The 280,392-nt window shown below is 50.4% G+C and overlaps 1 protein-coding gene across 1 annotated transcript; it reads right to left on the minus strand.

Moving 5' to 3' along the window:
• Window positions 1-49,077: 49,077 nt before the first annotated feature.
• TCERG1L (transcription elongation regulator 1 like) lies at window positions 49,078-243,316 on the minus strand. Its single transcript, XM_043926019.1, has 12 exons — window positions 242,978-243,316; window positions 240,763-240,909; window positions 239,859-240,039; window positions 206,793-206,978; window positions 114,938-115,029; window positions 111,080-111,168; window positions 101,392-101,546; window positions 88,606-88,675; window positions 72,086-72,221; window positions 59,782-59,871; window positions 54,559-54,677; window positions 49,078-49,974 (listed from the first exon to the last, which is right to left on the minus strand). Exons 1-12 carry the CDS (start codon window positions 243,314-243,316, stop codon window positions 49,818-49,820), a joined length of 1,761 nt encoding a protein of 586 aa, XP_043781954.1. The 3' UTR covers window positions 49,078-49,817.
• Between the last annotated feature and the right edge of the window lie 37,076 nt (window positions 243,317-280,392).

The raw sequence follows: 280,392 nt of genomic DNA on the forward strand, positions 1-280,392 counted from the left end.
TGCCCCCTGCCTGGTTCCAGGAGCCGTTCAAGGTCCTGGGCGGCAGGAAGCACACGTCTGGGACTGCCCCTCTCCAGCCCCCGAGCTCAGGGGTCAGGAGCGTGGCCTAGGGCTTTATAACAGGGGCCCCATGTGTCTTGCTTCCAGGACACTACCCCCTACATCCACGGCCTCTATGCAATGACCCCGAGCCCTTGTTCTCACTCTGAAGTGTCCTGGTCTGAACGTCAAGGCATAGACCACCCCTCAAATGACAAACAATTCTGCAGGTGAGTCTGTACTGGTCAGAGATCAGCATTTGGAGACTCGAGGGGAGACCCTACTGGTTTGCCTCCCTTTGGGGTCCTGCTCCCTGAAGACCCAGGATTTCAGAGACCACACGTGCTCCTCAACCATGGCCCTGAGTTTGTGTTTTCAGCCCCTGCATGCTTTTAGATGGGCATCATATCAGGTTTGTGGGAGGGTGCCCGCCAGGACCAAGTGGGGCAGCAGGGCGCCCATGCCCAAGCCCCGCCCCGTGGGTCCCTCGGGGACCAGCCCCCCACACTGCCCTGGGAGGAGCGGCTCCTTCTGGGCTTCCCCAGAAGAGGTGCACCGACGTGTGGCCCGTGTCGGGTGCCCTGTGATTTCCATGTAAATCCACGAACAGTTTGCACGTCCTGCAATTTTATGTAAACATTATGCTGTCCTCTCTGAAACTGGCTTTGTTTTGGAGATTCAGATGTCTCGACATCTGTGGCTTCGGGTTGCTTATTTAAATGCCATGTTGTCGTGCATTATATAAGTCTGGGTGGATTTATCCGCATATTTTCTTATTCATGGAGATTCAACGACTCTCAGTATTTCACATCACAGCATGCATTCCGGCGCTTGTCCCCGTGTGTGTATGTGGGAGAGTTTCTTTCTCGAGGATCTGTTTAGAAATGCAGCTCGCGGGGTGGGGTGGGGGAGGCGGGCCTCTGTTTTGTGCAGATTCTCTCCAACGTGGCTGCACTGAGCTCTCCCCTGGCGGCTGCTCCCTCAGCTGTCTCACCTGGCGGCCGAGTCTGATGGCTTCTCATTTCAGCGCAGGTTTCCCCAGTCACCTGGGGCTCAGAAACGCTCGGGATGTTTCTGGCTATTCGTGATTCCTCCTCTGTAAGTTACCTGTTTGTCTGTTGGGTTCTGCTTTTCATCTTATTGATTTGTTGACCTTTCACTTATTTATCTCGGACATTGATCATCTGATCACAGACGCCTTCTCTGTCTGCATCTTGGGTTTCCGTGTTTACAACATCCTCTTTTGTTGGAAATATAAAACTTTAACGTTACAGTATTTATCCGTTTTTTCTTCCAGGTTTTTTGTTTTGTGCATCTCATTTAAGAATTTTTTGCCTACCCCAGAGTCAAAGAGGTGCTCCTAAAAGTTCTTCTAAAGCCTTAAAAAAAAAAAAAAGTGTTTTTACATCTCTGTTTCTATTCTATTTCTGATACTTAGAAGTGTATTAGAATTGTTTTTGAGCCTTGCTGCCTGTTTTCCTGAGAGGGGTCTGAGATGGTATATGGTCCAGGTCTGGTAAATGAGAAGCAGAAAGCTACTGATCAGTACCCTTTAACATACAGACTTAAACTTTGAAATCCCTTAACGCTGACAAGGAGCAGCTGCCCCATAGTGAGTCGCCAAAACCCTTCCCCAGCCTCCCCCGGTGGTGGAGTCTTGCATAATCAAGGCGCCTTTTCAGAAGAGGGGAATCAGCATCATCACCATTCAGGTGACTCTGATATAGTCCTTGTTTGGGCTCATCAGTTTTTTGTGGACTGTCTCTTGCTTGGTGTATGCTGCTGCTGCTGCTGCTAAGTCGCTTCAGTCGTGTCCGACTCTGTGCGGCCCCATAGACGGCAGCCCAGGCTCCCCCGTCCCTGGGATTCTCCAGGCAAGAACACTGGAGTGGGTTGCCATTTCCTTCTCCAATGCACGAAAGTGAAAAGTGAAAGTGAAGTCGCTCAGTCGTGTCTGACTCTTAGCGACCCCATGGACCGCAGCCCAGGCTCCTCCGTCCATGGGATCTCCCAGGCAAGAGCACTGGAGTGGGTGCCATTGCTTCTCCGCGCTTTGTGTATAGTCCTGTGGAAACTTACCAGAGACACGGATTCAAGTTGCTGTCAGCACCACGAGGGTGCCGGGCTGACCCAGCACGCTGCAGGGCTCCCTCCCCCCCCCTGCCCCCGCAGTCAGGGGTCACGACTTTCTTCATGCTAACCCCTGGCCACCGTGTTCTGTGCCCATCACTGTAACTTTGCCACATCTAGAATTTCGTAAAAATGGAGTCGAACAGCGTGGAACATTTGAGCCTGGATCCTGGTGGCTCAGCTGGTAAAGAATCTACCTGCAGTGCGGGAGACCTGGGTTTGATCCCTGGGTTGGGAAGATCCCCTGGAGAAGGGAAGGGCTACCCACTCTAGCATGCTGGCCTGGAGAATTCCGTGGTCTGTATGGTCCATGGGGTCCCAAAGACTCGGACACAATGGAGTCACTTTCACTTTCACTTTGTTGCTCTGCAAGACGCCCTTGAGCTCCATCCAGTCCCTGTCTGCCTTTCACTGGGGAGCAGTATTTCACCCTGTGAACCTACCACAGCTGACTCATTCACTCACTGCTTGAAGAACATGGGCTGTTTCCAATTTAGGGAAATGACAAGATAATTAACTACTAATAAACGTTTGTAAATAGGTGTTTGTAGGAACATAAATTTTCATTTCTCCATAAACACCCAAGAGTGTGATTGCTGGGTCATAAAGTAATATCTGTTTAGCGTCATAGGTACATTCTGCCAGCTTTCAGAAGGGATGTGCCATTTTGTGTTCCTGCCAGCAATGTGCAAGGATTCTTGCTGTTCTGTATCCTTGTCTGCACTTGCTATTGTCAGTAGTTTTACTTTATCCATCTTAAGAAGTGTGCATGATTTTTCAGCCCAGAGCTAATTTGCATACTATTCATGATTAATGATAGTAAATATATTTTTGTGTGTTTATTTGTGATCCAGTTCTCTAAAGAAAGGACAGCCATGAATCTTTGCTCAAGTGTTTGTTCAAATATTTTGCCAACTTTCTAACTAGATGGTTTGATTTCTTATCACTCAGTATAGAGAATTCTTAATATATTCCAGACACAAGTCTTTTTAGATATGCAGCTTGAAAATATTTTCTCTCAGTCTGTGACTTATTTTTTCATTCTTTTAACATGATTTTCATGGAGCAAACACTTTTAATTTTGATGAAGATCAGTTTATCATGCTTTTTTAGTGGGTTATGCCTTTGGTGTCAAACCTAGTAAGTCCTTGCCTCAGAACCAGTCAAGAAGACAGTCTCTTATACTTTCTTCTAAGGTTTTTGGAATTTTCTATTTTTCTATTCAGATCTATCATCCATTTTGAGTTTATATTTGTAAAAGGGATGAGGTATTGACTGCTTGTCAGGAAGATTTAGCTCACTGAGATGTTATGGAAATACCACTGGATGGCCCTTTCCCACCTCTGGTTCTTTGCTAGCTCTGGATATTGTTATGAAGACATGATGGCAGGAGCTGAGGCAGCTATTTGGTGTCACGAAGTTAAACGATTTAAGGTGAGAAATAACGTGACAAGACTGGTAGAGTGTTACAGCAGAAAAAGTCACCAAACCAAACGTGGGGCCTGATGCCTTCAGACTGCTTTGCAATAAATGTCTTTGTGACTTGAGACACAGTTTGGGCTTTCTTTAATTAGTTTAGTTTGTCCTAACAGATGCTCCATCCTGGTCAGTGAGGTGCTTGGTGTAGATGGACTATTCGTCCCCTTTTTGTCAGAAATCTATATCCATAAGCCCAACTGAGGATGGAGGAAGCTTCTCTTAAAGCCGTCCCCACAAGGCCCGGCTGAGAAGGCAACCGGCCCGGCTTGGGCTGCAGAAGCACTGGGTGGTCGTGCTCTGCCTGGTCGAGGGTGAACGCGTGAAGGATGGGGTTTCCACCCAACGTAGATGGAGGCCTGATGCAGAGGGCGCTGTGCTGACCCAGAGGGGACAGTGTCCCCGCCGGATGACAGGGACCAGCCAGACGGTCAGGGCCATCGCGGGGCACTCCTTCTAAACAAAGGACGGCGATGGATCTTTGCTCAAGTGTCTGTTCAAATATTTTGCTGACTTTCTCATGAGATGGTTTGATTTCTTACCACATAGTTTAGAGAATTCTTAATATATTCCAGACACAAGACTATTTAGATAGGTAGTTTGAACCCATGGCTGATTCATGTCAATGTTTGGCAAAAAACACTACAATATTATAGAGTACTTAGCCTCCAATTAAAATAAATAAATTAATTTACCAAAAAAAAAGTATTTTCTCTAGGCACAGCTGAATTGCACTGTGTCCAGCTGGGCTCTGTACTCGGCTTCCAGCTTTGATTTCCTCACCCACCCTTCTGGGAACCAGGACTGCAGCCAACCCTAGGTCACTTTTGTGGCCCACCAGCTACTGAACCCATCCAACAATGGAGGCTTCCCGGAGATGCTCCTACAGGAATCCCCACCTGCATCTTTTATGAGCACATTTATCATGGCTTTTGAAAGCATCCAGTGTGAGTGCTGTCTGGGAACCAGGCTGCAGCTCCAGAGTTCACAGCGTGGTTAATTGTGGCTAACAGGAAAATGGGGGACATATGCCAATATTTATGCAAATAGCAAGGCAGCCCAGGGCGTGTGCCCTGGGGACATCTGCTCAGCATGGCCGTCTTCCAGAGACTCGGGCCCTGCTCTCACAGGGCAATTTAGATTACTTTGCAGATTGGACGGAAATAAATTTTGAATATTAATGCTAATGGTGTCAAAGGTTCATAATCAGACTCCACAGGCCTAATTTTAGACCCAGCAGTGTGTCTGTGGGAGAGCAGGCTGGGAGTCTCCACGGCCATTGCAATGGTGGGAGAGGGGCTGAAACCCAGCGGCTCGCCGTTCCGGCATCAGGAGAACTTAGTATGAGCACTGAGATGTGAGTATCTCAGAAGCGTAAGTGCAGGCTAAAGAATCCCCCAAACAAACCCGCACAGCTGCTGGCCCAGGTCTGGTCCCCTAGAAGCAGCGCTGGAGGTGAGGATGTGTGTTCCGCTGATGTGTTACGGTTGTGGCCCTGGGATGGGGTGTGGGAAGAGGGTGGGGCCGGGGAAGCCCGGCAAGGGCGGGTCTTGGCTGCAGACTGGCTTCATCCTGAACCGCGGACTCCCTCAGAAGAGCTCGGAAACTCCTCGCCAGCTTCCCATTCAGGGCCCCGGCAGCCTCTCTCAAATCAGGAAAGAGATGGAGAGAAACTGTCTTGCTACTCCCGCTACTCTTGCCCTTTGTGATGGATTTGGGTGGGAGGGAAGGTGAGCTGGGTCCCACCGCGACGGACTTGGCCCTGGGGACTCCCAGGAGGGTCCGGGCTCCCTGCCCAGCCCCTGTGCCTGCTCTGCTGTGAGTCTCAGAGCTGATTGAGGGGAGGAACGGCCTCTCCTCTCTGAGAAGGGGCGCCTGGTGTTTGGAAGGACCGTCACTCAGCGTTTCTCGTTTCTGGGAGCCAGGGCGGCAGCACTCACTGCATGCTTCCTGTCCCCAGGCCTCTGTGCCGCCCCAGGAACTGCAGAGAGTAAGGCCAGGCAGCCGGGGGCCCAGGGTCTGCAGGGGGACTGTGGTAGGCTGGCCTCTGTGTCCAAGGTCATCTGTCGGGCAGGCTTGCCTTAGTCCCGGCAGGTGGTCAGGAGCCCTGCTGGACACCCGCTTGCCTTCCCCAGGACCTGGGCCCCCGGGGTCACACTCCAGAAGGAAGATGCTGATGTTCCAGGCACTCGGGGGTCCTCCTGTTATTGGACAGCCAGGCAGCTGCTCCCAGGGGGAGGTGCTAATCCTGCATGTCCCCGGGGGGTTGTGAGCGCGGGTGAGGGACAGGCCAGGGTGCCTGCCCGTGTGCCTGCCTGGTCATCCCCAGGGAACTGCCCCAGGCTCCCAGGGCAGTGGGGCACAACGGGGGGCTCAGGCCTCCCCGTCTCTATCTCCCCACACCCTCCTCCCTCTCTCTGCTCCTCTCTTGCCATCACCATGGCAACACAAGCAGCTGTGTTCATCTCTCCCCATCGCTCTGCCAGAGCACTTGGGTGGGTGCAGCTGAACTTCTGATCACTGATCTCGAATACTGCACTAATTACAGCCACAGGAAAAGAGGCCGCAGGTCAGGAGAAGTGAAACCAACGTGTGCGCCCACCGTGAGCCAGGCCCACTGCTGGCACCCTGACCCACGATGTCCTTGGATCCACACCAGTAACCAGGTTCCAGAAAAGCTTCTTGTGCAGACCCCCGACCCCCTGGTTGCTGCGTCTGCCCCTCTCCCAGGTGAGTGAGGGCCCCCACGGAGCCAAGGGGGAGCCGATCTGAGTCCAGATCAGGCCGAGGCACCAGAGTGCGGGAGGCAGGTGGATTCTCCTGCGGCCTGCTGGGGCTGAGGCTCCTCCCAGCCCAGGGCATGCTCTTGGCCTGTGAGGACCTCCATGCCAGGGGAGGGACCCCCTCATCATTCCTTTGACTTCTGCTTAAAGGGATTGTGGAGGAGGACGGGGAGGACAGGAAGGAGGGGGAGGAGGGGGAGGAGGGGGACTGGAGAAGGGGACAGGGGAGGAGAAGAGAGCAAGGGGAAGTTCTTGTTTGATTTTTCCACCTTTAAGCATCTTGGTCTTGTGTTGTGGGGGTACAGCTTGTAAATGAGGACTTTCTCCATGAGAAAAATACTACAAAACAACTACTAAATTAAGGAGCAGGTACCATTCAGCCCTTAATGTGTGACTAGAAGAATAAAGCAAGCTTTCTATGTTTTGAAACAAGCACATCTTTGGAGCCTACTCTGGGCTCTGAGTATGCAGGTTCACTCTGGAGGGAAACAGTGATGGAAAAGGTGGGGTTGCTGGCACCTCCCCCACCTTCATGGCATCTAAATCCTGGCACCGGGATGGTATTTATTCATGAAATACACATTAAACAAAACAGTAATCTGAGAACACCATGCAGAGAAACACGGATTTGCTATGGCATTTTTTGCCTATTCACTTTTTTCATACAAAGCACCTCATCAGTCACAGATTAGTTCCACAGTGACTAGAACCCAAATAAATCTGTGGTTGTTTTTCCTCCTTGCTTTAAGGCCCATCTCAGCCTGGTTACACATATGGAAGAAATACGTTTGAGTCTAGAAGCCTCAAAGCGTACATCAATATTTGGGGAAGCCTTTTTCCAGGGGGCTGAGCAGAGAAACTACACCCTGTAACACAGCACAGTCTCTGCCCGATTCCCCCATCACTCTCCCCGTGGTGCCCCCAAAGCCCCTTCCAAGGGAAACTTGCCTCCAGACCGCCCCCCCCCACCTTGTCTCGCCCTGCTACCCGCCTTTCCGGCCTCCCTCATGGATGCTTAAGACAAGAGTTTGGCCCCTGTCACAGCCGAGTGGATCTTCCTTCTGGATCTGAGAATTTCACTGGGGGACAGACAGAGTCTAGGAGCTCAGAGACCGCTCCGCCGGCCGTCGTACCTGGAGAGAGAGCGGCATTGGCAAGGTGGGCTTCCAGGGTGGCCCCGAGGATGGACGGTGTGTCTGGTCCCCTGAAGCTCCATCACCCCAGTCAGGGGCAGAGGGCCACACCAAGGGTGCCATCCATGAGTCCTGGACACTAGGACTGAGTGTCCCGACGTCCGCCTGCCTTTCCACATGGAGCGCCCACATTTTCGGATGAGCTGGGGGCCGAGGGCAGCCCTGGGGAGTGGTACCCGGGGAGATTGGCGGCTGGCCAGACGTGCGGCAGTTGGGGCTTGGGGGAAGGGGAGGACATGGGATTGTGGAGGGAAGCAGGTGTGGGAACAGGGGTGGGCGGTAAGTGGCCTTGTGGTCGGGGGGTCACCGTGGTCAGGGAGGGGCAGCGATGCTGGGGAGCCGTCTGAAAGGGGCAGGGCAGGTCCCGCTGTGGGCGACCAGCCCCGCGTCCTCGGCATGCAGCCTGTGGATGGTGTGTTGGCCTTGCCCTTGAGAGGAGCAGAGAGAGAAGGGGCGTCTATATCAGTTCATCAGCGAGGATGTTTCATCAATGCCCCCCAGCAGACGGGCGCAAGGTCTACACCTTCCCGTGTATCCGGCACCTCACCCGGAGGCTTCGCCCCGTGTACGCCCAAGGGAAAGCCCTGCTGGGCTTGGGGCCGTGAGGGCTTGGGGAGGACGGGGCTGGCTGAGTGCCTGTCCCGAGGCAGGGGTCTGCTCACAGATGCATCTTTGTCTCAGCAGAGTCTCCTTCATCCCACAGTCGTTCCTGAGATCCTGCTACAGGAAGAAGACTCCCGTAGGTGCTGGGACGAGGTCGTGGAGAAAGCCGATCACATCCTTGACACAGCTCCATGGTTCCACTTAAGAGGCAGGAAAAGACCATTGGGAGGGCTCCCCAATAACACTGCTACGGGCTCCACAGACCTGGAACCACCCATCTGATGGGTAATAAATAGCTCAGTGTAGGGGCGGGGTGGGCGCGGGCACAGGATGGAGCTCCTGACAGTGAGGCCAGTGAGGACAGGCGACTTGCCCAGACTGCACGGCCACGTGGTGAGGAAGCCGGCGAGCGCTGGGAAGGGCCTGCCTCCTGCCCCTCTGCATCTGTCTTCCTCTCTGCGGGGTTCCACCCCGGGAAGGTGCCCCCACGGCATCTGATACCCAGAGGAGACCCAAGGGCAGTCCGTTCCTAAAAGGAGCTTGGCGGCGAGGGGACAGATGGGAGAGCGTCTGCCCTGAACGGCAGGATGTAGGCGCCCAGTGAAGGGTCACCCGCTCACCAGGAACGGAGCCCACAGCTCGTCCGGCACAGCAAACACCGCGCCGACGAGCGACGTGAGGAAGGGTGGGCGTGGGCCGCAGGGGCTCCTTAAACATGCGTGCTCGGTCTCCTCATTCATGTCCAACTCTTTGCAGCCTCGTAGACTGTAGCCCGCTGGGCTCCTCTGCCCATGGGGTTTCCCAGGCAAGAATGCTGGCGTGGGGTGCCACTTCCTTCTCCGGGGGATCTTCCCAACCCAGGGATTGAACCTGCAACTCTTCTGTCTTTTACATTGGCAGATGGGTTCTTTATCACTAGTGCAACCTTAAAAATAAAGTCTATTAATTTAAAAAACCTTGAACAAATGAAAAACTGACCGAATGAATGTATTTAAGAACATTTAGAGTCTGTTTCTGATCCAAGAAGGAAGGAAGGAAAGAAAGAAAGTTCATACTCAGTGAGAGTGCAGGAAGGGACTTGTATTCTAGAGGGAGGGTACCGTCGCAGGTAAATAATACAGATGAAAATATAATATATAGATACACACATATATTATATACATCCAAAAATTATTTTGAAGTGGGTTATAAAAGGGGCCATAAGTAGAGAAAGGCTATGAATTTCAAAGAACAAACCAAACAGGAAATAAATGGAGTAAGGACAAATGTATTATAAAACCTAAGTTAATATGATTTTGGTAAATAAACAATATTTTGTCCTGGGTGCTAAAGTAGTTTATAGGCTTTGACCGAGTAATCTCACTTCTAGGACAATATTTAATCCAGATTATTTAAAGGTGAAAATGAAAGTTTTCCCAAATGTCCAGCCAAAAAGAAAACAGTTAAGTAAATTATTCTACATTGTTGGAAAGGAAAATTATACTCATTGAAATTATGCTTTACACGTTTTGATAACAAGTTTATTATTATAGTAAGTGAAAAAAATATTTTAAAGCAAGGTATTCAGTGTGACCTCAAATCTATGGAAAACTAAACAGAGGGAGGCCCGGGGACAGGGGAGGACAGAAACGGGCTCTTGGAGCCCCACGGAATCTCCCGGGCTCCTTCTCAGCTTGCTCCTCTTGCCCTGAAGCCCGGGGAGGGACCCTGGCCAAGTGCTCACATGTTCATGCATTTTTAATAAAGTGTGTAGATCCCTGCCACTCTTCCCCTCATGTGCGGTGGTGTTGGGTCAGGTGTCTGTATTCCTAGGATCCAGCTACGGAAGAGCTGAGTTTAATGAGACGTACTTGCTGGGTCACAGTCAGCTCCTGTCCGGGCATGGGGCTGGCTTCAAGGCAGCCCGTCCTGCTCACCATGCTGACTTCTCAGGTGTGGGGACGTCAGACACAGGGTCAGTCTTCTAGGCCATGTGAACATGTGCGTGGGCCCCACACTGGGAGGATGCGGTGAGCGAAGGAGGCAAAAGGTTGGAAATCTGTGGAGCCAGAAGCTGGTCTGGGGGATGTTTCCCCAACCATCACATGGGTAAACTCTAAGAGGAGAATCAGGTCCTCTTTAAAGGGAAGTTTGCCTCCTCAGGTTAAACTCAGTGGCTGAGCACATACAGTTAAAAACATGCCATAGGAACTTGCTTGCACTGGTGCAGTGGTTAAGAATCTGCTTTGCAATACAGGGGACTTGGGTTCAATTCCTGGTCCAGGAAGATTCCACATGCTACTGGACAACTAAGCCGGTGCCCTGAAATGGTGAGCCCAAGCTCTCCAGAGCCTGCACACAGCCACTGACAGTCTGCCCAGTGCCCCAAAAATCCCAAGCACTGCAGCTAAGAGAAAACACGGCCAAATAAACAAATAACGCAATTAAGTTTTAAAACTGCCATATACAAATGTGTCATGGATATATATTCTCTCTGGATGGATAGATAGATGGGTAGACTGTATTCTCTCAGGATATATATCCTGTGTCAAATAGTTTCAATATAAACAATTACGTATATAGTGGATATATGTGTGTGTGTGTGTGTGTGTGTGTATTGGAGGAGGAAACGGCAACCCACTCCAGTATTCTTGCCTGGAAAATTCCATGGACAGAGGAGCCTGGTGGGCTACAGTCCATGGGTGGCAAAGAGTCAGACACACCTGAGGGACTGAGCACATATGTAGGAAAGTGTATACAAATACTTCTGACTGAAACTCCATGGAATATAGTTTATCCAGATTCCTACCCTATATGGCATACGATTAGCAGGCCTGCCTAAATCCCCATCACCATCCCCATTTACTGCTCTCACAGGCTCACATAAACCCCCCGGGGAAATACTTACATTCTCTGCTCAAGTGACATGATACGTTTACATCAAAGAAGACAGCGTGAAACTCAACTCGCGTGAATCAATCAACGACAAATTCGTGAACAAGTATTGACAACTCAGTGACTGCGTGAGATTAGTGGCTGCCCAGGACACTCAAATGCCCCGAATCATTATGGTTTATACATGAGGAAATCTAACGAGATTTTCCCAAATCTGACCACAGTCTTAAATGTACATGGCATTTGCAGGAAGTTGGAAAGCTGAAAGAAATTGTCTAAACTATCAATTGAAAAGAAAAGAGAAAAAAAAAAGTTTGATCTACCATGCTAAAGGAAAGTGACTCATTTGTCTATTCTATGTAGAAAATAGTTTGCAAAACCATGTTAAATGAAGAATCATTGAAGAGTTCACAGACAAAAATGTAGCAAAAATCAAAAGGATTATATGAATGTCAGGCAGCTAATACATGATTTGGGTGGGAGAAGATTTGTGAGGCTTCTGGCCTTGATCATTATTTACAGATTTTGTAATTTGTGATTTATCTTGTCATTATACATATGCATTTTGTATCTAACTTACATTTGTCATTTCACTGTCTTCCTCAAAGATTTTTCTCTTCCCTCCCATCAGCAGTGCCTAGCGGGTGATGGAACAGTCAGGAAAAGACACCTCTCTTCTTAGGGAGTTAAATGAGAGGACATGTGACTTGGATTAAGTGAGCTGTTGTTGGTCCAGACCAGGTGGACAGACATGAAGATTAGAAGGAAATGTTGGAAGAGAAAGCAGAAGGACCTGGAACTACTCGCCCGGATGAAGTGCAAGAGGGGACCTGGGAGCCGGGACATGTGATCAGAATAATGTGAACCAGGGCACAGGTGAGTTCCGGGTCTCAGTGATGCCAGGCTCCCTGGTGAATCTGGGTGTCGGGGTCTCATGTGTAGAGGTGATGGTATTGGAGATGAGGACAAGGGGTTTGGATGGCTTGTTCACAGGGACCTAGGTTGCCTTGGATGCAGGTCCGAATTATGGCCAAGAAGGACATCATTGTCCAAAAGGCAAGGTCTTCTGGGAGACCAGGAGGAAGTCAGATGACAGATAAGGAAGAGGGAAGCTTTTCTCAAGAGAATAGAGACTTGGAAGAAAAACAGCATTCTGATGCTCTTGTTTTATGAAGAAAGATGGCGTGTTACCTGGAGGGGAAATGAACACTCTCTCCTCCTCTGAACCTGAAGCAGCAGTCAGGATCCCAGGAGAAGCTTGGTGTTCACGTCCCATCCCCCCTACCCTGTGCCAATGTCAGCCGTAGCAGCAGTGGCCAGTGTGGGCACTGTGTGAAGGCTGGCTGCTCAGACCACCGCCCCCTGAGCTCCGCAAGCGCTGGGGGGCCTAGGGTCAGAGCTGCAGAGGACGGAGGTCTCCTCGGAACAGCTCATCCTGAAAGTGAAAGCCCAGCAGATTGGCTGTTTCCACACACACACAGGGACCCGCTCTTCTAGATCTGACCCTTTCTTGAGGAGAGATCAAAATCCAAATATCCTCCCCGTACTGTGGCCATGGCAATGGTGCTGGAGATACTGCCCTTCAACATATAACAAAGCCTGCAGAGCCGTCCTCATGGCCCCCTGCCTTCATCTGCTCAAAAGAAAAGACACATCACCTCTTCACAGGAAGGTAGGAAGCCTCCACACTAAAGGGTAAACCCCCTTCTCTGAGATTTCACTTTGTTTCTGCTCTACTGGAAAGAACTGCCTCTTTGCTCAGTGAACGGATGAAGGGTTTCCGCCCGCCCACCCCCACTGTGCAGGGGATGTGAAACCCCTGTAGCGTCACAAATGGGCTAATGAGCCCGCTCTGCCCCCAGGCTGCACCCCACAGAGTTAATCTGCGGTGCTGTCAGAGGCAGGGTGCGCTGCAGCGGGCCCGCGGGTGCAGGGGGACAATGACTGGGGACGAGGACAGTATTTTTCAGTTACTCATCCCCTGTGTGGGGATGACTCAGTTTGAAGCCCCTGTGTGTGCTTCCCTGCGCTGTCCGGGTACCTGGTCCCCATCTCCACACCCTTCCACTCTTTCTTCCTCTAAAGCCTCTCTTGGTCTGATTCTCCAAAGAAACACAGAAACACTACAGTACAATACAGTACAGTTCTATGCAATGAGGCAAGCTACAAATATGCTTTTTAATATTTTTCTGACTGCCACATTAAAAAAAAATGAAACAGGCAAAGTGAATTTCAATAGTATTTTATTTAACCCAGTGTATCAAAAATACTACTGTTAAAACATGTTGTTGTTCAGTTGCTAACTCGTGTCCAGCTCTTTGTGACCCCATGGACTGCAGCACGCCAGGCTTCCCTGTCCTCCACTATTACCCGGAGCTTGCTCAAACTCATGTCCATTGAGTCAGTGATGCCATCCAACCATCTCATCCTCTGTCATCCCCTTCTCCTCCCACCTTCAATCTTTCCCAGCATCAGGATCTTTTCCAATGAGTCAGTTCTTCACATCATGTGACCCAAGTATTGGAGCTTCAGCTTCAGCATCCATCCTTCCAATGAATATTCAGGATTGATTTCCTTTAGGATGGACTAGTTTGGTCTCTTTACAGTCCAAGAGATTCTCAAAAGTCTTCTCCAGCCCCGCAGTTCAAAAGCATCAATTCTTTGGTGCTCAGCTTTCTTTATGGTCCAACTTTCACATCTGTGCATGACTTCTGGAGAAATCATAGCTTTGACTATGGACCTTTGTTGGCAAAGTGATGTCTCTGCTTTTTAATACGCTGCTTTTAATTTCCTGCCTGCTGTTACACTCCACAGTGATTTTGGTGCCCAAGAAAATAAAATCTGTCACTGCTTCCACTTTTTCCCCTTCTATTTGCCATGAAGTGATGGGACCAGATGCCATGATCAAAGAATATGTAATCAATATAATAATTATTTATGAAACACTTCTCATTTTTTTTTATATGAAGTCTTTGAACTCCAGCATGTGTTTCAAACCTGCAGCACATCTTAGTCTTGCTCAGCCCCAGCTCAAGGGCTTGGCAGCCTCACAAGCCTCAGGCACACTCATCACAGCCCTCTGCTCAAGAGCTTCCCTGACTTGTCCTCTGTGGCTTGTAGAGTCAACCACCTGGGTTAAATCCTGCTACAGCTTCTCTTGGCGACCTTGGGAAAGCTGCTTTGCATCTCTGAGGACGGGCTTCCTTATCTGTAAAAATACCATGACACCAAAATACCAATACATGCTGCACCAGTATGCAGTCCGTAGGCCTGGAGTGTCATGGCCCTCATCTCGTAGGAAGCGCTGAGTCTGGGCTCCCCGTGCCCCTTTTGCAGGACTGCAGGGCTGCTCCAACCACAGCTGTTCTGCACTTTTCTTGTTTGCTCATTCCTGTTCCCAGCTAACCTTAAAAGAATCTAATTACAGGAATGAGATCACTAGGCCATTTAACCTAACTCTTGACTGATGAGCCACTGAACACATACCATGCCTTGTTTAACCTGTTGAATCTTTTCCTAGATTAAAAGAAGAATGAAGGATTAATAAAGCTTTTGGCAGCAATGATCTTTAAGTGCTTATTAAAAAATAGTAAGTACTAATTTTCTATTTTTCAAGAATGAGTTGCCATCCTCCATGGGGCCATAGTGATATCACTGACCACAAAAAAAGCTGAAGACAGGAATCTCTGAAAAGCATCAGCAGCTACCTCAAAATTTATTTTCAGAAGACTGTCCCAAATAAAGATTTAATACTTTCAGCTGCATAGGATATATTTTTATATGACCCTGTGTGGTATGACTTCTGATCTAGATCAAATGATTGTTCTTCTAAGTTCATTTCACTTATTTTATATTACACAAGGACTTCCTTTGTGGCTCAATTGGTAAAGAATCTGCCTGCAATGCAAGAGGCCTGGGTTTGATTCCTGGGTAGGGAAGATCCCCTGGAGAAGGAAATGGCAACCCACTCCAGTGTTCTTGCCTGGAGAGCCCCTTGGACAGAGGAGCCTGGAGGGCTACAGTCCATGAGGTGGCAAAGAGTCGGACACGACTGAGTGACTAACACACAGACGTTATACACGATTCTGGGCAAATGCCAAAAATAAAGAGAAGCATATACCAAAAATAAAGAGAAGGCTCTATGGATTGACTCTGTAAACAAACAAAAAATGACTAAACAATTAAGTAGTTAAAGAAAGACTAGCTGTCCACCCAGCAGTCCCCTCAGCAATCCTGTAGGCAGACCATGTGGGCAAGACAACCTCTGAAGACAGACCGTGAGAGGTCAGCAAGTCTGTACAGAAATGATGCAGAATCCACCTTCCTGATGATTTGCTGAGGTTCTTTCTCCTCCTTTCCTTTAAAAGCTGTCCTTATGGCTGAGCGGAATCTTGGGAGCTGGTTTGGGACACAAGTCTGCCTTCTCCCCAGGCTTGCTGACACCCTGAACGAAGCTGCCTTTCCCTTCCATCAACACTTGCCTCTCGAGCATTGGCTTTCTGAGCAGGGTCAACAAAAAATAGTCACAACCTAAAAGCTGAAAGTTGTTTTATTCAGTGGGGATTTTTAGGGCTTTTGAGCTTGGGAAACTGCATCTCAAATAACCCTGAAAGAACTATCCTGAGGAAGTGAGGGGAGGAGCCAGGTAGTGTAGAAGTTTTCAACAAAGGGCAGGTAATCTGAACATCAAAAGATTACTGTGAATTAAAGAAAAACTGATACCTCAAATTAAGGAACTTAGTGCTTTTCTATGCCTGGGAACACTCGAGAATCTGGGTTCACTGATATCATTCCTTTCATAGGCATCTCCACTCTCTGGGGCCAGCATCCTGTGTTTTTCACATCCTGAATTCCTCAGTGCTCACAGTGGGGAGTGGCTGCAGCCTAAAGTTGCCTGATCGCAGGTGCAGGTATTCCTCTCCTTTCTCAGTTCCTTTAGGGCTCACAGGTTCATGTGGAGAGCCAGAACCGCTGATGACTATGCCACACTTGTTCACTGATGTGGCAGGAATCATCCTATATCTAAGCAACTAGCAGCCGAACCTGAACCTGAGTTCGGCAGCAGTTCGTGGGTGTGTCTGGGGGTCGGGACTCCAGGACAGACCTCATCTGTCCCCCACCCCCGGCCCCTAAACACCATCACACTCCCCATGACTGACCCTCGACACCCCTCCCCGACCTGCTCTCACGCCCCATCAAACTGGTCCTCTCCCCTCCTGCCGCACCCCTCTCTCCTGACCTTCTTCTCAAGCTAGTGAATTCCTGCAATTTCTCTTCTCATTGAGGAATTCACTGAACCCTCCTAAAACCGAGTTCCCTTGCTGAGCGTCTGACTAACCTCTCTATCTAAAACTACCCCCTTTCTTGTCCTGCTCCTGCTCCCCTAAGGATTGAGGAGAACAAAGAAAAGAGGGGTTGAAACCACGCAGATTCCTGTGGGCTTCCCAGGTACAAAGCCCTTCCTTGTGCCTGCTTCCTGTTTGCAGAAAGGGCTCTAGTCTCCCAGGCCTTCCCTGGGCAGCAAAGAGCAGACTAGGGCACTTACTAAAGTAGAGAGGCGTGAGAGGGCGGGCACAAAGGAAAAGCAATTAAGCCAGAACAGTAAGGCCAGTATCTCAGCAATAAAACAGACCCCAGTGCTTCCTGAAGGGGTTCACGTGACACGCTAACACGTGTCTTTTGAGCAGTAGCTGCCCACCCTCCTTGCTTGACACCTGCCGTAAACGCTGAACTTCCCGTCCTACAACCTCATGTCAGGTTTGGGAAGGATTGCCATGTTCCATGAATATATGTTTCAAAGAGTCTGGCGGATTCCATGGTACAAACTAAGAATCACTGAATGAATGACGTGCATAGGACTTGGAAAAACGGTGCTTATGTTTATCACATAGGAAGAATGTTCTCGACTCAGCCTCTCAGTCGTCACGAAGCACAGGAATCAAGCAGCTGCGATGCTGGGGACGGACCAGTAGCTGGTGCAAAACAGCTGAGCAGCTCTGGTGTGGGGTCAGCGCAGACCCCTCAGGGCACAGACCCCAGCAAGACCGCCTCCACCGCAGACGCCAGCTGCTGGCCCGCCAGGTCTCCTGCGCTGCCAGCCAACCGGCTACACACGTGAGGTTTCACGATCCTCTCGGTTTCAATAATTCACTAGCATGACTCAGAAAACTCCAGAAAGCCTTACACTTTTATTCAGTTTTATTATAGAGGAAACAAATCAGAACCAGCCACTGCTGGAGAGGGACACAGTTTTCCTCTACCCTTCCAGGTTCTGGCTGGTCTAGTGATTAAACTGGCATGAGACATGTTAACAGGAGAAAAATCAAGCAAAAGTTTAATAGCATTTAAACACGAGAGAGACCCAGGAAGACCAGGTAAGGCCTCAAAATGGACAAAGCCCTCACATTAAATACCATCTTCAGACAAAACAAAAGGGGACTTTGAGGGCAGCAATTGGGACTTCAAAGAGGGGATGAAGGCAATTGATGTGGAGACAAAAAAAAAAAAAAGTTTCTGTGTCCTGTTGTCTCTCCAAGGCCCAGTAAACATTTGTTTATCAGACTTTTGCTTTTCCAGGAGTTCTCTAGTTAGCATAAGCTCAGATGTGGTCTCTGTACCCACCATGAATAACAAAGACATCTACTCCTATCACTCAGGAAACCCAAAGGGTTTAGAAGCTCCCTCCCAGCACCTGAGGATAAAGGCTAGATGCATTATTTATTATGCATGTCAGTTATTCAAAATGCATTGGAAATGGAGTTCTTGTTCACTGCCATTTCTAGTAAATCAAGAATTATTACGATCTCAGTTCTCTCTAAAATTATGAAATAAACGTTTTACAAGGGCACACACATTTCGCATGCATTCAGAGAACGTTCCCAAAGTATCTGGGAGGACCGAGCTCACATAAGGTAATAGAGGGAGAGAATGTTGCACCACTTTATTAGATGGAAATAAGGAGGGTTGGGATTCACATATGCAGTTGTTTAAAACACAAAGCACAATCATTAGGATATAAAAATTCTGGCAATGGAAAGATAATTTTGGGCCTAAGGATAATATTTTCAAGTTGTCTAAACTGATATCCAGTGACTAAGCATTGCATCACAGGTAAACAAAGTTGTTGTTTTACCATAAATTCATAAGATAAGATGATGAGCCCTGTGGTCCCTGTTACTATTTTTATTTCACTGTGACTGTATTACAAGAAAGGCAAAGCAAAAAGACTGTACCAGACAGTTTTTCCCACCAGAATTACTACAGTTTAGAATCTTGATTTTCTGTTAAAGTAGAAAGTTGCATTAAAAAAAAAAAACAAAACCTTCCATTACTTAGAGGCTTCCTGGCAAGGGAGGAAATTTCAGACTGGCGACCTTGATGATTTAATTAACCTGTGAAATGTCTAAGTGCCTCCAGAACCTCCTTTATTTTTATCCTAAGGCCTCCATCAAACCACTTTCAGCATGAAACTCTAGTTTCTGTGACACAACCCTTCACGATTTATAACTTTTGCTTTTGAGAGAAAATAAGTAAATCACTTTCCTGAAATTCTTCTGGACTTGAGTTCCATTTTAAAGGAATCTTTCTTGCTGTATGAGTATCCTTCAAAAGGAGAAACCAGGAGTTTTGCACCAAAGGTGTACTGGGGTGCGTATACCTTACTTGAAATTTTTATAAACTGCAATGTCAAATAATCTCACTAATGGGTGGCTTCATTTCTAAGCATGGGGTGTGTCTGGGCAGAATGGTTGCAGGAAGGGGAACCCCTTGCAGGGCCCGAGCGTGTGCACCTGTCCAATTCAGAAAGGAATTGTCCAAGGAGACACACAAGCTGACAAAGCATGAGACTTTATAGGGAAGGGGTGCCCGGGCAGAGAGTAGGAGGCTAAGGGGGTCCAGGAGGTTTGCTCTCCACATGGCTTGCTGTCCTGAGTTTTAGGTGATGGGGTTAGTTTTTGGGTTGTCTCTGGTTAGTCCTATTGCTCGGCCCATAGTTGGTCTGGATTCCAGAGTGAAGGACTCTGGGAGGCTGGCCGGACATACGATGGGCTGGTGTCTCCTCCCCTCCTCGGCCCCTCCCGGATTCTCCCAGTTAGTTTTTTGGAGGCAGCACCTTGTTCCTTATCTGGCCCTCCTGTCGTGTGACAGCCTGGCACGTGGTCATCACTGGGCGTGGCCCAGGCAGGTAGTTTTCGGTCAACGGTTCCCTAACAGAATCAGCTAAAATACCAGTGATCACCACCGTGTTACAGCCTCTCTTGATCTTTACCTCCAGCCATGAGAATTCAAACAAAACAAAACTGCTTTGCTATTATTGATGGTTTTCTTCAACATTTCTTTTAAAATAATTGAGATAAGGAAAGAAAGAAAGGTATAGCAAAGAGGACGTGAATGTGGGATTTACTTTTGTCTCTGAGTGGAGCAGAGATCGTAGGGTACAGAGCTTCTCACCTGCGTCGAGTGGAGGTCAAAGGGCACAGAGCTTCTCACCTGTGTAGAGTGGAGGTCAAAGGGCACAGAGCTTCCCACCTGCGTCGAGTGGAGTTCCGAGGGCACAGAGCTGCTCGCTGTGTGTGTCAGTAGCCCGGTCGAGTCTGACTGTCTGCTCCTTCATGGACTGTAGTCCACCAGCCTCCATGGAATTCTCCAGGCAAGAATCCAGGAGTGGGTTGCCGTTCCCTCCTCCAGGGGGTCTTCCTGACCCAGGGATTGAGCCTGGGTCTCCTGCACTGCAGGCGGATTCTTCACTGTCTGAGCCACCGGGGAAACCAGCTGACGCTCTAAGCGGGTTTATTTCTGAGCATCTGCAGGAACACGTCCAAGAATGTGGGTCGTTTCAGAGGGGAACTGCTCTTTCTTGAAAATCTTGTAATTTAAGCAAAGCTCAACTTGGGCCCAAAGCAAAAAAGCTTGCCTTGAAACTTGCCTTGAAACACCCTGCAAGGCTGCTCATCTCCCGCCAGGTGGAGGAAGCCGCAGGAAAGTGGGGAGCCGTGGGAAACCTGGTCCTGAAAGAAGCCAGGTTTGCGGCTTCGAGGGGAGGAGGGGAAGAGAAGCAGCCTCTCTGGAACGGCGCCGCCCTTTCCACCTCTGCTGGGGCTTCACGTGACGCCCCAGGCAGGGGTGCCCGCCTCACACGCCCCGGTGACTCCACGGGCACCTGCTGTCCACTGTGCCCATGTGTTCCCAAACCCAAGTCCACGTGCCAAGAGACTTGGGAGGCCAAACTGAAACGGCAGAGTCTGCAGCAGAGAAAGCTTTATTGCAGGGCCAGGCAAGGACAGTGGGCAGCTCATGCTTCAAAAACCCTCATTCCCGGATGGCGTGGGGGGAAAGTGTTTACAGGCAAAATTTGGGGTGAGGGCTGCAGGGCTGTGTGACTTTCCTGATCCTTCAGCAGTAAAGCAACAGGGCCATTGTCCGGGGATCTTGTCCTCAGCCTGGACTTATCTTCCAGGTGAGGGGGGGCTCAGTTTCCGCAGAAGAACTCAAAGATACATTCCGTACATCCCTTGAGGAGGAACCAGGACCCTGCTTTAATCACTGCACGACTGTTTCCTGACTATTCCTCCTTGTCTCTGTACCCCCTCCCCTCCCTGATTAAGAACTGTTTGAAACTGCCCTTTGGAACTCAGGGAAGGCCTTGGAGGCTGCATGAAGCCTGTTCCCTACAAACAAGAAACAAGGGACACGGAAAGAATTCGTACCCAGAGGGTCCTGCCCGGCTTCACTCTCTGCCGTCACAGGATCTGTGTGCTGCCTGTCCTTGCCTTCCAGCCCCTGATTCCTTTTAAAACTTCAAAGGACGTACCACATCTTTGAAATTGTGGAAAGTTTTCATTCCTAGAGTAAGTCTGACTGTAATAAAAGTCTTAGTATTCAATACACAGAGGGGATGCCTCCCGTGTCTGGCAACCCATCTGGCTGGGCTGCGTTTGGTGTTGGAAGAAGCTCCACACGCCCTCCTGCCTCCTCGCCTTCCCAATCAGGCTGCACTCAAACACCATCAATAATCTGCAAAGCGTCTCGTCTACGACCACGGGATTTATCAAATTCATAAGAGACAGGCTTGAATTACTGCCTTTCAAGAGATTTTTGTCAAGAAGTGGAAGTAGGATGTAAGATTCTTCTGCACAGAATCCTTGTGCGTTCAGAGAGTCTGCTCCTAAGTGCTCACTTGAACTTCGCACACACGCTTGGCCCTGCAGGAGACCGAGAAGGGCTGGTCTGGGCACAGTTTGCAGGGGAGGTGTAATTCACAGCTCGGCTCGCTCAGCGGGTTCTGCTGACAAACGGGCAGGTAAGCAACGTGATTAAAAGCTGTCAGCACGTTGAGTGTGCCTATGAAGATTTCTGAGGAAGAGAGGCTTATCCTGCTTCAGGAACGTCAGGGCTGCCTCTCCCAGATCTCTGCAGACAAAAGTCCGGAAGAAAAGAGTGAAAGCGTCTTCCTATTTCTCTTTGAAAAGGAATCTGGGGCTTCTCCTAGCAAGATGGAGCCAGTGCGCGCGTCTGTGTGCATCTCGCTGGGTCTACTGCCCCCGATGTGTGCATGCTATTGACGCAGGCAGACTGAGCCCAGGCAGGGAGCATGGATGCCTCATGAGCCTGCACCTCGGGGCCCGAGAACAGCCGGCGCTGCAGGCATCCAGGTTGCCTTTGCCTAGTGCACCCAGACTTGGGGCCAAAGAAGCTGGTGGGGGAGCCTATATGTGCCCCCCCAATGTGGCTGCAATGAGCTCCCTGGCGCCCCACCAGGGTGGTGTCAGAGCCAAGCAGGAAGGCAGCCCTTCCTCTCACGGGGCTGTACCAGGAACGGCCCCCTCCTCTCCCGGGCATATTGTCTGTGGAGACGCGGTGCTTTGAGTTTAGAGCAAGTTCACGCCCCAAGGCCCAGGAGTCTTGATTAAAAGTGTCACTCAGCCCCGCTGCCCTGCACCCCCATCGCCTTGCCTAGTGAGGTTGCTCGGGTCCCCAAGACATTGATTGACATCAGTCCTGTTTTGAAAATGACCAGCTATGAAATATCAAAGCTGGAGAGTTTCCCTCTGGGTGACGATGTTACAACAGGGCCTCTCCTGGGAGGGAGGCGTCTCTCCAAGTTTTGCACAGGGGCCTCCTTACCCAAAGACCAGCCCCTGCCCCACCCCACTGCCCTCCGAAGGCAGACCTCTGTGGGACAAATCTCCAGGAGGCCTCGTTTGTTCCTGGGCTCCCAAAACCAGTGTCGGCTGTCCCAGCAGCAGCGTTTGAGGTTACAAAACACTCTCCCAGGTGTCCATCCACTCTGCACTGGCAGAGACCCGTGTTCTTGCCTCTGGCCCCACGGCGGGCCACCCCTACCCTGATCCGTCCTATCCTTCAGTGTGGCCACAGGCAGCCTCCCTCTGCCCAGGGGCTGGGGTGGGTGTCCTTGGGGAAGCAGGGGCTCTCTTCCTCCTCCAAAGGCACCCTACCCCTGGGGAGAGCCCAGGGCAAACCCAGCAGAGGGCCAGGGTGTGGGTACCCGGTGAGGGGGGCCCGCAGATGGGGGGCCCCCTTCCCTCCTGACCTGTCCTCGGAAGATTCCAGGAGCCGCTCTGCCCCCAGCAGACAATGCTTCATTCCTAAGGAGAAGAATAAAGAAACCAAAATTGTGTTTCGATCATAAACATAAAATAAAATGAACAACAATAAACCAAGAAAGGGAAAAAAGCAGACTGGAAAATTAAGATCTATAAATGCGCGATGATGTACGATGAAAAGCCTCTTCAGTCAATAGAGAGCAGAACAGAGTGCTGGGACGTTGCAGGAGGCTGAGGAGTCTGAACCCGGAGGAGAGGGTTTCTGTGGTAACTCCGTGGTTTGGAGACTCAAGCGGCCTAGCTCAGCTGCTACTGGCGGATTCAGCTCTTCATGGAAAGGACTCTGCTTCTGTCATTACTACCATTTTTAGAAAGTAATGCACACATGTAAGAAAGTATAAAGAAAAGGCATATTTTAAAGAAATATATTTTAAAGACCTGTAATGCCGTAACCCAAGGGTAAGCACTGTTAAGTTCATCTGCATTTTCTGCTGGGCTTATGCACATAGATTTACATAATTGAAATTATACTGCATGTGCAATTTTATATCCTGATTTTTTTCCACTTCATATTGTGCAGTAAAATTTTTTACATGTCGTTGACAATTTTCAAGAAGCATTTTCATGATGGTATAATTATCTGTTGTGTGATCTCACTTCAATTCAGTTGCTCAGTCTTGTACGACTCTTTGTGACCCCATGGACTGCAGCACGCCAGGCTTCCCTGTCCATCACTAACTCCTGAAGCTTACTCAGACTCATGTCTATTGAGTTGGTGATGCCATCCAGCCATCTCATTCTCTGTCATCCCCTTCTCCTCCCGCCTTCAATCTTTCCCAGCATCAGGGTCTTTTCAAATGAGTCAGTTCTTTACATCAGGTGGCCAAAGTATTGGAGTTACCGCTTCAGCATCAGTCCTTCCAATGAACACCCAGGACTGATCTCCTTTAGGATGGACTGGTTGGATCTCCTTGCAGTCCAAGGGACTCTCAAGAGTCTTCTCCAACACCACATTTCAAAAGCATCAATTCTTCGGTGATCAGCTTTCTTTATAGTCCAACTCTCACATCCATACATGACTACTGGAAAACCATAGCTTTGATTAGATGGACCTTTGTTGGGAAAGTAATGTCTCTGCTTTTGAATATATTGTCTAGGTTGGTCATAGCTTTTCTTCCAAGGAGTAAGCGTCTTTTAATTTCATGACTGCAGTCACTATCTGCAGTGATTTTGAAGTCCCCCAAAATAAAGTCTCTCACTGTTTACACTGGTTCCCCATCTATTTGCCATGAATTGATGGGACCAGATGCCATGATCTTAGTTTTCTGAACGTTGAGCTTTAAGCCAGCTTTTTCACTCTCCTGTTTCACTTTCATCAAGAAGCTCTTTAGTTCTTCTTCACTTTCTGCCATAAGGGTGGTGTCGTCTGCATATAAGGTTATTGATATTTCTCCAAGCAATCTTGATTCCAGCTTGTGCTTCCTCCATCTCAGCGTTTCTCATGATGTACTCTGCATATAAGTTAAATAAGCAGGGTGACATTATACAGCCTTGACTTACTCCTTTCCCAATTTGGAACCAGTTTGTTGTTCCATGTCCAGTCCTAACTGTTGCTTCCTGACCTGCATACAGATTTCTCAGGAGGCAGGTCTGGTGGTCTGATATTCCCATCCCTAGTGCAATATAATTATTCCCTATGGCTGGACATAAGATTTGTGCATTTTTTCACTATTATAGATAATTTTAAGTTGAGTACCTTTATGAAGAAGCCTTTGGTAGTCAATTTGGTGATTATTTCTTGGAAACAAATGCTAAGGAAAGGAATCACCAAGTCAAATTATGACATGAATCAGCCATGGAGTTACATGTATTCCCCATCCCGATCCCCCCTCCCACCTCCCTCCCCATCCCATCCCTCTGGGTCTTCCCAGTGCACCAGGCCCGAGCACTTGTCTCATGCATCCAACCTGGGCTGGTGATCTGTTTCACCCTAGATAACATACATGTTTCGATGCTGTTCTCTCAAAACATTATACAGAGTGAAGTAAGCCAGAAAGATAAAGACCAATACAGTATACTAACACATATATATGGAATTTAGAAAGATGGTAACTATAACCCTATATGCAAGACAGAAAAAGAGACACCGATGTACAGAACAGACTTTTGGATACTGTCGCTATTTTTAAACCTTTCTAATTTAGTGAGTGACAAATATCTCACCACTGTGATAAGTTGTCTCTCCCTAATCACCAGCGAATCTGAATAATTTTTAAGTCGCCTTATCAATAATCTCCTTGTAAATAATCTGCTCATTTCCTTCAACCACTTTTCAATTAAGGAAAACAAAAGAAAGACTATTAATTTCTCTGGAGTTTTTGTCACTTAGGAAATTAACTCTTTGTTTGGCTTATTTGTAGACATCCTCTTCCCTAACTCCTGCCCGTCCGTTATAAATCCACTCTTCTGTTTTTCAAATAATGTTTTGAATATCTATTTAGTCATATCCAGAAGAAAATCATCTTGTGATTTCTCTTAATGTTTACATGCTTCAAAGAAAAAAAGAAACATCAAACAAGAAATTTCCACTCTTTCAGATAATCAGGTAATAATTTCCTCCTTTTGCCCCCTCCTCCACACTGCGTTCCTGCATTTATTTTTAGTGAAATCCTGTACAGTAAGCACCCAGAGCCCCCCTCCCCCACCCTTTATTTTTCAAAATAAGAACTGCCTTGGTAGATCACAGGGACCTGCCGTCTCTCCCTGACTGATCAGCAGTAGTTCCCTGATTAAATAGGAAGTCCTCAAAGCCAGTCAGGTCCATCTGTGGAGAGTCCTTCCTGTTTCTCTAATCTCTGCCTTCTTCCAAACGCATCGTGCTTTTCCACTTTCTACAGGATTACAGCATCTGAATGCTCCAAAATGGCCCCAGCTGTTCTCACCTGCTCATTATTCAAAGGCATTTCTCTGAATAACAGAGTGAAAGCCACTATGAGGTGGGCGGGCAGCTAAGAAACCAACATGCTGCCCCTCCCCTTCACAGGATTTGCATTTTTACAGTCCACCTGCAATCCCATGGGGTGGAATACTGGAGCAAAGAGGCCTGGGGGCCACCTAGTCCAGTTCCTAAAGTATTCCCCACTCCAGTGAGGACTCTGGCGTTGCTGCCTGCCCCCTGCCCCGGCCCCGGAGACTCGCAGGGACTTATCCCCACAAAGACCTGAGCCCTTCAGGGCCACAGGGAGCAAGTCACCACCGCCTGCGTGAGGACAGTCCAGAGTCTCTGGGACCAAGTGTGAAAACACAGTTTCCAGGGCAGGGCCTCTTGGGATGCAGACACTCTCAGACCACTTTCACTCCTTGGATCGATCTGCTAAGGATGATGTGTCCCGAAGTGATGCCTTCTAAGGACCAGACCATAGTTTTAGCATCTTTCTTTATTCAGACAGTGCATTGCGTAAGTCCAGATAAGGAAGCTGGGCTGGGGAAATGTCATTTCTGATACAGAAGGTAACAGGAATGACCATAAGCAGGTGAAGACATTTGAGGAAATAGTAACCTCTAAGGATCCTGGAAGTACGCGTTTTCATCAGGGAACCCTGAGGGCACTCTTAAAAAGCCAGAGTGAAAAGCACACTTCATCTGTGTGCATCTCCCAGCAATAATGTGAAAAGGCTGTGACTACTGAAAAGAGAACAAAGCTGCTTGTTAAAAAAAAAAAATAGGAAAAGAGACTATATCCTGCATACATTTTAAAATCAGTTCACAAAATGAAGATTCAGGGTTGACCAGTGATTATTCCACGAACAATTTTTCTTGAAAGCTTTACAAGCCGACATTCCGAGAGGAACACAGAAATAAGAGGGCTTCTTTGCCATTGTGTGTCAACAACTGAAAATAACACAGGATTCGACTTTCAACTCCACGGGACAAGGGCTGTGGCTTCCCTTCAGCCTCCTGTCACCAGTTCCAGACACCGACTTTGCTGTTGTTGTTCAATTGCTAAGTCATGTCTGACTCTCTGTGACCCCAGGGACTGCAGGACTCCAGGCTTCCCTGCCCTCCACTGTCTCCTGAAGTTTGCTCACACTCATGTCCGTCGAGTCGGCAATGCCATCCAGCCATCTCATCCTCTGTCGTCCCCTTCTCCTCCTGCCTTCAATCTTTCCCAGCATCAGGGTCTTTTCCAGTGAGTTGCCTCAGCATCAGGCAGCCAAAGTATTGGAGTTTCAGCTTCAGCTAGTCAGGTGCAGATGATGTGCTGGATAAACGTCGCTGAATGGGTAAGAAGCCACTGTCCTGGCAGCATTCAGCTTGCTGTTGACAGGACTCTCCCATCTGCTGACTTGGCGTCTCCAGTGGGGAGTAGGGGGCTGTTTCACTCTTATGAGGCAGGAGCCCGTCCCAGCTCCGTGACGACCTCTAGCCCCAGGAACACTTAGGGTGGCAGGCCTGGCTTTCCAGCATCCTCTCCACAGGCAAGGCACAGGGGATTGTGGGAAGATCTCTTTGCTGGGACATGCGGTCAGTGGGAGACTGGGCTGACAGGTGGCTCTGTGGAGTGGTGGCCCCTTACAGGGTCTGGAATTCTAGCTTGGAATCTGTGGCGCCTCAGAGCCACCCTTGTCAAAGCGAGCCCCTGACAGGTGGCCGCTGTGGGTCCTGCCCCTTCCCCAGTCAGACCCCAAGTGCCGGGGGCTCTGCTACAACTGCAGGGCCAAGGTCTGCTCTGAGGAGGAGCTTCCCCCAGGTTTTGGGTGGATAGAAACAGTGGCCAGACATAGGCTGGTGCTTCCTGAAGGTTCTCCTAGAAGCTCGGGTCCCAGATCAGCAGCACGGGCTGAGTGCCCTGGGGGTCAGCTCTCAGGTACCTCCCACTCACACACCAGCACTGCTTCCAGAACACTGGCTGCCAAAGGAGCTGCCAGCCGTGAGATAAAAACCAGCATATTCACCAAACCAAGAAATTAGTACAGCTTTTGTTCCATTGGACTTATATATATATGCACATTCTTTAAGTTAAGGTATACGTGGTGTACGATACTATAGAAGTTTCAGGTGTGCAATGGAATTTTTAAAGGTTATATCCCATTTACAGGTATTATAAAATGTTAACTCTATTACCTGGGAGGTATAATTCATCCTCGTTGCTTATTCATTTCTTCTGTATTTTTTTATTGAAGTAGAGTTGATGTACAATGTTATGCTAGTCTTAGAGCAAAATGAATTAGCCGCATATGTGTGTGTGTGTGTCCTTTTTCAGACTCCTTCCCCACACAGGTTGTCACAAAGTACTGAGTGTAGTTTCTCGTGCCTTTCAGCAGGTCCCTGTGGTCAGCCTGGTTTTTCGCAGCTTTTAAAGGAGCGTAACCCTGGGCCATCGGCGCCACCAGTTGGCGCCCAGGCTCACCGGGCACGCAGGGGCTGGGCTCGGGCCTGGCTCGCTCAGCGCTGAGGGCTCAACACACATGGCTCCCTCCTCTCGCGAGAAGTTCCCGCAGCAGCTGGGCCTCTCCCAGGAGTGAGTCTGGCTGCCTCGGACAGGGCCCGCTCTGCACGCGCGGTCTCCGCTCCTGCAACCTCTTCTTCCCTTCTGCCAGTCAGCCCGAGTCCCGAACGCTCAGCCCCTGATCCACTAGAGGCCCACGTCTCAGGGGCTGCAGAGCAGGTGAAGCAGATACGAGGATTCTCCCTGGATTTCACCCTGTGTTTCCAAGGGCACCCCGTTTGGAGACAGCCGTGCATGAACCTTCATGCTTGATGTGTGACTTCTGCAAATCCCAAGGCCAGTTCCTGGTTAAAGCAGCAACAGCAAAGATGCTCAGGTAGGTGGGAATCAGTGCTAACAGGCTTGATGTGATAAAATGTCCCTTAGTCTCAAGGCCAAGCTGGTTCCTGAAAAGAAACACCATGAGACACCAGGCCCACCCTCTCTGTGTCTCCCGGCAGCAGGAGCCAAAGCGATCAGGCAGGAGAAAACAGTGCAGGGACAGGAGCCTTCCTGTTTGTGGCTAAGTGCATCCACAGCGCATCCAGGAGAACCAAGGACAAAGCTAAAGTTACTAAAGCAAACCTGCATGTACAAAAGCAAGGCTAATTCATTGACTATCAGGGTACAAAATTAACATAATAACAAGCAGCTTTTGTGTGTGCAAACAATGACCACTTAGAAGGGATGGTGGATTAGAGAACACCATTTAAACAGAATAAAAAGACGAGATTACAAAGAATAAACTTAACAAAACTGTGAACTCATATGAAGAAATCTTTCAAATACCCTACAGAAATAAAACTAGACTTGCCTGAATAGAAAGTCATGCTCTCTTTTCAATTCAGTTCATTCATTCGCTCAAGTCGTGTCCAACTCTTTGTGACCCCGTGAACTGCAGCATGCCAGGCCTCCCTGTCCATCACCAACTCCCAGAGTTTACTCAAACTCATGTCCATTTAGTAGGTGATGCCATCCAACTATCTCATCCTCTGTCATCCCCTTCTCTTCCCACCCTCCATCCTTCCCAGCATCAGGGTCTTTTCCAATGAATCAGTTCTTGGCATCAGGTAGCCAAAGTATTGGAGTTTCAGCTTCAGCATCGGTCCTTCCAGTGAATATTCAGGACTGATTTCCTTTAGGATGGACTGGTTGGATCTCCTTGCAGTCCAAGGGACTCTCAAGAGTCTTCTCCAACACCACAGTTCAAAAGCATCAATTCTTCCGCACACAACTTTCTTTATAGTCCAACTCTCATTTCCGTACATGACTACTGGAAAAACCATAGCTTTGATTAGATGGACATTTGTTGGCAAAGTAATGTCTCTGCTTTTTAATATGCTGTCTAGGTTGATCATAGCTTTTCTTCCAAGGAGCAAGTGTCTTTTAATTTCATGGCTGCAGTCACCATCTGCTGTGATTTTGGAGCCTCCAAAAATAGTCTCTCACTGTTTCCATTGTTTCTCCATCTATTTGCCATGAAGTATGGGATCTTAGTTTTCTGAATGCTGAATTTCATGCCAGCTTTTTCACTCTTCTCTTTTATCAAGAGGCTCTTTAGTTCTCCTTCGTTTTCTGCTATAAGGGTGGTGTCATCTACATATCTGAGGTTATTGATATTTCTCCCGACAATCTTAATTCCAGTTTGTGCTTCATCCAGCCCCACATTTCACATGATGTACTTTGCATATAAGTTAAATAAGCAGGGTGACAATATACAGTTTTGACGTACTCTTTTCCCGATTTGGAACCATCTATTGTTCCATTAGAACTGTTCTGGTTCTAACTATTGCTTCTAGACCTGCATGCAGATTTCTCAGGAGGCAGGTCAGGTGGTCTGGTATTCCCCTTTCTTGAAGAGCTTTCCACAATTTTTTGTGATACACGTAATCAAAGACTTTGATATAGTCAATAAAGCAGAAGTAGATGTTTTTCTGGAACTCTAATGTTTTTCCGATGAGCCAGTGGATGTTGGCAATTTGACCTCTGACTCCTCTACCTTTTCTAAATCCAGCTTGACCATCTGGAAGTTCACAGTTCACCCACTGTTGACACCTGGCTTGGAGAATTCTGAGCATTACTTTGCTAGTGTGTGAGTTGAGTACAATTGTGTGGTAGTTTGAACATTCATTGACATTGCCTGTCTTTGGGATTGGAATGGAAATTGACCTTTTCCAGTCCTGCGACCACTGCTGATCTTTCCAAATTTGCTGGCATATTGAGTACAGCACTTTGACAGCATCATCTTTTAGGATTTGAAATAGCTCAGCTGAAATTCCATCACCTCAAGTAGCTTTGTTCATAGTGATGTTTCCTAAGGTCCACTTGACTTCATTCCAGGATGTCTGGCTCTAGGTGAGTGATCATGATTATCTGGATCATTAAGATCTTTTCTGTATAGTTCTTCTGTGTATTCTTGCCACCTCTTCTTAATATCTTCTGCTTCTGTTAGGTCCATACCGTTTCTGTCCTTTATTGTGTCCATCTTTGCATGAAATGTTCCCTTGGTATCTCTAATTTTCCTGACAAGATCTCTAGTCTTTCCCATTCTATTGTTTTCCTCTATTTCTTTGCATTCATTTCTGAGGAAGGCTTTCTTATCTCTCCTTGCTATTCTTTGGAACTCTGCGTTCAAATGGGTATATCTTTCATTTTCTCCTTTGCCTTTAGCTTCTCTTCTTTTCTTAGATATTTGTAAGGCCTCCTCAGACAATCATTTTGCCTTTTTGCATTTCTTTTTCTTGGGGATGGTCTTAATCACTGCCTCCTGTACAATGTCACAAACCTCCGTCCATAGTTTTTCAAGCACTCTGTCTATCAGATCTAATCCCTTGAATCTCTTTGTCACTTCCATTGTATAATTGTAAGGGATTTGATTTAGGTCATACCTGAATGGTCTGTTGGTTTTCCCTACTTTCTTCAATTTAAGTCTGAATTTGGCAATAAGGAGTTCATGATCTGAGTCATGGTCAGCTCCCGGTCTTGTTTTTGCTGACTGTATAGAACTTCTCCATCTTTGGCTGCAAAGGATATAATCAATCTGATTTCAATATTGACCATCTAGTGATGTCCATCGGAGAAGGCAATGGCACCCCACTCCAGTACTCTTGCCTGGAAAATCCCATGGACAGAGGAGCCTGGTAGGCTGCAGTCCTTGGGGTCGCGAAGAGTCAGACATGACTGAGCGACTTAACTTTCACTTTTCATTTTTATGCATTGGAGAAGGAAATGGCAACCCACTCTAGTGTTCTTGCCTGGAGAATCCCAGGGATGGGGTCGCACAGATTTGGACACTACTGAAGTGACTTAACAGTAGCATCAGCAGTGATGTCCATGTGTAGAGTTGTATCTTGTGTTGTTGGAAGAGGGTGTTTGCTATGACCAGTTTGTTCTCTTGGCAAAACTCTGTTAACCTTGTCCCTGCTTCATTCTGTACCCCAAGACCAAATTTGCCTGTTCCTCCAGGTATTTCTTGACTTCCTACTTTTTCATCTAGTCCCTTATAATGAAAAAGACATCTTTTTGGGGTGTTAGTTCTAGAAGGTCTTGTAGGTAGGTCTTCATAGAACCATGAGCTTCAGCTTCTTTAGCATTACTGGTCGGGGCATAGACTTGGAATGGTTTCCCTTGGAAATGAACAGATCATTCTGTCTTTTGTGAGATTGCATCCAAGTACTGCATTTTAAACTCTTTTGTTGACTATGATGGCTTCTCCTTTTCTTCTAAGGGATTCTTGCCCACAGCAGTAGATATAATGGTCATCTGAGTTAAATTCACCCATTCTAATCAATTTTAGTTTGCTGATTCCTAAAATGTTGATGTTAACTCTTGCCATCTCCTGTTTGACCACTTCCAATCTGCCTCGATTCTTGGACCTAGCATTCCAGATTCCTATAATATTGCTCTTTACAGCATCTGACTTTATTTCCATCACCTGTCACATCTACACCTGGGTGTTGTTTTTGCTTTGGCTCCATCTCTTCATTCATTTTGGAGTTAGTTCTCCACTGATCTCCAGTAGCATATCGGGCATCTACCGACCTGGGGAGTTCATCTTTCAATGTCATATCTTTTTGCCTTTCATACTGTTCATGGGATTCTCAAGGCAAGAATACTGAAGTGGTTGCCATTCCCTTCTCCAGTGGATCACATTTTGTCAGAACTCTCCGCCATGACTGATTGGTCTTGGATGACCCTACATGGCATGGCTCATAGTTTCATTGAGTCAGACAAGGCTGTGGTCCATGTGATCAGATTGGTTAGTTTTCTGTGATTATGGCTTTCAGTCTGTCTTCCCTCTGATGGAGAAGGATAAGAGGCTTATGGAAGCTTCCTGATGGAAAAGAATGACTGAGGGGGAAACTGGGTCTTGTTCTGATGGGTGGGGCCATGCTCAGTAAATCTTTAACCCAATTTTCTGTTGATGGGCGGGGCTGTGTTCCCTCCCTGTATTTGACCTGAGGCCAAACTATGGTGGAGGTGACGGAGATATTGGCGACCTCCTTCAAAAGGCTCTATGCAGTCACTGCTACACTCAGTGTCCCCAACACTGCAGCAGGCCACCGTCAACCCACGCCTCTGCCAGAGACTCCTGGACGCGCATGGGCAAGTCTGGGTCAGTCTCTTGTGAGATCACTGCTCCTTTCTCCTGGGTTCTGGTGTGCACAAGGTTCTGTTTGCGCCCTCCCAGAGTCTGTTTCCCCAGTCCTCTGGAAGTTCTGGCAGTTCTGGAGAGGCCAGGCCTCTTGGGTTAACGCATACATTTCCTGAGATGCCAGTAAAAATGATAGCAAGTTTATTTTGCTGAAATCAAACACATAGATTCCAAATTTCATATGGAAGCTAATGCAAAAGACCTTACAAAAAAATTAAAAGAAAAACAATGAAGGGAAACTTATTAGATATTAAAAATACGATGTCTCTGACTAAAATAGAATAATATTGGGAAATGAATCAACATACAACAGAAGAAAATAGAAACCCATAAATAAACCCAATTATATGTGGAAACTGAGCATGTTTTAAAGAAACTATCTCTCAGATCTTTAGGAAGAAGATAAATGTTGGTTAGTGGTATTATGGACTTGACTGTCACTGGGAGAATTAGGCAAATCCTGCGCAGTGTTCGTCATAACACAGCTCAGATAGATCCGAAGATAAAAACAGATATATGCAAATATTAGGACAGAGCAGGGCTGAACTCCTTTTTAACCCAGAGGTGAGAAAAAGGTTTTCAATTTGGAACTCAAAATTTAGAAGCAACACAATGAAAGACTGATAAACATGAAGGCATGCTTTTTAAATTGTACGGTACAAATCCTCCCAAGTGAATTCAAGATGAGTAGAAAACTGTGAGAATGTATTTACAGTTTCACTCATGAAGAATAATATGTTAAAGCAATGTGTTGACGCCCTTCCTCACCTCTCCAGTTAGCACAAATACATGAACTTGGAAAGACTCCCGTTGGCGGGTAGGGAGAGGAAGACCCCTTCCCCCGTGCTAGTCCAAGTACCAAAAGCTACTTCCCTGTGGAGGAGAGCTAAACTACATGTCTAAGAAAATGTGTAACCACATGCTCTGGCCTCAAGGTGCCCTTCAAGGAGTGCCCTCAAAGATGAACCCCACCTTTGCCCACATTTACTGGGCAGCGTCGGTCCCTCTGTGGACCACAGTGCTCCTGCTGGTGGGCAGTCAGGAAGCAGGAGAAATGACCGGGGGCCCCTCTGTCATAGAGGACAGGACCTGTTTTACTTACACCTCCTTCAAATTGAAGTAGAGCTGATTAGGTGGTGCTAGTGGTAAAGAACCTGCCTGATAATGCAGACGTAAGAGTCTTGGGTTCAATCCCTGGGTCAGGAAGATCCCCTGGAGGAGGAAACGGCAACCCACTCTGGTATCCTTGCCTCGGAAATCCCATGGATAGAGACTTGTGGGCTACAGTCCATGGGGTCATAAAGAGTTGGACACGACTGGGCACGCACACACAGCCTATAGCTGATTTACACTGTTGTGTCAGTTCTAGGTGTATAGAACAGTGATTCAGATATATATGCATACACAGACACACACACATATATTCTGTCCCAGATTCTTTTCTTTTATAGGTTATTACAAAAAACTAAATACTGAGTACATTTCCCTGTGTCTATGGTAGGTCCTCGTTGGTTATTTTATATATTGCTGTTGTTGTTTAGTTGCTAATTCGTGACTGACTCTTTGAAACCCCATGGACTGTAGCCCACCAGACTTCTTTGTCCATGGGATTTTCCAGGCAAGAATATTGGAATGGGTTGCCATTTCCTTCTCCAGGGGATCTTCCCAACCCAGGGATCAAACCTGCATCTCCTGCATTGGCAGGCGGATTCTTGACACTGAGGCACCAGGGATCTATTATATATGGTAGTATGTATATGTTAATCCCAAGCTCCTACTTTACTCCTCCCCACCACCATCCCTTTCCTCTCTGGTAACCATGTTTGTTTTCTGGGACTGTAAGTAAAAAAGAAGTGCAAAAAAGAGTATACAATCACTTATTTTGTTACAAAAAAAAGCCCAGGAAGATGAACTGTATGATGTGAATGGAAATATGGTGAAGGGGCAGGACTGAGCCTGAGGTTCCTCTAATTAATCTGTTTTGCAATTTTAATTTTGAACCATGTAAATATTTTCTATATTAAAAAATGAAATTAATTAAGAAAGAGGAAGTAATAATGAATTCAAGCAGAGCTATACAGTCTCAAGCACACATCAAATTTATAACAAATAGCTCCCAGAAAAATAATTCAAAGATCTTTTAGATAGTGCACCCTGTCTATCCTTTGTGGGATATATTTTGAGAACAATAAAAAATGTTTTGAATTTTAGTTAGGCTTATTGTTGACAGTGGCAATGAGGTAGTAATCATTAAATGACATGTGTGTTGGAGGAGAAAGTGGATGAATAAGTATTTGGTTAAGGATGCTGGGAAGGAGGGTTCTCACCATTGGAGAAGGGAAAGTAAAATGCAAAACAGCAGAGAGTGTAGGAGAAAACTGTGATGCTGGTTTTGAAAGAGTCATGTCAGCATAAACCCTTGATCTTAAAGTTACACATTCTTTAATTTAAAATGTAAAAATAAAATTCCATGCACCTATAATGTAATTGTGTGCATATATGTGTGATGTATGTGCAGATATGTGCATGTATATGTAATTTTCTGTATCCACTCAGTAAAAGGAATCAGCGTCTTTGGAGTCTGGTGGAAGCAGAGTGGTTCATGAACCCAGGACATCTCAGTGTCATAGAAATAAGGCAGAACACAAAGGCAAATACTCCACAGCAGAAGGACTCAGACGCCCACCTCCAGGAATGGCCACAGGAGAGGACATGTGAGCATCCCACACTGGAGACAGTGGGGACAAGTCTTTGAAAAACCTGTCTGTACAGATGAATGGGAGAGAGGAAGGAGCAGAAAGGAACATTTTTCTTTACTGGTGGAGCACACACGTCCTGTTATTTTGCCACTGGTGGTGTGATGGTCCCTAAGGGAAGGGTCGTGACCATGGAGGGTGGAGCCAGGTGCCCACACAGACTCAGCAGCACCGAGCACGCTTTCACAGACACCGCACACCCGGGGGCCAGTGAGGGAGCGAGGGCCACCGTGGGCCTGCTGCCGGGAAGCAGTGGGAAGACACCTCCGCAGAGTCCTGGGCGGAAACGCCATCCCACAGTGAGCCGTACGGAGCAGCCCTGTGACCCCAAGTGTGGCGCTGGGCTCCCAGTGAACCTCGGCCCTGGAAAACAAAGACAACGTGCGGAAGTGGACGGAGGGCAGCCCTGGATTTCTAAATGTCCAGAGGGACCCGACCGAACTAGTGAGTGAAACAGATTGTATCCTGGGGGAGAAAACATGTAACACATTTTTATAAATAGAGGAAACTCAAATATGGACGTGAGCTGACAACTGTGAGCTATTGTTGAGTTAATGTCAAAGAGCTTTAGGTGTGACAGTGGTGTTTTGGTTAGGTGGGCAAGAGTTTTTACTCTTTGGAGGCTAGTGCTGAAGAACTTACGGGTAAAATGTTAGGATGTCTCAGACTCACTTTTACATAATTTATTAATAGAAAAAAAGTGTGTGTATAGATGTGTACGTGAATGTATGTGCATACACATATAGAGAGAGCACAGATATGACAAGCTGCTAAAACGTATGAATTTGAAAAATGTTGGAGTGTTTATGTTACAGTTTTTTAACTTTTTTTGAAGGTTTCAAAATTTTAAAATAGAAGTTGGGTAACAGAATAATTCTACGTGCACGAAGCTAGATGATTTCTTTAGTGACCAATATGAAAGGTGAGTCAGAACTGATTCTGGTTGGAAAAGAAGGAATCTCTCAGAAAAGCAAGTGTCTCAGCCCATGACCAGACAGGGACTGGAACTGCTCCCAGGCCCTCGGGGAGCTGAAGTCAGAGGGGCTCTGGGCATGAGGTGGCTGGCTGGCCATGTCCTCCTCCAGTCCTGGGCAGAGCTTCCTGTTCCCTGCCCACCCCATCCTGCCTGTGTGATTTGTCTTCAATGTCCAGCGATTCCTCAAAAGCAACGCCCTTCCCTAAGCTGTATGCTCTAAAATCAGGCTTGTAAAATTGTTCAGCTCGAAATCTGCAAGCCCACGATTGCATTTATACAACAGCTACACGAAGTCCCATGTTTATGTGCTCATTACAAAATGTTTTTATAGCAAAATAAAACTCATATATCAAAAGGAAGCAATGCCTTTAATAATGTCTGTGCCCAAATTGCCTCACACTTGGGTTTCCCAGCATGTGTGGGTGTGTGGACACAGGTGCACTGGGACTCGTGTCGTGTGAACCCACGTCTGGGGCTCTGTCCTCCCCCACCCCCGTTGTCCAGAGAACACAGACATTGCCGTGGTGCCGACGGCAGTCCTATCCCGCAGTCCAGGGGTGCAAGGAAGGCCCAGCGCATGGCATGCCTCTCCTCCCCTTTCCACGCACACACGTGTGCACACACGTGAGTCCTTGCCCAGAGTGCTCTTCCCCTTATGTTGCATGTTTAGCCCACGTAGTTCAGACCATGCATCATCCTTGCACCATCCATGCTTCCAGGGCGTGTGACCTCAGCGCACCCCAGCCCAGCCCCACAGTCCTGGGGGCAGTGGTCTCCATGGCCGGCGGGGGCCCACACAGCTCTCGCTGCCCCTTCTCAGAGCACCCCTCTGCCCACCCTGGTCTGGTCTCCATGGCTGCCCTCCTCTTGAGGCCGCACCTGGGAAACTGTGGTCCAGGTAACTGAGAGAAGCGGAGTAAAATCAGTGAGGTGGGGTTCATGGCCAGAGGCACGAGTCCCTGAGAGTGACAAGCCAGCCAGGCCAGGAGTGGCCCTGGCCCTCAGGAGAGACCCTGGTCATGACATTCCAGGGGAGGGCCCGCCTTAGGCCCTGCTGGACGTGCACTTGGCTATGGTCTCAGCCCCCAGGGACCCTGGGGGCGGGCAGGGCATGGAGGTGTCCCTATCAAAGGGGCTGCTGTCCCTCCCCAGGGCCAGCTCCAGGCCATCAACACAGGCAGGCAGAGCCCAGAAATACAGACCCAGGCGGCTCTGCAGCGTTGGGGGCCCGGGCTCACTCCTGCACGGGAACCCCACCTTCAGGTCACTCCCCTGCCCACCTGGGCGTCACGGCCTGCTCGAGCTGACCCCAGTGCCCCTCCTCAGGTTTCCGCAACCGACGTCGGTCCCACTGACCCTGGGGTACCCCAGCACTTCCTCACCATGTCCCTCGTCACAGAGAGGGCGCCCTCGAGTCACCTCCATGAAGGCCCCTGGAGCCAGAGCCGCGCACCCCCGGCAGCCGTCCCTCCAGCCCCGGCTGGACCCGGGCATCGAGCGCCAGCCGTCGGCCTGTGCCCCGAGCAGGGCCGGGTCACCCTGGGGAAGCTGGCAGGCGCCGGCTGCAGAGGGCCTGCCCCCCACCCTCAGAACACAGGATCTTAGGCCCTGGTTTGGGGCCACATGCTTGTCCTGCGTTTCTGTCTTGAGTCTGAACAAGGAAGTTCTCAGTGCTTCTCATAAAAAAAAAAAATCTTCCAGTTAATCAATGTTTTGTCCCACAGCTCTGCTGAGACTATCAATAAACTTCTGAAGATGTAAATTGTGTCCTGATCTCATTATTGGGCCTTCATCACAAATGTATACGGTGAGCAACTGATTCTGAGCTCAAGAAACAGCAGGACGGTTGGCTGACCTTGAGTGGTAGTGGGGGGCTAGGCCCTTGATGACCGAGGGGACCCGGCTGGACCCAGGAGGCGGGACGCACGTGGATACAAGCAGTTTCTGTCCCTTCTGAAGCGTGTCGTCCCAGAGACAAGAACTAGGGTGAACCAAGTTTGGGCCACAGCCAGCTGTCGCCACCACGCTGACACAGCGCCACGCAGCCCAAGCAGAGAGGCACAGCAAGATGAAGAGTAACATGGAGCCCGCCAGAGGGCCCAGCGGGCGGAGCTGCTGGCTTCCCGCTGGCCTGCAGAGGAGATGAGCGTGGACGGGGGACGGACTCTGGCTGGCCATCGCCCAGCTGCAGGAAGCCAGGGAGGGGGCTTGGTGGGCATCCCTTCCTTTATGTCACAATCACAGGGCAGGGTGTCCCTGCTCTGGGCCAGGCTGAGTGGGAGCCGGGGCCCGGCTTGTGCCCGGGAGCCTCCCGGGTCACCTCCTGACCCTTAGTGCTAACTCATGGGCGGCCTGAAGTCTGGTCTGGAGAGGGAGGGGGCACCCAATGGACCCACTGTAGTGTCTAGGGCTCCTGGCACGAGGCTTGGGTGCTTGGGGGTTGTTCTTTTGAGTCCAGTCTTCTACATGTTTGAAAATGTCCATCTTCACATATTTTAAAGACCTAATTCATTCCAGGGCACCATCTCACCGAAGCTCATTTAGGCTTCGTTGCTCAGCAACAAGGAAGGAATAAAACAACAAGGAAGGATAAAAGTGAGGACGAGTTGCTTCTTCTGTTGGGGAGTCATTCCCCGCCCCCTCCCGGGACCTGAGGCTCCCTATCTGGGTCCCCAGCCATCCCTCCAGGGTCCATCATCCCATCCCTGCTGCCAGGGGGCTGCGTGCTGCTCACCGTGTGGCCACCGCCTGGCTCCTTCCCTGGCTCCATCAGCTCCTAGGCTGGACAACACCGATGTGGCCAGATCTGGGCCAGAGCCCATGGTAAATGCAGTTCAGTCCAGGTCCAAGCCCCATGGTCACCAGCATGACCCGATCTGGTCAAGACCCCTGTCCTGCCACCTTTGCTCCCAAACAGCGGCTCTCTGTTCAGCGCCAGGACTGCTGAGAAGGTGATTGATCCTTGAAATATGCGTCAAGGTGCCAAGAGGTTACGCCAGGCTCAGAGCATTAAACAAGGCCTCTGCAGCCACTGTGTTCACACCCTGGGGGTTCTGCCAGAGGCTGGGAGCAGCATGGCCTCCGGAGAAGGAGGCGAGAAAATGACAGAATCCGAACCCTCACCCGCGGGTGGAGAATCAGAGACCCACAGAGGAGGTAAGACTGACCGGCTGGTGCTGCCCGCCGCTGCCCACCAGGCCGAGCTGGCTGGAGAAGGCAGTGCTGCAGGGCGTACAGGGCGGAGGACCAGCAGGGACACCCACCTCCCTGCTGCCACCGACCCCACACCATCAGAGAGACCCTTTAAAAAGCCCGCCTGCACCTGGCTGGTTTTCTCAGCCTGTGACTGAAAGGAACATTTAAATCCCAAATATTTTCATGTGAATTTGTCTCTAGACTTAATACTAAAAACTCAAATGATCATGGAAGTGAACACATAGCTGAGAGGCTGTTTTTTTTTTTTTTTTTCTGGAGATATTTTCATTATTTGATAAGGATTTAAATGGATCTTAACTACCTCCCCAGACAGTTCTTTTTAAATGTTTTAATTTTAAGACCTTCCTGGCTTCATACATTATATGGTGCATAATCAGGTTATATATTCTCTAGCCTAACTTTGCCTGAATAATAAGAAAATGGGATTATAATAATACCTCTGCAGGGGCGATTAAATGCAGCGAGCGTGATACATTGCTCTTGTCCTCCACCTGCAGAGGCCCTGGGTCCCGGCCAGGCCCAGCACAGCCCAGATTGCAGAGTCCATGCCCCATGAGAAGGACTTCTTGGGGGCACAAGACCTCATGTGTGTGGCATTGGCCTGCTATCTGCACACGTGACCCCCTCACCCGGCAGCCCCCCGGGAGATGGGAACTGAGATGAGGTAGCAGAAGAATTGAATCGGGCCTCCCAAGAGTTTAGGGGCCAGCCCCAGCTTGCCGGCTGCGCACCAGCCATCTCTGGCCTGCAGCTCTGTTTCAAACAAGTCCGAGCATCAGCGAAGTCTGGGGGGCCCGTGAGGTTGGGGGCGGCCTGGGTCTGCGGCCCTGGGCAAGTGCCTTCTCTCTGAGCCTCAGAAGGTGTAAGAGGGGATTCTGAGAGCCTTGTGGGCTGCCCAGTGGGGGAGGGGGAAGGAGGAGGGGGCATAGAGAGGGAGGTTCAGGGGAAGGGACTGGGACACATGAGCACTGGGCTCCGGGCCCAGTGTGGTCACAGGAAGCTCTCTCCCCCCGGCAGTCACTCCGTCCTGACGATGGGGGCCGTGTGGAAACGTGGCTGAATGCCCAGGTCCTCAAGGCAGAGGCGGTGCTCCAGTCCCCGCCCCAGTGCCCTCTCTCTGACTCAGTCTGTCTATAAAAGGGGGTGATAACCTTGATGGCTCCTGGTGCATGTGAGGCTCACACGAGTCCCCCATGTGAAGCAGAGAGACGCCTGGAGCGGGGGTCCTGGCTGAGGACACCCATGGTCATTGCCGCATTCATCACTTGACCCCCTGAACCCTGACGTGCTCTGTCAGCCCGGCCCCTGTCTCACTCCTGCCTTGCATCCACTGTGAGTCCTGGACGCGGGGCCAGCCCTTCCCCATCATCCCCAGAACGTAACAGGCCCTGGCACTTGGCAGGGATGCAGCGTCTTCTTTGCCAAATTACGCGTGGGACCCAGTTTTCCACCGTCCACAGCTAGAGACGAGGGAGGTGGCAGATCTGGGCAGCCAGAGGCCCCTGGGCAAGGCTCTCCCAAGCCGGTGACCCTGGGGTCGCTGTCCTGACCTCTCAAGGACTGCCTCGGCCCCCAGGGTTCAAGGTCTCAGGAATCAGCCCCAGGAACACTTCACGGTGAGCAGCGCAGGTCCCTCTGCCTCCTGGACCCCGGGCGATGCGTATGCAATCACAGAGGCCTCACAGGCCTCTTTATGGGCCATTCCCATTTCTAAAGTAGGGTGTAAGTTGCCAAGTGATGATGCATGTGGCAAGAAATATTTATTATGTGCAGAACTGTCATAAATATTCCTTTTATATCCTAAATAAAACCTAAATATCCTGAGTGTTTTGTGGGCCTCTTTTATGTCTTTTCATTATGGCCCTGGCCCTGTGATTTAGCCAAAATTTAGTGGCCGTGAACATGAGCTACTGTGGGGCTGACTCTGACCAGGGCAGCTGTCAGCAGTCAATACTCAGAGCCATTCCACCACCTTTGTCCCGCCGGGGCCGGCGTCTGCCTGGCCCCCAACAGGTGCGCAGGGGTCTCTGACCTGAGCATCCAGAACTCCCAGAGGACTGACCATGCCCCCACGAGGAGCTCCCCAAGGGCTGCCCAGGGGCGGGCGGGGCGGGCCGAGGGCCGGCCTGCAAGGTGGACGCACACCTGCTGGCGACCTCAGTGCGGGCAGCACCGCCGGCGTGAGGCCTTCCCTGCCATGGGTAGCGTTCCTGAGCACTCGGGGAGGGAGTGCGGAACAAGGTGACGGCGGCCCCCACGAAAATTCTTTACAAGCAGCAACTCGGCCAGAAGGCCGCTGGGGTGGCCAGGAGAGTGGTACCTACCAGAGCTAACCTGCGTATGAGGCCCTCTGACCTTCTTGGGGCAACAAGGATTTCCCAGATCACACCACCCTGGAGTAAAACCAGGATCCTAAGGACAGGGGCAAAATGGGAAAATAAGGCGCCTCTGGGTTAGACTCATCTGTTAACGCAGGTGTCCCTGCGTCACCCCCTCATCCCCACTCTCTCCGGTGATTTGGGCCATTTCTAAAAGCATGGCTCTGCTTTGAGAGCGGCTCCTGGGAGGGTCACTCACCCCTGGTGTTCAGGTTGTGTCCTGAAGCCCTGGGCGTGATGGTGAAGGAGCCGTCATTCCCAGAGAGCTCCGTTTATGCACGCGCCCAGGTTTTGGGCTATCCTCTCTGTGCCCAGAGCAAAATGCCTGTGTTGGGCGTTGACGAGCAGGAGTCGTCTGATTGTGAACTTGTCTGTGTTGCGGAAGGTGTCTTGGAGCAGGGGAGTGGCTTCATCTGTGGTTTGCAGGCTGAGGTCTCCAGGTTGAGAGCATCTGGGCAAGGTGCCTGGGCTGGAAGGAATCGATCATCTCTGGACAATCCGGCTAGCACGCAAATTCACACCTAGCAGACACAAACCACATCGGAAAACCCGGAGCCTGTGTGCTGAGTGAACAGGGAAAGATGCACAGCTAATTGGCTTCAAGTTTCCCGAATGACACATGGGGAGGCAGAAGGGACTGAGTAGCTGCCAGCTGGAGTCTCCCAGGCCAGGAACTCAGTCCATTTCAAGTTGCCCCTTCCCTGTCCTGGGCTAAGAAGTCATTGACGTCCCAGCCGTCTGGGCCTGAGCCTGCAGGATGGGAGGCAGGTCCAGACCTGATGAGAATGTTCCCCGTGGCTGGACCTGCGTCAGACGTGAGCTGGACTCGGTAACAGCTCAGAGATGAGACAGGAGCCTGGCCAGTGACCAATGAGATCTGACTCCAACTGGATGGAGAGCTTCATGCTCCTAAACCAGGGGGTGTGAGGATGGGAGGACCTGGGAGAAAATGGGGGGAATGCTGACAATGCCGATTCAGCTGCTGTCCAGGGTGGAGGCTGGGCTGGATGACCTCAAGGACCATGCACCTGGAGGAGGCTACCCCCTCTCAGGATGAACATGTGGCTCTGCCCCCACGGCTGCCCCCAGTCCTGCCTTGTCATCCCCTCAGGAACCTCGGCCCTCCGGGTCCCCCACCTCCAGGCACTCTGGGGTGCTGGCTCCACCGAGCCCTTGCTCCCGGATCTGCCCGCCCCGTGCCTGCCCGCCCCCACCGCCCCCTGTTCTCATGGGCGCACCCTCCTGGACCTCCGTCCCAGCCCTGCCCGCTCTGTGACCCCACACACTGACCAGGTCATTCCTTGTCCCTTTCGGGGCCTCTGCCTTCTCTGCTCCAGAGTCAGGTTCCCAGAGGGCGGGGCCATGTCCCTCTGTTTCCTGCCTGGAACCTCTGAGACGTGCACAGAGATCTGTGGTCAAATGAATGAATGAGACCATCTGACCACGCGGCCTGACTCTTCAGGGACTCACACGAAACAGACTTTGGAGGAGCCTCCTGGGTCCACTCAATGATTCAGGCGTTCAGTTTGTTTGTGCCCCATGTGTCTGAGGTGAGGCCCAGTCCTGATGTATCAGACATACCCTCGAGGACCACTGATGCTGGGGTGGGATGCTGCGGGCAGTTACCCAGGCCAACCTCGCTCCCCATCCCTGCCCTCTGAGCCTCTGCTAAGCTGTTCCCTCCTCCCCACCCCTCCCCTTCCCTCCTCCCACTCCTCCCCCAACCCTCTCCCTCCTCCCCACCCCTCCCCCTCCCCCACTCCCCCTCCCCCCACTCCCCCTCCCCCTCGCCTGCAGCTCCTAGCTCTGCATTAACTGCTCCATCCTGGGATGACCCTCCTACTGACCCAAGAGCTGCTGCTGGAGTTTTCTTCCCACAGGGCCCAGTCTGAAGACACAAAAAAGATGGCAAAAGTCCATGAGTGAAGCAAGGCATGACTGCTTTCGGCCATGGTAGCCAGATTCTACATGCCCTGGGGGCTGGGGGCCAGGGAGGGGTTGGTTTGGAGCACAGGTTCCAGAGTCAGATGGACATCTGGGCAAGTCCCGCCTGCATCAGTCTGGGCACCTTTGGGCAGTTTGCTCACCCCTCCAGAGCCAAGGTTCGCCAGGGAACGGAGGATGGTAGCAGAACCCAGCCCAGCGGGTGCTGAGAGGTCCCGTGAGGCCCCCGCTGGCCCCCGGTAGGCAGTGGCATTCGTGGCATCAGCCACCAGGATCGGCGTGTCCACTATCTGCCCATCAAGTGCCCTGGTCACTTGGACTGAGGACCCTGTCCCGGGTACCGAGTCACTCTGAACCGCGGCAGCTCGGAACAAGCGCATGTCCCATTCTGCTCATAGACTGCGATGTGGGCTGGCTGGGGTCTGCTCTCCTTGGGGGTTGGCTGCTGCCTCCACAAGACTGGTGGGGCCCAGGACTGGGATGCCTGCACCCGGCTTTTCCACAAGGCCAGGGCTTCCAAACAGCCCAGTGGCTCCCAGTTCCAAGCCTGAAGGAGCCATGAGAGGCCCCACCCCCTGGCCAGTCACAGCACGGAGTCCGTCACACTGCTGCTGGAGGTGGGCGCAGACCCCTGCCCAAACCCCCCTCCTGGTGCAGAGTGTCAGGTAAGGTGAGCATGGGGGTGTGAGTGTGGGGGGTCATTTTTAGGAAACATGATTTGCCACAAAAGCGCACCAGAGTAAAGAGAGGGGACTAAACCTGCCTTACCACACCAGTGAGCAAAGGGCGCTGGTAGCCACTGCAGCACCGCCGCCCGGACGGGGAGCCCGGCGGGAACTCAGGACAGAGCAGGATGCCCGCCGCCAAACCATCAGCCCCTGCAGCCACCAACCCGCCTCCACCCCCGGGCACCCTGAGGACACTCAGGGCAGGAAACACAGGGTGCCGGCCCCAGAGAGCCCAGGCAGGGTCAGAGGAACGGTTTCAGTGAGCTCAGACTCTCCCATCTTCCCATACATAGAAAACTTTACATCTCTTGAATTAGTGTCAGTCTTTCGAAGCTCCAAATACCCAGTCATTTGTTATAAAAACTCCTATGTGCCTGCGTGCTAAGTCACTTTAGTGGTGTCCGACTCTTTGTGACCCCATGGACTGTAGCCCGCCAGGCTCCTCTGTCCATGGGATTCTCCAGGCAAATATACTGGAGTGGGTTGCCATGCTCTCCTCCAGGGAGTCTTCCTGACCCAGGGATCGAACCTGCGTCTCCTGCACTGCAGGCGGATTCTTTACCATTTGAACCACCCGGGAAGCCCTTCACAGCAATGACCCCCTTCGAAATCATTACTTCATTGTCTTGGCAGACATTTCATGAATCATCAGGGGACTTTAACCTGGTTGATACTTCAAAAACTTTATCAGGAAAATATAAACAAAGTTTACATATTTGGCAAAGAAAAGACACATGAACGATTTTCTCTCACTATTGTTGATGAACTGTTTGAAGCAGATCATCCAAATGAAGCATCAGTTAAGACAAAACATTTAGTAAGAAACTGAAGACTCAGCAGATCCGGGACAAGAAGTCTGTCGTCACTGTTGATTCAAGAGCAACCGGGAGCAAAGCCCCTCGGGTCTGTCATCCTGGCTCATGTCAGCAGGCGGTCCAAAGCTCTGCTCCGTCTCACTGCTCCGGGGTCCAGGCCCCCGCCTGTCTTCCGAGGACCCTCCTGCAGAGCCGGGGGGCCCAAGGAGGGAGATCAAAGGGGCAGAGTTCTCCCGGGGACGTCTGCCCTGGGCGAGAGGCTCCAAGAGGCTGAGGAAACAGGGGCCATGGCATCACCAAGAAGGACCTGAAGACCCAGGTGGAGAAGAAGAAGAGTCCCTGATGGCCCAGGGGTCATGGGCAGCACCCACTTGCAGGTGCCGTGCAGCAGGGTCGTGGGGGAGCGGGGTCTGGAGGACGGGTTCTCGTCTGGGCGACACATGGGGGGAAAAGAAAGGAGGGGTGTGGGGTAATGGGGACCAGGACCAGAGCCCTGAAGCTCAGGGACACGAGAAGGGGTTTAATCGAAGGACCAGGGACAGAAAGAGTCCCCCCTTTCTCCACTCCTCTATGTCCTTTGACTGAGGGACATGCTCGCAGTTCCCAGGTGAATTTTTCTAAGAGAAGATGCAGGTGAGGTTTACTGTTTTTCCTCTACTCTTCACCCATTTCTCCCACCTCCACCGCCTGCCTCTGGCAACCGCCATTTGGTGGTCAGTTTCCTGCTAATGTTTCGCAGCTTAGAAGTCACACTGAGTTAACCTCAGCTATGCTAGTGGCATTTAAAACGAAAGTGAAATGCGCAAAAATTAAAGGAAGCTATCGTTTAAAAGAAATCTTAGTCTATTATATTTTTACAGCATCCATATATGCAGACATCTAAAAATTATTGATTGTTTCGGCAGCTGGGAAAAGGGGAAAGCATTTGAAATGCAGTCCATGCACAAAGATAAACCAGCTTTTCTCAAACTTGTCTTTCTCCTGAGGCCTTGTCCGATTAGACCCTGGGTGCCTTGCCCCTCCTATGACAAACTGATTGATAAGTGACAGATGTGAATCTAGATGTAGATATAATCAGAGATTATCTATCCATCTTCAACTATAAATCATTTAATTTTCTTAGATTCAAAATCACGATTACGTGAACTACAAGGTAAGTTCCCAAATTCTTGTGTGAAAAGCAAAAATGTCTAGAGATTTTTCTGCAGGGTGTTGGGGAATGTGTGTCTTTCTAAGCACTAAGTTATGTATAATTTAAGCTTTTAGTCAATATCCCTTTAGTGATTAACTTGTAACAAAGTCAATAGAATATGCAAAAAAGCAGAACCAAGATGCTGGATCCTGTCCTTGGGGACCAGGCTGTCCAGACTCAGAAGCTGGGGGGATGGGAGTAAGGATTCCCTGGGTGGGTCGCTGAGGGTAGTAACGAGGGGCCCCCTCACGTCCCCTTCATGGTGATGGGGAGAGTCAGCCTAAGAAGCCCAGCCTCTCAGGACTCTGTGCCTCTGGTGGCACCATGTCAGAGCCGTGCAGCGCTTCATCAAGCCAGCTGCTCCCGGGGTATAAGGCTCCGGGATCCTCCAGGGAATCTGGTGGGTATGATCCCATTGCTACAACTACTTTCCCGGTAAAAGCGTTCCTTGGTCAAGAGGAGGTTCTATGGGAAGCCAGGACGACAAGTCCTTCTGTGAGCACATGGACTATGATGATGGTGGAGGTGCTTTGGATAGGCAGGGGGATTGATATCTGAGGGACTCATTTATTCAAGAGGAGAAAGTGCAGCCCCAGTAACGGAGGGGATCATGATCAGCCTGGAAAGGCGCTGCAGTGGGGACAGAGCCACCTCTCAGGGCAGCAGCTACACCACAGTGACCCGCATGTTGCTAAATGCACACGAGTCCCACCCCGGCATCACGGGCTCTCTGCAGGCGGGACCACTGAGCGAGGATCCGGGGAAGGACAGGGCTGACGGCCACAGGCCCGCCTGGGGTTGGAAGCTCTTTGTGAGGCTCACGGGGCATCAGTGCCCGCAGGCTCTTTGGTGAACTATCACCCGTCATGCCCGCTGCTGACACTGTGTCAACCCCAGCCCGCAGAGTGGCCTGTTTCCTGCCTTGGGCTGGAATGACAGGTTCTAGAACTGTCGTCTGAGCAGCCTCAAGCTCCCCCACAGAGAGACCCTCCCTCCTCTGGGGCTTTCGGGGGTCTCTCTCTGGGCTGTGATGGGCCAAGGGCTGCTCATGTCTGGAGCCAGTAGCTGCACCTCCTAGGTGGTGAGCAGGGCAGTGAGAGGCAGACTGTAGGCAGAGAGGATCAAGGCGTGGGTTCCCTCCCACCTCCAGACCGGCTCAGGCCCCGGCTAGGCTGCAGTCGTCCATTTTACATCAAACATTGCCAGGCACATCCAGTGTCGTACTGGGGGATCAGACGGCAGTTTACAGAGTGTAATCAGCTGCAGATATTTGTGTGAGGAACATGGAAACAGCAGGGGTAGGGAGCAGCCATCCCCAACACCCCACACCCCAGGCTCAGAGAAGCATCTTTGGAACGTGCCTCTCATGAGTGCAGAGATCCAGACCCAGCTGGCTGAGCAAACGCCAGAGAAGCCAACGGGAGCGGCTGGACAGCCACCCTCTAGGGTGCTGGGTGGTCCCTGTGGCCATGTCTCCTGAGATGCACTCTGCTCAAACCCACCCAGAGATGTTGTGTTGGGGACGCTCCGGCTGCCCAGCTCTCAGGGGCTGGTGCTCAGGTGGTTGCCCCCAGCCCCTCCCCAGAGCCAGAAGCAAGCAGCTGGTTTGGCCGATGGATCCTTGCTGCTGATGGCAGGAGAGGGCTCTGGCTTCCTGGAAATCCCAGGGGTTCCCCAGGAGCTCCTACGGCCCACCTTTCCCAGTTCCCTCCTAACACATTTGGCAAAGTATTCTTTCTCAGGAATTGTCTGATGAGAAAGAAGTTACGTGGGAGACATTGCCAGGGTTGTGCTGGGGACAAAGACGGGATATCTGAATAGACACTTCATAAACCTGGGATCAATAAACAGATGTTCAATAATTCACAGAATGTGATTAATTAGCAGGTTTTATCAAATATGACTCCACCCAGGACTGGTAGCTTGAAAAGCAAGACTTCCTTTTGAGTAGTACTTTCATAGCCCTTACAGGCAATCACAGATGCTTTTATGAATCTTTTGAAATAGAGTATCTTTAAGTAAAAGTGTTAGTTGCTCAGTCGTGTATGATTCTTTGTGACCCCATGGACTGTAGCCCACCAGGCTCCTCTGTCCATGGGATTCTCCAGGCAAGAATACTGGAGTGGGTTGCTATTTCCTTCTCCAGATCTTCCTGACCCAGGGATCGAACCTGGGTATCCTGCATTGTAGGTGGGTTTTCTACCATCTGAGCTACCAGGGAAAGCCACAATTTTTGTTGCCTAAGATTGGAAGTCTAAGCCACAAAAATACACTGGTTTAAAATATTTATTAATTCAAAAAAATTTAAAATTTTTTTATACAAAGATGGTGAGAAAAATCTCATGCAAACTCTGGGCATACAAGAAAAATAACTCAAATATCCATAAGATGATTTTGTACAAAATAATTCTTTTTTAAGGAGGACCTCCCACAGACAGCGTAGCCCCCTTCTCCAGGCCCAGCACTCCCCGGGGGAGAGGGTGGGTGGTCATCCTTCAACCTGTAGGTGGTCCGTGGTCCATGTGTCTGATGGTCACAGGTGTCACTGCGATGATGAACAACCTATGCTACTACTCAGGAAACTAGACTGATACCCGGGACCCGAGTTGGGACACCCCAACACCGTGGAACTCCTGAGGGATGGAAGGAACTCACAAAGGTTTCCAGAAAAGTTTCGGATAATTGGCTCGAATGATGAAAACGCCTTGAGGGGGTCAGAGTCGGTGCCTCTTTCCGCTGAGGTGCAAACCTGCGGCAGACTTAGAATTTGTCTATATTACAAGTAATCTGCGTAAGTAAAACAATTAAGGGAGCGACATATGGCAAATAAGAAATGCATCAAACTTGGAAGGCTGTACCAAAGGGAGCTTCAATATGAAACAGTAATCCTGGGAGACCTAAGCCCATGGCCCGTGGGCTCCCAACCCAGCTGGGCGGGGCCACCCCCAAGCCGCCTCCACCTCCGCCCCGGATGCTCGGACGCTCAGCCTGATCACGTCCTCACACTCTCATCTCATCTTCCGGAGCCTGAGTCTGTTTTCCTTGTCCCGCTTCTTGAGAATAAGGATGAACTGGTTGAAAAAATGTTCCTGGTCCTTCCGCTTTTGGACGAGTCGAAACCTCTGATCCCGGCCGTACTTCTCAGCAAACTCCTTAAATGTGGTCCTGGAAGACAAAAGGCATCCTGAGGGCCTTCCTGGAGGAGAGCAGCTCCTGGGGCTCTGAGCACCTCCTCCCTGAGCCCAGGGTCTCAGGAGCAGGACCCTCGGTGGTGGATGGGCAGAGGGAATGGCTACTGGGCCTCCAACGCCAGCTGCCTGCTCCCTGTACTGGGCGTCACTTCCCATGGGCCCAGACGATGCCTGAGCCACCTTAACTTGCACAGCTGCCTGTCTCTGCATCCAGCCGCCCTCTGGGCACGAGCCTGGCCTCACCTGCCTCCTGGGCCTCGTCTCACTCCCAGCCCCCAGCGCCCACCATCACTGCTCCGGCCACACAGGTCTTCTTGCTCCCCGTGCTCTCACTGAGCTGCTTCTTGCCTTGGGCTTCGCATATGCTGTTCCCTCTGCCTGACACACCCTTCCCTCCTTTCCCCACTCATCCTTTAGAGCTCCCTCCCCACTAGAAGTGAGAAGCAGAACATTTCCTGCCATCCCAGTAAACCAAGGATGTGACAGTCGCCAGCGGCTGCAGCCACCCCGGACAGTGAGCTCAGGAGGGAACAAGCCCCCGCCAGCTGGCAGCCATCAGGCTGCAGCCACTCCCCACGGCGAGCCCTGGAAGCTCAGGATGTGGAAACACAGGACCCTGGCCCCAGACAGCCGAGGGGCAGATCAAAGGAATGGCTTCCGGGAGCCCAGACTCTCGCATCTTCCCTTTCACCGCACCCTCTCACGGCCCTCACCACGGATGTCATCTCGAAGAGCCTCAGTCATGCACCACAACTCGCCTCTCCCTGCTCCCGTGGAAGCACGTTACCTGCCTTGTTCCTACGGAACCTCTTGACAGTCTAAGCCCAGCGGCATGTGCTTACTACCCAAGTACTGACTCACTGAACCCGTGATCACCAGGCCAGGGAGGCGCCGTAAGGAGCTCAGAGATGCCAGCCAGGCCAGGCCTGAGGGGGCAGGGCAGCTCGCAGGGCAGGGGTGGGTGCAGCCTTGCAGGGACAAGTGGAACCTCGGCCAGGACCTGCTCCCCAGAGCCACCTCTCCTCCCAGCTGCGAGATGGAAGCGAAGGGCTGTGACAGCTCCAGGGGGCAGGGGTCCTGGGGAGCCGGGTGCCTGGACATTTCCCATCTGCCTCCTGCCTGGGGCTCCTGCAAGACCTGTAGCCGGAGCTGCAGGAGGGGCCCAGAGTGTGTGAGAAACCCACGCACCCTGTGCCCGGGGAGACCTCTTCCTCCAGTTTCTCTTTGCGGACAATTTTATTTTTTGTTGCAGACATTTCATTTTTGCATTGAATTATTGGAGAAGGAAATGGCAACCCATTCCAGTATTCTTGCCTGGAAAGTCCCATAGACGGAGGAGCCTGGTGGGCTACAGTCCATGGGATCGCAAAGAGTCGGACACGACAGAGCGACTTCACTCACTCACTCATTATAACTTAATGTGCTGTGCTTAGTCTACCAGTCACGTCAGCGTTTTGTGACCCCTTGGACTGTGTAGCCCACCAGTCTCCTCTGTTCATGGGGATTCTCCAGGCAAGAATACTGGAATGGGTTACCACACCCTCCTTCAGGGGATCTTCTCAACCCAGGAATTGAACCCAGGTCTCCCACATTGCAGGCAGATTTTTTACCTTTCATACATGAATAACAAGATTTTATTGACATGGCTGTTAAGAGGCAAGACCAATAATTAGTAGACCCTGTTGGCTTCCCTGATGGCTCAGGGGCTAAAAATTCTGCCTGCAATGTAGGAGACACAGGAGGCGCGGGTCAGGAAAATGCCCTAGAGAAGGAAATGGCAACCCACTCCAGTGTTCTTGCCTGGGAAATCCCTTGGACAGAGATGGGCTACATCCCATGGGGAGGCAAAGGGTCAGACACGACTAAGCGGCAACAACTATAACTGTGCTATCACTAAACAAGGTGTCTCACACCTTCCTCAAGCACTACTCTTGTCCAGGCGTGCTCCGGAACCCCGCTTGCTCCCAGGCTTCGTAGAGAGAAAGCACCTCTCTCTGGCTGCCAACATTCTCCCCTCTTTCTTTCCCTCCCTCCCTCTCTCCCTCCATCCCTTCCATGATTTCACAACCGCCTTGTGCGGGACTAACACACACTTATTTGCACTTCCTTCACCCGTCTGCATGAGAAAAGTGAGGTGCTGAGTCATGGGGTGCTCGTCATCTTGGGGGTGTTAGAGGGAGTCTGAGCATTTTCAATAGGGGGCTGGGCAGAGACCCTTCTCGAGAGATCCTATTCTGGGCACCTCTGAAAAGAAGCATCCCCGAAAAGAGAAAAGAATCAAAACTCTGTGACCTGTTAGCCGTCTCGAGGGGGCAGCCTGCCTTACTGCCGACCCTGGCGGACCGTCCAGAGAGCCTGGGGAAGGTCTCTGAGTAACTGGCACTGCGGCCTCCTTTCCCCAGGGATGTGGCTGCCCACAGTTGAAGGAGGTGGCTGATCCGGCCAGAGTGCTAGTCCCACAGCCCACGGGGAGGTTCCCCCAAGGCTCCTCTCCCTGCCCCCAGGCCCTGAGAGCTCGGCAGGGCTGGGAGTGGGCCCTGGACTGTCCCTGTGGTCAGGATGGAGCCAGGATGATGCGAGGTGTTGCTGAGGGTCCTCAGGACACCTGCGCTGGGCCAGGGGGCAGCAGTGAGAACTGCCCGCTCTCCCTAGGAAACCTGCGAACGGCAGGAAGAGAACGTGAAGAGGATCTGGAAAGGATTTGAAACATCCCGGAATTGGCTTTGAAACACAAGCCAGCTTTGTAATTACAAAAGTATTATATGCCCAGAGTACACTTCTAAAAAGTGGCAGGCAATTAGATCTAATTTCAATGAAGAGTATATTCATTTATACCACTGATTTTCCTTCTGTCTGTGTGTAAACTTCTTCCTAATTGTCGAATACAGTCTGAATGTTTCTCTTTTGCATTCATGATATGTTCACGGGAGTGGGGGATACGCTGGCATACGGTTAACATTTTAGCAGTGGATGGACTGAGATCATGAGCTAACTGTCCTTGAGGCCAGCGCAGTGGTAAGGATGAGACTCTTCAGGACCGGCTGGACACCGCACGTCTTGTCTTGTCTCCCCACACGCCGTCCTGCTAGAGGCTGGTGAAGCAGGGCAACTACAGCCCTCAGATGGAGACAGCCGAGCTGAGAAGGTCCAGGGCCTGACCCCAGCGCCAGGGCCAAGGATGGGCAAGGCTGCTCTGCACTGATGCAGGGGCTCCAGAACCAGCCCCCCACCCAGGGTCACTGACTGGGGTGATGGAGCAAATCCATGGCCGGAACCCAGCGTTCCCATAGGAAACCACAATTTACAAATCATTAGACCCACATTTACTTTTCGAGGTTAGCATTGGCAGTGGGGCTAATTCAGGCAAATTTTCTTCCCGTTCAGGAAGTACCTATCCTCTAAATAGTTGGAGAAGTTTTCTGAGGACACATAGTGAAGTGAAAATGTTAGTCACTCGGTTGTGTCTGACTCTTTGCGACCCCATGGACTGAAGCCCACAAGGTTCCTCTGTCCATGGGATTCTTCAGGCAAGAATACTAGAGTGGGTAGCCTGTTCCTCCTCCAGGGGATCTTCCCGACCCAGGGATCGAACCTGGGTCTCCTGCATTGCAGGCAGATTCTTTACCATCTGAGGTACCAGGGAAGGACTACATAACCAATACAAAATTACATTATCCAATTATTGACCAAGTGAGTTAACCAATTTCTGATCAAAATGTAGATGCCTACATCTGCACAGAAAGCAAACGTCAATTAAATATGATCTACTTAAGCACTATTATTAAAAAGGCACTCTGTCAGCATTATTATTAAAAATAAAAATGCACAAATGTCCATTTAAAACTAGCATCCTAATTGAAAACAAAAATATATCAAAATTATCATTTTCACTCATAAAATTTATAGTTTTATAATTAAAAGTAGTACATGCACATTAATTTTTAAATGTCAGTCAATTAAATTTAATTTTGAGAAGAGTTAAGCTTATGCATTCTTTTATTTCTAGCATCATTTTCATATCAGCTTGTATTTCTCGGGCATAATGCCTGATTATCTTAGGTGAATTTGATGGCCAGGTTCACTCTTCCCTTTCGCCGTGTGGGAGCACGTTTGTATTACACTCTGGACGGCTGCCCAGGCGTGCGAAACCCAGGCTGCTGGTGGCGTTTATTTTGCTGTTGCGTGTTGTTTTGGATTTTCACTCTCATATCGTTTGATCAGGACTTAGACCAATCTAATGAGGGCTGACCTATTGATGAGTTATTTTGGCCTTGGAGTCAGGGCTGCTGACAGGTTGAAAACCATCATGTAGGGTGGACACAACGGCCAGGGTGCCCTTGGTCGGCAGAGAACACCCCCTTTGCCGGGGGGATGGGGAAGAGGGCTGGGAGGTGCATTCGTGGACAGCACAGGGAGAAGGCCTTCCTTCTCCAAAATCACGTGCTCGACACAACATAGGCCACCTGGTGTAACCCACACTGATTTTAAAAAATCCTCTTACAAAACGTGGCAAATTTCCAGCCCCAGAAACTGCCTGATGTTTACTCTCTCTCCATACCTGGGTGACAGTTTAGATTCCTCTAGAAGCTTTTTGAATTCTTCTTTGGCTAGCAGCAATTTGCTTTTCTTCTCCTTGTATTCTTCTTTTATTCTTGTCTTGACAAACTGTTCAAATATCTTAAGACACACACAAAAGAGAACTATTACAAGAGTGCAATATCAGAAATGAAATCTCATGCTTCGCACACAACAGGAAAACAGCGAGAATCTGAGATAAGCCTGTCTTTTCCACAGCTGCTGCAGCTACAAGCCAGAGCCTTCCATCATGGTTTCTCCATGACACCGAGTGTCTACACAGTTACACTTGCTCTCCCAAGACACCAGTGCGCACCAGCTGCAGGTGTGATCTGGGGTCAAACACTGAATCAGCTTGCTGAGAAATCCCTGGAATGAATGAGGGGTGCTCTTTAGAGGCAGTGGGGGCAGAGGACAGTTTGGAAACCCAACCTCAGGGCCTCGGTATTTCTCTTTGGAATGCCTGGAGCTTCCCTTACCATGTGAAGTTTCTCACTGACTCTCGCATCCTGGCCAGCAGTACCATGACACACGAGAGTATGCAATTTGTTCTAGCAATCCCCACGGCAACGTAACTGGCATTTGAGTCTTCAAAATGACTTTGAACTTGTGAAAAGAAGGTCAACCCAGCATCTCTCCCTTCCCCAACTCAAGGCTCCCAGAAGCCCCTTATGAACGAGGGTCTGGTTCCCCAGGACTCCTGCAGATGAGGTGAGCCTCTCCTGGGTGTCATGGAAATGCCCAGTGAGGAGACCTGACCCTCAGGCACTGCACTCCCACCCCCAGCTTGATGAGAAGTGGGCCTGAAGGCTCCCTCGACAAGGAAACCTGCCCCTTCACCTAAAGGCCATGGACATTATCTGGTAGGCAAATCCATCCACAACCTGGGGGAGGTTTCCCTCAAGAACCAGCAGTGGACATAACACAACACCACCAGGGAATCCCTCTTTGCAGCAGTGCCTAGCGTGAACCTCACTTGCTTGGATTAAGACTGTTCCCTGTTGGAATATCAGAAAATTGTCAGTTGCAGATGAGGGCCAAAGGAGGTGGAGACAGCTGTGCCATTCCCGGTGGTCTCCAAGCTTCAAGATCATTAAAAGGAGACTACATTAGAGGTCATTTAGATGAGTTGTTCAGTTCAGTTCAGTTGCTCAGTTGTGTCCAACTCTTTGCGAACCCATGGACTGCAGCACGCCAGACCTCCCTGTCTATCACCAACTCCCGGGGTTTACTCAAACTCATGTCCATTGAGTCAGTGATGCCATCCAACCATCTCATCCTCTGTCATCCCCTTCTCCTCCTGCCTTCAATCTTTCCCAGCATCAGGGTCTTTTCCAATGACTCAGCTCTTCGTATCAGGTGGCCAAAGTATTGGAGTTTCAGCTTTAGCATCAGTCCTTCCAGTGAATATTCAGGACTCATCTCTTTTAGGATGGACTGGTTGGATCTCCTTGCAGTCCAAGGGACTCTCAAGAGTCTTCTCCAACACCACAGTTCAAAAGCACCAATTCTTCAGTGCTCTGCTGTCTTATTAGTCCAACTCTCACGTCCATACATGACTACTGGAAAAGCCATAGCTTTGACTAGATGGACTTTATTGGCAAAGTAAGGTCTCTGCTTTTGCATATGCTATCTAGGTTGGTCATAGCTTTTCTTCCAAGGAGCAAGCATCTTTTAATTTCATGGCTGAAGTCACCATCTGCAGTGATTTTGGAGCCCCCCAAAATAAAGTCTCTCACTCTTTCCATTGTTTCCCCATCTATTTGCCATGAACTTGAGATGTTCAAATTGGATTTAGAAAAGGCAGAGGAACCAGAGATCAAATTGCCAATATCCTTTGGATCATCAAAAAAGCAAAGAGTTCCAGAAAAAAACATCTACTTTTGTTTTATTGACCACGTGAAAGTGTTTGACTGTGTGGATCACAACAAACTATGGAAAATTCTTAAAGAGTACCAGACCACCTGACCTGTCTCCTGAGAAATCTGTATGCAGGTCAAGAAGCAACAGTTAGAACTGGACATGGAACAACAGACTGGTTCCAAATAGGGAAAGGAGTATGTCAGGGTTGCATATTGTTACCCTGCTTATTTAACTTATATGCAGAGTACATCATGCGAAATATCAGGCTGGATGAAGCACAAGCTAGAATCAAGATTGCCAGGAGAAATACCAATAACCTCAGATATGCAGATGACACCACCCTTATGGCAGAAAGTGAAGAAGGACCAAAGAGCCTCTTGATGAAAGTGAAAGAGGAGAGTGAAAAAGCTGGCTTAAAGCTCAACATTCAGAAAACTAAGATATGGCACCAGGTCCCATCACTTCATGGCAAATTTAGATGTGTATGTGGAGATCAATAAAAAAGGTCAGTGAAAGCCCACATTGGGTCCTATTAGGCCAATAAAGAGCAATTCTGTGCCAGCCCAATCAGTGGCCTTTCAGACCCTGGAATTTGAACCAAAAGTTCAGGGAGTCTCCTGTGCTCCTCCCAAGGATCCTCCTGAGGACACAGAGCTGGAAGCGGCCACGCGGTGGGTCACAGCCCCCTTCGCTCCCGATGGAGTGGGTCTCCTTGGCACTGTCTGATGGTTTCAGATTCCATTTCAGTCCTGGTAGCCTCTGTGGGACTATAAATCCAAAATGCTTCTCACCTCCAGAAGAATCGTCAGCGAAATCAAATATTCACGAACAGGACTTAGACGGAGAGCGAGCATATATATATTTAACTAAGAATACGATTGGCTTATTTCACCTTCAAGGCAAATGGTAACGTAAGCTCTCCAGTTCTCTGATAATTTCAGCCAATAAAAAAGGTGAATGCAGGGTTATTATCCAAATAAAAGCATGGGGCTCCATCATTAGTCAGAGTTTTGCTCTATTAATTTTGAATCTGGATAGAAACCCTGGCTGGCAGTGGGGTCAGAGCTGTGAGAAAGACCTGCTTCTCTGCCTGCCTGGAACCATTTATCCCTCTAATCAGATTCTGCTCTCTCCACTGCCTTTGCTCTGGCGCTTTATTTATGCCGCTATAATTTAATGTAACAGGTTTTTTTTCCTCCTGTTTAACAAATTACACCAGTCTTATTCAAAACGGGGCATGACTTTTTAAAAGACAGACCACTGGCCATTATCTTGTCATGGCGTGTTTCAGTGAAATAAGATGGATTGCCATTTGTTGCCATAGAAACTGTTCTGACGCACGCTCCCCAGACCCCTGCGCTCGGTTCAGACCCATTCACCACTCCCCTGCAGCCCCCCGCAGAGGGATGGACGCAGTGAACACACCGCGAGCCTTGGCTTTTCCCACCAAACACTAAGTGATCGTGGGTCCCCCCCAGAGTCCATGATGGCTGAGTGCCAGCCAGACCCATTCATAAATAGGACCATGCTTTCTGAATGGGGCCCAGACACTGTTTCCTTCATCAGCTCAGCTTCAGCTCTGCGCCTCTGAGAAATGACAACCTTGCCGCTTTGCCGGGAGGCGGGATTTCTCTGGCGATGCCAGGTTCCCTCTGAGGCTCTCTGGTGCTGAAGGACTTCCTCCTCCTCCTCGTGGGGCTCGGGGACCACACTGCGGGGTGAGCACCGCCTGTGTGCAGTGTGAACGTCGGAGGGCCTGACGTGTCCCCTGGTGATTTCACAAAGATGCCTGCTAGTTCCCCACAAAGGGTGGACTCGGCGTGAGCTGACCGTCCATCTGGTCTGATCCGTCTGCCCCGGGTGCATCCTGGCACCCCAGCCCCTCCCGTCAGAGCCTGCCTCTCTGACAGCGGCTGCAGAGGTCAGCCGCCCCGCTGATCCTGAGGGTGCTTCTCGGATCGTGACCACCCTCCAGACTCAAGACAGCAGGCAAGAGTCCCCACTCGGCCCAGGAGCCCAGTCTGTCCAGCAAGCAAACGGGCCCTGAGCGCCCTGCCTTCTGAGAGACGGGGCCTAAACATCACACCGTCAGCGGAGGAGAGGCTTACTTCTTCAGCTTCCTTTAAGGGGCTGACGGCCTCTGAAAACATCCATGGACTAAAGGCAACAGCACTGACCTCAACGGTCAGTGAGACACCGTTGGCAGCTGCCCTGAGTGTTATCCCTTATGGTTTAAGGTGATCCTGCCACCAGAATAAACAAGCTTCTCACCGTGTGTGGTCATGGTTAGAGAGTGAACTTTCTGATTTCTAATATTGCAACAAAAGGGTGCGATGTTGCCAATGATTAAAGCCACCCGGTTTCCTCAGCTTGAGGGGAAAATAGACACAAAACGTCCAGACTCCAAGTAAGGCCCTGCCCGAGTGCCTTGTCTTGAGCCCCTGGTCTGCACCCTAAGGGAACTTCATGGGCTGACGACAGAATTGAAAATAAAGCCGCACTTTCTGTCCTTAAGGCTCCGGCTTTCCAGGATCCCACCGTCTGAAATCAGACAGACGCTTCCAGGCCCATGACGCCAGGGCCCTCCCCTGAGATGACCTTCGAGGGGCTTCTGCTCCCAGGGGTGGCTCCCGGTCACCCACGCTCCACACGCATCCCCTCTGCTCTCGGAAGGTGGGGGGAGAAGCCCGGTTGGATGGAATCAGAGAAGCAGAAGCAGAACTGGAATCCTTCTGGAACTTCTCTCAGGGCCCTTCTTGGGAGTGCTCCAGGAGCCACAGACATCAGCGGGGCTGTGAGAACCCAGGCCTCCCTACCTGTCCACACAGCTGTCCGTCTGTCTGTCTAATCCTGGAAGTGGTTCTGGCTCACTGATGGGACTGGTCAACACGCCAGGGTAGACTTCTACCAGGTATCCATTTAAAATGACCTGCAGGCCTGCAACCCATTCTTGCCTTTCTGGGGATCTGATTTCTAGAAACGTCCATCCTTTACTTCTGCTCCTACGTTCCCTGGACCTCTCCTATGTCACTGTTCTTATACTGGACCTTAAGTCTTTTTAATAGTCATTGAGGACATGGTTCATGCTCCCCCAGATTGAGTTTTCACCTTCGAATATGAGTATTGTCTTTGGGGGTCGTGACCAGACAGTTCACCAAGAGCAGGAACCAGGGTAACCCCCTCTGCCTTCAGGGCACTTTCCCCTCACAGCCCACAACCTCACGGCTTCTCCACAGACACGGCGAAGACACCAGGCACCCGTGTGTCCTCATTAACCTCTGGATGGAGCATCACTTTAACACCACGTCTCTTGAGTCTGTCAGCGTGCCTCCCACCTCCTTACCTGTTTCCGCTCCTCCGAGTTCAGCAGGAGATAGCGTGGATCAAACACGATTTTATGTAATTCTTTCTCCCAGGTAGAAAACGCTGACACCTGAAGAAAGATATTCAGTAGAGTTGCTTTTAACATCTAATGCTGAGCCCGAGTCAGGCTGAACTGGTCGATGGTGAGAAACAGCCCTAAGGAACCACGGGTTTGGGGATGCAGTGGCATTTAAAAGTGTTTGACTTGTCAAACTTTTAAGAAAATCAATTTTTCAAGCATAAGAAAATTTAATTTCTAGACTCATGACACTATGTCTACCCTGGATATCTTCCAGGGCCAAGTGCCCTGATCTAAAGCCCTGATTGTATCTGTGAGGCTGAGACATTCTCAAATGCCCTATCTTGAGAGGAGAAATTTTACTTGTAAGAATTTTCAGGATGGCACAGGCCTTAACAGAGGGCACCGTCTTGCAATTAGTCAGAATTTGGCACAATTTTAATTGATTTTTAATCAACACTTAAACCTTTTTCAGGTAGGTAACTTTTTAACCAAACTACCTTATTTTATAATAGTTTAGATTTACACAAAACTTGCAAGAATACTGTGAAGTTACTGTCTAGCCCACACGCGGTCTCCTATATTGCTAACATCTTAACGCTGGTGTGCTAGATGGATCCGCACTACTATTAACAAGAGTCTACACCTTACTCAGTTACTTTAGTCTTTGCCTAATTTTTTTTTCTGTCCTGGGATTCCACCCAGGACAAACACCACGTGTAATCTCACATCTCCTCCGGCTCTCAGGGCTGATACAGCTCCTCACTCTCCTTGGCCTGGATGACCTTGACAGCTCTGAGGAGAGCTGGTCAGGTGTTCCATGAGATGTCCCTGTGCTGGGTTTTGTCCCTGTTTTTCTCCAGTTCTACTGGGGCTGTGGGTTTGGGGAGGAAGACCCCAGAGTAACATGTCTTTCCCATCAAGGTCCGTACTGTCAATGTGACGTATCACAGCTGATGCTGACCTTGATCACCTGGCCGAGGTCTTTCTTCTCTGCATTTATGCTTTTTCCCTACATTGTGCTGTCCTCTGTGGAGAGAAGTCTCTATGTGCTTGTTCTGTTTTCCTTTAGTTGCTCAGTCGTGTCTGACTCTTTGTGACCCCGTGGACTGCAGCACTCCAGGCGTCCCTGTCCTTCCCTATTTCCCAGAGTTTGCTTAAACTCGTGTCCATTGAGTTGATGATGCCACTCGAGGGGTCTGCTCCACCTCCTGATATGGAAGAATCTGTGTAAGTTCCTTGGAATTCTTCTGGATGGGGTATTTGCCTGTTCCCCCACATTTACTTATTAGTTCAATCAACTGTTTATGTCAGTATAAACTCATAGATATTTATGTCATACTTTGGGTTGTAATCTAACATGACTGCTGATTTGTGCTCTAATTGCTCCAGGTTTGGCTGTTGTGGTTGCCTCCTGTGTCCCGGGGATGTATCCCCATTCTTCTGTTTCCTGGGCTCTTGAAGATGCTCCAGGATCATCTCCTACCTCTCCTGTGGTGGCCCGAGAATCAGCATTCTCTGAGAAGCCCTGGTCCCTCCTATCGGAGAAGATGTTGGGACCTGAGATCCAGATGAGCTCCTTGCTGCTGGGAGGTTGCCACTTCCAGACTCTCAGCTGATGGGGCAGTGAAACCTTTAAGTCATCCAAAAATAATTTTTTCACTTAAAAACACTGGCTAAATATTGGCTATGTCTTAGGCCCCTTGCTGGGTGCTGTGGGTTCAGAGAAGATAAATCAAGGCCACTGACCTTGAGAGCTTGGTGGGAGGTGAGACAGAAAGTGAATTCAGGATCTTCCAGGGGCATGAGTGTCCTTCCAGAGATGTGCCCAGGTGCAAAGGGCACAGAGAACGGCCCCCATCTGCCTGGGGGGAAACTGTCTCCAGGGCGGATGGTCCCATGTCTCCAGGGCGGGACCTGTCCCATGGAGGGGCCTGAGAGGTTGTTCAGTGGGGACTGTCCGTGGCGTGGAGGCCAGGCTCCGGGAACTGGGGGAACGTGGGGGCCACAGGGGGCCGTAGGACTGTGCAGAGCTGGGAAGAAGCAGGAGAGACAGCCTGAGTGGATGTGGGGCCACTCGGCGGCCTCAGGAACCAGAGGCTTGTCCTGAGAGCGACAGGAAGAGCCAGATGCGATGTGTGCCCAGGGGCCCAGGCGGGGGACGGACTCGGCGCAGTGGGGAGGAGAAGCTGATGGGCAGGTTCCATCAACAAGGCCCACCCGCTCCTAGTTCTGAACAGGTTACAGAATGGCTGGTAGAGATACTACTACCATAGACATGGGCTTTGCTTGGAACGGGCTTCCTTTGCGGCTCAGCTGGTACAGAATCTGCCTGCAGTGTGGGAGACTCCAGTTTGATTCCTGGGTTGGGAAGATCTCCTGGAGAATGGATAGGCTACCCACTCCAGTATTCTTGGGCTTCCTTGTGCCCCAGCTACTAAAGAATCTGCCTGCAATGCGGGAGACATGGGTTTGATCCTTGGGTTGGGAAGGTCCCCTGGAGAAGGGAAAGGCTACCCACTTCAGTATTCTGGCCTGGAGAAGTCCATGGACTGTATACCCATGGGGTCGCAGAGTCGGACACGGCTGAGCAACTTTCACTTGCTTGGAACATTATAAGGGTTTTCTACATTGACCGTTTCTGTATTCAGTAATAAAAATCAAAATTCTTTTTAAAACTCATGAGCTCTTTTATGGGGCAGGGTGAGCCAAGCTCCACCCGGGGATCTTTCTCAATTGATTAAGAACATGGTGAGGTGTTGACACATCATGGAGGGGTGGCGGTGGGGAGGATTCCGGAAGAACATCAGGGCAGAATGGTCCCTCTGTTCGTCCAGAGCTGATGCCTGACCACCTGAGCTTTGGGGTGGACCTGGAGAGAAGGGATGGTCAGCTTCAGCTCAGCCCAATCAGATGGGCATCGGTCCATCACGTAGAGCCCTGAAAAGCCCTGCAAGTTCCCAGCTCTGTATGAAAGGCAGGCGATTAGTAAGAACCGGGGTCACATATCTGATTCCACCAGTGTGATGAGAATTTTAGGAGTTCTAGATGTATAACAAACTAAATTAGAAAAAAAAAATAGCATATCATCCTTGGCTCCAAAGGAAATTACAATCTGTATACGAGGCAAGGAGATCCAACCAGTCCATCCTAAAGGAGATCAGTCCTGGGTGTTCATTGGAAGGACTGATGCTGAAGCTGAAGCTCCCAATACTTTGGCCACCTGATGCGAAGAACCAACTCCTTGGAAAAGACCCTGATGCTGGGAAAGATTGAGGGCAGAAGGAGAAGGGGGCAACAGTGGATGAGATGCTTGGATGGCATCACCGACTCAAAGGACACAAACTTGGGCAAACCCTGGGAGAGAGTGAGGGACAGGGAGGCCTGGTGTGCTGCAGTCCATGGGGTCACAGAGTCGGACACAACTTAGTCAGATATGAGTGAGCAACTGAACAACGTACGAGGCAGGAAGAGTCATCTCCACAGTGACTGTAACTTGTGATGGTCAGACAGACGTCATCACATAACCTAACAGCCAGGCCAACACATGCTCTCGACGTGTGGAGGAGGGTGCAGTGCTGGGCGGAGGGGCAGCCTGGCCATGGGGCCCGTGACCGAGGCTGGAGCCAATGGGAGGGCTGGAGTCAAGTGTGAAACAGGGTCTGACAGTGCCTGCAGGGGGACACGGCCTTGTCCACCGGACCGACTCTTCCCAAAGGACCCTGAGGACTGTTGCTGCCTCAACCTTGAGACTCGCTCCTGATGGAAGACCAGTCTCCCCAGGCCTGCGTCCCTGCAGTCACGTCCTGGTAGGCTTATTCTGTGGGGCAGGGCCAAGGCCTCCCCTTTCTTGCTAGAGGCCAGTGGGGAGCTGTTCTCCACTCCCAGGGGTCCCCGAATTCCCTGTTGTGGTCCCCTCTGCAGTAGGATGGCTTCTTCAAAACCGGTGGGAGAACCTCTACATATGAGGCCCCATCTTACATACTATCACACCATCACAGGGGAACGCCTCCATCCTATCCACAGGCCAGCCCCCCTTCAAGCGAGGGGGTCATTCAGGATGGGCGTCCCGGGGTCGGAGTCCTGGGACCACTGTTGGGATGTGCCCCCGCAGCAGGTCTCTGCGACGAATGCACCCTCTCGCCTCCAACATGGCCTTCATTCTCAACCTTGATCTTCATCCGTCATCTGCATAACAGACCTTCCTTTGATACTCTGGCATTTTACATGTGCTTTGGTCCTGGGTAGTGGGATTCATCAGCCCATTTTAGACCCTTTCCTGTAGAAATCCAGTCCTTCCCTGCAGCCTGGCTGGGTCTGAGGTGTTTCCGTCTCCCATCCTGGGCTATGTTCTGTGATCTTCATGTCATCTCCTGAGAGTTGGCAACATATTCCCAGAAGCATCTGAACCGAGTGGGTACTGACACAGGGTGGCACCCTGCCACGGGCGAAGGTCGGTGCTCCATCGTGATGCGAGCACATGTGGACACAGCCCACGCCGGCAGGTTAGGGCTCTGGTGAGCGCTCACACACATCTTTATTTGACCTCCCCCTGGAGCCCCATCCTGGAGTATCGCCATCATTTGGGAACCAGGAGAGCTCAGGCAGTGGGTCCCCTGGGCTGTGCTGGGGGCCAGGCCCTTCCTTCCTCCCAGCCTCCTGCGGCAGACACCGCCCCCCCCCCACCGGCCTGACTCATCCCTGGGGTCTGAACTGCGCTCCCTGCCATTTTGACAAGGGCCGACAGCAGAGCTTGCCATTCAAACAGGCACAAGGAAGGAGCAGCCGCGTGGACCCTGGCTGGGGCGCAGTCCCCAAGCTAAGACTGTTGCTGCCACATTATGGAACAGGGTCCACCCCATCGGGGTCGGGGCCACCGCCTGCCTGGCCAGCAGGGGTGCCCTCCTGGCTCTGCACCTCCAGCCCCCAGCCTGGTCCCAACACCACCCCCTCCGTCAGCGGCGCCCTCCACGCCTCCCGTCCCTGCAGGGCTGCCCCCCTTTCCCCCACACAGCCTCCAGCCCTGACTCTGAAGGTCGGGTGTGAACACGCGCCCTGCCCGCTCCCCTTCCTCCCTCTGGGCCTCCGTTCCATCCTCCTCGCCGCCTGCGGCTCTGCAGATGACAGACGGCATGTTCCTTGCAATTAGCTCTCACGCCATTACCCTCTTTATCCACTTTCCTGGAACGCACAGCTGTGTCTTCTATTTCTGGCTCTGGAGTTCCTGACCGTTCAAGGGGCTGGAGGCGGGCGCAGCACAGGATGCAGCGAGCAGGCCGCTCCTGGGCTCAGCCTGCCTGGGACGCAGGGTCATCTTGAAGTTTGGGAGGGAATTCCAGGCATACCGGCCATCGACGCGGGGAAGAAGAAGGGCTCAGGGTGAGGCAGGAGAGAGCAGGTGCCCCCCAGGGTGCCACCCCTCAGGGGGACTGTGGAGGACACAGGTAGAACCTGCTGGAACCCGTCTGCGATTCATCCAATCACGGGGCAGGAAGTGGAGGGTTTCCTCCTGGCCCCACCCCTTCCTGGTGCAGTGTTGCCCCTGGCAATGCTCCAACCTTAAATTCAGAGGGACTGGTCAGCATGTGAAGAGGTCCCCTGAGCCCAGGTGACCCCCAGGTGACCCCGAAATGGCAGAGGGGTTGGGTGCCCCCCGCCAGGACTCTGGGACTTGCTGACTTCTGCCCCATCTCCCAGTGCTCAGAGTGTGTTACTACTTTTTGTCCTTTTTATTTTTTTTGTATTTTGATCAGTAAATAAATTCTTGCACTGTTATTCCGCAATATCTCACCTAACTTAGCTTTCACACTAGGGTTAGTTATACTCCTGTCTTAAGCTTACAGTGGGTGGTCCATGTGCCCCGCCCCCCAGGTCATCTTCTTGTTAGACCGCGGTCTACTCACTAAAAGAGGTGACCACAGTCATATCTGCAGAGTGGAATCACCAAAAGCTGTGGCCGTTAATTCAGTAAGGAAGAACCACAGCACAGAAGCCGAGGGAAAACACAAATCAAAGGGAAGGAACCATGAGATTCAAAAAATAATAAATAGTAAATATCTATACTTCTTACTATTCAGTGGTGGTGGAGCGTGCTGAGAGAACAAATTTTCAGGAACTTTCAAATACTGCTGGGAGAATACATTGTGTGAAAACAACTTTTTCCAAAACAATTTGATAATACAGGTCAGATGTTGACGGCATGCAGGAAGCAATCCCACACACACAGAAACTAACATTCATGCATCAGTACAGTCATCAGAGTATTATTTAAACTAGCAAAATTGAGCAGTAGACTAAATGAATGAAAATGAGGGCGCTTTGAATGGACAATGAACAGTTATACCCTCATCAAAAATGTTTCCAAAGGTTTATAATAATATTTTAAAACTGCTTCAAAGGAGAAAATAGTATACAAATGTATAAATTACCTTATCAAATTACCTATATATATATATTTTTTTAAATGAGACTTCCCAGGTGGTCCAGTGGTTAAGAATCTGCCTGCCAATGCAGGGGACACGGGTTTGATCCCTGGTCCAGGACGATGCAACATGCCGAGGATCAGCGAAGCTCCACGTTGCCACAACTACTCAGCCTGAGCTCTAGAGCCCTCAAACCACAACCACGGAGGCCCACGGCCCTCGAGAGCCTGTGCTCTGCAACGAGAGGAGCCACCACGATAAGGAGCCTCGCACCGCAACTGGAGAGGAGCCCCCGCTCCCCACAACTTGAGAGAGCCTGCAGGCAGCGGTGATCACCCAGCACAGCCCAAGTTAACGGACAAATAAAATAAAAAATTGGTTCAGCCACGTTTAACTACGGTTCAATCCTGGTAATACTATATAACTATACTGTATAATATGTATTATACTACATAATACGAGTGTTTAATTTTGCTAGTGCTTTAACATCTGTTTTTAGGATAAAAAGACTAGAAGGAAAGGTATCCATTGATGGCAACAATTGCGTCTTAGGACTTTGGGTGATTTTTATTCCTGTTCTTTGAATTTTGCATCTTTCTTATAAAGAGCATGCACTCCTTCGATGGCTCGATCTTGTTTTATTAGTGGCTTGTGCCTGGTGAGACTTTGAAGAGTTGCCATAGAAACACGAAGCAGATAAGCTTCCTAAGGAGCAAGGATATGTCTCATGGAGAAGTTCCTGCTGGTCTCCAGGACTCCAGAGCCACGACTTAGGCACTTCGCCTCCAGGGCCATCTCAACCCCAATGCATACCCGCACATGACTGAGCCCTTCCCAAATGCATCTGGCCCAGTGGCCACTACAGCTGCAGGGAACGCCACCTACGCATCTGGGCAAAGGGGCACTAGACACCAGCCACGGGGGGCGGTGCTCCTGCCCCCACCCGGGAGAAGGGAGAAGGCACGCACCGTGATGGCAGGAGGGCACCAGGGGAAGAGTCTCTCCTTCATCTGGACGGCCTTTGCACCAACAACTCCTTAGCGCAGAGAGAGAGCCCTGTGGCCCGCTGGGGCGGGTGTGTGGATTGTGAATTCTTCTTTCCTACACAGGCTCAGATCCTAAGTCCAGGGGTCTCAGCAGCAGAGCTGGCCACTGTGCCAGTCTCCCCAAGGCTGCCTGCAGCTGCGAAGCTGGCCGGGGGTTCCCCTGCAGAGGGACCCGGGAGTGTCTGAATCAAGATTCAAGGTTATGGAACAGTCTTTCTTTCCTGGCCTCTGGGAAAGCCACTTCCCAAGGGCTATTTTGCAGAAGGAAGAGACCCTCGATAAATTGTCTCTAATGCATTTATCTAAATAGACAGCGTTAAATTAATCAGCTGCTGCTCAATTAATCCTGCCCTTTATAGACTGAAGTTTAAAGAGAGCTCTATTGTGGTTTATACTAGTGAAAGACTATAAAAACAAAGCCTTCCATTTACATATTACAAAACCACAAAAATGAAAGCCTTTCCCCAAGCCAAAATCCCCATGGCATTCCCCAAGCCAAAATCCCCATGGCATACCCCAAACCATGCCCTTTTTAAACTACTAGAAATCATACACCTAGCTCCCTCTTTCTATAAGCACATGAATCTCTGAGCTGAAGCATTGAACAAATGCAATAAAAAATCTTATTAATCACTCAGTCTATGAAAAAGGTGACCTTTTTGAGCCTCATTTTTAAGCAACTAGAAATCTGATGGGCTTAGCCATGAAAGCCTCTTGAGCATGAGTAACTCATAAAATCTGCCGACATACTTTATAAAATCAAGAGTCATAAACGTGGGCATTGCTTTATGACATCAGCAGTACATTCAGGTTGGTCTTCTCTATTCATGAGGGGTACGTGGGCTTCTTCTGAAATCCTTGTAAGATGAGGGTCTCAGCTCACCCCCATCTCTGTCTCCTGGGAATACCCAGAATACTGGAGCTGGTGCCTCCCGTTTCCACGTTGTTTTCACGCCGATTCTCCTATGTGAGTATATCTAAGAAGCAAGGCTGGGTGGACTCACCTCAATGAGGCAAGCATGCACTGAATATCCGCTTAGTAAAACCGCTCAGCTGAGGGCTCTGGGTTGCACCGGAGACCACGCAGACTCCGTGTCCTCGAGAGGGCGGGGTGGGGTCTCCAGCAGCCCTCACCCCCCAAGTGGCTTAATATCATGCTGTGTGGGTAAGTTGGACTTGGTTGGTTTCCAAAACAAAGAGGTGGGAACCTAGACGTGGATGAGATGAATGTTTCTCAAACGCTCACGGTGGCATCGCTTCTCAGGGAATTCTCTGTTAACTCCACCGGGACAGACTGGCTGGGTCCACTCAGACCTCAGAACTGTGACTACTCCTGCACTATCCTTGCCATCAGAAGAGGCCTGGGGGCAAGACTCAGGTGCTTCCACCGCTGTGGTCTGTAAAGAAGAATCCTCCTCTTGGCAACTTTGTGGGGAGAGGAGCCCGCTTTATCGTGAGTGATGTCTTATCCTGTAAATGCCACACGAGCAGAGGAACAGGAAACGGGAAGAACAACTGCTCCAGGAGATAAACCCCCTCATCCAGGCGCCATGGGCCCCCTCCCTGGTCAGCGCTGGGCCGGCCCAGGGCACATGCAGAAGACCGGGGCCTAGAGGTGAAGGGAATCCCGGGAGGTCGCTGAGCGCCCCTGGGAGCCAGTGCCTGGAGCCAGGCTCGAGGAGCCCAGTGGGGCCGCAGAGGCCCCTGCCTCCGGGACCCAGCACAACAACTCGGCCACAAGGAAGGCACGCAGGGCGGCCGTGGGGCACCACGTGTCTGCCAGGGAGCCAGCGGGCAGGGCTTGGAGGGCCTCCCGGGAAAGGGGCCTCGTGCCAAGAGTGCGAGGAGGGCGGGGCGAGGGAGACCGCTCAGGGCCCAGCCCGGCGGGGACGCGGGGCACCAGCCCTCAGGACCCCGAGGCGGGCCCGATGGCCACGGAGCAGGCAGCCCCTTCGGGTGGCAGTGGCGGCGTCTCAACCCAGCCAGCTCCATCCTCCCAGGGCACCTGGGGCTCGACGGCCGACCCACTTCTCCAGCGTGGGAGCAGCGGGCCGGGGCAGCCAGAGCCTGGCACTCTGGCCCGTGCTCCTGGCCTCCTCTCCTAGGCCAGGGGGAGAGGTCACGTCTTGACTGTTGACGTGGGGAGTCTGAGAACGGGGCAGTGAGGGCCGAGCCGGGAGTGAGGGGAAGGCGCAGGGGAGCCCTGCCCATCGGCCACGTGAGGTCTGTGGTGGGCCTGGTAGGGAGCACACACCACACACAGACACACACGCGTGTACACTCACAGCACGCACACAGACAGACACACATATACACACTCACAGAACACAGAGGGAGACACACACGTGTATACACTCCCAGAACACACAGAGAGATGCACATATACACTCATGGCACACACACACATATACACTCAAGGCACACAGACACACACGTGTAGACACAGCACACACACAGAGACACACATGCATATACACTCACAGAACACGAAGAGAGACACACATATACACACTCACAGAACACACACAGACACACACGTGTACACACAGCACACACACAGACACACAAACTCACAGCACACACACAGACACACACGTGTACACACAGCGCACACACAGAGACACACACACATATATACTCACAGAACACAAACAGAGACACACATATACACACTCACAGAACACACAGAGAGACGCACATATACACTCACAGTGCACACACACACACACACACACATATAAACTCACAGCACACACACAGACAGACACATATACACACTCACAGAACACAAAGAGAGACACACATACACACACTCACAGAACACACAGAGAGACGCACATATACACTCACAGTGCACACACACACATGCACACACATATAAACTCACAGCACACACACAGACAGACACACATATACACACTCACAGAACACAGAGGGTGACACACACGTGTATACACTCAGAGAACACACAGAGAGGCGCACATATACACTCACGGCACACAGACACACACGTGTACACACAGCATACACACAGACACACACGTGTACACACAGCACACACACAGAGACACACACACATATACACTCACAGAACACAAAGAGACACACATATACACTCACAGCACACAGACACACATACATATAAACTCACGACACACACACACACACTCATGGCACACAGATGCACACATGTACACACTCACAGCACACAGACACATATGTGTACACACTCACAGCACACACACATGTATACATTCATAGCACACAGATATACACTCAGAGAACACACAAGAGAGACATACACATACACTCATGGCACACAGACACACACGTGTATACACTCATGGTACACAGACACACACATGTATACACTCATGGTACACAGACACACGTGTAAACACTCACAGCACACACAAAGAGACACACAGACACACCTGTGTACACTCACAGCACACACACACACATACACCTCTACACACAGCGCACACACACACACACAGACACACCCCTCAGAAGAGCATCAGCTGCTCCCAAGGCCATCCCATCCTACAGGATTTTCTGATGAAATCACCTCTACATCTTGAAAGAAAGAAGAAAGTTGCATGGGGAGGGATTCTTTTTTGAAACAGCATTTTAGCCTAGTAAATACAACTCTTAAAATCATGTTTTTTAAAACTACCTGCCCTCTGTCCACACTGGGGACGAGTCCTGTGTGCGTGTGAGTTCACATGTCCCGAGGCGTCCTCGTGAATTCACACTGAACATATAGCATCGCCACTCTGAGCTCACAAGCCTACTTCTCCAGGTCCTCGCGACGAGGGCTGTATTTTACTTTTGAGTGTCTCCAGACAGATAAAGCGACGCGTGCATTAAAATTCATGGTGCGGAGGAGATGAGGGGCCCCTCGGAGGGTGGCTGAGATAATCTCCTTCTCACTCCTAATTCTTCAAGAGCTCACACCGGCTCAGCTCTGGGAGCCTCGGCCCCGCCCGCCCAGGCGCCAGCCCTGCTCAGGCTCCCCCGGGGGGAGTCGGGGTCTCCGCAGACTGCCCTCCCCTTGGTTCGTGGCTGCATCTGCTCTGGGAGGGGCCTCTCAGGAGGCAGCCTGTCCCGGGTGCTGACTGCAGAGGGAATTTGCTTTTGCATTCCCAAGGCCACTTACAGTGTTCACTGTAATTATCATTACACACCAGCTCCTAGCACTGCCTTTTGCGTTCAGGCTCATCTTACGAAGAAATCCAACTTGGCTGAACTACTGTATCAGGCTCATTTTATACCCAAAAGCCAAAACAGGAAATAAAGTCATTGGACTGGGATTCAATTATTAAAATGCTTGTCCCCCTTCAAGTTAAATGAGATTCAGAAGTCAACAACCGTTAAGACATCCCAGCTGTTCAAAACCCATTGGGCTGACCCAGAGGGGTGCGAGCCTCTCCCCGAGTGAGATCACCGCAGGGCGCGTCTCGTTGAGGCTTGGACGTCAGAAGCCGGCCGGGTGCCTGCAGGAGGGCCATGGACACAAACCAGCGCTGCGTCCTGGGGACTGTTCCTTCTGGGAGACCTGTACCTGCTCACCGCACAGCCGCATCTGCGGACAGGGGGCAAGAACCGCCCGCGACGCATCACACCCTCCAAAGCCTTGCTCCCTCCTAGGGCTGGTCCCTTTGCGTGTCTCTTGGCCCCTGAAAGTCCTGCATGTAGCCTGCATGCAGCTCGGTGAGGAAGGGGAAGTGGCCCTGGGGGGGTGGTGGCCGGCTCGCCCCCACCCCACTGAGGCGGACACCGTGGGTCCCTTACCCCTCTCTCCAGAAGCATGTCTCGGAAGTGGGTCGCTCGCTCCTCCAGTGGCAGAAGGATCTGGGGTGGGGGTGTCTTGGCGCCCGCGTCCTGTCTCTCCGCCTCCTGGGGCCTGGGACTCACATGGCCTTCCGTCCTTCAGGGAACAAGATACAGAGAGTCAACCAGGGCCTTAGAGACCCACCTGATTCTCACTGCAACCTTTCAAAGCCCTCTGGCCCCTGGAAGGAGCAGAGTCTTTGAACACTTTGCAAAGCCCAGCTCAGATGAGACTCGGATCCTGGGATGCAAACAGCTTTGCTGCGTTTGGGGCAGAAAGTGGAACAGAAGCCCTAACGGGGTAGCACAGCTGGAGGGAGACCTCAGTGGGGCCTGAGGGTTGAGAGCACTCAGAACAGCCTGGGAAGGAGGCCGAGTGGCCCTGAAGCTTCCCTGCCAGAGGCTGCTGTCACCCGAGCGAACAGAGCGAATCTGTCTGTCTGCAGTGACTTGAATGAGTCACTGCATCTTGAACCTGGTTCCACTTTGGCTTTTAGACTTGACTTTGGACAAAGGCATGGAAGACAGTTATGGGGAAGTTATTCTGTCTACAGCCAGAGGGCAGAAAGCGTTGTCTGAGGGTTTAGCCCAAAAGGGAGGATTTAGTGACGGCAGTGAGACCCTGGGGGGTCTGCAAAGGACAGGGAGAGCTAGGTGACCGTGAGCCCAGGGGTGGCCGCAGCCCAGGCCCGGACACAAGGGCAGGGAGGAAGCCAGGCCCAGCGTGGGCACGGGGAGGGGCCAGGCGGGGTGGCCGAGAGGAAGGAGAGAGCCCCCTCACGAAGCAGCGACCCGGCCACTCGCATCATTTGTTCAACTGCCCATCTGATGGAGGTCCTCGTGGTTCTACTCCTCGCGCTGGAAGCACCTGGAAACCTCCCTCTACCGCACCTTGCCGCTCGCTGCTGGAAGAAAGCATCTGGCCAAACAGACACTGCTACTCCCACCTTCACCCTTCCTGCTCCCTGACGTGGCCCTGCGGGGAGTGGTCTGCCCAGCACCTTGCCCCCAACCTCTCCCCATCTCCTCCCTCTCTGCCTCTTCTCACCCGTGAGGTGCCTACTGGACCCCTGCTGCCCAGAAGGCATCCTAGCTCTGACACCCAGATCCCTCTGTGGGTGCACCCACAAAATTAAAAGACGCTCCTTGCAAGATAATCTATGACAAACCTAGACAGCATATTAAAGAGCAGAGTCATCACTTTGCTGACAAAGTCAACAAAGTCAAAGCCATAGTCTGCATATTCAAAGATATGGTTTTTCTAGTAGTCATGAATGAATGTGAGAGGTGGACCATAGAAAATGCTGAATGCTGAAGAATTGATGCTTTCGAATTGTGGTGTTGGAGAAGACTCTTGAGAATCCCTTGGGCTGCAAGGAGATCCAACCAGTCCATACTAAAGGAGATCAGTCCTGAATATTCATTGGAAGGACTGATGCTGAAGCTGAAGCTCCAACACTTTGGCCACCTGATGCAAAGAGCTGACTCATTAGAAAAGACTCAGATGCTGGCAAAGATTGAAGGCAGGAGGAGAAGGGGATGACAGAGGATGAGATGGTTGGATGGCATCACCGACTCAATGGACATGGGTTTGAGCAAGCTCTGGGAGATGGTGATGGACAGGGAGGCCTGGTGTGCTGCAGTCCAGAGTTGGACGGCTTAGTGACTGAACAATGCCACCAACACTCCCCCACCCTCCAGGCCCAGGACTGCAGGCAGTGACCTCAACAGGCCGGTGCAAGCCTGGTCGGAGGCCACCTTTCCTGGCAGTCCTTAGGAGGAGTCTGCTGACTTCCCACCTCCCACATACAGGATAGCATCCTGGGCGCTCACAGGTCCGGAACAGCAGGGCACGCGCATTTCAAAGCCCGCTGCTCCCCAGGAATTGCAGGGTTAAAGGCAGTCACACCACGCATGTCTGGGTTTCCTGATGTAGGTCACGATCAGGGCTCCCCAGGCGATCTGTTACCGGGGGACCTGTGGCAGGGTCTGCAGACATTTGTGGTTGTCACCGCTCGGAAGGTGCTCCCAGCATGTAGGAACAGAGGCCAGGGCAATGCGCAGGATGTTCTGGGCATATCTCTATCCCCGCATGTGGGGAGGAGGAGACAACCATCCAGGTCACGGGTGCTGCTTGCTAAGTCGCTTCAGTTGTGCCCAACTCTCTGTGGACACCGTGGACCCTAGCCCAGCAGGCTCCTCTGTCTGTGGGACTCTCCAGGCAAGAATACTGGAATGGGTGGCCATGCCCTCCGTCAGGGGATCTTCCCGACCCAGGAATCGAACTCGAGTCTCTTACATATCCTGCATTGGCAGGTGGCTTCCTTCCCACTGGTGTCACCGGGGAAGTGTCAGCTCCTGAAGCCCACCAAGCCGGCAGCTTCTCCAGCTCTGACCAGGGTGCCGTGAAGACACGCAGGTTAACAGCTTGGGACATGCCAGGGACGTGGGATATATATACCATGTGCTACATCTAACAGGGGTTGCCACGCATCAGGGTTATAATATGGATTAATCCAACCTCACACAGAATGTGCAAAGAAAAACAACTTGCTTGCTCAGCCCATTAGGGAATCTTATTTATAGACCAACGATTTCAAGAGAACTTACATTCTTTGCTTCTTATGCCATTATGTGGAATTTTGAAAAAAGAAAATTGCCAGTGGATTTGCCATTGTATCACACTCCAAAGGGTATAATTAGGATTTCTTTGTAATAAATTTTCATTAGTTAAAAATAGAAGTGTGGAAACAAGTCTTGCATTGTTGCAACTCGAAACAAGATTAATAGGAACATGTGATGATCACGGATTACAGCTTTTTCCACAAAATATTTTGTTCAGAACCACTGGACGCCTTCCAGACTGCAAAGCAATCGGTTCAATTAGAGTCAATCAAAAGCAAAGGCAAACTTGCTAAAAATATTTTTTACATCCTAAGTCTGAAAAACTTGGTACTAAAAGTAAATCCTAATACTGAAAAATAGAGTAAAGTCAACATCATACGGAGGGTGAGAGGCGTTGTCCCCAGGGGCCCCGCTGGGTACCTGAGCCCTGGAGTGGCTGTGGGGGTGGGGACCACTGCAGGGCTGGGGTCTCCTCACTGCAAGGGGAGGGGCGTGTCCCCTGCCTCCTGCACCCCCCTGGGAGACATCAGGGGAGCCAAGCCTCGCCCTGAGCTCTGCCCCCTCCCGCTCCCCTCCCTCCCCTCCCCCAGAACCGCCACGGAGCCGGAGCAGCTGAACCGCTCATGAGACGTGTGCCAGGGCTTCCTGACCCTGCCCGTGAGCCCAGGGCAGCGTGTTATTCCAGCAAATGCTCGAGAGCAGACGCAGTACAGCTAGATGCTACAGGTAGCAGATTCTTTTGCAGACGACGGACTTTCCTGTGTTTATCTGGGGCTGAGGGACTCGGGCCACTGGCCTTGGCACTTCTGTCCCTGCCTGGAGGCCAGTTCTTGGACCCACAGGCTTGCCTCTTCCGCCTCCTGAATGGTTCAGCGCTGCCATCCTGGAGTCAGCATGGTCACCTTGGCCAAGAAATTATGGCCATGGACCAGCTGCCTGTTACAGTTCAAAGGAAAGTGCTGTGTTTTTTTCCTTACTGTCTAGTCTACAAGGGGAGGTGAGGAGAGAGAGGAGAGAGAAAAGGAAGGAAAGAAAGAGGGAGGGAAGGAAGGAGGGGAGGAGAGAGGGTGGGAGAGGCTGACTCAGAATGCGGCATGGTCTTGGCAGCAGGCATGCAGTGGAGGGGTGCCTTTCTCCAGGCCTAAGGCCCCGTCCACTAACTCAAGCATAGGCACTTGCTGCTACACCAGGGCAGATGATGGGAGCACGCTGGACTGCATCTCTGGAAAAACAGTTTGAACAGGAAGATCCTGACACGCCTCCATCTGTGATGCTGATGTGAGCCTGTTTTTCAGTCCTGTTGAAATATTTAAACATCTCCATTCTGCCATCAGTTTATTAGCTCTTTCTCCCAATCTTGCAGTCCCCATAGATGTGATAAGCCGGCCTCCTGCATCTCTGTCCAATTTGTTCATAAAAATGTGCAGCAGGAAATGCCAAAATCTGATAACTCTGGCGGGTCCCACCAGCACCAGCCTCTCCCTACAGGGACAACCTCGCTTTCCTGCTGCTGATGAGCAGGGGCAGGATGGCCACCGCGCCCACCAAGAGGTCTGGAAAGCCCTGGCCGGCAGAATCTGTGTCTACTCCTTCCACAGCCGTCATCTGGGGTTTGTTGCTCCAGGACCCAAAGAGTTAAGGGTGGTGTGTCCTGTGGATCCTGCTGCCCAAATCCCTGACTCGCTCCTCTGCCCCTACCCCTGCCTGGCCAGCAGGTCCGCCAGGGTGGGGTCCAGGTCCCTGGCAGCTGACATGAGTTCCCTGCCAGGGCACAGAAGTGGGACATGTGGTTATTTATCCTCAAGATCCCGAGGAACTGAGACCCACAGGCTCATGACTTCCTAAATGATTCCTGGACATAAAACAACTCCTGAATGCTTATTTCCTTGGCATACTTTTTATGATTATTCATTATTCCAGGTGGGGCGCCAGATGCCAGATGCCGCCTGAAGCAAAGGTCGGAGATAAGGAGCACAGCGTGGCACAGAGACCCTGAGGCCCCATCAGAGGATGCCTGATATTTGCTGAAAACACAGTCTGACCCTCTCCTCCCACTTTACTTGCATCACCTCATTTAATCCTTCTCACAACCCTAGGAGGCTCATTTTACAGCTGGGAGAACTCAGATGAGGCATGTGAATTCCTCAGCACGTGACAGGTCTGAAAATAGTGATGGTGACGCTGATGATGGTGATGGTGACGATGGTGACGATGGTGATGGTAAGGAGATTGATGGTAATGTGATGACGATGTGATGATGATGGTGATGATGGTGACGATGGTGATGGTGTTGATTGTGGTGATGGTGGTGATGGCGTTGATGATGATGTTGATGGTAATGTGATGATGACGTGAGGATGATGGTAGTGATGGTGATGATGGTGATGTGTCACTGGTGGTGATGATGGTGATGGTCTTGATCATGATGGTGATGGTGGTGGTGATGGTGGTGATGATGGTGATGGTGGTGATGGTGGTGATGATGGTGATGATGCTGGTGGTGGCAGTGATGGTGGTGATGGTGGTGATGGAGTTGATGATGTTGATGGTAATGTGATGATGACGTGAGGATGATGGTGGTGATGGTGGTGATGGTGATGGTTATGATGGTCATGATGGTGATGGTGATGATGATGGTGATGGTGGTGATGATGGTGATGATGCTGGTGGTGGCAGTGATGGTGGTGATGATGGTGATGGTGGTGATGATGGTGATGATGCTGGTGGTGGCACTGATGGTGGTGATGGTGGTGATGGTGGTGATGGAGTTGATGATGTTGATGGTAATGTGATGATGACGTGAGGATGATGGTGGTGATGGTGGTGATGGTGATGGTTATGATGGTCATGATGGTGATGGTGATGATGATGGTGGTGGTGGTGATGATGGTGATGATGCTGGTGGTGGCAGTGATGGTGGTGATGGTGGTGATGGTGGTGATGGTGGTGATGGAGTTGATGATGTTGATGGTAATGTGATGATGACGTGAGGATGATGGTGGTGATGGTGGTGATGGTGATGGTTATGATGATCATGATGGTGATGGTGATGATGATGGTGATGGTGGTGATGATGGTGATGATGCTGGTGGTGGCGGTGATGATGGTGGTGATGGTGGCAGTGATGGTGAGGATGGTGGTGACACAGTGGTGATCATGGTGATGATGCTGACACAACAGTGACTCGACAGTGACAATAATGGCGATGACAATAGTGGTGATACTTCACCTTCATTGTCTTTGGCGCTTCTGACGATCCACACCAACCCTTCCCCAGGCTGGGTTCCAGCCTTCTGTTCAGCCGGATGACATTTCATCTTTTATTTAATTTAATCGATGGGGAGAATCTGTTCTTTCCTCTGGCAAAGAGGGCTAGGAATTTATCATCAAAATGCTGCCAGGCTGTAACTCCGGTGTGAGACATGATATAAAATTCTGCAGGAATCAAAGTTTCTGTGAATCTCTGCCTTGTGGGGCCTCAGACACTCTGTCATGTGGCTTGTAACAAATGGTCTACGGATGAGGCCAGCTTGGAAAGATCTGTGTTCTCTCATTTTTAGCCTTGCCGTTGTAGCGTGGGAGGGTGTCTTTGATGCTGTCAGAAGACCGGGCCATCAGTCAGGTGGTCTCCAGGCCCTCAGCTGGGCTGGGGCGCAGGGCACCAGCTTAGCTGGTACTGCTCATCTACGTGGAGGTCCAGACTTAAAGCCAACAGTGGCATCAAGGAGGACGCCTCCCCAGGATGGAGTCTTGGCCAAGGGCTCACCCAGGCTCTCGCCCCAGTCAGAGAGCCGTGGGAGCTGGGCAGGAACTGCTGTCCCTGGCCTGATGGAGCAGCCCTGGCACCCAGTGTGCAGAGACGGGGCCCTGATGTGGGCAGAGATGGCACTCTAAGGTGGGCAAGAACGGGGCTCTAAGATGGACAGGGACAGGGCTCTAAGGTGGGCAGGGATGGGGCTCTAAGATGGGCAGGGATGAGGCTCCAAGATGGGCAGAGACGGGGCTCTAAGACGGGCAGAGATGAGGCCCTGACATGGGCAGAGATGGGGCTCTAAGATGAGCAGGGACAAGGCTCTAAGATGGGCAGGGATAGGGCGCTGACATGGGCAGAGATGGGGCTCTAAGATGAGCAGGGATGAAGCTCTAAGATGGGCAGAGACGGCGCTCTAAGACGATCAGGGACGAGGCTCTAAGACGGGCAGAGACAGCGCTCTAAGGTGGGCAGGGATAGGGCCCTGATGTGGGCAGAGATGGTGCTCTAAGATGGGCAGGGACAGGGCTCTAAGACAGGCAGGGACGGGGCTCTAAGATGGGCAGAGATGAGGCCCTGACATGGGCAGAGATGGGGCTCTAAGATGGGCAGGGACGGGGCCCTGATGTGGGTAGGGACACAGACCCCCTGGAGGAGCAGGCTGAGGCTTCCCGGCTGCAGCCTGGGCTGTTTCAGAACTCAGTACTCCTTCTCCAGCCGGGGCTCACTGCCCCCAGCTCTGTCTGACTGCTGACCGCTGACCACCTGGCCAACCCCCTTCTGCCCGGCCCTGCCCTGCTCCCCTCAGCCCTGCTCGTCCGGCCCTCGCCCCACCCCCTGACCCCCGAGGTGGTGACTCCTGCCCGGGAGAGGCTCTGGGGGTCACGGAGCTGCTGTCCACTCTCCTGAGGCCAAGCAGCCCTTCCACAGGGGTGACCACACTCACCCAGCCTTCTGTCCACGTGCTCAGAGCCCTGGGAACCAGGAGTCACGCGGGTGGGGGGGAGGGGATGAGGGAATGAGCAGACCACCCCCGGCCCCCACCTCACCGAAGCCCAGTCAGCGCGGGCCTTTGGAAGGATGGGGGGGCGGGTGCCAGCTGCAGGCACGCTTGGTCTCGGAGCCCAGGGTTCCTTCCTGGGGAGGCCGCCTGGAAAGCGTGTCTCTGTGCGGGCAGGCGGCCCCTCTGGGGTGGGGAGGAGACCCTGTGAGCACCATGGGCAGGCGCCCCAGGGTCCAGAGACAGGTGATGGGGCTGCTGGAGAAGGCCCTGCCCCCACGTCTGCCCCCAGCCCGACTGCAGATGCTACATGGCCGTCTTCAGGGTTTGTCGGCTAAAGCTGAGAGGACCCCCTGGCGATTACAGGTCCTCAGGCAGGTCCTGGACCCTGTGTGGCCGCCCGCCTCGTCTGGGGACTCACACTGGCAGCCTCAGAGCACCAGCAATGTCACCCAACAGGTGACAAGAGACAATACCAGGCCCCACCAGCAGGCAAGTCCCACCATGCCTTTCGCTGCATCCGTGAGGTCACCACACTCTCAGCCCTGAGAACCAGCCAGGGTGCCCTCCGGCTGAGGGTTTGCCGTGCATCTCACAGACGCAGCTTCATCACTTCTGTCACAACAACAGCGAAACCCAGACCACCCTCCTGCCCCCACTGGCTGCAGCCAGAGTCACCTTTGGGGGCCCTGGAGGACACGTGATGGCCCGATCGAATCCGTCATAAGACACAGGATGCTAAGGGGTTCCTGTCCTGAGGCTTAAGACCAAACAGACCTCATGATGTGAAATACAGCAAAGGATGCTTTTTAATCTGTCCGAGTCCTCACACAAAAGTAGGCAGAGCTGTCAAAACAAGAAGCTTGCAGACTGTGTCCTCGCAAATTACGGGGTGAGGGGTCCCCAAAACTTACACTGTGAGCAGGCGATGCCAGACCATGGTGCCAAGGACCCTCAGGGCATCCACAGCTGCATAGGGAAGCGGGGAGGAGCCCGAGGCCCGTCCCAGGGCCCAGAGCCAGCAAGGCCGTCCCGGGTCACCATCCTGCTGCAACCATCCCAGCTCACTTGGAGCTACAGCACCGGTCACCGTCTTGCCCCACATCAGGTCAGCGAGAGAACCATGAGCGAAACACATCCTAGACGTGCATAGGCAGAAGGAGCCGGAAGACAGCCCCACACTCCAATGAAATGTTTACTGATTCTTTGAACAGGCGCTAAAGTTTTCAAAGAAGATGATGGATGCTATGAAATAGCAGCACATATCAGAACAGACAAATTCAGTGGGAAAAGGGATACTGGACCAAAGAAAGATAGGAAAGACATCCCAGAGACCCAAGAAATTGGAAATAAAAGGGGAAAAAACACTTTGAGAGCCAAGCAGTGTACTTGGCGTCACCAATATGGAAACTCAAAGCAATGAAATAGAACGAACGTTAAAAAATAATTCAAGAAAAATACCTTTATGTAGAAAAAATGCACACCTACATTTTGAAAAGGTATACATCCTACCTGGGATAATTACCTAAGAATCACCAAGAGAGAGACATACTCTGTCTCTTAAAGGCTAAAATTAAAAACAAAAATGGATTGAAACATACCAGCTATGTGTAGATCTAGGAATTGATAATAAATCTGTCATCATTGGAGGATGGTGCTAGAGAAACAACACAGTGTTTTGAGAATCAGTATTAAAGGGAGTGAGTGATGAGTGAAAGCGGCTCAGTCGTGTCTGACTCTGCAATCCCATGGACTGTTGCCCGTCAGGCTCCTCTGTCCACGGGATTCTCCAGGCAAGAATGCTGGAGCGGCTTGCCATTTTGTTCTCCAAAAATTAAAGGGAAGGAATCAAGAATTTACTTTGGGTTTTCTATTTGAAGTACACCTCAAGGGAACCAAATGGTTTATGAAGTTATGTTTTTCTTTATAAAAGTAGGCAAGGTGCTAAATGAAAATGAGATAATATAATTGAGACATTAGCATGAAAAAGTCCTTTTAGAAAGAAAGGATGAGGGCAAGTCACCTGCTCACATCACAGAAGACAGAGGATCAGACATCAGATGCCTCTTGACAGAAGGAACTCAATACTACCATGAAGGATTCTTGCCCAAATACTAATCCAAACTCGAACTGATACAGCCTCCAGATCTGCTATAGAGTCACGGAACCTACCAGGTCAGAAGAACCAGTTAAAGCTCATCTTGGAGATCTAGTGATATCCGTGAGCCAAGGTCCAGACTATGGGAGATTCCACAGTTAAGAAGAAATTCTGATGTCTTTAAAAACAAATGGGGGGAAAAAAAAAAGCTGGAGCCAAAGGGAACAAACCTACAGACAAAAATAAACTTAGGAGACAGTCATGGAGGGCTGGGTACAAACAACTTTGCCTTGACTTGAAAACTAAAGTTTTAAAATAAAAAGTAAAACAGTGAAGGAAATCTGAACAATATCTGAGAAGCTATTTGACAACAGTAAGTTGTTTGGTAATATTTGTCGTTTATTTTTTAGGTGTGAGTGACTATGATTGCCTTTAAAAAGTCCTTATAGTTTAGTCACGTGTCCTGATATATTTGCAAATAAAATTTATACGATAGCTGGGGTTTGCTTCAAAATATTCCGAGTTGAGGGGTAAGGAGAACTAAAGATGAACAACACTGACCTTGATATAGTTGTTGAAACTGGGAAGTGTGTATATGGGAGAGTTAAATATCCTGTTCCATTTGTTATGAAGAACTTTTCCATAGTAAAAAGTTAAAAAAGGGCAAATAAACTGTCTTCTTCATTGGGTGTTTGGGGCCACTTGCTCTGTGTTGGGCCTTTCCCAGCACGTGTCTGACAGCTGGATGGACTCAGGGCCGAGGACCGGCCCCTCCCATGATCTCAGGATGTTTGCTTTAGTAGGAATCGTGGCAGCCGGGCCTCTTGACTGCGCAGGTTGCCTTTCCCCTCCGCTCCCGTGTCTCTCCAGCCCCTCCCGGCACTGACAGCACGTCTCCCGTGTGCCCCAGCCTCTTCAGGTCCAGACACCGTGCCTCCTTTCCATCACTGCAGCAGCAAAGGCCATCCCCACCTCTCCCTTGCCTTGTGAGGCTGAGCACATGTTCCAGCAGGAGGCATCACAAGCTTGGACAGAACTAAACGATGAATTTATAATTTAAGGGACTTCCTTGGTGGCTCAGATGGTAAAGTGTCTGCCTACAGTGAGGGAGAACTGGGTTCGATCCCTGGGTCAGGACGATCTCATGGAGAAGGAAATGGCAATCCACTCTAGTACTCTTGCCTGGAGAATCCCATGGACAGAGGAGCCTGGTAGGCTACAGAACATGGGGTCGCAAAGAGTTGGACACGACTGTGCGACTTCACTTTCTTTTCTTTCAAACTATGAATTGCCATAAAGAGGGGAAATACATTCTTCCTCGTGGGAGACAAGAAGGAAGACTCTCCTAGATGACTGTACAGTTTCTCCTCCAGGACCATGTGGGCATGCTCTCGACTGCTGAATGGAGCCCCCGAAGAAGAAGATTCTACAACAGCCAACCCCCCTTCTCCCCCACCCACACAAGCGAAGACAGACCCTGACTTCATCTCAGAGCCACGCGTCTGCTGCCAGCAAGCAAGGGCCCTGGGAACATCCTGCCGCTCTTGTCGTGTCTGCTACAGGGGAATTCGTGACAAGCGCTGAAGGCCAAGTGCTTACTGAACACCAGGGTCAAAGGGAGTGAGAGGCAGGCTGAGAGATCTGATAAAGGACCAGTGAAGAAGCCCCAAGGTCAAGGGCTCCATTAGAACTGATTCCAGAGTGGTCTCCTGGTGGTCAGATTTCAGTTTTACCCCCATGTGGGTGAAAAGCTTTATAGAGACTGGGAGGAGAACTCAACCCATTCACTCAAACTCCAAGAAACGACACCTGCTGTAGTAAGCGAGAGGGTGATGGATGGGTCTCAGGATTTATGCTGGCGTCTGGTCTCCCTCTCAGAAATCCACAAGTTTCATAATCCTTTTTGGGGAGAAAATAAATGCCAGGGAATATTGATGCTTCAATCTGAAAGGACAAACTAAAATCTCGTGACAGATGACCTATGTGCACACAATCTTCTCATAGCCAGGCATCCGTGGAATGTCCTCGGCCCAGGTAGGAGGCCCTAAAGACACAGGGCACAGACTAGTCACAAAACTGCAGGGGTCCATTGAGAAGCAACTGGTCGGCTAAACTCATGAACTGTGTACAAAGTAGGAGCTTGAGATGCGCGTGTGCTCAGTTGTGTCTGACTCTGGACTGCAGCCCTCCAGGCTCCTCTGCCATTAGGATTCTTCAGGCAAGAATACTGGAGTGGGTATCCATGCCCTTCTCCAGGGGATCTTCCAGACCCACGGGTCAAGCCTGGGTCTCCTGCATTACAGGTAGGTCAGGGTAGGTAAGTGGATATTAATTCGTTTCCTGTGCATGTCTGAGGCCACAAAGAGATGCACAGTATCCCATCTTCTGAAGAAAACCAGACTCCACACTCGCATTGGAGTGTAGCTCATTCTCTTATTTTCTTGGATTCTTTAAAGATATAATTTTATAGCAATCTTAATTTGGAGTTACGTATTTTCTAGCACTACCTTATAGCACTGCAGAGAAGCCAAGGTTGCACGTTCTCAGTAGCTAATTTTTCTGGGATTCTGGAAACCCATGTATATGGAAGTGAAAGGGCTCAACTCATGGTTCGTACAAAGACACGGTTCAGCACGCTGGCTCCTCCTCCCTGCCCACACTCGCTGACCGTCACCCTTGCACTGGGGCGGAGAAGGGGCAGCTGTGGGGTGTAAAAAGAGTATTTCCTTTTCTCTCGTGCAGTTGACTCTCTCTAGGTGTGGACTTGATTTGGGGACAGACTCAGTGGTAGTGGCTGTGAACCCTCCAGACACTAAATCATTTTGTCTTGTCCTGTCTTTTGGGTGATGGTCTTGCTTCTTTCATCCTAGACGGAGGCTCTCTGACCCAGGATAGGATGCAGAATCACAGCTCGGTCCAGGGGACATGCTTTGGATGTGCCTTGACCATCTTGGTTTGTGAAGAGGAGCATAATGGAGGGTATATTTGGGGAAAACAGAAAAATGACCCCAAGAGCACTTCTTGCTAATTTCTCACTCCTCAGTCTCCAGGTACGGCTGTAGATGACCCCACGGGAGCGCCTGTTTGATGTTAAGGTTTTACTCTACAAGGTCAACTTTGCTTCTTACCTCCATGGCCATCAACTCTGTGTCCTCAAAGTTTACAAACTACTGCAATAAACAATGTTCTGGGATTCCCAGGTGGTCCAGAGGTTAAGAATTTGTCTGACAGTGCAGAAGGCTCGGGTTCAATCCCTGGTCCGGGAAGATCTTTCATGCAGGGGAACAGCTAAGCCTGCGCACCAGTTCCAGAACCTTGCTCTAGAGTCTGGGAGCTGCAACTTCTGAAGCCCGTGTGCCTAGAGCCTGCGCTCCACAAGACGAGCAGCCCTGCAATGAAAAGCCCGCATCGCAGCTGGAGAGGAGCCCTACTAGCTGCAAGCAGAAAAAGCCGTGTGCAGCCGTGAAGACCCAGCACAGCCAACGACACATAAATAGATAAATATTTTTAAAAAAGAAAAAAAAAAAAAAACAACAACAAATGTTTCAAGCCAAGAGATTTCTTTTGGTCACTTATAATAAAAGACTTCTATACCAAATGGCATAAAAACATAAATAAATTTCCAAAGCTGTGGGGCCAACGATATTTGAAAACTCAGAAGAGCAATTTCACCCTGTCCTGCTATGGAAAGCCATTAATTTAGCAGGAGTCCCTTGGCTCAGCAACTGGCAAAACCCGGCACATGGAGAAGGGGCTGGAAGACCTGCATACCACTGGCAATTTCTTTTCTAACATGTTTTGTGGATAATCTCACTCTAGTTTTTAAAACCAAACGACATACTTTTGCTGAATCCTTCAAATAATTCAACTCAATTATTCGAAATAAATTCTAAGTTCTTTAACTAGTGCATTTGAAAAGCAGGTCTTGAACGATAAAAAAACTTTCACGTGGGAAACCAGCAGAACCCCTGGGCACTGCACACAAAGGGGAGATGCAAGCAATCAATTTTCCGGTCCCAGGGAAGGCGCACAATTGTGCATCACAAACACATCCCATTAAACAGTAAATAACAAGCCGTCTGAAACAGCACTCACCGGTAGCTGAAAATATTGGGGTAATTTGAAAGCTTGTCACTGTGACATATTTCCCTTCCCAGGGAATGTTAGGAAAAGTATCATTTGGATCTGAATTACAGACACAGCTGATTTAATCCCATTTGCATAAGAATGTCCAAAATGTATATGAATGGGGCCAGGATGCATGGAGCAGGGAGCAGCCTTCAAACCCTGCCTCGTCCTTTAGAGGCCAGGATATGGCAGCTGGAGTCACACTTGGCAGGAGCATTTTGATGAGAGAAATTACGTCACACGTACAACAGGGAAGGGCAAATGGGCTGATTCCGGCAGGTTCTCTGGAGCCTGGCCTCTTACTAGTTAGGCCAGCATCTACTAAATAAAAATGCACAAAAGCAGACAGATGCTTGAGGAGTCCTTGGGCGTACTGGCAATGACCTTCCCCAGAGACAAAGAGGCCAAGATGATGCTGGTGTCAGCCCCCACGGGTGACGAGCTCTGAGCCACGGAGCAGGCCCGGTGGGGAGGGAGCTTCAGAAAAAGCCCCACAAGGGCGAAACTTCCCCCAGAGTGAGCACAGTTTGTGTAAAGCGGCCCAAAGGTGAAGGATCGGGACTCCCAGAACATTTCAGATCCTGAGTCCAACCCAGCACATCCACTGAAGGCTTTCCCTTCCGAATCTCAGAGGCAGAACAGAGCAGAGTGACCCGGGAGTGAGCCCTGAACTGCGGCGGGAGCAGGTGTCTGGGCGCTGCCCTCACACATGGAACCTGTGGGCCAAGAGGGCCTGAAGACCCACGGTGGCCAAAACTCCATGAAAACCCCTGTGATGGCTTCAGAGTCAGTGCTCACTCATGGAAGAAGTCTGATGAAAACTGAGATGAACGCTTTGACGTTACTTAAAAGCCAAGTGTGCAGAATTTGGGGGCAGTCCCATAGACAAATGAAGCGAACTGGACAATGTAGGAGGACTGCCCAGTTCTCTGGAGCTCAGTGAGTCCTCCCTCCTGCAAAAGTTTAAAAACATCCCATAATGGCTAGATTGCTATTTCTCTTGTGCCTCAGTAAGCTTGTCTTGTTTTTAAAATTATACACATTTATTCAAGATCGCAGAGATGGACGCAGCTGCCGCAGGGTCTGAGCACAACAATAAAGTGATCACAGCTTGCTTCCTGTCCCTGGAGCCCTTGACGCCAGAGAAGGTGCTTGGCGTCCATCCTCTGTGGCCTCTGTCACCCCAAAAGTGACTGTGTAAGGACAGGATTTGGGGGCCCAAGAACACAGAGGCCTGTGGGGTGAGTGGGGTCAGCCTTGCCCCAGCGCCGCAGAGAGACCGGCCAAGCTGCAGCCCCTGATCTCTGTCAGCTGGAGAAGGAGGCCCTGCCTCCCACCCAGACTGCCCCCAGGACTGGGGGAGGACACTGCTTACCCTGCCCTGGACTGTTCTCAGAAACTGCTGTGGCGTCTGCTTGGCATCGGTTAAAGTGACCATAAGCCTGCACCTGGTCAGCAAAATCATTTGTGAGGGGTGCTAGTGGGGAAGGCCAAAGACAGTGCAACAAAAGGGACAGGGGCCCTTTGTTATTTAGCCACCCAGTCGTGTCCAACTCTGCAACCCCATGGACTGTAGCCCGCAAGGCTCCTCTGTCCAGGGGGATTCTCCAGGCAAGAATACTGGGGCGGGTTGCCACTTCCTTCTCCAGGGGATCTTCCCAATCCAGGGACTGAACCCATGTCTGTCTCTGCTTGACAGGCAGTTTCTCTCCACTGAGTCGCCAGGGAAGCCCCGGTTGCATAGGTTTGTGGCAGCCATCAGAGAGTCCAGCCCTGACCCCTGACCCCTGACCCCTGAACCCTGCTGCCAGCCCTCCTCCCCGACAGGGGCGTCCTCTCTGCCTCCCTCTCCCACTGTCCTTCCCCAGGAAACCACAGGGCAAGGACAGAAGAGGAGAGAAAGGGCATCGCTTCCAGGTCGAGACTGCGTTTCCCTTCACTGCTGTACACGTATGTTGTTGCAAAAGCCCAACCTCACCCAGGGCACGTTTTAAAAGAGAAGATACACAGTCAAACTCCCTGACAGCTGCTCTGGGACTCCTGCCGCTGGCCTGGGGTGTCCCCTGACAGGAGCAGGTGCCTGGACCCCCGGAACAGGACTGGGTGTGCCACTGGGCGGGACGCAGACCATTCTGCGGTCATCGGCACCACATCTGCTCAGGAAGTGGTCTTGTGGGTCCCTTTCAACCTCCCTCATCCTCCCTGCCCCGTGCCTTTCATCCACCTGCCTTTCCAGAAACTCAGACTCATAGACCTCGAATTTTACTCCTTTGCCTGGAAGTGAGTAGGGAAGGGCCACAGACTGGTCTTCCAGGATGGCCAAAGCAGGAACAGCTGCCCCTGGCTTGAAGGGAGGCTGACTTCCTCCCTTCTGTGCTGTGCCTGCAACAGGTCGTAACAGGAAAACTTGGGTGGAGAACATGTTCTCCGGGAGCCACTGCAAGCCATCCGTCCTCACCCAGGCGTCAGCTGCCTCACTGATGACACGTCTGATTTGAGTTGAGAATCAACCTGAATGGCGTTACTGAATGGAGACCTGGTGGAGTTACTTTGCCCAAAGTCACGATGCCAGCCAGCCACAGAGCCGGACCTCTGACCCAGAGCTGCAGGACCCCCAGCCCACCCCTCACCCAGCCCCACGCAGGACCTTGATGGCTCCGTCCACTCCTCGGGGCCCTGGGAGCAAGGCCAGGGCTGAGCATGGCCCCAGGGAGGGTGGGGAAGGAGGCACCATCCACTGCAGATGTGGGGCCCCCAGAGTGGCTGGGACCCCCACCCTCTTGTTTGGGGTTGGACCCATTCCCGGCTCAGTCAACAGAGTCAAAATGATCCTTTCCTTTCTCAAGGAAAGACGCACAGGGAAGGATGTGGCCACCTACCGATTCCTCTTGGTTTTCACATCCGGGTCTTCCCTGCCATCTTCAGAACTCGATCCATCACTGGGCTCGGCTGAAAGAAAGTCAGGTTCGCACGGTCAATACGGAGCTCATGGCTTTGGCAAGCCACTGGGAGGCACCACTTCCAGCAGACTCAGCTTGAAATTAGGAAAACAGATTTCCCTTAATGATGGACCTCAGTCTTTTAACTATACTAGTGGGTTTCTCTTAAAGCTGGACCTCAATCCTGTAACTATACTAGCAGGTTTCCCTTAAAGAGGGACCTCCGTCCTATAACTATAATGACTATACTAGCGGGTTTCTCTTAAAAATGGACCTCCGTCCTATAACTATATAACTATACTAGCGGGTTTCCCTTAAAGATGGACCTCCGTCCTGTAACTATATAACTATACTAGCGGGTTTCCCTTAAAGATGGACCTCCGTCCTATAACTATAATAACTATACTAGCAGGTTTCCCTTAAAGAGGGACCTCTGTCCTATAACTATACTAGCGGGTGTACTCCTTCTATATTTCAGCAGGAGAGAAATCTGTGCTGCTTTTGTGCACAGAAAAGTCATCTCTAGCTGATGGCCATGGAGAGACTGCCAGACCCTCCAGAAGGGTGGGTGAGGGGGTGTGTCCAGTTGACCCCACCCCTTGCAGGACGCGGGCCTGGACCGGCCCTTCTGTCCAAGCTGCCTCCGCGCCCCTGTGCTTGAACCACAGACCCAGGCTCCCCCTTTGACTCCTGCAGTGAAGGACCCAGGTTCTCTGCACACGGCCGCAGACCGCTGCTGCCTACTTGTCTCCTTTCTAAGAGCCAGATTGATTTTGAAGTCAGGTCCCTTCCTTACACCCTGAAGAGGCTGGCCCTGTAAATGTTTGATGAGCTTTCGGAATGAAAAAGTAAAAAGGTGCTTGGGTGTTTCATATTTGTCTCCAAAAGGAAAGAGGAAAAATGAGTATAAAGATGGTTCCAGAGCGTTATTATTTCGGTCCTGACAGGCTGAACGATGCCCAGACGCTCCTGGCATCACAACTGTCTGCTCGCCTGCTTTTCATTCTGTGTCTGTCGTCCCTGGAAGCCACTTTCTCGGAAGCACGTCCCCAGCGGGCCCAGGGGCAGGGCTGGGCCACCGCAGCCCGCACCGTGAGGCTCGAACCCACATCCTTCCTGGGGAGGCTCTGTAACGAGCTCATAATGAACGTGACGTTTATGGGGAAAGTATGAATATCCTTGGCGGAGAAGCCCTCCACTGCTTTTCTTTTCATAAAACCCGACAGGTGTCCATGCGCACTGTCTGCAACCCCAACAATGCCTCCAGCTCCGGCCCCGTCCATTCTCCGGCTGGCTCTCAGGGCATGGTGCAGGGCTGAGGCAAGATGAGAAGAGATGTGAGTCACGCCCTAGAGGTGCCCAGCGAGCCCGGTCCACCCAGCCTCTGGGTTCTGGCGGCCTCTTCCCACCAACAGCCTGTCCATGCCAGACCCTGCGCTGCCCAGCGCAGCACAGTCAGGGGACCCAGGAGACTCCCTCGGAGGGATCCCAAGCCCAGAGCAGGGCCCCCCAGGCCCTGGCACCAGGGACACGTGGGCTGGAGGACAGGGCGTCCTGCACACCTTAGGGGCTGAGTGGCATTCCTGGTCTCTATCCCCGGATGCCTGGTACCCCTGCCAGTACTGACAACCACAAGTCTCCAGAAATCACCCAAAGTCCTCCAGGGGACAGAGCGCCCCATTCCCCAGCCCTGTTGAGAACCAGCAGTCTAGAGAAAGACCCTCGTGAGAGCAAAGCTAACAGGAGGGGAGGGGCTCGCTCCGTCTCACCCACACTCTCTCCCCACACACACCTCTGTGTCCCCCCCATCACATAATTCAATGAGAGAGACAACACACTCTTCATAAGAATACACAACAAAACAAATGGCCAATCAACCAGTCGAAATGTTCAATTTCTCTCATAATTACAGAAATGCCAATGGACACAATGAATGGTTTTAAAAGCTTAAGGTTGGATGATCCACAGTGCTCATGAGAGTAGCAGAATCTATTAGCGGGCGTGTGAACTGGTCCATCTTTTTGGAGGAAGATTTAGCAATATCTGTCACAATGTAAAATGCATGTACCTTTCGATCTGGTAATTCCAATAATATGAATTTATGCAATGAAAGTACTCATAAATGCTCCTGAGATAAATATATGTGAACGAAGGTATTCTTATCAGTATCCTGTGTGGGCATGAAAAACCAATGACCTGGAAGTCCACCAGCTGGAAAGACCTGGTGGAGATGTCAGAGTCTAGTCAAGGTGGGGAGGGATGCGAAGGGAGGGGCTCAGAACACGTGTGTGCACACGTGCTAAGTGGCTTCACTTGTGTCTGACTCTGCAACCCCAGGGGCTGCAGCCCACCAGGCTCCTCTGTCCGTTGGATTCTCCAGGCAAGGGTACTGGAGTGGGTTGCCATGCCCTCCTCCAGGGATCTTCTCAACCCAGGGAGTGAACGTGGCTCTCTTCCATTGCAGGAGGATTCTTCACCACTGGTGCCACCTGGGAAGCCCTCAGAATATGAGGGGTTGCCGAAAAGATACCCATAGTGATGAGAAGTGGAAGTGCAGCAGGTCAACTCCTCAGCCGTTCTATTAAAAATATGCATACCCACAAAGATCTACCTGCCTTCACAATACATTGCCTTGTGCATTTAACGGACAAGGAAGGGCACGTCCATTTTTTAAAAGGTGCTGAGTGTACAGGGAAGTTGAGGCAGGTAGTCAGAGGTCTTCTCAGGCTGCGAGAAGCATGTCTTCCATCCCCTTACAACGGCTGCCCTCACGCAGGCCCAGGTGGGCAGGGAAGTGGGAAGCACTAGTTTCTGAGGGAAACTGCTTTGAAAAGCACTATTCTGGTCTCTCCTATGTCCTGGGCCTCGAAGGCAGAGACAGGACATAACCCCTTTATCGGTACTGATTCAGGGGCATCTAGAAACCTGAACAAGCCTTGGCCCTGCTCACCCAGCAAACTGAAGGTGAGAGCTTACACAGCATCATCACAGATGTGGCTGCACGCGGGCTCCGGAACCTTCCTTCCCATCACAGTTCAGTTCAGTTCAGTTGCTCAGTCGTGTCCGACTCTTTGAAACCTCATGGACTGCAGCACCCCAGGCCTCCCTGTCCATCACCAATTCCCGGAGTTTACTCAAACTCATGTCCATCGAGTTGGTGATGCCATCCAACCATCTCATCCTCTGTCCTCCCCTTCTCCTCCCACCTTCAATCCTTCCCAGCATCAGGGTCTTTTCCAAGGAGTCAGTTCTTCGCATCAGGTGGCCAAAGTATTAGAGTTTCAGCTTCAGCATCAGTCCTTCCAGTGAATATTCAGGACTGATTTCCTTTAGGGTGAACTGGTTGGATCTCCTTTCAGTCCAAGGGATTCTCAAGAGTCTTCTCCAACACCACAGTTCAAAAGCACCAGTGCTTCAACACTCAGCTTTCTTTACAGTCCAACGCTCACAACCATACATGCTGTTGCTGCTGCTGCTAAGTCGCTTCAGTCATGTCTGACTTTGTGCGACCCAATAGACAGTAGCCCACCAGGCTCCCCCATCCTTGGGGTTCTCCAGGCAAGAACACTGGAGTGGGTTGCCATTTCCTTCTCCAGTGCATGAAAGTGAAAAATGAAAGTGAAGTTGCTCAGTCGTGTCTGACTCTTAATGAGCCCATGGACTGCAGGTTCCTCCGTCCATGGGAGTTTCCAGGCAAGAGTACTGGAGTGGGTTGCCATTGCCTTCTCTCCATCCATACATGACTACTAGAAAAACCATAGCTTTGAGTAGATGGACCTTTGTTGGCAAAGTAATGTTTCTGCTGCCTACATTGGTCACAACTTTTCTGCCAAGGAACAAGCGTCTTTTAATTTCATGGCTGCAATCACCATCTGTAGTGATTTTGGAGCCTAAGAAAATAAAGTCTGTCACTGTTTCCATTGTTTCCCCATCTATTTGCCGTGAAGTAATGGGATCAGATGCCATGATCTTAGTTTTCTGAATGTTGAGTTTTAAGCCAACTTTTTCACTTTTCTCGTTAGCTTTCATCAAGAGGCTCTTTAGTTCTTCTTCATTCCTGCCATAAGGATGGTGTCATCTGCATATCTGAGGTTATTGATATTTCTCCCAGCAATCTTGATTCCAGCTTGTGCTTCATCCAGTCCAGCATTTCTCACGATGTACTCTGCATATGAGTTAAATAAGCAGGCTGACAATATACAGTCTTGACGTACTCCTTTCCTGATTTGGAACCAGTCTGTTGTTCCATGTCCAGTTCTAACTGAGAAATACAGATTTCTCAGGAGGCAGGTCAGGTGGTCTGGTATTTCCATCTCTTTCAGAACTTTCCACAGTTTGTTGTGATCCATACAGTCAAAAGCTTTGGCATAGTCAATAAAGCAGAAGTAGATGCTTTTCTGAAACTCTTTTGCTTTTTCAATGATCCAACCGATGTTGGCAATTTGGTCTCTGGTTCCTCTACCTTTTCTAGATCCAGCTTGAACAACTGGAAGTTCATGGTTCACGTACTATTGAAGGCTGGCTTGGAGAATTTTGAGTATTACTTTGCTAGCGTGTGAGATGAGTACAATTGTGTGGTAGTTTGAGCATTCTTTGGCATTGCCTTTATTTGGCATTGGAATGAAAACAGACCTTTTCCAGTCCTGTGGCCACTGCTGAGTTTTCCAAATTTACTGGTGTATTGAGTGCAGTACTTCCACAGCATCATCTTTTAGGATTTGAAATAGCTCAGCTGGAATTCCATCACCTCCACTAGCTTTGTTCATAGTGTTGCTTCCTAAGGCCCACTTGACTTCATACTCCAGGATGTCTGGCTCTAGGTGAGTGATCTCACCATCGTTATTATCTGAGTCGTGAGGATCATTTTTGTATAGTTCTTCTGTGTATTCTTGCCACCTCTTCTTAACATCTTCTGCTTCTGTCAGGTCCACACCATTTCTGTCCTTTATTGTGCGCATCTTTGCATCACAGGGTACCTGGTAAATTCTGTCAGTGAGGGATTCTCTGCAGGGATGACCTGTCTACACTTACCTGCTTTACGCCAGGTCCTGCTACAAGGACTGATCAGAGCGGGTGCCAATCTGACAATCCTGTTTGGTGTTAACCAAACAAGAAGTCTGGCTCATTCTTTGCACAGAGAAGGCACAGGCGGGGCCACCAGTTTGTGCCAGGGTGTGGATGGAGCATGGGGCAGGTGATGGCCGGGGTTCCTCCCAAAGAGGGGCCAGGTGACCTGCGTGGGACGAGCCCTTCTCACCCACCAGAGTCCTTATGGATGAGCGGTGATGCTCTTCCTTGACTCTGGGGAACACCCAGCATCTGCATTGTCAGCGGTCCCAGGTCTTGCCGAGCATCAGCCACCTGGCCCCCTGTGACGTGAGAGCGATGCATTGTTGCTAAGCAAACAGCGCTCAGGAAAGCGACCCTTTCACAGGTCACAGCTGTGTTTACTCACAGGCATGGTTTCATGCCCTTCTTTGTGAAATGAAAGTCATCATCAGTGTACATCTGCCTTGAATATAAACGGCTGAAATGTTTACAGAGCAATTGAAGCCAAGTGACATCCTGCCAGGTCTATCACAGGTCGGGACAAAGCAGGGTGGAAGTGCCTGGTTCCCTGCACGCAACTTTTCTGTGTCAAGCAGGAAGCAAAATGCTTTCCAGAAGCCCCTTTTTATCTAAGGCGCATTAGACATCTGGCCGTGTTGGCCCTCCTTGGATCTGGAGTCAGAGCCTCCAGGGTGCAAATCCCTGGTCCCCCACTCAATAGAAATGTGACCTTGAGCAGGCCAATTGATCTGCTTTCTTTAATTCCCTCTACTGTCAAAATAGGTATAAAGACAGAGGATTGCAAACCAATGGCCTCCAAAGATGTCCACACCCAAACCCTGGAAAAGAAAGTGAAAGTGAAAGTCGCTCAGTCGTGTACAACTCTTTGTGACCATACATTCCACAGGATTCTGCAGGCCACAGTACTGGAGTGGGTAGCCTTTCCCTTCTCCAGGGGATCTTCCCACACCAGGGATCAAACCCAGGTCTCTCACATAGCAGGTGGATTCTTTACCAGCTGAGTCACAAGGGAAGCCCAAGAATACTGCAGTGGGTAGCCTATCCCTTCTCCAGCAGATCTTCACAACTCAGGGATCAAACCCAGGTCTCCCACATTGCAGATGGGTTCTTCACCAGCTGAGCCACTGTGAATGTCTTAGGTTGCATGGCAGGGGTGAAGGCTCCTAACCAGCCCCGGGGCCGCAGAAACCAGATGATTCTTGGAGTTGGAAGACACAGGAAGTGAGTTCTGCCCTAGATCCCCCAGAAAGAAACAGCTCAGACCCACCAGTGAGACTTCAGTTGGGCTTCTGACCTCCAGGACTGGAAAGCAGCAAGTTCGTGTTGGTTTATCTACCAAACTTGTGATCGTCTGTTACAGCAGCAAGAGGGGGCCGATAGGGATGATGCCCAGCTCCTGGGGCGGTGGCAGGCTTGGAGGAACAAAGAAGTCCCGTCCCCCCAGGGCGCTCTTCCCCTTCGGCCTAGGCAGGCCCCCCGCCCCACCCCACACCAGCATCCTGTCCTACTTAGCCACTGGGAGGTGCCCACAGTAGATAGAAGGGGAGAGAGGCTGAGAGGTCGTCCTCCGCCCTGTCTGCCTCCCCACCCTAGAGGACAGACTCACAGAAATCTTATCTGACCACCCTCTGGTACACCCTCCCAGCCTGCACCAAGCCCCCGGCAGAAGGGACAGGATCCCATCCTGAATGGGGTCGGTGATGAGGCAGCAGGGGCCAGAAGGCCGGAACATTTCTACTGTGAACCTAAAGAGGTCACCTGCCATTTCAGGGAACAAAGAACGCTGCCTGCTAAGAGGCCATCAGTCACAGCCCTGACGCTGAGCCTTGAGGGGACTTCAGGAAGGAGAAAAGCAGGACACTGGCCCTAGACCATGAACGTGCACGTCTCAGGAGTGATGTCAGTGGGCCCGACCCCAGCACCTTCCCGCACACAGAAAAGCACTAACACCGTTTACTTGAGATGTCTGTTTTTTTGAGATTAGCTGTAATCTTTTGGATTCAATTAAAATTTTTTTCTCAGCAAGAACCCCCGTATACCCGGGCTCCTCCCTTACCTCGGCCACCCACAGACTGGCACCTGCCGTCCGCCTCTCCAAGGGTTAAATCAGGAGCTCAGCGTGAAGAGCAGGAGCAAGGCCCTCATGCTTCGGAGAAACTGGCAGGACAGGTTTTCAGGTGGTTAGATATTTTCAGGGGCTGATTTTATGAGCCCGGGTCTTGTATCTCCTCATACCTATAAAAGCACTAAATCCTTCATGGTGATGACTGCTCCTTGGGACTAGCAGTAACCCTCATGAGGCTAGTAGAAATCTCTGCAAAAATATGTGCTTGATTTGCATGCACTCCCCCTTCACCAAAACCTTGTTTACACTGACCTGCCCCCTGACTCTTCGGAGCTGTCTCTCAGAGCTGTCCAAGATGCTGTCTCCCAGGCTGCAGTCTTCATTTCACCTCAAATAACACTTGACTCACAACTCTCACATTGCACTTTTTTTTTTTTTAAGTCAACACCTTTCGGAGCAGCTCCTCAGAGTGATCTGAGAGGCTCTCTCCCTGGCTGCAGTCCTCAGTGAGGTCCCCAAATAAAACGTAACTCACGACTTTTCATTTCACTTCAGTCTGCACTCCCCATTGCCCTGAAGAGAGGTCTTTGGTGCTGCACGTAAACACAGTTGGCAGAACTGAGCCTCTAAGAGATTTGAGAAATGCTGAAGCTGGTGGGGAAACAAACGTGAGTGAGGCCTCCTCACCCAGGAAGAGCCTGTAGCAGCCCCGAATGTCAGGACATGGAGTGGACGTGGGGTGAAGGCTTCTACTTCTCACTTCACAGTTCAACAGGCGTTATTCCCAACTAACAGCCTGTCTGCTAGAGCCGTAAAAGTCTGGATGCACTATAGGAAGATTAGGAAATAATTCAGGCCTTCAGCTAAACCTCTCAGCAAGGAAAACAGAATGGAGAAAAGGGGACCCTTTGTTTATCTGTTGAAGGGCTTAGCCCTTCTGGCAGTTCTGCACACTTTTCCCATAGTTGCCTGACAATATTGACTCCTCCTTCCATGCTGATATTCCTAGTACACACACAAAATACACACACACACACACACACACACCCCTCCAAACCCACTGCAGTTAAATGTGGCAGAAAGTGAAGGTGTGAAAGTGAAAGTCACTCAGTCATGTCTGACTCTTTGTGATCCCGTGGACTATGCAGTCCATGGAATTCTCCAGGCCAGAATGCTGGAGTGGGTAGCCGTTCCCTTCTCCAGGGGATCTTCCCAACCCAGGGATCGAACCCAGGTCTCCCGCATTGCAGGTGGATTCTTCACCAGTTGAACCACCAGGGACACCCTAAATGTGGCAGATATTTTGTCAAATTCTATTTGCCTCTTGAAAAATAATGAATATCAATCAGAATGCTTAATGGTTCCATTTCAGACAAGAAACAGGTTTTACATATTCATTTCTATAATGACTCATACTCCAACACAATGTGAAAAACAAAATTCTATACCAAGAACAATCTTCCCGAGAGCTGATTCTTAAAATAATTAGGGTCAGAACGTTAGATGAGTCATGACAAGTGACCAGCCAGGGAAAAATTCACCTTGCTCGTGGCCTGAGGTCATCAACTCTGTCTGCTCATTACTAATTAGTCTTCCAGAAATACTCCCTGTCCTGTTTTGCTGCAAACAGAATAATTTCAGTGAGTGGATCTTAGGAAATTAGAAGCTATCCATTTAAATGTCAATTCTTGCTCTGCAACCGGAAGTTGAGAACTGAGGTTATTTGCATGTCTTTAAGATTCAGGTTAAAGACTTTAAGACTGCTTAAGGCAGCTCTTCCTCTTTTAATAAGAGTAAGTAAGGTTAAAGCTCATTTTGTAGCTGCTTGTAAGTTTATAATCACACACCTATCTGGATAGAGTGGTTCAGGGGCCACCATTACAATGGTGGCAGACAAAATGCCTTGATGTGTTAAGTCTACAAGGATCGGGTATTCCCGTTGTGTTTGTTAGATTTAAGGCTCCATTCTCCACCTTTTTAAGTGCAAAATGAGATTCAGGCCAGCAGAGTGAAATGGAGCCCTGATCTATGACCCAGATAATTCAGGTCCTTGTTGTAATTAATTATACAAGGAGGCCATTGGACAGACGTCTGAGCCAGTAAAAGCCTCAGGGTTACTGGTCAGTGGGGACGCTGAGCTGGACCAGCTGGGGAGGAGGTGGGCCTCCCTGGAGCCTGGTAGCTGATTGCCCTCCTCTGCCTCTGCGCCTGCACCAGGCCAGCCTTCCCAGGCTCCAGACTCTTCCGGTTTGGGGCTTCGGGATCAGAATCGATTTTTGCTCAAGTAAACTCTTCACTTTTCTAACATGCTTGTTAATCTTCTAACACTGTCCTCCACCTCAGAAGCCTGCAAAGGGCAGAGGGCTCGGGGTGGGGGAGGACCCTGCTCACCCTTCTCTGCTCTCGTAGCCCTGGCTCGACTTGGTCCAGAGCAGAAAAACAGGTGAACAACTGTGTCCTGACTGCTAATGAGCTCCATCCTTTCTCATCCCTGCCAGACCTTGGGAGAAAAAAAAAGAAATAGCACCCAATTATCTCTGAGAATGCAAGCAGCAGAAAGGAGCGAGGGGACTGCCTATATTGTTTGCTTCTACATGTTTGCAAATAAGTATCATTGTGACAAACTGCACCTGAATGTCCTCCAGGGGTTGGCAGTTCTCGGGACACCACCCCACAGGAGGTGACGGTCTCTCCTGTTCCAGAGTGAGGATGTTGGAAGCCGGGTGTCTGTGTGTGAGGGGTTTTGGTTCAAGCCTTCATTCAGCACGCAAAGCATCTTTTTAGATAATGGATGCCTCAGTCAAAGGAGGAAGCAAAATCACGCGCCCAGTTCTCACTGTCCCTGAGAACAGTGTTAAAAACTGAGGTGTGCACCTAGAACATTCCTTTCTCAGAATCAGCTGACTCGAGCTGATGCTCTGGAGGGAGGAGAATGTAGTGAGAACACTCCCTGCCACACCAGTAAACACGGATGCCACAGTCACCAGTGACGGCAGCCCTCCAGTGTGAGCCGGGGAGCCCGAGGGCACTCGGGAAGGAGAGTACCCACGAGAACACCCAGGACGTAGCAGCCGTCAGCCTACAGCCGCTCCCCACAGTAAGCCCCAGGGGGACTCAGGGTGTGAAAACCCAGACAAGCTGAGGAGCAGTTAACAACACTCTTTCGGTGTTCAGACTACCTGACCTTCACTGTAAAACATCTATGTAACCTGGCTCCTCCCTGGCCTGCTCAGAACACGCCTCTCAAGGTCACTTGAGATGCTGTCTCCTCGGCTTGAAGTCCTAAAAATTTCTGCTGAATAAGACTTAACTCTCAACTTTTAGGTGGGGGGTACTTTTTCAGTTGCCAGTGTTATCGGCATCAATCACTCCATCTTAGCAGACTGCTACCAGCTTTGCAAGAGCAATCTGCCCATGTCCCTTAGCACTGATCAAAATGTTGAGGAAGCTTTTAAGACTCTTTCTCCTAAAGTTCCATTCAAATGCTTCTGGATCCAGCTAAAAGTATAGGCTGATCTCTGTTATCTGTGTTAGCATCACTTGAGATGGACTCAAAAATACTGCAAGCCTAGTAAACCACTCCAAAGCTAAAGCAAACACTCATTCCAAGGGTCAAGATTCCATTTCCTGGCCTTTCAACCAAGCTCTGTGGGTCAGTCAGGGAAAACCCTGATCTCAAGATCTCAGTGAAGCCAAGACTATTTCAACCCACGTGCTCAGGGCCTGCACCTTTCCCAACACAGCTGATAAAAAATGTGTAAGACCTAATTGGAGGGATCCTTTCTGAACGCATGAAAGTGTTCTGCTCTGACTCGGGAAAACGAGATTTGCTGGGGCAACTTGTGAACAGCTATCTCTCTGTCACGCATTGGATTCCTCTGCAGCTGGGAAGGATCTTTTCCCTTCTCCACATGCACTTCAGGTGAATTCAAGCACCCTTCAAACAGAGTGGATGGACTTCCTACAAAGATCTGGAATGGGTGCATGATGGAGAAGGTTCCGTGTTACCAATTATGACATGTAGTCTCAAGGGGCATTCATACAACATCTGGAGCAAAAATGAAATGATGGGGGAAAAAAGCAAAGAAACTGTTGCAGTAAAAAGTTAAAAAAAAAAGGAATGAGTTTTTTTTTTTCTTTAACTTCCCTTGTGACTCAGACTAAAGAATCCAGCTGCAATGTGGGAGACCTGGGCTCGACCTTGGGTCGGGAAGGTCCCCTGGAGAAGAGAATGGCTACCTATTCCAGAATTCTGGCCTGGAGAATTTCATGGATAGAGGAGCCTGACAGGCCACAGTTCATGGGGTTTCAAAGAGTTGGGACAGGACTTAAAGACTTTGACTTTTCCTGAGAATAAAGAAGATAAAGAGAAAAGTGAGTAGGCCAGAACATTCTAGTTTTTTTTTTTGTTTTTTTTTTTTTTTTTTTTTTTACTTTAACTGCGTTTAACTCTGCAAGTCTATAACTAAGTTTGCTTTTCTGCCCCTTAACCCTGCAGGAGCTACACTTCACACCTATTTCCTTTGACTCTAGGCTAAATACATCCTGTATCTGGGGTTTGCCTTCACAACACCCTTCCCCTTGTAGTTACATATCAGAAAGCAGGCTGCAGAGCCAGGGAACTGACAGACTCAATTGCTGGGTTGCTGACACCAGCCTGTGACTCTCTTTGAAACAATGCAAGAGGAAGAAATCAAGATCCTAACAGCTTTGTTCCTCATCACTGACTCCTGACTGTGAGCCCTCATCTTATATAAGGCCCTAGACTCCTCATGATGCAAAGGGCTGACTCATTGGAAAAGACTGATGCTGGGAAAGATTGAGAGCAGAAGGAGAAGGGGACGACAGAGGATGAGATGGGTGATGGCATCATCAACTCAGTGGACATGAGTTTGAGCAAACTTCAGGAGATATTGAAAGACAGGGAAGCCTGGAATGCTACAGTCCATGGGGTCACAAAGAATTGGACACGACTGAGAGACTGAACAACAAGATTCCCCCTGGAGCGGGAAACAGTTCTGGAGGCGTGAGCGTGCTGTTTTCCCCTCTCAGCCAGTTGAGAATTAAAGCCATCTTTGTATTTCCTCCAAACTCTCTCTCTCTCTGTATTTTTCACTTGGCTTCGGTGGGCAGAGAAGGCCAAGATTTTGGCCAGCAACAAAACTAGTACATCAAAGTGATCACCACGGATGAGTTTACATGGTGAGACTGCTTTGCATTTTCTAAAATGCTTAACCAATACCCATTAATTTGATAATAGAAAACAACTTTTTAAAAGTAAGAAAAAGTTAAATGTAGGCTAATATCTGAACTGGAAAGGAAGCTCCCAGTGGCTGAAGGATAACCTTCTCTGGGTTTGTAACTTTATGTGATGCAAAGAAAAAGCCAGAGCCGATCCCGTGGAAGGATCAATGTTTCTGCAGAAAGTGCCATAAAAACTTAATGACTAAATTCTGAAACAGGGAACACAGGTCCTTCGAAATCAACTGCCAGCATAACCAGGAGAATTGTGCTTTCCTCTCACACTCAGGGAATGTATAGCCTAGACTCCCCTAAAAGTGGGTGCCCAGGGCCCCCCGTCTCTTAGTTACTTGCTGCTGCCTCCAGCTTGCGCTTGTGGGGAGGGTCTTCGATGATCCTGTTGAGGTCCCCGCGGTTCCTCAAGTCCATCGGCTTCTCCCAGACGGACAACTGCATCGTCGGGTTGAAGAAGAAAACTCGGTCATCTCCTGTCCAGACCACACACCTGTGCAAATCGAGAAACCTCTCTTAGTCTCCCTCAAAGGCAAGCATCAAAAGACCATAGTGTGTGTCCTAAGTCGATCAGTCATGTCTGATTCTCTGCGATCCCATGGCCTGTAGCCCGCCAGGCTCCTCTGTCCATGGAATTCTCCAGGCAAGAAGAGGAGTGGGTCGCCATGCCCTCCTCCAGGGGAATTTCCTGACCCAAGGATCAAACCCGAGACTCGTGCTTCCTGCATTTGCAGACAGGTTAGTGTAGGCGTGCACACAAACCCAAAAAGCCCTTTGGGGCTGAAATCCACACATTCACAAAAGTAATATTTTCACAAAGTATGAATAATAATAGCAATGTCTGGCTTTTCAGGGTAATTCTCAGATGTTTCTCATACATTCTCTCATTTGATTCACAGGCAGACAGCAGCCTGACCTTCCTTTCACTGGTAAGGACAGCAAAGTTCAGAGAAGTGAGCGGCTTAACTGGGTCCCAGGAGGTCTGAGCTCTTCCCGAAGGCCAGCTCTCCTTTCAGTTGGATTCCCACTCTGGCTCTGGGTCCAAGGACCAGGTAACACAGACCTTGGTTCCCGGTAAACTTCCCCGATTGGACACTGACTGAGCAGCTGGGTCCATGGAGCCACACGGAGGCCACAGCCCATCCCTGCCCAGCTGAGAGCCAGCAAACCGGCTGCTGGAATTAGCAACCTCAGCCCTGGCATCCTGCTTTGTTCTCAGAAGAGCAAAGAATTAGCTTTTCATTTTCACATGTAGGAAACTAAAGTCTCCAAAAGGAATAATACGCAATTTTAAGACCTCATCTCTGTGAAAGGTTATCAGAGAGAAGGAAAGATTGCAAAGGAAAAATAGTGAAGAAAAGAAAAACAAAGGAAAAGAAGAGCTCCCTTCCCACGGAGTGAGTCTGCAACGTGGGAACGCACAAGGAATTCAGACCTGGCCTCAGTGCGTCCCAACAACACGGCCGGTCAAGGTCACCGGAGTGGCCTCAGGCTGTGTCCTGTGACCAGTCTCGTGATAGTGCAGAGAAATGAGCTCGGTCCTGCCTCTGGTCTGGGCCTTCCAGAAGGTTCCTCTTCGACTAGGCCTCTCCCCTCCCGGGATCTCAGCTTCCTACAGTGACTTCTGAGGGCCCTGGAAGCACCAGGACTCTCCCCAGGCCCCTCAGAAGCTGCAGGAATGAGCAGGACTAATTCTCGTGGACTGAAACCTTCTGGTCATTGATTTCTTGAGGGATTGGGGACACTCCTGGGCACTGCCTGGCCTCCCAACCACCAGCTCCTACCTTACCATCAGACACACCTGGTCATCTGCCCTTTCTCTGGATCCAGGCAGCACATACCAATCTGCTTCCCACAGAGAAAATCACTCCCACCCTTGAGCCTCTGTGCTCAGACCAGCCGGCCACTTCCCATGGGCCAGACAGAAGGCTCGGCTCAGGGGCTGAGCCTCCTGTTTTGAAATTCTGCAGACCAGGTCCTTTCATAGAAATGACCTTTAGATGGTCTGTCTGATTTACTCCACAGCCAGGCCAGGTTCATGGGAGTGGTGAGCCAAATAAAGACCCCAAAGAGGTCTACATCCCACTCCCAAGAACCTATGAATATTACCTTACAGGGCAAAAGAGACCTTTCAGGTGTGATTAAGTTCCTGTCTTGAGATGGAGGGAGGAGGCTGGACTGTCCAGGCAGATCAGTGTCATCAGAAGAGTCCTCATAAGAGGAAGAGGGAGGCTGGGGAGTCAGAGTCACAGAAGGGGATGGGAGGATGGAAGCAGAAGACAGACAGACAGACACACACGGGGGGCGGTGGGTGGAGACAGACCAGAGGATGCTCCACTCTGGCCTTGATGTTGGAGGAAGGGGCTGTGGATGCCGATGCCTCTAGAAGCTAGAGAGTCTCGAGCAGAGTCTCCCCTGAGCCTCGGGAGGGAACCAGTCGCCTCCTCCACACCTGGATTCAGCCCCGTGGGACATGGGTTGGATTCTGACCTCCAGAGCTGTGATATGTGAGTTTCCACAGGTTGATGACCAATAGACCTCACCCTTGACCCCTCCTCATCCTGGGTGCCAGCATCAGGGTCTGCATCTGGCCAGCAGTGACCTAGACCCCCACACTGTATTGGCCCCTACTGGCCTGGTCATCCAGGTAGAAGGCCATGACCTGCTTTCTCAGTGGATGCACCCTCCAGCTCTAGGCATGCCCTTGACCTTCAGGTGACCTTGAGAGCTGCCCTCACCCTCAGTGATTTCCATTCCATCATCTGTGAGGTGGGGCCTGCAATGGACAGTTGTGTTATTCTAACATGTCCATCACTGTGGGAAAATTGAGGCAAACATGAGGATCAGCCTTTACTAGAGACTAGATGACGGGATAGACCGTCATCTAGGCAAACAAGGGCTAGACCTGAGGGGCAGGACTGGCAAGCTGGACAAGGTCCCTGCCCGATGGACGAGTCTGCCCGCTGCCCCCAAGCGGGCCTGGACAGGGGACAAGCGACCTCTTGCAGCCTGGAGGAAGTTGCCTGGCTTAAGAAGCTTTTAACTGTGTACAAAGCTGCAGGTAATTATGCTATTCTGTACATTATGTACAATTCTGCCACTGCGTGAGTTCTTGCACAGAATTCTGGGCCAGCAGGGACCATAAACCCTGCAGGGAGCACAGCCCCTTCCCTCTCAGACACTCCGGAGGGTGACGAAGTCCCTCCTGCTGGGTCTGGGGGCTGTGCTTCCGGCAACACTCGGCACATGTTCTTAGCACCACAAGTAGCCCACCTGGGTTATCTGGGGACCACGGGGTGGGGTGGGGGGAGGTTTGCCTGGTGTGAATGTAGGCTGTTTGCAGCTTCAGCTACATCAGAATGCAGGCGATGTCAAGTAAGAAGCCAGCAGACCCACAACAGTGTAGAGGGTGAAGACCAGTCCTGGGCACCCTCCCACATGGAGGAAATCCATCAGGCTTGTCTGGAGCATGCAGATGGCTGGTCACCTGCCCACACACAAGCTTCCAAAGCCTTCTTTGACCAAGCTGCAGCTGGAAAAATAGCTCCAAGACCAAAGCTCCTGGCAGCAAGTAGCTTAGTTTGTGACAGTCGGGATGATATCTTTTCCCTATGTTTTACTGCACTTGGCCTGAGTGGGAAAGTCTAGATGTATCTTTGATTCCCTGCATCCCTATCTACTTAAAAATTTAAGAGCTGCTGTGTGACCCCTGGGACTCCTGACGACACCTGCGGGACAATGAACCTCTACAGCGGACACACCTGACAGGTATGGCTCTTCTGGCAGAAAGTCATCCTGTGCCCAGCACCCCTCCACCCACACACGCACACACACACACTCGCACATGTGTGCATGCACACACATGCATTCACACACACATGCATACTCACTTGTGCATAAATGCACATGCACACACTCATATGTGTACATCCACACACATGCATTGACACACATGCATATACACTTGTGTGTGCACACATGTATACACATGCATTCACACATGCGTACATACTTGTGTGTGCACACACATTCACACACACATACATACACACTTGTGCATAAATGCACGTGCACACCCTCACATGTGTGCACACACACATGCATTTACACACCTGAATACACTCTTGTGTGCACACACATGCATTCACACACAAGCATATACAGTTGTGCATTCACACACACATGCACACACACGTGTGCACACACACACATGCACACCAGTGATCTGGGCATCGCCGCCCCACCCCCAGTGGTCTCAGCCCCATGGCTGACTGGTCTGTTCCCTCCTCTAGAGTGACCGGGGGCACTTAGGAGACCAGGGCCGTGGAGCCCTGCCTTTCAGGATGGCTCTGCCTCTGTGCATCTCAGCACCTCAAGCAGTGGACTCACTGCTGTGGACTCAGCATCCTCATTTATAAAAGCAGATTGGTGAATGTAGGTCTAGTCCCAGATGATTTCTTAAGTCCCTTCTAACGTTTATTCTATCTTCTGTTCTTTTCTGTTAATTTTCCAGTTTGGTCCAGAACCCCAGGCATGGTCACGTCAACGTCCTTCCGTATGGATCACCTTACGGGCAGGCACACCGTCCCCGGCCCCTGAGCTAGTCCGTCCTGGGCTCTGGGTAGCTGTGCTCAGCAGGTCACTACTGCACCTGGAGATCACGCCGCCCTGGGATTGCCTCCCCTAGCAGCCCGCTGGGGTCAGGGCATGGGGCAAATCCACGGTGAGGTGACTGGCCTCCTGCTGAGACCACAACCTCTTAGCACAGCGCTACTCCCCCTTCCCCTCCCCACCCCACCTTCCTCTGCCTTGAAACCACTCCTCAGTAACTCTAGGCACTGGGAGCGCTGTCCAAAGTGCACTTCTGGGGACCCTGACTCAGGACAGACCCTAAAGGGGAGGAAAGACGGAGTAGAGTCTAAACTTCCAAGAGTTTCTAACAGCAAGTGATGAGTTCCCTGAGAAAGTGGGTCAACAAGGATCTGCCCACATGGGAAAGTCTGGGGCGTGTGCATCCACACCCAGGGGACGGGACACTTCAGCCAGAATTACCGAGGAGCCAGCAGCCTTGGTTACAGAGGCAGGGAGGGGGCCATGCACCCTTTGGCGCAGAAGGGGTGCAGAGGTAGCCCCCAGCCAGCACCTCAAATGCTATGTGAGGCTAGCCTCAGCCAACCCCAGCCTTCCCACTGGCTCTGGGAGGTGTCCTGGGGTCCCAGAGCCGGGGGTCTGCAGGGCCTGAGAAGGTTCTGGTTGACATGTGAGCAGGGGCACCTGGGGAATAAGAAGCAGCTGGAAGCAGGTGAGTGAAGCTGTTGCAGCCCCTGGTGGGGTGGGGGGGCCCTGAGCCGTGCTCCTGGTGGGCAAAGAGTGGAGGGGTTTCAGCCTCAAGCCCTGGTAGCTGCTGACAGCCGTCACCTCCCTGGACGCTGGCTGAGGGCAGGCCGCACACCTGCGCGGCTATCCTTCCCGAGAAGGGGATACACTCAGACGCAAAGATACGTGGACTCCAAATGGTCCCCCTGATGGGAGGCCCCAGTCAGATTCAGGTCATCATCCCACTGAGCACCTGGGCTCCTTCCACTCTGGCTCCAAGCCCGGCTGTTAAGAAAGAAGCTTCACGTCGACCGGAATTGACTTGCTTCTCCCCAGATGCGGGACGGGTCCATGCTGTAGGTGGGCTGCCCGCAGGACGCGCTGATTCCGTCAGCACCGGGAGCTGCGTAGACGGATCATCATTCCACACCCTCCTCTCGGAGAGACCCAGCGCCTGGACCGCCGTGCGGGGAGCAGCCCCAACCCCCACAGCCACCACCAGGCAGCCTCTCCAGTGACGGGCGAGCGGAGCCAATTAGAGACTTAATGGGGGATTATTACCTCGGAGACGGGAGTGACAAGTAGTCACACGCACGCCCACATCCAGAATGCAAAGAGCCCCCTTCCCGTGCCGCAGGGACGCCCGTGGGACTGAAGGGACGAGCTGGCAGCAGGTAAACAAACGTGACTCCCTGGGAGAAATCTGTCCACTGGTCACGCTTGGTCTCCACCGGACCGAGCCAGCTGCACGATGCAGAATTAATTTCATGTGTCGTTTATGCACACTTTAAGCAATACATATACATTCCTCTGGCTTAATCACAATGTATAATTTCTGGATGGCTGCCATGTTCCCTCTCCTCTTTAACTGTCCCCAAATCCCAGAGGGTACAATTAGCATGCCAGAGTTAGTTAAGTCTGGTACAAAACATCCACATTTAGCAGCCCGAGTGCACGAAGACCCGTTTTAGCAAGTGGAAATGGGGACTGCTGGCTTACTGTACAAAATAATCCCCCCATCGCCTTCATATAGCACACTCCAGCGTTCACGGCTCTGCAAGAGGGAAGATATTTCCACTTCTCTCTCCAAGCGTCCAGCTCAGCCCAGCAAGGGAGGGCTCCGTGCCTCTGGCCCCTCCCGCACACAGGAAGACACACCCGGGTCCCTTGTCCCCGAGGGCGCTGTCCCAGGAGCAGAGTCCCGCCTGCAGGGTGGACCCCGTGTGCCCTGGGTCACAGCGGCAGGGCTGAGGCCTCTGAACCCAGAAGGCAGCACCTCTGTGTCCTCTGTTCTCTGCCCCCTTCCCCCTCCTGCCCACCTTTGTCCCCGGGAAGGGGCTGACCTGGGAGGTCTGAACAGCTCCAGCTCCACGGGGCAGGTCGGGTGAGGCAATGGGGCCCACAGACACGAAGATTCAGGGGAAAGAGGGTGGAAACAGCTGTCCCCTCCTCCTCCTGGGAAATGGTGGTTTATGCTCAGAAATGCGTATCTGGTTGTGGCCTCATTCTGCACGGAGCTTCTGGGGTTCTCAGCGAGCTCTGATGTGAGATTAAGCCTCCCGTGGGCAGGAAGTGAAGCAAACACCTTCGGGGCAACTCCATCTGGACCACGGGCCGGGCTGTCCAGGGGCACTTGCCTTCTCAGACAGTCACGGTGCCACCTACTCCGCGGTCACATCCATCAGAGTCCAGCTTCCACACAGCAGGGGCTTCTCACCGCAGGGACCCCCGAGCACCGGCTCCCCTGCCCGGCCTAATGAGGGCCAGGGCGGAGGGCCCTGCAGGAGCAGGCCTGGGGCTGGGCCAGCGGGGGCCTCCGCGGAGAGGCCGCCCGTCCAGGGGAGAACAGGCAGATCTGAGACGTGAGAGGTGCTCAGCACGTGGCCGTGGCAAGCGGACGCTGACGTGGCGCACGCGTCACGGCTCCTGGGCAGCCCTGCCCACGCCTCGGGTCACCCCAGCTTCCGACAGCACCCGGGGGCCTGTGGGGTCCTTGGGCTCACATCTCACAGACCCAGTCCCCTGCCCCCGTCTCCCTGCCTCATGCCAGGAGGACACCCCACCACGGGTCCCTGCTTCTCTGAGGGCTGACGGCAGCAGGCGCCCACGCGTTCTTCGTCTGGGTGAGCTCTCACACGCGTGGGGAACCGTGAGCGCCCTGGCCTGTGGGAGAGTGGCCGGCAGGGACACACGAGGAGGGACTGGCGGCCTGGCCTCCCCCACCCCTGGAGGACCTCTTTGCTTCCTGAGAACCTGGGTGCCCCGGGGCTTGGGCTGACGACTGGCCCAGCCCGGGGACAGGGGGCGGTGGGTGGTCTGAGCTCAGTGGGTGCAGCAGGCGCGGCCCCCAGGCCAGAGGAGCCCTTCCCGGAGGCCGACCGCCGTCATCCTGGGGTGTGCTGTCCCCGAGTTTCCATGGGTGCCACACTCAGGTTAAGCACACGTCAGACCACGCCGCATGCAGCCGCCCCCATTGGGAAGGGGGAGGCCACAGAAGAAGCTAAGGCTGGCGCTGCCCCCGCACCCCTGGACCCCCACCCCACAAGCTCCTGGTCCCTTCTGCACTTTTCAGGGAGCACGCAGACCCAATCTCCCAGGTGTGGGGGTGTTTGAACGCCGGTATGCTTCACCCTGGAATGCTCGGGGAGGCCAGGCAGCCTCGCTCAGGTGGCACTGGGTCAGGGAGGCTCGGAAAGAGGGGATCAGAAGTGAGAAAAATGCCCAGGTTCAGCTGCCCCCTCGGAAAGCTCCAGGCGTGGTGCCTCCTGCAACCCTGCCGCCCCCTTCCCCGAGAGAGGACAGTGCCCTGCACGGCCGCCACTCAGGCTGGAGGGCTGATCAGCGATTCCTCCAGACCGAGGACCCGCGGCGTGCGGGAGCGGCCCCTGAGGACGCCGTGACCCCAGGATCCCACGGAGCATTCTGCCCTGGAACACAGCATTACCGAGAGGTTGAAACTGCAGCCTCCACAGTTAGAGGTCTCTAGGGTTCAAGGCCAGGTCTCCTACACAATTATAACCCCTGGGGCAGCATCGAGTACTCAGGGACAGGGTCACACGCCTCGCTGAATTGACCGCAACCGCTCATATGATTTTCAGTTAAGTGCGTGTGCCTTAGAAACACACACGAGCGAGTTTGGTTCTAGAAGACCCCGGACAGCATCTGTGGCATCACAAACAAAGTAATAGTTTGAATCGGTTCCTTCCCCCATTCAGTTCCCGGCACCAAGCTCCTAAAACCCTTGGAATCAGCTGAGCGACGGGGGCATCTTTCTTACTCATAAGGAGCATCCCGACCTCACGTGAGTTCAGGCTGACGACAGGGTGACTGATGCGCCTCCATGCGTGACCATGGAGGGTGGGGGCTGGTCCCAGAAAGACCTGCCCCGTGATCAGAGGGCTGGCTTTCTGGCCCCACGCCCACCCTCCAGGGGAGGACAGGCCTAGTAACAAAGCATTCGGGGAGCTTCCTCTGGGTTCAGAGGGCCGCAGTGTGCTGCCCTCGCTGATGTCCTGGGGGGTGGCAGCCCCAGGAGGGCGTGGGGCCCGGAGACCCCTGCCCCGCAGCCCGCCCGTGCCTCTCTGCCATCCGGCTGTCCCTGGACTGTGCTCTGTGTAAGACAGAATTCATCACAAGTGACTTGCTCTCCTAAGTCCTGTGAGTCGCCCTAGCAAAGTTTCAAACCTGAAGGGAGGTTGTGGGAACCCAGGACTTGCAATCAGCTGGGGAGACGTACAGGCGCAGGGGGCTGGGACTCGGGCCTCAGCCCGTGGGGTCTGTGCTAACCCAGGAGCTGGCGTCAGACCCGACTTGAACGGCAGGACTCTCTCGGCACCGGAAACACTGCGTTGTTAGGCGTCACTGTCGGGGGCCCTGGACCTGTGAGGCATCCCCGGCTCACCAAGCACTAGAGCTGAAGGGTGGGAGGCCCTTGGGTGCCCGTGACACCAACCGCTGAGCAGAGAAGGGGCGGGGCCCCGTCTGTCCAGCAGAGAGCAGGGTTTCCCGCGGTACGCGGGGGGCCAGGGCAGGACAGATGCTGGGATCCACTCAGGACATCAGACAGGGCAGACGCCACACCCAGGGACCGCGGTCGGCTGCCGTTCCTACCTCGATGGCACGTTAAGTGGCTCTGTTCCTTTTTTCTAAATTAGCTGTTCCTCCCAACCGTATCCTGCAGTCTAATCTGCAGGCTTTAAAACTAATTTTACTATAATAACCTTTTTTTTCTGCTTCTAAATTATTCCATTATAAAAGGACATTTTTGAAAGCCAGAGTCGGAGGCTCCCTCGTGGAGGGCGCTTTGAGTGCAGAGGCTCAGAGAACGGGAATCCTCACAGGGCAGCCACAGAGAGCGGGCACGTCTTTAATTAACAGCTCCTCGGTTACGCTTCTCCTGGAGTCCACGGAAAGGCCTTTGAAGTGCAAGGCGTGCCGCCGTCTCTCCAGACACGGCCTTTCTCAGATCAATACGCCATGGCCTTCCTACTTTACTGCATATTTGCAAATGTATTGGAGCAGGATAACTTATCACTTAAGTGCTATTTTTCTTTTGGCAGATGGTGACAACGGTGTGGAACTCTACCCGCCAGGAGCTGCAAATTGCTTTGTGTAAAACAGCATTACCCACAGGGCATGCATTTCTCTCTGGGGGAGACCAGCCTGGGTCAGAGGGCTGTCTCCCCAGCCCCCAGGCTCGGGGTGTCTTACCAGGGGGATCCCGGCACCGGGGTGGATGCCACGGGCCTCGTGCCTTTGGCCGCACTGTCCTCGCTGGTCACCAGGATCGACGGAGGCTCCTGTGAATAGAGAGAGCAGGAAAGCACTTTAAAACAAATTGAAACACTCCTCTCCAATTAGAGGCAACCAAGTAAAGACTAACTAGTCTCCTGCAGACAGATCTGCCCATAGCGGCTCTTAGGTAATGACCGGCTCAGCAGAGCCAGGGCGCGGGCCTGGTGGGGGGGGTGGTGGTCACGTGAGACTTTAAGAATTCATGGCACAACTGACGTGTAGACGAGGGCCTCCCTGTAATTATCCCGAATTGGCTTGGTTGCCTGCTTCTGCAGAGACAGACATGGGCAGAGCAGCTGAGAAAGCCCTTCTGAACGGCCCAGCGCCCGGGGCAGAAGCCCCCCAGTACTCGTCTCTGGAAACAGGCTGACTGAGGGTCTGGACTTACGGTGTCAGCGAGCCCAGCCTCCAGCGGCGGAAGCCCTCCGAGCAGCGAGGGCCCCGGGAGGCGGGGCCGGCCCGGCCCGGCCCGGCCCTGGCAGGCAGGGGAAGGGACAAGCCCGTGTCCTTGCAGTGTCCTGTCACTCCAAGGACGCCCCCCGCCCCTCGATTTCTGGAGTATCCACCTGGGGGCAGAGTTCATGGCCTGTTTCACATGGTGTAGCTGACCGTGATACACAGTCGGGTCTGAAAAGCACCGACTCTGTCTTCATGTAGAAAATAAGAATGTCTGAGCATGATATCCCCTAGAAGAAAATGAAGATTTCCTAAAGTTAAAAAAAAAACCAAAACTACAGCTAGGAAGCTAGGACACCTGACCATTGTTTATTATGGATAGAATCTGGACAGAAATAAAAGCTTTTCTGAGATTAAAAACCATAGACAATTATAACACCAACATAAACGTGAACCCAAGAGTCAGACTGACTTACCTAGACGTGCGGATATACAAGAGACACTGAATTTTGTTAAACAAGGGAAAGTGAAAAGTGAAATTGTTAGTTGCTCAGTTATGTCCAGCTCTTTGTGACCCCGTGGACTGCAGCCCGCCAGGCTCCTCTGTCCATGGGACTCTCCAGGCAAGAATACTGGAGCAGGTAGTCATTCCCTTCTCCAGGGGATCTACCCCACCCATGGATTGAACCCGGGTCCCCCACATTGCAGGCAGATTATTTACCATCTGAGCCACCAGGGAAGCCCTTAAGCAAAAGGAAACAGGACCAAACTTCTAAGGTGGAAATGAAAAATTACCATGAGAAAATTTTTTAAGAAGTCAGTGCTATCTCAAACCTTGAGCAGCTCCAAGAGAAAACTGAAACCACAATAAACTCTAGTGACAAGGGTGCTCTAGGGAGCACAATAAACTCTAGTGGCAAGGAAACATGTCTTTCTTTCTACCGCCTGTTTTCATTATTTTAATCTCAAATTTAGAATAATATAATAAGGACCTCGTTTCCTTTCTCTCGAAAAATCAGTAAGATTACAAAATCCTAGTACATTATTCCAAACAGCAACCAGGTTCTGAGCTGAGAACGTTAAGTTCAGTTCAGTCCAGTCGCTCAGTCGTGTCCGACTCTGCCACCCCATGAACCGCAGCACACCAGGCCTCCCTGTCCATCACCAATTCCCAGAGTCCACCCAAACGCATGTCTGTTGGGCAATTAAAGCTCTAGATTCATTTAGAAAAAGTTAAATGTCATCCTGAAAGCTGAGAATCTTTTTCTACCACCATCAGTGTCAGCGCTTCATGAGGCAGTGTAGGTAAGGACAGGGTTAGCCGGCTGTGGGATGATCAAACACCAGGACGCCCACGCCCCGTGCCCTGTGGGGCACCGCTGGTGGGCGGCCGCGCAAGGACAGGGCCATTGCACCAAAAGCCCAGACGCTTGTCCAGGGGCCCCCGAGGGCCACACTGGGACCACAGCTCATTCTCACCTCCCAGCTTCCTTTCGAACAGAGTTGTTAGCGAGGAAAGGGCTGGGTTCTGAGAGCACCGAGAGGAAAGATTCAAATATAAAGTTAAAAGATCACCAGGGTCAATCTATACGGGTGAGATAAACCCCAAATAAGTCACTTGAAGCTACAGTAAAATCGCAGGCAATGAAGTGAGACCTCCTCCTGCCCACGCCCTAGCAGGACCCTCGTCACCAGGAGTGAACAGCCAATGTCAACAGAGCCGGCCAGAGGATGAGCAGGGAGGCCTGGGATGCAAAGGTCAGCGGACCAGGTCCAGCGTGGCTGCTGGGAACCCCATTCATTAAAGGTTAGACACGTGAGGTCCAGGACTTGAGGCGTGGTCTCTTTCACACTCGACCATCCTGGTATCTTACTGGGGTCTGCCCAGTGCCCTTCTTTCATTGTGACAGGTAATTACATGGAATAAACGATTTGCAATTTATATGATTATTCCTAATTCATAAGTTCACGAACAACTGTTTTTTCTGGAATTTTGGGATAGTATAAAGTCTTAGTTTCCTATGGGAAAATAAGTTCAGGATAAATAATGAACATAACAAAGTGTATTCAGAAACAGTTGTGTTAAAAATACACGGGTATGTTAAGACCAGAGTTTATATTACTAATCCAATCAGGAAAACGAGGGGAGATTTTCATTACGAAGCTAATTGAACAATGAAACCCAATGAGGAGCCTCTGTGAGTAGTAGATTTCCCCCGATAATTTTTTCAGGGAAATACGATGGGACATGATTTGTGATAGAGAGACTAACACTTAAATTTGGCGATGCTGGGATTCTCCACCGCTAATTACCAAGGTCGTCTTCTGGTGTGGCGCGCTGGCTATGATTTCCTGTTGGTGATAAAAATGGCTAATCATGGCATAAAACTCCCCTCCTCACTGAAGTAATAAAAGTGAATTAGACGCACAGAGCGCAGAGATAAAGAAAGTTGTTAAAGCAGAAGAAAGACGATCTGTTTAATAAAGATGCAATTCTGGCATGGATGTTCATCTCAAAGAGAGAAATCCTTCATCGGGAAGCAAGAGACTAATTTGCACTATCGTTCGTGATTCACTGACACCATCTAGCCCCAGCAGTAATGAGGGAGAGGATGGTGGGGACCACAGGTGAGGGTGCCCAGGGATGTTGCTGATGGGGAACAGGCAGGACAACCACAGGAACGGGGACCTAGCAGGCCGAGGTAGAGATAAGGCTGATAACAGCATAGGAAGAGAGAATGTTCACACAGCACTGGGGCAGACCAGAGGCCACCAGGGTGTCTGACGGATCAGACCAGAGGCCACCAGTGTATTTAATGGATCAGAGCATGTTATGTGCCATTTATGACTTTCAAAGGCAGCAGTAAAAGTTGATTTCTTGGTTATTCATGGGAAAGGAAATGCACTCAACATATTCTCAGTCAATCTATAAAATGCTGCTTTATAGGGAAGGACCTGAGATTCTGTGTTCAGAAAACACAAGCATGCACTGGTTTTCCTGTAACAGTGAAACCAAATGCAGATCACAGCTTCGCCCAAGGGGTGTCCAACTGCACAGCCTGGCCGCCTGTGTGCACACGCCTTCTGAGACAGGGGGACAGCACACGTGAGAATCCAGGGTCACCACCCAAGCCCCTCTGAGCAGAGCCTGCCAGTGGGCTCTGGACTGGATACAGATGGGAAGGCCAGGCTGCTCCTGCTTGGCTCCCAGACGCCCCTCCCTTCTGCTGGGTTCTGCAGCGGTCCCCCTGGCAGTGGCCCGGTACCACAGAGGGGACTGCAAAGCATCACTGCTGAGAGTCAGGTGGGAAATGGGGGGAAGGGTGTGTGGGCCCCCAGGGCCCCCGGGTGGGAGTTGTGCATCTCACAGCCACCAACCTTGTCCTCTCCATCCCCCGCTGGGCTCTTCCTCTCTGCGTGTAGCACCAGGGCTGGGGGGCAGGGCGCCCGGCTGCGCTCTCTGCTTTTGTCTGTGGAACCAAAACAACCATCGTTAACATCCATCTGACACATCAGTTTGTAAAACCGAAGACGGACAAAGAGCAGCCTCGGGAATTCTAAGTGCCGGCGCGTACAGTGCGTCCCGCGGCAGCCCGTGCCAGCCTCGCTGTCTGACCACATGGTGCTGACCGAGCCTCCGCCAGGGCTTCGTGTCCAGCCTGGCGACCCCAGCAGCACTGGCCATGCAGTGACTGACCACGCTGGGCCAGGCCGTGTTGGCCACGAGGGACGGGACTCGGGCCGCTCCGACAAGGACCAGGGGCCAGCGTGGGCGGCAGAGCCAGCAGGCACTATCAGCGGCTATGATGGGCCACCCTGGTCCCCGATCCCGAGCAGGAGTGGGGCCCACGCGGGTCACACCCTCACTGCCATCGTCCGTCGCTCACTGACCAGGCTCTGGTTCCACGGGCAGCCTTCTCAGTGCTTCCACTGTGCAGACAGTGACTGCCTGACGGAACGTGGCAAAAGCCTGAGGCTGGATATGAAAACAGGTCGGCTTCATCGTATTCTAACATGCCGTGTAGCCTCAGATGTCTGTAGGCAGTGACGGGCGGCAAGGTTAATCACACAGTTAGGGCCAAGGATGAGGGGAAACTCCAAGCCACCCAACCACAAACCAGCCTCACAAACAGATACATCCACCGAGAAGACCCGGGAAGGGTCGGGAAAGGGTTGCTTGACCTGGAGTTCCATCTGTGCAACATGTCTGGGGAGGTCCCGGGGTGGTTCCTGCCCAGTAAGACGGAGGAAGGAAGGACATAACGGATCAGTGTGTGTGTGTGTGCATGTGTGCATGTATGTGTACATATGTGTGCGTGTGTGTGCATGTGTGTGTTTATATGTGTATGTGCGTGCGTGAGCATGCTTGGGCTTGGCTCCCGCATGGAGCCCAGCAGTGGTGACCACAGTGGGCATTGATGCCCGCCCCCTAGTGGCTGCAGAGCTGGGTCCAGGCTCTGGGGCAGCCTCTCCAGAGCCCTGGGAGTGGAAACATCTCCCTGCAGACACTCCACTAACAGCTGATCTCAGAGGTGCCTTGGGGCCCTCAGGTCAACTCTGGACCAGGACCAAATATCCAGTCCACACAGAGGAGCTTCGTCTGGACAAGGCAAAAGCAGGCGGGAGCCAGCCTCGAGGCCTGGCCTCCGTCTGTCACAGGCAGGGCCGGATGGACAGAGGCGGCCCTGGGCACAGCCAGGCCCCTTGTCAGCGATGTCGCTCTGAAGGGTGCCTGGGCCTGCAGGCTCTGCCCCAGGGCCAGCTGGCTGGTCCTGGCTGCTTGAGAGCCCTGAGCTCAGGCTGGGGGCAAACAGACCAAGCGTGGCCCCCGGACCTCGTGGGCCTCCTGCTGCCCTCGCGTCTCCACACCGAGTGTGTCTGGAGTCTAGACCACACACTCCATTCGCACAGGGTGGCCAATGCCGACCACTCGCCTCCCAGGCCACAGGGACCACCACCCAGAGGCCTGCCTTGGGCCTGGAGACACCACCTACGGGGCCATTTCATCCCCAGACTCGGGGAAGGAGCTCCCAGCTCTTCGCTGAACCATAAACCCAATCTGAGTCAACAGACCACATTTAACACCACGCTCCGCCCTAGAGGGCTGTGGGGCTTTACTTTATCACCCGTCACAGTGATGAGCAGAGCTCCCGGGCAGCTTCCAGAACCTGTGAGAATGAGCCCCTCTGCCAAAGGCGTCTTCTGGTCGAGATGCGAAGGGCTGTGTGGGCCAGGAGGCTGGCTCCAGATGGGACGGTCCTGACCCACCCACTTCCTGTGTCTGCGAAACAGATCACGCCGCCCGCAAAAGACAGAGGAGCCGATAGAGGGGGTGATATAACAAGATGATCACTAACTGGGTGACACCGAAGCTCTGCTTGGAAAATCAGAGGAAGAGACGAGAGTGGCCCAGAGAACAGACCTCCCAAAAGGGAGGGTTTCTTTGTAAAGTCCCACGGCTGTGTCCCCCATGTGTTATGCTGTGTGTGGGACCACGTGCCCGAGTTAACGTAGGCCTCATCAATGCCCACGGCAGGGCCACCCGGCCCACACTGCCTCCCATGCCTGCTTGCTCATCTCCTTCTCTTGGGGACCCTTCAGGGATGCAGACCCCAGACCGCTACCCCCCGGCAGCTCCCAGCAACAAGGTGTTCCTCTGCGGGTGGAAAGAGACATAAAGTTCCACTGGGTCAACAGTAGATTCTCAGTGCCCTGGCCCCATGCCTCCTGCAGATGCTGACAGATAATGCAGTTGAGAGTCAGGGAACCCCGGCAGCTTCAGCTCAGGCCCTGATCCCGCTGGCCACCAGCTCTGTGTGGGACGGGGGTGGGTTTGCAGGAGGTATCCGGGGGGCAGCCCTGGAACCCAGCAGTTCTCACTGCTGCAGATAAGGAACAGAGTGGGGAGTTGGAGCCCAGGGTGGGTGGACGGGGGTTGCAATGACGTCTGGATGCGGGTGACCTTGGAAAGGTATCTACACCAGGCAGAAACATGCAAGGGCCTGTGCCAGGGGGACCACCAAGGAGACGGCCGTGGAAAGCAGCATCTGGAGAGCCCATCAGAGCAGCTCTCCTGAGAAAAGGAGGCGGGAACACGGCGCCCTGCCTTGCCCTGGAGATCTTGGCTGGAGAACCTCCCCAGAGCCTCCCGAAGGACCTGGGACCCTCGACTCCTGCTCTGTGAAGGAGGTCAGAGAACAGGAAGAAGCTGAATGCTCCCCAAGCCCCCCACCCCAAGCAAGGCCCCAGGAAGGAAGAGGAGAGCTTGAACTTGCAAGGAGGTGGAATGGTCTGGTTATCAGCCTGGGCTCCGACTTCTAATTGCTGGACCGGGGCCTGAGGCATGTGCAGAAATGAGCAGATGGCTGTTCACCCCTAAGCATGTGGTCTGGGTTCCTTCCCAGACGGCAGGGGGGAGGGGGGCTGGGGGGACTCCAGACAGAAAACAAAGCGATCAGGTATCCCTGAAATATGAGGAGCAGCTTCTCATCTCGGGCCAATAATACACGCTGTAAAAAAACGTGCGAGGAAGCTGATAGCAGCGTCTGCGCTCGTCATGTTGTTCTCAACGACAGCAGTCTTGCTTACGTGTGTTCCCTCATTACCTGAGAAAACATTCTTTTTTCATTTATTGAAAACACTTGATGCTTTTGAACTGTGGTGTTGGAGAAGACTCTTTAGAGTCCCTTGGACTGCAAGGAGATCCAACCAGTCCATCCTAAAGGAGATCAGTCCTGGGTGTTCATTGGAAGGACTGATGCTAAGGCTGAAACTCCAGTACTTTGGCCACCTGATGCGAAGAGCTGACTCATTGGAAAAGACCCTGATGCTTGGAGGGATTGGGGGCAGGAGGAGAAGGGGACGACAGAGGATGAGATGGCTGGATGGCATCACTGACTCGATGGACGTGCGTTTGAGTAAACTCCGAGAGTTGGTGATGGACAGGGAGGCCTGGCGTGCTGCGATTCATGGGGTCGCAAAGGGTCAGACATGACTGAGCGACTGAACTGAGAACACTTGATTCCTATAAAGAAACTGGTTCCTCAAGTCCAGCGTTTGGGCTGCATGCCCTGTTGGTCACAGGACAGCTTCTTCGAGAAGATGGTCCTGATCATCACTCCAAAGACCCCTCACTGCATGGCTGGGCCGGGGCCCAGAGCCCCCTGTAAAGCCTGCGTCTCCCCGTTCATCCTGGAAGGGCTGGTGCAACGGCTCCGCGAGGGCCACCCCCGCTCCCTCTGACCTGCTTCACCGCCCCGTGCTTTGACTTCGGCACAAACCCCATGGGGTCGCCATCAAACACCCCATAGGGTGTCAAAAAGAACTAGTTTATGGAGGGAAATCAGCAAGTCATAAGACCCTGACCAGCTTAGGGGCGCCCACGATACATTTCCACGCTGTGAGGGAGGCAGGGTGGTCCTATCTTCGGGGCAGTTGGTCTACTGATCCAGACCAGCTCTGGGGTTGGAAGAGCTCTCAGACGGCCTGCAGTTCGCTTTTCCTCCCGGCAGGGCTGGGCAACAAGAAGGCCTGGGCAGGTTGCAAGGAAGCCGGGAAGGAGAAAGGGCACCTGTATGAGAACCAGCATGACACACCCAGTCAGTCCTTGTCCAGAGCCCAGCACAGCCCTGGCTGCAGGCGGGGACAAGTGGGAGGAGAAGGTGAGAAGTGAGACTCCCCTCAGCGCGCTGCAGGGGGACCTCCCTGGCGGTCCAGTGGCTGAGACTCTGTTTTCCAACGCAGGGGACTCCAGTGTGATCCCTGCCTGGGGACCTAAGGTCTTACATGCCACATGGCTAGGCCCAAAGATCAGAAAAAAAGACCTTTTTAAAAAAGGATGAAATATAAAGAAAAAAAATGCTGTGGGAGTTGATGAGGGTGATGGCAGGGGATACACAATAGCCCTGGGAAGGTGGACAGTGGCGGTAGCTTGTCCGCTCCTTCTCGTGGGCAAGACAGCTCAGCAATCGGTCAACCTCGCCTCCCTGAAGGAAGAGCCAGGCGGGCTCCCGGTGCCCTCACCTGAGCTCGGGGGTCACCAGCACGTCCCCTGTTGCTCAGCAGTCCCCTCGAAGCCACCTGTTCCCTTAGAGGACCAGAGACGTAAGGACTCAGAGGTGTCCGCCATAACCTAGTATCAGGTCTCAGGCCAAAAACGGCGGATAGATATCAGCAACGGACAGCGACTATAACTGGAACTTCAGCCAAGGCTGCTTCTACTGGATAAAGCACGAGGATTCTTTTAAACATTTAAAGACTGCTTTCTTAATTACTAAAATGAAGAAACACTGCAGACAAGTCAAAACTGTCTAACTTATCAAAAATACATGAAACTATGTCAGCGTCTTCTAATTTGAAAGGTGATTCTGAACCTGAATCTCATTTTAATCCAAATACACTTTGTCCTCTCTTGGTCTCAATTTCCTCAAATGTGTGTGTGTGTGAGTCACTCAGTTATCTCCGACTCTTTGCGACCCCATGGACTGTAGCCCACCAGGCTCCTCTGTCCATGGGATTCTCCAGGCAAAAATACTGGAGTGGGTTGCCATTTCCTCCTCTGGGGAGTCTTCCTGACCCAGGGATGGAACCCCCGTCTCCTGCATTGCTGGCAGATTCTGGGATTCTGAAAGTCAACAGGACATCTGGAGCTGTCTGTGGAATACCACAAGAAACAGAAGATGCCAACTGGGAACTCGGTTTCCTGTTGGGGAGAAGGGAAGTGGATTAACCCCAAGGAGGAGAACGAAGGAGACAATTGACCTTCTTTGTCCTGAAAACCAAGAGTGACTTCTGACAGTTGTTCCCTGGGAACCAGCCTCCTCTGACCCATGTGCAATCAGTGGGGAATCTCCCTTAGGCAGAGGGGCCCCCTGATCTACAGATGGTCTGCACTGCAGTACCCGGGCAGTGACTTCCTGGGGGTGCCAGTGAAGTTGCAGGGGGCACCAGGATGGCTTGAGTTCCCTGGTTGTTGCAGACTTGGGCCTCGGTGGGCAGGTTGACAGAGCCTGTCCCCACCACTAAACCCCACGTGCACACGGGCCTCTGCCTGCAGAGGTTGGAAGCGACAGACTGGTCCCTGCAGCAGGGGCTGTGCTCGGAGACAGAGGTGACCACCACCCCTGGAGAAGCCTCTGTAGGATGTGAGGTACCAGACGGCAGTCCTGGTGTCACAGCTTTTGTTTGCCACAATCTAGAGAACCCACTTCTCTACACGAGTGTTCTCACATCCGAGAATCAACAGTGCATCACCCGCTCAGGGAAATGTCTTAAGGAGAATAATGAATGGTGTTCTAATCTTGAATCCTGTCTCCCTGTAACCATCGTCTTAAAATAATTTCTGTGATGCTTGAGCAAAGTGGAAACAATCAGCTCATTTTATACCAAAGTAACTCAGACAAGGGAAGCCGTTTTCCAGGTTGCAAAATAAACCACTGGGGAGGGCCAAAATTATTTGCCAATTTTAGAGGCATTGCACTCCTTTGAAAAATGTGATAGTAAAATAAAGGAAGAGATGTGACTCATGTGGAAGAAGCTAAAAGGGACGCACTCAGGTCTGCTGTGCGTGGTTCTCAGAGAGGCTGGCGGGGGCACTGACTCTCAGATCTCCTCCTCCCTAAAAACCACGGCCCCAGGGAACCTGGCCGGAGTCCAGCCTTACTGCCGCCCAGGTGGCACCTTAGCAAGAGCTGCAGGCCCTGGGGAACCCACAGAGGCAGGAGAGACACGCAGAGACTGAGAGCTGGCCGGCAGGAGCACCGTGGGGGCGCGCAGGGTGCTGGGCTGGCCCCTGCGAGGGCGGGGGCTGCAGGCGGGCAGAGGGAGCACCTCCTCCAGCCCCCTTGTCTCTCCAAGCGGCCCCCTTGGGAGCCCCAAGGCTTTCCTGGCTCGGACCCTGGAAGGAGGAGGCGGAGGCTGAACTCCTGGGACCCCGTCTTCCAGGGCACACTTCTGGGCTGCCTGTCAGTATGGCCGGGAGCAGACCTGGCCAAGGCCAGAGTCCCGGGGAGCCCATCCTCCTGTTCCTTTCCTCAGGCCCACATATTGGGGTCACCACAGAGAGGCTGACACAGCCGGAGACCTGAGGCTGCGAGTCAGATCCCAGGGGCCCTGGGAGCGTAGCTGCTGGGCATGTGGACGCTGCTGGGGACGCCCATCGCCAACACGGTCAGCAGACAGGAGGGCATCTCACCACCTCCCTGAGGACACAGCCACTGCGCAAACCGCCAGCCACGTACCTGGGACACAGGTCCTGGCAGGGGCTACGGTTTGTCAGTTTTGTCCGACGGCCCGGAGAAAACTGGGGGTAAAGGGCAGACACGGGCCAGCAGAGGCGCCCCTGAGTGATGCTCTCAAGACCACTCAGGGACCAGCAGGGCAGCCTGAGGCCAGGACCCCAGGCGCTGGAGACAGCCGAGGCCCCCAAGGTCAGTGGATGCAGCCTGCGGCTGTGGGAAGCCGCTTCATGCTCACAGACGCTCCGCCCCGCAGCAAAGGCTGGCCAAGGCCTCCCCACCTCTGCTGTAACTGAAGATCATTTTCAGGTAAGTGGCAAATCATTTCTGAGTCCTCCTGCATTTTTCATAGGCGGTGATTTCTCAGAGTTGACAAGCTGCAGAGAGAATTCATTTTCTAACCCGTTAGTGACACCCTGGGTTTCCCTTTGCAGGAACAAAGGGTTTTAAAACACTCTCAGGAGAACTTGGCTTCCTCCACAGAAAGGGTCACAACACTGCCACGTGGCCCCACCCCTGGAACCCGACTGCTTCCTCTCCCGCAAAGAGACCACACGGAGCCTGTCTCCACCCCCTGGGCCCCAGCCCGGACCCCAGCCCAGAGCTTCTGGATCCTGCCGCTGGCCTGGCTGATTTAACAGGGGTCTGATCTCACCACTGGACAGAAGGATGTGGACAGGACGGGTCATCCTCACCGGATTCCTAGAGCCTGAGGCATCCCGGCGCTCTCGTGGAGGCAGCCCGCTTTATACCATGGGCAGCCAGGTTACATGATGGCATCACCAACTCGATGGATGTGAGTAAGCAAGCTTCGGGAGTTGGTGATGGACAGGGAGGCCTGGGGTGCTGCAGTCCATGGGGTCACAAGGAGTTGGACACGGCCGAGCAAGTGAACTGACCGACTGACTGAGCCATGTCAGAACGGGGATGAGGGAAACTGCCCGCGGCTCAGTGAGCTGTTGGACGCTGATGGTCAGAGCACTCCTGCCCCATTTAAGGGCGCAGCACCTACCTCACCTGGACGTGGGTTTCCGGCGCAGGGGGAGCGTCAGGGCTGGGATGGAGACTGGCTCCACGCTGTGCCAGCCCAGAGAGCTGCTCCCAAGGTCCCTGGGCAGCGCAGACCCCAGGGAGCAGGCCCAGAGGAAGCTGGCACCTGGGACAGTGTGGTCCAGGGATGCTTTAGAGGGCCAGCCACCCAGTCCACCCCGCTGAGATCAGTAAACGTGTGTTCAGTGGATGAATGGATGAAGGAGCTGCAGGGACTCCAAGGACAGGTGCAGTTTCAAACACATGCTCAAAGTTCTGATCACCATTCCTAAGTGGGGATATCAGAGGCAAAAGAGACGCATGAAATGAGACGATTTCTGTAAGAGATGAAAAATCTTCTGTGCACTTCATCAGACATGTGGTGAGCCAGCTAGGACCTCCCCGCAGACGCGGCCAGGAGAGGAGGAGACGGCTGGGCTAGATGGAGGAGGGGCGGGAGGGGGCGTGGCAGGGGGGAGAAGAGAGAGACGCCCCTGCAGGCTGCAAACCGTCCCTCAGGGTCTCTCTGGCCCCGGTAGAGCGTGTGGCAAGAGGGCAGCATTCAACCTTTTCCGAAAAGCGTAAATCCATTTCCCTGTTCCAGCCTGAGTTGCTTCAGCAACGCCCACCTTTCCAGGCAGCAGGGGAATTACAGACGCTGAAAGACGGAGGAAAGCACCCGCCCACCCCTGCACCTCGCCCAGCAGTGAGTGCGCCCCCCCGCGCGGGCGTCCCGGGCATCACAGGGGGGCTGTCCCTGCGGGCACCCCGGGATGGAGCCGGTACAGGGCTCAGGCGCCATCCACCCGAGAGGCCGCAGGCGCACGCGTGCACACAAGACGACGGCTTGGATGATCTTTCAGCCGTCACAGAAGTTAAACTCATTACACAGAAACCCTCTTAGTTAGCTTACTGTCTGGTCTACACATGCCAGGAAGGAATGGGGAAAAAAAAAACAAACACACATGTGCAGAAAGTGGCATGACTTTTTCTAAAGCTGATATCAAAAATAAGTTATCTGTGCTATAAAAACTGTTCATGCTATGCATCGCTTTCAGAAACCGCCACAATATTGTCAAGCAATTAGCCTCCAATTAAAATAAATTAATTAATTAAAAAGAAAAACGTGGCTGCATCTTTGAAAACCATCCTAAGGTGTATCATTTCCGCTCTTCTGACTCCAAGGACACTGCACCATCTCCTGCTTGGGCGCTGGCAGCTGTAGCCACGTCAGGGTCAGGGGTGTGCCGTGCCCTGCATCCAAGCCTCCCGAGGCCGCCGCTAGCAGCCACTCCGGGGCTGGCACCGAGCAGTGGGCTTGGGCCCGGGGTCAGCGGGTGGGCAGGTGAAAGGCGGGAGGGAGGGGTCCCAGGACAGCACTCCCCACGACGCCCCTGTACGGCCCCTCCCGAACACCTCCCGTCTCCGCTGAGGTCTGACCCTTCCCGAGGCACACTGCAGTCCTTCGCGTTTCTAACGAGGCCTGCACGCCCGGCCCGTAGCCATGTGGCCTCTGAGCCCCTCTGCTGCAGTTTACAGTCTGTTTCCACTTATCTCTGCCTCCAACAACACGACCTGGCATGCTGCCGTTTTTTATCTAAGCAGCCCCTACCTCCCTGGGCAGTTATTAAATCTCTTTCCACTCTTTCGTCCTGAGGCTTTTTCTAGCTGCCTCGTGTGTTCCATGAGCTTTAACAACCGGGGCTCCCACGGGGGCCTGAGGTCACAGGGGAAGGGGTCCAACTTAGTGGAGTCAAAATGGCCGAACGGGAAGCCCCCCAGCCACCCCGGCAGGTGTAGACCTCGGTCATCTCTGGGCCCCTGAGAACGCTGCCTCCTGCCTCTGCACACTGAGCCTCCCTGTTTTAATGGGAGGATGAATTTCAGACAAGACAATGGCCCAGGTGATGCTCCCAGGAGCTTAGGGAGAGTCTCCCATGCAGGTGCAGGAAATGAAAAGGCCCCGTGGCTGAGGCCCTCAACGTGGTCTCAGACAAGGATGACGAGGTCCGAGGGTGACTGGCTCTCGTTCTGTCAGCTGAACATCGACAGACAGTTTGAGGAGTGTCTCAGGACTCCCGAGGGCTCCTCTAAAGGGCCCCTCAGGGCTGAGTGTGATTCCAGGCGGGGCTCCCCCACCCTGGGGGACAGGACCCCTTGCCGTTGGGGGACTGGCCTTGATTGAGAACCTGGGGGTGGACACCCCCCAGACCTGCGGTCTCTGCCACCGGGGGCTCCCGGGAAGGACACGGCTCGGGCAGCCTCCCTGCCCCCTGGGGACCAGCATCCGCCTCGTGCAAACGCTGTGGACTGTCTGGTTTCCGCACTCGCTCACTCTTTCTTCTGTCAAGTTAAAGAGCAGAATCAAGAGATGGGACTCCAATGCCCATTCAGACTCTGCTGTCCAGAGTGACCGGGGAGGCCCTCATTCTGCCCTGCCCCACGGCCACCGTCCCCCAGGTGCCCCCCCGCCCCGCCTGGTGACACCCTCCAACCTCACAGCAGCCAGGAGTCAGAGCGAGCCCAGCCCCGGGATCCTGGGAGGTTCGAGTAAAGCCCCCCCACCCGCCCCCAACAGCACCGCCATGGAGGGCTGGGAGGCGGGGCCTCCCTGCAATGTCTTCCAATCCGGGGTCATTCAACAAGGAGCACAGATTTTGGCTTGATTGGGGTTTGGGGTTAATGGAAAGGTTGCTGATCGCTAACACACAGCCGCTGAGTAGAACCTCACTAGCACCTCCCGGCAATGGGAACAGTTCTCACGTGGCGGTGGGGTCGTCACGCTATTGATCAGGGAGGATCCTTCCATGGAGGGCACCTGGAAACCCCGATTCCCCAGCAGACGGTTCTGTTCCGACCGCAGAGAGGCGACGGACGACGGTTCAGCAGTCCCCACATTCTCGCTTCTGCACCCGGTGACCGCAAAGCTCCCCAGGGCTCACAACTGTTTCTTCATTTTTTGGCCCAAAGCACGTGGCAAGCAAGGCCCTGCTGCAAGGTAGCAGGAGGCAGGAGGGGGTCAGAGGGGAAAGAACGGCAGGCGAAGCCAGGCGAGCGGTGGGCGGCCGGGCTGCCTGGGTGAGGACAGGACAGGACAGGCCCCCCCGGGGCTGGCAGATGACTCCACAGGCGAGAACGGGTCCAGAGGTGGATGCAGGGGGGCAAGGGGCGGGATCAGCTGATGGAGATGATGGAGAGCAGGTCCCTGAGCTGAGACAGCCGCATCCAGGACCCGACACGGGCCGAGGTGACCAGAGGCAGGGCCCAAGGCGGGGTGAGGCCACTCAGGCCAGCGTGAGACCAGCTGCCCCTGGGTGGTCAAGACAGGGAGCAGTTAGTCCTGAACATGTGAGGACAGCGACACATGGAACTGTCAGGTAGATAATGTTATATGCACTGCATTATATATGGTATATTATAGAGTGCTTTATACATGTAGCAAAATGGTTACATTTTATTTTCACAGTGAAGTTTTTTCCAAGGCGACTAGCTCCTGCTACTATTATTTCATAGAAAAAGAACTCAAGAGAGACCCATAGTTTTCTTAAGAGCACTTTGACAGTGGTAAAATTAAAAGTTAAGAGTCTTAGAGTTCAAATACTGTATTTAACAGCTTGGTTATCTTGACATGAGTATTCATGGCTTCATATTTTAAACCATTCTCAAAGTACCTTTTATATAACCTTTAGTTATACGTGGAAGAGAAACGCATGATTAAATATATTCATATTCTAAATGACATCATTCACTTGTATCAAATAGGAACATTTATATAAAAATGCAATATTAAAGCAATTGTAATATAAAAGGGAGATTTGAGAGAGCCCCATTTCTGGAATAGGATTTATGATGCTACTGTTGGCGACGTCTGTCCCGTAAGAGAGGGTGTGTGTCTGGACCTCCGGGCTGACACAGCTGTCGTGGGGATGCTCACTGTGGGGAATTGTGGGGCTCAGGAGAGGAGGGGCATGGCCTCCCCCAGCACACGGCCACCGTGGACCTGAACCAGCCTTCTCTTCCCGGGAATCTCCCTGGTCTGTGTGGTCAGGACATGCACTCTGGGTTTCCGGCCAGGGCCGGGCCCTCCCCTGAAAATGGGGCCCCGACCTGGGAGGAGGCAGCTGTATGGGGGCTCAGGCAGGGAGCACCCTCCCCTTTCTCCTGTTCTGGGGAGCTCAGGAGTCAGAGGGGAGGGGCATCAGCCACCACGTCCTGGGGGTGCCAGGCCGGTGCTGGGCTCAGCAGAGGGGCAGGGACAGGCATCAGACTGGCCTGGGAATAGAAACCCAGCTGAGCCAAGCACCAGGCCTGAAATATGGGGACAATCTCTCACCTCCTTCGAGTCTCAACTTTTTCAGCAGAACAGGAAAACTAGTATCTTAGTCAGCTCAGGCTGCCATAATAAAACGCACAGACGCCGCTCTGGAGGCGGGAAGCCCAGGGTCCGGTGGCACTGTGGGTTTTAATGAGCGGTCTCCTTCCGGCCCGTAGATGCTGCCTTCTCAAGCGTCCTTCTATGGCAGAGAGACTGCTCTGTGCCTCTCTCAGGGCACTAACCTCACCATCAGGGCCTCACCCACGTGACCTCATCTAAATCCAATGACCTCCCAAAGGCTCCACCTCCAGGTCTGACCACACTGAGGGTTAGGGCTTCAGCATATGAATTTGGGAAGCTGGGGGTAGGAATATCCAGTCCATAGCTGCACCCCATGCAAACTTCTGGCTGTGGGCAGAGATACTGAATATGCTGAGCAGAGCGTCTGCAAAGCAGGTGCTCATGCATCAGGATCCGAGTGATTATGGGGGCAAAATCCTCCTAAACCAGCCTCCTCTACTGCACAGGGTCTGCCTGCCACTGAGCAAGCAGAGAGGACCCCAGCCCAGACGGAGACCGGGAAGGACCCCACGAGTCAAGAGCAGGGGTCTCCCGGCGTCCCTGCTTCCCACATGTGCAAACTCAGCCCCAGGTCCAAGTGTCTTACATGCGAAATGCCTGTTCTTCTTGCTGAATCTTTGAAAAATTGTAGAAATTATTCTATCATGAACCTTGTAAGGGAAACACTTGCCAGCCCTTTGCAAATGCAACAGGAAAGACCGTTCATTCCTCCCCAAGCGTCATAGCTCACATTAAGATGTGAGCTGCGAATCAGGACGCAGATGCCAAAACTGTTCTGATGCAGCAGTGAATCTAAGTGCATCTATGGGTGTGTGTGTGTGTGTGTGTGTGTGTGGTGTGTGTGTGTGTGCACATTTCTAGGCTTTAAACCAAGTCATGCTGCTGAACATTCTAGACCCTTTTATAGGTCCCTGAGTCTCCAGGGTGAGTGGACACAGGAAAAAAGGCCTGAGGAACTGCCAAACACCTCTTTAAAAAGTTCACCTTTCACTGTCCTTGCACGGAAGCAAGGGAAGCACCCACGAGGGTCTGTCAACGTAAGGACAGTGAGGAGCTCAGAGCCTTGCTGAGTGGCTTCTGTCCCCTGCATCGAGCTGGAGGCCTGGCACCAGGAGCGCCTCATTAAGTGTATCACTTAAAAGGAATTGACATCTATTTTTAAAAATTCTCTTAGACATAAATCATGATGTGTGATAAATCCATCCTAACCTAACCCACTGGCTTGAGCTAAACAAACAGATATTTACAAGATGCATGCCCAACACACAGAAGTGCCCTTACGTTTCTGATCGCTCTGCAGGACTAAAGCCAAAGCGGGTTTTGAGAGATCTGTGCAGACTGCACAGTCTGACTGCGGTCGCCTCGGATTTACACGCCCGCCGCGCCAGCATGTGTGGGCCGGCTAGTCTCCGAGGAGCTTCCTGGTGAGGCGGCCTGACTTCTGCAGATGAATCGACATGAGCATGCAGTCCTCACCAAGCTGATTTATTTTCACATTTAGAGGTAATAAAATTAATAGTGCGGTGCTATGTCAGTGGATGAAATTAACTCGGACTTTTTTTTTTTTTTGGAACCAACTCCTTTCAGTTATTTCCTTTATTTTCAAAAGGGAAGTTATTCCAGTCATTTGATACAAATGGGTTTAATTAGTTTAAGGCAAACATAACCTTTAACAAAAATACAGGCTGGGGACCGCTGGTCTGTGTGCTACTGGAGAAAAAAACAGCGCCGCGCTCACGGGTTGATTTGTCAGGGAAGCTGTACAATCCGATTTGGTTCAGCATCAGAGCAAACCACCCACCACCTAAAGAGAAATTCCTCTGCCGAGGCCATCAAAAAGCCGGCCCATCCCTGCACACAAACATATTTTTATGACAAGGGCAGGTGCATGGAAAGACGGTGAGGAGGAGGTCCATCACAACCGTGCCCTGCCTATTCTGCTGGGTACCACCGGAGACAGGGCTGACTCTGGCTGGGGGCAGGGTAGACGTTTGCCAAGGGCCTTGCATTTTTAATGACTCTCTCTCAGAAAGGTATTAAAAATTAAAAAAAAAAAAAGCAGTCAATCCTACACTTGCCATGAAGCATCTGCTAGGAAGAGACCCTTGGTTTCAGAAACACTCAGAGGATTCTTATCTTAGGTTTACCGTTCCCCAGATCTGAGGGGCTGGTTACCACCTGAGGGGTAACCTGATCAGTGAGAATCAGAATTACTGGTCCAGAAGCCAGCATTTCTGCTGTAAATCTGAGCTTGGACACCCACGCCCTCGTCACCCTCTCCTCCGCCGAACAGAATCCAGTCCATTCCTCCCTGGTCACGTCTTGTTCTCCAGGATTCCTCCTGCCGGAATGAACACAGGATGCAGTCCCACATCTCTGCGGTGTCCGCGAGGACTCCCCAGTCCTCCGGCGCGGGGGCTCGGGGCACGTCCTCCCCAGTGCAGTCGGTGACTCTCCGCGTCCACATCTCTTCGGTGTCTGTGACGACTCCCCAGTCCTCCAGCGCGGGGGCTCGGGGCGCATCCTCCCAAGTGCTGTCCGTGACTCTCCGCATCCACATCTCTGCGCTGTCTGCGAGGACTCCCCAGCACTCCGGCACGGGGGCTCGGGGCACGTCCTCCCCAGTGCTGTCCGTGACTCTCCGCGTCGAGCGGGGCATCCCTGCTCTGCCCTGCGCTCTGTCCCTTCCCAGTCTCTTTACTAAAATCATTGGCTAACGCCTCTCCCCTTCTTGGCAGGTGAACCCCGTGAGGTAAGAGCCACATACCCACATGTAGGCTGGTGTTCAGCGGGCATCACCTGACTCCTTTGGTCCCAGTCACCTCCCCACTTGGACTGCCCCTTCTGTCTGCTCCTGGCTGGGCTATGGGCTTCTGCAGCTCACCATGTCCCCTGTGCTTGAGCCTCTGCAGTGAGGGCTTCTGTTTGCTGGAACCCGTGTCCCTCTCTGCCTGAAAAAGTTCTCCCCTCCTCCACAGAGGTGAGCATGACTGCTCCCTTCTGCCAAGCCTGCACGCAGAGGGCCACCCAGAGAAAAGACCTCACGTCCTCCTGGTTTTAAAATACGGGATGCAGATTTCTATCCCTGCACGCCACTTTTAAATGACTCATTTCATAGCTGTGAGCTCCCTGAAAACAGAAGCCACGCCTTTTAATCTTTAAACCTACTTTCAACCAACTGTGTGATTGGCACAAAAAATAGACACTTAATAAATGTTGAACGGCTGACTAAATGTCCACACAGATGAATGAACAACTATCCGTGGGAGGAGGTAAGTGGGTTTGTCAATCTGTCCCCTTCCATGGGCAGAGCAACAAATCAGCAGATAAATAAGGAAGTTGACATTATATTTGGCAGGAGCTGAGGCAACTGCCATGGGGGTTTCCACCCTAGAGCAAAGTCCTCCACAGAGGTCATTCAAGGAGCCCCCGGCAACAGGGGAGCTCCCGGGGCAGCTACACTCAACCTCAAGTGAAAGCAGGGTCTGTGCCGGAAAACAAACCTTCAGAGCCAGGACTCACTGTTCCACTGGCCGATTCTACAGTGTGAGCGCGTAGCCCAGGATCGCAGACACCTGAGCCAGTCTGCAGCGCGGACAAACAAGGTCGACTGTGGACACAAGACAAAGAGCGACAGTGGATCTCATGGAGAGGGGAGGGAAAAGGCAAGACATCCGGTCTAGGGTCTGTTCATGTGGTGTCCTTAAAGGGACCGAAGGAGGTACTTCATTCATGATGCAAGAACGGTACGCTATTAAAAATTAACAGAAAACATAAATAAGCTCTAGGGACCTATAGATATCATATAATCTATATATGTATATATTATCCTATCTAAAAGACACATGCTCCTTGGAAGAAAAGCTATGACAAACCTAGACAGCATGTTAAAAGCAGAGGCATCCTTTGCCAACAGAGGTCTGTCTAATTAAAGCTATGGTTTTTCTAGTAGTCATGTACGGCTGTGAGAGTTGGACCATAGAGAAGGCTGAGTGCCAAGGGACTGATGCTTTCGAGCTGTGGTGTTGGGGAAGACTCTCTAGAGTCCCTTGAACTGCAAGGAGATCCAACCGTGTGTGCTTCAGTCGTATTTGACTCTGTGACCCCATGCATTGTAGCCTGCCAGGCTCCTCTGTCCATGGGATTCTCCAGGCAAGAATACTGGAGTGGGTTGCCATGCCCTCCTCCAGGGGATCTTCCCGACCCAGGGATTGAACCCAGGTTGGATTCTTCCACCAGGAAGCCTTGGAGATCAAACCAGTCAACTTTAAAGGAAATCAATTCTGAATCTTCATTGGAAGGATTGATGATGAAGCTGACGCTCCAATACTTGGCTACCTGATGTGAAGAGCCAACTCTGAAAAAGACCTTGATGCTGGGAAAGATTGAGGGCAGTAGGCAAAGGGGTCAACGGAGGATGAGATGGCTGAATGACATCACTGACTCAATGGAGATGAGTTTGAGCAAACTCCAGGAGACAGTGAGGGACAGAGAAGCCTGGTGTGCTACAGTCCATGGAGTCACAAAGAGTTGGACATGATTTAGTGAGTGAACAACAATATCTATATGTACTTACGTTTACCAAATATATTTATATTAATCTACGACATATATTATGACTTCCCTGGTGGCTCAGACGGTAAAGAGTCTGCCTACAATGCGGGAGACCTGGGTTCAAACCCTGGGATGGGAAGATCTGGAGAAGGAAATAGCAACCCACTCCAGTACTCTTGCCTGGAAAATCCCATGGATGGAGGAGCCTGGTTGGCTACAGTTCATGAGGTCACAAAGAGTCGGACATGACTAAGTGACTTCACATGGCATATATACAAATATATGTATATGTTAATATTCCAGTCTCACTGAGATAAAGATAATGCTCTGTTTACCCCAAAAACAGTTGCCAGCCTAATGCAAGAAAATATTTATGCAAAAGCTTTGAAGAGTAAGAATCTGGGGACTAGAGAGGTATCTGGGGGAGCCATCACTGGATCTCTGATCCCTAATCCAGACCGCCAGCCGTAGGTCAGTGGTCCTTCACCCCACGCAGGTCCCTTCCCTCCCAGCACCCTCCTCATCCCCTCTAGCACACGGCTCTGGCCCTTGTGACCAGAGGCAAGTCCACTAGACTTGGCCAAGGGTGATGGAAAAGCGCAGCTGAAGGCTGGATGAGGGACAGAGTCTTGAGATACCCAAGTTGGTGGCCTTGGTGACGCAGAGCACCTGGGTCGAGTCTACCATCACCGCTGCCCCAGCTGCAGGCAGGAGGGTCTGCTGAGGGAAGGTGTGACTCACACAGAGCAGAGGTGTTTGCGAGGGCTGTGTGACGTCAGAGCCAGGGTCCACGCCACCCCACAGCTGTCCCGGACCCTGCTATCATCCGGGGTGTGATGACGGATCCGGGAGTCCCAGCACAGAGCATCCCACCCAGCGCTCCGCTCTGCTGATGGTTGCAGGACTGACCCGCCCCCCACATCCCTCCCATCCCTTCCTGTGCTCCTAAGGAGGCTGGGTCCCCAGGGAGGGGCTGGTCCGCCCTGCACTGCCTCCTTAGGTTGAAATGGAAAACCAGAGGCTGAGGTGTGTGTTCCCGTAGCCAGGGTCTCCACGGCCTCCCTGCGGTCTTTAAGTTCCCGACTTTCCGCTGCCCTGTCACTATCTCTCTCATAAAACTCCCCTAAATGCTAGTGTTTGAGCCACACGGGCCTCTGCAGCCCACTGTCCCATGCTCTGGAGGACTCGGGGTGTGTAGTGCAGGTCAAAACAAGGGACAGACCACACCGTCTGTCGCAAAGGGCATGCCCTACCTACACCGCCCACACGGTCCACACGGCCCCAGCCAGCCTCCTGCCTGATGGACGGCAGGGCGTCGACTCGGGGGTGAGTTAAACACCGTCCCTGTGTCCCAGATGCTTCTCCCCTCCTAATGACAGCCTCTGCCCTGCCCTCCAGACTGGCAGCCCGTGCCAGTCCCCAGCACGCCCCGCCCTGGGAGCCCCTCCACCGCCCGCCTCAGCGCAGTGAGAGCCAGGAGCATGCGGCTTTTGACAAGAAGATGGAGGGCCTGGCTGTCCTGGCGGTTAATTGGGGGTGTTATTTATGTGTTTGGGATGCTTGTGACGCTCCCTGGCTGTTTCTGATGCAATTAGTTCCATTGATGGCCAGGTTTATGAGCTGAGCGAGAACCAGAGCACCACGCCTGATACAACAGAACGCAGTGAAAATGAGTAGGCTCTCCTGGTTTCCATGCAGAGCACCCAGAAAATGGGCTTCAAAGTTTTTACAGGGAGACAAAAGCTCCCTCTTGCCTGCACAATTACCCTATCCACTTTGGAAATACATAGGCCACAGATGGGGAGAATCGAACCTCTGAAATAAGAGGCAAATGTATATGAAAACAATTTTACTGGTAGGCAGCCCCAACATCTAATTAGTATTGCAAAAACAGAGCTGAGTTTTTACATTTCAATTACTCCTATATTCAGTAATGGATGCATAATTAGCATGAATTCAGGACAATTACTATAGAAAACTTCAAAGGATGTCTCACACGAATGTTTCAATAGTTTGACTTTGGATTTTTGTGCATGTCCAAATGGGACCCTAGCATACCTTTTTAAATCAATGTAAATTGTCACAGAGGTAATACGATATCTGGGACCCAAGTGAGTGAAGATTACATGGACCTTTTCAGCTGCACACGATGTCCCCTGTGTGGCTGTTCCACCTCGTCTGTGGCTACAACAGGTCTTGCTGTCACACGCAGTCCTGCAACCACCTGGCTGGCTCGTGGGGGGTTTACTGAGGGTCAGTCCCCATGCGAGAGCCACTGGGTCAGAGGCCACGTGGTTTTGTGACTTTGATATTGTTGCCAAATAGACCACCTCATCTCGCATTGTAGTGCATGGCTGAGTGTCCCACCCGGAGGGAGTCCTGGCCTCACGATGGGGCCTGCGAGACCCATGCCAATCTGAGAAGTGAAAACGCAGGTCTTCATAGAGACTCACCTAATTTTCACTCCTCTGTTCCACAAATATTGTTTGAGAACTTCCTGTGTCCCTGGCACCATCCCGGCCCAGAGGAGCACAGGATAGAATGAAACGTGAAGTCCCCTGCCCCGTGGAGCTTATCTCCTGAAGACTAGGGACAGGGGGTCGTGAGGGTCATGTCTGAACATCAGCTCAGGTTGACGCGGTTGCTGAGCTGAGCTTCCTCTGGGTAAGCTATGTATCCACGGGGGCTGCTCTCTCCCCTTTGGGGTTGTGGCTCAGTCATCTTATAGAGTAAGGGCCCTTCTGTCTAAGATGTGTGTGTGTGTCTAGGATAAGGATGGTGAAATAGCGTTTTCCTTCTGACTTTCCTTGTAACTGTGGTCTCTGTGACAAACCCAGGCAGCATATCTAAAAGCAGAGACGTCAGTTTGCAGACAAAGGTCCACAGAGTCAAAGCTGTGGTTTTTCCAGTAGTCATGTATGGATGTGAGAGTTGGGCCATAAAGAAGTCTATGAATGCCAAAGAATTGATGCTTTTGAACTGTGGCGCTGGAGAAGACTCTTGAGAGTCCCTTGGACTGCACAGAGATCATTACAGTTAATTCTAAAGAAAATTGACTCTAAATATTCATTGGAAAGACTGATGCTGAAGCTGAAGCTCCAATAATTTGGCCACCTGAGGCAAAGAGCTGACTCACTGGAAAAGAAAAGATCCTGATGCTGGGAAAGATTGAGGACAGGAGGAGAAGGGTGCTATAGAGGATAAGATGGTTGGATGGCATCATTGACTCCATGGACATGAATCTGAGCAAACTCTGGGAGATAGTAAAGGACAAAGAAGCCTGGGACGCTATAGTCCATGGGATTGAAAAGAGCCAGGCACGGCTTGGTGACTAAACAACAAACAACAACAGTAATGGTTTCTATGCCCCAGGCTTTAAGGGGTCAGATCCACTGTTCTCTTCTTTTAGAGCTCCTGGATTCTTGTTGTCTTGAAAGACTTATCTTACTCCAAAACCTGGTCATAATTCTCCCACGATTTTCCCTAGGAGTTTCACAGTTTCATTTTGCATGCCATGGCTGGCTCCAAGTGGACTTTAATCAGGCAAAGGTGTGAGATGTGAACACATCTGTGTAATTCACCAGGTGGCTTCTCTGCTCCCTCAACGCCATCACCCGGACCATCCATGTCGCCCTTTGATCTGAAATGCTTTCCTGTCGGACCCTGAGTGCCCGTGGGAATCCGAGTCCATCCTGGGCCGACATGCACCTATTTGTCAATAGATATGAGCAGACCTCTTCTTATTGCGCTTGGCTTTATGGTGCTTTGAAAATGTTTGCATTTTTTACAAATTGAGGGTTTGTGGCAAGTTTGCACTGTCAAGACAATAGTTATATTTTTAGCAATGAAGTATCTCTAAATTAAGGTATATCCATTGATTTTTTTTAGACATACTACAATTGCACACTTAGTAAGCCGCAGAGTAGTGTAAACATAACTTTTATATGCACTGAGAAGCCAAAACACTCCTGTGACTGGCTTTATTGTGGCGTTTGCTTTATTGCGATGGCCTAGAACCAAACTCACAGTATCTCTGAGGTGAGCCTGGATTGATCGTGTATTTTTGCTCACACACATATGCACATACACATGCTATTTTAAGATGGAAAAATTTATCTGATGATACATGCGTTAGTAAATCCAACCCACCAAGGTTTTCTCTGTTCTGTTTCCTGAGGTCCCTGACAGAGGCAGACAGCCCCGGAGAGCCAGCTTTTCCAGTGTCTGCAGAAAATCTGCCTTCGACACGACAGCCCGGGCTGTGGTTCAGGGTCAAGGGCTTGGGACTCGCTCTGACAGGCATGGGGCACGGGGCTGACATGGGGATTAGCAGCCCAGCCGGGAGCCTGGAGCTGTGATCAACGCGCCCGTATCGCAGCTTGTCTGTCCTCCTCTGGCTGGCGGGGGTGCACAGCTCACCCAGAAACGAGAGACCAGATGGACCGACCAAAGGGCACCTCAGGCTTGGAACACGGTGAGTTTAACCAGACCAGCTGATGGAATCAATCTGAAATGGAAACAAGGAACTCCCCAAATTGCAGGGTTATTAGCATTGAGAATCCCTCTCTGAAATGGGCCAAAGGAAGGCTGCCTTATCCAAGGACAGTCTCTCCTGGACGGTCCTCCCCCTCCTCATCCCAAGAGCACCCGGGGAGGGGCCCGCAGAACAAGACAGAGTCCCACCCACCCTGGGTGCCTGAAGCTCCCCTCAGCAGTGGGAGGTGGTCCCCCAAAGGGCCGTCCTTGTGGGCCTGGCTCCTCCCCTGGCCTGGGGTGGTTCACCCCCCTCCCCAGCCTGTCCTGTCCTGTGGATGCACCCTGGGTGGGATGCTGGCTCAAGCATCGCCTTCTGCAGAGCCCTGAACACCGGGGTGGTCAGCTCTGTCTGTGGACATCTCTCTCTTCCCTCTGGCAGTGCCAAGGGGTTGAGCACAGTCAACTGTAACCTAGTCTCAACTAGACTGAGCGGGGAGGCAGTCCTTGAAAACCATGTCACAGGGGTACATCCTCAGGGCCTGGCCCAGGGCTGGTACACAGTGGACATGCTAAACTAGGAGAAGGAAGGTCAACCACCCCGATCACAGGTGGGCACCCACTTCTGCTAGCCCCACTGGTGTGCCGGTGGATAAAGAGTCCAACATTCATGAAATTCATACCGTAGGGGACAAAATACCATGGGAAAATTAATGGATAAGAAGTTGATGGATAAATGAAAGGGATAAGATGTTCAGAATACAGTATAAATCAATAGAGCAAGCCCGTTACCAGGCCCTGGGTGGACGCCGAGTGTAAGGGCTGCAGCCTCCCGATCACCACCCACTGGATGCTCAAGTTTAGGGATAACCTCTCTCTCCAGCAGCAGTGGGAAGAGGATGCTCTGTCTTAGAGAAGAAGTAACTTCCCTTCCCTGTATAGTGAGCCTCCATCTGCTGTGACAGATGGAGCTGTGACCTCTGCCCTGGAGATGGGGCGTTTGCAGGCTCAGAGCCGTCTGAATATCTGGTGAGAATGCCCTTGGGCACCACTCTTCAAAGCTCAATGATCACTGATCTCCTTGAACCCAAGATGGGGGCGCACGCACATGGCCTCTGGGCAGGCACCTCCCATGTCTGCGGAGACGGACATGCACCGCCCCCCACCCCAACCCTGCCCTGAGAGGAAGAAGAGGCAGGATGCTGGGGTCTGGGTCAAGGGCGTCACTGTGGTTGGTGCACTCATGCCCGAGGCTGCAGCATTTTCCGCAGGCGGCCTGGATATGTCTGGGACGCCTCTCTCCTGGCTCGGAAGGTCCAGCCTCCACCATCCTGAAAGTCTGTGAACACAGCCTGATCCCCGCCCCCCCCCCCACCAAGTGCAGACTCCGAGACAGAGCAGGAGGGTGGTGGGAGCAGGAGCCCACCTCCTCACACCCAGAGTCTCAGCTTTCCTGCAGCCTGAACAGATTCGCTTTGCTGGGGCACCGCCACCAAGCAATTTATCAGAACTAAAGACAAACACCAAGCATCTCTACTACCATCACGTAGCAGCCATTCACCTCTTAGTAAAAGCGGGGAAATTTGGATTGTTGATCCCAAGGACACTAAGAGAAGAGGAGGAACATTTTAGGGAAGGAGGTATGCAGGCAGAGCCCTGACCGGCCCCCAGAAGGGAGGCAGAATGAAGGAGCTGGGCAGCAGGGCAGTAAAAGAGCGTGGGCTGCTCCTGAGAAGCAGAGATGCCGTGAGAAGCTGCCGATGGGGGCACCGCCCGCCCCCCACCTCCTGCCTCTCTGCACGCGGCGCGTCCCTCGTGGTCCTTCAGCATCAGGGAACGGAAGTCTTATCACAGCTTCCCGTGGGCACACACTCGGTTCCCTCTTCCTGAGCATCACACAGGGGTTCCCTTCTCCCCACACACATTTTTTCTGACACAAATAGCAGAAAGTTTGTCAAGGAACAAAATGAAAAATAAAGCAAAAAATAAAAGCATGCATCATCCAGTGTTAGGAAACAATAAACCGTTGTGAGTGTTTTGTTTACTTTCTAATCTTTACTGATGGACACATCTACCCAGGAGAGACGATCAAGGGTAGCAAGCCTGTGCAGAGTGCCGGGCCCTCTAGGAAAAATAGCACAAAATTACAAAAACCAATTAGATACAAAGATGAACCTTTACTTCAGATGAGGAAAGAAAACACATTTTGGAAATTTAAAAATATATGTATGTATATTTCACCAAATCAAGAGAAAATTACATGATATTTATATCGACAGCCTTTCATACTTCTAAAATTGTCTTCGCTTCTACATTTTTGAGCTGTATCCTTCTCAGACACTTCTTTGTATAATAATTTTGTAACATCACTGCATTACTCTGTAGAAAAATAGAAATGTAAATGCATTTTGCTGTAATATCATTGATAATAGCCACCACACCTGAAGCTGTTTCTGCGCCTGCAGCCAGGTTGGCCTCTGCCCAGGGCCACAAGCGTTCAGGTCAATTCTGCTTTGTGGCATTACCGTCATTGCATTCACATGCTGTGTTATAAAATATAATCGGACCAGGGAGGACTCGTCTTTGACTAGTTGTTTTTGAGAAATGAATTCTCATCTCACCGTTTTACACACGCAATGACTGGACGCATTTCCCCTGACCAGCTCCGCACACGTCCAACCTGGTCCTCACGTGTCCTGGCAGCACCAGTCGCCATCAGACATTCCCTGGTCTTGTATCCTCATTTCATGACACAGGCTGAGGGGGGCAAGACGCAGCGGATCCCCTGGAGTCATGCTGGCACCGCTTTGCTGGAAGTGGGCAGAGATGCTCAGAAACCCCCTCCTGCGCTCGGGGACTAAATAAGCCCCAAGCTCCTTCCCTGCAGGAGGGGTGGGTGGTGGTGGAGAGGGGAGACAGGGACAGACCGCAGCCCGGGAGGGCAGAACCGACTCCTTGGCAGATTCCACACGAAGAACACATGGTTACGCGGAGGAGCTTCCGGGGCCTTGGAGAGCTCCTGGAGGGGGACCCTAGAGCTCAGGCTTCCTTCTTGTCTCTGCAAACCGTCACAGAAACCTCGGAGGTGTCTGCTCTACCTAGCATGTTATCACACGTGTTCTCCCTGCTGCCCAGAGCTCCTGGCGAGCGTGGCTTTAAAGGCTGCTTCATCTTTCGGCAGAGAGGCAGACAGCTGTGTTCTCAGCCCCCACTGCTAGGCGCTAAGCCTCCGTTCTTAAGTCCCCTGCTGGCAGCCGTATTCTGTGGGTGTCCTGCTGCACCCTTTGCTGGGGGCCTGGATGATGCTTAACCGGTCGCTCAGACAGTAAAGAATCCGCCTGCGTGCGGGAGACCCTGCTTCGATCCCTGGGTTGGGAAGATCCCCTGGAGGAGGGCATGGCAACCCACTCCAGTATTCTTGCCTGGAGAACCCCATGGACAGAGGAGCCTGGCGGGCTACAGTCCGTGGGGGCGCAAGAAGTCGGACACGACTGAGTGACTAAGCGCACGCCCACCCTCGGGATCCGCCGCTCGGCTTGCTGAGGAGCCTCACCCTCACTCAACCCCGGCCTGGGGTGGCCTCTGCTGCAGGGCCGTGTCAACCTTCTTTCTAGACGAAGAAAGCAGCCAAGGTCCCTCCCGAGCCCCACGGCGATGCGGGGCTGGTGGGCTCACCCCGCTCCCATGGGGCGTGGCTGCTGGCGGGTGTCTGATGACAGAGTCCCAGGACTGGAACCTCGGGCTCACTGGTTTGGAAATATTGAGTCTCAATTTTTTAGCAACCTCCTTTTCTTTTCAGAAACATTGTAGCAAATTACATTGTCACCAACTACACATGCTGCTTTGCCATCTGTATGAAGAAGTGTGTAGAAAACACTCAGGAAGAGCTGTTGGTAACGGTCCCACATTAGAAACAACCTAATGTCCAACAAGTAAACATGTTTATGCACAAACCACGGGGTACCCTCTACAGGAGCAGCGAAGACTGGAAATTCTTTCTATGTCACCGTATTTTGATCTTCAAGGTACATTGCTAAGTAAAAAGTCAGATATACTTGCAGTACACGACCCCATGCTAGTTTTAAAACAGCCTTCACATTTTTATGAAAACACGTGAATGCCAAAAGGAGTAGGAAGCATGTGATTATCACACCAAACTGCTAATAGAAGTCTCCTTCAGGAAAAGAGGAAGGCTGAGAGGAGCAGGATCTGTACACTTCTAAACTGCTTCTGTTTTTTAAATGGAATCTATTCACAAATAGAATCTGATTAGATCTACTCTTTAATTAGGGCGAAAAAAAGTAAGCATTTAAATAATTAAGTTTCTAGTCTATGGAGACACACAGCTCTGCTTAAGATTGTCTGACAACTTGTATTAATCAATTAACCACCCTCCTCAGCGCCAATTTGGGGTGGAGAGGTTCTTCTGGTTCCCTGCCCATGGGGGGAGGGGGCAAAGACCACGCGGATGTGCATCTGCCTGGTTTATCCCGACGCCGCTGGGAGCGCCGCTTCTAAACTCAAGAACCCCCGTGAACAGCCCTCGAAGAGTGTGAATGACTGTGGCGGCCTCTCAAGGAGCCAGAGCCGCATCTATGACTGATGCTTGAGCCTCATCTCCAGCCTCAGAGACGCCAGCACTCGGTTCCCCGCCCCCTCCCGGAGCAGCCGTGTGGGAGGGGGTCTGCTTCAGACTCTAGGTGTATTCCCCGGTGACGGCCCCGGGCGTCTCAGCACCGCAGACTGGCTAATCTCCGTGAAGGATGGCGTGTTTGATGAGGCTGACGACTCAGAAGTCCCCAAGACTGCTCTTTTGTCACATGACAGTGTTTCCAGTGGAATACCCCAGCTGACCCCACACACACGAAGGTGTTTCCACCTTAAGAAAAGGGCTTGTGAACTCTGCCATGAACACACCCCTGGCGTCCGCCCACTCGGGCTGGAGATGAGTCACCCCGTGTAAGAACCACTGACTCAGGGACGCGGCCCTCCCCGAAGTCCTCAGCATCTCAGGGGAGTCAGAGCGACAGGCAGGTGGGCGTGAGAGCGGAGGAGGTGGGTCCTCTGCTTGATCGCTGTGCCAGGGAGCCGACCTCACTGCTCTGCCAGTCGGCTGGTCAGAACTGGCCTGCGGACCACTGCTGGGCCCCTTGCCTCAGGACAGCAGGGAAACACAGTCCTGGGCCAGCAGCCATGATCCAGCTACAACTCTGCCCTGGCAGGGGGTGGCAGCAACCTTGATTGGACGGCTACTGTGTCCACACAGCACAGTCAAGGTCGAGGTGGGGGCACGTTAGGTCTCAGACCAAGAAGGGGGCTGGCATCACCAGCCCACCTGCACAGTGTCCACAGGTCATCGGGGCTCCTAAGCCTCGGCATCTCTCATAGCCCTTCGGGGCTCCCCCATTCAGGTCCTCCCTGTGAATGTCCAGGACGAGGGCCCTGAGCATCAACACCACGCCCTCAGCTCACCCAGTGGCTTCAGGGCGATGCAGCTTACAAGTTCACAGCCCTGGGATGCTGGCTCAGGGATACAGTGGCTACTTTTGTTCAGTTCGGTTCAGTCGCTCTGTCAAGTCCGACTCTTTGTGACCCCATGGACTGCAGCATGCCAGGCCTCCCTGCCCATCACCAACTCCCAGAGCTTGCTCAAACTCATGTCTATTGAGTCAGCAATGCCAACCAACCATCTCATCCTCTGTCATCCCCTTCTCCCACCTTGAATCTTTCCCAGCATCAGGGTCTTTTCCCACCATATCAGGTGGTCTAAATATTGGAGTTTCAGTTTCAGCATCAGTCTTTACAATGAACACCCAGGGCTGACTTCCTTTAGGATGGACTGATTGGATCTCCTTGCAGTCCAACGGATTCTCAAGAGTCTTCTCCAACTCTGAACCACAGTTCAAAAGCATCAATTCTTCAGCCTTCAGCTTTCTTTATAGTCCAGCTCTCACATCCATACATGACCACTGGAAAAACCATAGCCTTGACTAGATGGACATTTGTTGGCAGAGCAATGTCTCTGCTTTTAAGTATGCTGTCTAGTTTGGTCATAGCTTTTCTTCCAAAGAGCAAGCATCTTTTCATTTCATGACTGCAGTCACCATCTGAAGTGATTTTGGAGCCCAAAAAAGTAAAGTCTCTCACTGTTTCCACTGTTTCCCCATCTATTTGCCATGAAGTGATGGGACCAGATGACATGATCTTAGTTTTCTGAATGTTGAGCTTTAAGCCAACTTTTTCACTCTCCTCTTTCACTTTCATCAAGAGGCTCTGTAGTTCTTCTTCGCTTTCTGCCATAAGGGTGACGTCATCTGCATATCTGAGGGTGTTTATATTTCTCCCGGCAATCTTGATTCCAGCTTGTGCTTCATCTAGCCCAGCGTTTCTCATGATGTACTCTGCATATAAGTTAAATAAGCAGGGTGACAATATACAGCCTTGATGTACTCCTTTTCCTATTTGGAACCAGTCTGTTGTTCCATGTCCAGATCTAACTGTTGCTTCCTGACCTGCATGTAGGTTTCTCAGGAGGCAGGACAGGTGGTCTGGTATTCCCATCTCTTCAAGAATTTTCCACAGTTTGTAATGATCCACACAGTCAAAGGCTTTGGCATAGTTAATAAAGCAGAAATAGATGTTCTTCTGGAATTCTCTTGCTTTTTTGATGATCCAACAGAATCATTTGATCTCTGGTTTCTTTTCTAAATCCAGCTTGAACATCTGGAAGTTCACAGTTCACGTATTTTGTAGGAGATGATAAAGTATAACGTTTGCTCTAATCACTGTTGTTTTATTTATTTTTTTCACTGTCATTTTAATTGGGTCATTTGACTTTTGGGTATGATACACCCAAAGTGGATTCCAGTCTATTGTAGAAATAAGTGGGATATTTTGATGAAGTTGGCCGTGGGCATGTAGCTAAGGATGTCCAGCCTTACTGGGATTCTCTGTTAAATTTCATTCATTTCCAATGCCATGGCACCATCATGGGCTATTGATGCTGTTGCCAAGCTTCTGACGACAGAAGTCGCTTGGTCTGCAGAGTGTGCACCAACATCTGTGCAGTAAGAAGGTGCCACTGGGCCCTGGCTGGGGGAGCAGGGTCAGCCTGCCTCCAGGGGCCTGTTCCTGAGCACTGATGACAAGCTCTCTCTTGTCTGAGGCCTCTGCAAACTTGAGTGTGTCCTGGATGGACATGAAGTGGGTGGCCAAGGTAGCATTCCAGAAGGGAATATTGATCATGACCCAGATCCACTGCCAGCAGGCTCTGAAATCCAGTCAAGTGACTTGTCCTCTTAACCTTCATACGCATGGGTGAGAAATGGGCTAAGAGGGTCAGGCCCTCCACACACACTAGCAAGCACCCATCCAGCCCTTTCTAAAGTGGGGAGTCCTATCTGTCAAATGCCAGCTGGTCCACACCGCCAGCAGAGCTCAGAGCTGACCATCCCTTTAGCTCTGGGCTGGGGCATGGTGTAAACCAAATGCCTATGTCCTCAAGCTGAAAAACATTGCTGGAACATTCTTCCTCTGGAGGCTACAGAAAACCCATAGACCTGAAGGGTGGCAAGGGGAATTCTGTTTTCAGAGCAGAGGCCCCTCCTGGTGGGGGATGCGTTCCATCTGCCTTTCTCAACTGGCCTGCAGGGTCAGTGGGTGGACTGGGGACCAGATGGGTAAGAGCTTGGACTCAAAGAATCCCTAAATAGATAGAGCGGTACAGCCAGGGTGAGGTGGCAGGAGTGGGTGGGAGGGGGCAGAAGTCTAGGGAGGGGGTGGCCACGATGTCTATGCTGTGTCACAGGCATCACATCCTCTCCATTTTTACAAAAAAAAAGTCACATTGTTGACATTTTAGTGTTTGGGGGCTGCTAAGATTAATTACCATGAGCTTATTGTTCAGTCTCCAAGTCATGTCTAACTCTTTGCAACCCCATGGACTGCCGCAAGCCAGGCCTCCCTGTCCCTCACCATCTCCTGGAATGTGCCAGTTTATGTCATTGAGTTGGTGATGCCATCCAACCATCTCATCCTCTGTCGTCCCCTTCTCCTCCCGCCTTCAATCTTTCCCAGCACCAAGGTCTTTTCCAATGAGTCAGCTCTTCACATCAGGTGGCCAAAGTATTGGAGCTTCAGCTTCAGCATCAGTCCTTCCAATGAATACTCAGGGTTGATTTCCTTTAGGATTGACTGGTTGGATCTCCTTGCAGTCCCAGGGACTCTCAAGAGCTATGTCTTCTCTATGTTCCATCTCTCACATCTGTACATGACCACAGGAAAGACCATAGCCTTGACTGTATGGACCTTTGCCGGCAAAGTGATGTCTTTGCTTTTTAATACTTTATCTAGGTTTGTCGTGAACTGGTTTAAGCACCAGAAATTCAGTATCTCACAGTCTGAAGGCCAGAAGTCCAAAGTCAAGGTGTCAGCCGAACCCTTGCTGAGGTTCTAGGGCATGGTCCTTCCTGCCTCTCCCAGCTCTTGGTGGCTCTAGGCATCCTTGGCTTGTGGCTGCATCACTCCAGCCTCTGCCTCTGTCTTCACTGGGCCTTGTTCCCTAGGTTTCTCTGCATCCCTCCTTCTCGCATAAGGACACCAGTCATTGGGCTTACAGTTCATCCTAAATCCAAGATGATCCCATTTCAAAATCCTGAGCTGATGATATCTACAAAAACCTGCTTTCCAAATTAAGTCACATTCTGAGGTTCCTGGTAGACAAGAATTTGGGGGGGGACACTATTCACTTCCATCCTTTTATACAGTCCAGAGGGTTCTAGTAGTCATGTGTGGATGTGAGAGTTGGACTATAAAGAAGGCTGAGTGCCAAAGAATTGATGCCTTTGAATTGTGGTGGTGGAGAAGACTCCTGAGAGTCTTTGGACTGCAAGGAGATCCAACCAGTCCATCCTAAAGGAAATCAACTCTGAATATTCATTGTAAGGACTGATACTGAAGCTGAGGCTCCAGTAATTTGGCCACCTGATGTGAAGAGCTGACTCACTGGAAAAGACCCTGATGCTGGGAAAGATTGAAGGCGGGAGGAGAAGGGGACGACAGAGGATGAGATGGTTGGATGGCATCACCGACTCAATGCACATGAGTGTGGGTAAACTCTGGGAGACAGTGAAGGACAGGGAGGCCTGGCTGCTGCAGTCCACGGGTCACAGTCCAACACGACTGAGCGACAACAACAATAACAACACTCAGCCCCACAGTCCTGCTGAAATAGACTTCTTCTTAGAAGAGGCTACAAGGAGGGTTCCTGCTTCTGATTCGGTACAAGCTGAAACCATCAAGGGGTTGGCACAGGAGAACGGTCAGGAATGAAAACATGGAGACAGTCAAAGGTGTACCCACTGCCTGGTCCTCTGAACTGAGAAGGAACCTGGGGCCTAAAGCTGCCCACCTCCTGGTTCCATCTGCAGGTGCAGGAAGGGGTTCTCCTCAAGGCTGGAGCCTCCTGGATTCCAGGCTCAGGTCCGCGAGCCCAGGGCTCGGCCTGTCCGCATTCAGGACCCGGTCTCTCCCTCTGGGACTGACCCCCCAGCCCTGCACCTTTGCTCCTCCTGCGGCCGCTCCGAGAACCAGTCGAGTCAATCCACTGACTCGTTTCATAACCAGACCCCTCCTCCCTCCATCCAATCTCATCACACCTGGTTTGATTGCCTTCTGTGCCTGATAAGTGGTTCCCTTAAAAAGGGAAAGAAAACGTTCCTCTTAGCACTTTATCCTTTCATCCTCGCAGATCTCTTTCGTGGGAAGCAGCGTAATTAGAAAGGGAAGGAAGGTCTCCTCGTGCGGCGTAAATTAAACCCATCCTGGCGACCGGCTGTGTCACTTACCTCTCAGATGTGGAGCTAGGAAATCTAAACAGGTTTTCAATTTCTCCTAATGTCAAAAAATGGCAATAAAATCAAAAAGGGAGAGAAAAGGAGAAGGAGAGAGGCTCGGGAACGGCGTCCGCCCCGAAACTACATCAGATGTGAGTTACTGCCTGAGACGCCTTTCTCTGCGGAATGGCCTCCTCCCCGCCCCTCATACACTGAGACGCTTTCAAAGGTTAAACTTCCATTTGGAAAAAAAATGAAGACTCCTCGTCAGTGGCCTCAGCTGCAGGGCAGGCTGCTTCCTGGGAACGCGGCACCCTCCCCCAGGGTCCTTGCCGGGGACACGGACCCCGCAGGCCCAGCCTGGCTCCCCTCCCGCACAGCGCACGGGCGGACCGGAGGCAGAGCCAGGTCCAAGGTGGCGGGCGGCACGCGGCTCTGGCCAGGGCCCCGGCGTCGGATCTCTTCCCACCTCCACCCCCCACCCCGAGCCTCTGGGGGGCTGCAGGGCCCTGGGGATCTCTGCAGACACGTAGCTGGGGGCTGTGCTGCAGAGCCCTGAACCGAGCCTCAAGATTCCCAGTCTGGGGAACCAGCTGGCGGTTCTGCATTCTGGAAAAAAAATAAAGCACAGACAGCGCTTAAACAGTGCCTTGGGCACCAACCCCGAGAGAGGGTCCTCACTGGGAAGGCTGAGGGGTCCCCAGCAGAACGGGTGGTCTGGGGGCCAGGAGCGGTCGCCCAGCGGACTGAGGCAACGAGGAGCAGCGCAGTCCCCTGGTGAACAGACACAGAGGTGGTGGCCGACCACAGCCTCGGGGCGCTCTGACCCGGCCTGCTGGGCCCTCTGCCCACCTGGGACAGGCAGGCCCTGGCAGGGGAACGGGGCAAACGGCAGAACAGCGACCCTTTGGGCGGGTACCAGGATCTGGCAGACGGGCTGTGAACCAGGCGCTGGGGAGCTCAGTCCACATGGAGAGGGGCCCTGAGATCACGGCCAGTGGCCAGGCGTGGGGCGGCAGCTGTACCCCCAACCAGTGGCCGTGGTGGGGACCGGGGCATCGTGGGAAAGTGCTCGTGGGGCCTGGCAGCGGGGCTGAGAGCAGCGAGGGGTGGAGGGGAGCCTGGGGCAGCCCCAGCCACAGACCTCTCCAGATGCAGCTCAGGGCCCAGCTTCACCACACGGAGGACTAGGAATGCGGGGAGAGGATGGGTGGCTTCAGGGAGGAGGTGCATGGCAGGGTCTGGGACGTCTCTTCAACCCCCGGGGGCCAGGAAGGGGCGGGAAGCAGATGGTCTCCCCAGCCCTCTCCTGCTCCCAACTCCGGAGAGCTCTGGGTGGCACCCGTGGCTGGCAGCTTCCTCAGTGCCCCTCTCCAGACCTGGTCCAAGACCTTCCAAGGGATGCACCATCCTGGTGTGTGACCGTAGCAACGGGTGCTCCACCCTGGCTGGCTGTCAGCAGAGCCCGGAAAGTGCCACTCGGTCATTCGTGGGGAGGTTCCCACCCTCTGAACCCAACATGTGGGGATCCCCTTTGAATTCTGCTCCAGGCAGCGGTGCCAGCTTCCCCGGTGGAGTGACGTCCCCTGAGCATCCCAAACCGACTTGAATCCGCAAGTGTGTTGCTCACAGAGGGGCCCCTCGGGGCGGGGAGGGTGGTGCAGGGCCCTGGACCCGGGTTCAGTGCGGTTCCTCCACCCGGACCCGATCACAGAGGTCCCATCTGCTTGGGCCGCAGCTGTCTCTCCCCTCTGCGGCATCCGCTCTGCCCTGTCCTGGCTGCTGGGGGTTTAAGGACACGGACGGGCGAGAACTAAAGACACAGAAGAGGGTCACGTGGAGTGGGGCAGGGCATCCTGTCCGGGAGGCGGGCCCTGCCCCTGCCTCTGGGGGTCTCGGGGGAGGTTCCCTGTGACCATCCTCTGACATGGACTCTGCAGGCCCAGCAGCAGGTCAGCTGTGAACAACCAAGGCGTCCAGAACCCCTGAGCGGGTCTCGGCAGGGAGCCCCAGATGGAAGGAAGAAAGAGGCACCGGCATCAGCTGGGGGCAGCCTCCACCTCCAAACGCCCACCCGGCCAGGCAGCTTCGGGGCTGGGAGGTTGTGGGGGAGAGGCACTGTGACTGCCGCTGGGGCCTGACCCCCTGCAGGCCTGCCCCCACCCCCCACTCCCGCCCCCAACCTGTGCTGCCCCGCCCCGTTCCCTCGGGCTCCACATGATCCGAATCCCTGGATCACCGAGCAGACACGGAGCAACCTGCCGGAGTCGCTGGGTCTGGACCACGCCTTTCTGTGTGTACAGCCGATCCGGAGTCTAAACCCCACAACCACCTCCCTGTCTGCCTCCAGGGACCCTGTCTCCCCTGTTGTCATCACCCCAGGGCCGGGGCCAGGCGGTGGGGACCACCCTCACCCAAGCCCGCCAGGACCAGTCAACCCACAAGTCCATCTCCTTGGCCCGCCCGCTCTCTCGCAGGGGCCACCGCGAAGGCGCTGGACTTGACAACAAGTCCTCCAGTGGCACTGGTCTCCCCATGTGGTCACGAGTCACCTGTACGAAGTAAGGCCTGGACCAGCCTCACCTAAGCCCCCAGGACCCTGGGGGCTACGAGAGGGCGGGGTTGGACTGCATCAGCCGCCCTGAGCCCCATCACCTGAGTCACCCCGTGCCCCATGGGTCAGCAAGCCTGGCCTTCCTCCACCGCCCTCCTCTGAGGCGCCGCCCAACACCAGTCCTCCACGAGGGACCCCCTAAACCAGTGCCCCTCCTGCAGGGGGACCCCCAGGTTACTGCAATTGGCGAAGCTCCCTGCCCGAGCCGGGCTGTGACAGCGCCGTCACCTGAGTCACGGGCCCCACACCTGGGAGGGTCTGCAGGGCTGGCGTGCCCCGGCGAGGCCCCCCGGTTCCAGCCGGGTCCACATCCACCAGCTCAGCAGAGACCATGGGCTCCGGCCCCAGCTCTGAGCCAACCTCTGCGGAGGTGCCGTCTCAGCAGACAAAGCTCCGTCCTCGGGGTCAAAACAAAAACAGCACTGACATCTGGGTGCTGGGCCACCTGTCCTGCCCGACCGCTGCTTGGGAGGAGGGAAGACACTCTGGCAGCAAACCCACTGTCTCAACCCATTCTTACCAAATATGAGGAAACCTGGGAAGCCACGGACCATTCACACACAAATGAAAACCAAATTTACTGATAATTTCTAGTGCAGCAGTATGGGAAAGTGCATACCTGCATACTCTAATTATATGCCAAAGCAGGAGTTTTGTTTAAAAATCATTAAGAAATCACCATTAGGACTTGGAGAAACAGACATTTTTACATGCACACGGCATGATGAATAAAACAATTCTATTATCATAGATGTAAAGTGTTCTAGATAAATGTACTTAGAAAAATAAATAATCCCTACCACTTGCAAGGCCTGCCAACCTTCTCTGAATAATCACTCAAATTCTGCAGGTTCTGGCAGCCAGTCACCCCCATCTGTCTCCCCATCGCAATGACTGGCACTGTGGGTGGCATTACAATCATTATTGTATGCTATCATTATTTGAATACTTATTTTAAAAAGTTGTGAAATAAAATATTTTAATCTACATAAATTAATCTAAATGAATATAAGTATTGAATTCATTTTAAGCTGAAAGAATATTTTATGTTTTAATATTAATTTTCAGATACATGCTTTATAGACACCGTTGTGTGATATATCACAGTCTTAGCAATACAACACCTCAGATAGCTGTATCCCAAATACATTGTGTGCCTGGGAATTCAGCATTCATGGGTCAGGCTATATGATGAAACTGCCATGATTTCACTGGGCTGGCCAGACTAACAAAAGGGAGAATTTTGAAATCTAGATATTTTTCTTTTCCGAGATATCAGACATGTATTTTTGTAAGCAGCATCGATGGGATAAAGATTAGCAGGAGAAAAATAAAAGGCCTGACCTGAAATTCAGTGTTACACACTCCCAGGCATCCTGACACCCTCTGTCTCCTTTTGGCCATTGCTTCCAGGACACTGGGAGCTCTTCTTGTGCCCATTCTGCAGATGTGGACACTGATGCTGAGGGATGTGCTCCCCCCGGGGCTCTGGCTTTGCGGGGAGTGTCCACACCAGTGACCCCCGGCTCCTTGACTGCCCCAAGCCCGACCCCACCCCTCAGCAGAGCGGAGAACCTGCCCACCTTGCTTTAGTCCCTACCATCACCAGGACCACCTCTGGAAGGACCCTCCCTGCTAAGCGCCTTCCAGCACAGAGACAGCAAAATGGTCAAAGCCAAGGGGGACACAGCAGAAAGAGAAGCCAGGCAGCGGGCGTCCCAACTTCGCCGAGTCATTTAAACCTGCCGACTCTGACACTGAGGTCACCAAGATCACGCTTAGCCCTGGGAACATCACAGGATGAGATTCCGGGTCAGGAGGAGCCCAGCAGATCTGTCCTGGGGCTGGGGTCTCTGACTCCTCTCCTCTGAGGGCCCCCTCAACACATCCACTTCTTAGTCCTTCTTCTGGCTTTGCTAACCCCTCTGTCAGGCCTAGGTTACACACATATTTCGCTTATTAGTAACAAATTAAATCTGCAGTCAATAATTCATTTTCCAAAAATTAATTTGGGAGCAGCAATACCCAGCTCCCCAAGTAAAATCAAGTAGGCGTCAAAGCCTGGGCAACCCCAAGCCGTTATTCCACATCCTTCCTGTTTTCTCATTTTCCTCCAGTAAAGATTTACAATTTCCATGAAGAGCTGCCATGCACTTTAATGTTTTAATCAAAATAAAATGTCTGGAGACGTTGCGTTCAATCTCCTCTTCTGATTCAGTCCCACTTGGGGACCCTCTGATGCTTGTTTTTGGACTCTGCATGCAGGGTTTGCATCCGTGCTCTGAGGACGCCAGCAAAGGGTCCACAGTGGGGCAGGGGAGACTGGCAAGGGATACTCTGTGGGCAGGGCAATGCAGTCAGGCCAGCGTGGCCCCCAGGGACACTGAGTGGGCAGTGTGGGCTGTCAGACCAGAGTGGCTCAGTGCTCGATGCCAAAGGCACCACAGCCCTCCAGCTGCAAGTAAAAGAACTAAGCTGGCCTGGCGGGGCCAAGGGCCATTCTGGGCCATCATGGGCCCTCAGGGCTCTCGTAGGTAGGACTAGCATTAGACCAGCTGCCCCACATCAGGAGAGTCCAGTCACCTGACCTGCAGGTACCCACAGCTCTGTCTTAACATGCCATCAGGCCCAGGGGGTGATGGAGGGCTTCCTGCTGCAATTCCCTTCCTGGTGTTCCGGACCCAAACTGTTATGGGGATCCTGCTCTTAAACACAACACTTTTAGCTACACTGACACCCATCATTCATCAACACCTTTGCTACCAGTTCCACCTCCATCACGTCCACCACCATCACCATCATCACCGTCACCACCATCACCACCGTCATCGTCACCATCACCATCACCACCATCACCATCACCACCATGGCAGCTGCCTTTTCCATCTTCACTATAACTCCTAACAATTTTGAAGTCCTACTGTGTACAAGGCCCTGCATTAATTATCCTCACAGAGAGCATTTAATTCTTTCTTCTGCCTTCTGCACTATAAATATCCACATTTTACAGTAAAGAAACCGAAGAAGAGAGAGTTAAAGAGACCTTCATAAGATCATACAACTTTTCCATGGTAAAGCTTAATACTGAGACCCAGACCTCTGATTCTAGGGCCATGGTGTCTAACCCCTAAACTGCTCGGTAGGGCCCTGACACTGTCCCGCACTAACCATTTCCGTTCTCGTCTCGGCCTGATGTCTCTTCTCTAGCACCAGACCATGATTGCCAGGAAGGCTAGAAGGCCACTCTTGGCTCCCCTTTGGCCCATGGCCTGGACTCCCAGCCAGGTCCCTCTCTTGGGCATCCCTCAACTCTTGTTCATGTTGCTGTGTCCTGGAACTGAGCTAGACGTGTTCTGGTCCTCTGGACAGTGGTCGGCTTCGCTGCGGGGAGAGTGGAATCAGCAGAACCAGTTCTAAACACCCGCTTGACCTCGTGCCTCTCCTCCTTGGAGCCTCCTGAGTCCCCCTGAGCGCTGCCATGCACAATTGACGATCACTCAACATGGTTCCCGGGGAGGGACCCATGGCCAGAGACTCAGCACAGAGTCTCAGGGTCAGGGAGGGATCAGGGAGCAAGAAGGGGGGGCCTGGGATGCTGACACAGGCAGACACGCACCGGGGAGGCAGGGCGCCAAGAGCAGAGAACCCCCTCCCCACCGAGGCCCACAGGGAAGGGGATCCCGGGAGAAGAGCCCCGATGGGCCCGCAAGACAGGTCCCGGCGGAGCCACCCCCACACCCAGCCGGCCTCTCTCCCTGCCCCGGCTGCTCATCTACGGACCCACACACGCAGAAGAAGGGCAGAAGTCTGGGAGACAGTCACCCCCACCCCAGCCTGCCACAGTCCATCAGCAAGATGAGACATTTATAAGGAAATTGGCCTGCATGCAAACTGACACAGAACCACAGTCCACTGTTGACACGTGGATGAGTTAAAGTCCACTCGGAGGACAGCCGACTTGCTTACCGCGTTCCAAGCGTCCCTCAACCCAACAGCCCCAGGTGTTCTGGGAAAGCCCCCTCCCCTTTCTGCTCAGGGCCTAGTGAGTCCTCCCGGACTCTGAAGTTAGACTGGAGAGCAGGGGCTCTCCAGGTCTGGAGGGGAGGGGAGGGCTCCATGGACCATCTTCCATGTTTCAGAGAGCACGACCCTCACCCAGGAAGATCTTGGGGTGACCGTGTTGAGGTGAAATGAAGCAGCTCAGGGAAGTGACGGTGGTAAATTCCCACAAAGAGAAATTAAGGAAACAGTCCCATTTCAATCACATCAAAGAGAATAAAACACCTAAGAATAAGCCTACCCAAGTGAGGTAATGGAGGAGGAAATGGCAACCCACTCCAGTATCCTTGCCTGAAGAATCCCACAGACAGCAGAACCTGGCGGGCTACAGTCCGAAGGGTCATAAGGAGCCAGACGTAACCAACTGAGCCCTGAGCCACGAGGTGAAAACCTGTACTCAGAAAACTGTAAGGCGGACAAAAGGAACTGCAGACAGCACAAACGCGAAAGATACACCATGTCCTCTGATTGGAAGAATGGAAATTATCATAACAACCCAAGAACATCTATATGTTGAATGCACTCCCTGTCAAAATACCAATTTTTCAAGAACAAGAACAAATAACTTTAAAATTTGTATGGAAAAATAAATAAATAAAAAATAAAATTTGTATGGAAACACAGAAGACCCCGAATAGCTCAGACAACTTGAAGAAAGAACAGAGCTGTGGGAATCAAGCTTCCTGATTTCAGACCATTTCAGGCTACAGACGGATTCCAGACTGACCTCAGACTGCAAAGCCACACTAATCAAGACAGCGTGGTACTAACACAAAAACAGACAGAAATCAATGGAACATGATAGAGAGCCCAGAAATAAACTCACACACTTTTGATCAATTGGTCTAAAACAAAGGAGGCAAGAATATATAATGGGGAAAATACAGTCTTAAGCCCAAAACCTGAGAACACCAGAGAACTCCTGACTACAGGGAACATTAAGTAATAAGAGACCATCCAAAAGCCTCCATACCTACACTGAAACCAACCACCACCCAAGAGCCAATAAGTTTCAGAGCAAGACATACCATGCAAATTCTCTAGCAACGCAGGAACATAGCCCTGAGTGTCAATATACAGCCTGCCCAAAGTCACACTTAACACAAAGACCCATCTCAAAACTCATTACTGAACACTCCATTGCACTCCAGAGAGAAGAAATCCAGTTCCACACACCAGAACACCGACGCAAGCTCCCCTAACCAGGAAACCTTGACAAGCCAATCATCCAACCCCACCCACTGGGTGAAACCTCCACAATAAAACGGAACCACAGACCTCCAGAATACAGAAAGCCCACTCCAGACACAGCAACCTAAACAAGATGAAAAGGCAGAGAAATACCCAACAGGAAAAGGAACATGAAAAATGCCCACCAAGTCAAACAAAGGAGGAGAGAGGGAATCTACCTGAAAAAGAATTTAGAATAATGATAATAAAAATGATCCAAAATCTTGAAAACAAAATGGAGTTACAGATAAATAGTCTGAGGACAAAGATTGAGAAGATGCAAGAAATGTTTAATAAGGACCTAGAAGAAATAAAAAAGAGTCAATTAAAAATGAATAATACAATAAATGAGATCAAAAACACTATGGAGGGAACCAACAGTAGAATAACGGAGACAGAAGATAGGATAAGTGAGGTAGAAGATAAAATGGTGGAAATAAATGAAGCAGAGAGGAAAAAAGAAAAAAGAATCAAAAGAAATGAGGACAACCTCAGGGACCTCTGGGACACTGTGAAACACCCCAACATTCGAATCATAGGAGTTCCAGAAGAAGAAGACAAAAAGAAAGACCATGAGAAAATACTCGAGGAGATAATAGCTGAAAACTTCCCTAAAATGGGGAAGGAAATAGCCACCCAAGTCCAAGAAACCCAGAGAGTCCCAAACAGGATAAACCCAAGGCGAAACACCCCAAGACACATATTAATCAAATTAACAAAGATCAAACACAAAGAACAAATACTAAAAGCAGCAAGGGAGAAACAACAAATAACACACAAAGGGATTCCCATAAGGATAACAGCTGATCTATCAAGAAAATACAGTCTTCAGTAAGTGGTGCTGGGAAAATTGAACAGCTATATGTAAAAAAATGAGATTAGAATATTCTTAACACTATGTACAAAAATAAACTCAAAATGGATTAAAGACCTAAATGTAAATCTTACTACTATGAAACTCGGAGAGGAAAACATTTGCAGAACACTGACATAAAATGCAGCAATAGTTGTTTTGAATCTGTCGCCTAAGTTAAAGGAAACAGTAGCAAAAATAAACAAATTGGACCTAATTAAACTCAAAAGCTTGCACAGCAAAAGGAACCACCAATAAACAAGAAGACAATCTATGGGCTGGGAGAAAATATTTGACTGAGAAGGGCTTAATATTCAAAATATATGTAACAGCTCAACATCAAAGAAAGAACAACTTGGTTAAAAAATGAACAGAAGACCTGAATAAACATTTTACCAAAGAAGACACAGAGATGGCCAACAGGCAGGTAGAAAGATGCTGGTTCAGATCACAACCTTTAGTGCCTAATTTAAACTGGAAAAGGAGCTAGGATTTTGATGCAGTTTATTTTGCAGGCAAAGCCCTTTAAGACAGAGACCCACAGTGTGGACAAGTTCAGCATGATGGGAGACCCCCGGGCGGTGGAATGTGGCAGGGCCCAGGACTCGGGGCCTAGACTTGCTAGAGCCTCACAAATTGCCATGACGTGTTACACCTTGAGACACAATGACACCTTCCTCTGCCTCCCTGACCCAGGGAAGGCATGCCAGGCTGCAGCCCAAGTTTCAGCCAAAGGAGGAAGCCTGCAAGAAAGGTGAATAATGACTTCTTTCATGCACGCAACCTCTGTTATAACACTCAGAGCTTCCAACTGCTCAGCCACAGGGCAGGAATTACACAGTCTGAGGAAGATGCCTCTGGACGTGGACTCAGGCCTGAGAGTGGGCTCAGCTTTAGGAAGTGCCAGGCCACCTGGCCACGCAACTGCTGCTTCCGCCTGGACACCCACTGTCTGGCAGCACACATTTCTCTGACTGAAAGGATTATGCCAGAACTATAAAACATCTGTCATCAAACAGACCGAAATGTCCGTGGCATTAGTCCCGGGCAAAGCCATCTTTGTGCTCTGTGCTGTATATGACCACTCAGAGACCTTGTTTCTTTCCCAGGTTATGAAACCATGACAGATGAGAAGACACATGCAACGCAAGGCACTGTGCGGACACACACAAACACACTTTGGGGCGTGCGCTCTCTCTGTGGGGCCGGGGCTGCCTGGGGAAGCACAGGGAGGGGACGCCAGAGAGAGACAGCTCTGGCCCTCTGGCTGTGTGGCCCCAGGGGAGAGGCACAGCCTCTCTGTGCCTCGGCGTCTTCATCCGGGAGGACAGCCACAGGGACAACTGCCAACGCCCTCCCGCAGGCAAGCGAGATAAACGCTGTCACTGTGATGATCATTCTCGTGGGATTGTCACAGAGCTTCCCCAGGGAAGCCTAGATTATTTTAGGAAGCACCGTAGCACCCAGAGTTGGCTTACAGAGAATTATGTTTCCAGACTGGAAGCTTACATTTCCACCTACTGCTGAAAATCTCTCAGCTGAATTTAATTCTTGGTTTGGGCCTCAAGTCTAGCAAAACTCAAAAATACGATGCACAAAGGCTTTGAGGCTCAAGGTGCAGTGTGGTCATGCCATCCTCATCTCTCAGGTGGACAAGAGATTGTCTCACCCCCGGGTGATGCACTGAGGTGCAAGCAAGGTCAGCCAAGTTGCATCTGCTTCCTGCTTCCCTCTCTCTGCCTGCTGACAGCATCTTAACTCAGACGGAGACTGGGCAAGAAAGCCGTCCCCTCTCCGCATTGCTCTCAGACACATAGCACCATTTATCTTGCAAGGTCTTAAAGAAAAGATCTTGAAAATCCTTCTCAGTGTCCACATTCACAACCTGACATTAAGAATATCCCAGATGCATGATGGGAAACTCATTCATCCAGCCAAATGCATGATGGGAACTTTCATTCATTTAGAAATGCCACCTGTAACATGAAAATTATTAGACCTCACCTAATAAACCCATAATTAAATTTAGCCTTCAAAAAGGAATGGAAAATAAAAGAGGCAAGTTTCCAAATTTAACAAGTGTATATTACAGAGAATTCTTCTAAGGGTCTCTGGGTCCCTCTAATTTGCACACACACAAGTCTGCTATTTCAAGACTCTTAATTACACCTGAAACTACTAAATTAGGCCTGTTGTTTACTGATGGCTAATAAAACAACTAATTAACTTGTGAAGGCTGTGAGTAACCACAGATGCAAATAAAAGCTCATTTTACAATAGGGTGAGCATTGCTAAGACGTGACTGGTTAGGATGGTTTAAGAGGAGGCAGTTGGTGCAAGCCTGGGTGACACGTGCCATGACAAGTGACGAAGGTGCCCCACGTGGGGCCATGCCCCTGGAGCGCCCTTTCCAGAAAGGTCCCCCTCCATCCTCCCTGCACCCACTGGTCAACCTTCGGCTCTTGATGCATTTGCAGACTTTAGTCACTGCATGCCTGTGTGCTCGGTTGCTGCAGAAGTGTCCAACTTTTGCAGCCCCACGGACTCCAGCCCACCAGGCTCCTCTGTCCATGGGATATTCTCCAGGCAAGAACACTGGAGTGGGCTGACATTTTCTCCTCCAGGGGATCTTTCTGACCCAGGGATCGAAGCCTTATTTCCTACATGGCAGGCAGATTCGTCACCACTCAGCCACCTGGGAAGTCCATTTTAGTCACTGATGGGCCCCCAATGCTCCTCTGTATTCCTTTGAGATGGGCAGCCCAGAAAACGGTTTCCTAATCAGCCTCCATCAGAAGTGGTATCAGCACTGGGGGTGCCAAGGAGTGGCTGCACCTGAAATGTGTCAGGTTTCATGGTGGGAAGAAGGCTCACCCAGACTCTGCAGAATCAGCACCGGCACATAGACCATCCTGAGGCTCTGGGAGGCTGGAGATCTGGATGTTTCTACAGAAACCCAAACACCACAGCAAATATAATCGGAGTTATAGCTCATGTTATAAAATAACTCTCCACTGGGACCAGCCATTTGCATCCATTCTATAAGGTGTTTGGGCTTCCCTGGTGACTCAGGTAGTAAAAAAATTTCCTGTAATGTGGGAGACCCAGGTTTGATCCCTAGGTCTACGAAGATCCCCCGGAGAAGGGAATGGCTACCCACTCCAGTATTCTTGCCTAGAGAATCCCATGGACAGAGAAGCCTGATGGGCTAGAGTCCATGGGGTTGCAAAGAGTGGAACACAACTGAGGAACTAACATTATAAGGTACTTAAACAGATTAAACCAGTCCATCTTAAAGGAAATCAGTCCTGAGTATTTGTTGGAAGGACTGATGCTGAATCTGAAACTCCAATACTTGGGCCACTTGATGCCAAGAGCTGACTCATTGGAAAAGACCCTGATGCTGGGAAAGATTGAAGGCGGGAGGAGAAGGGGACGACAGAGGATGAGATGTTTGGATGGCATCACTAACCTAATGGACATGAGTTTGAGCAAGCTCCGGATGTTGGTGATGGACAGGGAGGCCTGGTGTGCTGCAGTCCATGGGATCACAAAGTCAGACATGACTGAGTGAGTGAACAGGAATTACCTATGATTCTGTTCCTCAAATTCCTAGTGAAATATCAGAGAGCAGCTGAGAGCTCAGACTCCAGGAGCTCTGCAGCCTCAGTCAGACTCTGGCTCAGCCGCCCTCTGTCCGTCCGGCTGGGCTGCATCTGGTCCCTTCCTGCAGGTCTTGACAAACCCCAGAGCCATGTCCAGGGCATCTGGGAAGGTTCGATGAACTCACTTAAGCAAAGCACTTGGAAGGGCACCTGGCTCCAGGTAAGCCCTGAACAAACGCGATCACTGTATCCTGCTTTCTGCTCTGTTTGCTGAACAAATGCCTGATTCAAGGAGCGATTTACACAAGAACGTGAGGACTTAGGTCAGCAGAAGCTTAGGGCTGCTGCATGCTGAGCTCCAGAGATGAAAGGGAGGAAAACAGGACGCCTGTCCCATGAGAGGCCAGGATGCACAGGAGGACCAGTTTCCTGGGTCCTGAGAAGCCCTCCCGGGTACCGGTCTGTCCTGCAGCGAGGATGCTGTGAACCTCAAACCCAGCAGAGGTTCCCTGTGTAAGGATGGCACGTTCTTCAATGCAAAACTAACAAAACCAAAACCAGCGACCCTATTGACTGCAGAAGTGAGATTTTGTGGTGTGCATTGCCAGATTTTTTTTTTTTTTTTTTGCAGAAACAGACAGGTTTTGTGGTCTTCCCTGAATGTGGCTCCAAGGCCCTGCCAAGTGAGAGGCGGGGTCCCAGGGCCAGGCTCACAGATGACACAGCTTGGCTGGTCCTGAGCTTCCCTCACGGAGCCAGCTCCTCAGGCCCAGGGACCCTTCCTGTCTTCAGACACTCCCCCGCCCAAGCCCAGGGTGCCGTCAGCCCAGTGCCCCGGGAGGCCTCCACGGCCCAAGGCTCACGGCTCCCCTCCGTCCTCCCTGCGCCCCTCCAGCACCTTCGCCCGGGTCTCTGCCCGCGGGTGGGGCAGTGAGCCCTCCTCCCAGACTAGGGCCTCTTTCAGGAAACGGACGCGTCAACAGTCTGGACGCGGATGGAGCCCGCGTGGAGATGTTTCGTACAGGGCTGCGCTGATGGTCCACACTTTCCATCTTCGCTGACGCTGAGTGTCAGGCGGGCGGAGACGCGGGTTCCCACGAGCCCAGCTCTGCCACCGCCGCCCCGGGAGCACCCAGCTCTAGTTTCAGGGGTGGGGGCTGGCAGGGGCATTGTGTCCAGCTAAGGAAGGACTCCAACACCGAGGCGGCCTGAAGACAGCAAGGGGGTGCCCTTTCTGCGCCCTGCGCTCCCCGAGCCCTGAGAAAAATCTCACTGAATTTCCACAGCAGCCCTAGTGGGGGGCACGCTCATGTGGAAGCGGGGCTCGGAAGGGGTCCGACAGCTTCTCCAGATGAGGTGGAGTAGGTTCGGGGGTTTGGCTCAGCCAGGCCGCGCCCCCAGCTCCTCCCGGGTCCTCCTGGGTGTGACCCGGCCTCACAGGGAGGGGACCTGCCCAGCTGCTTGGAAACAGCGCTGCTGCGGGCCCACTGATGAGTTCTGGGCGTGGGGAGACCTCCAGGCCCTGAGCCGTCCCACGACCCCCACGTGGGGTCCACATCACCCCTCAAGCCAGAATCGAAGAGCTCATCAGATTATTTTCAAGTTGCTGCTAGATAAACATACTAACTGCTGAGCGAAAATTACCTTAAAAATGTATATTTACAGATAAATGGACATCTTAATTCCAGTCCAGTCTGATTGAAATGGAATAGACACAACTGGTGAAAGCCGAGCTTTTGGCTCTGCAGAGACCGTTAACTGAGGAGATGAGGGGTGTAGCCGGGAGGGACGCTGGGCCCCGCGGGGGAGAGCAGACCCTGGCCGGGGCGAGGGCCTCCGTGAGGAGCGCGGGAGGGAGACGCAGGGCCTGAGGGCGCCAGTCCAGCCCTGAGAGGGCGCAGGGTGCTGGCCACGGCCAGGCAGAGGGCGGAGGAGGAGGGGAGGAGCTGGGCCGCCCAGGGCTTCAGAGGAAGTGTCTGAGACCTGGGAGAGGGGGCCTCTGCGGTGAGCCGTTCCTGGCCAAGAGGCAGAGAGAGAAAAACCGTCCCAACCCTGCAAAGCCCTAGGTAAGATCAGAAACCAGAACTTCTGCAGAGGAAGGGACAAAGTGTGTTGTTGAGAGGCATGGACGCGTTGTTTCCTACAACAACACGACCCAGGAGAACAGGGACCGGCGAAGCGCAGGGAGGAGGCCTGTCTGCTGCTGGTGCGATGCCTGGAGCCGAGCAAACCTCCGGTCACCGTGGAGGCCAGGCTACCGGCTCTGTGCCGGCACCAGCCTTGAAGGCAGAGCGGGGCTGGAACAGAATCGCTCCATTTTAAGTAAGATCAGCTCCCCGTTGGCAAGGTTCAATCAACAGTCATCAGTGAGTCAGTTCCCGGCCCCCTGCCCTTGACTAAGGGGCAGAAACAGAACACCCGTCCCAACCATGCAAACAAAGCCCAAAGGACGCACGGTGCCGGAGGCCGTCAGGTGCCGGACGAGGGAGGCGCAAGACGGGCAGAGCGGGGCTCCCAGAGGCTGCAGGCGCCCCCACGGCAGCACCAAGCCTCGAGCCTTCGGAGGCTCCACACCGCCGCTCGTCACAGACCAAGCTGCCTGCTCTTGTCACAGGGTAAGGGCCTCAGTCTGGACAGCATTTTGCCTCTTCCAAAGGTTTGCTTTGAGAATGCTGGGATAAAACGGGCACAAGCCTCTTTGGGAAACTCTCAGGCAGGTTTATCATGTCGTTCTCATGGATCACAAAGAAGGAAACGGAGTCTCCTCCAGGCAGAGAGCTGGCTTCTCTGACTCTCACTTTCTCTTCTATTTTGCGGGGGCTCAGAGAGCAAACTCCCCTGGACTGCAAGGAGATCCAACCAGTCCGTCCTAAAGGAGATCAGTCCTGAATATTCATTGGGAGGACTAAGGCTGAAGCTGAAACTCCAATACTTTGGCCCCCTGATGCTAAGAACTGACTCATTGGAAAAGACCCTGATGCTGGGAAAGACTGAAGGCAGGAGAAGGGGATGACAGAGGATGGGATGGTTAGATGGCATCACCGACTCGATGGACATGAGTTTGAGGAAACTCCGGGAGTTGGCGATGAACAGGGAAGCCTGGCGTGCTGCGGTCCGTGGGGTTGCAGAGTCGGACACGACTGAGCGACTGAACTGAACTGAACTGAGAGAGCAGACGCACGAAGATCAATAGAAAACATTCCTAAGAAAACAAACTGCCAGTCAGCCCAGGGCAGGAGATTCCACCTCCACTGACCATGATGGGCAATACCTACTGATGACGTTTATGAAAAGACACATTTCGTGCCAACCTCAAGCCGGCCGTGGGAGGTGTGCCACATGCATTGTCCTAGAAGGGACGAGCCTTTGCCTGTGACTGCAAGAAGAAGATGCGTTGTCCAGAGACCCTGGCTGGTGGCAAAGGAGACAGGGGAGGGGGAAGGGGGGCAGGACGGAAGCAGGTCTGGATCTGACACAGACCTGGCTGGTGTCTGCCTGCAGAGTGTCCCCGCGTGTAAACTTCCCGTGGACAGTGAGGGTGCTAGTGCGCCTAGAAGCCAGGCAGGAGGCCACGTGGCGAAGCCGGGAGGGAAGGGGACAGGTCTGCTCTGACCCCAGGCGGTGCTGGCTTCTTAATCAAGGATGGAACAGCCTGTCCCCAGGGCATGAGCCACAGGCAGAGCCGGTGGCCGCAATGCTGGGACAAACAGAATTAGACTCTTCCCTGCGTGTCATCCTCCTAGCTCTCAGCCTTCCTGTCCCCTGAGCACGTTCCCTGGCCCACTGACCGGCATCGCTGTAACCGTGCATTCCTCTTGTTGATTCTCTCCAGGAAGTTCTGGGAGTGCCACATTAGAAAGTGCTTCCCCGGTGGCTCAGCTGGTAAAGAATCCACCCGCAATGCGGGAGACCTGGGTTCGATCCCTGGATTGGGAAGATCCCCTGGAGAAGGGAAAGGCTACCCACTCCAGTATTCTGGCCTGGAGAATTCCAGGGACTGCATAGTCCATGGGGTCGCAAAGAGTCAGACATGACTGAGTGACTTTCACTTTGACTTTCAATACATCCAAGAGAAATGAAATTGCTAGAGATGCTGTTTCTACACACCCAGGGGAAGAGCCGGTCCCCCGTTGGCTGCCCGCTGTCACACTGGGAGTAAAGCTGACAGTCACTCCCTCTGCAGTGACCCTGGCAGTTTCTGGCTTGGGAGTTGTCACAACACTTCATGTTGACAAAGTTCTCATATGAGAACTCTAGAAAGCTCAGACCCGGCTAAACTTTAACCCTCTTTTGAAACTGTCTCCTGTCTCCATGAGGAAACCACCCATTTCAACCTGTTGATTTCGTGAACTGAATGTAGGAAGTTGAAGCATCAGTGGTTAAGAAATGAGCCAGCCCATCACCTGGACCACTTCTTGTCTGGAAGCCCATTGCAAAAGCACAAAGACCAGCCGCCATCAAACAAGGTGGGAGGGAGAGGTTGGGGAGATTATGAGGGCTACTGGCTCGAAGACAGCCTCCCGGGAGAGACCCCACACTCACGTGGCCCCCCACAATGCACCTGAGTCTGCGACCAGCCACCGACCTACTGTGTCCCCTGCCCCTGACGGCTCAGGTCAGGAGGGTCCACAGTCAGGGAAACGAGACCCCAGTTCACAGGGAAGCTCCTGCTTCTCGTGTTGCTTCCTAAGCACAGGATTTTGGGGAGAAGCACCCCAATCCTGGGTGGACAGAGCTGTAGGACAGTTTCCATGAATTTTGACTCAAGGGACGAAGCTTATCATTCAACCCACTTATCAATATGGGCATATCTTCCATTGTGTTGCTTCTATTTCTTAACACTGGTTTACAAATGCCAGTGAATTTTCTCAGGTAGACTCCAAAAAGGTCTATCTCTTAGCTATCCTGCTCGTCACGATGGGACTCTCCTTTTAAACCTGTCGAATGAATCCTGTAAAACCTGGAGCCCATTTGTCTATGCCTCTAGTAGGGCCGTCTGCCACCTTGCCATCACCTGCATACCGGAGCACCAGTTCCACTCCAAGCATCGTGGAGACTCCATGCACACCACAGCAGCTCTTGGAGAAACATTCTAGTTGCTTCAGTTTATAAATGAGATGATTGAGTGGCCCCAGGAACAACAGACTGGTTCCAAATAGGAAAAGGAGTACGTCAGGCTGTATGTTGTCCCCCTGCTTATTTAACTTACATGCAGAGTACATCATGAGAAACGCTGGGCTGGAAGAAGCACAAGCTGGAATCAAGATTGCTGAGAGAAATATCAATAACCTCAGATATGCAGATGACACCACCCTTATGGCAGAAAGTGAAGCGGAACTAAAGAGCCTCTTGATGAAAGTGGAAGGGGAGAGTGAAAAAGTTGGCTTAAAGCTTAACATTCAGAAAACTAAGATCATGGCATCTGGTCCCATCACCTCATGGGAAATAGATGGGGAGACAGTGGAAACAATGTCAGACTTTATTTTTTGGGGGGCTCCAAAATCACTGCAGATGGTGACTGCAGCCATGAGATTAAAAGACACTACTTGGAAGGAAAGTTATGACCAACCTGGATAGCATATTAAAAAGCAGAGACATTACTTTGTCAACAAAGGTCCATCTAGTCAAGGCTATGGTTTTTCCAGTAGTCATGTATGGATGTGAGAGTTGGACTATAAAGAAAGCTGAGTGCTGAAGAATTGATGCTTTTGAAGTGTTCTGTGTTGGAGAAGACTCTTGAGAGTGCCTTGGATTGCAGGGAGATCCAACCAGTCCATCCTAAAGGAGATCAGTTCTGGGTGTTCATTGGAAGGACTGATGCTGAAGCTGAAACTCCAATACTTTGGCCACCTCATGTGAAAAGTTGACTCATTGGAAAAGACCCTGATGCTGGGAGGGCTTGGGGGCAGGAGGAGAAGGGGACGACAGAGGATGAGATGGCTGGATGGCATCACCAACTCAATGGACATGAGTTTGAGTAAACTCAAACTCATGAGTTGGTGATGGACAGGGAGGCCTTGCATACTGCAGTCTATGGGGGTCACAAAGAGTCGGACATGACTGAGTGACTGAACAGAACTGAACTGAACTGAAGCAATTTAAAATAGACTTGTCACCATAAGACGGTGCCGCGTCACAACTGGAAGGCAAAATTAAAGCCAATAGTTACCTTCATGCTGTGGTTGAAAGACCACCGTCTGCCACCCTGGGACCCTCCTGGGGGGTGGGCTGAACCCCAGCCTGGTGGAGCTCTGCCTGCTGGGCAGGTCCTGGCTGCCCAACGCAGAGCAGAACACTGGACACATCCTCACACCCTGACACACACACAGACACACACACACACAGTCTGGATGCTGCCACCCTGCCTCTGTGACCTGGGAAACGCGCCGGGTTCTCACTCCACTGAGACACTGAGAAAACACAGACATACACAGAGCAGAAGCCGGCGACGCCGACGACCCCCTCGGAGCCACCACCCCATCCTTTCCGCTCTCAGTCCCCGGCTCCCCAGGCCCACTCTGCGTGTCATCATGGTCAGGGGCACAGACCCGCGCACCCTGGATTTCAGGGCTGGACTCGCCCCCTGGGCGTCCTCCAGAAGCTACCTGGGTTACAACTTCATCTTCTATAAACTGGAGATAAGACCAGTGCCTTTCCCTGGGCTTGTTCTGAGGCCACAGGAGGCCAGACGTATAAACAGCACACGTCACAAAGTGCTTAAGATGTGCTGAATGAACACTCAGCGAAGTGAGTGCTGAATAAGCGCTCTGTAACCGGGACCCTAGCACTGGCTGCTGCCTAGACTTGATCAACCGCCCAAGCGTGAACCGACCAGGGAGGCTTCCCTGCCCTGGTCGAACCGAACAGGGAGGCTGTTCCCCGTGGGCCTGGATGATCAGAGCATGAACACAGAGGACAGTTGACCGACAGCCTCCTCTCTGCAGACATCAGAAAACTGACCCCAGAACCCAAGGGTGGCGGGCAGGTCACCCCAGGTGCAGAGCAGCAGCTTCCGTCTCCAGGTAGCAGGTGAGGATGGCCTCCCTGGTCTCCCAGGAAGAAGAGAGTGAATCAAACCATGATTTTCTCCCTGTGACTGACACCCAGCATCCCTCCCAATCCTCTAGAAAGCATTCAGCCCAAGGTAATGATCATTCCAACATTCAACAACTGATTTCCGAGAAAGCACACAATCAGAATTTTCAAACTTATGCTTTTCAGAGACATTTTGAGCAGAATGCATCTTAAAATTTTATCAAGGAAATCATCTCTTTTTTAGCGGCAGATTGAATTGGTTAGGCCAACTTTATATTTTTATGCATTTATAAGGATTCCCAAAGGACATATTTTCTGTGAATTAAACAATTTCACCATGTTTCTCTTTTTATGTCACACTAGCCTAGCTGTGTACACACAAAGGCATTTTCTATTCTGAGAAGCTGTTGCTGGTTAAGGAGGAGATGGGTGGCAAGGAGATTGAGTTCCGAGATGATAACACCAGGACTCAGAACTGCGGGGCTCTTCTCTTAATGTCATCCTCCGCAGAGACCTCCAAGGGGCACCCTGGGGAGCAATCCTCCAGGGAGAGGGCAGGGAAGGCTGCAGAGAGAGACCCTGCCCAGGAAGAAGGAACAGGGTCCCCAGAAACCCCCCTGCACAGCAGAAGGCAGGCTGAGAAAGAGGGGTCCTCCGGCCACGTTCCCAAGCAGATTTCTAAACGGTGTATAACATACATGTGGCATCCACAAGCAATAAACTCATAAAATTTCCCAAACAGGCTAAAACTTACATGTGCTATCATCATCCATTAAAAACAGATTCAAGCTCTTTACAAAATGCTCCATTTTTCCACAGCCGACCATGTCCTCAGGCAGACACTCCACGCAGACCCCAGGACACGTCACCCCAGACAGGAGGCTGCGTGGCCGCTCACCTGTGGCCTTCACCTCCTCCGGGAGGCAGCGGGGGTCCCTCTGCAGAAGGCTCACCCTGCCCCGCAGGAGACGCTGTGCGGCCACCCCATCCCCTGGGACCCCAACCTGTAGGGGACCTACAGGCATGACCTGACCTCGGGCATGGATGCTCACTGCTACCTGTGCCCTCGCAGGCTCCCAGGTCCTAGTCCTCAGAGGGCATGGAAAGACACCCGTCCCCTCAAAACCTGGGAGTGATCCACATCCTGCAACAGCCCAAACCAGAAGCTCGACCGTGTACCGAGTCAGGCGGGAAACAAAATGGGGAACTTCTTCCTGGCCACCCTGTCCCGAGTCCCTCCCCCAACTCTCCCAGATAAAAAGTAAGAAAACACTACAAATCTGTGCAAATGACTAAAAGAAAGCAAGTCTGGCAAGTTCCAGTCTTGATAAAATCACAGTTTCACCCTAATCAGGGCGCCTCCGCTTTAGGAATTCTGACACAACGTGCTTTACAACTGCTGGAGATAGTAATCCTGACGGGGAGAGATGCCGGCACGGTCTAACACTGCCCGCCCCACTCTGCAGTCTGACACGCCGAGCCCTGTCGCTCATTAAAGGCATCGTTGTGTCACCGAGGGGGGCTGGGGTCCCATTTCACAGATGGATACACAGAGGCGCTGGGGCACAGCCCCTGCTCGGCGCCGAAGCTGGCAGCACCAGGATTCCCGCTCGCCCCCTCGGACGCCAGAGCTCAGGCTTCCTTCTGCCTGAGGCATCTTATTACTAATATCTTATCCGAGGACAAGGACCACGGGGACAGCAGAACTGATACCGGGGGATGGAGCTTCTGGGTGTGGGGCCACGTGCCCCAGACACGAAGGTCCAGCAGCAAAGGTCAAGAGGACTGGCACCCTGGAGACCCCGCGTCTACCCAGACAGGCACATTCAGAACAGGGTGGAGGGGGGAGAACACAGGAGACCCCGCGTCTACCCACACAGGTACAGTCAGAACAGGATAGGGGACACAGGAGACCCTGCACCTACCCACACAGGTACAGTCAGAACGGGGAGGGGGGAACACAGGAGACCCCACATATACCCACACAGGTACAGTCAGAACGGGGAGGGGGGAACACAGGAGACCCTGCATCTACCCACACAGGTACAGTCAGAACGGGGAGGGGGGAACACAGGAGACCCTGCATCTACCCACACAGGTACAGTCAGAACGGGGAGGGGGGAACACAGGAGACCCGCGTCTACCCACACAGGTACAGTCAGAATGGGGGGGAGAACACAGGAGACCCGCGTCTACCCACACAGATACAGTCAGAATGGGGGGGAGAACACAGGAGACCCACGTCTACCCACACAGGTACAGTCAGAATGGGGGGGAGAACACAGGAGACCCGCGTCTACCCACACAGATACAGTCAGAATGGGGGGAAGAACACAGGAGACCCTGCATCTACCCACACAGGTACAGTCAGAACGGGGAGGGGGGAACACAGGAGACCCCACATACACCCACACAGGTACAGTCAGAACAGGATAGGGGACACAGGAGACCCTGCACCTACCCACACAGATACAGTCAGAATGGGGGGAAGAACACAGGAGACCCCACGTCTACCCACACAGGCACATTCACAACAGGGTGGAGCGGGGAGAACACAGGAGACCCTGCATCTACCCACACAGGTACAGTCAGAACGGGGAGGGGGGAACACAGGAGACCCGCATCTACCCACACAGGTACAGCCAGAATGGGGCAGGGGACACAGGAGACCCCACATACACCCACACAGGTACAGTCGGAATGGGGTTGGGGGGAGAATACAGGAGACCCCACGTCTGCCTACACAAGTGCAGTCAGAACAGGGTGGGGGACACAGGAGACCCCACATACACCCGCACAGGTACAGTCAGAACAGGGTGGGGGGAGAACATAAGCCATCGTCATTTCCCTCGTGTTCTTCACATCATGGCTCCAAGGACCCCAGTTCAGAGCACGGCCTTCTTGACACTCACATTTATTTTTATTCCAGACAAGGGCATCTTTTGATTAATTTCAAGACCTACCCACCATTTAATGCTGACAACCAAAGCAACACGTCAGAAGGAAACCGTAAAATCTCACTGCTTGTACAGAAGCGCCTCTGTCCCGGGGATTCTCCAGGCACGAATACTGGAGTGGGCCGCCATTCCCTTCTCCAGGGTGTCTTCCTGGCCCAGGGATCGAACCTGGGTCTCCCGCAATGCAGGCAGATTCTTCACCATCTGAGCCACCAGGGAGGTCCCTAAGTACAGAAGTGACTCCTTCAACAAACCGGAATAAGGACCCCCATCACTGCACAGCCCTGGACATCCCCCACCACCCCTCACACGGGTAATGCTATGATCAATGTGTGTGTAACAACACCCAAAGTTAGAGAAAATTAGTGTTCTCTCCCTCACCGGTGCAAATTCAAGATCAATGACTTTGGTTTAGATCATCTTGATGAGACAGACTCAATGGACATGAGTTTGAGCAAGCTCCGGGAGTTGGTGATGGGCAGGGATGCCTGGGATGCTACAGTCCATGGGGTCGCAAAGAGTCAGACACAAGTGAGCGTGACTGAACGACAACAATGAGACAAAATGACTTGAAAGATACACACCTCAGAATCACGTACTCTAGACCCCAAATACAAATGTCCTTTAAACACCTAACTTGCCTGATACTTTTCTACTCAGCAGAATTCTAGTTGGTCCCAGAGACAGGTGACCACCTTTCAAAGAACAGTGAAGAATGCAGAAAAGGATCACGTTTTCAAGTTTTCCTTCAGGACCATAAAAATTAAGTGTACAGCCACGGAAATTTGCATTCAGAAGGAGCAGGTTTTCTACTCCTCAGCTAAGGAACTGAAACGTGGTCTTATTAAGCAGACAACTAGAGGAAGTGAGAAATAATCAATGCAACAGCTGCTGTGAAAGAGAAAAATACATCCGCAAATTCAATTTCAAGGCATTCAAGGTAAATTAGCCACATAGTAAATACATGTAATCAAAAATAATTATAGTTTATAAGTTTAAAAGCCCAGGCAGTGAACACTCAGTTCATTTTGAACAAAGAGGAATCCTGTTCTTGCCTAGGGACATATGGACAGAGAAAATGCTGTGTTTTAATGTTTGTGCAAAATTTGGAAGGAATTGCAATTTCCTGCTTCAAAATAAAAGCACAGCGACTGAACAAAGGCCGGAATGTGGGCGTTCGTACCCCTGCTGGCCTCTGTCAGCTCCCAGGAGGGCTCGGGCAGGGAGGAAGTGCCCTTCCCCTCCCGGGGGCTCACCTGCTTCCCCACGTGGGTCCTCTGCCTTTGGCCTCCTCACCACGGACAGGCTGGAGGCCCCAGGAGAGAGTCAACCACCTCTAAGTACTGCTGTCCAGAACTTTCCATGGATGTGGCCACAGGTCTCGGGGAGGGAGCTTTCCTTCAACCAAGAGTCACCACCCGGGGTAGAAATGGGGCCCTGTCCCCTTGGGGAGCACCCACCTCTGTGCCCCAGACAGAACAGTCTAGGAAAGACCACCCCCATGTCTCATCCTCCCCGGCGGGGCTCAGAACTGGGAAACCGACAGGCAGAATGCACTTGGGGTCATGAGGTGTGGGCACAGGTGGGCGGAGCTGACCCCGCATGCAGTCTCAGGTTATGCCCCCCCCAGGTGGGCCGTGGCCCCCGGTGTCAGGGCTGGGACTGGAGGGGTGCCCACCCCACCTCCACACGCAGCTGACCCAGACCTGGGGGGGCGACACCTCCGAGGACGAGCATGTCCGCGATCACAGATAACCTGGGGTTTTCTGAACTGCTCTCTCTGCTCAGCCAACCAACCAGCCTGGCCAACGCGTAAGAATCCATCAGGCTGACTGTCTCTGAATTGGCCATTTAGGACTGAATAGATGGGTGCATTACAGACATGAGCGCATGGCCTCGGAGGCGCAATGTGATTATTGCAAAAAGATTACAGCCACACTCGCTGAAACATTGATCACTCATGATGATCGCTGAAACATTGATCACTCATGATCGCTGAAACATTGATCACTCATGATCGCTGAAACATTGATCACTTATGATCGCTGAAACATCAATCACTCATGAACAATGTTCCTTATTCCTCACTTTTTCGCAGGAAAGGGAAACTGCTCGTGGTGTCTATCTAGCACTGGCGTATTCATCTGAGCACCAGCATCTTCAAAGTCGAATTGAGAACCTTCTCTTCGACCTGAGAAAACTCCAAACCGGGGCTCAGCCGGCAGGACGTTCGCAGCCCCCACCCTACCGCACCCCCACTCCACCTCACCCCCACTCCTCAGGTCCTCACTGGGGCCCAGCAGGCTCCTGCCTGCAGCTGGCAGGGTCTGAGGCTCCCCAGGAACACATCCTCACCCTCTCACTGTCCCCTGTCCCCCAGGACCACCCTCTCGAACGCGCCCGCAGCCTAGCCAGGCTGTGTTCAGACCTTGGCCTTGGATTCCTCCAAGACCTACTACCCGGAACACCAGTGAACAGGTAACACAGTGATAACCAGTAAGAACCGACAGAAAGACGTGTGTGAGACGGGGGGCACGTGTGTGCCCATGTGTGTTTACAGGGAAGCGCAGACGGCTGCCCGCCACACTTCCATCAGGGCCGGCCGTGTTCCCCGGGAGTGAGGTCAGACAGGACCCACGCGTCTTCATGCACCATGCAGGCTGCTCGGTCGTTTGGACTACCGCCCAAGTACGCGTGACTTCTGTCCTTGGTCCTGACGGCCACTGCGCCCGCCTCCTCCCAGGCCACCAGCCCCACGCGGGCTCCGCAAAGGGGACCGGCTGAAGCAGTCTGGGCAGCTTTCACCTGCAGCAAATCCCGAGCAGGAGGCGAGGCACCGAGTAAAACAACCGTTTTGCAAAAGACACCATGCTTCTGCCAGCTGCTGGGACGGGTGGTCCCCACTGCAGTCGGGGGCACACTGGGTCTCGGCTCAGCAAAGCCATTTGGCTCCGCGGGCCGCAGAGCCCAGGCTGGACGGGTCGTCAGCAGGCCTGCTGGATGGCAGCCGCTCCCAGGCCTGCGGGAGCAGCTCACAGGCCCCCTGGAGCCGCTCAGAGCCGGGCTCCCTGACCGCAGAGACAGGCCTGGCTTGCAGCCCCAGGAAGGTCTGGCACGTGGTGGTCTGTGTGAGGGACAGAGGGGAACAGTGTGCCCCACGTCAGTGCAGAAGGGACGCTGGCGGGGGGAGGCGAGGTCTGGGTTAAAATCCAGCACTTGCATCTGCCTGGGGTGCAGGAAACAGACCCTAAGAGCCACCACCAAAAATATGAAAACAGAGTCAGCAGGTGTTGCCAGTCCATGGTCATGTCCAGGGGACCACGGTCAGCGTGACCCTTGGATCTGGAGCTGGACTTCTGCCAGGCCAGGAAGATCGGCCACCACGTGCATCCCGAGGGGAGGTGGCCCTCCACCAGAGTCACCGTGGATGCCACAGCAGGCCTGGGAAAGGCAGCCTTGATTTTGGGGTGTGTGACGCTAAGCCTCTCCCACAGTAGAAAGTGACCAGGTCACCCAGCTGCTCCCCTGGGGGTCCCCCTCTGTGATAATACAACCATGGCTGGAAAATGAACAAGTTAGGCTTGAAGCACCGGTGTCAGGGCTGGGGCCCTGCCAGCAGGTTTTCTCCCGCTCACGCGTCTGCATCCTCGAGATGGGGAGCACCTGTCATCCTACTAGGACCCCCCTGGTCCTGTGACTGCCAGGCAACCTCTCAACTTGCTGAGCAGCTGCCCAGCTGACATTCACTGCTGCCCAACACTGGGATTTTGCTATTTGTTACACAGCATCACTGGGAGGTCAGCTAACTGATACACCTCACATACCTAAAATCAGCACAAGCATGTATGCACCTCCCAGAGGAGGCTTTGAGAAAGCCTGTGGAACTGAATCCATCTCCTGTGCTTTGGTCCACAGCTCATTTTGCTTGATGAATCCTGAAAAAAAGTTTTAAAATATTTTTGTTCTTTCTCTTTTAAATTTTAGCATGCAGAAAACTGCCAAGGAAGAGTCGCCATGTTCTAACAGAGCCGACTCCTCCAGGAGCATGTGCAGAGAATGCCGTCTGCCGGGAGCTGCTCAATCAAGGCTGCCTGGAAACCCTCCCGTCTCAGCTCCATCACACAAGTGGCCGCCTCCAGCTCAAAGGCAGGAGCCCTGGGATGGAGACTGGCTTCACGAAATTCCCCACCAGCCTCCAGTCTCTGCGTCTGAAAAGCACTGTGTGTGCTTGGCATTCTGGGTCACTCCTGCAGTACTGGTAGGTAGCTTTCACAAAAGGTTACATGAAAGAATTATTTCAAAGAATAATATATAGACAAAACTATCGGAGATATAAATTACTGCCAGATTTAAAACTCACAGAAATCACAGCTCTGCTGAGAATCAATTTCCTATGTCCCGAGACTACTAACTCCCCCACGGGAAAGTGTTGGTCACAGGATACCAATGTCTTTTAAGGAAATGATAAAATTCCCCAAAATGTTTTCAGGAAGGTACTTTACGCTGCTAACAGCAGCCTCTGTTTCCACCACCTTCTCCTGCAGTAGGTGATACAATACAGAAGGGAAGGCAGGAGTCTCGGAGTAAAATATTGAGATCTCGTTTAAAATTTTCCATTTTTTGATTATTAGATTATTTTTTATTACTTGATTATTATTTTTGATTATTCTATATTTTTATTAACTTATGCATTTCAACTTTTGATCCCTTTTGTATTTTTTATCAATAAGAGATACTATTTATGTGAGTGCTAAGTCACTTCAGTCATGTCCAACTCTTTGCGGCCCTGTGGACTGTCGCCCACCAGGCTCCTCTGTCCATGGGATTTTCCAGGTGAGAATACTGGAGCGGGTTGCCATTTCCTCCTCCAAGGGATCTTCCTGACCCAGGGATCAAACCCTCATCTCTCATATCTCTTGCATTGACAGGAGGGTTGTTTATATACACATACATACAAAATTTAGATTAAGCATTCAAGTTTTTCTGGCTTTTTGTGACTTTCCTCTCTCATTTCTACACTTTACTAAATCCTTTTCTCTCCAGATGTTTTCCCTAGTTAGCACTATTTTTCTATGTCATTTATATCCATTTTTAATAGTACTTTAAAACATAAAATGTGAAACTATCAAATACATGTATATTGCAATAAAAGAAGAATCTGTACTTTCCATTAAACTTATATGAGATTATTTTAATTCTTTAAAAATTCTTGGAAGCAGATCATCAGGTATTTTTATTTTGATTATTTCCTGCTCCAATCAATCCTAATCCACTGAATCCCAAAGATCCAATGTACCTTGCAAGTTCACTGTTGGAAATACATTTCATAGTAAAATAAGCTAATTTCACTAATGTAATTTCATGAATGACTGCGATGATAAATAATATTTTTGCAATTTATCACTAGCTGTTAAGCACACCGAATTGCTAAAATTGTGGAATGAAATATGAAGCCTATGGAGCAAAATCATTGCAGCCTCTAATGCGGAAGTTTTGAGGAAACAAGGGCTTCCTGGCTTGTAGACAGGGCTGAAGGGGATCAGGGGTTAGCTATTAACCCCAGGAACCATCTCTGAAGCTGATGTTTGCACCCTCCTATCACAGCAGCATAGCTTTTAGCATGTTTGTAGCTTAAAAGTGACATCTATTCAATCACGGCCACCCCCACTGGGTAGAAGAGCTGTGAATCTTTTAATCAGCTCTCTCCCTGTATTGGATCACAGCGGTAGATGACCCAGGGTAAGGACACTGCATGGAAGCAACCGTGTCTGTGAGGAGAATCCATCAGGAGCCGACTCCGAGAAGAAAGGCACTAGAGCAGGTGAGTGGGAGTGTCTCTAGGACCCTACAGCTTGGTTCAGACAGAACCTCCAGCCGCCCCTCTTGTTTTCCACGCATCAACAGTGTGGTGTGAACAGGCAGTCCACTGTTCTAAGACATTTTATCTGGTGAACGTGTGCCTTGCCCTTTGCCCCCACGCTGCTTATTCTTAGCAGCCAGGTGACGCTTCCTAACTATGAAGTGTGGTGGCAGGCCCTTTGTCCCAGCCTGGCGGAGGCACCCTTCACTTGCAGTAGAAGTCAGCCTCGAAAATGCAGCATGTATGTGCACGCTCAGTCATGTCCAGTTCTTTGCAACTCCATGGACTGTAGCCCGACAGGCTCCTCTGTCCACAGAATTTTCCAGGCATGGATACGGGAGTGGGTTGCCATTTCCTTCTCCAGGGGCTCTTCCTAACCCAGGAATTGAACCTGCAACTTCTGCATTGACTGGCAGATTCTTTACCCCTGTGCTGCGTGGGAAGCCTTGAACATGTAACAGGGAAGATAAATCCGGCTGCATGCTGGATCTGTTTCTTTTACTTTAACCTTTGTGTTCTGTTGCTTTTGCTGCAAATTAAGGATATTGCTGACAGCCTGAAATAGACATTCTCAAGGCTCTGACCTTTAAAGGTGTAACACTTTCCCACTCATACAGAGGTAAAAGTTGCTGAACAGAGAAAAACATGTGTCTTGTTGAGGGTTTACAAGAACACTGTGACCTGACCTTCCTGAAGAGCTGCAAGAACAAGGGATTCCAACACCGAGAAATTGACCGCAGCCAGCCACACCCGCTCCTCTTTAGTATAAACGCAGCCTGTGTTCTCACTTGGGGAACATGGTTCTCAGGGACATTAGTCCATTATCTTCTCTGTCTGCCGCTTTTGGAACAAAGTCACTATTCACAGCCCCCACAACTTGTCTCTCCATTTGTTGGCCCCTTGTGCAGGGAGCAGTACAAGTTTGAATTCAATAAAAATATCAAAACCCCTCTGTGGCCCAGCTCCCGGCCATCTGCCCAGCCCCATCTCCCACCTCACCTCTCTTAGCCTCCTTGCTGGTCCTTGAGTGCATCAGACTCACTCACTCCTGACTTAGGTCTCCCTATGGCCGTCCCCTCTGCTGGAATGGTCTTCCCCCAGAGAGTCACACAGCTGAACCCCTCACCTCCTTCCAGCTTTGCCCAAAAGCTCACCTTTTTGGGAAACCCACATGCCCCCCATTTCACTGGGATGGCCCCTCTGCACCTGCATTTCTTCTCATCTGCCAGCTTGTTTTCTACGAAGGGGTCACTTTCCAACGTTCCAGGTAACCCCCATCACACTTGGTCTTTTGTTTGTCGTTTGCCTCACCAGCTGCAGTTACACCTCTCCAGGGCAGAGCTTTTAATTTTGTTTCTCAAGGTTTGGTGGTGGTTTAGTCGCTAAGTCATGGCCAGCTCTTGTGACCCCATGGACTGTAACCTGCCAGGATTCTCTGTCCTTAAAATTTTCCAAGTAAGAATACTGGAGTGGGTTGCCATTTCCTTTTCCAAGGGATCTTCCTGACCCTTTTCTAGACACCAAAAACAGTCCTGTGCATAGCGAGGTGCTTCATGAGTATTTACTGAAGTGAGTGAGTGAATAAATACAGGAAGATAAGTTAACGCATCCACTAATTTAGTATCTAGTTGCACTATACCCGGTGAGGTAAAAGTGCAGATAGACCCTCTGAGGTGCACATATAAAATCCCACCATCTCCCGAGTGCTTTAGGAGGGTGCTGTTTTCCAAAACAGTCACATCTCCCAGGTGTACCCGAAGCGGGCGCCTCTGGTGGTGTGTGGGTGGGCGCTGGTCGTCATTTGCAGAACTGTGATCTTGGCAAGGCCAGAGACCACAGCACTTCACTCCACGTCCTCTGTACTGACTTGGGGCAGATGAGCAGTAAATAAATCTCTGCTGAATGAGCAGAGGATTGAAAGAGTGACCTCTTCTTGCGTGGCTGAGCCCACACTCAAGGGGAGCCTGTAGGGCTCCCAACACAGACCATAGGTCGGGCAGTTTCACGGTTTACTCCGAGACACAGAAGCAAGCCAGCGTCCGCAGACTTCCGTCTGGAGAGTGTGGCGGATTCCTAATGGCCTGACCTGTGCCCGCGCCCGCAGCGACTGGAGAGCTGCCCATGCTCTCTGCTTGAGCAGCTGGTCAAGGGGTCAGCACAGCAGGAGAACGTCAACCCCACGGTCCCACCGGCCCAACTGCTTCTCTTCTGCATATTCTCCTGCAGGTGGGATGGGGCTGCACCCCGTGACACCAGCGCTTTGCACGTTCCAGGGCTCTTTCAGCACATGTAGTGAGGAGTTGTATTTGCTTATATTCATATTTTCTTTGATTGGGTACTTTATCCATTTTTGAATCAGAGTATTAGGTATAGCACCCCCACTCCTGAAGTCCTATTTCAGAGCATTCTTAACTCAAGTATGGTGAAATAAATGAGTTTATCTTCATCAAAATACATCTTTGTGTTTTGGAAGATCATGGAACCATTAGTGAAATTAGAGTTTGCCCATCCTGCCACCCTTCCAGCCTCGCCACGACAGTCACCCCCACCCTGAACTGGGTCAGCCTCGCCCCTCAGTCCAGCCACCCCTACCCAGGCCTGCGTCAGCCTCACCCCTCAGTCCAGCACTGCCCATGCTGGGACCCAGGTATGCAGCTCCACGTTCAGTCCAGCTTGAACTGGCTGTTCCCTGGATCTGATATTTTGAAACATTTCTGCAAAAGGTACAAGCTTTCATCCCAAAAGAAGGTCTATTGGAGCAAGTCAGTGCTCTGTGGCGGAGGGGGCCCTCCTCCAACACTGCCCGAAACCAGCACGTGCCGAAACTCACCAAGAGGGTGGCATCACTGCTCGGAGTGGGAGGCCAAGGCCAGTGAGCAGGGCCCCCAGGAAACGTTGGGAAGGAGCCACATTCAGGGAGAGGCTTCCCGGAAGGTGCATATGTGTCCACGCCAAGCCTTGCTCCATGTTCATCACGGCTGTTGGCTCGAGGGTCCCAAGACTCCACGGGAAACAGGAAAGGATGCTGCACTTGGAAGCTGCAGCATCGGCTCGAGCAGTGAGAACCAGAGCTGGACCAGAAGCTCACACCCAGGAGTCTGATGGAGGCTGCTCCAGAAAATCTGGGGCCTTGGGCTGGAAACAGGCCCCGGATGGTCCAGCCCTCTCGTCATCACGGGGCTGAGCAGAAAGGCAGGAGGGTGGGTTTCAGCCTGGGTCCAGCACTGCAGGCCCAGAGCCCCTCTGCCCACAGACACTGCACTCCGGGGCGGTGGCTCGGGGGGTTAGCTGTCTTTCCTGGTCACGAGGGTGCCCCTGGCAAGCACCGCACACCAACACACGTGCCCGCCATCCTGGTGCCCTCACCCACCGCACACATGAGCTCTGAGAACATAAATGCAAAGGCCCCGAGGAGCATCTGCCCCTCTATCTGCCGGGGCAAACATAGACCTGTGCCCAAAGGGCAGTCCCTGGGGGGACCCATGGCTGGAACACAGTGTAGCTCAGAGTGGAGTGGGGACGGACTCACACTCTCTCCAGAGACACAAGCCATATCTGCAGTCCCCCTACTGAAATGCAGTTCCACACCTTCACTGGAATGCAGCCTTTATCAGACATAAAAAATAAATAACTGTCCCTGAACTGTTTGCTGATACGGGAACCAGAGATAGGCGGACAGACAGAGGGACGGCCACAGAAGACATGTAAGGGGCAGCCACAATAAAAACGAGAATTAAATGCTAACACACGTCTTATCTCCCCAAAGTAAAGCCACGTCAAGCAAAGAACATGTTCCCTGGTTATCTGTTTGTTTATTACCTAGAAAGAAAGCTTTTTGCAGATTTTGACAAGTGGTCAAACAGTGGAAACAACTTTGTTAATAATCAGACATCTTTCTCAAACACCGCAGTCAACAATTTCTGTTTGCAGAGACTGCCAGACACCCCCGCTGCTCAGAGCCCAGCTGCCGAGCCAGAGTAATGAGAGGTCAGCAGAGTGGCAGGAGCATGGGGCTCTTTATGGGATTGACCTCGGGGCCCTCAACGCTGCGCACGCCGGCGAGAAATTGCCTCCTCTGCTGCAGAAATTCTGCTGCTTGACTTTCTCCCAGGAGCCTGCCTAAACAGGGTTGTGGCCACCTCCTAATCTTCAGGGACCCCTGCCCTAGTCCCGCTGTCTGTCCCTGTGATGGGAGGTGACCCACGGCCTTAGAACGTGGTCCCCCTAAGAGCCCGGCAACACCACGTTAACTCTCCTCCACCTCGACTTTAATTCTGTGCAGAGACATGGCCTTGTTCGGGCAGTTCTGACTCGGAGCGTGCAGGGAGCCAGGGTGGGCAGGCGCTTGCCATGTGGCTCCCACCTGCACCTGCCCTCTGCCTGGGGGGCCTCCTTGTGATCTGCACAGGAGCTAGGAATGTCTCCCCACCACCACACTGTTCCCCTTCATTCATTTACTGAACACATTTAGGGGCTGGTTTATTGGTTTCTCTCCACCTCCTCTTCCTAACCTGGAAGCTTCCTGAGAGCAGAGTTTTTGCCTTTTTCATAAACCAGCAACCTCATGCATCGGCATCATCCCTGGGTGCAGACCCAGACTTGCCTGTGAGTGCCCAGGAGTCTCTGGCAGAGGTGTGGGTTGACGGTGGCCTGCAGCAGGGCCAGGGGCACAGGACTTTTTGAAGGAGGTGCCATTATCTTCATTACCTCCACCATAGTTTGGTCTTAGGTCAAACAACAGGGAGAGAAAACAGCTCTACCCATCAACAGAAAACTAGATTAAAGACTTATTGAGCATGGCCCTACCCATCAGAACAAGATTCAGTTTCCCCCACAGTCAGTCTCTCCCTTAGGAAGCTTCCATAAGCCTCTTATCCTCATGCCTCAGAGGGCAGACAGAATGAAAACTACAATCACAGAAAACTAACCAAGCTGATCACATGGACCACAGCCTTGCCTAGCTCAATGAAACTATGAGCCATGCCATGTCGGGCCACCCAAGACAGATGGGTCATGGCAGAGGGTTCTGACAAATAGTGGCCCACTGGAGAAGGGAATGGCAAACCACTTCAGTATTCCTGCCCTGAGAACCCCATGAACAGTATGAAGAGGCAAAAAGACAGGACACTGAAAGATGAACTCCCCAGGTCACTAGGTGCCCAATATGCTACTGGAGATCAGTAGAGAAATAGCTCCAGAAAGAATGAAAGGATAGAGCCAAAGGAGGCAAAAAGAATGCTCAGTTGTGGATGTGACTGGTGATGGAACTAAGGGCCGATGCTGTAAAGAGCAATATTGCGTAAGAACCTGGAATTTTAGGGCCATGAATCAAGGCAACTTGGAAGTGGTCAAACAGGAGATGGCAAGACTGAACATTGACATTTTAGGAATAAAAGAACTAAAATGGACAGGAATGGATGAATTTAACTCAGATGACCATTATATCTACTACTATGGGCAAGAATCCCTCAGAATCCCTAAACAAAAGAGTCCGAAATGCAGTACTTGGGTGCAATCTCAAAAATGAAAGAATGATCTCTGTTCGTTTCCAAGGCAAACCATTCAATATCACGGTAATCCAAATCTATGCCCCAACTTGTAATGCTGAAGAAGCTGAAGCTATGAAGACCTACAAGACCTTCTAGAACTAACACCCCAAAAAAGATGTCCTTTTCATTATAGGGGACTGGAATGCAAAAGTAGGAAGTAAAGAAATACTGGTAGTAACAGGCAAATTTGGTCTTTGAGTACAAAATGAAATAGGGAAAAGGCTAACAGAATTTGCCAAAAGAACGCACTGGTCATAGCAAACACCCTCTTCCAACAACACAAGAGAAGACTCTACACATGGACATCACTAGATGGTCAACATCAAAATCAGATTGATTATATTCTTTGCAGTCAACGATGGAGAAGCTCTAAACAGTCAGCAAAAGCAAGACCAGGAGCTGACTGTGGCTCAGATCATGAGCTCTTTATTGCCAAATTCAGACTTAACTTGAAAAAAGTAGGGAGAACCACTAGGCCATTCAGATATGACCTAAATAAAGTCCCTTACGATTATACAGTGGAAGTGACAAATAGATTCAAGGGATTAGATCTGATAGAGAGAGTGCCTGAAGAACTATGGACGTAGATTCATGACGTTGTACAGGAGGCAGTGATCAAGACCATCCCCAAGAAAAAGAAAAGCAAAATGAAAAAATGGTTGTCTGAGGAGGTCTTGCAAATAGCTGAGAAAAGAAGAGAAGCTAAAGGTAAGGGAGAAAAGGAAAGATATATGCATTTGAATGCAGAGTTCCAAAGAATAGCAAGGAGAGATAGGAAAGCCTTCCTCAGTGATCAACATAAATAGAGGAAAATGAAAGAATGGGGAAGACTAGAGATCTCTTCAAGAAAATTAGAAATACCAAGGGAACACTTCATGCAAAGATGGGCTCAATAAAGGACAGAAATGCTATGGACCTAACAGAAGAAGAAGAAATTAAGCAGAGAACTGTATAAAAAAAGACAATGACCCAAATAACCATGATGGTGTGATCACTTACCTAGAGCCAGACATTCTGGATGTGAAGTTGAGAGGGTCTTAGGAAGCATCACTATGAACAAAGCTAGTGGAGGTGATGGAATTCCAGTTGAGCTATTTCAAATCCTAAAAGATGATGCTGTGAAAGTTCTGCACTCAATATGTCAGAAAATTTGGAAAAGTGAGCAGTGACCACAGGACTGGAAAATATATTTTTATTCCAATCCCAAAGAAAGGCAATGCCAAAGAATGCTCAAACTACCATACAATTGTACTCATCTCACACTGTAACAAAGTAATGCTCAAAATTCTCCAAGCCAGATGTCACAGTATGTGAACTGTGAACTTCCAGATGTTCAAGCTGAATTTAGAAAAGCCAGAGGAACCAGAAATCCAATATCTGTTGGATCATAGAAAAAGCAAGAGAGTTCCAGAAAAACATCTACTTCTGCTTTATTGACTATGCCAAAGCCTTTGACTGTGTGGATCACAACAAATTGGAAAATTCTTTAAGAGATGGGAATACCAGATCACCTGACCTGCCTCCTGAGAAATCTGTACACAGGTCAAGAAGCAACAGTTAGAACTGGACATGGAACAACACACTGGTTCCAAACAGGAAAAGGAGTACATCAAGGCTGTATATTGTCAGCCTGCTTATTTAACTTATATGCAGAGTACATCATGAGAAATGCTGGGCTGGATGAAGCACAAGCTGGAATCAAGATTGCCAGGAGAAATATCAATAACCTTGGATAAGGAGATAACACCACCTTTATGGCAGAAAGTGAAGAACTAAAGAACCTCTTGATGAAGGTGAAAGAAAAGAGTGGAAAAGTTGGTTTAAAGCTCAGCATTCAGAAAACTAAGATCATGGCATCTAATCCAATCACTGCATGGCAAAGAGGTGGAGAAACAATGGGAACAGTGAGAGACTTTATTTTTCTGGGCTCCAAAATTACTGCAGATGGTGATTGCAGCCATGAAATTAAAAAATGTTTGCTCCTTGGAAGAAAAGCTATGTCCAACATAGACAGCATATTAAAATGCAGAGACATTACTCTGACAACAAAGGTCTGTCTAGTCAAAGCTATGGTTTTTCCAGTAGTCATGTATGGATGTGAGAGTTGGACCATAAAGAAAGCTGAGCAGTGAAGAATTGATGCTTTTGAACTGTGGTGTTGGAGAATACTCTTGAGAGTCCCTAGGACCTCAAGGAGATCCAACAAGTCCATCCTAAAGAAAATCAGTCCTGAATATTCATTGGAAGGACTGATGCTGAAGCTGAAATTCCAATACTTTGACCACCTGATGCAAAGAACTGACTCCTTGGAAAAGACCCTGATGCTGCGAAAGATTGAAGGCGGGAGTAGAAGGGGACAACAGAGGATGAGATGGTTGGACGACATCACTGACTCGATGGACATGAGTTTGAGCAAGCTCCAAGAGCTGGTGATGGACAGGGAGGCCTGGCGTGCTGCGGTTCATGGGGTCGCAGAGTCGGACACGACTGAGCGGCTGAAGGAACTGAACTGGGAGCAGCGAGAACGCGAGGAGTGTCTGCTGAATGAATGAATGAAGGAATGAATGAAGGTCCACCCCTGGGGCCACGTGCAGTCAGGTGACAATGACACAGACACGGCCCCCACCCGGATGGAGCTGGGCTCGTGGGAGGACATGAATCAAATGTCTCCAGGACCACCGCTCACCTGATGCCGTGTGTTTACAGAGAAGCTGCCTGTGCTGCCGCCCGTCCCTCTCAAGATACAGATGCAGAAGCACTACGAGGATGACGGCAAAGAGGAGGGGGTCAGGGGGTCTCCATCAGGGAGAGTCCACGGTTTCAGGGAGGTGAGGGTCTCCATCAGGGAGAGTCCACGGTTTCAGGGAGGTGAGGAGCAGAGGGAGCCTGGAGACCCCGGGAGGGGCTGCAGCATGGGGTCATGTGGCTGAAACTGGAGAGGCTCCGGCCATGGCTACTCCAACACAGAGGAGACCTGCAGCCTCAACTAGGAAAGAATAGTGGAGCAAGAGGAGGACACGTGGAGAGAGCCGGCAGCAAGAAAAAGATGGACTAAGATGCTCGGGGAGAAGGCGTCACCTGGGGTGGGAGCGCAGATGAGGCAGGGAGCTGAGCAGATGAGGCCGGTAGCTGAGCTGAGCTGACAGTGAGACCGGACGCGTGACCATGTCCAAGGAGGGTGGGGAAGACGCCGCGTGAGCCAACGGGACAGGAAGACGTGCCCAGAGGATGTAAAAGCGTGCTCTGACGTGCAAACACAAGTTTTAAAAAATCCATAGACTTGGAAAAGAAAGAGGAATAAGTCTCCCAAAATATGGGAAAGAAGTCAAAGAAGTAGAAAACATGGGAGAAAAGAAGACTGGAGGGAGAGCCTGGTAACTCAGCGACAGGGACTCAGAAGCAAAGCATATGGGGGGGGGTGGATTACACAGGACGGATCGTTCCCGTTACGCTGCATATGATATCTTGCGGTGTATATATTACACTATATATTATACTGGCTTTCCAGGTGGCTTAGTGGTAAAGAGTCCGACCACCAAGCAGGAGACATGGGTTCCATCCCTGGGCTGGGAAGATCCCCTGGAAAAGGAAATGACAACCCACTCCACTATTCATGCCTGGAAAATTCTATGGACAGAGGAGCCTAGTGGGCTATAGTAATGACACAACTCAGCAACAAAAGGCCATCGCCACCTTATAGCATACAGTGTACTATATTATACTAAAAGGGAGTGAATGAAGTTCACTCAGTCATGTCCACCTCTTTGCAACCCCATGGACTATAGCCTGCCAGGCTCCTCTCCCCGTGAAATCCTCCAGGCAAGAACACCTGAGTGGGTAGCCATTCCCTTCTCCAGGGGGATCCTCCTGACCCAGGGATCAAACCCAGGTGTCCTGCGTTGCAGGCAAATTCTTTACCATCTGAGCCACCAGGGAAGCCCATATTATACGCTATGTAATATAGAAGCTACAATTATAGCATGAGGATATAACGTTTAATATATATTGACAGCACATGTATTTGTTTGCATAAACCGGAGAGAACTTCCCAAAGGTAAAGAAGAACATGAATCTTTGTATTGAACAAGCTCAGAGAATTATCCACAAAATTAACATTTTTAAAATGTGATGTTTTTAAAATTAGAAATTTACTGCACCTTAAGATAAATGTGACACTGTCCCCATAGTATCTTTCCACAAAGAAAACACAAGACACCCATAAAGTAACACCATCTGGATTGCACCTTTTCCTCTGAGAGTTCAGATTTCAGGTGATGTGATAGCAGCACCTTTAAAATTTTGAGGGAAAAACAATCCAGGCAAATGTTACTTCACATGACAACCTATCAGTCAAGTTTGAAGGCAAATGAGAATTTTAAGCATCAAAGACACCTGAGGTTTTTTGGGACATAATTTCAAGGTGTTCTCCAGTAAAGTATGGCCATGGACGAGAAGAGGAGAGGGCTTTACATTCGAGAGACGGTGGTCGGGGCCAGCTGAGCAGCGACACGGAGCTGCAGCATCCCAGCCTGGAGGGAGGGTGTGAGTCAGAAAGATTGATGCTCTGAGGATGGGAGGGTTTCCAGGAGAAAGAGGAGGGACAGAACAGAAAAGTACAGTGAGGGATGTGAGAAAGATCCTGGCAACGCGTGAGGGAGAAACAGAGCAATGGCAGGACAATCAACCAAAGGCACCAGATAAGCCACTGCTTCATCTGGAAGGACTTTAGGCAATTAGAGAGGCGTCTCATCTCTGTCTGGCTATGTTGGCAACATGTAGTCCTGAGTGGGGTGGGGGAACTCTCTCTAAACAGCATCTACTAAATCGTAACATGGAAAATCGGTTCATTCACCTGCTTACTTATTAATTTGTAGAACCAGTCTATGAATGATGCAGAAAACCTCTGTGGTGCCCGTGGAATATGACCATGAGTGCCCTTGACTGTGTGAAAGTGTAGCTGCCCAGGTTAGCACTGGGGAGGCCGACAAGGAGATGGAGAGGCTGAGACCCTTGTGTTGTACAAAAAAAAAGAGAGTCATCACATTAGGGAAGAAACACGCCATCTTACAGAAGAAGAATCAGTCAAGTCTGAGTGTTTCATTTCCCTGTAATTCACTGAAAGAGTATTGAGCTTGGAATGCCTAAGACAATATAAACATCTTGTGTGGGACGGTGTATGTGAACTCGGAGAAAGTAGTGGCTGCAAACGGTAGACCCCTGTTTGCCCATCGCCCCCTGTGTCCAAGCCCCTTGGACACCCGCTCGCACCAGCCCTGGCCTTGACCACTAGCCCTGCGTCCCCAGTGGCAGAGGAGCCAGTATGTCACCAGCAGAGGCTTGAAAACCGCCTGCGGGTGAGGTCTGCCCTCTCCCCTGCCCTAGCCTCGTTCAGCCTCCACGCCGAGTACGTGGCCTCATCAGGAGAGGCACGGGGCCCAACCCCCCTCCTCCCTGCTTAAGCCAACAGACCGGTGCGTGAGGGACACCGCCCTGGGTCAGCCACCACGGGGCAGACTGGCAGCTGACAGTGATGCCTGAGGCACCAGCCGGCAGGAGCAGAGGAGCCGCCCAGCTGCAGGCCCGGGGCACCACAAGCTAGACAAACGGTAGCTGTCTGCAGTCGCTGAGTGTCGGGGTGGCGGGTTATGCAGCAGTGGGTGACGGTTACAGAAAGAGCTGCCAAAGCAAAAACCTGAAACGCGCGGCATTTCCATCAGGACTGGCTGGAAAGCGGATGCCGGAGCCCGTTATATAGCATCAAAACAATCAGCAAGGCCACGGCCTGTGGTCACTCGGAAGATGGGAAATACACTCAGCGACCCGAGTCACTGACCTCGGAAGATGATCTCCAGGCAAAAGGCTGGGACTGTCAATCAGCCCCGTGTCTGCTGGCGGCGAGATGTGAGAAGAGCAGGGCAAGCTGAGGGGAGAACTGTGCAGAGTCTGCGAGTGGGATTGAGAGGGACCGAGGCCGGCTGAGCTGGAAGAAGCACTGTGGCTCACTTCCAGGGCCCCTGCTGGCGAGTCAGCCTCAAAGTGAAGTGGAAGCTCCACCAAAGACCGAATGAAAGGCGTGACTGTAAAACACCTCGGCAGTCAGACTCCTGAACCATTCATGGGGTGCCTGGTCCTCGTGTTTGCTCACTCAGCTGGGGCCGACTTGTTTACAGCCCCATGGACTGTAGCCCACCGGGCTCCTCTGTCCATGGGCTCCTCCTGGCAAGAATACTGGAGTGGGTTGCCATCTCCGACTCCAGGTGGCTTCCTGACCCAGAGATCTAAGCCTCATCTCCTGCACGTCTCCTACCTTGCAGGCAGACTCTTCACCCTTGAGCCACTGCAGAAACCCAGGGTGGTGTCTAGCAGCTAGATAAAGAGGCTTCCAAGAAACCTCAGAGGTGCAATCCCACAGAAGCCCAACCCCGTAATCACTGACAGGCCTGTCTCAACAGTACATGTGGCTGTAGCTTTTGTGGAGTCTGACACATAGAAAACTCACAAGACTTTTAAGAATGTTGTACCAGCAGAAGGACAACCTGCCTGGACCTAGTCCAAATGGCTGACCTGCGAGTTAAAGAGTTAAAGAACTGGTCATTCTTGTGGGCCGCTACATGGACTGGTCGGTTAGTCAGCAAAACATCACTTCTCCATTATGCAGCTAACAAAATTCCTCACCTTCCATTTGATGTGAATAGTCATTTTCTAAAATAGACAGATCAAGAAATAAAATATCAACAGTCTAGTTACAATGGAAGAGTTAACCGACAGAAACATAGAACTGAAAAGCAGCGTCATGGAAAGAAACCGCCTCTGGAGTGGGGATACCAGGCCCTGGGGCAGGAGAGACCCTCATTCTTCATCTTGGTCCTCTGTCCCCATGCGCACAGACGGGCGCGTGAAAACAGGGGAAAACCCGCGGAACAAGAGCCCTGGGAACCGCCGCAGGTCGGAAGTGCTGGATGCACCGTGACAGGTAGTGGACACGGGCTTATCTGGGGTCAGGGTGCACGTCCAGGAGAAAGGGAGCCCCACGAGTGAACCACGTGAAGTTGGGGGTGGTTGGGGTACCTGAGGGAGGCAGCCTGCAAGGATTATTTAGGCGGTGATGGGTGAAACATGATAGTGTAGTACCATCGAGATTTACAGCGCGGGGCCAGGCGCTACAACTGAAATTGATGTTTGGCTGGAGAGCAGCCAGCAGCCAGCTCACTCAGGACTCTGTGCCCCTGCCAGCCCCACCAGGACTTCAGAGTCGGGGTGTCCCAGTTTGGGGGGATGGCCTCAATAGGCTCTGATCAAGATGACCAGTTGAGGAGGGCTTCCGCCAGCTCACCTGAATGCGCTTTCTCTCTGGACAGAGTCATCTGCGTGACCTCAACAGCACGTAGACTAAAGGGCCCTGGTCCCCTAGTCCTGCTCAGCTGCTCCTAGAATATCAGTGCTGCTCTCCAGGCGGGAAGGGGAACCAGGAAAAACCTGAAGCATCTCCAGTCTCGTGAGCACAGTTGAGGTGCGGTGTCTTCCTGCCCAGGACACCTGGCCTTGGGGCAGCAGGCTGGGGACAAGGGGACCCGTGGTAGTTACGGGAAGGGCAGGTCCTGCAGGGGACCCAGGGTAAAGAGACCCTGCTCGGGGCTGTTGCGGAGGCATCTTGAGAAAGTCAGGCTTCAGCCCCAGAGACAGGGACACTCTGGCAGAATCCCCCACACCCGGAGCCCAGGCCCGCCCCAGAAATGAGCCTGACTTCAGCCCCATCCGCCCCGTCAGAGAAATCGGAATTCCTCGGTGATGGATCTGCCCTGATGAAAGAGCGGCAGGACCTCCTGTTTTCTCGAAGGGGCCTCCCTGGTGCTTCTGCCACTGGTGTGTGGAGCAGGGGGCCGTGACCCAGCACACACTGGAAAAAGTGTCAGTGAGACATAATTACAGAGGCAAGTGAAAGGAGGCTGTGGGAGCGATATTAATTAACAGCATTTAATCCATTAGGCAGTGTTGCCAGCTTAACCTCTTTGGGATTCTTTGAGTTTGTCTATGATTAATTCTTTTTGGAAATAAGAGCCAACATCATAGCTTGCTAATAGGTTTAAAATAATAAATTTTTTAAAAAACCGTGAGAGGTTTACATCGGCTTTAGCTTCCGAAGTGCCTGCAGTAACTCCGCTTGTAAAGTGCGTGCCCTTCTGTCCAAGGAGGTTTCTCTGTCTGCATCCTCTCCCCACAAAGACACGGGTCTCCCAGGGCAGGAGCTGTGGGCACATGAAGTCAGCGCTCACGAGCCTCCCAGAACACCAAGACCCTCTGCGACCTGGTTCTCCAGTGTCCACACCAAAGGTGGGGCCGCCCAATGCGGCCGGGGTGATGAATCCTGGTTGATAGTATCGCGTCCTAACACAGAGCTGGTCCAAGGTCTGCACTGGTGCCGGGGATGCAGCGGGCGCTGCACACACGTGTACTGAAGGCTTCCATCTGCTAAGGGAGCCGTGTGCCAGGGGCCGGCGAGGGACAGCCGGAAGGCTGGACTAGAAAGCCGGCCTAGCGGCAGAGGTGTCCGTGGGGCTCTGGTGTGCAGGCAGAGGACACTGGCCGTCAGCATTCCCACGAGCGTCGCACAGCTCCAGGCCCTGAAGCCTTCGCCCCAGGGTCACTGCTGGGAGGGGCGCTGCGGGCACGTGCGGGAGGGTCATTCCGGCCACAGTGCTGCTGACGCCCCGGGAGCTGGGCTGGGCCGGGCAGGAGGAGGGTCACACAGCGGGCTCACAGTCCAGTGACAGCGGGCAGTCCCTGAGCAGGACACACGTTCCCCCACGAGCACTCGGGGGCTTTCTGGGGGGTGACGCCATCCGAGTGTTCAAGGATGAGCAGGTGTCGGCCAGGACCACCGTGCAGAGAAGCCCGGGGGTCCCGAGAGAGGCAGGGAAGGTGGGTGCGGTGGGCAGGCTGGAGGCGGGTGCAGAGGCCGCTGGGGAGAGGTCCGCATGCCTGGCTAGGATCTGATGCTGGAGCCTGGGGGTGGGGGGCGTGTGGGGTGGGGACCATACGGCATGGGGCAGTGCTATAGGCTGCAGTCTATGCCTGGCCGTGGGAGGAGTGGGCCAACTGGGCAAAGGGAGCCCAGTGACCGAGGGAAAGCTGGGGGTCCGTGAAACCCCTCCTCACCCTCCTCCGCTGTCTCCCTGCAGAGCTCCTCCACGTGGCTGCCTGTGCCCACCTGTGCAGAACCCAGAGACCACCGGAGTGCGCCAGAGCCCCCAGGGGCTTGGCAGAACTTGAGCAGAGGGAAGGGACTCGGTCCAGAGAGGAAGTCCAGGGTCACCTTCTGCCCCACAGGCAGGCTGTCTGCAGGGAGGAGACCCGCTCAGGCTTCGTCCTGCCCTGAGCAGTGCGGGTGGGGAGCCACGGGCTGGCACCCAGAGTTACAGGCTCCAGGGACAGGATCGCCAGCACTCCATGTCCACACGTGCATGCGGAGCCCCTTCCCAACACCCTCGAGACCCACCGCCCACGAGCCTGGGCCCAAAGAATCCCCAGGTTCACGTGTGTGCAGAGTCACAGGTTTACCAGTTACTTAAACGCACCTGAGGACTCGCGCATGTGGACGAGGCATGCACGTCTGGTCTGGATACAGACGCTCTGGTTCTGGGTCCCCTCAGCAGCACCCTCCGCCTCACCTGTGACAGGTGATGACTTCCAGGGGAAGGGCCTGAGAGGCCCGGCCAAGCCCCTCCTGGTCTTCCCTGCAGGGGAGCAGGCACTGCCTATAAGGCCGGCACCCTCCGCCCGCCGAGAGGCCTGATGCCCACTGCCCCGAGTCCTCTCGCCTCCCCCACCACTGCACCCAGGAGACCCCCAGCCCCTCCTCCTGTAGACAGCTGGACCAACAAGCCTGGCATCGGGGGAATGTGAAAGGCAGAAAATGGGGGCAGCACTGTGGAGGTGGCAATTTAGCCACAAGAGCAGGTGGGTTTATTGGAAGTTGTAGCCGTCAGCGCAGACGAGTACCTTGGAGGAACCCAGTGTAGACTGAGAAGGGAGGCCCAGGGCGGACAGAGCCCTTGGGGGCTGGGGGTGCCCAGAAGCACACAGCGTGGGCACGGGGCAGGGTGGCACCAGGAAGGCAGGGCAACCAGGCTCCAGGTGACAGGGAGGCAAATGGAACAAGGACCTGCCAGGAGGTGAAGATGATTAACTGTCAAATGCCATCAAAAAGTCAGTAATCGGAGGATGGGAAACACACACTTGGATTTAGGAAAGTCCAGGTTGTGACCTCAATAAGAGCAAATCCAGCAGAGTGGAGAAGCAACATCCGCTTGGATTGAGCACAAAAGAAAAGAGGAAGAGAGAAATAGGGCTGCTTGCAGCAACGTGGATGGGCCTAGAGACGGTCATACCAAGTGGAGTAAGTCAGACAGAGAAAGGCAGCTGTCAGATGACATCACCTACGTGTAGACTCCAAACAAGGGGTTCAAATGAACTTATCTACAAAATAGAAACAGTCACGAATATAGAAAATAAGCTTATGGCCACGAGGGGTGAAGGGGGGATGGATAAATTGGGAGACTGACGTTAACATATACGTAGTACTGTATATAAAGTAGATAAGCAACAAGGACCTATTGCACAGCCCAGGGAGGGCTACTCAACACTCTGCAATGGCCCAACTCTGTAGGAAAAGAATCTGAAAGAGTGGAAACATGTCTATGTTGTAACCGACTCACTTTGCTCTACACCTGGAGCTAGCACAGCATCGTACATCAATTATATCCCAATAAAGTGTTTTTTAAAAAACGAAAATTCAGATGTTCCCTACATGCTTCACCCCTGCAGAGCCCATTACCATGAGTAGATCTGAGTGGGTCATCCGTGTCACCTTAGCAAATGTAACATCCCAATTAAAAAACAGAAAAACAAAGGAAGACAGCTGGCTGGGAAAAGCCATCCTCCAGACCCGTGCAGCATTTAAATGTCAGCGATGCTGAGAGCCAGCTCCGCGGGGTTGTTTAAAGCCCAGCATCTGTGAGTCCCAGACAAGAGTCATCCTCTCCAGGGAAGGCGAACACTAGGGTCCTTGTCAGAAGAAGCATCCTCTATCCATCTGGTTACCATCACCATTTCAGTTCTTTCTTGAAAAGCCTCAGATGTACATAAGTGTTCCTTCCATGTGTGTACATGAGTAAACTATTGCCTTTGTTCAGTGGCTCAGTCATTTCTGACTCTCTGCGACCCCATGGACTGCAGCACGCCAGGCCTCCCTGTCCATCACCAACCCCTGGAGCTTGCTCAAACCCATGTCCATTGAGTCGGTGATGCCACCCAAGCACCTCATCCTCTGTCGTCACCTTCTCCTCCTGCCCTCAATCTTTCCCAGCATCAGGGTCTTTTCTAATTAATCTAGTACATACCCAATCCCCTGTCAGAACGTGGAAGCGTGAGTCCTTGTTGGCTGCCCCGGTGTCCCCAACCCTGGCCCCCACCGCCTGCCTGCATGCACCAGCGGCTGGTCTAGGCGGCTGCAAAAGCCACACCCTGCTCCTCCCTTTCTGGTCTTTGCAGGACAGCACGGGCCAGCAGCTGGGAACCCGGGTGCAGGGCAGTCCTGTCTGGCCGCTCCTAATTCAGACACGGCCCTCCCCCTCAGGAGAGCTTTGCCTGCAGAAAGCATCTCACACCTGCCCAAGCCCCTGGACTGGATCCTGCGCACAAGCCCCGCCCCTGGGCCTGTGGTTTAGCCTCGTGCTTGACCACGAGGGTTGCCCGCTGACCTGGCCAGAGTGGAGAGCAGGAGGCTTTCCCGGGCTGGGCGGGCTGGGCAGGGCCACGCGACGTCTGGGCCATTTCGTCGGCTCTTTTCCAGATGATCAGAAAGTGTTTCTCCATCCTGAAGTGAGGGGCTTCCCTTCCCCTCACCTCCTCGCATCCCTCGTCTCAGCCCCCACCTCTCCCTCCCAGCCCGCCCTGAATCCCTCAGCCCCGTGGGGCGAGTGGGAGGTTAACTCCTGGCACCTGGCTGGTCCAGGCTCCTCCCCAGCCCATGCCTGGGTGCGTGGTGATAGGTGATCTGGGGTGACCTCCCAGCCCCCCTCAAGGTAAGTAAGCCCCCAGGTTTGGTCCTTGTCACGCCCTGTGCCTCTGATGCTCTGTGATGTTGAACTCCAGGAGCATCTGAGTATCCAAGAGCAACGCAAAGAGTTGCTTTGTCTCCAGCAGAAAGCAAGCGGGACGCAGCCGATGCCACCTTCTGTGACTGGAGGTGGGATCACAAGCACCCACGTCCCCCGAGTGAGCTGAGCAGCTGGGCCCTGGAGACAGAACAACAGCTTCAGGAGGAAGTGAACCCAGGAGGACCACTCCTCTCTTCTGTCAGTAGGACTGTATTTACATCTGGGAGGACAGGAAAAGACTATTCTCTGCACGCTGTATAGACAAGGGAGGAGGCAATTCTATGGAGTGATTTAATCTTAACCATCCGACCTCACCTGACCAATGGACATCCCCACCTGTCCTCTGGCTGCCGAGCCTCCCCTTCAGGAAACACCCTCGGGGCCGTCTAAGTGCCGATCAGGGAAGCAGACAGCCCTGTGGGTGCTCGGCCTGGGGAGACAAACCATAAACTGCCCGCTTACAGCCAGTTAAGCGATGGGTGAGAAAGAATAGGACAGGACTGTGAAGGCTGGACCAGCTGTGGAGGACCGACGGTCAAAGTGGGCGCCGTGGACAAGGTCAGCTGTCCGCACAGCTCCCAGTGAGGTCTAGAGGAGAGGAGAGGCCGAGGGACGGGCTGCGGGAGCCCAGCAGGGAGGCTGCAGGAGGCGGCTCTGGCATCCTGCCCCTCTCCTTTCTGAGCACCCTCCCTCGTCTCACGAAGGTGGCCCTCCGGCCCTCCCCTGGGTGGGCCCAGCCTGCACGGAGGCAGGGCGCCAGGGGAGCCTGGACCCCAGCAGAGAGCGGGGGCTCCGAGCTGCTGCTGGCCCGGCCCCCACCAGTTGCCCCCCGCCCCCCCAGTGGAAAGATGCCCTGCCCATCTCATCTCAAGATCCCAGGAGACACCAGGGTGGTGAATCGTATCTCGGACGCGACTCGTGACCCGGGTTCCAGCTCAGCCATTCCCAGGCACCTCGGGGGACGGGAGGCCAGCGGCAGAAGCTGCGCTGCCCGGGGTCTGTTTCTCAGCGGCGCCCGCCCCCCGTGCTCCGAGCAGTGGCCGACGGCTCAGCTGTGAGCTGACCCCCCAAGGAAATGAGGCGCTCACGTGCTGCTCGCGAAGGACGGTGGCCCTCAACACCAACACCCGTAAGTTGTAAGCTACCAATGGGACGTTTCAGCAGCCCACACCTCCCGTGACTAAAGGCTCCTTAAGTGCAGACTTCTTTTTTTTTAGTTTATTAAACTTTTAATTTTTTTAATTGATTTATTTTAATTGGAGGCTAATTACTTTACAATACTGTGGTGGTTTTTGCCATACATTCACATGAACCAGCCATGAATGTACATGTGTCCCCGTCCCGAACCCCCCTCCCACCTCCCTCCCCATCCCATCCCTCAGGGTCATCCCAGTGCCCTGACCCTGAGCACCCTGGCTCATGCATCAAACCTGGACTGGCGATCTAGTTCACATTTGGTAATATACATGTTTCAATGCTATCTCTCAAATCATCCCACCCTCGCCATCTCCCACAGAGTTCAAAACTCTATTCTTTATATCTGTATCTCTTTTGCTGTCTCACATATAGAGTCATCATTACCATTTTTCTAAATTCCATATATATGCATTAATAAACTATATTGGTATTTTTCTTTCTGACTCACTCCACTGTATAATAGGCTCCAGTTTCATCCACCTCATTAGCACTGATTCAAATGCATTCTTTTCAATAGCTGAGTAATATTCCATTACGTATATGCAGCACAGCTTTCTTATCCATTCATCTGCCAATGGACATCTAGGTTGCTTCCATGTCCTAGCTATTATAAACAGTGCTGCGATGAACACTGGAGTATACGTGTCTCTTTCTGGTTTCCTCAGGGTGGATGTGCAGCAGTGGGATTGCAGGGTCGTACGGCAGTTCTAGTTCCAGTTTTTTAAGGAATCTCCACACTTTCTCCATAGAGGCTGTTCAGTTCAGTTCAGTCACTCAGTCGTGTCTGACTCTTTGTGACCCCATGAACCGCAGGGTATCAGGCCTTCCTGTCCATCGCCAACTCCCAGAATTTACCCAAACTCACGTCCATCGAGTCAGTGATGCCATCCAACCATCTCATCCTCTGTTGTCCCCTTCTCTTCCTGCCCTCAATCTTTCCCAGCATCAGGGTCTTTTCCAGTGAGTCAGCTCTTCACATCAGGTGGCCAAAGGATTGGAGCTTCAGCTTCAGCATTAGTCCTTCCAATGAATATTCAGGGTTGATTTCCTTCATGACTGACTGCTTGGATCTCTCTGCAGTCCAAGGGACTCTCAAGAGTCTTCTCCAACACCACAGTTCAAAAGCATCAATTCTTCGGCGCTCAGCTTTCTTTATAGTCCAACTCTCATATTCATATATGACTACTGGAAAAACCATAGCCTTGACTAGACAGACCTTTGTTGGCAAAGTAATGTCTGTGCTTTTTAATATGCTGTCTAGGTTGGTCATATCTTTTCTTCCAAGGAGTAAGCGTCTATTAATTTCATGGCTGCAATCACCACCTGCAGTGATTTTGGAGCCCAAAAAAATAAAGTCAGCCACTGTTACCACTGTCTCCCCATCTATTTCCCATGAAGCGATGGGAACAGATGACATGATCTTAGTTTCCCGAATGTTGAGCTTTAAGCCAAGTTTTTCACTCTCCTCTTTCACTTTCATCAAGAGGCTCTTTAGTTCTTCACTTTCTGCCATAAAGGTGGTGTCATCTGCATATCTGAGGTTATTGATATTTTTTCCGGCAATCTTGATTCCAGCTTGTGCTTCCTCCAGCCCAGCATTTCTCATGATGTACTCTGCACATAAGTTAAATAAGCAGGGTGACAATATACAGCCTTGACGGACTCCTTTTCCTATTTGGAACTGGTCTGTTGTTCCATGTCCAGTTCTAACTGTTGCTTCCCGACCTGCATACAGGTTTCTCAAGAGGCAGGTCAGGTGGTCTGGTATTCCCGTCTCTTTCAGAATTTTCCACAGTTTATTGTGATCCACATAGTCAAAGTCAATATTGACTATTTGGCATAGTCAATAAAGCAGAAGTAGATGTTTTTCTGGAACTCTCTTGCTTTTTCAATGATCCAGAAGATGTTGGCAATTTGATCTCTGGTTCCTCTGCCTTTTCTAAAACCAGCTTGAACATCTGGAAGTTCACGGTTCATGTATTGCTGAAGCCTGGCTTGGAGAATTTTGAGCATTACTTTACCAGCGTGTGAGATGAGTGCAATTGTGTGGTAGTTTGAGCATTCTTTGGCATTGCCTTTCTTTGGGATTGGAATGAAAACTGACCTTTTCCAGTGCTGAGTTAATTTGCTGGCATATTGAGTGCAGAACTTTCACAGCATCATCTTTCATAATTTGAAATAGCTCAACTGGAATTCCATCACCTCCACTAGCTTTGTTCATAGTGATGCTTCCTAAAGTCCACTTGACTTCACATTCCAGGATGTCTGGCTCTAGGTGAGTGATCACACCATCATAATTATCTGGGTTGTGAAGATCTTTTCTGTACAGTTCTTCTGTGTATTCTTGCCAGCTCTTCTTAATATCTTGTGCTTCTGTTAGGTTCATAGCACTGTTGTCCTTTATTGAGCCCATCTTTGAATGAAATGTTCCCTTTGTATCTCTAATTTTCTTGAAGAGATCTCTAGCCTTTCCCATTCTGTTGTTTTCCTCTGTTTCTTTGCATTGATCACTGAGGAAGGCTTTCTAATCTGTTCTTGCTGTTCTTTGGAACTCTGCATTTGAATGGGTATATCTTTCCTTTTCTCCTTTGCTTATCACTTCTCTTCTTTTCTCAGCTATTTGTAAGTCCTCCTCAGGCAACCATTTTGCTTTTTTGCATTTCTTTTTCTTGGGCATGGTCTTGATCCCTGTCTCCTGTACAGTGTCAGGAACCTTCTTCCATAGTTCTTCAGGCACTCTGTATATCAGATCTCTAGTGGCTGTACTAGTTTGCATTCCCACAACAGTGTAAGAGGGCTCCCTTTTCTCTGCATTCTCTCCAGCATTTATTGTTTGTAGACTTTCTAATAGCAGGCATTCTCAGTGGCATGAGATGGTACCTCATTGTGGTTTTGATTTGCACTTCTCTGATAATAAGTGATGTTGAGCATCTTTCATGTGTTTGTTAGCCATCTGTATGTCTTCTTTGGAGAAATGTCTGTTTAGTTCTTTGGCCCATTTTTTGATTGGGTCATTTATTTTTCTGGTATTGAGCTGCATGAGCTGCTTGTATTTTGGAGATTAATTCTTTGTCAGTTGCTTTGTTTGCTGTTATTTTCTCCCATTCTGAAGGCTGTCTTTTCACCTTGCTTATAGTTTCCTTCATTGTGCAAAAGCTTTTAAGTTTAATTAGGTCCCATTTGTTTATTTTTGCTTTCATTTCCATTAGTCATGGAGGTGAGTCATAGAGGATGCTGCTGTGACTGACGTCAGAGAGTGTTTTGCCTAAGTTTTCCTCTAGGCTCACTTCTTGTTCATGTGACCCAGACTCTCAGGCTGTGTGGACGCTGGCCTGTGAGGTGTCCTTGCTCTTCCTGAGTCCTTCTCCACAACTGGAGCTGCCAGAGGGCTGGGCGCCTTGAGGACGTTTGTTCAACCACCTCCCCACAGGCTGCAGAAGTTTCAGCACCAGGGGCAGAAGGCCAGCTCCCTGCCTGACTCGAGCCAGAGGATCAGCACAGTCTCCGCATGGCCTTCATCTTGCTGACACAACAGAGGGGTCTGTTTGGGCCTGAAGACGCTCCCAGGGGCTTCCTGGACCATGGTCTCCAGTGAGTGCACATCCAGCCACCGCAGCCCCTCCCGCATCCGCCACCACTTGCTCGGATACTGTCTCCAAGGCGCTCTCATCACAGGTCAGAAGAGACGGCCCAGCCCGGGAGGGGGCTGCTGCTCTTGTTACAGCAAACTTGCCAAGACCAGGCTCTTGTCTTGTCTGTGACTGTGGCAACAGGACCTAAGACAGCGACCAAGCCTCTTAAGGATGCTCTCCACTAAAGCCACAACCGTTGGGCCCCTTCCTCCTTCTGCAGACCAACCTAACCTTCTTAGTCCTTCTGGGCTCTCTTCCAAAAATGACCTCCCCCCAACCCCGAAGAGCTCATCCACCCCCTCTCTGCCCCAGGAATCGGACAACAGGCATCACGCGTGTGAGCACTGCCCTCTCTGCCTGGACTGGTCAACGTCCCTGCAGCACCAGTAGCCTGGCCACAGCCCTGGCCATCAGGCCATGCGTTCCAGCTCCATGGCTCTACGGCTGAATGTGAACTGTGGCAGGAGGGAGGGGCCAGTGGCGGGACTCACGGGTGGTGATGCCTACAAAAGAAAGGGCAGACCCTCGGAAAGGGGGCCGAGTTCCAGGCTCACTCGTCTGTTGGAGGGCACAGAGAGAAACAAGCCAGAAACAGAGACAGAGCTAATTCCAGACAATGAGAAATACTATGGGGGAAGTAAACAGGTGAAACAAGAAGGAGTTGATCCCTGAGGGTCCTTCAGGATGAGAGGGTAGGAGCGCATCTCAGCTGAGCCTGAATGATGGAGCAGAGCCTCGGGCAGGGCCACGGCGGGTGCAGAGGCTCCGAGGCAGCCAGGCTTGAGGTGTCTGAGGCTCAGCAGGAAAGCAGAGGTTGGGAGGATCGGCAGCAAAAGCACAGGCTGTGGTCACAAGGGGGGCCCCAGAGGCTCCGGGGAGACGCCTGCGGCCTGTCCTGAGCTCCATGGGGGACAGTCACCGGGGTCCTGAGCAGGGGAAGGCATGGTCTCATGCACACTGTGAGACCTGAATGCTGGCTCCTGTGGGGAGAGTGTCTGACAGCAACGTGTGGAAGCAGAGAGATTGGGGCAGCAGGCTCAGCTGGGAGATCGTGTTGATTTGGACGAGGAAGTCAGACTTGGGGAGCAGGTTGGGAGGGACTACGGCGCCAGCGGACGAATGTGAGGTTTCAGGCAGAAGGAGGACCAAGGATGACTCTGGGGTACAGGGCACACAAACTGGGCAAGTGGGGTGGAATTGATGGATTAGGGAGCACTAGTAGAGCAGACAGCGTATTAAAAAGCAGAGACGTCACTTTGCCTACAAAGGTCTGTAGAGTCAAAGCTACGGTTTTTCCAGCAGTCATGTATGGATGTGACATTTGGACCATAAAGAAAGCTGAGCACTGAAGAATTGATGCTTTTGAACTGTGGTGTTGGAGAAGACTCTTGAGAGTCCCTTGGACTGCAAGGAGACTCAACCAGTCCATCCTAAAGGATATCAGTCCTAGGTGTTCATTGGGAGGACTGATGCTGAAGCTGAAGCTCCAATACTTTGACCACCTGATGTGAAGAACTGACTCACTGGAAAAGGCCCTGATGTTGGGAAAGATTGAAGGCGGGAGGAGAAGGGGAAGACAGAGGATGAAGATGGTTGAATAGTGTGACTGATTCAGTGGTCATGAGTCTGAGCAAACTCCTGGAGACAGTGAAGGACAGAGGAGCTTGGCCTGCTGCAGTCCTTGGGGTCGCAGGGTCGGGCATGACTTAGCAGCTGGACAACAGGATAAGCGCACTTGGGACATGGCAGAGAGCAAGGGCCCTGCACTCCCGGGCTCTACAGATCTGTGCAAAGATGCCCCTCCCAACCCAGAAGGACTCTCAGGAGGAGAGGTAAAGGCTTCCACAGGAAAGGGGGCAGCTGTGCCCGACACCTCCCACAGCAGAAAGAATCCGTGTGGATTCACGACACCACAGTGAGCGTGACTGCATTACAGCTGCCAGCACCAACAGGGACTTTACAGAAAAAAAGACAAGAAAACAACAACAAAACACCACATCATTTTGAGCAAAAAAAGGCAATCACGCAAGAATGCACAGACTATGATTACATTTATGTAAAATTCAGAAAGCGCCTAAACCCTGAAATACATTGTTTAGAAATAATGCTTCTATGTAAACATGCTTCTGAAAAACAGCACAGCAAAGACTGGCACCTATTCAGGAGATAATTATTCCTGGGGAGGGTCGCGGCTCCCGGGAGAGCTGGGGACGGAAACAGCTATTTCTCAGGCTCAGAAGGAGGTACTGGGGGTCTATTCTATCAGCATTCTTTATTCGTGGTGTAAACATAGACGTGTTTTTGTGTGCAGGCTGGATTGCCAATTCTTTTCAAAGGAAGAGTGAACTGGAGCTAACAGTGCGGATGGCAAATGCATCTCGAGTGATGGGAGTTCCTCGGGGAAGGTGGCGCCAGGTAGGTCCCAGGGGAGTTTTCTAGACGGGCGACCTAAAACAGGCCGGCTTGTTGATAGGAAGGGTTCACAGCTGGATCTCCACTGAGAAAATTCTGCACTCAACGTGGCCCAAACGTCCTAACACCTGCTTGACGAGTTTTATCTTGCATCCATAACATGAGTTCACTTGTGGATAACAAACTAGACAAAGTCCTCTCTTGTCTGTGTAAATCCAATAAGTTTTCTACCAAAAGCGGCTCATTCTCCCCATTAGAAACACATATGTCTTTCTCATGGAAGCCAACTGAGTCTCTGGCACTCTGGGGTGTGAGCGATTATGCTGCAGCAGTATTTCTGTCTCTACAAACCTCTAAAATGTTAATATGTGTTATGACATGTTTGATTAGAGTGGAGGAGGAAAGAACTCCCGGGTAGAAAGAGAAGACGCTGCACGCCCGGACGGCTGGGTTACTGTGGTTGCACAGCCTGGCTCGGCAGCCGCGGAGCCCGCTGCCGGGACCGGCGGACGGCTCCACAGAGGCCACGGGGACCAGCTGGCTCGGCGACTCTGCTGCCTTTTCGTACAGCCTGGCTGGTAAGGTCCTGACAGAGAAAAGAAGCGTCACCTCCCAGCTGCTCTGTGGCAGGACACAATGTTAAATGTAGACCGTGAAATGGCTCCAGAAGCAGAAGAACAGGTGGTAAATGGCTTCCAAGGCAGATGGCACTTTTAACGGCTGTGTTCACCAGTCACTTGCTGAACCGGAGACCATGGCGGTCACTCACACTCTGCCGTTTTCACTTGAACGCTTACGAAATGGGGGGTGAAGTTTTAAAAATAGCTACCGTCATTCTTAAAAAGGATCACTTTGTTTGTTTCATCAGACAGGAGCAGACGCTGGGTGTCGCGTGGTGCTTTTACCCTCCCGAAGGTGGGTGCCCCCACACACTCCGCTGTAACATCTAGGGGTCTGCCGAGGGGGTGCAGGTCCGAGGGCCTCCCTTGGAGAAGGTCCCCCCCCGGAGAGGGCCAGAAGGCAGGTCCTTCTGGCAGATCCTTCAGCATGGCTTCAGTTCTCCCCTGATAAACTCCACCTTCTCCTTAAAACTAAAAAATAGGATGCAAGGTATGCTTTTCCCCTGAACACGTTCCTTCCTTAACCTGAAAATTCCAAGGCTTCAGGGATAGTTGGGAATAAGGCAGAACGCATTAGCTGAGACCCGCTGGAAGGAAGCGAAAAGAAGGGCAGCCCTCCCCGTCTGCTGACCCTCTTCAACCAGCTGCCCGCCCATGTCTGAGTGCCCTCCAGTGAGGTCTCTCCAGGTGAGCCCTCTGACCACCCTTCCCCGGGCCTCGCCCCTGATCCAGGAGCAAGTATGAGAGAAACGGCGTCAGAAATTACAGCAACCAAGTGAACAAGTGGAAGAGGCTGTATTCATCCTAAGGAGAATGGACGCTGAGGTCCGGGCAATTGCTGGAGGGTTAGTCTTGGGTGGTGCTTCAGGCCAGGCAGGGACGGGACAGCGCGTCCTGCCAGCAGGCGACACACAGGCTGGGCGGGGGCGGCGACCACGCAGACCGACATGAGCCAGCGGGAGACCCGGGGCGCGCGGGGTCGTCCAGAAGAGCCGTGCCAAGGACTAACGGGGCTGCACGTGCCAGCAACGCTCTGGGAGAGAAAACCCGCTTTGAACTGAATGTGGAATCGGGCAAGGGGTTCTTTAAATAGGGTGTCTTATTTGAAATCCTAAATCACGATAAAAACATATAATTCAGCTGTTCTCGTGGCTGATATTCTTTCCAGCACCAAGCCTTCTTTTGGGTCCTTCAGTTACTGGATCAGAACTCTCCACGGAGCTCCTTCACACACTGATCCTGGTCTCCACCATGTAGGTGGGCGTCTAGACCATGAACTAGGGCTTCTCCATGGAGGCACCTCTAACATCTGGGGCCAGATTAGCCTTCCCATGGGGGCTATCTCGGGCTGTCACGTGTGTAGCTGAATCCCTGGTCTCTACACCAGCAACAGCCACCAGATCTCGACAACCAACGAGTACCTCTGGCCGTGGGTGAGTGTCCCTGGGAGTATGCTTCCCTCCACTAAGAATCACACAGCTAAACCACAGGGCTCCTGAGGCTATCGGGCTTTTAGTACCAAGCCAAGGGCATAAATAAAATAGTCTAAATCATTTATCTAAAATGGGACTAACTTCTGGATAAAAACAGGATTATTCAACTGTAGATACATTGAAGTTTACGCACTTTTGTGACGTCCCTTGTGGTCCAGTGGTTACGAATCCACCTTCTAGCATAGGGAACATGGGATTGACCCCTGGTCGGGGAACTAAGAGCTCACATGATGTAGAGGAACCAAGCCGCCTCACTCCAAGTACTGAGCCCCTACGCTCGGGAGCCCAAGAGACACAACTAGACAGCCCAGTTCAGTCCAGTTCAGTCGCTCAGTCGTGTCTGACCCATTGCAACCCCATGGACTGTAGCACGCCAGGCCTCCCTGTCCATCACCAACTCCAAGAGTTTGCCCAAACTCATGTCCATTGAGTCGGTGATGCCATCCAGCCATCTCATCCTCTGTCGTCCCCTTCTCCTCCTGCCCCCAATCCCTCCCAGCATCAGGGTCTTTTCCAATGAGTCAACTTTTCACATCAGGGGGCCAAAGTATTGGAGTTTCAGCTTCAGCATCAGTCCTTCCAATGAACACCCAGGACTGATCTGCTTTAGGATGGACTGGTTGGATCTCCTTGCAGTCCAAGGGACTCTCAAGAGTCTTCTCCAACACCACAGTTCAAAGCATTAATTCTTCCATGCTCAGCTTTCTTCACCGTCCAACTCTCACATCCATACATGACCACTGGAAAAACCACAGCCTTGACTAGACGGACCTTTCTTGACAAAGTAATGTCTCTGCTTTTTAATATGCTGTCTAGGTTGGTCATAACTTTCCTTCCAAGGGGTAAGCGTCTTTTAATTTCATGGCTGCAATTGCCACCTGCAGTGATTTTGGAGCCCCTCAAAATAAAGTCTGACACTGTTTCCACTGTTTCCCCATCTATTTCCTGTGAAGTGATAGGACCAGATACCATGATCTTAGTTTTCTGAATGTTGAGCTTTAAGCCAACTTTTTCACTCTCTTCTTTCACTTTCATCAAGAGGCTCTTTAGTTCCTCTTTGCTTTCTGCCATAAGGGTGGTGTCATCTGCATATCTGAGGTTATTGATATTTCTCCCGGCAATCTTGATTCCAGCTTGTGCTTCTTCCAGCACAGCATTTCTCATGATGTACTCTGCATATATGTTAAATAAGCAGGGTGACAATACACAGCCTTGACGTACTCCTTTTCCAATTTGGAACCAGTGTGTTGTTCCATGTCCAGTTCTAACTGTTGCTTCTTGACCTGCATACAGATTTCTCAGCAGGCAGGTCAGGTGGTCTGGTATTCCCATCTCTTTCAGAATTTTCCACAGTTTATTGTGATCCACACAGTCAAAGGCTTTGGCATAGTCAATAAAGCAGAAGTAGATGTTTTTCTGGAACTCTCTTGCTTTTTCAATGATCCAGAAGATGTTGGCAATTTGATCTCTGGTTCCTCTGCCTTTTCTAAAACCAGCTTGAACATCTGGAAGTTCACGGTTCACGTATTGCTGAAGCCTGGCTTGGAGAATTTTGAGCATTACTTTACCAGCGTGTGAAATGAGTGCAATTGTGTGGTAGTTTGAGATTTCTTTGAGATTTCCTTTCTTTGGGATTGGAATGAAAACTGACCTTTTCCAGTCCTGTGGCCAATGCTGTGTTTTCCAAATTTGCTGGCATATTGAGTGCAGAACTTTCACAGCATCATCTTTCAGGATTTGAAATAGCTCAACTGGAATTCCATCACCTCCACTAGCTTTGTTTGTAGTGATGCTTTCTAAGGCCCACTTGACTTCACATTCCAGGATGTCTGGCTCTAGGTGAGTGATCACACCATCGTGATTATCTGGGTTGTGAAGATCTTTTTTGTACAGTTCTTCTGTGTATTCTTGCCAGCTCTTCTTAATATCTTGTGCTTCTGTTAGGTTCATAGCACTGTTGTCCTTTATTGAGCCCATCTTTGAATGAAATGTTCCCTTTGTATCTCTAATTTTCTTGAAGAGGTCTCTAGTCTTTCCCATTCTGTTGTTTTCCTCTATTTCTTTGCAGTGATCGCTGAGAAAGGCTTTCTTATCTCTCCTTGCTATTCTTCGGAACTCTGCATTCAAATGGGAATATCTTTCCTTTTCTCCTTTGCTTTTCCCTTCTCTTCATTTTACAGCTATTTGTAAGATCTCCTCAGACAGCCATTTTGCTTCTTTGCTTTTCTTTTCCATGGGGATGATCTTGATCCCTGTCTCCTGTACAATGTCATGAACCTCCATTCATAGTTCATCAGGCATTCTATCAGATCTAGCCCCTTAAACCTATTCCTCACTTACACTGTATAATCATAAGGGATTTGATTTAGGTCATACCTGAATGGTCTAGTGGTTTTCCCTACTTTCTTCAATTTAAGTCTGAATTTGGCAATAAGGAGTTCATGATTTGAGCCACAGTCAGCTCCTGGTCTTGTTTTTGCTGACTGTATAGAGCTTTTCCATCTTACACTGCAAAGAATATAATCAATCCGATTTCGGTGTTGGCCATCTAGTGATGTCAATGTGTAGAGTCTTCTCTTGTGTTGTTGGAAGAGGGTGTTTGCTATGACCAGTGTGTTCTCTTGGCAAAACTCTATTAGCCTTTGCCTTGCTTCATTCCATACTCCAAGGCCAAATTTGCCTGTTACTCCAGGTGTTTCTTGACTTCCTACTTTTGCATTCCAGTCCCCTTTAATGAAAATGACATCTTTTTTGGGTGGCAGTTCTAAAAGGTCTTGTAGGTCTTCATAGAACCGTTCAACTTCAGCTTCTTCAGCATTACCAGTTGAGGCATAGGCTTGGATTACCATAATATTGAATGGTTTGCCTTGGAAACGAACAGAGATCAATCTGTCATTTTTGAGATTGCATCCAAGTACTGCATTTCGGACTCTTTTGTTGACTACAATGGCTACTCCATTTCTTCTGAGGGATTCCTGCCCACAGTAGTAGATATAATGGTCATCTGAGCTAAATTCACCCATTCCAGTCCATTTTAATTTGCTAATTCCTAGAATGTTGACCTTAACTCTTGCCCTCTCCTGTTTGACCACTTCCATTTTGCCTTGATTCGTGGACCTAACATTCCAGGTTCCTATACAATATTGCTCTTTAAAGCATCTGACCTTGCTTCTATCACCAGTCACATCCACAACTGGGTATTGTTTTCGCTTTGGCTCCACACCTTCATTCTTTCTGGAGTTATCTCTCCACTGATCTCCAGTAGCATACTGGGCACCTACTGACCTGGGGAGTTCCTCTTTTAGTATCCTATCATTTTGCCTTTTCATACTGTTCATGAGGTTCTCAAGGCAAGAATACTGAAGTGGGCACAGGCAGTCCCTCTCAAATGCCTTCTGCTGATGTCAAGAGGGGCGAGCTGGGGCAACCGGACTAGGAGGGCAGGTGGCCCTGCCTCCCCAAGAACCACTTCCAAGAGCAGCCCTGCCAGAACCGCGTGCACCGCTGATGCCTGGGACTGGCCAAGTAGCCCAGAGGACGCCCATCAGGATGGGGTCATCGGCCCAGACAAGCCCCAGTTCCAGCCCTGCGATGATCAGGGCTTCCAGGAGAGAGGGACCGATAGATCTTCACCACAGAGGCTATTTCAGCAGCCACCTGTTGAGTGCGGCCCCTTCCCCCTCTGACGGCCGCTTTGGCAGTCTTCTACAAGATAGATCCATGGATGCTGCCTTTGTCTAACTGAACGCACATGATGGCAAATTTGATTGTAGAGCCTTATACAATATCAACACGGAAAGACGCCTGATGATTATGTTGCTTTATAAATCACATGAGACGTGAAGAGTGAAGCCGACCCTGGGGTACACGGGGTTTGGTTCTGGGTTCTTTCTAAGATTAATTTGCTCAGAAAATAGTAAGTCATCCTTAATAAATGCCAGTGGACTGATGGATTTTAACCAAAATCTTGACACAGCTGTAAATTATGTTCCACACAAGAGAGTATCCATGTGTTTTATTTATTTCCCCCGTCACACCCTAAGTGCATGTTCACTGACACGCTGAAATAGAAATAAGAGTCTGTTCTTGAGAATACAACTTTCTATTGACCAACTAATTTACCAAGTTAACACAGAAACACGCACGCCCAGGCCCAGTGTTGAGAAGACCACAACACTTACACTAGAAACAAGACCAGAAAACCAGTGACACCCCCCAGTCTGGACAGTAATGAGACCAGGTTATCTCCATTTCTACCTCAAAGGTGCATTTATGTGTGTGTATGTGTGTATGTATCACCATCCAGTGGCGTCTCTGTCACTGATAACAGAGCCATCGATGATAAAACCCTGGAGAAGGAAATGGCAACCCATCCCAGTACTCTTGCCTGGGAAATCCCACAGACAGAAGAGCCTGGTGGGCTGCAGTCCATGAGGTCACCAAGAGTTGGACATGACAGCGATTAGACAAACAATGACCCAATACTAGCATGCAATTCTAGGATTGACTCTGGTATAGAATTAATAACCCCACAGAATTTCTATCCAAGTCTTACTGTATCATGTGAAAAACTAGAACTCTAATAAATAGCACTAGCTCACAAGACTCCAGCACTTACTAAATGTCATTCCAAATCAACCCTGCTTTTGTGACATTTAAGGACAGACCCAAACATGCACTCGCCAGGACGGCCGGGGACAGGCCTGCTGGTGACAGTGAGCAGGCACGCGTGTGCAAGCTGAGGACAACCAGTCCAGGACCAGGCCTTCCCGGTCCTTCCTGAGACCCTCATCCTGTACCTCAGCTCACAACACCAGAGTGTCCGCCAGCCCCGCCTCAGCCCCGAGGACTTAGAACAGCACGCTGACTACATGGAGGAACTCAGTGCCTTGGTGGCCCCCTTGCCGCTCAGCCATGGGCTTTGGTGGGCCTCTGCACAGGTCCTGCCGTGATGGGGGAACCCACCCCATGTGCTCAAAACAGGCCTGGGCCAGCCCAGGAGGGACGGCTCAGTGACAGCCCCAGGCGAGTCTGCACTGTGTACTTTTTTGTTTCATTAACTCAGATGCATAATTCTTTTCCAGCACATTGCCTATGCTTTCTTCCAAGCTCTGCCTCAGACAATTAGATATTTCTCTATGTGCATCACTCCCTGTGAAGAGTAAGGAAAGACGTGCCTCGTTTCTTCAAATAGAAACTTTGCACTTTGTTTCACGGCAGAAAATGCCCAGGTTGGCCCCCTGACCCTCACAGCCTCGGGCAGTGGGACGGAGGTCCATGAGTGTGGGCTGCAGGTGAGCAGACCCGGGAATCCCTCCCCAGCGCCCCACACCAGAACCCAGGAAACCGTGAACCTGGAGGCCAGCAGGCCCCCGCCTGGGCTGCCATGCTGTGGGCTCTTCCCAGCCCACGGCTCTGAGAGACGGGTTGGGTACTCACCGGGGAAGGGTGCGGTCCGCAAGGGGATCCTGATGGGCGCCAGGGTCAGGAAGTGGCAGGGCTGCGTCCTGGAGGGGGGCAGGCCACCGAGCCCCTCGGGGTCCACGGAGACCACGGCTGCAGCGGCAGCTGCGATGGCCACGGTGGGGCCACTGCCCATGGGCTTAAGGCTGCTGTGAGAGCCACCTGCAGAGGGGGACAGGGAGGTCAGCAGGGGTGCCCAGCGTCCACTGCAGACAGAGCGTCTGAGCACCAAGAAAAGAGGAGTGTGGGGACCCCCCTTCTTGGAAGCCCATGCCCTGCGTCACTGTCCCGGAAATAAGTGTGATGAGCTCTCAACCCCGCCAAACGTCACCTCTGCACAGAGCTGTCTGCAGTCACAGGGTCACAGCCGCCAGAGGACAAGCCTGCCTCAGAGAGAAGGCACTGCTGTGGCTCCCAGGACGAGGCGCGGTGACAAAGCCTCTTACACGGTCGTTCCCACGTCTCTGCAGTCACCAGGTCAGCCGGTCTTCATTTGGCTGATCAGATCCAAGCATGTCCTTGGTCTCAGGCCCAGAGCTGCTCATCTCACACTTTAAATACCAAAGGGCACACTCGGTGCCAGATTCCTGAGTTTCTCTTCATTTCTGTCTTTCCGTATTTTCCAAATGCACTATGATGGCATTCACAGATTTTTAAATTTAATTTTTTATAGAGCAGGTTTATAGTTACAGGCAACTCGAGCAGAAAGTACAAAGAATTCCCACATACTTCCCTCTTATCACCCACTTGGATTGGGTGCTAAATTCATGAACAAACACTGATACATTATTATGACCCAAAAGTCCATAGTTTACATTTCGGTTCACCATTTGTGTTGTACAATCTATGAGTTTTGTCAAATGCAAAACTAAAAACCCTGTGTGCTCTGCCTGTTCATCTCCACAAGCTAGAAATGACTGAACACAGTGAGGAAGACATGTCAGAAGCTGAGATGGGCTGAACGCAAGGCCTCTTGCACCATTAGCCAAGGTGTGAAGGCAGAGGAAACGTTCTTGAACACAATTAAAAGTGCTGCTGCAGAAGCTGCAGCAAGTTACTCGGAAGAGCTAGCTAAGATAACTCATGAAGGTGACTACACTAAATAATGTATTTTCAATGTAGACAAAACAGCCTTCTGTTGGAAGAAAATGCCATCTAGGACTTTCATAGCTAGAGAGGAGAAGTCAATGCTTCAAAATGTCAAAGGGCAGGCTGACTTTCTTATTAGGGGCTAACGCAGTTGGTGACTTTAAATTAAAGCCAATGCATTCACCTTTCCAAAAATCCTAGGACCCTTAAGCATTATGCTAAATCTACCCTCCTGTGCTCTATAAACAAGATGACAATAGCACATCTCTTTACAACAGGTTTGCTGAACATTTGAAGCCCACTGCTGAGACCTACCTCTCAGAAAAATAAAAGTGGATTTATTTCAAAATATTACTGCTCATTGACAATGTACCTGGTCACCCAGGAGACAGACAAGACATTAATGTTGTCATGCCTGCCAACGCAGCATCTGTTCTACAGCCCATTGATACAGGAGTCACTTTGACTTTTAATTCTTATTATTTAGGAGTTACATTTCATAAAGCTGCTGCTGCATGCTCAGTTGTGTCTGATTCTTTGTGACCCCATGGACTATAGCCCCCAGGCTCCGCTACACTGGGATTTCCCAGGCAAGAATACTCGAGTGGGTGCCATTTCTTCCTCCAGAAGATCTTGCCGACCCAGGGATTGAACCTGTCTTCTACATTGAGAGGTCAATCATTTACCACTGAGCCACCTGGAAAGCCCCTCATAAGGCTATAGCTGCCATAGATGATGATTTCTCTGGTGGATCTGGGCAAAGTCAATTGAAAGCCTTCTGGAAAAGATTCACCATTCAAAACGTCATTAAGAGCATCTGAGATTCATGGGAAGAGATCAAAACACCAGCCTTAACAGGAGTTTGGGTAAAGCTGGTTCCAAGCTTCATGGATGACTTTGAGGGCAGTGGGGAAGAATTAACTGCTGCAAGTTCATGCTAAAATTTTAACAGATAAGCAAGGAGTTGCCTCTTAAGGATGAGCAAAGAAAGCAGTTCTTTGAGATGGAACCTACACCCGGTGAAGGTGCTATAAAGACTATTGAAATGATAACAAAGTAGGTTGACTATTACATAAACTTAGTTGAGAAAGCAGTAACAAGGTTTGAGAGGACTGACTCAAGTTTTGAAAGGTCTGCTCTGCGTAAGATGCTATCAAATGACACTGCAGGGAAAACAGAAATCATTCTTGAGAAGAAATAAACTTATGTGGCAAATTCATTGCTGTATTATTTTAATAAATTGCTGCAGCCACCCCAAGCTTTAGCAACATCACCCTGATCAGTCAACGGCCGTCAGCATCATGTAAGATCCTCCAATAAAAAGATCACAACCTGCTGGAGGCTCAGATGATGGTTAGCATTTATTAGCAATAAAGAATTTTTTAATTAAGGAATGTATGCTGTTTTACACATAATGCTATTGCACACTTAATAGAAGGTAGGATAATGCAAGGATAATGTTTATATGCACTTGGAAGCCAAACAATTGCTTTATTACCATATTTACTTTATTGCAGTGGTCTGGAACCAAACCTGTTAAATCTCCCAAGTGTGTCTGTTTGTATTTAAAGTCCCCTGTGTCCTTTCATGGCTAGATAGCTCATTTCTTTTTATTACTGAGTAATATTCCATTGTATGGATGTACCACAGTTCACCCATTCACCCACTGAATGCTTTCCTGGTTGTTTTCAAGTATTTACAATTATGAATAAAATTGTTGCAAACATTTGTGTGCATGTTTTTGTTTGGACGTGAGTTCTCAACTCATTTGGGTAAATACCAAGGAGTGTGACTGCTGGGTCACACAGTCAGATTACCCTTTGCTTTATAAGAAACTGCCAGACTGTCTCGCAAAGCGGCTGCACCCTTTTGCATCCCCACCAGCCAGGAAGAAGAGTTCGTGTTGCCTCACACCCTCGCCTGCACTTGGCGTCAGTGCTCTGGATTTCAGACGTTTCAGCAGGGGCGTAGTGGGGTCTCATTTTCACACACAGATTTAAAGTCAGGGAAAACCCACTATTCAATATAGATTGTCTTACTTAATAAAAACACATCATAAAAAAGTATACAATGGAGAAAATAAGTGTCTAAAACCATTGGTCAGTCCCCCCCAGCTGAACACTGTGGACCTTCTGCCACGCAGCCAACCAGAAGTTTCCAGAGGCAGGGTCTGGACCGCCAGGACACTGCACATACTGCTCTTCCACGAGGCATTAGAATAAACACGTCCCCCGTCATTAAAGGGCCTTCCCAAGGCCAGTTATTAACCAGAGCTTAGTATTCCCAGCAAAGGACCCAGCACACACATTTGCCTATTCACTTAACCAGCCACCATCACGGCAGGTGTTGCGTGGTCAGTAGCTCAAGTGGGTAAAGATTCCACCGGCAATGCTGGAGACACAGGAGACACTAGTTCGATCCCTGGGTCAGAGATCCTCTGCAGAAGGAAATGGCAACTGACTCCAGTATTCTTACCTGAAAAAACCTATGGACAGAGGAGCCCATCGGGCTACAGTCCAAAGGGTCGCACAGAGTCAGACGTGACTGAATGACTAAGCACACAGTATAAATAAGCATGACTTATACAACTGCATAAAAAAAGTTAATGTCTGCATCTAGCGCCTAACCCAGGATGGATATGCAGGGCCAAAGCGGGGTGAGCATTTTGGGGTGTGCAGGGTCCGTTTAATAAGGTAATTCTGTAAAAGCCCACACGCTGAGGCTTCACACAAATATCTCTTTGTAAATTTAGCTTCCCTCCTCCGGGACTCCTGTCTGTTATTTTACCACCGGGGCTGTCACTGGAATTTAACTCCTTGGCCCTGCTCAGAATCAGGCCTGCTGCTGTGACACAGGGCTTCAAAGAACTGTGATTCTCGAGGCCTCGGTCAGAGACCTTGGTGGTAGGCTCCTCTCGAATCTGTTGAATAACTATATATTTTGTTCAAAACAAAGACGGTCTTGAAGCAAAGGATGAGAAAGTAACTAACAGTGATGTAAACAGTTGCCAAGGCAAGAGCATTTTACAGATGGGTATGTGGGTAGAGTTTTATCTTCGAGTGATTTGCTGTCAAAGAGTATGATTCAACCAAAGGAGAAAAAGAGAAAAGCAAACCTTATCTGCTTCTTGAAAAAAAAAAAAAAAGAAAAAAAAAAAACCTCAGAAAGATAGCTTTTAACCTGCTTTGCATCCATTCAGGTACATATAAAAATGCACTACTTACTAGTTAGATCCCAAAATCGACTGCGTAATATCGTGGAAGTAGAAACTTAATAATCGATGTTGACAAAATACTGTCATAATTGGTGGACGAGATGAGATGGAAAGCAGGGGTCTTGTCACCGCCAGGCTCCCACCAGCTGCAGCCTTGCTCAGGCGCATCGTCTGTCGATGCTAGAGCCAGGTACTGGGTGTGGTTCCCGACCTCCAAGGCCAGGAGCACAGGTGAGCCCAACCCCGGCGGGCAGGTGGGAGAGGCAGCATGCGATGGGAGGGGGCGGCTCAGGCGCCCCCAGCGACCCCCGCCTGGAGGCCAGTGCGGGCGGGAGCCACTGGCAGCGTCCCTCCCCTCTCCATCCCCCGGGCCCCCAGGTCGGGTGTTTATGGAGCGTCTCCACCTGTCAGACTGCGCGCAGCCTGGGGCAGGAAAGATGAGGCCACGGGAGGCACTGATGCAAAAGATAATCGCCCGCAGGGACACACAGCCTGTGGACACCAGCCGGGAGGCGCGGGGCGGACAGGCCCTGGGAAGCCAGCTGCTCCCCAGGAGGGACCTCTGAGCCGAGCCTTGGAAGACGAGCAGGCACTTGATAAATTGCGTCGACTGATAAGTTATTATCATAACTTGCTTTCCCCAAAGGACTGCAGAGAATCCTTTAGTTGAGTAAATAAACTGAGATAAGAGGTCCAGCCAAAAAAATAAGAAAAAAAAAACTGCTAAGCCAGCTAAGAGATAAGCCAGAAATGCTCTCCCGTAAGGATTACTTATAAAAATCAATGTTTTAAGCAAAACAGTAATTAACTGTGTGCTTCCCTTGGAGGCGGCCGGCAGCCGCGGGTTCATGGGTCAGGTTCACGAGCTCGTTCTGCCGCTTCCATCACGGCCGCCACCCCCCAGCTCCTCCTCCGATGGCCAAACGTGCAAAGAAGTGCTGCTTGCTTTCTGCTCTGAGTAACCCCAGGGAGCCACATGCAGGAGAACCTCCACGGCCCTTGTTTGCAACCAGAGTGTGGGACTCACCGAGATTCAGGGGACTCACAGGGGCCCCAGACAAAGTCCGCACTGACCCTCAGGCCAGGCGTGTCTGCCCCGGGCAGGGCGGGCGCTGGGGCCCCTCTGGCTGAACACGCGCCCCTCCCTCCCCCTGGGCGGGCTGCAGCGTCTGGGGGGGGGGTCTCCTTTGAGCCACCAGAGCCCACCCTGTGGTCTGCACAGGGGCCTCGGGCCACCGACACGCTAAAGGGGCCTCGCAGGAGATGGGGCGCAGGCTCTGTGCTCACGGGCGCGCTGACCACTGGCCTCTCCCCTCACCAGCCTCCAAACCCAGAGCCCAGCCTGCAGCTAGACTCTGCTTTTCCCAGGATGAACAGAGAAAAAAAAAAGGAAGAGAAAGGCCGGTGGCCTGGGATGGTGGGACACGCAGGGGCTCTAGAACCATCCTGGCTGAGCTGTCCGTCAGGCGCCTTGCACAATCAGGGGTGTCCATGCGGGCTGGGTGGCCCAGTCTGTTCCGGTCTCCTGGGTTTTCTCTTCCTCTCAGCCCTGCCCTGGACTCTCAGCCCCGGGGTCTCCGTCAGTGGCCGGTTCGGTGTGGGGAGAGGGGAGTGGCAGTGCTGGAGAAGACCCCCGCCGTGTCCCTGCTGTGGAGGGCCTGTCCTGGCACTGGAGGGTCCCCGGAATTTTGACCACCAGCGGGCTGCAGGGTACATAAGACGCTAGAGATCTCACTCCCATATCCGTCCAGAAGAGCAGGGTGTAGGCCTCACCTGGAGCATCAGATGCTGAAGACACCGTGGAGAGGAAGACCCTCATCTCGGGCTACAGAGGGTGCGGCAGAAACAGCAGGACGGGGCGGCTCTTCTGATGAAGAGGACGCTCGCCTGATACACAGGAGATGCCCTGCTCTCCGCTCGGCCATGTCCCCGAAGAACAGACAGTCATCAGTTTCTTTCTTTGTTTAACATGTGATTCAGCTGCGGTGGAATCCTCCAGGCGAGGTATGTGCCAACTGGTAATTATTTCTGCAGACACAAGTGTGTGGTCAGGAGGCGACTCCACACGGCTGTCCACATGCGGGGCTTCGCCTGTGTTCACACACAGAAGGCGGGTCTGGGGTCTTCGGTGACACTGTGGCTTTGACACTCGAGCAGAGGGAAGGACAAGGGGACAGAGTCAGAACTCAGGCTCCTCCTTCCTGCCCTGTCCGCCGAGGGCGTGTGTCCCTGCGTCCTGACCTCTAGCTGCGGGGAATAAGGAAGTCCATCAGCATTTACCCGGCCGCTTTCAGGAAGAGCAGCGATGGGTCTTGGCGTCTACGGGACAAGCCAGCGCCCAGCTCCTGCCCGTGTGTTTGATCTTGTTTGTGTTTCTTGGTGTTTGCTGTTCTGGCGGTTTTCTGAAGGAGACGTCTGATTCCTGGATTTGGTCAAGTTTTCCATGTGCTGAAGAAGCAAACCCAGGAGCTGGGCTGGCTGGTTACCAAGCTCCCAGGATGCTCTCACGCTGCTCCCAAAGTGCCTGTCTCTGGACCAGCTCTGGCTGGGTGTGAGCGGCCCAGGACGCCCGTGTTTGTCTTTTCTGCCACTCGGCACCCAGCCAGCACCCCTGTGATGACGGAGTCTGCTGGAACCCACATGGATGGTGAGAGGGTGACCCTGCAGTCCGGCCACTGACATCACCCTGTTCCCTCCTCCAGACTGTGGCCCAGGCGTCCTCGTGACCTGAGTGCAGAGGGGAATCCGCTCCCCTTACTGGGACTGCCGGCCACCCACCACCATGGGCGAGCATCACCCCTTCCCCGGGTAGCTCTTCCCGGCTGCCTGCAGCCCCCGGTTACATGCAGACCCACAAGGAACAGGGTCTCATACACACCACCTCCTGCCGCGGAGCGGGGCTCTGACACTGCCCTCGACCCAAGCACCCACTTCTGTGCCCCATTTTGACACAACCGCTGATGTGTGTGTCTGCCTCCCCAGGGGTCCCAGAGACCTGCAGTGCCCAGGTACACGCAGGCTGTGGGCACAGGCCCTGAAGACCCCGCAGCGGTGTCAGAGACGCCCTGCTCTGGGGAGACTGAGGACCCCTCCAGCTCCTCGTCCCTGACCGGGGGATGACAGGTGCTCCCCGCGTTGACCCTGGCACCGAGTCCCAGCCAGGAGTAGTCCGGCCCTTCCCCTCCCAGCCTTGGGGGCCCTCCCAGCCGAGTCCCCTCCCACACGGAGAGGAGCAGGTGTGGCTTTGACGTGTGTCTCTGTCGGGGACACTGAGGACACACGCTCCGGTGGTGCCCTGGGCCCAGCTGGTTGGTGAACCAGCACCCGCCCGCCTGGACACAAGCCCACGCATCCGGGCAGAGTCACCCTTGGAGCCGCGTCACAGCCTGGGGTGGGGGCGGGGTGACCAGCCCCCCAGTCCCCACCACAGACGGTACAGGCGAGCACATATGAGGCAGCTCATGCTAAGAGGGGGCCAGGTCACTACCTCTGTGCATCGGCGTAGACATCCTAATTTATTGCTGTTTTTGTGATTTCATGTAACTTGGTGTGCAAGTTTGAATATTCACTACTAAAGTCAGAGATTAATTACAGGACCCCAAAGAACAAATTGCTGCTAATACTGGGTGATCTAAACATCCTGACATAATGAACAGAGACAGTGAAGAAAAGCGGGGGAGAAGCGGCAACAACTGTCTTCATTAGCAAACAATGCACTATTGGACAGTAACACTTAAGGGGCTGACAGCCCATCCTCCCCCTCCGACTCCCAGCCCCCTCAGGGAAGGTGTGGGGTGTGCGGTGTGGGGAGGGACTGTGACATGTCCACGCCCCCGGCCGAGCTGGACCACAGGGCAGGCTCAGCAGAACAACGCCCCCCCCACCAGCCTCACTTTCCGTGGAAACACTTGAGACCACGCACATTAACAACCTCCTTGAGGGCAGGACGGTGTTCGCAGCACATGTCCAGGTATGGTGGATACAGCGGGCGCTGAATAAATGCACATCAACCCAGAGGATCTCAGGCAGCCTTCATCTCCTGAAGGATTCATTCCAGAAGCGGCTGAGTGATCTCAGTGGGTCCAAGCAGATTCTCCAACCCGAGTTCATTCCTAGAGGGGTCAGCTGCGGGGAGCAGGCCACGCCTGCCCCATGGAGCTCCCAGGGTGCACGCAGCTGTCCCTGAAAAAACTGTCATTTTCTACGGAACACAGTGGCAGTGGCAAAAACACCACCTTTTGCCTGGAAACAAAGGCGTTTCCCTGTGAAAGGCACAGCAGGTGGATCCCATTCCTCCCAGGCAGCCCGAGCTTTTGGTGACCTTGAAAAGGACACGGGCTGCGTGTCTGCACAACAACAGGCGTGGGGAGGGCTTCGGTGAGACGTTTACCGACACGACCTGCCCATCACCAGGCAGCTGCTTCTAGCCGCTTCATTATGTTCAGCACGCAGGACTTGCAGGCACCGCTCATGGGTCTCGTCACCTCCCACGGCAGCTGTGAAGCCCAGGAATGGTGCCCAGCCCCGTCTCTCTCTACAGAGACGCATTTCAACAGCGACACCATCAACGAGCTGGCGGTTTTCAGGGGTTTTCCTGCTGGCTCCTGTGTCTCTCTGTTGTAAAACTAAGATGATTGACTGCCTCGTGATGGAGACACCGACCCACCTTTCCCTTCGGCGCCGGCCTGCAGTGGGCGCTCTCCTTAGTCCCCCGGGGATGGTGCGCGGCCATCACAGGGCTGGTGGGCGGGTCTCATGAACCCTTGCTGGACGGGGCTTTCATGGGTCGCATCCACACTGATCGCACCACTGCTCAGAACCCCAGCACTCCCAGGAGACAGCCTCCGGACCAGGGCTCCATCCACACCCCCAGTGAAGATGCACGGTGTTTGTGGACGGGAGCCTCTGAGACAGGAACTGTCACAGACATGTTCTCGTCATATGCAGCTGCTGCTGAAATGAGCTGCGCGGAATCCACGGTTCAGCCAATAGGGTGCACTCCTGCCTGTCCCTGTAGAACCGATACCCTGGTGAGATGAAAACGTGAGTCTGCAGAATCAAGGTGTCCATCGGGGTTGGGGGGCTGAAGCAGGAACAGTGGGGAGCAGTTCTCTCACACGCAGACTGGTCCAGGGAGCCCAGAAGCCCACGTGATCTGGTTCAACACTGCCTCCTGGAAACCAGCCCAGCCTCCCCGGGAAACAACTGACCCCCAGGGCGGTGAAGATGCTGTTCCTGAGTCACAGAGGCCGTGAGGGTTTGGGGGGCTCAGGCCCATCCACGGCAAGGCCCTGATGAGGTGTCTGCATATAGTTCATGCTCAAGTAAGAGATCATCAGCTTCCTTGCAGTTTTAAGGCATCTGCACAGGTGCTGGCTTTACAAAGGGGCAGAGAGGGAGGAGGGAGGGAAGAAAGGAAGGAGGCGGGGGCAGGGGGCAGGAGCATAGGACGCTTGGTGCAGGATATTCACCCGGAACCGTCATTCCTGCCAGGGAGTTCCAGGGAGCCTGTTGCCTCGCCCAGGCTGCTCATGGGCTACAGCAGCCCCAGGAAAGGCCAGAGAAGATCTGTACCACCAGCGCCAAGAGTGAAGTGAAGGGTCCCTGGGAGAAGGAACACTTGGTGAGACAGCTGCATGTTCACTGTGCCTGATGCAAAGAGAAGACCACGGCTGCATGAGCCTGGAATCCACGAAAACTCCAAACAAAGCACATGGAAAGTCAAGATGGACCCAAGAGGAAGGCAGTTCATCCTGTGTCCCTGAGGATGGTCGGGCTTCAACAGACCCACCCGACTGTGTGAGGGAAGCCGGCCTTACTTGGTCTGAAGCCATCAAACACGGCTGCGGGTCTCAGCAGCCATGACCCTCAAAGCAAAGGCATGCAAACCCACTTCCAATCACTCCTCCACCGTTCATCACCTGGGGAAGCTGGTCTCTTAGGGGGCAGCTCCTCCTTCTATCAGGAGTTTCCACTGGGAATCCCCAGATAAGACAGCCTCCCTTGGTCCCCAGGTGGAACAAAGGCAGCTTGCAGCCTTAAACTCTAAGCTACGCATAACACCATGCCCGCGGCAAGGTGAACGGGCACACCCACACACACACCCATTCTCTTTGTGTGGACACAACCACACGTCCACCTGCGTAGCCTTGCGGAGGCACCTGTGACCAGCCCAGGACAGCGGTGCTGGGACTTGTCACCAGACACTCTGCACCCAGAGGCACCCTGGTCAGGGCTCCCGTCCATAGAGGACAGTCCGTCATCCACAGAATCCACACGGACGCTGTGGCCCTGCCCTTCCCCTCCTGTCTCGACATCCACGTCCTGACCTTCGGCGTCTGACACAACGCGACAGCTACAGGGTGGAGTGCTCCTCCGAGGACGCCTTCTCTCTCATCCGTCAATATCCATGTGCCTCTTTCTCGGGATCTCAAGGGCAACACTCTGCCCATAGTCACCTGCCTTCCTCCTTCTGAGATAAATGGTAGAACCCCATCTCCGCTTCCCACGGTGCATCCAGTCTTCCTTTTCCGGAATCAGGGGACCTTTCTGAGTGTCCATCATGGGCGAGGTCTTGCATCAGCAACGTCCCTGATGCATTCCCCCAAGTTGCCCACACAGCACGGGAAATCTACGAGCAGGTTTGTCTATCACGAGGAATGAATGCAAATAGGCCAATTAGATCAGGAGAGAGTCAACATTCATTTCCAATTAAAAAAAAAAATCCCCTCTACTGAGGATAATGCGGCCTGAAATGAATACTTATTTTCCTTAAAAGAGCGAATAATATGTTGTCTCTATAAAAGGCGTTTGTGTTGATGCCAGAGGAACAAGGAAGCTGCAAGTAAAACTCAAGACCAGCAGGTTATTATCACAAGGAAAAATTTAAGGTTTGATTCTCAGGGAAGCACTCATATTTCTCTTCTTCCTGATGGCAGGGCTGCCTGGGCTGATGAGGCTAGAGCTCCAGGGCCTTCCTTCAACAAACTCTCCCAAGGCTCCAGCCCTAATTCCTACCGGTGACTTTGTATTCTTTTCCTTAAAGTGCAGACTAAGTTTGTATAAATTTCACAGTCCAAAACACCTGGTCTGCCCCTGCTTACCACCTTCAATACTGAAAGGTAAATGTTGCCAAGAAAAAAGAATGAAAAACCATCCTTTTCAAAGCCACTTAGAAAGATTTTACCCTAATCTACATCTCCTAAACTGCACCTAATAATTAGGTATTCAGACCTTAAGCTTTCAAGCTTCTCAGAATTCTAACTGGAAGCACATTTACATGGATTCAACAAATATAATTGTAAAAAATGTGGCCACAAACTACAGGGAGTTTTAGAGACCCACACAATATTTTGAGATTTCTGATGCAGTTTTTTTGAAGATGCTGTTGTTCAGTCGCTAAGTCATGTCTGTTTGCGTCCCATGGATGGCAGCAAGCCAAGTTTCCCTGTCCTTCACTGTCTCTTGGAGTTTGTGCAAACTCATGTCCATTGAATTGGTGATGCCAAACAGCCATCTCAATCTCTGTCACCTCTTATCCTCCTGCACTCAGTCATTCCCAGCATCAGGGAATCCTTTCCAATGAGATGGCTCTTTGCTTGGGTGGCCAAAGTATTGGAGCTTCAGCTGCAGCATCAGTCCTTCCAATGAATATTCAGGGTTGATCTCCTTTAGGATGGACTGGTTTGATCTCCTTGCAGTCCAAGGGACTCTCAAGAGTTCTCTCCAGCAGCACAGTTCAAAAGCATCACTTCCTCCATGCTCAGCCGTCTTTATGATCCAACTCTCACATCCATACATGACTATCGGAAAAATCTTAGCTTTGACTAGATGGACTTTTTTTGGCAAAGTGATGTCTGCTTTCTAATATGTTATCTTTGTTTGTCATAGCTTTCCTCCCAAGGAGCAGATATCTTTTAATTTCATGGCTGCCGTCACTGTCCACAGTGATATTGGAGCCGCCACCCCCCCCCAAAATAAAATCATTTACTGTTTCTACTTTCTCCCCATCTATTTGATATGAAGTGATGGGACAAGGTGCCATGACCTTGGTTTTCTGAATGTTGAGCTTTAAGCCAGCTTTTTCACTCTCCTCTTTCACCCTCATTGAGAGGCTCTTTAGTTTCTCTTTGCTTTCTGCAATTAGAGTGGTATCATCTGCTTATCTTAGGTTGTGGCTATCTTTCCCGGCAATCTTGATTCCAACTTGTGATTCATCCAGCCCAGCATTTCACATGATGTACTCTGCATATAAGTTAAACAAGCAGGTTGACAACATACAGCCTTGACGTACTCCTTCCCCAATTTTGAACCAGTCTGTTGTTCCATGTCTGACTCCAACTGTTGCCTCTTGACCTGCACACAGATTTCTCAGGAGACAGGTAAGGTCTAGTTCTTTTCTTGGCTTTCAGACTGCAAGCGTATGTAATCTGAGAAAACAACGCGTCTTCTAACGGGCATTTCTTATCATACAGCTCTAGAGGTAAGTGGTTCTGGGCCAGTGAGCTGACCAGTCTTCCCAGGCACCTCTAAATCATGCCGATAAACCATCCCCACTAGCAAACTGCGAATGGAACGTGCTTTTCTAAGCCCTCTGATGGACAGCTAGCAGACGCCACCATCCCTGTCAGTGTTAGAGGGAAGGGATTAGGAGCGTCCGCGGGGATGGGAAGCGAGAGTGCCTGCTGCCGCTCCTCCATTAGGTGTTGCACCCAAAGTTCGAGACCGTGAAGGTGAGAGAGAATTTTATTTTTTTATTTTTTTTTTTTATTTTTTTTTTTTGAGAGAGAATTTTAAAAGCAAAATTAATGCACTCGAGGATGGAAAGGGAGAAACAGATCCTTTTCCTGATCAACACGTCTGCAGTCCTGCAAGGCAGTCTTGCATCCTTTAAAGCAAGTGAGAAACTTTGATGACTTAGATTAAGACATCTATCCGAAGTCTCAGAAATTATGATGAAGAAATGATGCTCAATTGCCTATGGAGTATTCATGGACAGTGAAAACTTGAAAAGAGTTTCCTTTGGCGTATTTATGTTAAGTAAACTCTGACTCATCATTCAGATTTTTAAATATTCATTAAAGATGACAGTTGCTAGTTTATACTATGATGAAGAAATCTGTATTAAAAGATTGTCACAGGAGAACACAAAACTATGTTACAATAGTGTATCAAGTATGGCAACACATCAATACATTAGCAATGTTCACAAGCATATATGTACTGGAGCTGTGGACGACTTTTTTCTTCCGTCTATATTTTGGTAGTTTCCAATTTTTCTACACCTAACAAATATGAAGCATTCCTAGGCTGGGAAAAATGGAATGTATTAAAAATAGGCCACTTTTGCAAATAAACACCATATGTTCACACCTTTTAAATATTTTAGTTATCGGAAAAATGGATGCTTTAACTATTTTTATAAGGTCACAGATTCATGAGCATTAATTAAATTTCTTTGAAATAATACCTTGACACCTTATTAAGCGGTCATGCTAAAATATACTCACAAAGAGATCTTCAAGATTGTCACAAATAAATAATAAATAAGTAAATAAACCTTCCCACACTGCCCTGTCCCACTCGGGGACTCCAATTACACAGCAACTGAGCACTTGAGATGGGCTGAGTGTAAAAGACACACTCGATTTCAAAGACAATATGAAACAAATTAATGTGACTATCTCATTAATACTTTTATACTGATCATTGATTACATGTTGAAATGATAGTGTTCTAAATATACTGGGATAGATAAAATAAATTACTAAAATCAATTTTACATTTTACATATGTTACTGGAGATCAGTGGAGAAATAACTCCAGAAAGAATGAAGAGATGGAGCCAAAGCAAAAACAACATCCAGTTGTGGATGTGACTGGTGATGGAAGTAAAGTCTGGTGCTGTAAAGAGTAATATTGCATAGGAAATGGGAATCTTAGGTCCAAGAATCAAGGCAAATTGGAAATGGTCAAACAGGAGATGGCAAGAGTGAACATCAACATATTAGGAATCAGTGAACTAAAATAGACTGGAATGGGTGAATTCAACTAGGATGACTATTGTATCTACTACTGTGGGCAGGAATCCCTTAGAAGAAATGGAGTAGCCATCAGTCAACAAAAGAGTCCAAAATGCAGTACTTGGATGCAGTCTCAAAAAAGAGAGAATGATCTGTTTGTTTCCAAGGAAAACCATCCAGTATCACAGTAATCCAAGTCTATGCCCCAACCAGTAACACTGAATAAGCTGAAACTCATGGTTCTATGAAGATCTACAAGACCTTTTAGAACTAACACCCAAAAAAGATGTCCTTTTCATTATCGGGGACTGGAATGCAAAAGTAGGAAGTCAAGAAACACCTGGAGTAATAGGCAAATTTGGCCTTGGAGTATGGAATGAAGCAGGGCAAAGGCTAGTAGAGTTTTGCCAAGAGAACACACTGGTCATAGAAAACACCCTCTTCCAACAACACAAGAGAAGACTCTATACATGGACATCACCAGATAGCCAACACTGAAATCAGACTGATTATATTCTTTGCAGCAAAAGATGGAGAAGCTCTATACAGTCAGCAAAAACAAGACCAGGAGCTGACTGTGGCTCAAATCATGAACTCCTTATTGCCAAATTCAGACTTAAATTGAAGAAAGTAGGGAAAACCACTAGACCATTCAGGTATGACCTAAATCAAATCTCTTACAATTATACAGTATAAGTGACCAGTAGATTCAAGGGATTAGATCTAATAGACAGAGTGCCTGATGAACTATGGAAGGAGGTTCATGACATTGTACAGGAGGCAGGGATCAAGACCATCACCATGGAAAAGAAATGCAAAAAGGCAAAATGGTTGTTTGAGGAGGCCTTACAAATAGCTGTGAAGAGAAGTGAAAGTCAAAGGAGAAAAGGAAAGCTATACCCACTTAAACGCAGAGTTTCAAAGAACAGCAAGAAGAGATAAGAAAGCCTTCCTCAGTGACCCATGCAAAGAAATAAAGGAAAGCAAAAGGATGGGAAAGATGAGAGATCTCTTAAAGAAAATTAGAGATATCAAGGGTACATGCCATGCAAAGATGGGCTCAATAAAGGACAGAAATGCTATGGACCTAACAGAAGCAGAAGGTATGAAGAAGAGGTGGCAACAATACACAGAAGAACTATACAAAAAAGATCTTCACAACCCAGATTAACCCTGATGGTGTGATCACTCAGCTAGAGCCAGACATCCTGGAATGTGAAGTCAAGTGGGCCTTAGGAAGCATCACTACAAACAAAGCTAGTGGAGGTGATGGAATTCCAGTTGAGCTATTTCAAATTCTAAAAGATGATACTGTGAAAGTTCTGCACTCAATATGCCTGCAAATTTGGAAAACTCAGCAGTGGCCAGAGAACTGGAAAAGATCAGTTTTCCCAAAGAAAGGCAATGCCAAAGAATGCTTAAATTAGCACACAACTGCACTCATCTCACATGCTAGTAAAGTAATGCTCAAAATTCTCCAAGCAAAGCTTCAACAGTATGTGAACCGTGAACTTCCAGATGTTCAAGCTGGATTTGGAAAAGGCAGAGGAACCAGAGATCAAATTGCCAACATCCACCAGGTCATCAAAAAAGCAAGAGAGTTCTAGAAAAACATCTATTTGTGCTTTATTGACTATGCCAAAGACTTTGACTGTGTGGATCGCAACAAAATGTGGAAAATTCTGAAAGAGATGGGAATACCAGACCACCTGACCTGCCTCTTGAGAAATATGTATGCAGGTCAAGAAGCAACAGTTAGAAGTGGACATGGAACAACAGACTGGTTCAAAACTGGGAAAGGAGTGTGTCAAGGTTGCATATTGCCACCCTGCTTATTTAACTTAAATGCAGAGTACATCATGTGAAATGCAGGGCTTGATGACTCACAAGCTGGAACCAAGGTTGCTGGGAGAAGTATCAACAACCTCAGATATGCAGATGACACCACCCTTATGGCAGAAAGCGAAGAGGAACTAAAGAGCCTCTTGATGAAGGTGAAAGAAGAGAGTGAAAACATTGGCTAAAACTCAACATTCAAAAAACTAAAGTCATGGCATCCGGCCCCACCACTTCATGGCAAATACATGGGGAAAAAGTGAAAACAGCAATAGATTTCATTTTCTTGGGCTACAAAATAACTGAGGGTGGTGACTGCAGCCACAATATTAAAGGGCATTTGCTCTTTGGAAGAAAAGCTATGACAAACCTAGACAGCATATTAAAAAGCAGAGACATTACTTTGCCAACAAAGGTCCATCTAGTCAAAGCTATGGTTTTCCAATAGTCATGTATGGATGTGAGAGTTGGACTATAAAGAAAGCTGAATATCAAACAATTGATGGTTTTGAACTGTGGTGTTGGAGAAGGCTCTTGAGAGTCCCTTGGACTGCAAGGAGATCTAACCAGTCCATCCTAAAGGAAATCAGTCCTGAATATTCATTGGAAGGACTGATACTGAAGCTGAAACTCCAATACTTTCGCCACCTGATGCAAAGAACTGACTTCTTGGAAAAGACCCTGATGCTGGGGAAGATTGAAGGCAGGAGGAAAAGGGGACAACAGAGGATCAGATGGTTGGATGGCATCACTGGCTCTATGGACATGAGTGTGAGCAAGCTGTGGGAGTTGGTGATGGACGGGAGGCCTGATGTGCTGTAGTCCATGGGGTTGCAAAGAGTTGGATACAACTGAGCGACTGAACTGAACTGAGTGAATTTTACATATTGTTATACTTTTTAAAGAAAAGTGAGCACTGAAGAACTGCTGCTTTTGAACTGTGTTGTTGGAGAAGACTCTTGAGAGTCCCTTGGACTGCAAGGAGATCCAACCAGTCAATCCTAAAGGAAATCAGTCCTGAATATTCTTTGGAAGGACTGATGCTGAAACTCCAATACTTTGGCCACCTGATGCAAAGAACTGATTCATTGTAAATGACCCTGATGCTGGGAAAGATTGAAGGCGGGAGGGGAAGGGGACAACAGAGGTTGAGGTGGTTGGAAGGCATCACTGACTCTATGGACATGAGTTTGAGTGAGCTCCAGGAGTTGGTGATAGACAGAGAAGCCTGGCATGCTGCAGTCCATGGAGTCACAAAGAGTCAGTGGACATGACTGAGTGACCGAACTTAACTGAACTGATACTTTTAAAAATATGAGTATCAGAAAATTTTAGTTTCCATCTGTGATTCTCACTGCAATTCCAATGGAGAATACTGCTTTAGAATGGGTACTGGTATCTAGCAGCTTCCAGTGACAGGAAAGTAAGGTAATAATCACGCTTCATTTAGAAACACACAGTTAACATACAACCTGGCCCTCCCTTCATCATTTGTTAATGGCATCTCAGCACTGATACCATGATTCAGTATCATATCTGTTACTTACACTCTCGTGTTTCGACAAACTGATTCATTACTTTGTGAAATGTCACCCATAAATTCAAGGGAAAAAATGATCACCAGGACATAAATTCCTAGTTCTTTAAAATGATATGAGTCACATTGATAAGCACAAATCTCATTTAGTTTTTTCATTATCTTGGCCATCTCTCAATTTTAGTTGATGTCTGAATAATTTACCACTTGATCTGGGGGCGCAGCCAATTTTCATACCAGTGGGGCCTTGAAGCACAGTCTAGAAAAGATAAAGTGACCACGCTTGATTACTGCCAAGAAGGCACCTGCCTCCATCCCCTCTGGAGACGCATCTTGCAGGGCACGTCTCTGCAGAGCACTGGGGATGGAGCTGGCATCAGAGATGCGCTGAGGACGTCAGCCATTTGTGTGGGTCACTAACATCCCAACGATAATGCAGCGAACTCTTGAAATAACTGCACTTTACAGGTGAGAAGGCTGAGGCACAGAGAGACTCAATAAACCTCCGAAAGCCACACCGCTGGGGAGTGCTTCCAGGCAAGAACAGTGGAGAAGGCCATGGCAACCCACTCGAGTATTCTTGCCTGGAGAATCCCATGGACAGAGGAGCCTGGCGGGCTGCAATCCATGGGGTTGCAAAGAGTCAGACACGACTGAGTGACTAAATAAAACAACAAAAGGATTCATTAGAAGATGGCTTTGGATTAATGATTCTCACATGCAAGTGTTCTTCTGATTTCTCCCAGATGGCATAATCTACCATACTTTTGCATTCTCTCCCATCAATTTCTCAGCAGCCAGAAGAAGGTGTGACTACATTAGCTGGCTGGAGGACAGATCCCAAGCTGGGCAGCGCAAGCCTAAGGTGTCCATGAGGGTATCCTCTTCCCTCTAAGAGTCAAATGCCTTTTTATCTTCTACCGAAATATCTGATGTCCATGATAGGAAAGCAGTGTGTCTCCCCCAACTTTCTAAGTAAAATTGGGAGCCTGAAAGATGATCTACTTATCCCCTTTCCTCCAGAAATCACTGGGCTCGGGCCCCCAGTTTGAGAGCTGAGGCAGAGAGACAGCGGTGACGCCACGGTTTGATCTCCTAGTAAGTCACGCTGATTCTCGACTAGGCGCGGCCAGGCTGTTTCCGTTTACCCCTCCACGCCCACCCCATCACCTCCATCCGGACGCACAGTCTTGGGTGAAGGCAGACCAGACGGTCCAGGATGGCTGCTCTGTGTGGACACCAGTGGTCACGGACGGTCAGTGCTCGCCTGCGCTGGACCCTGAGGCTCCTCGGGGCAGCTCCAAGGAGGAAACGAAAGACCTCTTCCTGAGGTTCTTCCAGACGTCTGATCCTGCAGCTACAAGGTGGAGAACTCCTCCTTCCCAGACTCGTTGTTGCTGTTCAGTCACTCGGCTGTGTCCGGCTCTTGGCAACCCCGTGGACTGCAGCCCACCTGGCTTCCCCGTCCTCCACCATCTTCCGGAGTTTGCTCAAACTCGTGTCTGTTGAGTCGGTGATGCCATCCAACCATCTCATCCTCTGTCGGCCCTTTCTCCTTTTCCCGTCACTCTTTTCCAGCATCAGGGTCCCCAGAAATAATGAGTGGTTAAAAACCAATCAAGCTTTGCGTTGATATGGGGCTCTTTCTTTGTGGAACAGATGGATGTGACTCCATTATGGTTCCATCAGAGTGATGCAGCCAATGGGAGGCTCAAGCAGCATGTAATATTCTCGTTTTCAACAGCACAAAGAAGAAAGGAGCTTTTTCATGCATTTTATGGCATTCTGTTACGTAAGTAATACATGCTCATTGCAAATGGGAAATGAAAGAAACTACATCACTGGAAATAAAAGTGGCCCCTCATCCCAACATCCAGAAATAACCATTACATTTTCTGATGCTTCCTTCCATCTCTTATCAGTGTGTGTGTGAATGAGTATGTGTGAGCAGCACTCTCAAACCGGCATCATCTGGCTCATAGAGGTTGCAATCCACTTCTAAAAATTACTGAAACAAAACGAAAACTTCTTTTGTCTGATTAGTCTTCTAAAGCACTTCTACTAATAGTTGAAGAATGCCCACTTTTATTGATACATGGTAATTGACTTAAACAGTTATTTAGTCATGGGCAGTTGTGGTTTTTCTTTCCTTTTGTTGTTATAAATTATGAGGTGCTGAATCACTGTGACTACATATTTGTTCTTTATTTAACTTGCCATAGGAGAATCACTGAGTGAAATTATATTAGTTAAAAAAAAACTTTCTGGGAGTACAGCTGATTTACAATGTTGTGTTAGTTTCAGGTGCAGTCAGGAAGATCCCCTGGAGGAGGACATGGCAACTCACTCCAGTATTCTTGCCTGGAAAATCCCATGAATAGAGGAGCCTGGTGGGCTGCAGTCCATAGGGTCACAGAGTGTTGGACACGACTGAAGTGACTCAGTATGCACATACAGTAAAGTGAATCAGTTATAGACACACGCGGATCTATTCTGGGCTTCCCAGGTTGCTCAGTGGTAAAGAATCTGCCTGCTAAGCAGGAGACATGGGCTCAATCCCTGGGTTGGGAAGATTCCATGGAGAAGGAAAATACAACTCATTCCAGAATTCTGGCCTGGAGAATTCCACAGTTTGTATAGTCCATGGGGTCACAAAGAGTCGGACATGACTGAGTTTCACATCCAGAATTCTTGCCTGGGAAATCCCACGGACAGAGGAGCCTGGAGGACTACAGTCCATGAGGTCACAAAAGAGTCGGACACAATTTAGCAACTAAACAGCAACAATATCCGTTCTTTCAGATTCTTTTCCCAAATAGGTCGTTATAAAGTGTTGAACAGAGTTCCCTGTGCTACGCGTACATGCGAGTGTGTGTGCTAAGTTGCTTCAGCCGTGACTCTTTGTGACCCCGTGGACTGTAGCCTACCAGGCTCCTCTGTCCATGGGATTGTCCAGGCGAGAATACTGAAGTGGGTTGCCATGCCATCCTCCAAGGGATCTTCCAACCCAGTGATTGAACCCACATCTCTTATGTCTCCTGCATTGGCAAGCGGGTTCTTGACCTCTAGCGCCAGCTGGGAAGCCCCTGAACTAAGCAATAGGTCCTCACTATTTATTTTATCTGTAGGAGTGTGCGTATGTTGACCCAGTCTCCCAATTTATCTCCCCCCCATTTATCCCCTGGTAACCATAAGTTTGCATTCCATGTCTCTGACTCCACATCTGCTTTGTAAAGAAGTTAATCTGTACCCTTTTCTCAGACTCCGCATGTAAGCAACATCATATGATATCTTTCTCTCTGTGCCGGCATACTTCACTCAGTGAAACAGTCTCTAGGTCTACCCATGTTGCTGCAAATGGTATTATTTTGTTTCTTTTAATGGCTGAGTGATAGTTCACTGTATTTATGCACTGTATCTTTTCTTTGCATTCCTCTGTTGATGGACATTTAGGTTTCTTCCATGTCCTGGCTACTGTAAATAATACTGCAATGAGCATTGGGGTGCATGTTTCTGTTTGAATTATGGTTTGCTCTGGATTTATGTCCAGGAGTGGGATTGTTGGGTCAGAGGTAGTTCTCTTTTTAGTTCTTTAAGGACCCTCCCTTCTGTTCTCCATAGAAGCTGGACCTTTACCTTCCCACCCAACAGTGTAGGAAGGTTCCCTCTTCTCCACATGTCTTGTTTATAGATTTTGACCAGTGTGAGGTGATACCTCAATGTAGTTTTGATTTGCATTTCTCTAAAAATTAGTGATGTTTAGCATCTTTTCATGTGCTTTTTAGCCATCTGTAGGTCTTCTTTAGAAAAATGTTTATTTAGATCTTCTGCCGGGTTTTGATTGGCTTATTTTTTATATTGAAGTGCATGACCTATTGGTATATTTTGGAGACTAATCCCATGTCAGTTGTTTTGTTTGCAAATACTTGCTCCCATTCTGAGGGTTGTCTTTTTGCTTGATTTATGGTTTCCTTTGCTGTGCAAAAGTTCTTAAGTTTAATTAGATTCCATTTGTTTAGATTTGTTTTTATTTTCATTACTCTAGGAAGGGTATCAGAAAAGATGTTGCTGTGATTTGTGTTCAAGAGTTCTGTCTATGTTTTAAACTAAGGATTTTAGAGTGTCCAACCTTACATTTAAATATTAAATCAGAAAGAGAAATCAAGGAAACAATCCCACTTACCATTGCAACAAAAAGAATAACATACCTCGGAATAAAGCTGCCTAAGGAGGCTCTGTTCTTTCTCAAGATTGTTTTGGCTATGTGGAGTCTTTTGCATTTCCGTACAAATTTTAAAATTTCTTGTTTTAGTTCTGTGAAAAATGCCACTGGTGATTTGGCAGAGATTGCACTGAACCTGTAGATTTCCAGGGGTAGGATGGTCATCTGAACAATATTGATTCTTCCAGCCAAGAGCACAGCATACCTTTCCACCTGCTTGTGTCATCTTCAGTTTCTTTCATCAGCATCTTACAGCTTTTGGAGTATGGTCTTTTCCTCTTCTTAATTCAGTCGCTCAGTCATGTCTGATTCTCTGTGACCCCGTGGACTGCCGCATGCCAGGCCCCCCCGTATCACCAACTCCAGGAGCTTGCTCAAACTCATGTCCGTCGAGTCAGTGATGCCATCCAACCATCTCATCCTCTGTCGTCCCCTTCTCCTCCTGTCCTCAATCTTTCCCAGCATCAGGGTCTTTTCCAGTGAGTCAGCTCTTCACATCAAGTGGCCAAAGGACTGGAGCTTCAGCTTCAGCATCACTCCTTCCAGTGAATAGATCATGGTGTATGATCCTTCTAATGCATTGTTGAAGTTGGTTTGTTAGTATTCTGTTGAGGATTTTTACATCTATTTTCATCAGTGATGCTGGCCTGTAATTTATGTGTGTGTGTGTGTGTGTGTGTGTGTGTGTGTGTGTGTGATACCTTTGTTTGCTTTTAGTGTCGGGGTAGTAATGGCCCCATAGAAGGAGTTTGGAAATGTTCCTTCCTCTGCAAATTTTTGGGATAGTTTCAGAAAGACAGGTGTTAACTCTTCTCTAAATGTTTGGTAGAATTCACTTGTGAAATCATCAAGTTCTGGAATTTTGCTGTTGTTGTTCAGTCCTCAGTCATGTTCAAATATTTGCAAACCCGTGAACTGCACCATGCCAGGCTTCCCTATCCTTCACTATTTCCTGCAGTTTCCTCATATTCATGTCCATTGAGTCAGTGATGCCATCCAACCATCTCTTCCTCTGTCATCCTCTTCTCCTCTTGCCTTCAATCATTCCCAGCATCAGGGTCTTTTCTGATGAGTCAATTCTTCACATCAGGTGGCCAAAGTATTAGAGTTTCAACTTCAGCATCTGTCCTTCCAATGAATATTCAGGACTGATTTCTTTTAGGATGGACTGGTTTGATCTCCTTGTTGCCAAAGAGATTCTCAAGAGTCTTCTCCCGAACCACAGTTCAAAAATATCAATTTCTGGGCACTCAACCTTCTTTATGGTCCAACTCTCACGTCTGTATGTGACTACATACATAGCTTTGACTACAAACCATAGCTTTGACTAGATGGACCTCTGTTGGCAAAGTAATGTCTCTGCTTTTTAATATGCTATCTAGGTTTGTCTTAGCTTTTCTTCCAAGCAGCAAATGCTCTTTAATATCGTGGCTGCAGTCACCATCCTCAGTGATTTTGGAGACCAAGAAAATGATCTGTCACTGTTTCCACGTTTTCCCCATGTATTTGCCCTGAATTGGTGGGACCAGACGCCATAATTTGAATAGGTTTTTGAATGTTGAGTTTTAAGCCAACGTTTCACACTCTTCTTTTACCTTCATCAAGAGGCTCTTTAATTCCTCTTTGCTTTCTGCCATAAGGGTGGTGTCATCTGCATATCTGAGGTTGTTGATATTTCTCCCAGTAACCTTGATTCCAGTTTGTGAGTTATCCAGCCCAGCATTTCGCGTGATGTACTCTGCATTTAAGTTAAATAAGCAGGGTGACAATATGCAACCTTGACATACTCCTTTCCCAATTTTGAACCAGTCCATTGTTCCGTGTCCAGTTCTTACTGTTGCTTCTTGACCTGCATACATGTTTCTCAGGAGGCAGATAATGTGGTCTGGTATTCCCATCTCTTTAAGAATTTTCCACTGTTTGCTGTGATCCAAACAGTCAAAGGCTGTAGCATAGTCAATGAAGCAGAAATAGATATTTTTTTCTGAAATTCCCTTGCTTTTTCTATGATCCAATGGATGTTGGCAATTTGATCTCTGGTTTCTCCGCCTCTTCTAAATGCAGCTTGAACATCTGGAAGTTCTTGCTTCACATACTGTTAAAGTCTTGCTTGCAGGATTGTGAGCATAATTTTGCTAGCATGTGAAATGAATGCAATTGTATGGTAATTTGAACATTCTTTGGCATTGCCTTTCTTTGGGATTGGAATGAAAACTGACCTTTTCCAGGCCTGTGGCCACTGCTGAGCTTTCCAAGTTTACTGGCATATTGAGTGCAGCACTTTGACAGCATCAACGTTTAGGATTTGAAATAGCTGAACTAGAATTGTAGCAATGTTTCCTAAGGTCCACTTGACTTCACACTTCAGGATGTCTGGCTCTAGGTGAGTGACCATCACTGAAAGTTGAGGGGCCACAAATATTAAGAAACAAAGTGGGCACAATGTTTCCCCAGGTCCTTAAGACTTTCTGTACACTTCTGTGTGTTTTTGCCTGCTCGTCTTAATCTCTTCTGCTTCTGTTAGGTCCATACCATTTCTGTCCTTTACTGTGCCCATCTTTGCATGAAATGTTCCCTTAGTACCTCCAATTTTCTTGAAGAGATCTCTGGTGTTTCCCATTCTATTGTGTTTTTTTTTTTTTCTATTTCCTTGCATTGTGCACTTAAGAAGCCTTCTCATCTCTCCTTGCTATTCTCTGCTCATGACTCCACCAAAATAATTCTTCATTTATGATACCACGTTTTATTTTGTCAAGTATTTTCATTTTGTTTTTTTTTTTTATATTTTCCATTACTATGATGAGATTCTCTATTTTTCATCCATGTTGCCATCCTTTTCCATTAGACTCATAAATATATGAATCATAGTTATTTCAAAGTTCCTGACTGATAGTTTCAAAATATGTCATCTTAGGATCTGGTTCTACTGATCATCTTGTCTGTTGGCCATTGTTTTCATTTCCTGCTTTGTGTGTTTGTAGTAAGTTTTTTGTTCAAAGCCGGACGTCACATATTTTCACGGTGGTGCAAGCAGTAAAGAACCTACCGGCAATGCAGGAGAGACGCGGGTTTGATCCCTGGATTGGAAAGATCCCCTGGAGGAGGGCATGGGGACCCACTCCAGTATTCTTGCCTGGAGAATCCCATGGACAGTGAAGCCTGGCGGGCCATAGTCCATGGGGTCATGAAGAATTGGACACGACTGAGTGAATTAGCACGCAGATGTCATGAAAAGAACAACAGAGATTGAAGTAAATAGGATTTACTCCTGGAAATGAGCACGCCTTTCCTTCTGCCGAGGTGTCAGTGAACAAGGCGGGTCAGGGTCATCGGGTGCTGACCTGGTTTGAATTTTTTTGCCACAATTGCCTTCCATGCCCCACAGGCCCTTTACCAATGTCTTTTTCTTAGAAAGTTCCGGGGTGTCTAAGTCTTAATATTTGTGCCTCCTCGACTTTCAGCGATCCCCATTTTCCTGTACCACGGTAAAAGGCCACTCTCCAAGCCCGCCCTGCACCAGTGGTAGACGGCTGCTGCTTTTACTGATATTTGTAAGGTTGGCTATGGGGCAGGACTCCTTGGCCTGGGTCAGCCTTGGATAACCTTGTTATCGGCTTCCAATGCGGAGAGTTTCCTAGTGTTTCAGCTTCTTTTATTCTGTTTGAGGGATTTTGAAATACTTTGCGTCCTCACATTTCTCACTTCTCCTCTTCCCAATTTTACTAACATAATTTAAGGTTATGTATTCAGATTATAGTTACTTTTCTCAGCTTTAGTTTGGGGAGAAAAAACTTCTCAGAATTTTCCACTCACTTCTTGACCAAATTAACAAATACTTACATATACTCTAAATGATTGAAAAAAATTGTTGACAATTACAGATATTCTGGAACCTGTCATCACCCCATTCTTAGCTGCTGCTTTAGATTAATTTGTCAGTTGAGGAAACTGAAGAGAAAACAATAAATTTTTATGATATAAAGTTTTCCCAAATTTTCATACTCTATAAAAAATTCTAAAGGGATAGTGTTGTCATGATTTGAAAATTAGAGGAAACAGAGTTAAATCTGTTTTTTTCCTCAGTCTTACTGTTAATTGCTTGACAAAATAGAATCAGTAGGAACAGATTCCAAAATCACCATATAAAACACAAATACACAAAATCAAACAAAACATATAAGGCACAGCAAAAGAATAAAAACAGACTAAAATAAAGGAATAACAAAAGACCGTGAGAAACAGGAATAATAACATGACAGAAAAAATACCAAAATAGGAAGTCAAATATAAGTATGCTGAAGAATAATATAAGTATCCACCTTTAAAAAGCAAAAGCAGAAACTGTACCTTTAAACAACAGGCTTAAACTTAAAACAATTGCGACTGATTCGAATGGCTATATGGCAGAAAACACAATATTTTAAAAGCAACTTTTCTCCAATTAAAAAATAAATTAAAAAGATAAGGAAAACACTGATGAGCAAGATAAAATGTAAATGTGGAATGACAGCAACATTAACGTGAGACGTAGAACTTGAGCGAGAACATTAGAAGAGAAAGCAATCCGTCGGTGGTTCCAGGATGCCTCTTCTCGCTTACGCGTATGGATGACTTCCTGTTGGGCACTTACTTCTTTGATCACAGACTTTTCCCCCTCCTAAGTCTCTAAGGTTTTCCCCACCAGGAGATCCCACCGCATGCTCGACACTGATCTGAAGCCGTGTCCGCGTCTGTGTTCCTGGATGGAGGGGCTCCCCATTCACAGGCTTCAGCAAGACACAGTGACCCAGGTACACGGTTCGGCCACATTAATACATCTGCTGCATTATATTCATTTTTTAAGGAGTTCAAATCAATATTGATGTGCCGTTTGCTTTCTGTCTCACACATCACCTTGTCGTGATCCCACCTCTGTTTACTGTCATAGCTAAGCGTGCTGAAGAATCCTTTCATATCATCTTCTGTCACCTGATCCAAACCATCTTTCCATGCGACTTCATGCCTCCGCCAGCCCCCTGGTGACTTTTCTTTTATTGCTTTGCTGTACCATTCTTTTCTTCTTATTAAGCTAAACCAAGCACTGATTTATACAAAATGCTTACAAGTTCCAGTGCAGCAGCCTTTTCCCAGATCTGTCTTCCTTCTGTATGTTTTGAGTAAATGCATCTTTCATGAAGCAGAGTAGTTTCCGGGGCTCCACCACATCTCCCATTTTTTCTCCCTCTCTCTAGTCTTCTTTGAAAGTCACAGTCAGTATTTTTTCCCCCAGCAAGATATTGGTAGAATCAGGCTCTTTGATCTCAAGCCGAAGGGCAATGCGACACAGACAACATGTAGACAGACTCCAGTCTCCAGCAAACTAATCACGTCCTGTGTCTTTACTGCACAGGAGCTGAGTCTATCATTCTCCGGCTTCATACGCTGAGTCTGAGTTGGTGTATTTCTGAATGGCTCAAAAGACTCTGAAGTCCTTATTTTTAGACGTGAAGAGCAGAGACTCCTCAGAAAGGACCATTTCCATGCTGGTCCTGCTCCCATCTCCCGCTGTGATAAACCTCACACCCTCAGAAGCGATGCAAGTCCATTCCTCCCTAGGATAAAAAGGGCCCCAGTGCTGCATGGGAGAAGGGAGATGCTGGCAGTGGAGACAAAGGGATGAGGCCGCCCCCCAAGCACAGAGACCGTCAAAGAGGAGGGCATGCCTGTGCCAGCCCCGGGCAACCTCGCCCCTCTTGCATCGACCTCTGAGGCCTAGAGCGCTTCTCAGTGCCATCCGTTCACACCGTGATGAGCGATAATCCCTTAAAAAGCCACTAAGTCATTCAGTGGAGCCTTTAGCTTCCGGTACAGTTGGAGCGCTGTGTGCGTTTGTACGCTGGCATTTCTGTTTCAGCAAGGACGTGCTGCCTTCTCTTTGCCCTGCTTCCTGAAGACGGATTCACACTTGCCTGGAGAACCCACGGCTCCAGAGCCGAGGAAGGACACAAAATCCCGACACCCTGGAGAGGGCCCGGGACTCAGCAGGTCCCGCCCAATACTAGGACTCCTCTTAAAAGAAGAGGCCCCGAGCTGGGGCGACTGCCGCCACGCCACCGCTCCCCTCCCGAGGCTTGTCACCTGACGAAACATTTCCTGGGGTTTGTGTGACTCTGCCTGCCCCACTCCAGCGCTGCCTCTCCCGCCCTGGTCAAGCGCTCTGGTCTTCGTTGTGTTTCAGGCACATCGATGTCCCGCCCCTCCCGCAGAGGCCTTCCCTGCTCATCTGCTGAGACCCTCCGCTCACGTCTGCAGACAGCCCGCAGGACCACAGCGCTGGGGGGCCATCTACCAACCGCACAGGCCCTGGGAGACCCTGAGCTGTGAGGGCGCCCTGCAGCGTCTACGTCCACATCGCCGACGGGAGAGGAGGCGCCTCCGATGAGCGCAGACGGGAACACGACTGACCTCCACGCTACGCTTCTCAGGGGCCAACAGGCTCTCTTCAGGTCTGCGTCTAACAGCAAATCACCACCTTCATTCTCAACACATCAGTCTAGCATACACCTAAAAACGAACTCCTTCAAAACACGTATTCAGTTTTAGAGGGTTTACCCCAATTCGTTCAACTTGCGCTAATAAAGACCCTGTGGTGCTGCGGTTCCTCCTTGGCCAACCATAGGCCAGCGGAACGTGGCATCAACAGGGCTCTCAGAGGTCACAGCATCCCTGCCCAACCCAGCCTCCAACTCGCTCCAACAAACCACGTGCTCATTCAGACAAAGCCACTGCCGAGTGCCATAGCATTTGAGCTCACGGTACATTCTGATCAGTACACAGAGGTGCCATCTATCCAGGAGAGGGAAATGCACCGGGCCTGCCAGCCCCGTTTAAAACAGGCAGTTCTGACTCTCTCTCCTGATTCTCCCTGGAGCTCTCATAGCACTTCTTTGATGAATTTAAGGGGCATTAATAAAATATATCTATGATCTGAAGGCCATTTACTCTGAACATAACTTATAAGACAGATCAACTTAAGGTATCACTTATATAATATATCCATACATTAATTACATATTAATATACTATATATAATATGATACACCTGCCTCCTGAGAAATCTGTATGCAGGTCAAGAAGCAATAGTTAGAACCAGACATGGAACAACAGACTGGTTCTAAATTGGGAAAGGAGCATGTCAAGGCTGTATATTGTCACCCTGCTTATATGCAGAGTACATCACACGAAATACTGTGATGGAAGAAGCACAAGCTGGAATCAAGATTGCCAGGAGAAATATCAATCACCTCAGATATGCAGATGACACCATCCTTATGGCAGAAAGTGAAGAACTAAAGAGCCTCTTGATGAAAGTGAAAGAGGAGAGTGAAAAAATTGTGTTAAAACCCAACAGTCAGAAAACTAAGATCATGGCATCCAGTCCCATCACTTCATCGCAAACAGATGGGAAACAGTGTAAACAATGAGAGACTTTTCTTGGTCTACAAAATCACTGCAGATGGTGACTGCAGTCATGAAATTAAAAGACGCTTTCTCCTTGGAAAAAAAGTTATGACCAACCTAGATGGCATATTAAAAAGCAGAGACATTACTTTGCCAACAAAGGTCCATCTAGTCAAAGCTATGGTTTTTCCAGTAGTCATGTATGGATGTGAGAGTTGGACTATAAAGAAAGCTGTGCACCAAAATATTCATGCTTTTGAACTGTGGTGTTGAGAAGACTCTTGAAAGTCCCTTGGGCTGCAAGGAGATCCAACCAGTCCATCCTAAAGGAAATCAGTCCTGAATATTCATTGGAAGGACTGATGCTGAAGCTGAAACTCCAATCCTTTGGCCACCTGATGTGAAGAACTGACTCACTAGAAACAACCCTGATGTTGGGAAAGATTGAAGGAGGGAGGGGAAGGGGACAACAGAGGATGAGATGGTTGGATGTCATCACTGACTGGATGGACATGAGTTTGAGCAAACTCTGGGAATTGGTGATGGACAGGGAGGCCTGGCATGCTGCAGTTTTTGGCAGCAGTTTTGGCAACGGGGTTGCAAAGAGTTGGACATGATTGAGTGACTGAACTGAACTGATATTTATAAATGTATAAATTTATCTAACATAGAACAAAATAATATTTAAATTTATCAATTTATATCAAGTATAAAATTTAAAACAGTAACTTTCAATAACATATCTGAAAATTTACATGTAAAATGTTTTAATGAGTCTATCTGAAATTTTCTCACAAATTACAGCAAAATTGAAACAATGTATCTTTTAACTACCTTCCAACTTTACTTGTTCCCCTCTCTAAGTTCTCAGTCAAGCAGTCCGTAACATAGAAACAACCCCCTAAATGTATTCTTTGTGGCTTCCTGGGTAACTCAAATGGTAAAGAATCTGCCTGCAGTACAGGGGACCTAAGTTTGATCCATGGGTCAGGAAGAGCCCCTGGAGAAGGGCATGGCAACCCACTCTAGTATTTTTGCCTAGAGAATCCCATGGACAGAAATACATTCTTTGAACTTAGGGTCATTTAACACATACTTTCCAGATTACTAATTTCTAAGAATTATGAAATGTATCAAAAAATCAAAACTTCCTTGTATCAGTTCAGAAACTTCCATCTCAAAATAAAAGCTTTGACTTAGTAAAATAGCTCTGATGACAGATTCCCCAAAAGATATGTAAGGCATATTACAGTCTTATGGTTCTAATTCCAAAAAACAGTCCAAGAATCCAAGAAAAGGACCTGACAAGTGGAAGATGAGGTGGACAGTTACTCTACAATCGACCATGTTAGTAAGAAATGATTATTTTATTTCAACCTTTAATATAGCTTAGTCAAAAAAGTCAAGGGCTTCCAGGTAGCGCTAGTGGTAAAGAAGCTGCCTGCCAACGCAGGAGATGCAGGTTTGATCCCTGGGTCAGGAAGATCCCTTGGAGGAGGAAATGGCAACCCACTCCAGTATTACTGCCTGGGAAATTCCATGGACTCAGGAGCCTGCTGGGCTACATGGGGTGACATGAGTCCATGTCACCATAAGTCCATGGGGTGACAAAGAGCCGGACGTGACTGTATGACTGAGCACACATCACAGAATGTCAGAAGGTAAAATTTACACGGCTTTGCTTCAAGTATGAAATATGTGCCACAAAATGGCAAAAGTAAAAATACCCCATGATAGAAAAGCTATGATAATTTGCCAGAAGCTTCTTCAACTAAGTAGATATTTAGCATTCCCACAGGATGGGTTTTCTAAGAAAATTCAGGTAGAATGCAAATGTCAGTATGATATTCAGGAGTGAAGCGACAGGAGGAAAGGTCACTCAAGGCTTTTGTTCGAACAATGAGCTAATTTCACTATTTTTTAAACTATACGTGCTGATGCCTTTGCTGACAGCATTGACCATGCGCTAGGAAAGTAACATATTCTACTTCCATGCCCCAAAGGGCCATCTAAAGCCCTGGGATACTTGTATGTTACATGCTCTCTGATCCTCTCTTGTCATCATTCACTTAGAAAGGACATGTGACCACCTCAGTGTAAAATAAATGTATGCACGTATGATGCTTGCTCAGACATTAGTAACTCAGTGACAGCTGATGACAAGGACAGAGGCACGCTTCAGTCAAGAATCACAGCTTCAGCCGGTGAAAACACGCAAATGCAGGAAGGCCCCTACCCAGGACCCTTCAGCTGCGAACTTTCAAAGACGTGAACGTGAGCGTGCACGTGTCCAGTCAGATTAAGTCAGCTCCTGCGTCTGGCGCACACGTCACACGCACGCCTTCCCGTGTCTGGCGCACACGTCACGCGCATGCACCCTCTCCACGTGGCCGGGCTTTTGTGGACCTCACTGCACAGCGCTGCGTACAGGGCAGCAGGACAATGTCTTTCTTCCAAGCCCAGGAGGCCCAGAAGCAACAATAAAAGCAGCGGTGAGGCAACTGGAACTGCTGTACTTTTCGAGGTACTGTACTGTAAGATTAAAGATGTGTTCTTTACTTTTTCTGTTTGTTTTTTTTAATGTATGATTTGTGTGAATATACTATAAACCTATTACAGCACAGTACTGTATAGCCCATTGTGTTAGCTGGGTACCTAGGCTAAATTTGCTGGACTTACGAACAAATTGGACTTATGAATGCACTCTCGGAACTGAACTTGCTCATATGTAGGGGACCTACTGGAGTTGGGTGTCCTTTCTGACTTATTGATAAATAGCACCCAGAGCAAATTAGACTCATAAGGCAGATAAAGAGGGAGGAAAACAAATGTGTCTCCCAAACCAGCAATGAACTATCCACAGGTACATGTCCTTATTACTAAATTTTAGAGCTACACACTGCGACAGTCTTGGTAGGTAGGAAATTACAAGGAAGATAATGAAATTCTGAAGTCATAAAATATCCTATAATGGAAGGTGTTGCAAGATAACTGTGGCATGGGTAACATTTGCTTTTGTAATATGATCATATGTTAAGGTGATTTTTAAAATCAACTTAAAAATTCATAAGATGATTTTATTCTCTTGTTACTATATAGGTTTATTATATCATCTTTCAACCGGAGATTATTTCATGGGAGTCTGTTCCAGGACAAATGTTCTCTCAGGTCACTAGACTCCAAAGATAGAACCGAATCCATCTCCCAAGCAGCACACTTTCATAGACCTTCGCCAGTATCAACCCCCCACTGCCCCCCCCACCCAAATCTTACATGTGTCTGTATCCTGTGGACCACAGAGCCGTGAACCTTTTCCTACCTAAGAAACACTTTTAAAAAGAGTTGCCTGATCAACTGGAGCCCCTCCTAAGAGCTATCAGCAGAGGATTTGGTCCCATTCTAAAAACAGAGCACCAAAAACGTGATTCTGTGCAAATTGTTTCAACCATCACTTCACCTTAAAACAGATTCCGTTCTCCAAAAGCACAGTGAATAAGCAAACCCAAACTCAATTTCTTCATGAAGAGGAATCCTGACCACAGAAAAGGGATTATATTTTACTGGAAGAATTATGTCATTAAAATGACAAAGATAGTTTTCATACCTAGAACTAGTCTGTAGCTAAACCGAGCAAACAAACAGAAAACCAATCACACGTTGTCACTGCCATCTGGGCACCAACCTGGTGGGGGCTGAGGCGCTAACACCACTGTGGGCAGAGGCCTGGAGGCAGGGGCTGGTCTGGACAGAGACACGGCCACTTGGTTTGTCCATAGCTGAGGCTTTTGGTGCCCGTGAAACAACCTTGATTCCTCAGGATACACCCACGTTGAGTCCAGAGCAAAGGAATTATTTACAAAGATCTGTCCAAAGAGAAAGCAAGCATAACATGTAAGACCACACACAAAATAAAAGCTGAAGACTGTACAATACTTATCCTGTCTAATACTGAATCCTGAAGATTCTATGGGTGGGGAAAGCACTCTAGATGCTTGGGGTTCTGATATCAATCACCTTCGAGGCCTGGTCTCCAGCTATTCACTTGGCTATTCATTTCAGCAGCCAGTTAGCAGATGAGAGAGTCTCCCCACTGAAGTAAGCAGCATGTGGGGAACAGGTCACTGTACTACTTTCCCTTGGTTTTCAAGTAAACAAAGTGTGGCCAGTATATTTTAATTCAAAAGTCAAGACAAACCATTAGAAAGATGACTACTCAAAGGAATAGTGGCAAGAAAATGCTTTTAAAATGTATTTTTGAGTTATACAACGTTTACTGCTAGATTCTGATCAATGGGTAGAAATTTAAAAACCGAAAAATTCAGAAGGTAGATTCTGATTCAGAAGTAGAACTTTTCTATTTTTCTATGAAATCCAAATATTTTACGCTAAAACAAAATCCCCCACCATCACCATCTACTGGTGCTTTTGAACAGGCCAGTCTTACTCTGAAAAGGTTCCTCTCTAGACCTAATGGTGGATCCACTGCAATAAGAAACCAGAAATACACCATGATTTCTGTTATGGGAATACCCAACAACTTAGTAATGAGTAGCCCATCTGTCCAATCAAACTACTTGCATTTTTACCTTACAATTAGGGATCCTTTTGTCCATCCAGCTTTTCCCAACAGGAAGTGGAAGAGCGGATGTGCAGACATGTGGGAAAATGGGCACCAGTTCCACAGAGGAAGTGGGGGACAGTCCAATCGATGGGGAATGACCACCAAACAGCCACTGGAACCCAAGGAAAGAGAAGGGCATGCTCATTAGCCTGTATCAATCAACTCTACTTCATACCAAAAGATGCTGGGGTAGCTGCTTTAAAAGGGAACTTTAAAATGCATGTGTTTGGCTATGAGAAAAATTTCCTCTTTCCAGTCCCTAAACCCCACAAATATTCAAAAATTCTGAAAATTTATAAAAGTTTCTGTATCAGAATCATCACAATGCATTAACAACGCTGCATTCTTTAACATTAGGCAAGAACTTCTGAAGCACAAAATCACGAGAACATGGTAAGAAACGAATTTCTGTCCTGAGAACAAGAGAAACCACAGTGGAAAGGTGAAACGCTGGGTACTCCTTTTATAATTCTTGAATTCTTTTCATAAGCAAGCAGAGAGCTATATTTTATTATATCCTTTTCCATACAACATCTCATATTAGTTATACTCATCACCTTAAAAATAGGGACTAGAAATATTTTCAAAATAAGAGGTTAAGATTCAAAGTTTTCCAAGGTCCACAAATGCAAATAGATTCCAAGGCAAAGAAAATGTAAGTGAGATTATCACATAACTAAAAATCCCAGTGCAGAGAATAAGACAGCAAACGTTGAAAGGGGGCAGACAGTTTAGGAGACAGTCTCTCTAATTAAATTAACTGAATCTTTATCAGTGGAGAATAGGTTCATTGTTCAATGATATGGAATGCTTCAATATGTATTTGTTTTAAAATCATAAAAGCATTTTTGAATTTCCTGTTATGTGAAAATGTTCTTCTAGGATAAATACTGTTATTTAACAGAAAATATGCAGCACAAAATATTTTAAAGATTAATATTGTTTGGGAGAGGTTTTGTGTTTTAAATTTACACAAGAAAAAAAAATGCAGTTTTCCAAACGGGAAAAAAAAAATTGTAGTTCCTTGACATTATATACCTCTAGTGGTAGCACTTGGATATGACAACCCCTTCAAAATAGCAAAAAAAAAAAAAAAAAAAAGGAAAGAAAGAAAAGGAAAAACTACCAATGCTTACTAAAAAAATAATTAAAAAAATACAATATGAACATGAACTGCATCACACATCAAAACACCATATCCAGTACCACATATGTGATGTATCATTACATCCAAAGACCAATTTAAGAAGAGTTAACCACATCTTTTAGAAAGGCTTACAATATAATATTGGAATTAAATTAATGATGTTGTGTATTCTGTCATCCACTCATTTGAATATGCTATTGATGATTGGAATCACTGGAATAAAATACATGCTATTCCCTAATTTAAATCCATCTGCATAGTTAGATAGCACACAATGGATCTTGCCAAAACCAGCTTGCCCTACTCCGTTGCACCATTAATCAAAGGTACAGTCACTTTCTCTTTTTAATTCCAGGTGTGCAACGCCAAACTCCTCTAAAGTGCAATATGACAGTAGCTAATCTAGTGGACCCGGGCAGACCCAGGGTGGGAGTGGAGATCACCCAGTAGCATTTCTCAGTATTAAAGCCAGGGTTTTCCTGCAGGCTTCCACTGGTTTGAATTTTCTTAAACATTGTCCTGAGTCTATTTTCAAATGAAAAAAAAAACAAAACACTAGATCAGAATCAGAAATAGCTATTGATTCCCAGCTTGCTTTTCAAGCCTGGCAGAGGCTGTAAAAGTATTAACTTCTATCCGCTAAGTCGGCCACAGTCCGCAGCGGCAGCGCTGGGCTTTCGAGGCGCCGGCTTCAGCACCGCGCTCTGGACAGCGATCCCGGCCGGGGCCAAAGTTGGGGCGGGCAGTCCCGACTCTGGTTTTGGGGCGCGGGTCTCCAAACTGCCCAGCGAGAGACCGGGAAGAAAGACTTGCAAAAGCTGCCAGAGGCGGAACGGGACGTCGGAGCGTGAACTTTGTTGCCCATGCATGGCTGCCAGGCTGCGCCCTGATGGGCTGGGGGCCCGAGGACCACCGCGGGAGGGGGGAGCGCGCGCCACGGGGCCGGGGCCGCCGGAGTCGGGGCGAGGGCGGCGCCAGGAGCAGGGGGATGCCGGCCACCCCGAGCCCGGGGCAGGGGCCGGGGACGCGTTACCTGCCCGTGGAGCACAGGGTAGCGGTGCGCGGCGGCGGCGGCGGCGTGGTCTGGCGCAGAGGGCAGCGGCGGCAGCGGCAGCAGGGGCTCGCCGGGAGCTTGCCAGGCGGGCAGCCCCGGGAGCAGCGGGCCGGCGGGGGGCTGCGCCGAGGCGAGCAGCACGGGCGGGGCCGCGACCCCCGCTCCCAGCCGGAACAGCCCGGCCGAGCCGGGCACCATCCAAACCCAGGGCGGCGGCGGCGGCGGGTCTGCATTCATCGGCCAGAGGAGAGGCTGCCGCCGGCGGGGCTGGTGCTGCAGCTGCCGCCGCCGCCGCTGGAGCCTGGCGCCCACCAGCATCCTACATCCCCGCGCGGGCGGCGGCGGCGGGGGCGGCGGGCGCCCGAGGTGCGGACCGGCGGCGGCGCGGGCTCCGGAGCCAACTCACTTGGTTCCGCGGCGCGGCCGCTCGCTCCGCCCCTGCCCCGCGCGGGGAGCCCCTCCTCCCGCCCGCCGCCCTCCTCTCCGAGCGCGGCCGCCCAGCACCGCCGCCGCCCCCCAGGCCCCGGGCCGGGCTCTCAGTGTCCCCAGATCCCGGGCTCCAGCCGGCGCGCGCCCCTGGGCCCCCGCGGCCGGCGGCGGGGGAGGGGGATAGGGAGCGGGGAGCGGGCGGGGGCGCGGGGCGCTGAGGGCGCGCCTGGCCGGGATCCAGCGGATCGCGCCCCGGGCTCAGATGTGGTCACAGGAGGCCTCCGGCTCTCGCGGACGGAGCGCACGCCGGGGGAAGGCGCGCACGGCCCGGCCCGGAGCCGGGGTCCAGCAGCAGCAGCAGCGAGCGGAGGCCAAGGTGGAGGCGCTGGAGCCTGGCACGTCCCGCCGCCGGGCGGGGCTCGGGGCGCTGGCGCGGACCGCTCTCTGCCTGGCTTTATCCGGGTCAACCGCGGAGGGCCCCGAGGGGACGCTGGCTGCAGCCTCCGACGCCAAGCGGGCACCAATTGCCACCGGGGACGGGTAGATGACCCTCTCTCTCTGGAGAATCTGCCAAACCCTTTCCCAGGCCCCTAGCGGGCCCTCCGCCCAGCGGCCCCTACGCCGCGCCTCAGCACCCAGGTGCTGCTCTCCGGGCAGGTCGCCTCCGGGCCTTTGCACAGGACGTCCGGTGGTGGCTGGGATTGCCCGTTGTGAGCGGGCCCTGGGCTGTACTGGGTCCAGAATTGTGCGGCTCCTTTCCCCATCGCACGCGGCCTCCGCAGTGCTGCCCTGCGCTGCCTGGGGCCAAGGACCACCACCCCTCCTGGAGGGACCCTCGCTCGGCCTGCACTGTGGAGCCTGGCTTAGCGTTGGGCATACGCAGTCGCCGCCAGGCGGCGCGCGCCCCTGCTGACCTCGGTCCTGCTGCAGACCCGGGTCCCGTGCCGTCTCTCCCTGGGATGCCGGCCGAGACCCAGCCCAGCTCCGGGCAGCTCGCGCAGATAGCTGGATGGAGACTTCCATGTGCTAACGAACTCCTTAGGGCGCCGGAGAAACCTCGGCTCAGCCACAGCGCAAGCCCAGTGCTTCTCAGGAGCATTTGGTGAAGGGCCTTCCTGACGCCTGAAGAAGGAAGGTTTTATGAAGTGTGCTTTTCAGAGCTGGCATGAAGAGTCTACCCTGACCTGAGCAGGAGCGCATGCACCCACCCAGGTACACCCACGGACACACCTGAGACTCTCCAAACACCAGCAGTCCTCCCCTCCAGGCGGGTGCCCAGACCTCCCTCCTGAGATAAGCTGACCATGCAGAGTGCTTTCCATCTGCTTCCAGGGTGGTTTCCTCATTCTCCTAATTTGCTTAATTTCCTCCTGGCCCGGCAGGATTTCTTTTCCATCAGGGCATATGCTAATTTACATAGCTGGCATCTCCATGTTTTCCTCCACGCGAACCATTTTTCAATTAGCAAGTTTATCTCTTTCTTTGATGAAAAGGGGCTGGCAAGATTTTGTTTTTTCTCAGCTACCATCAGAAAGCTCTGCAGATTCGGAGCCTGTTACTCTTCAGTGTCAGCCTTTAATTCATGCACGCCCCTGGTAGGTGTCTTGATCTTGGTGCCCACAGCCAGGCTAAGGGATTGGGGCCAGCAATTTGAGGCAGGCCAATGTGGACCCCTTGAAGGGTCCTGTTTGAATAGGAGTTATTCACCCCTTCTCCACGGTTTGGAGGCTGGCAGTGCCCAGATTGTGTGCTGCTCCCAGAAAAAGGGAAAACCATGTGCATAGACTCCACGCTTCCGGGAAGCAGGCGTTAGCTGTGATCTGGGGGTGCTTCAGATCTGGGGGGAGTGCCACTCATTCCCATGCAGCCCTGTTCTTGGAGTGGTTCTGCTAAAGTCAGCTTTTGTCAACTGGTGATATTTATTCCCCCCCTGGCTTTTTGGTGCCCTGGGCACAGGATGCCTTGGGCAGCTGCTCGGCTCTGAACAAGAGCTGGGAAATCACAACTATGTTCACTCAAAGATCCTCAAAGTAGCCCAGACTCCTCTGCTGCTTCCTGCCATGGGCTTGACTATATTCATTTATCACAGCGCTCGAGCCCCTTTCCCTCCATGCTGTGTGCTGGGTTCTGGGGACACAGCAGAGGACAACACGGGTGCAGAGCGATTTCCACGAATTCATTAATTAATTGATATGACAGGGGAGCCAGGAGATGGGCTTACCCCCTACTTCTGGCTCCTGTTTCAATCACATTCATCTCAAGGTTTTCCTCACACACCCCACTCAACCCAGGAACAACCAGACACCCTCATGGATAGGAGAAGCCCCCCTCCTAGATGCTCTCATTCCAAGGGGTATTTAAGAGGACTCTTTACAAGAGCCCTGTTCTCCATCAGGACTGGAAACCACCCCCCGTCTGTGAGCAAGGGCTCCGTGCCAGGGAAAAGTGAGAAAGTGAAAGCGCTAGTTGCTCAGTCGTGTCTGACTCTTTGCAACCCCATGGACTATAGCCCACCAGCCTCCTCTGTCCATGGGATTCTCCAGGCCAGAATGCTGGAGTGGATAGCTGTTCCCATCTCCAGGGGATCTTCCCAATCCAGGGACTGAACCTGGCTCTCCTGCATCGCAGGCGGCTTCTTTACCATTGAGCCACCGGGGAAGCCCTGACGCTCAGGTGGATGCGGGTAGGCCTGCGCAACCGGTGGGCAGGTGCACGTACCCGTCAGTGACCCAGGGGGTCAGCCCTGGGCCAGCACCCCATCAACTCAGGCCCTATTTCTCTCTGTAAAAGTCACTGAGAAACTGTCCTCGTAAAGGGTTTTACACAGAGTCTAGTCTCAAGTTCTCCTAACCAATAAAAGCAACCTTCAGTCTGCCTGTATTATTCAGGCAGAACCAGCAGAAATTTCCAGCTAATCTGTGACAGACTGAGGGAAGGAGATCCACACCAGGAGAGACGTGTGAATCAGCCTCATATGCTAATAAGTTCTGAATTGCTTATTACCTTGCAGGCAAAAAAAAAAAATGTTGAGTGTTAGGGAGAAATCAGTGGAGTAAGATTTTGCAGCTTGTAGAATGATTTACCTTCAAGTTTTTAAAAAACTTTCTCTAAGTAAAATATAATAGACCGCCCCCCACTCCCCACAAAAGAGAGAGAAACAAAAATATGAAGGTACTTTCTTCAGGCCTGCAGAGTGAAAAATAATCCTCAGGGGGATGGGGTGGAGGGGGGATGGAGGACTGAGTTGTTACCTTGGCAGCGCCCTGCCCCGCCCACCTGCTCACACTGCCAGAACATCTTTCCAAAACAAACGCTAATCCTGCCGGGCCCTTCCTTGCTGAAGACTCACCAGCTGTGATGTGATGAGGCCCAGGATGGAAGCCACAAACGTGAGCCACCATCTCAGAGGCTGGCATCTCCAGGACGACTGGCAGTTTGATACCTGGCTCAGCGCGGGTGAGAAGGGGCTGGTGGAAGAGTGCTTTTCCTACATTCTGCTCAACTCGGGAGTCTGACTTGAGCATCCTTTCCCAGGGACGAGCATCGAAGAGGAGAGGTCGCTCTAGGCAGGACGGCTTGGGAGGCTCCGAGGGACACCTGGAAAGACCCACCCAGGATCTGTCGTGCTTGCAAGCTCCAGCTAGGGTCAGGAACAAAGCCTTGGCTGGAGACACAGAACTTGAGTTAGCAGAAGGGTGGAGGGGGCGGCTGTCTTCGGCCTCTGAGATGGGACGTGTGGATGGGGTCACCCCAGGTGAGCACAGACCTGGAGAGGAGAGGCCTGCAGGGGGCCAGCGATGGAGGTGGTGATCTCTGGGAGACACAGGGAGACTGAAAGCAGCTGGGAGCATAGAGCCACCTGGACAGGCACCAGAGTGCTCGTTTGTTGAAGGGTTTTTATCACTGCTTTTTATTATAAATGTGGTACTGAAGACTATCTGGAAAATATAGCAAAGCGTCATGAATCAAGCCCACAGGAGGAAAAAGGAATATGAACCTTTGTTGACCTCCCTCCACAGTATATATTTTTTTCTACTCATCTCTATTGTGATCATGTCTATTATACACAGTGTATCTTATTACATTTTATGTTAAATTGCATTTTATTACAAATAATTTTAAACCTTATTTTTCACTCAGCATCACAGCATGAGGGGTTCCCCACATTGTTGAAAATCCCCAGAGGAACCCCGTTATCCACAGCAGGGCAGACAGCCAGCAAAGACGAGCAGGAGGAGAGGGGAGTCTGTCCCGACAGGGGTGGGTGAGCAGTGCACCCCACTCAGCAGCCTGTCCATTTTGTAGTTATAAAGAACTGCCCATCTACCCACCTGACTTCCCACCTATCCAATCAATCCCAAATGCTGGGGTGCATAGACGCTGTGTGGGGCACCGTGGAGCCCTTGAAACCAGACACCTCCCCAGTGGATATTTGAGGTTTTAGTCCTAGGATGCCCAGGACAAGGCAGACTTCCCCCCCCCCCCCCCCCGCCCCACTGCCCTCCCATACCCTCAGTCACTACCCTCTGCAGAGCCATTCTCAAGGTCCACACTGATCCCTGGTCAGCGCAGTGGGGCCTGGACAGCAGGAACCGAGCACTGTCCTCTCCTCTCTCCACCATCCCTAGTAAGAAGTTCCCGGCCTCCAGCGACTAGACCAGAGGATTCCTCATGTTGGAGGGAAGTCCAGCCCAGGTCACTGCTGAGTCCCCAGCAGGTGCAAAGACAAGTCAGCGATCTGACCATGTTCCGTCCAGCCGACAGTCACGCGGCCAGGGCTCTGCAAGTCGTGTCCTGCCTGAGGGCGCCCAGCCAGGGAGGGGCTAGGGGCCAGCCAGGCCTTGGGAGGTGTCCACCTAGAGAGGTGATTTCCAGGGACCCAGGCTGCAGCAGCCTGAGCCCCGGGCTCTAGAGAATGACCGTGAGGGAGAGAGATGGCCCCCGTGAAGCTTAAAGTCCATGGGGTGGCGACCACATGGCAGCACCAAACCGGCAGCCACGACGACACAGGGGCCGTGTTCATCCTGGGTGCCCGGCCCAGAGGGGGCAAGGGGCAGGCCCAGCATCCCCCCCGAGGCCCGCCCCAGCCGGGCCCAGCATCCTCCCCGAGGCCCCGCCCCAGCGCGGCCCAGCATCCCCCCCCCCAGGCCCCTCTCCAGCCGGGCTCAGCATCCCCCCCGCCCCGAGGCCCCGCCCCAGCCAGTCCCAGCATCTCCCCCAAGGCCCCGCCCCAGCGCGGCCCAGCATCCTCCCCGAGGCCCCGCCCCAGCGTGGCCTTCTTTCTCCTTAGACCCGGGGGCACCCGAGAAGGGAGGGCAGCCAGAGGCCGGGGAGGAAGCTGGGCCCTTGCAGGCTCCCGGTAGTGGTGGGGGTCCTGCTGCCCCGGCCCCTTCCTGTGCCCCTTCACGTTCGGGGCCGTCTGCCGACCCCCGCTGGGGGCGGGGCTTTCATCCTATCAGAACAGGACTTACGGACACCTAGACCAGGAAGGACCGACAGCAGTCGGCACTGTGCCGTCTCAGAGGCCACACGATGCGTCGGCTTCTTCTTGGCACTCACATTGCCTGGTGTGATTTGCAGGGTCTGGAGACATGAAATTGTTCGCATTTTTTCCACAGGCCTGACAACTAGGAAGCCAGACAACAATCATGACACATGCTAAGTGGGCCTTTCGCCAGTCAGAAAACGCCCAGACTACCTATTTGGACACAGACGTTTGTGCTCGGGTATAGTTTCATTTTGTTCCTTCAGAACTTGCCGACCCCGCAACAGACGAAGGCACTGTGTTAATCCCGCTCCAACCTGTCCGACACTGAGCGCTCGCCCCGGTTCTCTTAAGGAGGGAATTCCCATCACCCGTGCCCCCATGGGGAGAGCCCTGGCCATCCTTCAGCTCAATGACACAGTGGCCGGGCCACACGCTGGCTCATAAGAGGGGCTGGGAGTGGCAGACGTGTTACAGCAGCCCCGCTAATTGGGAGTAGTTCAGGAGGAGAAGCAGCTTAGTGGGAACTGGGGAAGAATATAGATTATCAAGAGTGTTTGTAATACAATCTTACTGTTTGGGGCCATTATCCAGAGCACCAGGTGACGGGAGGTTGGGGAAAACCCCGCTGGACTGGCTTGGGCCAGGGAAGGTGAGAGGCTCCAGCAATTAGCGTCTGGAAAGCATTCACCTCCCTCCACCGGCTCATCGACCTCTTCTGTGTGAGGCTTTGCTTTGCGGTTCCAACCAGGGTCAAACAAGCGCTGAGTCTACAGTATGGCCTGCGTCCAGCACACAGCCAGGGCTGTTTCCCTAGAGGCTCCAGAAGAGCAAGATTCCTGGGCGGAGGACTGTCTACGGCGTTCCCAGCAGCAGAGCTGGCCAGGATGCTGAGCATCACGATGCCCCTCCCCGTCTGTGAGCAGTGACCCCAGTGCCCGGGTGCCAGGCCCCACACAGGCTCGCCGGGCCTGCCGCCAGCCAGCCAAGCACGCCCCGATGCAGCCTGTGGTGGGAGCCGAGTGCCAGGACTCAGAGTGCTGAGAGGGGTGGATGTGGGGTTCTTCACAGACTAGGGCTAGGCCGGGATGACGCACCCTTGACCTCATACGTGCCTTCCCGTTGGCAGGGTGTGGCCAGACAGCTATTCTCCAAAGTCTTTGATTTCACCAAGCAGCGCGTCTTCCGGAGAGGTGACAGTCTGAACACAGTGGTCATCATCCTTCAAACCCCAATTCTCTGACCTCAAGAGTGAGCTGTATCCCAACAAGAAAAAGGAGGAGACGCTTGAAATGCTCGCTGTAATTCTCACCTTGATAAAATATTCTCAGGGTAAGGGGGAAAAAAATTTCACAGAAGATGGTCTGTGTTTTTTCTCCCCAGAACTGTTAACTTAAATAATTCTGTGAATTCAGCAAATTCTGCCACTTAACCTTTTCTCTGACTCTTCCAACTCATTAATAAATCGAGTGAAATAGACTTGGTCAGGACCAGTCTCTGGGGCGTCCAACTTCTGACATTTTTCTCTGTTCAGAATCAGACAGGGCAGGAGTTTTGACTATTTAAGGAGCTAAGTAGTGAGGTGGAGGTGCCTCCATGAAACCAGGGTGTCCCGGGAGTGAAGCTTCTGCGGGGACACTGGTGGAAGGACAGCTGGGCCACTACACTGCTCAGCAGCCTGCTCTGCGAGCCTCCTGGGGTGAGCAGACCAGGCAGGGCAGGCTGGCTCGGCAAAGCGGCAGCCTGCACCCTGCACTCAGCCACTCCGTGGGGTGTCTGTAAGTGCTGGGGGCAGGGGCCCCATGCCCAGCTCATAAGGATCCGGTCTCCCCCACCACCTGGCACTTCTGGCCAGCTCCCTGACGTCCTTGGACCTCGGTTGTCCACAGGTAAGAGGGGCTTGAATCAAGTCAGTGTTTTCACACAGTGTGGGGTCTCTGAGCTCAGCCTGCGCCCATGTATCCTGAGTGGCCATGTGATTCTGGACGAGTCTACCCACCTTCCTAGGCTCAGTATCCCCCGGTGGCAACCAGAGGTAGGACACATCATCTTAGGACGAACCTGATGAAGGCAAAGTGGGGGAGACCCTCTGGGGACGTTGCCAGCAGAACCCACTGAGGGGGATGTCACCGAGGCTGATGAAGGTGGATGAGGCACACGCGTCCCATGTTGACCGCGTTTCTCTGTCCCACAGCGTGTCCCTGACCTCAGCCCCTGGTCAGGCCTGTGTCCCCACTGCCTGGAACACAGCATCTCAAGGAGAGAAAAGACGTCACAGTCCATCAGCTGCGGCGACAGACTGTCAGAGGTTTGCGGCTTGCACAACAAGCCTTTGCTTGCCAAAGTTCAGGAGGCTGGTGAAGCCAAGATGGAGACATGGGTAGATCCCACATCTGGTGGGGAAGGGCTTCCCGGCCAGCGGACGGCCGTCTTCTCGCTGTCTGAAGGCAGAAGGAAACCAAGGTCCCTAGGGCTCCAACAAGGACACTGATCCCTCCAAGGTCTCCATTTCCACGAGTATCATCCGCTCATCTCCCAGAGGCCCCACCTCTGCCTGGGGGATTGGCTTTCAACCTGTGACTTAGGGAGGCACATATGTTTCCTGCATTTGTGTGCAAAAGTTTCTGAATTCCATTCCCAAATCAAAATGTGCCAGAGCCCGTGGAGTTTGCGCTGTCGAGGGACCTTCCTGCCGTGACTTGCTTGATTGGATGGTAGCCTTTCTGCGCTCCCAACCAGCGAAACTGCCTCAAGACCTCGCCCCACTCTGGGCCCCTGAACAACTCTGGAAGTCCCACTTGCTATCTGGGGCCCTTGGGTCAGGTGCCAGGCCGGCCAGCCGTGGCCACCCCTCTGCAGCCTCAGATGCCTCAGAAGCGGCACCTTGCTTGGCACAGAGAAAAAGGCAAAGGTTTATAAGATAAGACAAAATAATCCTGAGGGAGGGCCGGGGCAAACACCTCCTCCCCGAAGCTCTGCTTCCGGGGAGAGCACCGTCCACCCCAGCGGGCACAGGCTTGTGCGTTCCAGAAGCAAGCGCAGGCTGTGAGCCCGGCTCCATCTGGATGCTGCTGCCTCCTCGGCTCCGTGTGAGGAGACCCCACCACACGCGGACAGCGGCGGGGCTGCAGCAGCCCGGGAGCCGTGTCCCCACTGCGGACACTGCCGCCGCTGCCCCCAGCACTCAGGGCCGGCTTCCTGGTCCCTGGACACCCCAGGGCTCTGTCCTATCAGCAAGACCCAGACGAATTACAGGGGGACAGACAAGTTTGGGAGGAGAGAGGGTGCCCACAGGGCGGCCACCCCGAAAAGCCCCTTCCTGCGGGACCCAGACCCACCCTGCGCCTGCTCTGCTCAGCCCCACGGGGCCAGCCCCGCTGCGTGGTTCTGAGCATGGTGCCCCTTCTCCCACAGTCCCTCCCTGCTCCCGCTCTCTCTCTGTCCGGCCGGAGTGACCATCTGAGTCTGTGAAAGTCAGTGTTCACCTGAAGTGGACGCCTGGCTGCTTGGGCAGGGCTGGGAGGGGCTGGGCGGGCATCTCCCTGGGCCAGCGCTGTGCCTCCGCCCAGCGCCAGCGACGCGACACAGACCCAGCTTCGGGAACAAGTCCTGTCCGCCAGCCCTCGGGCAGAAGTGCCCTCAGCCCTGCAGCAACATCACCTTCTCTGGGTGTAATAGTGCAGTTGTGTCCCGCCGGGGTGTAGGGCCACACGGGGCCTGATCGCCTTCTCTGGGTGCAATAGTCGTGTGCTGCCGGGGTGTGGGCTCCTCTGACCATCGGGGGTACTAGCCTGACTGGGGGGACAGGTCAGCTCAGCGCCAGGCTCTGAGACTAGGAGTAGGTCTGAGCCCGGGTGGCCTGCTCCCCAGGATGCCAGCTGCCTCTCTGCCCGTCGAAGCCCCTCCACCTCCCCGCCCTATCCCTATTTCTCCTCCCACACAGTCTTCCTCACCAAGGACCGCCCACCCCCCCCCCCTCCCCCCCCCCCCCCCCCCCCCCCCGTCCTCCTGATTCTGGTGGAGCAGTTTCAGGTGCCCCAGGGTGTGACGGAGACTCCCTGGGGGTGGGGAGGCCCCAGAGCACTCCAGGGGGCCCACAGCCATGAGGACACACCCTGCCCTCTGCCCAAAGAGTCTCTCGGCTCTAAACAGCATGCATCCGTGTCCATGGAAGCGGGAACGTGACAGACCGGCACTCTTCCGCACACTGGTCAAGTGACTTGTGCTTTCAACACAGTTTCTAGGGTGAAACATTTACACAAAAGTACGGGCCTTCCCAGGTGGGCCCAGTGGTAAAGAACCCACCTGTCAGTACAGGAGACATAAGAGATGCAGGTTCAATCCCTGGGTCAGGAAGATCCCCTGGAGGAGGGCATGGCAACCCACTCTAGTACTCTTGCCTGGAGAATCCCATGGACAGAGGAGCCTAGCGGTTCACAGTCCATGGGGTCACAAAGAGATGGACACGACCGAAACGACTTAGCACTAGCACACGATTTGGAGAAGGCGATGGCACCCCACTCCAGGACTCTTGCCTGGAAAATCCCATGGACTGAGGAGCCTGGTAGGCTGCAGTCCATGGGGTCTCGAAGAGTCTGGCACGACTGAGCAACTTCACTTTCACTTTTCATTTTCATGCATTGGAGAAGGACATGGCAACCCACTTCAGTGTTCTTGCCTGGAGAATCCCAGGGACGGGGGAGCCTGGTGGGCTGCCGTCTATGGGGTCGCACAGAGTCAGACACGACTGAAGCGACTTAGCAGCGGCAGCAGCACATGATTACAGCTTAAAAAAATAAAACAAAACAAAACAGGGCTGATTTGGGAGTAAAGAAAAGGTAGAGGGATTCGTAGAAGCTGAAAATGACAAGGGAATCCTAAATGGAAACATGATTAAACTGGACACTTGCTGTCCATGGAGCCAAGTGCGCCGGCTTTCCTGTGCAGCCGCTGTGGGGAACAGACTGCCTGAGACTTCCAGGCGGAGCTGGGAGCCAGGGGGACTCTCCTGCAAAGGAGATGGTCAGAAACTTGCTGGTCGAGCAACGGACTCCAGCTGGCTGGTGGGGAATGCATCTTTGGGTCGTTTATAACCACCAACTGTCCCAAGTGGGAAAAACATATTCAAAGCAGTCCCTGATGGGAGGTGGCCGCAGGCAGTCAGGAATACAAACCCACTTGAAGAAGACATAGTAAATGCCCAGAGACATGACATAGAAGAAGATGAAAGGGACATTGCCAAGCAAGACCCACAGGAGGAGAGAGGGACGGAGGTTTGCAGAAAAAAGACTAAAATAGAAGCATCCCACCCCAAAGGAAGGAGAGTGTTAGAATTGCAGGACGTGGAATATGAAATAGGTGTGGTTGACATTTAAATATTCTCGTGTACGCTTTAAAAAAAATTTTAAAGCAATGTACTAAAATTGCCTCTAAAAAATAAGAGATTATAAAAGTAGGTGAATTTGTAAGTTGATTTAATAAACCTTTTAGAGAATGAAAAACATAGTGTTTGAGGTTTAAAACACAATTTGTGGACTGAAAAGCAGATTAGACAGAGCTGAGGAGATAAATGAACGAGAGAGGAAGCGTCACCCAGAAACACCACAGGGGGAGTCACCGGCCAAGGTAAGAGTGGGAGGAAGCAGCGAGAGGGAAGCCAAATGGCCAATGTGCGTCCAGGAAGAGTTTCAGGGGGTGAAGAAAGAAGAAAAGAAAAAAAGAGAGACGATATTCAGAGCTGATTGCCAAATCCTTGGCAGAATGTACAGAAGTGAGAAGTCCCCAGTTTCTGGACTTGCGGCAGACCCCAGCACGTCCCCCGTGTGCTTGGAAGGAGACTGGTGTGTGTGGTCACCATCGCGGAAGTCCGGGGACAAGCTCTGAGCGGCTCGTGGAAGCCAGTGTTCGGGCACCAGGACGGATGGAGCAGTTTCCGGAGTGATGGTGCGGAGGGCAGCGTGCACATGGGTAAACCCCGGAATCAAGAGGCCCGGGCTGGCCCAGACACACAGGTCCCCAGGGCCACGCACTGCAGGGCACGGCAGCATCGCCACCTTTCCCTCCTGTTGAGAGGTGAGGGATTGGCCAGGGATGGTGCACTTGGCAATAAGTAACAAAGGTAAGACTCCTGGACCTGAGCAGAAAGAGATGGTGTGTCCCAGTGACCAAGCATCTTCATGTATGCAGATTGGAGAATAAACCTGCCTCTCTGTCCATTCTGAATCTTGATGGATAAATCACGATACCTCAAGAGGACCATGTGTCTCTAATATATTTTTAATTTAAATTATTTTTATAGGCAGTACCCCACATAAAATTTTTGCCCAGGGTCTCACCAACACTAGGGACAGCCCTGTGTATAAACAGGAGCCAAAAGAGAGCTGATTTTGGTACGCTGATATCAGGGTATGCTTTAAGACGAGAAACACTATCAGGGATTAAAGGGAAGTGGCATATAATGATATAGGAAGATAAAGGGCTAGTCGCTCAGTTATGTCTGACTCTTTGGGACCCCGTGGACTATAGCATGCCAGGCTTCTCTGTCCACAGAATTCTCCAGGCAAGAATACTGGGGTGGGTAGCCATTCCCTTCTCCAGGGGATCTTCCCGACCCAGGAATCAAACCCAGGTTTCCAGCATTACAGGCAGTTTCTTTACCACTGAGCCATCTGGGAATGTATATGTACCTAATAACATAACCTCAAAATACAAAAAATATTTATCAGGAGAATTTTTTTTAAGTAGACAAAATTAGTAAACCCACTGAGAAATTTTAACACACCTCTTTTAGTAACCAATAGAACAGCTTGACAAATAAAGAAGTCAGCAAGTGTATGGAAAAAATTTAAAAGGTGATAACAAAATTCACCTTTTTCGATAAATATGGAACACAGTACCCAACATCTAGGGAATACAAAAACAAGCGCAAAATCAAAACTTGTGAAAATTGATACAAACTGAGAGTGCTTACTCCACAGACTCACTACAGGAAGTCATGATGAGGTTCTGGAGAAAGAAGATGCGTGATACCAGGAGGAAGGTCAAGGACGGCCGCAGGAAGAGGGAGCAGAGAGGCGGTGCAGGTGCGGGCAGGATGTAGACCCGCACCCCTGCAGGTACTTGGTGGAGGTGAAAATTCAATTAGGACTAACGCACTGCACAAAAATAGTATGTAAATCTGGGATGAAGAAGAGATACTTATTAAATTTTAACTTTGTTAAGTTAAATATGCATGTTAGACTTTCTAGAGCAAATACTAAAAGAATAAAAATAGAGTTTGGCAAGTTGTGAAAAATCAATATATAAAAGTTATTTGCATTTTCATAATGCATGCAAGTGGAACATATAATTTAGAAATATGTAATATTTAAAATAGAAACAAAAATGATGAGGTTCCCAAGAGTAATCCAACAAAAAATGTATAATTTCTTTATGGCTAAAATTGTATAACTTTCTTGAGATATTTATTTAAAAAAAAACTTTAAAAGTGGGTAGACCATATATATGGATAGGAAGACTCAATTCTTCCCAAAATGATGTACAATTTTAATGCAAACAAAATAATCAAAAGTGAGGATATGTTTTATATATATATATATATATATAATATACACTTTATATATATTTGATATGCTAATTCTAAGATACATATATAAGTGTAAAAGGCAAGAATAGCCAAGGCTTGACAAACTCTTGAATAGGAAGAACTTTTCAACATTCTTTTCAACAAATGGTATTGAAGCGACTGGATAAAAGTATAAAACACAATACCACAAAACAAGTATTTGAACCCTACCTTATATTACATAAAACTTGATGCAAGATGTATCATAGAACTAAAAATAAAATCCAAAAACATTAGGCTTTTTAGAAAGAAACACGTTATTCCCAACCTCATAGTTGCATATAAGAGAATATAGGAAGCATGAAATAGAAAAGAAACAATGGGTAGGTTAGCTTCCATCAAATTTTAAAACTTTTGCTCTTCAAAAGACACCATCAGAAAAAGGAAAGCACAATCCACAAGCAAGTAGGAAAACAATAAATAATACACATATTTTATAAAATATCCAGAACAGAGAGGATATCCATTATACATACACATTAACAACAAGAGAGTAAGTCTAATAGACTGGACTAGTCATTTCACAGAATCAGGTATTCAAATGACTGATGCAAGTTAAATATTAAGGCCATGAAAATTTGCTAAATATCGTTAATCATCAGAGACAGTGTGGATTAACACCCAAGGGAGATACCATGTCACCCCTCTCCAGGATGGCTAAAATGAACACAGAAACAAACAGAACTGACCGACTGACCATACCAAGTACCATGAAGATGTGGAATAACCAGAATTCGTGATTTATGGAGGAGAATTCTACCAGCCATTCCCACGTTGGGAGTTTATTTACCAGGTGACCAACAATCTTATTTTGAACTATGTACCTGAACTATGTGGAAACATTCGTCTGTAATAGGCTCGCCCAAACTGTCTTAGCAGATTTTGTCATAACACAGTCCCAAATTGGAAACACCTCAAATGTCCATCAACAGGAAAAATGGGAAAACAAATGGCAGCGTTTTCAGATGATGGATTGCTGAGTGGTAACTCAGCAGTAAGACAGTGTATTTTTGATACCTCTAAGATTAATACCAGAAAATAAGTTACATGGGAGTAAAAGAAATCAGACATAAGAGAATACAAACTTTTAAGTCCATTTTTTACAAATCCCAAGAACAGGGGAAATTATGTAGAGTGACAGAAATTAGGATGCAGGTTGCTGTGGAGATAGAGATTGACTTGGGCGGGCCCTGAGGAGTCTTCTGGGATGATGGAGGTGTCCTGTATCTTGAGCGGGTGGGGTTACCTGGGTGTGAACATACATCAAAACTCATCAGAATTTACACTTAGGATCTCTGTGTTTCCATATAAATTTCTCTCCTAAAAATGGAAGCAAATGACTCTTATGGAGGATAAGCTGTATTTGGTAGACCCACTTGTTTCATGCTTTTAAAGATTAAGCTTTTAATTTGAGATAATCGTCAGTTTACACATAATTGTAAGAAATAATACAGAGAGAATCTGTGTACTCACCAGATCCCTCCGAAGGTATCATTTTAAAAAATGATAGAACCTCATCACAACTAGGATATTGATAGAGAGACAGTCAAGACGAGAGACGTGTCCACCATCCCAAGGACCCCTGATGTCACCTGCTTCCAGCCACGTCCACTTCAGAGCTACTCCACTCCTCTTCAACTCCTGGCAAACACTAATCTACTCTCCGTTTCTATGATTTTAGGAATGTTATGTGAGTGGAATCATGTGGCCTATGGCCTTTGCAGTTGTTCTTTGTCTGTGTGATTCTCTTGAGGTTTGCCCAGGTTGATGTGTGTGTCGGGAATTCATTCCTCTTTACAGTTAAGTAGTATTTGGTGGATTTAAAAAAGGCAGAGGAATGAGAGATCAAATTAATAACATCCACTGGATCATAGAAAAAGCAAGAGAATTGCAGAAAAACATCTACTTCTGCTTCATTGACTACACTAAAGCCTTTGACTGTGTGGATCACAACAAACTGAAAATTCTGAAAGAGGTAGAAATATCAGACTACCTTACCTGCTGCCTGAGAAACCTGTATGCAGGTCAAGAAGCAGCAGTTAAAACTAAACATGGAACAATGGACTGGTTCAAAATTGGGAAAAGAGTACATCAAAGCTGTATATTGTCAGCCTGCTTATTTAACCTCTATGCAGAGTTCACCATGCCAAATGCAGGGCTGGATGAAGCACAAGCTGGAATCAAAATTGCTGGGAGAAATATCAACATCCTCAGATACATAGATGATAGCACATTAATGGCAGAAAGCTAAGAGGAGCTAAAGAGCCTCTTGATGAAGGTAAAAGAGGAGAGTGAAAAGCTAGCTTAAAACTCAACATTCAAAAAACTAAGATCATGGCATCTGGTCCCATCATGGCGAAGAGATGGGAAAAAAGTGGAAACAGTAGCAGTTTCCATTTTCTTGGGCTCCAAAATCACTGTGAACAGTGTCTGCAGCCACAAACTTGAAAGACACTTGCCCCTTGGGAAAAAAAGCTATGACAAACCCAGATAGCTTACTAAAAAGCAGAGACACCATTTTGCTGACAAAGGTCTGTCTAGTCAAAGCTATGGTTTTTCCAGTAGTCATGTACAGATGTGAGAATTGTACCATAAAGAAAGCTGAGCACTAAAGAATTGATGCTTCCAAACTGTAGTGCTGGAGAAGATGTTGAGAGTCCCTTGGACAGCAAGGAGGTCAAACCAGTCAATCCTAAAGGACATCAATCCTTAATAGTCATTGGAAGGACTGATGCTGCAGCTGAAGCTCCAATAATTTGGCCACCTGATGCAAAGAGTTGATTCACAGGAAAATATTCTGATGCTGGGAAAGATTGAGGGCAGGAGGGAAAGGGGATGACAGAGGAAAAGATGGTTGGATGGCATTACTGACTCACTGGACATTTGAGCAAACTCTGGGAGATAGTGAAGGACAGGGAAGCCTGGTGTGCTGTAGTCCATGGGGTTGCAAAGAGTTGGACATGATTTAGCAGCCAAACAATAAGTATCTCGTGGTATGGGTACATCACAATTTCTTTAACCATTTATCCTTGGAAGGCCATCTGGATTGCCTATTATGCATAAAGCATCTGTAAACATCCATGCACATGTTTTTGTGTAAACATGTTTGCATTTCCCTGAGATAAATATCCAGAAATTCAATTTCCGGGTGATATAATAGTTTAACTTTTTAAGAAACTATCAAGTTGTTTTCCATAGTGCCTATACTGTTTTTTATATTCCTGTGGGAGAAATCAGATTTCTCTTCACCCCCACCAGCATTTGGTGCCAGTACTTTAAAAACAGAATTGCCCATCTGATTGATGTATAATTTGTGGTTTTAATTTTCATGTTCTGAAATGATAATACTGTTGAATTTCTTTCACGTGCTGGCTTGCTGTCGTATATCCTCTTTCATCAAACATCTCCTCATATCTTTGCACATTTTCTAATGGGATTTTTAAAGATTGTGTTATGAGTATTCTCTATATGGTTTAGATAACAATCTTTTGTTGGACAGTTGAAATTAGCAAGCATTTTCTTTCAGTGTTTACCTTGTCTTTTCACCCTCTAAATAAGATCTTTCATAGAGCAAAATATTCCAATTTTGTTAAGTCCATTTTTATTATTTTTTCCCTCTTCTATGTCATATTTTTCGTGTCAAGTCTAGGCATTCCGTGCCTAGCCCTCATGTGCTTTTTTTTTCTTTTTTAAAGTTTCATAGTTATTATTTTATGTTAAGTTCATGATTCACTTTGGATTAATGCTTGAATAAACTTTGAGATTTCAATCAAGGTTTATGTTTATTTGTTTTGCTTGTATTATTTCAACTGCTCCTGCACCATTTATGGAAAAGGATATCTTGCCTTCCTTGAGTCACTTTTGTACCTTCGTCAAAAATTGGCTAGGCAAGCAGAAACAAGTTGAATGTCCATCAGTTGAAGAATGAATAAACAAAATGTGGCATATCTGTACAATGGAATCTTAGCCATAAAGGGGAAGGGAGCAGTGACTCCTGCTACCTCATGGCTGGACCGTGAGGACAAGTGAAGGGAGCCGGTCACAAGGGGTCACACACGACACGAGTCAGTTTCATGAAACGTCCAAAACAATGAAGTCTATCAGGACAGAAAATAGACTGGCAGCTGGTCAAGGCTGGAGGAGATGTAAGGATCGGGAGGGGTAGCTAAGTAGTTGGGGGTCTTCTCTAAGGTGATGAAAATGTTCTAAAATTGATGAAGTGATAGTTGCACGTATCTGTGAACATAGTAAAAAGCCCTGAAATGTACACTCCAAATGGCTGATGTCTTATGTATCTCAATGAAGCTGTTAGCTGCACTGAAAAAAATGTCCTGAAATAGACCCTTCTCTCCTGAGTTGCTGTCCTGGCCATTGTAGGATGGTTAGGATTCTCTCTAGCTTCTCCCCAGTGGGTATCAGTAGCAACCCTCCAAGTCACAGTCATCAAAAAGTGTCCCCAGACATTGACAAATATCCCTTAAGAGGAAACATCCCTCCACCCAACACCAAGATCCAAAGTCACAGAATAAGAAAATAGCAAAAAAAAAAAAACCAAAACAAAACAAAAAGGAGAACCTTGAAGCCGTGTCCATAGACTCACCATCAAGACGACCACAGCAGAGCCATCCTGGGTAGACTCGGAATGGGTCCAGGAGTTATCACACACTCCTACTTGTCAACACGTGTGTAACCTGGAGCAACAGGGACCACTTGGCTTAAAATCTTAAAAAACCGTCCCTTGAATTCTGGCTCCTGCCTCCCTGACGGAAGCCCCACCTCTCTGTGCCCAGCAAGTGAAGGTCAGCAAACAGGACCCTCCACCTTCCTGTTGCTGACTCTGATGACAAGGTGGGCATGACCTGGCATCCTGACATAAGTCAGCGCCATCCCAGGGATGTCAGGCTACCTTTTCCAGCTCATTTTAACCAGGACGACCCGGGCTGTGGTTCTCCGTTCGCCGTGCTGAAGACCCTCCCCTGACTGACTCAGCGCCCTGCTCTGAAGGAGGCTCCAGCCTGTCCTCTTCCATCCTGTGCATTCACAGAACATCTTCAGTCTCAGGGACCATCCGGCGGCCTTCCTGCCTCAGAGGAAGGGCCCTCCCTTGAATGGCATCCAGAAAGGAGACGTCCTCGTTCAGATACCTTAAGGAAGAGCGTGAGGCTTCAACAGTCCACCGAGGATGCCACTGCTGTTATTTCATTCGAACTTGACCTTCCTTAGGAACAAGCATTGCAAAGTCATGCTTAGAGATTGATGAGTTGCACTATAAGAATAATTCCACTTTTACTATCAAGTGGCAAGATGGTTTTAAATAACATCACTCATGCTGTTGTGGACGTCCCCCGGGGAGCCTGCTTCATGAAGGGCCCATGAATAAAAGATGCAAAAGCAGGCCCTCCGCTTTGTGCTTGGCAAAAGCTGGGGGCGTGGGTGAGGAGCTGGGGCCTCACCCAGGGAGCGTGTGTGCAGCCGTCCACCTGTTCCACCCAGAGGGGTGTGCGTTGCTCTGAAGACGGCCGGAGCAGCCTCTTGCTGTGAAAGGACGCTTGCTTCATGGCCAAGTCCTCCTGATGGGCATGGGGTGTCCCGCAGATTCTCCCTGGAGGACTGGGCCCAGGGAGCAGCAGGGGGCAGCAGGACAGAGCCTCCTAAGAAGGACAGCGCCCTTCTCCGGGGGTCTCAGCGCAGAGCACGTGGTGTGGTCACAAGGGGACAAACCTGCCTCAGAAGTCAGAGAGGAAGAATGGGTTTGAAGCCAGCCTAGTCAAAGCTGTGGTTTGTCCTGTGGTCATGTATGGATGTGAGAGTTGCACCATAAAGAAAGCTGAGCACCAAAGAATTGATGCTTTTGAACTGTGGTGTTGGAGAAGACTCTTGAGAGTCCCTTGAACTGCAAGGAGATCCAACCAGTCCATCCTAAAGGAGATCAGTCCTGGGTGTTCATTGGAAGGACTGATGCTGAAGCTGAAGCTCCAGTGCTTTGGCCACCTGATGCGAAGAACTGAATCACTGGAAAAGCCCCTGATGCTGGGAAAGATTGAGGGCAGGAGGAGAAGGGAATGACAGAGATGGTTGGATGGCATCACCAACTCAATGGACATGAGTTTGGGTAAGCTGCGGGAATTGGTGATGGACAAGGAGGCCTGGCATGCTGCGGTCTATGGGGTCACAAAGAGCTGGACACGACTGAACGACTGAACTGACTGACTAACTGATGCGCTTCACTGAGATTTCTGGGGCCAGAGTTTCTCCTTCTGCTCCTCTTCCAAAGGCTTCTTCCCTGGGACCCGAATTTCTCCCTAGAAGCATGCACTGCTGCATCAGTGAAGCCAGGAACCTACAAGACAGGCAAGCAGAGGACAAATCTTGACCAAGGAGGGTGATCTGGCCCAGAACTCAGAGGAGGAGAGGAGGAGAAACGGGGCGGAGCCTGGGCTGCCCCGCAGAATCCCAAAGGGTGAGTCCCACCCAGTTCACCTGGCCAGGCTCTCCGCTCCTGGGATGTGCTATCCCCTCCATGTTGACACTCCCCTCTCTGCGAGTCCACCTCGAAATTCTGTCTGTGGGGTCTAGCACATCGAGGCAGAACTAGTCCCTGTCTTCTCCATGCTCACGTAGCATTTGCACAAGTGGTTGTGGAACGTTGTGATGTTGACCATCCCTCCCAGATGGGAAGGACTTCCAGCCCCCAGACCAGTGCGGAGCTGCATGTACAGCAAGCAGTTCCACCAACGCCTTATGGGTTAATGGGTGGACACGAGAATGAATGAATGAGATGATTTTATGCTGCCCGCACAGTCTATGGAATACCTGAGTAGGGATGCAATCAACTTGTTAAGTGCACATCCTTGCCACCTCCAAACATTGTTACATATAAATAAACAAACAAGAAAATGCAAAATCTCTTTAAAAGAATAAATAAATACCTTCAACGAGCAAATAAAACAGCACTGTTCCTCTTCTTATCTGTCAGTCTACACACAAAACCCTTCCTAGCATACATAAGCTGACTTTGTTGCAGCAATAATATCAAGGATCCAGACAGGCAATTTCAAAACCAAAAGGGTTGCTCTGGGTGTCAGGCGGGAAGGCTGGAAGGATTGGAGACCCACCACCCAGCTTCATCGCCCGCAACAAGCCAAGCCCACACTCCCTCCGCTCGTGGGGAGGGAATCATATTTCATGCCAAGGACAGACTTTTTCTGAGGCATTAATTACCATCAGCCCACACACTATTTCATCATTTCTCTCAAATTGCCAAGAAGGGGTTGCCGTGCGAAACCTCAGGCTCAGAGGACATTTGGTAAGCGGATCGTTAGAAGTTATTTAGAATATTCTAGGGGGGCGGAAGGTGGGAGGCAGACGCTGAAAAATGTTAAGTGTACCTACTTTCCACATTGTTTCACAGCTACTTCCGTCCACCCAGTGACCGTCTCTGCTTTGGCAAAATGCACACCAGCTTCAGTGCTTCCAAAGCAACCCCCTGCGGCCCTCATTCATGCTTCCGTGTCTGAACCAGCTTCTTCTCTTTCCTTCCTTCAGCTTTCCATAGGGGAACATGCCCAGTCCGCTGCATACATTTACTTCCACTTATGTTCTTTTGATCTTTCATTTTAATATTTAAAAACTATGGCAAAATACACAAAACATAGCCCCTTATCATCTCAAATATTTAAGTGTGAATTTTGGTGGCATTTAGTGCACTCACATTGTTATGCAATCGTCACCAACATTCCGTCTAGAACTCTTTTCAGTCTGCAAAACTGAAACTCTCTGCCTCTTAAAGGACAAATCCCATTTCCCGTCCCCCAGCCCTAGGAAACCACCATCTACTTCCTGTCTCTGAATCGGAGTTCTCTGGGGCTCTCGTAGAAGAATCCTACAGCATGTGTCCTTTTGTGACCAGCTTACTCCTCTTACTGTAACGCCTTCAAGGTCAGTCCATACTGCAGTATGTTTCAGAATCTCTGCTGTTTTTAATACTAAATGATGTTCTATGTATGTAAAGACTACACTTTGTTTGTCCATCATGCATGGTCAAACTTGAATTGCTTCCACTTTGAGCTAATTGTGAATAATGTTTCTATGAACATAGATATATGAGACCCTGCTTTTCAATTCTTTGGACGATACACCCAGAAGTGGAATTACTTTTAATTTTTAATTAAATTTAAAAATTTAATTTTTTTGAGGAATCATCATTGTTTTCCACTGTGGCTGCACATTTTTACATTCCCAACAGTGCACAGGATTCCAGTTTCTTCACATCTGCACCAACATTTCCTATCTTCTATTTTGTTTCACTTTTTCACAGTAGCTAGCCTAGAGCGTGTGAAATGATATTGTAGTTTGTGTTGCCCTAATGATTACTGATGTTTAACATCTTTTCATGTGCTTTCTGGCCGTTTGTGTTATCTTCTTTGGAGAAATGTTCATTCAAGTCCTCTGTTCATTTTTTTACTAGGTTGTTTGTTTTCTGTTGTTGAATGGTAGGAGCTCCTTATGTATTCTGGATACTAACCCCTTTAACAGCACCTGATTTGCAAGTGTTTTCCCCCATTCTCTGGCTGCCCTTCCACCCTATTGAGTCTGTCCTTTGATGCATAAATGATTGTTTCAATGTGGTAGGTTCATCTGTTTTTCTTCTGTGTCAGCCTCTCTTCCTTTTTGCAACCCCATAGCTCTCTCTGCTCTGCCGGTCTCTCCTCCAGCCTCAGTGAGCTGGGGAGTCCTGGAGCCCTCGGGCTTTCTGGACAGCCTGTGCTTTGTAGTCTGACTCTCGGGGTTAAAATCTTAGTTCAGACGCTTTCGGAGTGACATCAAGCAAGGCAGTAAGCGCCTACAACCCCGTCTTCTCTGGGAAGCAGAACAGACATCCCAACATTTGCCTTAGAGCCTTGTGAGGACGATGCAAAGCCAGGGTAAGCTTTCCCTCTGGGCAGAGGCCTTTGAACCCCACTTCCAGGAGCACAGAGGCTGGGCCTTTATGGTCCCTGGGGCCGCACGGACGCGCGGTGTTCAGTGAACTCTGGGCAACAGGGGCTCCTTGCCCTGCCCCGTGTGACAGCGTGCAATGCCGTAGGGTCTCCTTTCTTTCCCTCTCTGGCCCCGTCCATTTATACACAGGTGGGGCCATGGAAGAAAAGAAAGAGGTGATTTTCTATATGAATGCACCTGATAGAACTATTTCATGGTTAAGATAACCCTAAGAAATAAAATCGCATGTACTTTTCTACAAACGGTTCAGCAAACTAGTAGAAAAACAAACGTCTGTCTGACTGCCCATCTGTTTTGTTTAAGCGCTGGTGTTGGGGGCTGACCTTCGTACACATAGAAGTGCGGTGTGCAGCTGTCCAGGGCCAGGCTGGGAACGAGTCCTCCTGCTTTGTCCCAGACGACTCCGGAGAGAGCTCCAGCTAGAAGACAAGCAACATGACAAAGGACAGGCGACCAGTCAACAAATGCACACTGCGGATCCACTGAGAGTTGATGCTTAGTATTTAGTTACTTTGCCGTAGCTGTCTGCGGCAAAGGGATTCTGGGAAAATCAATGTTTAGACTTGAGGGGAGGGCTTCTCAGCCAAAAATCTGTTCAGCTCAGTTCAGTTCAGTTCAGCCGCTCAATCGTGTCTGACTCTTTGTGACCCCATGAACCGCAGCACGCCAGGCCTCCCTGTCCATCACCAACTCCCAGAGTCCACCCAAACCCATGTCCATTGAGTCGGTGATGCCATCCAACCGTCTCATCCTCTGTCGTCTGCTTCTCCTCCTGCCCTCAATCTTTCCCAGCTTACACTGCAGGAATTGAAGAGAGGTTTTAGATAACAACTGATAATCTTAGCCTTGGAGAACATTGTATGGGAATTTGCACTTTGCAAAAACACAAGCCTACAGTCAGCTGTGTTCACGGCTGCAGAGCAGACTCATGTGGACAATCACACACATAGGACGGACGACAGGAGACACGAGAATGTCCCTTTGGGAGATATCACACTCTACATTTCATGGTTGATTGCCAAGGTCTGCGTCCTGAGGCATCTGCTCTATGACCTTGAGCAATGTCCTTGATCTCTGGGCCTGGCTTATTGCAGGCAGTCACATCCAGAGTGAGAAACACACCGCCACTGGGGCCATATCTTTGTCTTGTGCACCAGATGAAACTGCCATGGAGAAGACCACCTTGCTGGTCTTGCACACGGGCTGACAGGGGGAACTCTTTGCTTTGTACTGGGGGCAGGGGGACAGTAGAAGCTCCAACACCCGGGGCTTTGGTTGGTTGGCTGTCTCAAGATAAGTAAGAATGAATTAATGCCATTTGCAACCACATGGATGGACCCAGAGATGATCATACTAATTGAAGTAAGTCAGATAAAGACAAATACCGTATGATATCACTTATATATGGAATCTAAAATATGACACAAATGAATGTATTTATGAGACAGAAGCAGGCACAGATATAGAAAACAAACTTATGGTTGCAAATTGTAAAGAGGGTGGAAGACAGATAAATTAGGAGTTTGGGATTAATTGTTGTTGTTGTTCATCGCGAAGTCATGTTTGACTCTGCAACCCCGTGGACTGCAGCACGCCAGGTCCCCCTGTCCTCTGCTATCTCCCAGAGTTTGCTTAAATCCATGTCTACTGAGTTGACGCACACTACTGTATATAAAATAGATAAATGAGAAGGATTTTCTGTATAGCACAGGGATACAGAAAATAATATGAAATATATATATATATATATATATTCAACAGAATCATCTTGCTCTACACCTGAAACTATCACAACATTGTAAATTAACTACACTTCAATTTTTTGCTTAGCACAATCTTTTAGGATTCATGCAGTTTTTTTTTTTTTTTTTTGGAGGGGGGTGAGGATTGGTACTTTTAAAAAAATATATACCCAGATTCCATTCTCAGTTCACCTGCAGATGGATTTTGGTTGTTTCTGATTTGGAGTTTAATGAGTAAAATTGCTCCAAACCTTTGGGTACAGTCATTGTATGGTGTGTGTTCATTCCTCTTCAGTAATATATGAGTGGAATTTCTGGGTTATGTGAAAGTGTATGTTTAATTATAATGAACTGCCAAATTTTCCAAAGCAGTTCTACCTTATTCCATCTCCCCAGAAATATAAGAAGCTTTAGTTGCTTCTTGTTTTCTCTTGGGGGCTTCCCTCATAGCTGAGTTGGTAAAGAATCCGCCTGCAATGCAGGAGACCCCGGTTCGATTCCTGGGTCAGGAAGATCCCCTGGAGAAGGGATAGGCTACCCACTCCAGGATTCTTGGGCTTCTCTTGTGGCTCAGCTGGTAAAGAATCCACCTACAATGCGGGAAACCTGGGTTCGATCCCTGGGTTGGGAAGATCCCCTGGAGAAGGGAAAGGCTACTGACTCCAGTATTCTGGCCTGGAAAGTTCCACGGACTGTACAGTCCATGAGGTCACAAAGAGTCGGACACGACTGAGCGACTTTCACTTTTCTTTCACTTGTTTTCTCCTAAAATTATTGTGTTTAAATTTTATCCACGCCAACTGTGTGTGCAGTCCTCTCCCACTAGCGATTCACTTTGCCTTTGGTCTTTACTAACGATGTTGAGCGTCTTCTCAGGTGCCTATTGGCCATTTACATATATTGCTTTGTCAAACATCCTCTGAAATAGTTTGCTGAGCTTTTAAAAGTTAATTTATCTGTTTTAATTGGTGGATAATTACTTTACAATATTGTGATGGTCTTTGCCATACATCAACATAAATCGACCACAGGTATGGGGGCCATAGGACATGTGTCCCCCACATTCTGAATCCCCCACCTTATCCCTGTGGGTTGTCCCAGGGCACTGGCTTTGCTGGGCTTTTAATATAAAATTTGAAATCAATTCCACTGAGATTTAACTTACATAGAATAAAGTGCACTCATTTAAAGTGTATAGTTCAATATGTGTAACAATACTTTGTTGTTGAAGTGTCCAAATCTTCGTCCCATTTTTTTATTGGTGTGTTTATCTTCTTCTTATTGAGTTGTATGAGTTATTTATGTTCAGGATATGGGTCTAAGATTCAGCCATTTTTCTTGAATAAATGCTCCTTAGACTGTTGCAAGCTATGGTTCATTTACAAAGCCCTGAAAAGAAGTGGTGTCGATGGTTCTTTAGTGTTCTTCCTGCCCGCATGGAGTAGCGGATTCCCAGAGGACCTGCCTACCCTGGAAGCGGTTTCTGAAAGGACTCCTGTCCACTGAGTCACCTTGACCTTATACTCTGTTCAATTGCCACATTGACCCATGCTCATGCAAACCGCACCATTGATGATTAAGACCTAGCACACGGTAACTCAGCAGCAAAGAATCCACCTGCAAGGCAGGAGACGCTGAAGATGCCGGTTCCATCCCTGGATCAGAAGGGGCCCCTGGAGAAGGAAATGGCGACTCACTCCAGTATCCTTGCCAGGGAAATCCCATGGAGAGAGGAGCCTGGTGGGCTGCAGCCCATGGGGTCGCGAAGAGCTGGACACGACTGAGTCACTAAACACGCACATACACACACGCGATCTCAGAATTAGATGGTATGGTCACATGACAATTAAAAATAAACAGAAGAGCCAAAATAATTTCAAAAGGAAACAAAATCAGAGAACTTATAAATGAATGTAGCAAGGCCAGAGTACACAAGGTCAACAGTTTATTTGAGATGCCCTCTAGCAGGTGAGGAAATTCCCTTCTATTCACGGTTTGTTGTGAATTTATTTCTTGTTCCCCTGGAATGAATGCTGAGTTCTGTCAAATGCATTTTTCACATATATTGAGGTCGTTTTTATTATTCCTATAATATGGTGAATTAAATTGATTGATTTTTAATGTAAAATCTCTCTTGCATTCTGAGAATAATCGCCACTTGATAATAATATATTATTCTTTTATATGTTGCTTGATTTGAATTGCTAATATTTGGCTAAGGATTTTTACATCTATATTCATGAGGAATATTGGTTTGTAGCTTCCTTTTCTTGTAATTTTTTTCATAAATGACTTGGGAAGTGTCCCCCTGCTTTATTTTCTGAGGGAGTTGATGTAATATTGGCATTACCTCTTTCCTAAACATGAGAAAATTCACCATTAATGCCATCTGGTTTGCAGTTCCCTCTGTGAGTAGATTTCAAACATAAATTCAATTACATTACTAGGTAAAAGATATTTATTTTGTATCATTCTTGGTACAATATTGCTTTTAAAGGAATTCGCCATTTCATTTATATTTTCATGTTTATTGAAATATAGTTGTTCCTACTAACCCCTTATTATCCTATTAATAGCTGTAGGATCTAAGGTGAAATCACTGCTTTCACTCCTGATATCAATAGCTTGTATTTCTTCTGGTTTTAAAAAATAAGTCTAAGTAGAGTCATCAATTTTATTCATACTCTATCACTTTCTACTTATTTTTGTCTTTTCTGTCCATTTAAAAAATTTCATTGATTTTTCTTTTATTATACCCTTTCTTCTACATACTTTAGGTTATTAATATCCTTATTTTTCTCAGATTCTTAATGTAGTTTTTTATTAATTAAAAAAAATTCTTCTCTGATATAAGCATTTAAATCTCTATATCAGCTCTACCAACAACCCACAAATTTTAACTCATGTTTTTTATATTGAACATTTTCAATTTATCAAATACTTAGATATTTTCCAGATTATTTATTTCTAATTTAATTCTAGTTTACTCAGAGAAGATAACTTGTGTGATTTCAATCCTTTCAAATGCATTTTGATTTGTTTTGACCCCATATTTAATCTTGATATTTCATGTATACTTGAAAAGAAATTTTGGGTGAAGTGTTCGATTAATACAAGATTTATTTGACTGAAAGAATTGTTCAAGACTTCTATGTCCTTACTGATTTTATGCCTACTTGTTTTCAGATAACTTAGAGAGGAGCTAAGAGGTATCTAAAAATAACTATTGATTTATCTTTTTCTCCACTAAATTCTTAGTGTTTATTCTTTGGGGTTTTATTATTGGATGCATGCACATTTAGAACTAGTAAGTATTCTTGATGAATTAGTCCATTTAACATTGTAAAATTTGTTATTTTCTCCTACAATATACCCTCTTTCTGAAAATTTTGTCTAGTAACTACATTGCCACTTTGTGACTTATGAAACTACTTAATGACTCAGTATCTATAATATTAATGTAGCAGAATTTATCATCTTTCTATTTTTTAATGTTGCTTCCTTTTTACATTTAAAGTACATTACATGAAGACATCATATAATTGTGTTGCATCTATTTCTGGTCTCATGATCTCTGCCTTCTCATTTTAATTTAGACCATTTACATTTACTGTCCTTATTTATATAGTTAGGTTTAAGGCAACCATTTTGCTATTTATTTTCTATTTGTTCTATCTGTTCCTCTTTAATGTTTTTCCATTTTGCTTTTTTTTTTTTCACCATTCTTTAGGATTGCCTGAGAAATTTTGGTATTTATTTTTTCTCTCCCACTGACAAAACCTCCTTGATTGTTTTTCAGTAGGAGCTGTAGCAAATATGCATAATTAAATATGACAACCAGTCTTCACTAATCTGTAATGTCACGTTTAAGTAAGAAACCTAGATGGGTATTTTTCGATCTTCACTTTTACCCTTTCTGTTGTCTTCATTCATTTTACTCCATTACATGTAATGAACTCCACCATGTTGTTTTCGCCTGTGTCTCTGATAAATGATCTGGTGCTAAATAAGGCCACCCTCCTTTGATTGGCCAGTCAAATATCGCCCCGCTGTGTGTGAGCTGTGGGAATCGTTCATTTCACAGCCATGCGGCAGTTTCCCTTCCTCTAATTTTGCAGAGCTGTGCACTGTCTGTAGAGCTTGATATTCAGTCAAATATGCGGTTGGGATCCCATGGAAATTTCCGGAGCTCCTCCGTACAGCTCCTTCCTGTGTGGTGAATGGCTCCATGAACCCCGGCCACGACAGCCGTGCTAAAGTCTGATCTGCGTCCTCAGCTGAGCGAGGTCTTCACACACCACGCGGGTTTCCAGTCTGGTCACAGTCTGGAAATGAGTCCAGGGAGAAGGGGAGGCGGGCACAGGGCTCACTGCTCTGCTCACCGTCTCTCAGGGGCTGCAGTCTCAGGCTGCCGGCTAGTGACAGGCTCCAAAACCTTATTTTATATATTTTGTCAAGTTTTCTAGTTAATGGAGTGAAGGTGAGGCCATATAAGCTAATCTGTCATGGATGGAAGTAGAATAGCGATCATATTAATTTATGCTCTTCTTTACCACATTCTAGTTTCATTTAAATGCATTTATATTTACAATTATCTAATAGTATTCCTAATCGTTATATATATTCAACTTTAAAAATCTTAGACCTCCACTTGTTATATAAGTTTTACTTATATAATCTTGCCTTTTTTCAAAAAAAAATTTCTCTAAATCCTGGTTCTCTGTGCTCGTGTTTTTAAGCAACTAGTCTTGACATCCACAGCCCTCACCATCTCTTCTCATTCTGCCATTCTATGGACATTCTTAAGGAGTAAGACAAGGTAAGTTTTGTCTTAAGTATTTATGATATGTAACAGATACACACCTTATCTACTCACAGCTGCTGAAATACCCATTTTCAGTGAATATATGTGTTCTAACTATTACTCGTTACAGACAATCAACCCAAATCTCACATTGCACTCAAACTTCTTCAAACAAATACTTCTTTTAAAATTATCTTTTACTTGTTCTCTGTCTTTAAAATAAATACATGCTGATGGAAAGTATTTGTAAGCATTCAGACACATAAAGAAGAAAATGAAATTCAACTCTAATCCCACAATAACCTAGAGATAATTGCTGTTAGATTGGGGTTATTATTACTCATTTTACTCCAAGTGTATTGTGGGAAGTTGCTGGCTGTCTACCCAATCACCATTAGTCCTCTGCCCACGGTCTTTGCTGGCAAAAGTCTTGACCCTGTTCAGATATTAGGTGGTAATATGCTCAAGAAACACGACTCCTCTCCACATCAGAAGGGGAATGTTAGAGTTGTTTTGTCCATTCCCATTGCCAGAAATAAGTTTCAGCATGGACACTTGGAACCACGGTCAATAAAATGTAAGGTTGTAAGGGCTGGTCTTATGGAGACTTGGTTAAAAGAGCAGAGTTAAAAAAAGAAAATAAGCATTTCATATTTTACAGAAATGTAAAATATTGAGAGAGAGAGAGGAAAGGAGAGAGAGAGAGATGGCTGCCGTTTCGGCCTCCCTTGATGCAGCTCTGTGAGCTTGTGACTTTGTGTTACTTGCAGTCATCTTGTGGGTGGCAGGAGGGACCAACCTGAGGATGGGACCAAGACAGTAAGATTGACAGGTTGGAAAGATGGGAGTGTCAAGGGCTGAAAAAGTGCAGCTCACTAATCCTGGGGCCATCTACGTCCACATGTCTTATTGTGGATGATAATAAGCTTGCTGTGTAAGACACTCTAAGTCACATACTGTTACTTGCATCTGAAAGCATACACCTGATATACATACTCCACGGGGCTATGATAACATTCATTATGTAATTTTGTAATGTGAGTTTTATTTATGCCATCATTATTTTTCCATGTCACTAAACATTTCTTACAAACATGATTTTAAACAGCCTCCTAATAATCCATGTTATGAGTGTTCCATATTCCTGTGGTTGAATATTTAGGGCTTCCCAATTTTTCCGATGTGTACCATACCGCACGACTGCCCGTGTGCATAGTCATTATCTTCAGATTATAGATGCCAAGGGTACACACTCTGTTAAAATTCATGATACGTGTTGCGAACTCGTGGTGTAGGCGTGTGGTCAGTTCATCTCAGGCTCTCGTGGAATGTTATCATTTCGAAATGCTTAGACTCTGGCTGGCAACATGACATCTCTTTTTGTAGTTTTAATTTGCATATATTGGATTCCTGCTGAAGCTGAATCATTTTTTAAAAGATGTTTATTCACTAGTGTCCGTATGTATATCTCCTGCTGTGAATTATTGGCCCTTGGTCATTTTTCCATAGAACAAATGTCTTCTCCTCGTGTGAACTCGGCCTGAGAAAGCTGCCGCACTGTTTTTTTCCCCTCCTTGTGCTTCAAGGCCTAAGTCAGGCATCCTCACCTGTGAGGCATTCTATCACCTCCGTGGCATTTCTCACCCTGTGCTCACGCCTCCCACAGCTCATTGCGTGTCTTGATTACACAGCTGCATACGCTCTCTTATGCTTGAGGACAGAAGTCCTATCTCATCTGCCTGCACACAGCAGGTCCTCAGGAGATGCTGCCTGGATGAAGGAATGAAGAAATGAATGGGTGAGTCTGAGCCTCTTGCCTGGTGGGACCGCGGCTCCCAACTCAGTGCTCACAGGTCCAGGGCAGGGGCAGGAATACCTGGCTCTTCATCTAGAGAGATGCTGAGGACACTGGCCACCGTTCTCCCACAGCAGATTTGAGACAAAATGGGAAGGCTGGCCTTAGACAAGGATGGAGGCAAAAATCGGGACCCAAAGAATCTCAGATCCAAGGGGCACTGGACAGCTGACCCTGGCTGTTGTCAGGTTCAGCCAGAAGACCTCAGGGCTCCATCAGCAGCCTCAGCCAAGCGCAGTCGGGTGGGCTCGGGGTAGGAGGAGCGACCACAACGAGACTCTCACCTTCCCTCTGGCCGTCCTGGCCCTGCAGACGCTAAGTCCGGGGCAGGTGCTGCAGCCCGGGGCCCACGGAGCTCCGTTCACAGGCCTGCCTAAGAGTGTGCTTGCAAGTAAGCAGGGCCCAGGTTCTCCCTGAGAATTCAGACACCCTGAAACTTCATCTCAAGTTCAGTGGGGCTCCCCTCTCTTCCCCTGAGGCATCTCCTGAAGGAGCCGAATGCCCTGGGGTGCTGTCTCTATGAGATTCCAGTCTTGAGCCTCCGTGTCCATGAGAAATGTTCATTTGCACTTTCTCTCCATCCCTCTATGTCGATTATGAAAAAGCAAGATTACTGTGATATTTTTCTTAATTCTGAGAAGTCCTCTTGCCTGTCAACTGAATGAAAGGAAGAGTGAACACTGGATGACATGGGGAGCGCATGCTCCACCTAACGGGAGATTTCACACAAGGTCAATCGTTTATGAAAATCTGCCTCATTAAAATAGAGTCAGTTTTATGTTTTCCTTTGGCACTGAATAGTTAAAAGAAAGCTGTTTTAAATTGCTGACTTGTCTCATTTTCAAGAGTAATAGAGATCCTGAGAAAACAGGATGAAATCTTTTTTAAAAATGTTTACAGAAATGAATTTTTCTATAGCTCGAATAATGGGAAGTTAGTGTCTGCTTCTGCTTCAGATTTTTGTTTAATTTAATTCCACCAATCCTGTCCTGCTTTGGTTCATCACTGTCCAAATGCATCATTTTATCTTTTTAGTATTGATTATTATATCACCATGCTGGAAAAGCTTGTCAAATCATGCGGCTGCATTTATGGTGAGATTAGACACTCCACTTCAGAAAGAAAAACCAGGCTCTGCCTTCGCTGTGTTCATGACTGTGATTCATTCTTTCCCTGCTAGTACAGTTTGCTCCCACTCTCGTTTCGTGAGAGGAGGCACGTCCCGCCTTGGCTGTTCTTTCCCCATAAAGTGCTTGGTGTGATCCTTCAAACCACAGAAAGGGAAAGAGCAGTTCTCGAGTCACCGCCAGGAAACCTGGAACAGACGGCTACGCAGGCAGCCCCTGCCTCCTCCTGGAACAAGCAGTGCTCTCTGAGATCTGTCCGAGGCAGGGAGAGGCCTCAGGTGCCCCCTAGGCAGGCGTCTCCCAGCCCAGCTCCTCTGGCCTAGGCCAACACCGGCTCCCCTGGGAGAGGCACCCAGGGCCTGGATCTCAGCTGCCATTGCAGAAGTGTAGGTGTACCAGTTATCTCCTGCCACAGGCCTCCTGCGTACCAAAGATCCCCCACACTCAGTAGTGGAAAGCAATAAATGCGTATTTAACCCCTGAATGATGGGTAGGCCGACTGATCGGACACCGTGGCTGGAATTTGGGGGGCACAGTGGGTCTATGATGGTGTCAAAGACCTCCGAGGGACCTGCTTTCCATCCACACCTCACCCTCCAGCACCTCTAGAAGCAGCAGGAATGTAGAAAAGGCAGAGGGGAAGGAAGGCTGGGAAACGCAGCTCTCCAGGCTCTGCTGGCAGCATGCTGGCTGACCGTCTGTTACCACGCACATCCGCTCTGGGTCTGGGGTCTGGGGTCAGCCGGGGAGGCACCACCAGGGGAGGACGACGGAGATCCATCACAGCGGGACCCATTTCTGGCCAACAGGTGGCGGGCTCCATCCTGACCGCGGCCTCCCCATCACAGGGCGGGCTTGGTCTCACGACCTCAGGGTCGGGCTGAGGGAAGGGCCCACTTCACACAGGGCCCTGGGACTCTGATGGTGTCTGTGGACCAGAGTAGCTGTGCTTTCCCTCCACGGCCAGCCCGGTGGGCCTTTGGCCCCAGCTGTGTCACCACACTTCAGTCGTCAGCCCTGAGGGGCCATGTGAGCAGGAGACCCCCGGGGAGAGTGGGGATGGGGGCCGCGAGATGGAGCTGTGGAACAGGCCGGGGCTTCTCAGACAGCGAAGTCAAGCCTGGGGTGCCCACTGCTGGGCCTGAGACTGACCCTCTGCCGCAGGACAGGAATCGGAGGAAGGACCCTTCCCCTTGGCTTCACTTGAGGATACTGCAATTTTGAAAGCCACCTAACAGGTGATTGCTATTCTATTTCTCTCTGCCAAATATATCTGTATGTGTGTGTCTGTACACGCACACACACACACACACGCACACACACACGCACACATAATCTCTGCTTCTCACAATGAGCCTGAAAAGTAGGACCACCAGTGAGGTGGCAAAGATGGACCCTCACTTGCCTGGTGAGGGCCCCTCTCCCCCAGCAGGGCTCTGGGGATAAGGGCCCAGGGGTCCATCCTTTGAAAACCTCAATGTCCCCAGCAACACAGCTCCTGTCATGGTGAAGAAAAGTTCCTTGCGGATCCAACAGCTGCTTACCTTGCACTCTGGCTCCTGGAATACTGGCTTTGTGGTCTTAAGTTCTGAAGGAAGGTCTGTGGCTCTTTCGCTCCATGTCCAAGCTGTCAGATAAGTCCTTCTTTTCAGGATGATTGTGAATGACAGATACTGTGTGTGTGTGTGTGTACAGACACATACATATACAGATGTATTTGGCAGAAAGCAAATAGAACATCAATCACATGTTTGCTAACTTTCAAAATCACAGCATCTTCAAGTAGCAGGGAATTAACATGTTTCCTGGATTTGGGATTGTCTTTGTGTTTCCTCTATGTTACTGTTGCTCAATAGCATGGAGACCAGAGAGGATCCAAGGAAAAATACCCGCTCAGAGGGAAGACACATGTGTCTGAGCATCAGCCTCACCATGAGTGCTCATTCTACTTAAACCAGGCAATTCTGAAGGAACATCAGAACATCACCGGGGCCCCACCAGGCTTTGGTCTGGGATGACAGAGGCTCTGCCTGCAAAGCTGGGGTCTTCTTGTATTGAAGGGATCCTGGGGTGGACTACTCGGGTACCAGGTCAATCAGACAAGGCAGTTGAAAAAACTGGAAATAGAACTGCCATATGACCCAGCAATCCCACTCCGGGCATACACACTGAGGAAACCAGATCTGAAAGAGACACGTGCACCCCAATGTTCATCGCAGAACTGTTTATAATAGCCAGGACATGGAAACAACCTAGATGCCCATCAGCAGACGAGTGGATAAGGAAGCTGTGGTACATATACACACTATGGAATATTACTCAGCCATTAAAAAGAATTCATTTGAATCAGTTCTAATGAGATGGATGAAACTGGAGCCCATTATACAGAGTGAAGTAAGCCAGAAAGATAAAGACCAATACAGCATACTAACGCATATATATGGAATTTTAAAAGATGGTAACGATAACCCTATATGCAAAACAGAAAAAGAGACACAGATGTACAGAATAGACTTTTGGACTCTGTGGGAGAAGGCGAGGGTGGGATGTTCTGAGAGAACAGCATTGAAACAAGTATACTATCAAGGGTGAAACAGATCAGCAGCCCAGGCTGGATGCATGAGACAAGTGCTCAGGGCTGGTGCACTGGGAAGACCCAGGGGGATGGGATGGAGAGGGAGGCAGGAGGGGGGATCGGGATGGGGAATACGTGTAAATCCATGGCTGATTCATGGCAATGTATGGCAAAAAATCACTACAATATTGTAAAGTAATTAGCCTCCAACTAATAAAAATAAATGAAAAAAAAAAAAAAGAAAAATACCCACTCAGAGGAAAGACACATGTGTCTGAGCATCAGCCTCACCATGAGTGCTTGTTCTACTTAAACCAGGCAATTCTGAAGGGGTCTTCTTGTATTGAAGGGATCCTGGGGTGGACGACTCGGGTACCAGGTCAATCAGACAAGGCAGTTGTGTTCACATCACAGCCAGCAGCTGGCACAGAGCTAAGTGGAGAAAAACCTGTTAAGTACTTGCTGAACAATCCAACTTGTTTGTGCAACAACAGACCTTCATTAAACTCCACTGGGCCAGCGTCACAGGGGTTAGAGTCTTAGAGCGTGGAGATCTACCAGGCGGCTTTGAAGAACCCACCGATGGTGGACGTGACCGCAGACAGCAACCTCCGCGCGTCTCTCTGCCTCTTCTCTTCCCTCCCTCCTCCTCCTCCCTCTCCTGCCTTCCTCTGCTTTCCCCTCCCTCCCCCACCTCCCTCCCCCCTCCCCCTCTCTCTCCCTCCTTCCTTCCTTTTTCCCTTTTGTTTCCTTCCCCTCCTTTTCCCCCCTTTCCCCCCCTTTTCACCTTCTTCCTTCTTCCCTTTCCAAGGCCTGCAGCCCAGATTCCAGCTGACTCGTTCTCCATTCAGGAGTCACACACAGTAAAGACAACCAAGCAGGCAGATGTTCATGGTGCAACTGGAAAAAACAATAACTTTCTTTTCTTTTACTTAAAATCAGTTACCACGTATAAAGCAGATATTACATGATAGAAAATTTTCTGATCACTTTAGCTGGTCAGAATGCACAAGGGTCTAAAAATGAAAGTGCTTTCATTGAAGAATCTGAAAAGCACAGGTGCAGTAATAACTCGGAGGAATTACTAGTGCAGGTGTTAGCCTGATGGGCTGGCTGGCTTTCTCACGTGATCACATGCTTTGCATCAAGGTAGACAAAATTTGTAGCAAACCCTGTCTTCCTGCAGCTCTTGTCCACAAGCCTCCAGTATTTCTCAGCAGGAAAGCAAGCCCAGGGGTCTTCAGGAGATCAGCCCCCTGCAGACTGGGAGCCCCACGATGCCCACGACCCCAAGCTGCTGAAGCAAAGAGGAGCAGGTGATGGATGGCTTAGGAGGCCTCTGCTGCGTGCACCTCCATAGAGGCTCACCTGCAACTCCCCACCTGAGCAGCCCTCTGACACAGACTTGGGACTGAGTGCCTCTGGTCAGGGCATGGTCATCAACAGAGAGCCCCTCAGCAGCACCCTCGGGTGATGGGACAGTCAGGAGGAGGCATGTCGGTCCTGGCTGGCTGCTCTGACCACCTGGGTGGAGCCATTCTACCAGGGACCCTGGCAGAGACCCTCCAGGTCTCAGGAAAATGATGTTCAGATGTCCTCTGAGGCCAGCTTTGTCCCAGGGATGAGAAGGCAGAGTAAACTTCCCAGGCAGAGCTCCCGTGCACTGTCAGGCCCCTCGTGCCAAGTCGTCAAGTGATTCCAAGAAAAGCAAGCAGCAGCTGGACACGGGGCCTAGGCCTCTGACCCGCCCAGACCACATCACCCGACTGCCGCCCGCCCTGGCTGCAGCTCCTCCTCCGAGAGCAAGCAAGGCCTCTGGAGGGACCTAGGGTGGGGTCCAAGCTGCCCCGTCCAGCTGCAGCTGGACCTCGTCCACGAGGCCCCTGCTTGGGGTGGCGCCTGCTGTCACCCTGGCATTCTTCCCCACACGGGCTCTGCTGGTGGCAGAACACCAGACTCCCCACCCGCTGGCCACAGCTGCACTCGCTCTAAGGAATTATTACCAGCAACCCCGTTTTCCCAGTGGTCATGTATGGACGTGAGAGCTGGACCACAAAGAAAGCTGAGTGCTGAAGAACTGATGCTTCTGAACTGTGGCATTGGAGAAGATTCTTGAGAGTCCCTTGGACTGCAAGGAGATCCAACCAGTCCATCCTAAAGGAGGTCAGTCCTAAATATTCATTGGAAGGTCTGATGTTGAAGCTGAAACTCCAATTCTTTGGCCACCTGATGTGAAGAACCAACTTATTGGAAAAGACCCTGATGCTGGGAAAGATTGAGGGCAGGAGAAGGGGACGACAGAGGATGAGGTGGTTGGATGGCATCACCAACTTGATGGACACAAGTTTCTGGTCAGCCCTGAGGAGCTGCCCTCATCAAATCATCTTCGGCTTTCAGCTGCCCCTCTGGTCCTTCCAGCACTTGAACGCCAGGCCCCTTGGCTTCGGTCCTCTCTAGGAGGCAGAGCTTAGGCTCCTGGAAGAGCAGACAAAGGAGGCTCCCCTGCCACCTGCCTCCTCCAAGGCAGCATTTTCATGTCTGATTCACCGACCTGGTCGTTCATTCGACTGTAGGTTCCTGGTTCCTGTCCCAGGCTACCCGAGCTCCCTGGGCAGCTGCCATGCATGTTACCACCTGAGAGGAAGTGCTCTGGGTTCTTATTTCCTTTTCGAAACATCCCGCTCCCCTCCCACCAAACTGGAGGGGAAGGAAGAATGCACTTAGAACAACAGAGCCATCGGGACTCAGCCTGT

The sequence above is a fragment of the Cervus elaphus genome, chromosome 15 (genome assembly GCF_910594005.1).
Source record: "Cervus elaphus chromosome 15, mCerEla1.1, whole genome shotgun sequence".
Lineage (NCBI taxonomy): Eukaryota > Metazoa > Chordata > Mammalia > Artiodactyla > Cervidae > Cervus > Cervus elaphus.

Bases quoted from the DNA above. Each gene is read 5' to 3' on its own strand.
- TCERG1L (XM_043926019.1), bottom strand. From the start codon at position 243,316: ATGCTGGTGGGCGCCAGGCTCCAGCGGCGGCGGCGGCAGCTGCAGCAC. The intron at 206,979-239,858 runs GTTGGTGCCCAG...CCCCCTCTGCAG, and splicing joins AGCGCCTCAGCCCCCACCAG to GTGGCTCTCACAGCAGCCTT. The intron at 111,169-114,937 runs GTTGGTGGCTGT...CTCTATTCACAG, and splicing joins CGGGGGATGGAGAGGACAAG to GAGCCTCCGTCGATCCTGGT.